The sequence below is a fragment of the Artemia franciscana genome, chromosome 1 (genome assembly GCF_032884065.1).
Source record: "Artemia franciscana chromosome 1, ASM3288406v1, whole genome shotgun sequence".
Classification (NCBI taxonomy): Eukaryota; Metazoa; Arthropoda; class Branchiopoda; order Anostraca; family Artemiidae; genus Artemia; species Artemia franciscana.
This window is the reverse complement of record NC_088863.1, coordinates 32,955,229-33,195,504: the sequence shown is the minus strand read 5'-3', so window position 1 is coordinate 33,195,504 and position 240,276 is coordinate 32,955,229. Positions and strand designations below refer to the sequence as shown.

General features: G+C 35.4%; 2 protein-coding genes across 4 annotated transcripts; one reads left to right on the top strand and one right to left on the bottom strand.

Annotated features, from left to right (window-relative positions):
- The first annotated feature begins 20,253 nt into the window (after positions 1–20,253).
- On the top strand, positions 20,254–182,409 carry LOC136028874 (E3 ubiquitin-protein ligase TRIM9-like). Of its 2 annotated transcripts, XM_065706821.1 has the most exons (10): positions 20,254–21,114; positions 53,147–53,242; positions 68,017–68,133; positions 70,111–70,227; positions 89,876–90,035; positions 104,282–104,421; positions 130,837–130,975; positions 153,098–153,322; positions 158,138–158,310; positions 181,052–182,409. In XM_065706821.1, exons 1-10 carry the CDS (start codon positions 20,371–20,373, stop codon positions 181,199–181,201), a joined length of 2,061 nt encoding a protein of 686 aa, XP_065562893.1. In that variant the 5' UTR covers positions 20,254–20,370; the 3' UTR covers positions 181,202–182,409. The 2 variants fall into 2 exon arrangements, with proteins under 2 accessions (XP_065562893.1, XP_065562903.1); XM_065706831.1 differs by lacking the exon at positions 153,098–153,322 and having other exon boundaries at positions 181,052–181,389.
- Positions 182,410–186,980: 4,571 nt separating this feature from the next.
- LOC136028861 (ATP-dependent RNA helicase DDX42-like) lies at positions 186,981–231,155 on the bottom strand. Of its 2 annotated transcripts, none has more exons than XM_065706804.1 (14): positions 231,015–231,155; positions 226,166–226,571; positions 219,951–220,202; positions 217,369–217,612; positions 216,373–216,486; positions 214,646–214,958; positions 210,402–210,500; positions 205,725–205,855; positions 204,124–204,264; positions 196,516–196,666; positions 192,792–192,884; positions 191,562–191,821; positions 189,318–189,422; positions 186,981–187,256 (listed from the first exon to the last, which is right to left on the bottom strand). In XM_065706804.1, exons 2-14 carry the CDS (start codon positions 226,444–226,446, stop codon positions 187,113–187,115), a joined length of 2,328 nt encoding a protein of 775 aa, XP_065562876.1. In that variant the 5' UTR covers positions 226,447–226,571; positions 231,015–231,155; the 3' UTR covers positions 186,981–187,112. The 2 variants fall into 2 exon arrangements, with proteins under 2 accessions (XP_065562876.1, XP_065562882.1); XM_065706810.1 differs by having other exon boundaries at positions 231,098–231,148.
- Positions 231,156–240,276: the final 9,121 nt, after the last annotated feature.

Sequence of the window (240,276 nt, the reverse complement as noted above, 5' to 3'; positions counted from 1 at the left end):
TCCGTGGAATTGCTTGCTAGGATGTGCTAGCAACATATTGTCACGCTGGCTTGAAATATGCATAGTTCTGGCTAAATAAAAGTGGCATTTTCATTGAAGCCTCTCAGAAATAACCGAAGACAAAAAAGTGTTTCTTTTTCTTGCAGGTACGTCTAATAGAGTAAATTGGACTTGACATTTTCATTAAGGCCCCTAGAAATACTTCTTAATATGGCTTAAATTTGTCCTTAATAGCAACCCACTCCCTGAAAATAGTTGCTAGAGTTCCCATCTTTATTTAGTTCATGGTTCTTTTTACTTATATTTTATCCTTTATAAGCTTTTTCATGTTTTGTTTTTTCGTTTGTTGTGCTTTAACTGTTTTTTTTTCTGTGTTTTAATAATGCTTGTAAATATGTTTTTATTAATATAAAATTTGTTGGTACAAAAGTCTTAATTCTTTAGATTACTTGTTCAGGGATACAACTTCAATGTATTTCATTGATGCAATTTAAGCATCTTGTAGTCTATGGCATGCTTTTTCAAGATTGCCTCTAATATAAGTGCTAAATTCTGTGTAGTATAGAGGAAAAGAAAGACATTTGATCATGTATGAAGCTGTGTACCTATTCTAACCATAATGATACTCTCACTTTTATTTCATCTCTAATGGCATATTCAACTTGCAATAGAGCAAACGACTATATATAAAAAACAAGAGCTAAGAGCTCTTATGGCACTTGTTACGAGGCCAGAAGAGCCAAGAGCTCATATGGTATGAGCTCTAGAAAAATTATAAGAATCAATAGATTGATTTAAAAGGAAATTCAGAGGCTTAATGGGGGCGGGATTTAAGATAAGAGCTCTGAGTCACGAGGTCCTTCTAAATATCAAAATTTATTAAGATCCGATCACTCAATCGTAAGTTATAAATACCTCGTTTTCTAATTTCTTCTCTCCCTTCAGCCCCCCCCAGAAGGTCAAATTAGGGAAAGCGACTTTATCAAGTCAGTTTGTGCAGCTCCCTGACACGCCCACCAATTTTCAACGTCCTAGCACATTCAGAAGCACCAAACTCGCCAAAGCACTGAACCCCACCCCCAACTCCCCCAAAGAGCACAGAGCCAGTACAGTTACGTCAACCACGTATCTACGACATTTGCTTATTCTACTCACCAAGTTTCATCTCGATTTCTCCACACTAAACGTTTTCCAAGATTTTCGGTTTCCCCCTCCAACTCCCCCCAATGTCAACAGATTCAGTTGGGATTTGAAACAAGAGCTCTGAAACATAAGTTTATTCTAAATATCAACTTTCATTAAGATCTGATCACCCATTTTAAGTTAAAAATGCCTCAATTCTTCTTATTTTTCCAAATTAACACCTCCCAGCTCCCCCAAAGAGAACAGATCCGTTCCAATTATGTCAATCACGTATCATAAACTTGTGCTTATTCTTCCCATCAAGTTTCATCCCAATCTCTCCACTCTAAGCGTTTCCCCAGATTTCTGTTTCCCCCCTCCGACCCCCTATGTCCCCGGATCCAATTCGAATTGAAAATGGAGCACTTGAGACATAAGATCTTTCTATGTATTAAGCTTCCTTAGATCCGATCACTAATTCGTAAGATAAAGACACCTAAATTTTCACGCTTTCCAAGAATTCTGGCTTCTCCCTCCAGCTCCCCCAATCTGGATCTGGTCGGGATTGAAAAACAGAGCTCTAAAGCATAAGATCCTTCTAAATATCAATTTCATTAAGATCTGATCACCGATTTGTAAGTTACAAATACCTCATCTTTTCTAATTTTCCAAATTACTCCCCCTCCCAACTCCATAAAAAGAAAGCGAATCCGGTCCGGTTATGTCAGTCACTTATCTTGGACTTGTTTTTATTCTTCCCACCAAGTTTCATGATCTCTGCGCTTTAAGTGTTTTTCAAGATTTCCGGTTCCCCCCAACTCCTCCCCAGTGACGCTGGATCCGGTTGGGATTTAAAATAAGAGGTCCTTCTAAATATGAAATTTCATTATGATCCGATCACTCCTTCGTAAGTTAAAAATACCACATTTTTCTCTAATTTTTCAGAATTAACCCTCCCCCAACTCTCCCAAATAGAGCAGTTCCATTTCGGTTATGTCAATCACGTATCTAGGACTTCTGCTTGTTTTTCCCATCAAGTTTCACCCCGATCCCTAAACTCTAAGCGTTTTCCAAGATTTTAGGCCCCCAACTTCCCCCCATGTCACCAGATACAATCGGGATTTAAAGTAAGAGCTCTGAGAAACGATATCCAGCTAAATATAAAATTTCATTAAGATCCGATCACCTGTTCGTAAGTTAAAAATACCTCATTTTTTCTGATTTTTCCGATTTAAACGTCCCCAACTCCTCCCAAATGGTCGATTCAGGAAAACGACAATTTTTAATTTAATATGGTCTGGTTCCTGATACGTGTGCCAAATTCCATTGCCCTAGCTTACCTGGAAGTGCCTAAACTAGCAAAACCGGGACAGACAGACAGACAGTACGAAAGACCGACCAACAGAGTTTTCGATCACTATGTGTCACTTGGTAGATACCAAGTGCCATAAAATTGCGTAATGAACAACACCCAATATTATCTGATAACACTTTCTAAAGCATTACTTAACATGCAGGTATATATCAAATGTAAGCAATTTCTAGTAGTCAATTTTCCCCTTTGCATGTCAATTATTTCAGCCATACGGGAACACGCAATTCATTTAATAATTCTAGTATGTGTGAACAGGGGATTCTCTATGTGTGCAACAGGTCATTATTTAGAATATATTATCTGAATCAAAATATTATGAACAGTGTGGTGCTCCAGATGGTTAAGAATCATGTCTGGTCATTAAGGAAATTTCTGGTCTTATATGCGAATCCTAGGGCGGACAATAAAATCTTGAGATTTTAAAGATTCTTTGAAAAAAGCCTTGAAAGAAAACGAAATCCCGGAAAAAAATATCTTATGGATTATGTAACACCCGCGTGTGCACAATCGCTACGCAACACCTAACGTGTATGCCCTTCTCAGTTACAAGCGAGAATTCCCACGAGCCCTGAAGAAAATAGTCACGCGTGAATGCGTCATCCTTCACACTGGTAAACATTCCCTATTACGTAAGAATTAAAGAAATCATAAAGAAAAATGTCTTAAAGAAAAATGTCTTTAAAAACATCTTGAAGTGTCCTGAAACGTCTTGAAAAATGTTTTGAAACGTTTTTAAAAATAACTTGAAGAAAAATGTCTAAGATGTCTTTAAACGTCTTGAAAAATGTCTTGAAGAAAAATGTCTTCATAAAACTCTCCCACTTGACCAGTGGACTCTAACACCTCCTATTTCGTAACAATAAAAAAACTACGATGCAACAACCAAACCCTAGTGCATAACAACCAAAATAAACTCCTATTCGGTAATTAACACTTACATCTTGAAGAAAATTCTCTATGACGTAAGATGCACCTGCGTTTACCCTGAGGGTGTCGCCGTCAAACCCTCTTCCTCATCTTAATTCATTAAAGGAAGAAAATGGTAGTGGCTATGTGCCAGTTTAAATCCATAATCCCCTCACCACTACTTGCACGCAGTCCTACAGAATAAACAGCTAACACAGACACTTATTTTAGCCAAAAAAGACTGTCCCACAAAAGACACGCATTCGTGATCTTTCTTCTAGCAAAAAATACAAAATTCTTTATTTTTGCTTATAGGAGCTTTGTAAAACTTCAATGTAAATAAAATTTCACATCTAATAAGACCCTCTTCCCCCTCTGGAATTGTTTGCTATGGTGTGCTAGCCACATATTGTCACGCCAGTGTGAAATATACATAGTCTTTGCTCAAAGAAACCTAACATTTTCCTTAAAACTTCTCAGAACCAACCAAGTGCGAAAAATTTGTCTCTTTTTCTTGCAGGTGCGTCTAATAAAGCAATAGAAAGGTGGCATTTTCATTAAGACCTTTCAGAAATACCTTTAATGTGGCTTACATTTATCTGTAATAAATGTAATAGTTGCTAGGGTTCCCACCATTCTCTAATTTATGGTTATTTTTGCTTATATTTATTCCTTTATAAGCTTTTTTCGCGCTTTCTTTTTTTTTGTTTGTTGTGTTTTAATTTCTTTTCTGTGCTTTAGTAATGCTTGTAAATTTGTTTTTATGAATGAAAGTTATATGTAAAAAACCTTAGTTCTTTAGATTACTTTTCCAGGATAAAGCTTCAATGCGTGATCATTTACATAATTAAATATCTAAAGTCAATACGCTGTAACTTTTCATTGAATAAATAGCTGAATCAACCTATCTAGGTCACCTTGGAAAATTAATAATGGTGTAAAATGCAGGTCTATCTAATATAGCGAAAACCAATAGTGTTAGGATGCTTGTGCTCTCGTTTGAAGAGGGTTGGAAACATGCGACCATTTCATATTTCTAGCATGCGAGAACAGGGGATTCTCCTTGCGTGCAATGAATCATCATTTAGAAAGTATAAGCCCAAATCAAATTGTTATGAATAGTTTGCTGATCCAGATGGTTAAGGCTCATGTCTAGTCATTGGGAAAATCTCTGGTCCGTTATTCTGATGCGGACAAAAAGTTTTAGATTAAAAAGTTTCCCTGAGAATAAATATCATGAAAGAAAATGGAATACCGAAGAAAAAATCTCTTAAAGCATTATTTGACACGCTTTTTTGCACCGTCTTTATGCAACACCCCACGTGTGCACCGCCATTGCTTCATTCCCAATAAATCTATCAAGTCACTTTAGATTAAGTAAGCCCCAACAAATATATCAAGTCACGCAATAGTGCCTCACATCCCACTTGTGCACTGTCATTACGTAATACCCACGTGTGTACCCACCTCAGTTACAACCAGGGATTCCCCGCTTGGATAGCAGACTCTAACAAGTCCTATTACGTCAGAAGCATCTACATCTCTTAGAAAACATTCTCTATGGCACAACAAAAAAGGTATACAAACTCTATTACATAGCAACCAAAGTAACCCCCTCCCTATTACCTAACTTGCACCTGCATCTCAAAGAAAACATTCCCTATTACATAGGTTTACAATACCGTTACAGGTACACTATAGTATGGTGCAGGTGTACGTAATAACATCAACCAACCGGTCTAGCCTTTCAGGGGTCTATGAGAAAATGAATGTAAATTTTCCAATAATTAGAGAGAAAAGTGCAATCATATAACTGCAAAAGAACAAAAAATAATTAGTCGAAGGCTTAATGCCGCCTGAAATCTATGAGGTTCTTCCTCTCCCAGTATTCTAGGAGCTGCATCCACTCTAATACTAATTAGGCACTGCAACCCCCATGTTAGGACAACTAGGCCTATCCAGGGAGGCTTTAGGACGGAGGTGGGTCACTTTGGCCAGTGGTGATGTCAGGCATGTGAGGCCTGTGTGGCTGCATAACCTAAAAATACCAGACTGCGTCAATGCTCAGCCATGTCTCTACAGGATGGGAATCCCGCACAGAATGAGCGCTCATACTGCAGGGCGAAAACTTGCTTCAGGGTGAAAACATGCTGTAGGACGAAGACCACAAAGACACATACATAATAAAATTTAGTCATACGATTGACAAAAAGACAATCCTCAGGTTTCTAGTAAATTGATTTTACACAGGGCTCCAAAAAATCTATAGCCGTCATAACTCTGACCAGATATTTATCTTATTGCAGATTCTAGAGCACAGATTGACTTCGTCTCCGTTTTGACACAATGAACGGGAGTTCATTAACTTTATTATTGCTTTTGACTCGGTGATGCGCAACACCATGCCTTGGGGGAAGACGGCGTACCTGATATTCTGATAATTCATGCGTACTATATATGGACGAATACTCAGGCTAGAGCTGATGGAAGTTTGTCCTCACTTTTTATAGTGAGGGGAGAATGTTTTCTGCCGCCAACCTTGCTTAATTTCATAATAGGTCTTAAAAGCAATCGATCGGTGTAAATGAATTACGATAAGTCCTTCCTTGTCAGTAATAGATCTAGATTATGCCGAATATGTTTGGTCAACTTGCTGAGTCAAACCAAGAAGTGCAATCCATGCTCGACGACCCATCTAGTAAGGGTAAATCTGTTAACCTTCATAAAAGTCAGCAAGAGCAATGACAATGAGGAGAAGTGGCATTGGAGATGCACACATCCCTCGCGATGAAAATCTATTTGAAGATGTTAACTCTACTAAATACCTAAGCTCAACTATGTGGACCTATGGTAGCGCCGAAGAGGAGGTCGAAGCACGTATTTCTTCAGATTTAGCTATTTTCCCCGTCTGAAGAAACTCCTTTGGAGTAAGTACCAAGTTACATTAAAGACGAAACGGCACATAATTAATGCAATGGTGGTGTCCGTACTGCTCTTCATCTTCAAAACCTGGTCCTCAAAATCCTCAGAAGCCTGGGATCTGGATTATTGTTATTGCGCTTCGGAATATTATTATTGTGTTATTATTGTGCTTTGGAATATTCTAAAGGTCAGGTGATCTGCGAGAGTTATCAACAATGCTACCTTTAGTAAAGTTGTAAATCATCCTCCCATATCAAATGTTATGAAATACTGACGTATCGGGTGATTCAGCTACATTATTCGACACCCTGACGACCCAAGATCGAACCAATGAATGAAATGTCTCCCTTTGTCGTCGTGGAGCAATCAAATTGGTGGGATAAAAAACCGGCTATCCATAATCAAATGCAACCCAGAGCCACTTTGCAAGTTCAGAAAATACGGCAGATGCTGGAACCAAATGTGGTTGTCTATTGTTGAGTTATCAGCTGTGGACAGATCTTCCTGGAACCGAATACGACGCTGAAACTTAAGTGCCGCAATGATCCAAAGGCTTTTATTGTTCAAGTACAAGTAAGAAAGTTGAGGGAGAAGCAGTCCGCCTCTCATACGGTATGGAATTATTCGTTTTCGTTTTAAACCATAGCACTGCTCCTTACTTTCAGTAGAAAGACATTTTTCGTTTTCGATATTTTTTCTACTGAATTGTGATTTTTTTTTTCAGCTGAAGAGTTAGCTGACCAGACTTTGTTACACTCTTTCAACATGAATGGTGAATATTTTTCAGGTCAATATGCTTATTTTTCTTATTAAAAATGTTAAAATACCATACAAAATATTTTGCAGTAGAAGTCTGACAAATTAGCATGATAATGATCATTGATCAACATATCCTTTCAGGGGTTGAATTGACACTGGAATGGATAAAAGAGGTGGTTTTACGGTAGTACCAGCAAATTCAAAAGGCATATTATGGTATTTGCTCATTGCTTGAATTGAAGTGTACTCAATATCATATCTTGTTTTTGGTCGTTTGTCTCAATTCTTAGTTTCAGATGGAACCCATTTGTCAAGGCGCCTGCAGGCCAACTGGAAAATTCTAACACGTTTGTGGTAATAAATTAGAAAGGGAGGATGTTCCAAGTCATGAGCCACTCTCTTGTCAACAAATTAAAACGGGGCATGCATGAATTCTTTCTAACCTTTGCTTTCTCGAATTCCACCAGTTTCTGTTGAATTTAGCGGCTCTTGGTCAAATATCAAATTAATAAATAATTTACAGGATGAGGGATCGGAATAGATGTAACTGAAGACATTGACTTGAAATTGTGCATAGACCCTGTAATCGAGATATACAGATTTGAATGAATTTGAATGGATCAGCTTGAATAACATCACGCCTTCTGATACAAAATAAAATTACAGTCTTGATATTTTAGGAGGGTTGTCCCCTCTTCAATGCCATGTTCTTTGCGCTAAAGTATGGCTTTTTATTCCAATTCTTTAAGAACGACTCTTAAAATAAAAAGGCCGTTTAAATAGAATAATAAGTTGTTTGTTTTTTTATTTCTAAAGAAGCTTTAGCGTAAAGAGTGAAGGTCTTGAGGAAGGGGACTCTCCCACCCTCAAATATTTATGCATCTCACTTTCAATTGAAAACATGTTTTTTTTTTTTATTTAGCTTCTGTTTTTTAAATAAAGGTGGGAAATCCGGTCTCCCTCCGCGTAAAAATTCCTCCATGAAAGATCATCCTACATCACACCCCATCTTCAACAAATTCCTCCACCCAAAACATCAGTACGCTTCTGAATAACCAATACTATATTCAAACAATGGACAAAGTCCATTGCTTGCAGCCTTTCCCCATCTTCACAGACATAGTTCTTAGATTTTTCGGCAATGCTATCACTTTTGGAAAACATAAACAAATACACATCCGTGATCGTTCTCCTGGCAAAAAAATTTATAAAGTCCATATTTCTGTATATACGATCTTCAAACCGCTTCAGTAGGGTCCTCTGACATGCTGAATTTAATAGTCTGATTTTCATTAAGATCCCTTGATTCTCTGGGAATCATCAGGAAATAACTGCATTATCATTACAAATTAAGAAAAATTTTGAACCATAAACTATCGTGGTATGTCTAGCATAGATAAATTGACTGGCTTATCGCACGGAAAAAATAGGACGCTTAGAACTTGCTTGAAAAAGACCGACGAAAAGTTGGGCTATTACTTAATTTTCAAGTTATTTTTCTATTAGTTATTGTTTAACTTATTGAACTTTAATTGAATGAATTTCATTAGTGACCATAATGGATTAAGATTCTTTCTTAACAGTTAAACATAAAGTTTCATTCTGGATTTATAGTCAGAGCGCCAGATTCTGTATCGTGCACCCACCCGTTCCGGAAGGTACAAAAATGCTGAGGGTGGATCGTAGGGCAGTCGACCATACAGAAAATGAATATCCTAGGGCGCATGTTTTCCATTGGGGCGTTTCTGAGATATAGGCCAAAAACGCCAAATTTAGCCTATTGCTGTGTGACGATTCAGGATTTATTTCCGAGTTATTGGGTTGAGGAATCTGGCGTAATGTTATATCACTGGAGGAAGAGATCTGGATCTACAAGAATATGAATTTTAAATTGAAAAAAAAAAACACTATTTTTTTCTCTGTTTACTGCAGTTTCAAAATAAGTGCTGTAAAATTTCACAAGTATCTAAAAGAAAGGCTAAGAACTCGAAATTTCTTCAAGGTAACAAACTTTTTTTTTCATATTAGAAAAAAAATCCATTCGATTCTGAGCAATTTGATCCAGAAAATATAAACTATTTTATCTTTAAAACGTTTGTGGTTTTTTTGTAGTGTCACTGAAATGATCAGTAGCCGTACCGTGAAGAGGGAAATGCTCATTATGTTCAAATTTTACTTAAAAATGGGTTTAAAAGATTATTTAAAAAAGTGTTTTTTAGAATGGACAAATATGTTTTCTGGTGTACAGAGTGGTCTGCAATTACCTTTTCGGGCCTTATTTGTTACTGATACGACTACGCTATTGACTACGTGAAAGCATTCTGTTTCACAGATGGATTCAGTCGGTGCGCTGTAGTTGTCTTACTCGGCCTGTCCGTAAAATTGGGTAATAGTAACTGATTGGGGACCTGTTGTGATTAAAAGTAAAAGGTGTCAAATACAAGTTTTAAAAATCTTCCTCATTCCGAGAATTCAGATGGGGCAAGATCAGACTCCCTATATGCCCTCCTCGTTCCGTGGCAGGAGAATAAGCTGCAGCATCCTTTCATTTTTGAGCAGCTACAGTCTTTCCTGCATGTTCCGCTTTTGCAAGTGCAGTAGGCTTTCAGGCTTGATGCTTCTTTACATCTTGAGACGACCATATCTACTCCCCCTTCAGCCATATTCCATCCATAGAGGAGTGGATCTGGAATACTCGGCCAAGCGTGTACTGACGACAAGATTATCCATGTAGCGAATATGGCTCTTCGTATGCATGACTCGAAGGTGTCGTCAGAAGGTGGCAGTCTTCACACATTTTGTTTCTGGAACCATAGTTAACCTCTTACGCTGGCCAGTGAATTGAGTCCAGCCAGTTTACCGTACATTTCAATGACCAGGGATTTTTACAGGTCGTAAGCTTCTTTAAACGCGTCGACTGGAAGCTTCCCTTCTGCATCCTTGATCCACTCCGTCACAGACACCATTTTTGAGGCAAAAGTGGGAAACATCAGGGTGTTTAAGAAAGAAACTTTCCCGACGCCGAAGAAAAAGTTCGTTGCGCCCCACCCTGACAGACAGTGCACGAACGGTAACATAATCTGCTACTTTTTGGACAAGTGGACTCCATCCGCCAGCTCGTGTACTGGGATAATGTAAGTCGTGAACCTCAAGACAAGTTTGCTCAGTCCCTCAGCTTGAAGCTTTCCAAAAAAATTAACACATGCTACTGCCCCGTCTGTGTCGTTGGCATGCACAACGATGCTACAAGCGTAACGGCTAGCGTACTTGGTATGTATCATAAGGCGTTGGTCAGCCTCTTCGTGGTTCGAGGAAAAGCATTTTCATAGTTACATTGTTCTGATAACGTTACGTTGGACTGCAGCCACGCTTGATCAGAGACACTTTGAATATCTCCTTCAACTCACCTGAGAGAAAAAGGTTGAGTGCGTTCAGAAGCTGCTCACCCATCTACTCCCAGGTTTCATAAAAAATTTTGAGGAACCGGCTTTTAGACGCGTGAGGAAACCTGGAGGTTTTTCCCTATCCCGCGTTGGAGTCCTTATCCTGATTTCAAGGAGATCAGTTTTTCAGTCTCCGTGAACTTCCCAAACAGCCTGTCGTACCAATCTGCGACAATGTGTTCTTCAGGAATATCCACTGGAAGATCATTCAGCTACGATAGAATCAATCTTTTCGAGGAGAATTTGACTGTTTCAAACCTTTCAGGTCGATATGACCTTATTTTGAGATTTAGGTCAATGATGTGTACTGTAGCTGTTGTTGTTTCTTTGGATTTCAGAGTCACTGGCCAAGCTGCAGGTCCTCCTTTTTTTGCCACTTCAACAGCACAGCTTTGTCCCCCGTCCTCTTTTTCCAGCCAGAGGATGTCTTGGTTGACTGTTGCGGAAGATATTCAAAAATAGATGTAGGGAAAGGAAGAATCTCTTTTGTGAGGATCTTTGCAACTGCTTTCTTCTTTCCTTCGCCATAGCTCAACTGAGCAGTAATGTTTCTCTTCAAGGCTGTTACTTCGGAGCTAAGGATATCGTTTCTAGGAACACCCTTCACCTTCTGAGTTTTTCTCTCTGAAGGGAAAATTCAGAGTGCAACCTTTTTCACATCTTTTTTCTTGTTGCACAAAATGTCCTCAACCACTTTTTTTCCTTGTGCAGCTACGCAGGTAATATCAGAAACAATCTTCTCATCGTCAACAACTTAAAACGCCGCAATATTCACTAGGTCGAAGTCCACTCTGCTGAACGGATTGCCACATGTAGTGAATATGTCTTGAACTCTATCTCGCGAAAGTTGTAATCGCGTTGTCGTTGACTGATTGTCTTTGTGATGTTTCAATGTCTCTGTGGATACGTTGACTACTTGCAGGAAACCATTGCTGATGGCAGCGGAAATTGGTAAGGTAAGAATCGAAGTTTCAGTCTGTCTCTCATCCATTTCTTCTCCTATTATTCTGGCCGTCGTTTTTGCATCCTTATTCACTGTACATTTCAGTATCTGATCGGACCATGTGGCCGTTAACCTGGTGTGCGTTCTCTTAACTGTTAATTATCATTTTACAAACTTCCTATGTACATCAGGGAAGGTTTGTGGTAAACTTTGCATGTCTGATAAGTACTACATGAGACATGTTGTATACTGATGATGGTCAGCCGCTACCAAGTATGGCGAAATCCGAGCAATTGCTGTCAAATGAGACTCCAAGTCACAGTCTCGTTCAGCACGAATGAATTCCATCGATATTTCAAGTATTTCCAAGAACTTCTCCGAGAAAGCAAACGGGAGTGACACATTTCGCAGGGTGTCAAAGGGATTCATTATGGGAGCCAAAGTGACTAAGGTGTCGTTTGCCTGCTGAAATGCAGTTCGCGCGTCAGCACCGTTTGCCAATGAAGTCCTGAATAACTCAATGGCACTACCCAGCTGGTCCAGACGGGATAGCTCTTCTTGTGGTTTGGAGTAATACTCTTCCAAGGACTCCCAGTAGAGGGCTAGCAAGACTTCTTACGGTATGCAGTAGGCATTGATAGCTTAGTAGTAGCCTTTCCTTGAAATATCTTTTCACAAGTACCAGGAAGCAGTAGCTTTGCCTTCACTATAAACTCTTTGAGTCTGGAGCTTTCCATTATCTTACCAACTGCCTTGAAATAGTTGAGCAGGAGGTGGAAGCCTCCCATCTGTAGGATCATATTTTTGAATTCATCCAGGTATTTACTTTTCACTCCCTGTGCTAGCCGATAAATGAAGAGAGCGTGACCACCGTATCGTCACATCCAACAGCTTTACTTGTTGCCATGAACGTTCGTAGAGATTTTTTACTGTTGCATGGTTGTTTGTTGCTTCATGAAGAAAAGGCAAGTAAAAAACGTTGCTTCTAGGAACATTTTCCTTAGAGACTTTACTGCAAATCGTTCGATAGCTTGGTAACGACAAAGCACTTTCTTCTGTGGCCACAAGCTGCGTTGGGCATTCTATAGCCACCATTATTGCCTTGTCCAGGTGTATAATTTCTTTTGGAGTTTTGAGAAGTAAGTTATCAGGAAGAATTTCTTTCTCGATCATTGTTTTCCTTAAGATCTTAAATCCCTGACACTTGATTTCAAGCTTTTCTTTCGGTAGATATTCAATCTGTTTCTCTGGCGCTTAGATGACACGGCGACTTTTGATTGGGTGTCCTTTAAGAGCTCCGAGGCCTGTACCCTTACCATATTATTAATATTTGTCGATGTGCTATCGAGGGAGGACCGTAGAAAGTTGAGGTTGTCATGCATGAATTGGATCAAAGAATCGTCATCTTTTATTATTCAAGGGGGAACATAGATGCTGTCTGCTGTGGTTTGAATCCTCTTTTCGTCTTCCGCTGTTGCTAGGAGTCGTCAAATTGCATCATACGATACCCCAGAACTATTTTTATTCAGAACTTGAAGGACATCTCTGCTTCAAGTCTTATGGTAGTAAATACAAACTGAAAGCCCAATATGTTTCGGGGTTTTGACATAAAAACCAGACAATAGGCCTTTGTTCTGTATTCGGCATACAGTCTTGTTTTACCTCTGGATTTGTCCCACGGTTCTTCTTGTTCAAGATGGTAAACAAGAAAGTTGTGGAACTCTTTTGGTGTCATTTGGGAGATCTGGTTGGGTGTTATTTACACGTCTTCTGCTTTGGCGTTTAAACTTCTGATCAGTGATTGCTCGCGTCAAAACCTTCGCTGCAATGAATAGTGTATTTTTATTCTGATTGTCAAACACTGAACTATTTCTGGTGCTAAATCGGCGCGATGGAGCCCACGATCCAGCAGTTTGGTTGCTGGAAAGTGGTCTGCTGTCTTCGTTCACTAAAACTTACTTGCAAGATATCTTGAAAATCGCTCTAATCACTATTGCTGCCATCTTCTTCGGGCCCCAAAAGCAAAAAATCCTCTTTGACGGTTTGCTGAACGCTGTTGATAGCAACATTAAACTCTCAGCAGAAATTTTTTTTCGAAGAAAAAAGATGTCAGAATGCCCCGGCTGCGAAATGACGCTCAGAAAAATTCCATAATGCTGTAAAAGTCTTCTTTTCAAGCGGGTTGACTGATTTTTTCTTCTGATTTTGGGTCTGTTCTAGACAAGATTGAAATAAATGGAGCGCGCAGTTCACAGAGTCTCACCGTCTTTCCTTTTAGTAAGACTTGTTCGCATCCTTGTTCGCAAGTTCTAAAAAGCACTTCTCGTACGTCTGTTTCACCGGCTGGGCACTTGCCGTTTTTATAAACTGTTGTAAGCACACGTTGTGATACTGAACATCACTTGCTACCATGTTGATGCTACAACCGTGGTCAGTTTCCAAACGGAAGAACACATCCATGAACTCTTCTCTGAGCTGTGTAGCGGCTGCATAAATGTTGTCTGCCCTAGCACTTTTAGCAATTTTTATCAGTGGTACTTTGTGTCCGCTAACTTTTTTCTGTGTTTTTCAACAAATGACACATTTCTGTCGGTAATCAAACTCTGGATCAAAAAGGCACCTTGAAGTTCTGCTTGTATTGGGTTCGTTCGCTGGCCGATTGGGCACAAGTCTGTACATATCCTTCCAACATGATGGATGCCATTTAGAATTTTTTTGCAAAAACCTATCAACGTCTTCTAATTCAGTTGCAAGGTCGGCAGAGTGATCACTGCCCAGCCGTAATGCACGTTTTTCGAGGGTTACAACATTCTTCACCCTGCAGAGGGAATCTTTTGTCACATCCTGGTAGATCACACCATTGCTGTAGTTGACTAATAATCTGGATTTTTTACTTGGTGTCAGCTCAAATGGCAGCCGCTGCATACTTTGTGGGATATTCTCTCAAGATTTCGCGGAGTCTGTAAAAGAGTGGATAAAAGATAAAGTATGTATACTCTGAAATTATTGGACCATCCATAACTGATACGTCAGCTACATTTTACTAGAGTTGTATTCTGACACTTCGTTGCAAGGGTCCTATCCAGGCTCAAGCTGGAAAAAGAATTGAAGATGCTACCTTAAATATATGATTGTAAGATTTCTTGCCACAAAATTGAGTTGAGATAAAATGAACCTGAAGAGGACTCTAGCCAAGAAGGGACGGACAGAGCTCTAATAAAATGTAGCTGACGTATCGGTTTTGCATCGTCAAACATGATCGTGAACAGTCGAATAATAACCGCCTGTCACATTGACCAATTTTCAGGGTTATCTTAGGTAAAGTTGTCTTTATCACCACTGAGTTTGTGAGATGGACCACCTTGACTAAATATCCTAAATGACTGGACCAAAATGAGGCGTAGAGTAACGTGAGCGAACTTTCTATATCTACGTGATACCAAGATCACTTGCTATCCAGCACTGACACCCAGGAACACGAAAACTACACCCTAGTCCAGTGATTTCCAAACTTTATATTAACACGGCTCCCTTGAAAATATTTGATCATAGGGTGCCTCCCTTCCATTTCACAAAACAGTACAAACATGAAAATTCTTATTTCTATGAAATTTATTTAAGACAAACTCTTAAAAACAAAGAAAATGAAAAACAATTATGTTATTGTCTTTTAAAGAGAATGATATGCTTGCCTATTAGAACAAAGTTTGTAAAATCAAAGGTGTCAATCATGAGATAGCAACACCAAGCTCTTTTCCTGCAAAGAAACGAACACAGTATTTCGATTTCATTTCACCAAATGCAAATTTCATTTCACCTAATACTGAAAATGTTGCCGTGTGTTAACAAGATTTTGCGAAAGGCAGCAATACTTTTAAAGCTTTATTTGAAAAAAATATCCTATTCACTCTTGATACATAGCCAAAATTGAATTAGAGATGAATTCAGAAATTTTTGTTTTAAAGAAACATTCCAAGATAATTTAATCAGCTTTTTTTCTAATTACTTGCCAATTCAAATTTAACATTTTCTTCGTCTATAAATAGATTCTGTTTCCACACAAATTCTGTAAAATTGAGATCATCAAAATAATTCGAGAAATGAATTAGCAAACAATTCCAGTGTTCAACGGATGGATTTTTTTTGCTAGTATGTTATCTTGGACGTACAAATTTAGATGTCTTACATTGCTTAATTTAAAACACTCGATTGTCCTGATATTTCCTCCAAACAGATCAGTTTGATAATTAAATTATCATCCTTAAGTATGCTTGCGTCCAAAGTTTGATTTTCTTTTGTTACAATTGTAATTTCCACTTTGAGTTCACGTATGCTCTTAATAGCCTTAGCACGAAATAGCCAGCACATTTCACAATAGTACAAAAGTGTGGTATAAGTATTTCCCATATCGTCACACGACTTTGTAAACAAGCTAACTTAGAATGAACTATTTTTATATAGTTTGTAATTTTCGTCACTTTTGTAAAAACAATTAAGTTTCTCAATTTTATTTTCGATATAAGAGCTGCTGTGTGGAGAATACAGTGCATCGCAAAAACATCAGGTGTTTTCATTTTAACTAGTGCTAGAAGTGCTTTCGTTTTAAGCAGTTTTGTATTCTGACATTGATTTTGCACCATCTGCACAAATTCAAACGCAATTATTCTACAATACGCCTTTCTCATTAGAAAAAAGTGTCAATTACATAAGAATTTCAGGAATGTGGCTTTTCCAGGAATAAGTTTGCAAAACAAAAATCTTAGGTTATATTATTCCTTTCAATATATCGAAGATATTCAATTAAATATGCGGTTGTAGCTACATAAGTTCCTTCTACTTGTAAGGCAAATTTTGAAGTGCATATCTGAGAAACAAATTAATCGCGACGTTTGTATCGTCTGTCGTCTAAATCGTCAATCGTCTATTTGTACAACCCTGAATGGGGCATCTACCAGAGTCTATAAAATCTTGCTACTTCTACCTTGAGATATGGAAACTACCTATTTTACTACCTATTACAAACTACCTATTCCAAATTACTATTTTACCTTTTAAACTATTAGTTAGGTACAAATTACCTAAATTACAGATTGCTAATTCTGCCTATTTTTTTTGTTTATCATGGGCCAGTAAATCCTGCAGTCCCGAAAGGGTTAAGATATTCCACGTGACTGTGTAGTTTTAATCATTTGGTTTTTTGCCAATCGTAGCTAATACTCGCGCCTCCCCACAGACTAGTCCATGCCTCCCTGGGGAGGTGCGCCTCACAGTTTGGAAATTGCTATCCTAGTCGATGTTTATAAGTTCTAACAAACCGGTCATGCCCATAAAATAACTGTTTATCCGCCTAAATAACACTAATTAACCGGTTTTTACCTTTACTTTGACAGTAGTACATCATCACTTCAGGGTCAATGACTTTCTATCGGTCCAGGAATGATTAATTCTCCCTGCTGTCACGTGATGAGAAAAAAAACATTCCGCTAGGTAGCAGGTTACTAAACAAAATTCCTATTATCGGGTACACTCGCTAAAACAGTTGCAGACCCCTCATACACAATAATTTAAACTTTTTTTCTCAGCTCAATGTGTCCGGAAGTAAACCGGCTTTCTTTTTTAATATAAAAAAAAATACTTTATCTTGAACAATCGACAAAAACCTGAATTTTTTTAACTGCAGTAAAAAACGTACCCTTCTTTTATTTTTTATTTTTTTTTTTTTTTACAAAAAATCATATTCGTTAGGAAAAATCTCTTCTGTCGATTGATGTAAGAGAACACTGGATTTGACTACTCTTATTTGTAAAAAAAAATTAGAATCGTCGAACCCCATTATTGGCCAAATTTGGTGTTTCTGACCTATATCTCAGAAACACCCCAATGGCGAATACGTGTCCTACGATATTCTTTTTCAGCATGGTCGACTACCCTGGTATCCATCCTTTAATATTTTGTGCCTTCCATCATGGGTACTAATCAAAATAAGCAAAATACTGAGTCTCGCGGTCTGACTATTAGATACATTTCTCTCTTTAAAATTACTCAGTTCCCCTTTTGCAAGAGAGTCGTTTGTTCGCTTTCCTCCTGTTTTCAATACGATATAATCCATGTCTATCTCATTGGAATACCAAACCTAAGCCCCCCATACTTTAAATTGTGACAGATGTGGCAGATGGTAGTAACAAGTGCAAAAACGTTCTAATTCAGTTGTCCAGGATATCTAACGCCCTGTCAATGTCTTAAGTGGAACGATACCCAGATCTTATCAGCTCCGTTCCAGTTTACTTCTGTAATTTCGGAACTGTTTATCAGTAATAGTCATAGGAGTGCTAAGAAACTGATTCTTGAACGAAGGAGGAGACTAAAACTCATATTTATTGCTTGCTTGGTGAAAGTCATCCTTTCGTGCTTATTCATTGAAAAAAGTCCATGGGCGCCGGAAAACGGGGGGGGGGGCAATAGCCTCCTGGAAATTGGGGACCATAAAGTAATTATAAGGAAATCAAAGGAAAAAGAGCTGAATAGGTAAAAATCATGGAATAATATGCGCTTCCTGATTATTGGCTGCCTGCCAATAGATTTTTCCCCTAAAAAAAGGAAAATACAAGTTCTAGTTTGTGACTGAGTGACCCTTTTTCAGTTTTCACAAACATTTTTTCTATATAGTTTGGTTGCAGCAGAAAAAAAAAATCTAATTTTCCACAGTAATGAATGGTCACTAAATAACAATCCTTGTCAATAACGAAAGTATAAGAGTCTAACTATTGATAACATTGAATCAAAGAATCAGCTTTTTATAGTGATCCTAAATATTTATTTGTTTACTAGTAATTAGTGCAGTTTTTAGTACAGAAGAAAGTTCGTATAATTATAGAAAACACAGGGAAAACAACTTAATAACGTCAATAACTGAATAAAATAAATTTAAAAAATGTAACTTATGATAACTAAGACTAAATTTGATAAGACTAAAAAAAATGTGATTCTTTTGATGTATCTATTATTATCAAACTTCCATTTTGTAGAGTTTCGTTTACTATTGATCCGGGTCGCTCCTTACTATAGTTTGTTATCACAAACTGTTTGATTAAACGACAAAGATAACTGCTAGAGTTCAGTAAAACTACAAAGAAAGGTCAAAATATTGGTACTTGAGCAACAGAAATGTTGCTTGAAACCAAATGTTTTTTGGTTTTAATGCTGCTCCTTACTCTCAGTTGGATATTTTTTTCTCATTTAATACATATGACATTTTGAACTTTCTTCAACAAGGAATTCAAAGTCGTCGTCTCTTTCTCCCCACCCAACAAAACTTTTCTTGAAAACTTCAAATTGGTGTGACGAAACAGGGTGAACTCTTACCAAAAGTATAACTTTAGAAATACTCCTCATAAGTAAAAAAGATACTGTACTAGCTTTAAGGTCATATCGTCTAATACGATTTTTCACAACAAACACTAGTTTTTATCAAGAAAAGAATATAGTATACATTTTTTAATCACGAACACTAATTTTACCGAGGAAAGAATATAGTCTATGATTTTGCACCTTTGGCGACGGTAAACAAATTGTCAGGTTTGGGGCTCAAACCTACAACCCTGCGATGAAGAGTATTATTTGTCGCACGCTTCACTGATTGAGCGTATATGTGGATGAACAAAAATAAGATATATGGCTGTATTATTTGCTAATGTCCTCTAAAAAAAAAGACAGTACTTGCGTCTTATTGTCACCAAACTCTGAGAATTTATATAGTGAACATGAGACAATAGCCGGTTTTCATGGTCTTAATACCAGACAAATAGCTTCGGCTCGGTGGGAAGTTACATTGTAGCTACATTCTAATTAAATATTTAGTTGATATTTTGGTCAGGTTAGGTTAGGCTCGGTTAATTGAGGTTATGTATTTAAAATAATGCAGGCTGGGAGGCTCCCTTACATAATTCTTTGTTGTAGTTTCTATAATTGTGTTACAAAACTATTATATTTTCATCATATTCGGTTTATTTCATTATGATTAACCTAACTTTACTTTTTGAGTGTGGTGGCTATAAGACACAAATACCAAAATCATTTATACATATTTTACCTTCATTACATTGATAATGCTCAAATTGGTATTTTGGGTATTTTCCACAATGCTTTAACAATATGAATATTAATAAACTAATCTTGAAAGCTTCAAATCAGTGTGTTCCATTTTCCCGGTATTTGTTCATTTAGTTCCCATCCTGTTTCCATCTTCTTGGTGCTAGCCAATACCTAGGGTTAGTTTATTAACTGAGATAATTACAAACCTTGAAGGCGTCTAAACGATTTAAAATAGATAATCAATGCAGCCACTGTGAAATGGATAGTGGGCAATGTGCATACATGAGCCATCAAATTAAAATCGTGCTGTCTCAACTGCCTGTGATATGGCTACATTATTTTTCCCCAGAAAAAGATCCCAAAAAGAACACAGACAACATCCATGTAAGGAAAAAGAATGATCACAAAGTAATATTTTCCAGGGTTTAAGTTTTCTGGAGATTTTCTGTAGTTTCGGAATCTTCTCTTTTGTCGGAAGATTGATCAGAAAATCGGTAGTTCTCCATAAAAATTGTTAGAAGTGGATTAGCCATCAAAATGATGCCTAAAAACTTGAGCCGCTCGCGTGTTCAATCATTTATTGCTTTGTTTTCTGTAAGTCCGAAATAGGCCCCAAGCCAAACTGTTTCCATTGATGATGTAGCTAGCGCGCGCGCTTGTGCTCCGTCTGCTGCTTCGTGCTCATCAAAAATGATACAATGAGTTAGTTCTAAAAAGAGAAACAAGCGTATTATAGTGAAACGAAGATCTTCGGATAGAGTAACTACATCAGCCTGATTTTTGTTATTGTTTTTTCACGTTGTACAAATATGGAGGAGGAAATAAAGTGTGCAGTATGTAAACAGTTCTTTACAAATCCTGTTTTACTTCCGTGTTATCACGCCATTTGTTTAGGATGTGCAATACAACATCAACAAACTGTCCAAAATCTGGAGGCTTCGGACAGTATAGACAACGTGGACGCAGACAAGTTGTCGGTCTTAAGTGAAACTGATAGTGGTGTAGTTTGCAGCAGTCGACCATGCAGTTACATAGGTTCACTCGGTTATCAAGCGCAGTCACCACCCTCCAATTCACTTTGCTTTTCTTTACCATGTCCAGTGTGCAAAAAAGCAACTTTTTTCGATGAACAAGGGGCAAAAAATCTTCCCTCGTTTAACTTGATGAAAAGGATTGTAGAAAAATATTGTGAGTCAAGAGATATCGGCTCAAAGTGTGAATTATGTGAATCAGTTGCACGTGATGCCACAATTTTTTGCGATCAATGCCAAGTATTCTATTGTGATGCATGTAAAGTGAAATGTCACCCAATGCGTGGACCTCTCCTAAAGCATTCCTTGATAAGTCCACACCAAGGTCGAATATTACTTAAAAATAGACAGGCTCAAAAGGCCAAGAGTTGTGAGAGTGGGCGCTGTTTTGACCACCCTAATGAACTTTTGTCACATTACTGTCTTTTGTGTCGTTATCCCCTTTGTGGTTTTTGTGTGGAAGAACAAAGACATGGAAGTCATGATATTCAACCTCTGAGTTCGATATGCAAGGCATCCAAGGCAAGCTTTTTTTTACTTAACCCATTCTATTAAGGCTTCCAGTCGAATTCTATGACAAGCCAAGTAGCATGACAGAGCACTGATTTATTAACCCAATCATAACCCCCATACGCCTATTTGAAAAATTTGCTGGGTGAAAATGAGGTTGGTTTCACTTATAGGATAAAAATCCGAAAATTCACAGCAGCAACATATCGAACAATTTTTTTTTGTTTTGGAAGGGGACTGAAATATATATATAGCCTATATATATATACATAATACAAATTGCTGTATTTTTATCGATTGGGGTATTGTTCAATTATTAACATATTTCGAAACCAATTTTCTGTAAGAACAAAGACATGGAAGTCACCAGGGGCGTAGTTTGGAAGTGGGAAGTTGCCTCCCCCCAATAATGCGAAAAGAAAAAATTTTTATATATCCTGTGCCCCTTGACTATCTGGATATGGACCCCTTTTGCCCCCCTCCCTATAAAAATGCTAGAGAGTCGCCCCCGGAAGTCACGATATTCAACCTCTGAGTTCGAACCTCTGAGGGAGAAGGAGGGACTAGAATTTTACCCGTAGGGTACTATCTCATAGGGAATTTTGACTATCTCGGAAAGGGGTTAGGTTAGGAAAAGTAAACTTTCAGGGATGGATCTAAAGGCTAAAGTACGTCCGGGAAGGTATTTTGAAATACCCACCTCCACTCCTTCTCCTTCTAGAGGGCCCTGAAATTTGCCTACATGACAGGTCTACTTACTGAAATTTTGACAAAACAACATTTTACCTTAATTTTCAGTTACCAGTTGCCTTTTCTCTGCCTTTAGTTCTGAAAATGCAATTCCTGTTATTTGAGTAGAATTTAATCGCGGCCTACCCCCCCCCTAATTGGACCTGACATAGCCCCAGACTGAGGCTTTAGCCAGAATTTTTGTTGGTGTGGGTACCAAAAGAAATTTTGTTAGTGGGGGGGGGGGGGGTCGGTAAAGGTTTTTTACCTACGTTTTTGAGTCCTGTTTATGAGTCAGAGAAATATTTTGAAGGGGGGAATCCAGCCTGGTAAGCTCGTATTATCTAGATACACCCTGGCCCTAGGCCTAGGCTATATACAAAATTTGGTGCTTATGTATTATACCAGACACACTCAAGAAGTGAAGTTAGGTTAATCATAATGAAATATATTCAGCGAAACTTCTTACATTCAGCAATCTACTCGACTCTGTGGTATAATACACAAGTACAGAAAATTCTGTTGGTTTTGTCCTTTCGCCAGCGCCATATACAGGATTACTTGTCTCTTTTTAGGAGTCAGACAAACGTTTCGGGGTGGAGGTTCAAACACCCTATCAGGTCTTGTAATATTTTTATTTTTACTTATTTCTTACTGTTTCCCATCAGTAGTCGGCTCGTGATGCCAATGAAAGCTAATTGAAAAAGAAAACAGCAAAACATCAGATAAAGGGACCCTATCTAGTGCCCTAAGGGGTTGCTATTCCATATAGGTTAATTAAACGACTTCCTAAGGTGCCAGAGCTCAAGGCAAGTCTGGGTGATGGGCTGGGGGTGATCTTATTTACCGATTTGACCATGTAATGGAAATAGGACAAATATATTTTTGAGAAAAGAAAAATAATGCAAAAGACTTTAACAGGAATATAAATACACTTTGTTTTACACTGTATGTAAATCATACAATAAGGGACTGAATCCCTTGGGTTTCCCTAGAAAACCCTGATTTAATACTGGTGCTTTTTTTCTGATAATGGGGTGCTGATCTGTAGATTTTCTTTGTAGCTCCACATTCTGTTGAATATACTAGGACTTTATTTAGCCTAATAAACAAAAAAAAAAAAAAAAAAAACAAACAACAAAACAAACAGGTATTAAACAATAAAACTGATAGAGATAGTTGGGATGGGGGGGATGCATATGAAGAACGAAAAACTAAATTTGACTATTAAGGTGAAATTTGAATTAAAATTACAAATTTGAATATTTTGGGAACAAGGGTGTATCCATAATTTTTGTTCGGGTGGGGGGGCTGATAACCAAAACTTAAAAAACTATCAAAAATTTGTTTACATGGATCTTCGTTACGTTGTTACGAGCCGGAAAAGAATTGGAAATCAAACCCTGATCCTCCCCCTGCTGGATACGGTCTTTTTTGGTGGCAATTTTCTTGCATTTTCTTTGCAAAAAGCAGGTAAAAGAGATAAGTGATTAAAAGAAAACATTTTTACCAATAAATCTGCACAAATCAGCCTTTTTACGATTTTAAAGATCTTTAAATGTTCTTTTATTTCTAAGGTGGTACATATAATACATCGTGTAGCTGAGTTCTGGAGGCACGACCCGACAGTATAGTTGGTATCAATATATCAGTTAAACTTAATTGGTCTCCATATTAACGATACACAACCAAAAAATGATTTGGGATCATTTTCTCTTAAGTTAAGCAGACTCACGCAGATGAGACGGTACTGGTTTAAAGTTGTGAGCCTGTATTAATATTAAGTTAAAAAAAACAACAAGTTTTTTCAACTGAAAGTATGGGGCAACATTAAAACTTATAACGAACAGAAATTATTACGCATATGAAGTGGGTTGCACCTCCTCAACACCTCGCTCTTTACGGTAAAGTTTCTTAATACTTTAAAAAAAAACTTCTTATTGTTCTAATTAGACGGCCCTTGTGGTTCAAGAGTCATTCTTATAGGATTGGGACAAAATTCAAACTTTAGCGCAAATAGCGAGGTGGGGAGGAGGGGGCAAACCCCTTCATATACTTAACAATTTCTGTCCGTTTTAAGTTTTAATGTTGCTCCTTACTTTCAGTTGGAAAAAAACTTTTTATTATTTAATTTCTTGTCGTTTATTAAATAATGCCAGGAAATCTGGCCCCACCTCCACGGAGAAACCCCCTTCTCACGGAAATATCCTCTAGACAAATCCCGGTGAAAATTTATCCCGGACAATTACTCTTAACCACCCCCCGCGCGTAAAATTGAGAAGGAAAAAAGAAAGCAAGACATTAAAAACAATTCTGTATAAGAATTCGGAAAATTTCCCGCAGTATATAATTTCCCCTGACATGTTCAATCTCTGGAAACTTCCCTCCCCATGTAAAATTTCCCGTGGAAAAAACCCCAGCGGAAAATTTGTCCCCTACACCCGAAAATGTATGCATGCAACCCAATAACAAATACTATGCCTAAACAATGGGCAAATTTTTATAACTTTAAGACCTTTCCCCTCGGACTGGGGGGAGGTGTATGTTATACCCGAAGGTATAATTATTGGGCCTTTCAACTATGATAAACAAAATGGCTATCTCAAAATTTTGAACGGACGATTTTGGGGAAAAAGAGGTCTGGGGAGGGCGCCTAGTCGCCCACCAAATTTTTTGGTCACTTAGAAAGGGCACTAGAACTTTTAAGTTCCGTTTGAATGAGCCCTCTTCTGATATTCTAGGACCATTGGTTCGATACGATCACCCCCGGGGAAAACAACAAACAAACACAAAATAAACACACATCCGTGATCTTTCTTCTGGCGAAAAATACCAAGTCCACATTTTTTCAGATAGGAACTTGAAACCTGTACAGTAGAGTTCTCTGATACACTGAATCTGTTGGTGTGATTTTGATTAAGATCACTTGACTTTTAGGGGGCGTTTTCTCCTTTTTTGTAAATCAGGAAAATTTTCTCAGGCTCGTAACCTTTGAATGGTAAGGCCATTTGAAATTTATATATTTGAAATCAGGATAAAAAGCCAATTCTTTTGATATATCCATTAATATAAAATCATGTTTTTTAGAGTTTCGGTTACTATTGAGCCGAGTCCCTCCTTACTTACAATTCGTTATCACGAACTGTTTCATAGGTTAGCAATTACAGCTTCTTTTGTCGAAACGCAAAAGATTATGTCCATATCAAACAAGAGTTGTATTAGATAAAACAGTACTGTTTGACTGTCTACCCCTTCATATTTGGGATGAAGGGATAGGACCACCAGAAAACAAAGAATTGCCTATGGATCAGTTTTGGATTAAAGAACCGGAAATCTAAATTTAGAGACGAAGTATTATGCCTAGGTTAAAGATATTTTTAGTTTGGAACTTTGTTTAGGCTTGATTTAGGGACTTGTTTTCCAACTTTGTTTAGGCTTGATTTAGGGACTTGTTTTCCTATTCAAATGACGTGTCCACCAATAAAAATAGAAGTGGCTTGTGAAAGAAAATAGATTATCTCAGATGCGTATTACTCTTGCCTAAATGTAGTTAAAGATTTGAGGAGATGGTCCATGTTCTTGCAGAGTACCAGTGGCTTTCTCGTGTAAGTAATTTTAAAGTAATTTTTTGAGGGTTATGTGCTTGAATTCCTCGGGATCTTGCAGACGACTAAAAAAACGGCAGTCGCTCAGGTCATTCTAATTTAGTTGTTATTCTTAGGGAGGTGGGGAGAAAAGAAAGAATTTTCATGCTATTTATCTTGTGATATGTCATTTGTAATGAATATTGTTGAATACTGTATTGTATGGTCTTGTTTGACCTGTAATAAACGGTAATTACGTATTATACCGGTCACACACGAGAAGTGAAGTTAGGTTAACCACAATGAGATATACCAAAATCTGATGAAAATATAAGGCTTTAGTAGCAAAATTACGGAAACTACAACATAGAATTATGGAAAGCAGACCGCCCAGAACGCATTATATGAGCTACCTAACCTAACCAAACACAACCAAATCAAATCTATATAAGGTTTGATTAGATATACCTGCATAGTAGTTTATTTCACTTAGTCTAAGCTAAGTGTACCTGAATGCAGACAGAAAAACCGGTTTCAAAATAGATTAGACAGATCAAACTTCTTGAGTGTCTTCGGGATAACTCGTAAGTACCTAATGAACTAATCATTATACAAGAAGGATATTTGACGGTTAACGGAAACACATTCAAAAATTACACTTAGGTTAAATCTCAGAAATCTGTTTCATGGCTACAAAAACAAGGGATGGATGATACACTGCATTGGACCTGTATAATTTGGGCTATATATTTGCTCATTAGGGGTGGGGGTTGATTAGGCTTGGTTAGTTTTCTATAATTTTGCTCCTAAAGTATCATATTTTATTATCTTTCGTTAGGATTAACCCAACTTCAGTTTTTGGGTGTTTTTCCTATACCCGACAAGTACTCGAGAAGTTGTAGTTTGCGCTATAACTAGACACTTATTAATGCCATGCACTGTCCATGTATATTTTTTGTAACAAAGCTAAACTAAGTTCCTGATCACTACAGCTTGACGAAAGGAAACTACATTTTCAAAGGAAAGATGAAACTTTTTAGACTGTTTATTGCCGTGATTTTTTAGGATTCCCAAAGATCTTTATAAGAAAGCTATGCCTTTTTAAGCTATTTGGTGCCATTTGTATTGGCTTCTTTTTGCTGATTTGTCGTCCGCGTGTATTATTTTTAAATTTGGCACGCGTTCCTTCCAAAAATTGCATAGCTGCTTTTCATTCAAAACTAAATTCCCGATCTTTCCTAATTGTTAAGGCTAAACACGGTTAAGTAAGCTACCGTTTAACCAATTCCATCGATAAGATTTATTTCCAATGTTTTTAGTACTTTAAAACTAAGTACATTTAAATGAATATTAAATTTAGAATGCAGTTGAATTTGCTTTCTTGTATTTAAAATATCACTGAACGAAAGATCTAAGGGATCATCGAGAAAAAACTACTGGTAAATGATGCAAAAAAATATAAGACTGAGGGGCGGGGGGCTAAAAAAAAAATCTTGAAATTTCAGGATGGGGTGCACAGATGTCAACACCTTATTGCTCTAACTTTCATTTCAAAAACTATGAACCTTAAAGAATTGAGGAGTCCTTGATTTGTAATGTGACATATTGACTTCAATTTACCCCGCCCCAGAAAAGACAACAAACAAACAAGACAAAAAAAATACCATGGTTAGTAGAGGATAGAGGGAGTAAAATCAAAATTAAGAAGTATCATACTTCATTGTGAATAAAACCTGTTCAAAGTGAAATGATCCATTAATCGCTTTTGACAGATAAGTCATGATGATGACCCGGCTATCAAACTCATGGGTCTAGCACCGAAGTGATAAGACATCAGAATCCATAAGGATTCGTGTTACTAGACACACTATTTTATGCATCAAGTTATTCAAACAAATAGACAATGATGATAAGAACTATTGAAAATTCTAATTTGTACTTCGAGGGTTGTCTGTAATCATGCCTAATCACAGGCTGGCGCCAATCGAAGCTTCACTATAGAAGTTGCCGCTGCGATAGTCATATTCAGAGATAGATCTACAGAGGTCCTGCTGCGGTACTTGCCCTGTCAACTTTTAACTTCCTCGCCACCAGGATGCCCTTATATTTGTTCCTTACAACTTTCCTGACATCTACCTTTTGATTAAGATAAGAGACGGCAAGTTCGAGAAGGATTTTAATCATCTACATTTTTATTCATTTCCTTTTTTACAGTGTTTACAAAATGATAGTCAGTGTGGTTTGAACGCTGAAGCTAAACAAATCGAAACATTTATGATTCATTTCACTATTAGTTTATCAAACAGGGGAGGGGGTTCAAAGCTCTGTTTTAGCCAAACTCCTGCAGGAACATTTAATGTGTACAACTAAAGACCCAAACTGTGCTCATGGCCCCTCCAACTTCTCTTCCTGTGAACTTCTTTTTACCATAAAAATAGACACTCACCTTTTTCGAAGCGGAATTGGGTAATGATTTCCTATCTGTACGATTTGAGACATAAAGGTGCACCCTTAACACCGCCAAACCCCCTATTACTCTCCAGCCTGCCAGTGGAATGAACAAAACCTATTTGAATATTTTGGCTGTATATCTAAGGGTCGTCTTCAGCAAAGAAAATAATAAACAATAAATTTGGGGATTAAATTAGGGCAAAAGTAATATCACAGCTTCATCATGCGTTTGACTGCCAGGATGCCAGCCAATATTGTTCTCGCACAAAATCAAATGGTGTTTTTTTTATAGTTGTAATATAGTGATCAGTGAGTATCATTGATACTGATGCTATTGGGTATGTATTATTTTTATGATACCAATAGAATTGGAGTGTACAACTCCGTCCATAAAGTAACAGCAGCAATCTGCATACAATATACTTCTTTTCTTTGAAATACTGTTTTTTTTTTTGAAAAAAAAAACGGTACATTAAAATTATGGAGTGTGATATTTATGGCTAGTAAATGGCTTGCCATTGAATTAGATTACATTATTAATTGTGATTCAGAAAACTATTAATATTTCTAACTGCAAGCCATACTAATTGCGTGATGCATCATTGCGTTTTATTGAAAACTATATGTATCCTGTTGAATACTATACTTTTGTTTTTCAAAACATCGACGAAAAATAAATATAGAGTCATTATATAATCACTATCATTAAAACTATATGAATCTTGAATATTATACTTATGTTTTTCAAAACATCGACGAAAAATAAATATAGAATCACTATCACTAAAACTATATGTATGTTGTCGAATACTATTGTTTGTCAAGACATCGGTTAAAAATAAATATGAAATCACTATATAATCGCTATCACTTAACCTCAAATACAGAAGAGAGAATAATGAGGACTTTTTTCCCAAGACAGTGAATCCCAAGACTTCAGCAAATAAATAAACAATAATACACTTACAATAAAAAGTTTTTGGTTAAAAATCCAGTTTTTAAAATGGATGAAAGGTTAAAAATTTCTAATAATCTAATTCAATGGCAAGCCATTTCAGCAACTATAAAAAAACACCATTTGATTTTCTGTGAGAACAATATTGGCTGGCATCCTGGCAGTCAAACGCATTATGAAGCTGTGATATTAGTTTTGCCCTAATTTAATCCCCAAAATAAAGAGAGAATTGCTGCTACATTGTAATTTGGCTGTTTTAGGCGACTAATGTTTCACGTTACAGCTTTCCCATTACCTGCTGTGACTGTATGCGCACCTTGATAGCTACCAGCCCTTTAAGATTCTTTCAACTGACCAATAAATAGTTTTGAGAGAATTTGGCTGTTTGTGTGAGATTTGGACAAATAGTCACTTTCAGTTGAACAGAAGTAGAGTAAGTAAAAACTTGTTCAACTGGACGAAGAATAACAGCGACTTAAAAGTAAATTTTCACACATTGAGACTGAAAATGTTTGAGTTTCAAATATTGAAACTCAATGAGCTTTTAGTTTGAACAAGTTTTAAAAAGTTTTAGTTTGAACAAGTTTTGGTTCCTGTGGGGTCGAGTTACTAACAGTTCATTACAACGAACTGTTTGATCAATGTTGAAACAAAGGTGCTTGTTAGAATAGTAATAAACACATAACAACCGAGTGTAAAAAAAAACAAACAAGTCTGAAAATAATGTAAAACTTTACAAGAAAACAATCTGTAAATAATAACCGAATTTTTATTTTTGGCTAAAATATACAATTTTTATGAATCATGTTTTGGGGTCGCTTCTGTTTTAATCAACTAATCCCTGAATTTTAATAGAATCTATAGCTTAATTTTGTCTCATTAAGATGGGCAGAAGGGAGGGGCCGCAATTTTTACGCTAAGAAAATTATATTTAAAAAACGTTTTGAATGGCAAATCCAATTCTACCATTTTTTTTTTTAAATTCTATTATTTTTGTCTCAGGATTAGCCTTCATACAGGGTTAATAATTGCTCAAGCATTAGAAGTTGTGGAGATAGACCTACGTATTTAAAAAACTCCAATACACCTAATTTGACGAGAATATCCGTACCATTAAATATCACTCACCTACTTAACTTTCCAAGACGTAAAAAAAAAAAAAAAATCCTAGACTGCAGTTAAACCACTCAATCATGCCTGGATGGCTGCCAAAAATATTGCAGGAGGGAGGGCACCAGAGTATCAATGGTGAGGAGTGGAATACATTTAAAGATGAAACGTTATATGCAAAATAAGATTCTCAAGGGAAAAAGAAAAGTACTTATTTTTAATTACCAAATAAAGCAAAATTCAACAAATTTTTAAATGGTTAAGATTCCTAGCAAAAAGATCAATCCCTTAAATCGGCACTTATGCATTATTGGCCTACCACCAACTCCCAAGAAGTGAAGTTAGGTTAATTTTAATATAAAATACCAAAACATATTGAAAATATAATATTTTAGAAACAAATTTGGACTATATATTTGCACATTTTTTGGGTTGGTAGGGGGGGGGGGTGACGCAACCTAAACTAACCTAACCCCACCCCCTAATGTGCTAATATATAGCCCAAATTATATAATTCTAATGCATCCTGTCACCTTGTTTTCCATTGTCCTGTCACCTGTCCGCCACTTGTTTTCCATTGAGCGTAAGCTAATTGTTTCTTAATACAGACAGATAAAACCGGTTTTTTCTCGAGTTTTACACAGCATAAACTTGAGTGTTGGTGTTATAATACATAAGTACCCTTTAATCTATCACGCATTCAATTATGATGTATTTTACACTAATATATTATGCCCAGAAACCTTGAGTAAAAAAAATAAGACTCAAACTAAATTGCAGAAAATAAAAGAAAAAGGCATCACCTTAAAGGGTCCATTTAATTTCTTAGTAAAATGACGGTTGTATTTTGAAACAGCATAAAAAAAGGTCTCGAGTGGTATTTTCATCTAACTTATAACTCGACAATGAAAAGATATCCGAATTTATGACAAAATTACCCCCCCCCCTCTGCATAGGTACCATGCTACCCTTCTTTCATTTTAGAATAATTTTCAATCTAACTCTATTATTTTTCCAGACCTTTGAAAATTTAACAGAATAGAAGAAACAAAATTTAAACTCACGGTGCAGCTGTGTAAAATAACCGTCTTTGTATTGATGCTCATAATTCTTTACCGCGAGTCACAAGAGTATCTTTGATGATATTGTATAGTCTTGTAAATCATTATGTTTTTCCTAGCATAGGAAGAAAGGTAGGTAATACAATGATCTATGTCTTGTTCTGATGTGTAATCACACAGTTCGTGGTAACGAACTGTACTAAGGAGCGACCCGGCTCAATAGTAACCGAAACTCTAAAAAATGGAATCTTGATACCAATAGTTACATCGAAAGAATCGTACTTTAATGCTGATTTTAAATATATAGGTTTCATCAAGATTATTCTTACCCATCAAAAGTTAAGAGCCTGAGAAAATTTGCCTCATTTTAGAAAATAGAGGAAAACATCCCCTAAAAGTCATAAAATCTTAACGAAAATCACACCGTCAGATTCCGCGTATCAGAGAACCTTATTGTAGAAGTTTAAAGCTCCTATCAACAAAAATGTTGAATTTTGAATTTTTTGCCAGAAGACAGATCACGGATGCGTGTTTATTTTATTTATTTTTTTCCCCAGGGGTGATCGTATCGACTCAGTGCTCCTAGAATGTCGCGAGAGGGCTCATTCTAACGGAAATCAAAAGTTCTAATGCCCTTTTTAAGTGACCAAAAAAATTGGAGGGCACCTAGGCCCCCTCCCACACTCATTTTCCCCCCAAAGTCATCGAATCAAAATTCTGAGGCAGCCATTTTAGTCACCATAGTCGAATGACCTAATAACTATGTCTTTGGGGACGACTTACTCCCCCGCAGTCCCCGTGGGAGAGGCTGCAAGTTACAAACTTTGACCTGTGTTTACATATAGTAATGGTTACTGGGAAGTGTACAGACGTTTTCAGGGGTTTTTTTTTGGTTTAGGGGGGAGAGTTGAGGGGGGTGGGGTTACGTGTTAGGATATTTCCATGCATGAGCTTCTCACGGGGGAAGAGAATTTCAATGAAGGGAGAGCAGGGTTTTCTAGCATTATTTGAAAAAACAATGAAAAAATAAATATGAAAAGTTTATTCTATTGAAAGTAAGTAGCAGCATCAAAACTTAAAACGAACAAAAATTATTAAGCATATGAGGGGTTTACCTCCTCGTAATACCTCACTCTTTACGCTAAAGTATTTTTAGTAATTTCAACTATTTATTCTACGGCCTTTGTGATTCAGAGGTCATTCTTAAGGAATTGGGACAAAATTTAAGTTTTAGTGTAAAGAGTGAGGTATCGACGAGGGGTGAACCCCTTCATATACGCAATAAGAACATACGAATATAGAAGATCGTTACGTAAGTTAATTCGTAAGTTACGTATATTTTTTACCAATGAAAACGTTTGTAAAAATTAGAAGTTCTAGTTGCCTTTTTATGTAATAAAAAAATTGGAGGGCAACTAGGCCTCCTTCTTCGATCCTTTTTTCTCAAAATCTTCCGATTAAAACTATGATAAAGCCATTTAGCCAAAAAAAATTGCAAATTTAGTTTTAATTCTATATATATGCGGAGAGCCAAGATCAAAACATGCATTAATTCAAAAACTTCCAGAAATTAAGTAAAAAAACAATTTTTTTTTAAATGAAAGTAATGTGCAACATTAAAACTTAAAACGAACAGAAATTTCTCCGTATATGAAAGGGGCTTTTCCTCCGCAACATCTCGCTCTTTACATTAAAGTTCTTTTTATTGTTTTAAAAAGTAGAGTTGTGAGAAAGAGTCAAACTTTACCGTATATATTTAGATAATATATAAAAAACGGTAAAACTAGTAAATATGTTAAGCGGTCAAAACGGTTAAAGGGAGTGTACTCTCCCCTCCTTTGTTGACTTGGACTGGGTCCTTTAACAATATAAAACATAAAGAATTATATTCAATAAGAATTTTTTCTCACAGCAAATGTAAAACTAAAAAAAAAAAAAAATAGGGGAATTCCAATGAGGGCTTCAATTTTGATTGTGTTGGAATTCTAACAATTCTGACCTGTTGAAATTGCCATTTTTTCGCTGATGAATATTACGAACAGTTTTAAGTTTGTGGCTCTTTACTTTTCTTTGAAACATATCTTTTCTGGAAAGTTTTTTTTTAATTATATTCTAAAAAGAATGAATAATATATGAATTATATCCATAATATATATTTTATATATTATAAATATGTAGAATGTTCTTGTAACATCATCAGATATGACCGCCTTACAATAGGTCTTGAGAATTATAATGTGTATTTTTCTAAAACATATAACTCTTTTGACCTGGGGTAATAGAAAATTACTAAATTTTCTTATCGGAAGTATTAAGGTCATGGCTAAACATGTTCTTTAGGAGTCCTTGTATATTTTTTCAGTGCTAACAATGCGAAAATTGAGACTTACTCAACCACGATTTGTCTAGTTACGTAACTTAGCGATTTTGAAACCGGTGACCAGGTTATCTCAACATTTTCCAGAAGAAAAAATATATAAGACAGACTGCTGTACAGACTTTGTGTTGGTTATGCGGGGGAAGCTTTCCATGGGGGAATTTGTCATGGGGAAGAGAATTTCCATGAAGGGGGTGCAGGATTTTTTAGCAATTTTTAAAAAAAAATAATGGAAAAATAAATACGGAAAGTTTTTTCACCTGAAAGTAAGGAGTAGCATTAAAACTTAAAACGAACAGAAATTATTACGTGTATGAGGGGTTTGCCTCCTCCTAATACCTCGCCCTTTACGCTAAAGTAATTTTATTAATTTCAACTATTTATTCTATGGCCTTTGTGATTCAGGGTTCATTCTTAAGGAATTGGGACACAATTTATGAGGGGGCAAACCCCCTCATATACGTAATAAAAACATACGAAATAAAGAATATTGAAGTTCGTTACGTAGGCTAAGTTAGTTCGTAAATTATATATATTTTTACTTAAAACGAACAGAAATTACTCCGTATATGAAAGGGGCTGTTCCCTCCTCAATTTGTAAATTATGTATATTTTTACTTAAAACTTAAAACGAACAGAAATTACTCCGTATATGAAAGGCGCTGTTCCCTCCTCAACGGCCCGCTCTTTACGCTTAAGGTAAAAGTAGAGTTGAGAGAAAGAGTCAAACTTTAGCGTAAAGAGCGGGGCGTTGAGGAGGGAACAGCCCCTTTCATATACGGAGTAATTTTTGTTTGTCTTAAGTTTTAATGTCACTCCTTACTTTCAGTTAAAAAAACTTTTTGTTTAAATTTAATTATCATGAAGGGAATTCCTTCACATGACTTTCACATGACTTTTGAACCCTCTTTTCAAGGAGTCGACAGAGAAATTTTAGGGAGATCAGCCCCATGAAGGTCATTACAAATCGAAGTGCAACATCGATTGAAGTTGTTTTTCAAGTGCTCTGTTCTCGTCTTGTCTACTTTACAATAACTGAATCGGGCTGTGTCCCTTTGTGTCTGTCTTAGCGGTCGGACAATGGGGGGTACAATAAGAGAAAGCTCAAGACAAGGAGGTGAATTTATGTACTTGTAGAAACAGCCATCGATGCTAAATCAAACCTTTCACTAATAGACTGGGAACAACTGAACCTACTCTGTAAGACACATTTTTGAGTTTTTGAAGCGGTAGCAGCAACGTTTTCCGAGCAGGACTTGCTAAGTTGGATGATCGAGCTCGGCGGTAGAAGGTTTTTGCAGTGAAGTTTGATCCCTAGCTTTCTTGCACAGATTTTCATCGTATCGTGGTGAGTATTTCAATTGAAATGTTTGGAGAAGTGGATTCCGAGGAGACGAAGCTCATCGACTCTTTTTATAGCTTCATTTATGAAGATGAACTGTGGTTGCATCCGTGGCACCTTCGATGGGGAAGTCAATAGCTCCTTTGTTTTTTGTGCATTGAAATAGAACGAATTCGGTTTATAAGTGGGTCTTACTTGCCATTGAAATATCAGCCATGGAAAATCCCTGCGGTTGATTTTCCCACCGGGAAATTTTCTGCGCCATGCGAAATTGGGTAGCCAACGATAAAGTATGACCAATAAAAATAATGAAGAAATTTCGAAACATTCTGCCTATTTTCCGAAATTTAGAAGGAGTGTATGGTGCAGAACATCCTATAATATTTAGAATATTTGTGTGATATTGGTATTAAATTTTTACCGACTTTTTTACCGAAAACTTTTTATTTTTTACCGACTGAGACTGATCTTCTTCTATTGATTACGTCACATATTTCAATCAGCCCTATTGCCCTAAAAAGATGAAGAAAATAGATAAAAAGTAAAATAATGGCACTATTTTGTCGAATCAAATGTTTCGTCCAGCTGGCAGAAAACTTTGGGAGAGGGACATCCCCCTCCTCCATGCATGACGCCCCTTCCAACAACTATATTCTATGGAACCAGTTCCCCCCTTGCGATCAAAACGCGTCTACTAGGTATACATCAGAAGGTTTTCGGGTCTGAAGTACCTTCAAGGGATATTTGGCCTCTAATCTAATTTAAATAACAAAGAGTCGACCTCCAAGTCAGGAACAAGTCAATTTAAAATTGACAGAGCTTCTTATTCCAAATAAAAAAGCAATTGTTTAAGTAAAGAAAGTTTTCTGAAAGTCATGAACCCCCCAAAGGCGGATCTAGAGCAAAATCTTGGCTCTAGATACGTATCAGAAACCCTACTGTTTCTAGAAACAGTAGTGTTCTCTGATACGCTGAATGTGATGGTGTGATTTTCGTTAAGATTCCATGACTTTTAGGGGGTGTTTCCCCCTGTTTTCTAAAATAACGCAAATTTTCCCAGACTCGTAACTTTTGATGGGTAATACTAAACTTGATTAAACTTATATATTTAAAATCAGCATTAAAATGCGATTCTTTTGACGTAGCTATTGGTATCTAAATTCATTTTTTTTAGTTTTGGTTACTATTGAGCCGGGTCGCTCCTTACTACAGTTCGTTACCACGAACTGTTTGAAAGCACAATCGACACTGTTTTATTTTTTAACTGTTTGCTTCGGATTCAATCGGAGCTATCTGAAAATTGTACCTACAGCAAAATAATTCAGGGCTTAGTCAAGACTTGTGGTAAACCCGAGGACAAAATTAACAAGTGTATATATCAGGACAACATTAATGTATATTGGCCAACTGCCAAATATTGTTGGTGAATAATGCAGTTAACTTCAGTGTTTGATTTCTTTTGTGTTTCTCTAAGTTCGTATTTTTAAAACAAGAAATAATTGGAACAACATCTTTTAAGGTTTAGAAGGGCATTGAATATCGATTGATAGACAATTTCTTGTGAAAACCCTGTAGAAGTAAGAACAAAGCATGATCATTAGAAGTAGGGTCAATGCGGGATCCTGATTTCTTTTCTTTTTAAACTTATGATTAGATGCACACGTACGCCGAAAATATTTTAGATAACATTTTTTACATTATTTTCTTGAATTAATGCTCTTTCTCTTAAATTTATGTTATGCTCCCATCTATTTTGAGGTTTGTCACGCACGGTTCGTCATTATTATTAAAGCCAAGGTAGTCACAGTTGGAATTTTCATGCATAAATGCCATTGCTTTTGTATAGCCTTCTGTGTATTTTATTTATAGACGCATTCATGCTATGCAAATAAACATTAGAGTGTAGATTACCATTAATTGTAATGCTACCATTCAGCTAAATTATAAGCTTTCAAATATGGAAATAGTTGATTGGGAACTCCTATTCTTAAGCTAATGTGTTCCGTTATACTCTAACAACCTAATACTAGACGATTGCTCAAATAAGATGTTTTCATATTATAGTTTCAGGTTTTAAGATTATTACATTTTTGATTGAATTGCCAGAGCTGGACTACTGCTTGCCGTAGCGGATATTTTTAGTAGGCTAAACATAGCTCTATAAACCTGAACAAAATAAAATTGAGTTATATCATGACAATGGTTTACGTTGACGTGGAAATTATTCTTTTCGGTAGAAAAAGAGAGACTTGCAGTGGTGTGTATACTAGAGAACCATTTGCAAAGGCACGTACGCTTGGGGGGGGGGGAGATGGACCATAGATTAGTGGCTACCTAAAATTTGAGATTCTATGTCATTTCTTCTACATTCTCTGCCTATTTTAGAAATGTTTTTCGAATCCTTGGCTTTACCTGAACCCTCCTCCAAGTAAATTTATCTGTAGGTGCCTAATGCAAGGTCAATTTCAGTATACCATTTTGTTTTATAATACTATTTTTTTTTCTATCGCCTGAATGTGAAGACCTAAATTAGTTCGTAAAATGACCATTTGAATTTGTAGTTTAAGTATTTCTAGCTTTCTTGGTTTGGTTTTAGCTTTCTTGGTTTTGGGTGAGGGAGGGTCTGGCGGCCCAAAACCATCTAAAAGGCTACTTAGGGGATGATTCCCCACGGAAGAGACATTAAAGAGCTATGAGGCAGTTACTTGTTTTTACACATTGAAACCTGACAGCGTTTTTATTCACGGGCATGAACCCCCTCACGGAAAATAAAGAACAAATTAAAAACGAGTAGAAACTGGCCTATATAAGATGTCAAATTTAAAACGGGTAGAAACGATCATGTGTGAAGAAATGAATCCGGAAGCGAACGGAGATTGCAATGAACAGCAAAATTTAACTGAAAATGACCAGGAATTGCCACAAATTAGAGTGGAGTTGCATTTTAACACCAACTTTGCAAATCCTGCGCTTGCGCTGTTTACAAATGTATTACCCTGCACGGGTCGTACCCATGCACATGTACCCAATGGTACATTTTCGGACTCATTAATGTCCTGATTAAAAGAGATTTGTACTTGATAGGAGCCGGCGTTTACCCCCACCACCTTAGAAAATACACCCCACCCAAATCCCCCCGGAAAATTCCGCCCTGGCGGGTTGGTCTCCAATCACTTTCGACTTACAAAAAGGGACTAACTCTCAATTTCTAACGTAATGTGCACCCTCCGAAATTTCCGTGACCATGGGATGGAAGTGGGGATGAGGAATGTACAGTCCCCCTCCTATAAGGAATAAATTTTGCTCATTTTGCGGTTTAGCGTTACTCTTTACTTTCTGAATAACAGTGCACACCAGAAGTTTCTTCTACCCCCCCCCCCCCCGAAAATTATAATTTATGAAATGACGTTAAAACTATTTTTAGTTTCAACTTCGATCTTTACTTCCAACAGATAATCTTCTTTAATTAATTCATGCTCGTTTTTAACATCTAAAAACTTAGAAACCTGGGGTCCTTTACATTTCCTACATTTCCACATTTCCTTAATATTTATGCTAATATACCGTCTTTGAAAATTCGAATTCCTATAGACCCCAAAGCTTATCATCAAGAAAATAGGTGCTCCTAGTTAATGGCAAAACTACAAGAATGATTCATACTTCCCGTTAAATAACGTTAGGCCAGCTCAGGTTAAATGTTTTCCTGATATTTAAGGCTCTTTACTTTCTAAAATCTATCAGTTCGAGATACGATTTTCTTGTTCTAAAACTTTTGAAAGTGGATGTGAATACATCATCTACATGAGCAAATAGGACAAAAATGGAATCATTGAAAAATAAGGAGGTAGTGAATATGATACTCTGAATAAAAGGGAAAGAAATCATTAAAGAAGAAAATAAGACTTACCGCTTTATAATAATGTTCGTGCTATAAGTAGATAAAATAAAAAAAAACAATTTTTTTAAATGAAAGTAAGGAGCGACATTAAAACTTAAAACGAACAGAAATTACTTCGTATATGAAAGGGGCTGCTTCCTCATCAGCGTCCCGCTCTTTGCGCTAAAGTTTGACTCTTTCTTTCAACTCTACTTTTTAAAACAATAACATACTTTAGCGTAAAGAGCCGGGTGTTGAGGAGGGGACAGCCCCTTTCATATACGAAGTAATTTCTGATCGTTTTAAGTTTTAATGTCGCTCCTTACTTTCAGTTAAAAATTTGTTTTTTATTTAATTCCTGAACGTTTTTGAATCAATGCATGTTTTGATTTTGGCTCTCCGCAGAGGAATAATTAAAACGAAATCCATTTTTTAGACTTTTGGTTACTATTTAGCTGAGTCGCTCGTTACTACAGTTCGTTATCACGAACTGTTTGATAGGTCAAATTGGTTGAAGTTTGATCATGGAAGTGGGTAGGGAGTGGGAGGGAGGGATCTATTCCAGGAAAAAAAGAATTGACATAAATGTCGCATTTCATGTAACGCCAGTGCTGCTATTGGGACATTTATCTCTGTATCAGTACACTGCACGAAATGTCTGCTGCAAGTATTATAAAGGGAACTTGGACAATATGTTCATATTTTTCTCAACTTTGGAAGTTTTGTATGCACATATAAGTGGGTCAACCTATGCTTTTTTTCTATTGTTATGAATTTTGAAACGCAGTACCAGTGGACCAAGCTTCGCTTGGCGAAGGGAATTTTGAACATAAGAACGATATTCAGTGTTATTCCTCCCTGCGGAAATATATACCCCCCATACCCTAGTTCACACAAGATAAATCTTTTGAGCAATTCTTCTAGATATAGTTTTTTTTTCAAATATAGATACTAGGGAAAAGGTAATTTTCAAACTCTAGGTGTCAATTATCCCCTCCGATTGGTATCCCTGACAAGTTTCAGTTAATGCAAGGTGTCTGCCGCTGATTTAGTAATTCTACCTTTTTTTGAATACTCTTAAATTAAAAATACGGCCGGTAATTTTAAATGTAGGGAAAATTTCCAGGGAAGTTTTTCGGTCGAGAAGAATATCCGCGGAGGTGAGGTGAGTTTTCCAGGGAAAATGTTTCTGCTGAGTTTTTTCACTTGACAAGACCCTTTTTTGTTACTTTGATTTAAAACATGGAAGAACAAGCTTTTTTCTCTATAGGTTCTTTTCTAGCCATATACCAAACTAATTGTATTAAAACTGGTGCCAAAGTGCACTTTTTGGGTGCCACATGGCACTTTTTGATTACCTCATTAAGTCGAACTTTTGAAAAGCGATTAAATATAAAAATGGCTTATAAATGAGCCTATAATTAGCTCTTAATGATGTCCCTGTTTCCGGCCCAGCCTTTCTATTCCAGAAATGTCCCCTTATAGGGCACCACTTGACACTTTATGATGGTTTATCCAGTCGAATTTATAGAAAAAAAACGATAATGTATAAGAACTAGTTTTTACATTGCAAACAATTGTAAACTGAATGACAAAATTCTGTTTGATCCATCCCAAAAATCTCAGCTAAATTTAAAAAAGTAATTATTAAAGGTTATTTGCTAATGTTTGATTATTCATTATTGATGATGGAATATTAAATTATTTGATCTTCTTCTTTGTGTGCTTTTTTGTGTCCCCGTCTTTGACATGGCCTCCCACGCCCCTCTGCCCGATATTTAGTTATTGATTTATCCTTGTTACTTCTCTTTTGTGTTTTTATTCTATTTTGTTTGTTTTTTGCCGTGTAAATTGTCGAAATTATCCTTATGATGAGATGTTGATTTTTTTTTTCCTATGTCTTTGTACTGTCCCAGCCTTACGAGGTCTGCTCTCTGTTGGTGCATTAAATAAAAAAAACAAGTTTTTTCAACTGAAAGTAAGGAGCGACATTAAAACTTAAAACGAACAGAAATTACTTCGTATATGAAAGGGGCTGCTTCCTCATCAACGCCCCGCTCTTTACGCTAAGGTTTGACTCTTTCTCTCCACTCTTCTTTTTAAAACAGTAAAAAACTTTAGCGTAAAGAGCTTCCTTATTAGGTTTTGGCAATGGCGATCCAAAGGGTGTAGTTTATGCTTTGGTACAATTCCATTTTCAAATCGATGGGGCTGTTGAAATAGCGTATACTGCGAGATACTGCACATACTATACTACTGCGTATTATACTGCGCATATACTATAGCGTAAACTGCGAGATATAGTCTCCTTCGCTGTGTGCGCGAGTTGAGGGAAGGGGAAGGGGATAGGCACAATAATACTAGCGATAAAGCTGGCAAAAAAACCAAGCTTATATGAAATTCACCATCACCCATCCGAAAGCTTGTTTTTACAATACACTACTGTCGTCTGCAGCAACTGATTGCTGACAATTTTGGTAAAAGCCGAGCAGGGGCGCTTCATTATTCTAATGATTGCCCTTGAGCTTTGTTGATGGTGATTGCTAATCGAACATTCCCTGTGTCCCCGTCGTAATTTATATATCCTCCTGCGCCCCCCGGCGTCCCCGTTGTTGTTGTTTCCCTGTGTCCCGGTCGTCATTTGTGTCCCGGTGTCCCAGTCTGTAATTTCTCTTTGAGTGTCGCGGTCGTCATTTAAATTCCCTGTGTCCCGGTCGTCATTTTTGTTCCGGTCGTCATTTGTGTTCCGGTGTCTCGGTCTGTAATTTCTCTTTGAGTGTCCTGGTCGTCATTTATATTCCCTGTGTCCAGGTCGTCATTTGTGTCCTGGTGCTTTGTTGATGGTGATTGCTAATCGAACATTCCCTGTGTCCCCATAGTCATTCATATACCCCCCCTGTGCCCCCCGGCGTCCCCGTTGTTGTTGTTTCCCTGTGTCCCGTCCGGACACCGGGGTAATGGAACTTGCTAATCGAACATTCCTTCTGTCCCGGTCGCTTTCTCTTTGAGTGTCCCGGTCGTCATTTATATTCCCTATGTCCCAGTGTCACTATCGTCATTTGTGTCCCGATGTCCCGGTCTGTAATTTTGTCAGTCGATAAACAAGACGTCAGTCGACACACAAACATGACGTCACTCGACACACAGACAACTTATTTATATATATATATATATATATATATATATATATATATATATATATATATATATATATATATATATATATATATATATATATATATATACATAGCTTACAAAATCTGATGATCTAACGTACGATTCTTTAAATCTGTCAATTTTTTTATTTTATTTATTTGATCGATTTTATAAAAGTAAATTATATGTAAATGTGCTACAGTTTTTCATTCAGCAGTATGAAAACCTGCACCCCCTCGGATTTTTTAATCTGATAAATTCAATGGCAAGTCGTATTCTCGTCTAGCCCACTCTTGGCAGTTTTCTTTTCACCTCCCAACTATTACCTAAGTTTTCTTTCTGTGACATTTAAGTATACGACTTACAGCAACATTTGATAAATGGGGTTGGTATTTGATTGTGTCAGGGACCTAGTAGTGACTTTTGTAGTATCTCCTTGAAAGACCATAACAATTTACCTTTGCGTGAGGATATTTGTTTCCTGTGCTTAAAATACCTAAGTAATCTGACGACTACCTAACTAACCCCCAAGGGCAGGATAGCGGGTATATTTGAGACCGCAGTTTATGAGTGAGGTCTCTGGAGGTTTTTTGTTAATAGACGAGATGGGGTTATGCTTGACTGACGATGAAACACGCTTACATATAGTCTGTGGATTGGTTTTATGGCAATCGGATTTGACTTTTTTTTTCGCTTTTATTTTTTATTATAAACAAAAATACAAACTATTACCGATATAAATCACCATGCTAGGGAAAAATTTAAATTTTGCTAACGCGTAGCGATTAACGACATAAACATTCCTAAAGGCATTCTAAATTAATAATCAAACAGTTCGTGGTAACGAACTTTAGTAAGGAGCGATCCGGCTCAATAGTAATCAAAACTCTCAAAAACTAAATTTTTATAGCAATAGCTACATCAAAAGAATGGCATTTTAATGCTGATTTTAAATATAAAAGTTTCATCAAGTTTAGTCTTACTCATCAAAAGTTACGAAAATTTTCCTTATTTTAGAAAATATGGACAACCCCTAAAAGTCATAGAATCTTAACGAAAATCACATCATCAGATTCAGTGTATCAGAGAACTCCACTGTAGAAGTTTCAAGCTCCTATCTACAAAAATGCGATATTGACCCACTGGTCCTAAAGTGTCGCAAGAGGGCTCATTCTAAAGGAAATTAAAAATTCTAGTGCCCTTTCTAAGTGACCAAAAATAGGAGGGCACATAGGCCCTCTCACACCAGGCACGTACGCAGGGAGGGGGGGAGGTTCGGGCCTACCCCCCCCCCCCCCGAAATTTGCGAAATGTTTAATTTCCCCATGGTTTCTTGGGATTTCTTCAGTGCTACTTTATATCTACTGTTTCGAAGGCTTTGGGTCCCCCCCCGAAAAAAATTCCTGCTTACGTGCCTGCCTCCCACGCTCATTTTTTCCCAAAGTCACTGGACCAAAATTCTGAGATAGCCATTTTATTCAGCATAGTCCAAAAACCTAATAAGTATGTCTTTGGGGACGACTTACTCCCCCCACAGTCCCCGTGGGAGGGGCTGCAAGTTACAAACTCTGACCAGTGCTTACTTATAGTAATGGTTATTGGAAAGTGTACAGACGTTTTCAGGGGGATTTTTTGGTTTGGGCGGAAGGGTTGAGGTGAGGGGGCTATATGGGAGGATCTTTCCATGGATGAAGTTTTTCATGGGGGAAGAGAATTTTCATGAAGGGGGTGCATGATTTTCTAGCATTATTAAAAAAAAAACAATGCAAAAATAAATATGAAAATCAACTGAAAGTAAGAAGCAGCATTAAAACTTAAAACGAGCAGAAATCATTGCGCATATGAGGTGTTTACCTCCTCTTAATACCTCGCTCTTTATGCTAAAGTATTTATAGGTAATAAAAATACGTAAATAAAAACGTAATAAAAACATACGAAAATAGAATTTCGTTACGTTAGTTAATTCGTAAGTTACGTAAAATTGGAGGGCGGCTAGACCTCCTCCTCTGCTCAAAAAAAAAAATAATATACAAATTTCGTTTTAATTATCCATATGTGGAGAGCCAAAATCAAAACATGCATTAGTTTCGAAAACATGCATTCAGAAATTAAATAAAAAAAACTAAACAGTTTTTACTGTTTTAAAAAGTAAAGTTGAGAGAAAGAGTCAAACTTTAGTGTAAAGAGTGGGATTCTGAGGAGGGAACAACCCCTTTCATATACGGAGCAATTTCTGTTCGTTGGAAGTTTAAATGTTGCTCCTTACTTTCAGTTAAAAAAAACTTGTTTTTTTATTTAATCAAACAGTTCGTGGTAACGAACTGTAGTAAGGAGCGACCGGGGTCAATAGTAAACAAAACTCTAAAAATCGGAAATTACCTTATTTTTGAAAATAGGGGAAAACACCCCCCCAAAAGTCGTGTAAAAACACCATCGCATTCAGCGTATCAGAGAACCCTATAGCAAAAATTTCAATCTCCTATCTGCAAAAATGTGGAATTTCGTATTTTTTGCCAGAAGACAAATCACGGGTGCGTGTTTATTTATTTATTTATTTTTTTCCCCAGGGGTCATCGTATCGACCAAGTGATCCTAGAATGTCTCCAGAGGGCTCATTCTAACGGAAATGAAAACTTCTAGTGCTCTTTTTAAGTGACCAAAAAAATTGGAGGGCACCTAGGCCCCCTCCCATGCTAATTTTTTCCTAAAGTCGACGGATCAAAATTTTAAGATAGCCATTTTGTTCCGCATAGTCGAAAACCATAAGAACTATGTCTTTGGGGATGACTTACTCCGCCACAGTCCCTGGGGGAGGGGCTGCAAGTTATAAACTTGGCCAGTGTTTACATACAGTAATGGTTACTGGGAAGTGTACAGACGTTTTCAGGGGGATTTTTTTTTTGGTTTGGGGGGTGGGGTTGGGGGAGGGGGCTATATGGGAGGATCTTTCCTTGGAGGAATAGTTTGACTCTTTACCACAATTCTACTTTTTAAAACAATTAAAAACTTCAGTGTAAAGAGCGGGGCGCTGAGGAGGGGACAACCCGTTTCATATACGGAGTAATTTCTGTTCGTTTTAAGTTTTAATGTCGCTCCTTACTTTCAGTTAAAAAAAACTAGTTTTTTTTTAATTAATAATAATAAAGACCTACATAAATATTTCTAGAAGCATCCTAGACTAATTAAAATAATAATGAAAAAAGACAATCACCTTCTCTCAAACACCCCCAGGGTAACATCCACCATCCAAATACAACTCTATCCACCTAACCCATTCAACACGCTCCTCCCTCCAGTTCTATAACCCACTCCAATCCTCCCCAAAAAATAAATAAAACTAATTCCCCAATAAATACTCTTTTAATCTTTTCTTTAAACTGCGGGAAGCGTTCAACCACCCTAACACTCATTTGAAGCGAATTCCATACAGAAGGTTCAATATACTTCAAAGTAAAACGAAATCTTACACTATTTTCAATATCCACATCCAAATTACCACATCTTCTTGTATCATGCTCAGGAACAGAACTTCTGAAACGGTAATACTCATTAAAACTTTCCGGGACTAGATTATGCAAATAATGTAACACAGACATTGCCGTTTGATAGTCCCTTATATGTCGAACATTGAGTTCGACATGCACTGGTGTCTTTGACATTTTTTACGTACTTCCCAATTATCCTTGCTGCTTTATTTTGTAGAATTTGCGCACGCTTGTAATTAACATAAGAATAGCTGTATCAAACTAAACATCCGTATGATGTATACGGATAGATTATTGCAAAATACATTGCGCGAAGAGTATGTTCCGGTAGAATATGCTTCAGTCTTCTGCGAATGCCAACTCCACGTGTAATTTTGGAAGAAATAATGTCACTATGATGCTTCCACGAAAAATATTGAATATAATCAATATGGAAGCCAAGGTATCGTTGTGATTTAACTTGTAAAACAGGCTTTTCGCACAATAAGCCTTCACCACTTACATCAACAGTATCATCCACTCTACAGAATCTCAGTAAAAACGTTTTTTTTTTTTCACATTAACGCACAGCAAACTTAAACTCGTAAACACCTCCAGTCTTTTGAGAGCACTCTTAGTTTTTACTATTAAATCGTCGACTGATTTTGCCAATACTGTTAGTCCTGTGTCATCCGCAAAAGAAGTAGTATATACATACTGTAGATAAAGCACCTCATATCCACGTAAACTAGATAAAGTAAAGGGCCCAGCACAGAGCCCTGAGGTATACCACACTTCACAGGAAAAGACGATGATACTACATAATTTAAAACGACTTTAAGGGATCAACCGTAAAGATATCTCTATAACCATCTTAGACAAACTCTATTTATTCCAAGACTTTTCTAATGTAATAAACCGTGTCAAACGCTTTTTCAATATCACTGAAAATAGACATAGGTACGTTACCAGAGTTTAATGCACAGTTAACGCTTTGAACCAGGTGTTGTAAGGTGTCCGTCGTGGAATGACCCTTACAAAACCCAAAATGTTTCTGACTTAAAAGCCTATTCACCTGAAGGAAATTATAGAGCCGTTTATGTACAACATTCTCCAGTATCTTCCAAAAGATAGGTAGAATTGATATGGGTCTTCAGTTTTATATATCTGACCTTCGCCACCTTAACTGCACCGGGAAACTTCTCTTTTCTAGGAAACTAGACAGGGAAGAATATATCCTAAAATCACTGTAAGAGCTCGAAAGGACAAACTGTCATCACCGGCAGAAATAGACTTAAGTGACTGCACAACTTTACGCATTTCTTCACTCGTGGACGGCTGAAATTCCGTATTTAATGTTTCACCACGGTCGTCATTAATAGTATTGCAGTCCATTTTATTAAACTTGTTGCTAACCCTAGATTGCACCTCGGAGCCAATATTCAAGAGAAAATTCGACAAGACCTCCGGTGACGATGCCCAGTAAAGTGCAGAGGCAGCTGGGATCCTGGGGTCACTATTGAGGAGAACCACATTTTGCTATGACTTTACAGGGCCTTTCCTGGGGCTGGCACCGACTGGTACAAAACAAACTTCAGTTCCCAGTTCTATGTGGAGGTGTGATGAAGTCTCATCTAAAGCTCTGGTTTCATTTGGAATCTTTCGTTTCTAAAAAATTCTAGGAATTGTTTCAATATCCTGCCAATTTCTTAGGGCAATTGTAAAATACCATCAGTTGCATTTTACCAGACTAGAAAGGATTTGGGCAAATTTACAGCCAAGGAACTAGATCTGTAATGCTTAGAAAAACTTTGAGAAAACAATCGAATTTAATATTCTGTAACGGGACATAGGTGGTTTATAGTATAGCAACCAGAGATAAAAACTGATGGGTTTTTTTCGGGACTTTCGAGTCTGTGTTCCGAAAATTGGTTACAAAATTGTTCTGCACTCACGTTTCTAGCTTGATTAGTTTAGCTCATGCATTTTTTGGGTGTTTTAAAATACTGGAATCCACGGGCTTTGATTTGTCTGTATTTTTTTTAAGTTTACGTTTTTAATCCTCAAATGGTTGTAAAAAAGGACCAAGTCCCTTCTTATGACCTGCAATAGAGATCAAATGTCATGAATCTGTCAAGGCAATTGCTGTTGGACTTTACAACTCCTTGAACTAGAAGTAAAAAATCGAAATGTCGAATAACAAACGTGTTTTTTTCCACTCGAAAAACCAAACCCAAGAAAAATCTATGCAACATTGTATAGTTTTACAAGCAATCTCGTCTAGCTCGAGCTCCAATTCCGAAGCGCTATTGGCCAGTGATGTTTTCTTGACAAATTTCTTGTCTAATATTGCCAGCTAAAACAAACACTAGAAATTGAATTGCTGCATCAATGAATGACGTGGCTCCGCGTTGTCGGAACGGAGGTCATTTCCAGTGCCTCTTGTTCCAGAGTCATATTACCTTGATGTCAATCAAATCTGTCTCGGTTTGCGGCGTTACTCACACCGACTAGAGACAAGCGTTGATTGTTTGATTAATACCATTTAGGTCCTGTGTCTGTGTTTTTTAGTGATCTGTTTTCATAAGCTGACTTTTCAACATAAAATGATAGATTATTGAGTGAGAAGTCATGTGGTATAGTACCAGCAGGTTTTATAGACTGATTTACATTTCACCGACACAAGATTTTATTATGGTCTATGTTGCCACCATTGGCGCGTTTATATTTTATCTAGGGAGAAAAATGCATAAATTTATCTGAGAACAAATTTTTTATGAAAATCCCTTTTTCAGATAATTCCTCTCATTATTAATACATGTTGTATATCCATTTCCCATGTCCCCCATGCTGCTGCATCCATGACTAGGACCGTTCGCATTATTCTGATTTTTATGGCACTTGGTATTAACCAAGTGACATATAGCAATCGCAAATTCTGTCGGTCCCGGTTTTGCTACTTTAGGCACTTCCAGGTAAGCTAGGACGATGAAATTTGGCAAGCGTATCAGGGACCGGACCAGATTAAATTAGAAATAGTTGTTTTCGCGATTTGACCATCTGGGGGGGGGGGGGGAGTGGGGGGCCGGTTAATTCGGAAAAAGTAGAAAAAATGAAGTATTTTTAACTTATGAGAGGGTGATAGGATCTTAATGAAATTTGATGTTTGGAATGATATTGTGTCTCAGAGCTCTTATTTTAAATCCCGACCGGATCTGATGACATGGGGGGGGGAGTTGGAGGGGGAAACCTAAAATCTTGGAAAACACTTAGAGTGGAGTGATCGGCATGAAACTTGATGGGAAAAATAAGCACAAGTCCCAGATACATGATTGTCATAATCGGAACGTATCCGCTCTCTTTGGGGTAGTTGGGGGGGGGGGGGGGTAATTCTGAAAAATTAGAAAAAATGAGGTATTTTTAATTTACGAACGGGTGGTCGGATCTCAATAAAATTTGATGTTTAGAAGGATATAGTGTCTTAGAGTTCTTATTGTAAATTCCGACCGGATCTGGTGACATTGGGGGTGAGAGGTATTTTTAACTTACGAACGGGTGATCAGATCTCGATGAAATTTGATATTAAGAAGGATATCGTGTCTCAGAGCTCTTATTTTAAATCCCGACCGGATCTGGTGACATTGGGGGAAGTTTGGGGTGGGGGAACCTAAAATCATGGAAAACGCTTAGATTAGAGGGATTGGGATGAAACTTGGTGGGAAAAATAAGCAAAAGTCTTACATACGTGATTTACATAATTGGAACGGATCCGCTCTATTGGGGGGGGGGGGTTAATTATGAAAAATAAGAAAAAATGACGTATTTTTAAATTACGAAGGAGTGATCAGATCTTCATGAAACTTCATATTTAGAAGGACCTCGTAACTCAGATCTCTCATTTTAAATCTCAACCGGATCAAGCGTAATTGGGGGGGGGGGTTGGGGGGACTGGAAATCTTAGAAAATACTTAAAGCGGTGAGATCAGGATGAAACTGGATGGAAAGAATAGAAACCTGTCTAAGATACGTGACTGACATAACCGGACCGGATCTGCTCTCTTTGGTGAAATTGGGGGGGGGGGTAATTTTGAAAATTGAGGTATTTGTAACTTATGAAAGGGTGACCAGATCTTAATGAAATTTGATATTTAGAAGGATCTTGTGCTTTAAAGTTCTAATTTTAAATTTCGACCAGATCCTGCGACATTGGGGGGAGTTGGAGGGGGAAACTGGAATTCTTGGAAAACGTGAAAATTGGAGTATTTTTATCTTACGAATAGATGATCGGATCTTAATGAAATTCGATTTTTAGAAGGAATTCATGTCTCAGAGCTCTTATTTCAAATTCTGACCAGATCTTTTGACGTTGGGGGGAGTTGGAGGGGGAAATCTTGGAAAAACACTTGGAGTGGAGGAATCGGGATGAAGCTTGGTGGATAGAATAAACAAATGTCCTTGATACGTGATTGACAGAATCGTACTGGATTCGCTCTCTTTGGGGGAGTTTGGAGGAGAGGCTCAGTGATTTGGCGAGTTTGGGCTTCTGGACGTGCTAGGACGATGAAAATTGGTAGGCGTGTCAGGGAGCTGCACAATTTGACTTGATAAAGTCGTTTTCCTAGATTCGATTATCAGGGGGGATAAAGGGAGAGGGAAAATTATAAAAAATTAGGTATTTATAACTTACGAGTGGGTGATCGGATCTTAATGAATTTTGATATTTAGAAGGACATCGTGACTCAGAGCTCTTATTTTAAATCCTGACCGGCATTAAGCCTCTTATTTTCCTTTCTAAATCAATCTATTGATTCATAGAATTTTGTTAGAGCTCATACCATATGATCTCTTGGCTCTTTGCTCTTCTCGTCTCGTCACAAGTGTCATATGAGCTCTTAGCTCTTATTGATAATTATTACGGAGAACTTTTCAAAAAACGAAAGTTTTGAAGAAAAGCCAAGATCCATGTTAAAGCCTAAATCGAGCAGAAATAAAGTCTTATAATAATTCAAGCTTATAAATGACCAAAATTACTTTGAACAAAATAAAAAAACCGATAACAAGCAATTAATGAAAATGAAAAAAAAATGAAAAGTCACGTCCAGCATAAAAATAATGCATCTTATATGAATAAACAGTCCTATAACGAACAGAAACTAAAATAAATCATCAAATCTAACTTATATTGAATAGGGATTACCAGAAACAGGTAGAGGGCTACCCCATCCCCTAAACCTTCTAAAGATTAAAGCGTCATTTTGCTTTACTAAAACCGATTTGTATTTTATTGTATTTTAGTGGTATGTTTTTTATTTGACGGAACATAAGCGCAATAGCAAGAAATGTCACAAAACTCATCGAGGTTAATAAATAAGAGTAATGGAGCCCCTCAACCTCTCCCTCTCAAGCCCTATAAACGGGTAGAGTGTCTTTTTGCTATATTTAAGATGATTCACACCTTGAACAGTTTAATTATCATTTGCTAACACATCAACAACAAGAAAGGAAAACAGAATCATTGTTATAATCAAAATTATGGGAAAGAACTAACGAAAGTTTATGATTGCTTAATGTATGATGATATTAATTACTGGAAATCTGAGCAGTTTTGATTTTTCATTGTTAGACTTAGAAGAAGAAACTGTTTAAAATATGCTATGTTCTTGTAAAGCGCAAGTGACCCTCTGGCCTTTAAAACATTTAGGGAGTAGTTGGCCTACTCCTGTTTGTGGTAATTCCTTTTTGTTTTAACTTTGGCTTCATTATTCAATTACGTTTCTCTTTGTTTTAAGATTAATTTATTCACCTGGTATGTGCTATCTTCAATTTGGATGTGATTATTCATTTTTAATATCTGTTCGTTTCGGCTTTCATGTTTTCATTGATTGTAAATTGTAATTTTGTTTCGCTTCAATTTTGAATATTCTTATATCTTTATTTAGGCCTTACTTAATTAAAAAAAATTCTTTGAAAAACTTTTTCCGTATTAATTTCTCTGCGTTTTTAATTGACGTGGTTTTATTATTGGTTAACATAAGGAATATTTATGAATATTTATAAAGTTTTTTCCTGTTTTTGTGCTTAAAAATTAAAGTGTGGGATTGTAATTTTAATTTCTGATAGAATTTGAATATTCTATCAGAAATTCTCAGTAAACATTATTTTTGTGCAATAATTTGTTAACAATAGTGTAGCCATATGATTTTGATTGGATGGGGAGGAGGATTGTTATACAAATGAGTCTACTGGACATGGGAAAGGGACTTTGAAAGATGGAATAGAGAAGTTGGAGGCGAGAAGGAACTTTGGATGAGACTAAAGGAGCCTGGAAGATACCAAAAACTTTTGTAAAAGGACTATGCCATTTTTAACGGCCTAAGAGACGTCAGAAGCTAGCAAAGGAAGTGAAGTGACACTAAAAGGCTTGAAAAGACCAGGAGCGTCGGAAAGGGGCCACGAAAGCCGTAATAGTATATTCGAAATTGCGAAACTGAAACTCTTTGAATTAAATAGACCAGCTAAAAAGCCTGTACTGGGAGTCAGAGCCCATTAAAAGACATTTTTAGAACCCACTAAAGGAGACTGGAGGAGACCAGGAACGTTGAAAAAGGACTATGAAAGTCGGAATAATCTAATCGAAGTTGCAAAATCGGAAATTTGGGAAAAGAACAGATCAGCTAGAAAGTCTGTAATGGGAGTCAGAACCCACTAAACTAAGTTTCAAAATTAAAAATCCTTGAGAACTTTAGCCCAAAAGCCTGAAAAACTCCTATTTACTTAAAAATATTTGAAATACTCGAAATTTCTTGAACAAAATTGAAAAAAGCTAAATTGTTCGAACAAAAATTGAAAAGCCCCGAAAGAACGAAATACTGGGAACCACTAAATGGAACGAACAAATATTTAAAAAACGGTGAAAAAACTTCGTCAAAAATTGAATTCTGTGTTTCTGCTCGATGAAAAATTTCCCATCTTCAGGCTATGCATTTTAGAACTTAACGAAAATAAATTGAAAAGCAAATCTTCGTTGAAAAATAAAAAAGTTGAGTTTTCTTTCAACAAAATTTAAAATAAGGCCAAATCTTTACAGCAAAAAATTGAAGAAGTTTGTCAACTCTAGTACAAAACTAAAACTGTTGAAAAAACTCGACAAAATAAAAAAAGCTGTAGTCACTTGAACAAAAGTTTGAAAAATATCAAATTACGAGAACAAAACATTGGAAATATATGTTTATGCTCAACAATTCAAAATTTTAAGGAAAACTGAGGCTAAATTAGAAAAATCTAGAATTGCGTGCCGCTCATAGTATATTTCATAATGCAACTGAAATTCTTTTTATATAGAGCGATGTGACGTACAAAGTTCTGGACAAAATTTGGAGAATTTTCGTAATCTATCTTCCCATCGTCAACTCTAAAAGTCTCTTTAAACCTTCCTCTTGTTGACACGATAAACGCAACCCCTAAAAGTGTGCACCTCCTCTGGAAACTAAAATCACCCCTTAATTTGAGTTCATGGGAAGTATTAGATCTAATATGCAAGGAATTTGACTTGAAATGTTTCATTACTAAGATCCTATGAACAAAATTATCTGTTTTCTTAGTTTTATACCAGTTTATGGGAGCCTCAAATCCCGTTTAAATCCAACTTGTCATTTATCTTCCGCTAATTTGCTCCCAAAAAAGGCACAGAAAGCAAGTTTTCTATTCAGGATAAGGAACACACAATAATAATGATAAAATGAGAAATATCAATAAAATAGGATTAAATTAGGGCAATTTATTGAAGGCCAATCCACTGTAGTTTTATATTTCTTCCGTTAGGTCTGTCCAAATTAACTGCTCTTGCTCTTAGAAACCTATTATGCTGCTGATATTAATCCCGAATTTTCGGAGTGTTAATCTCGTATGTTTTATAATTTGTTTTGCTTTTTTCCCCAGACGGAGTTGTCACAATCCCTGCAGCAGTTGTCAGAGAAGGCACGGGCCGTAACCGAATTTATTCAGCGATTGAAAGCTGCCTCAGAAAAGCTAAATGTAAGTCGAGGTTTTTTTTTTGTATAATTGTTTTTTAATGTCTATTATTTAATATCAGCAAGGCTATGAATCTCATGTATTAGAAATATAAAATTTAAGAAAAAGAAAAATATAAAATTGTGTATCAGATATGGAATATGATTTCCTTTTTACAAAACCAGATTTGCACAGTTCAAAGTCAGAAATTGCTACTTTTAATGTGTTAGACCCGAGTTCTGGGAAGACGGTAATTGTAACTGAAGAATACGGCGTTGGACTTTACAGTCCCTACCTGTGGTGCTGATCTCTGTTTCTTGGCCCTTCAGCCAGGAAGTGCAATGGGGAAGTGGGGGTAGTTGTAACTAGCCTCTTTCAAATCTACGAAAGACGAATTACGCTTTAATTGAAATCTGTATAAACTTCTGGTGTCAGTTTTGGATTGGATCAAAAATAATCTAAAAATATATCAAAAACAAGTGTTAAAACACAAAATTGTATTCGACAAAATAGCTTCGACTTTCTGGTGGTTGTGATTACAAAAGGTAATGCAAAAAGACCCGGAAAAATAAACGTACCGGTTGTCTAACTATCAATTTTGGTGAAATGTAATATCATCAACTTTTCAAGCGGCATTTTACCGGCGCTAGTAAAAAAATCTTGTAATTTTTAGTTAAAATTAGTTAAAATGTTCTAGAATCAGCTATTTCTTAGAAAAAAGTAAATAAAAGATGGAATTTCGAAGTCATGATAAAAATTGCAGTAATTTATTTTATTTAAATTATTTTCAAAAATGATAATTGTATGATCATATTCATGTATTTTATTAAAGGAATACACAAGCGAAGTTTCATTTCAAGAAACTTTTTTATTAGAGCCAAGTAAAGTGAATAGATAGGCCTACATATACGTCTCCTAAAAGCTGAATCCAAGAGTGAGTGGGGGCAAACAGTACAATTTGGCTAGTATCTATATAAAAGTCTCTTGTATCGCCTTTTTTTTCCCGCTTGGGCCTTTTTTCTCCATCTGATGGCACCTCTTTGGACTAAACACCAAGTGACGGAGACTCCGAATATTTGACGCATGATTGGTGCTAATACTACTTTCTGCCTGTGAAATCCGGCCCTTGGAAGCCTTGGATGTCCCAGATTTAGAGGGTTTCTGCTATAAATGCCTTCGGTTTATTCTGAAGGTTGGACAGTCTGAGAAGCAATGGTATCATTCACATAGAGCTGGAAAACTGGAACCCATAACAAATGTCATCAAATGAAGGTGCCTCTGATGATTCAGCCACGTATTATAATACCCTGATGATGCGATATCCAAACAAGGATATGAGTTTTTCACGTAGTCGTTTTGGAGGAAGCTGGGCGTTGATCAAAGTGAAACCTGGTTAACTACTCAGCTGGTTAACTACGTAAGCCAGTCAGGCTTAGAGCTGCTTGGCGGGTTCAAGAATTATAGCGAGAGCCCGGGATCCAGGCTGGTTGTCAACCATCGAGCCTTCAACTACGAATCGACCCTCCTGGAGGCAAACATGTCGCAGAATTCGAACGCCACAATGAGCTAAGATCCTCTAACTCGTTAACCGTTAATAATATCTTGGAAGCAAATGTTGCGCAATGAGGTACGTAAAAGTGGTTCTGAAAAGCTGCTTTCAGTTATAAGTCTCTCAAAATTTTTAATGGGATGAATCCGCCATTCATTAGAACTCTGAGCTGGAAATGTAGTTAGTAAACTCTTATTGTCTAATTACTTAGAGGAATTTTCTGTGAATATCAGTTCCTATATTTTTCGAAGTGGTAAATATATTTTACCCTTCTTTAAAAGTAACTAACACATCTTTTTAAACATTTTGAAGATTGCTCAAACCAGACGGTTGTTGAGAGAAAAAGTTGTGTTGACAATTTTTGTTTTCCAACATTATAATGTCCTCTACTTTCAAACTGAAAATAGACAAAATCCTGCCAATACTTGTAGTAATCCGTGAAACTTTGGCGAATTGTTAACGAATTATATACTACTATTTCTTCTGTGTCTGCACATCTAGACTGCACAAAAATCTATAAAATCTTGAGGTCATTAATGGAGATGAAAGAACGATTTTGTATATCAAGAAAGTACCTCTTAGAGAATATCTTTGAGAAAACCCATTCTGGAATTGTTTAAAATTTCTAATGGCGCCATCTTCCAAAACGAATTGTCACTAACACGTAAAACACAAGTGTTGTTCTGCCACGCATGGTAAACATCGCGCCATATGTAGTACGCTTACGTCATGCCGTACCTCCTTACTCCAGACCTGATAGTCTTCCATCAACATTGCACGTGCCTTGTAATTTACACTATTTTTGGTTTTGGGAAACTGCTTTAAATAGCTTTAGCGGTAACAACAAATTCATGTTTTACATGCCATTTCATACAAAAAAAATTTTCATTTCAGTGTCGCTGAAGTATTATTCATTTTAATTTTTGGATCCGCTAAGGTAAGTAATTAGATTCTTTGCGGTGTTTTCAAAGACATGGACAGTACAATAGACCGAGATGCATTCCACGGCGCTCCCTATAATGGCGAATTATTACCATTAATGCGTCGTAAAACACTAGGCAATACAGACAAAACTCTTTCGGTTCATTACAACTAGCAATCGTCTGGCACACCAGAATTTGGGCATCTTAATTGTGCGTCATCAGCTATTCATTGATTTTAATCACTATAATGTACGTATTGCTTATCCACAGTATTTTCTTCAAGCGTTCCCTGAATCAATTACTTTTGGTTCTTTCAGATGATGGAGCTTAATATTTTATTTAGATGGGCATATAATGAGCGTTTAAAATTTCGGAGAGAAAAATAGTAATGAAAATCTTAAATTTAAGAAAGGGATTTAGAATTTGGGTGTTTTGTTTTTGTGGCACTTGGTATTAACCAAGTGACATGTAGCGATCGTAAATTCTGTCAGTCTGTCGGTCTGTCTGTCCCGGTTTTGCTACTTTAGGCACTTCCAGGTAAGTTAGGACGATGAAATTTGGCAGGCGTATCAGGGACCGGACCAGATTAAATTAGAAATAGTTGTTTTCGCGATTTGACCATCTGGGGGTGGGGAGTGGGGGGTCGGTTAATTCGGCAAAAATAGGAAAAATGAAGTATTTTTAACATACGAACGGGTGATGATCTTAATGAAATTTTATGTTTGGAAGGATATCGCGTCTTAGAGCTCTTATTTTAAATCCCGACCAGATCCGGTGACATTGGGGAGAGTTGGGGTAGGGACCTAAAATCTTGGAAAAAGCTTAGAGTGGAGGGATCGGGATGAAACTTGGTGGGGAAAATAAGCAGAAGTCCTAGATACGTGATTAACATAGCCAGAACGGATATGCTCTGTTTGGGGGAGTTGGGGAGGGGGTGGTGGTGGTTTAATTCTGAAAATTAGAAAAAATGAGGTATTTTTAACTTACGAAGGAGTGATCGGATCTTAATGAAATTTAAAGTTTGGGAGAATATCGTGTCTCAGAGCCCTTATTTTAAATTCCGACTGGATCCGGTGACATTGGGGGGAATTGAGGGGTGAACCTAAAATCTCGGAAAACGCTTAGACTTGAGGGATCGGGATGAAACTTGGTAGGGAAAATGAGCATAAGTCCTAGATACATGATTGACATAACCGTAACGGATCCGATCTCTTTGGGGGAGTTAGGGGGAGGGAGGGTTAATTCTGAAAAATTAGAAAAAATGAGGTATTTTTGACTTACGAAGGAGTGATCGGATCTTAATGAAATTTGATTTTTGGAAGGATATCGTGTCTTAGAGCTTATTTTAAATCGTGACCGGATGCGGTGACATTGGGGGAGTTCGGGGGGGGGGACATAAAATCTTGGAAAACGCTTAGAATGGAGGGATCGGGATAAAACTTGTTGGTAAAAATAATCATAAGTCCTAGATACGTGATTGAAATAACCGGAACGGATCCGCTCTCTTTGGAGGAGTTGGGGGAGGAGGGTTAATTCTGAAAAATTAAAAAAATGAGGTATTTTTAACTTAAGAAGGAGTGATAGGATCTTAATGAAATTTGATATTTAGAAGGATATCGTGTCTCAGAGCTTTTATCTTAAATCCCGACCGGATCCAGTGAAGGGGAAGTTGGGGGGCGGAACCTATGATCTTGGAAAATGCTTAGAGTGGAGGGATCGGGGTAAAACTTGGTGGGAAAAATAAGCACAAGTCCTATATAATGGATTGACATAACAGGAATGGATCTGCTCGCTTTGGGGGAGTTGGGGGGAGGGTTAACTCAAAAAATTAGAACAAATTAGGTATTTTTTACTTACGAAAGAATGATCGTAACTTAATGAAATTTCATATTTAGAAGGACCTCGAAACTCAGTTCTTTTATTTTAAATCCCGACCGGATCCAGTGTCAAAAGGGGGGGGGGGAATTTTGGAAAACACTTAAAGCGGAGGGATCAGGATGAAACCTGATGGAAAGAATAAGCACAAGTCCAAGATAGGTGACTGACATAACAGGACCGGATCCGCTCTATTTGGTGGAGTTGGGAGGGGAGTAATTCGGAAAAGTTAGAAAAAATGAGGTATTTTAACTTACAAACGGGTGATCAGATCTTAATAAAATTTTATATCTTGCAGGATCTTGTGCTTTAGAACTCTCATTTTAGATCTCGACCAGATCCGGTGACGTTGAAGGGAGTTGGGAGGGGGGAACCGGAATTCTTGGAAAACGTGAAAATCGAGGTATCTTACGAATGGGTGATCGGATCTTAATGAAACTTGATATATAGAAGAATCTTATGTCTCAGATGCTCCATTTTCAATTCGAATCGGATCTGGAGACAGAGAGGGCTGGAGCGGGGAAACAGAAATCTTGGAAACGGGAAATCTTGGAAAACCCTTAGGTTGGAGAGATCAGGATGAAACTTGATGGGAAGAATAAGCACAAGTTATAGATACGAGATTGACTTAATATGTACGGATCCGTTCCCTTGGAGGGAGCTGGGGGCTGTTAATTTTGAAAACTCAGAAAAATTGAGGTATTTTTAACTTAAGAACGGGCGATCGGATCTTAATGAAATTTGGTATTTAGAAGGAACTCATGTCTCAGAGCTCTTATTTCGAATCCCGACCAGATCTTTTTGACATTGGGGGTAGTTGGAGGGAGAAACCGGAAACCTTGGAAAACGCTTATAAATGTTGTAGATACGTGATTGACGTAACCGGACTGGATCCGCTCTCTTTGGTGGAATTAGGTGGTGGGGTTCAGTGCTTTGGCGAGTTTGGTGCTTCTGGACGTGCTAGGACGGTGAAAATTGGTAAGCGAGTTAGGGAGCTGCCCAAATTGACTTGATAAAGTCGTTTTCCCCGATTCGACCATCTGGGGGGGCTGAAGGGAGAGGAAAAATTAGAAAAATTGAGGTATTTTTAGCTTACGAATGGGTCATCGGATCTTAATGAATTTTAATTTTTAGAAGGACCTCGTGACTCAGAGCTCTTATTTTAAATCCCCACCGGCATTAGGCCTCTGATTTTCCTTTAAAGCAATCTGTTGATTCTTAGAATTTTGCTAGAGCTCATACCATATGAGCACTTGGCTCTTGGCTCTTCCGACCTCGTCACAAGTGCCTTATGAGCTCTTAGTTCTTGTTAATAAGAGCTAATGAGGGATCTTTACTTTTTTTTAAGTTTTCACTCCACAGTTTGATATTGCTATATTTGCTGTTATTGACAGATTTAGCAGAAGTTATCCATCCATTTGAAATGCATAAGCTCTTTCTTCTTTGCACTATATATGTTAAATATAAATAAATTGCGCGCCGCATGCAAGTAGTAATTTTTTTTTTTATGCTGATTTTGTCTACTCTTTTTTTTGCCGTCGTATCATTTATTAATAAGAATATATTTGTTATTGAAACTTTTCAGGGACAGTTAAATATTAAACTAAAGAGTCAAAAAATTGGACGACGTAGGAAATGGGTGGAATAATTTAACAAAAATATTGGTTTTGAAGTAGCAGATGGTGTCTTAGGGAGGAAAGTCAAAAACACGTAAAAATATAGATCTAATCTGTGTCTGTGAACCAAGATTAGAATAATGGAAGCAACACTGATGACTGTGGTCAGGTATAGTTTTGAAATGTGGGCGCTCCAAAATGTGGAGGAGGATTTATTAAGTGCTTTCCAGAGGAATGATTGATATGGATTGTTTTGAGTGCTCATATTTCTGACCGTATTTCAAACAGTAAATTGTGCACAAAATGCGGTTCAATCTCTTTCAAGGGCTGTAATGAGAACAGGGTAAAGATGGCTAGGACAGGTTCTGTGGATGAAAAATGACCGAATGCCAAATATCGCCCTTTTCGGCCAACCATCTCGGGCAGAAAAAAAAATATCATCCCCGAATTGGATGAGATGAGGTCGTAAGGAAGGATTTTAGGGAAACTAAAGCTACTTGGGAGGGATTAAAGAAGGAGGCTTTAAGGAGGAGCGTGCGTATCTGTGTTGGTCTGTTGTGTTGCACTGAGTTGTTAGTAGCAGTAGTAGTGTAAAAAGGATGTTTCTACATAATACATTTAATATTATTCTCCTGATATTATTCTCCTGATTCTCCTGATGAGCCCTTATGTTGGGTGTTGCCTCTGAATTATTTGTCTATATTATTTTTTTCTATTGTTTGGTAAATGACGACTTATACTTATTGACGACATGACTGCCTGTCCATGGATTATTCTTTATGGTTGATTGTGTGTGGCTATGCTGTTTGACCTATGTGATTGTATGGATGAGTAGGGTTAAGGCCTCATTCAAGTGCTGGTCTATATTAATCACTAATTTAGGAAAACAGTCTTCCTTTTCTCCTTCTGTCTCTCTCTTTTTTTTTTTTTTTTTTTCTTTTTTTTTTGCGTTTGTGCTGTAGCATTGGTGATTTCTCTTTTCATGATATATATATATATATATATATATATATATATATATATATATATATATATATATATATATATATATATATATATATATATATATATATATATATATATATATATATATATAGTCTTCCTTTTCTCCTTCTGTCTCTTTTTTTTTTTTTTTTTTTTTTGTGTGTGTGTGTGTGTGTGTGTTTGTGCTGTTGCATTGGTGATTTCTCTTTTCATGATATATATATATATATATATATATATATATATATATATATATATATATATATATATATATATATATATATATATATATCTGCGGTTAGAACACAAGGGACAATGAGAATCCATATATAGAATGCCTGCCACGTGCCACCTACCACGCTGTCTGCGGTTAGAACACAAGGGACAACGAGAATCCATATATAGAAGCCTGCCGCGTGCCATGCTGGGTCCCGGCGGTGAAGCCGCCGATATATATATATATATATATATATATATATATATATATATATATGTATGTATATATATATATATATATATATATATATATATATATATATATATATATATATATATATATATATATATATATATATATATATATATATATATATATATATATATATATATATATATATATATATATATATATATATATATGTAATTTAGCCAGAAAAGACATACAAATACGTAGCATATATGTTGACACACACACAAAAAAGTGTAAAATCATAATGCATGAAGTAGTATTATCCTACATTTTTATGTGCTAGAGTATAATTTTTTAAACAATTACTGCTTGAAGCGTTACAAACCAAGTAGCCTACTGCATTAACTATTGTTACTTATATCCGGTCAGATGAACACATGTTCATTGGCACATTATATTGAGTTCATAGACAATTTGATGAATAAATGCCTAGATAAATGCTTTAATTTTGCCCTCCAAAGGCTCCATAGCCAGGAATACAATGATGGGAACACCTCAGAACTTAAAAACTAATAATAAAGACCATAATCTCGATTTCATCATGTACAACGTAAGAATATCACGAGAAAAGAAGTCTCCAGGCTAGAAGTCTATGCAAACGAAAGACACACTCAACCCATGGATGATCATAAAAAAGAAAGAAAAAAGACACACAAAAAAAACCCCAGAGCTAATGGATTAAATTAGTTAAACACTGGAGTTGTAACATTTGTTTGAAAGCACCAAGAGTCCTGGAATGGTGGGAGGACCGTTTAAATCGAGGTTTAAACTATTATTTCGAATTCATTCTGAAATACTGTAATGAACAGGCAAATACAAACAACTGGAAACTCGTCTGTTCCTCTTCTGCAAATTGGATCATTCCCCTAACATACTCCTAGTTTACTAATTGTTGCTTGATGATTCTAGCAGACTTAATGTTTGTCTGCGACTTCTATTATTTTGGCCACCTATGAAGATCTCTTGGCTTGAGAGCAAAATACCTTATTAGCTTTCCTTCTTTTTGTCAAATATTTGCCCTTATTACAATTTCTCCTGTTAATAACAATATGAAATCCATGAGACCAAAGTTCCAGGATGTGAAAGAATTAACCCTTGTTCGGTTAGTGGATGCGCAGAAATTCACATCTGTTAATGAAGATGGGTGACATCTTCCTGATGAACAATAGTGCTTGACATGAGATACCTTAACTGACATAATTATGCAAAGCTAAATGGCTGATGTGTGAAAATTGTTCGCTGCTAAAAAGACAATAATTGCATAACATTTTAATTGTCAGGACGAAGTACTTGATTAAGAAGAGATGCTTTCAAAGGTTGCATAAAACCCTCTATTAGCATAATTTTGATTTACGTATTAATTATTTCCCGTCGTATTCAATTAGTGTTCTAAAAGATGTGGTTCCTGAAAAGATATTTCTTCTTTCGTAGCTTCATGATTTTCCAAAACTATTCCTATTTTACTGGAAATGAATAAGAAAGGAGACAGATGAAAGGCATATCACCTTGCATGTTTTCTTTGTGAGCTTAATTTTTCGGGGCTTTTATTTGTGACACAGTAAGATAATAAGAACCAGACATTAGATGAAATACCTAGGGCTTTTTATATCAAGATTCGGTGCATGACAGATAGCTAGACGAATAAATATTTCAAATATGAATCTATAGGCCTAATTAGACCTAATTTAACACAACCTAGACTAAAGCATGTCAAAATCTATATATATATATATATATATATATATATATATATATATATATATATATATATATATATATATATATACTAGCTCAAAAAATCAGCATTTATAGTAACTGCAACTGCAATTTTTTGTTTTTAGGCCTTCCACCAGACATTATGTTTTATATATAATTGATGCGTTGGGAACATTCTTATTTATACTATGTTGACGTCATATAAGAAAATGCTTACACGGTGTCGTAAAAAATGCTTATATGATGTACTAACATAATACATGAAACCAAAATTAAGACTCTTAACGAATTTTCTCAGACTTCCGACTTAATCGTTTTTTTTTTGTTTTTTTTTTATGCGAGAATATCCCGAAATACCAATTTTCGCTTAAATACATAATTAGTGCATTGGAAACTCAACTGTTATGCATGACATCACATAAAAAAAATGATTATATAATGTCATAAGAAATGCTTATACGATGTACTAACAAAGTACATGACGTCACTTGCAAAAACCAAAATTAAGGCTCATATAAGTTTTAGTGGATAAGAGAAATGAAAGTCAAACAGTTCGTGGTAACGAACTGTAGTTAAGGAGCGACCCGGCTCAATAGTAACCGAAACTCTAAAGCATGGAATTTTGATACCAATAGTTACATCAAAAGAATCGCATTTTAATGCTGACTTTAAATATATAAGTTTCATCAAGATCAGTTACACGCATCGAAAGTTACGAGCTTGAGAATATTTGCCTCATTTTAGAAAATAGGGGGAAACACCCCCTAAAAGTCATACAATCTTAACAAAAATCACACCATCAGATTCAGCGTATCAGAGAACCTTATTGTAGAAGTTCCAAGCTCCTATCTACAATTACATTAAAAAATTAGTTTTTTTAACTGAAAGTAAGGAGCGACATTAAAACTTAAAACGAACAGAAATTACTCCGTATATCAAATGGGTTGTCCCCTTTGCAATCCCTCGCTCTTTACGCTAAAGCTTTTAATTGTTTTAAAAAACAGAATTGTGGCAAAGAGTCAAACTTTAGCGTAAAGAGCGAGGGATTGCGGAGGGGACAACCCATTTCGTATACGGAGTAATTTCTGTTCGTTTTAAGTTTTAATGTCGCTCCTTACTTTCAGTTAAAAAAAAACTAGTTTTTTTATGTAATTTCTGAACGTTTTTGAATTAATGTATGTTTGATTTTGGCTCTCCACACATAAATTATTAAAATGAAATTTGCATATTAATTCCTTTTTTGGCTAAATGGCTTTCTCTTAGTTTTGATCAGACGATTTTGAGAAATAAAGGGTGGAGAAGGAGGCCTAGTTGCCCTCCAATTTTTCGGTTACTTAAAAAGGCAACTAGAACTTTTAATTTTTAACGAACGTTTTTATTAGTAAAATATATACGTAACTTAAGAATTAACTTACGTAACAAACTTTCATAACCTTATATTTTTATTATGTATACGAGGGGGTTTGTACCCTCGTTAATACCTCGCTCTTTAAACTAAATCGTAAGTTTTGTCCCAATTCTTTAAGAATGACCCCTGAATCAGAAAGGCCGTAGAATAAATAGTTGAAATTACTAAAAATACTATAGCATAAAGAACGAGGTATTTATCTCCTCCTAAATACCTCACTCTTTATGCGAAAGTGTTTTTAGAACCCCTCATATGCATAATAATCTCTGTTCGTTTTAAGTTTCAATGCTACTCTTTACTTTCAATTGAAAAAACTTTTCCATGTTTATTTTTTCATTGTTTTTTTTTATAGTAATTTTAGAAAATTCTGCGCCCTTCTCATTGAATTTCTGTTCCCTCATGACATATTTCTCCAAGAAAAGATCCTCCCACATAGCCCCCTCCCCTCAACCCCACCCCAAAACCAAAAAAAATCCCCTGAAAACGACTGTACACTTGCCAATAACCATTATTAAATGTAAACACTGGTCGAAGTTTGTAACTTGCAGCCCCTCCCCCAGGGACTGTGGGGGAGTAAGTCATTCCCAAAGACATAGTTATTATGGTTTTTGACTATGCGGAACAAAATGGCTATCTCAAAATTTTGATCTGTTGACTTTGGAGAAAAAATGAGCGTGGGAGGGGCGTAGGTGCCCTCCAATTGTTTGGGTCACTTAAAAAGGGCACTAGAACTTTTCATTTCCGTTAGAATGAGCCCTCTTGCGACATTCTAGGACCACTTGGTCGATACGATGACCCCTGGAAAAAAAACAATTTTGCGAGAGGGCTCATTCTAATGGAAATGAAAAGTTTTAGTGCCCTTTTTAAGTGACCAAAAAATTGGAGGGCATCTAGGCCCCCTTCCACGCTCATTTTTCCCAAAAGTCACCGGATCAAAATTCTGAGATAGCCATTTTATTTACCATAGTCGAAAAACTTAATAACTATGTCTTTAGGGACGACTTACTCCCCCGCAGTCCCCGTGGGAAGGGCTGCAGGTTACAAACTTTGACCTGTGTTTACATATAATAATGGTTACTGGGAAGTGTATAGACGTTTTCAGGGGGATTTTTTTTGTTTAGGGGGGAGAGTTGAGAGGGGGGTTACGTGGGAGGATATTTCCATGGAGGAACTTTTCATGGGAGAAGAGAATTTCAATGAAGGGGGCGCGGGATTTTCTAGCATTATTTGAAAAAACAATGAAAAAATAAATATGAAAAGTTTTTTCTACTGAAAGTAAGGAGCAGCATTAAAACTTAAAACGAACAAAAATTATTACGCATACGAGGGGTTTACCTCTTCGTTATACCTCACTCTTTACGCTAAAGTATTTTTTAGTAATTTCAACTATTTATTCTACGGCCTTTGTGATTCAGAGTGTGATTTAAGTTCTAAAGCATAAAGCTTAAAGCTCAAAGTCACTAGAGCTTAAATGGGACATTTAAGCTTTAGTTTAAAAAGCGAGGTATCGACGAGGGTTGAACCCCCTCATATACGCAATAAAAACATACGAATATAGAAGTTCGTTACGTAAGTTAATTCGTAAGTTACGAATAATTTTTACCAATGAAAACGTTTGTAAAAAACTAAAAGTTCTACTTGCCTTTTTAAGTAATCGAAAATTGGAGGGGAACTTGGCCTCATCCTTCACTACTTTTTTCTCAAAGTCTTCCGATAATTGCAATTAATTAATATGCAAATTATGTTTTAATTATTTATTTGCGGAGAGCCAAGATCAAAACATGCATTAATTCAAAAACGTCCAGAAATTAAATAGAAAAAAAAAAGTTTTTTTAAATGAAAGTAAGGAGCAACATTAAAACTTGAAACGAACAGAAATTACTCCGTATATCAAAGGGTCTTTTCCTCCTCAACGCCCCGCTCTTTACGCTAAAGTTTCTTACTGTTTTAAAAAGTAGAGTTAAGAGAAAGAGTCAGACTTTAGCGTAAAGAGCGGGGCGTTGAGGAGGAAAAGCCCCTTTGATATACGGAGTTAGTTTTGATATACGGTAGTTTGATATACGGAGTTGAATCGGTTCAGTGAAAACTTGCACGTTCATGTATATTTTAAATGTGTACGGGAAATTGGGGATTCAATTTTTAATAAGAAGGACCTCCATATGCAACTATGCAGTTTTTAATAGCTGCGGGTGCCAAATTGAAAAAAAAAAAAAGAAACAGGGGTGAACAACCTCCCGAAAATAAGCGACAACTTAAGAAGGCAACCTGTTGCATCAAGCAACTTAAGAAGGTATAAGAACAAGCTTCAAATGTAAGAATTGTTACGGACGAAAAACTTAGTCAAATTTAACTTTTTATTATGCCTGTTTATGTTCCCGGTTAAATCTAGCAACACTGAAGAAAATATAGTACTGCCTTATGCAACAGCTCAAACACATGTTTATTACAGCATATGTAATAAACATGCTGCATGAAAAAAACGAAACAGAAAAAAACAAAAGAAAACATAAACAAAAAAGAAAGACAGAAGGAGAAAGGAAGACTGTTTTCTACACTTTCGCTGATACAGACATTAGCGCTGATGGGCTTTCTGTCCGTGCAAAGACGCGCCTAGGAGGAGAGGCTTTGAGTAAGGGGCCCATACTCCCCTCAAAAACCGAAGATTTCTGGAATTTCTGGGCATTTCCTATTCAAATTATTAAATAGAACCGTTTATTATGAAGAACATCACAAAAAAATCTGTGTAAGTGCCTGTGTCTGTGCTCCTTCTCAAAACCTCATGTTTCTTATGATTTTCCCATAACTTAAAATGTTTCAAAAATAATTCACTTTTATTTTGTGTTGTTTTTCTGTCCCACCCTCTTCTGATATAATTTTCTGCGTAGATACCTGGGATGATCAATAAATGTATATCAACCAAGTATTCGTTTAATGGTAATATGTTTCTTATCAAAACTATTGACCTATTCATCCCATTCGGCTTGAATTCCTGACTACTTCAGGCAAAATTTCGATTTTGATCCAAAGAGCCAAATCCTTGTATATTTAATGTTTAGCTAAATTCAACTTCAAACCAATTTCTGTATCCTTCTGTATATGCTTAACTCAAGGTACATAAGGAGAAATCAGCATGAAAATAAACCAATTCCGTTATTTTTCCAACTTCGAAATACCACTAGTGTATTTTGTCAGAAGTATAGACAAATCTGGATAATGAATATTGAATGCAACAAATATTATGCTTGGTGCAGCAAGTCATTACTGGAATGAGGCTCGCGACCCTTTTTTTGCTCTTGAAAATATCCGGGCAAGAATTTATTTAAGAATGAAACTTTTTTTTATTTCGTATGCGTACACATAATTATGTAGATGTTTCTAATATTGTATTTTTCATTCATGATCGATGAATGAAAGTCGACTCATCATCATTGATGAGTGGATCGATGATAAAACTATTCCATGGCAGAATTTGTTTCATTTTTGTGTTTCCGGAACGTAAAGTTAACTGCTTTGGAATAGAGTTTCATTGGACTTTTCTTTACTCCAGAGATCAGATGAATTAGAAGTAACCAGGTTATATTATAAGTATCAAGTACTTTGGTTCTTTTTCCTGGTTGTGTATGGGCCATACCGTCCTTTGAAACGGGGTTTTATTATTATTATTATTTACATTTATAGCTCACGAATCAAAATGATTGCCTCGAAATTTTTATGCGATGCTAGGTTTGGTCGTCATGGGCACCGCAGCAAAAAATAGAGTATCTCGCAGCTAGTTACCCCCCTCCCCCCAACCATACTTGGCATATTCTAGAACCACTGATAAAAAAGAAGCAAAACAACAAGTATATACCCATGACACAAATAGCTCCGAATTTTGAATATTCCTACCGAGGGGCTTAGAATAACGTTAGAAGGATTTTGGGCTTACTGTGTTTAATAGTACCCGTTCAGTAAATTTGCTTACTCTATTAGCTTTCGACAGGTATAATTAAACTTAACAAGTCTTACATATTCTTAATCACACATTAGCAATATGTTAATTTCTAAAATTCGCTTGTTCTAGCAAATTTCGTATGCTCATTGTTGGGATTGTAACTTTCTTTTTTATTTAGATCATGGAATAGCGAAACATTTTCTTCCTTCTTTGGAAAGTTTTCAATGCACCCCTTCCTATCCTACGATATCAGTACAATAAAACCTACTTAACTGCGGCGAAACCTTTAGATATAAAGCTTATTCATAGTGGATATCTTTATAGGCAAGCTGCGAAGAAATAGAAACCGCCATAAGCATTCAGATTGGAGCCATTATAGAAGCATTGAAGGCAAGGGAACAGGAGCTAATAGGATTCGTCAGGCAAGATAGAGATTCTAAGGTAAAGAATATGAATTGTATCCCCTAAAGATAGCTTCCTTTATTTATTTTCTGGTACTTTTGAAATATCTCGACCCCACCCAAGAAGTGAAGTTAGGCTAACCATAAAGAAATATACCAAAATAAGATAAAAATATAATACTTTAGAAACAAAATCATGGAAACTACCGAAGCAAATTTTGGAAAGCAACCCGCCCAGAACGCATTATATTAAATATCTAACATAATCCCCTCTATATATTACATGTTTTAATTGAAATCATACCCACATCGTAGTTTTTCCAATACACTAAGCTAATTATAGTCTACTGCAGACAGACAAACCGGTTTTTCTCAGATCATAGAGATCAAAATTCCTGTGTGGAGTCGATATTTTTAACAAGTACCTATCTTCAAGGTCGTTCGATGCCTCGAAGAATCACCCCATCTCGTCCATTACAAGTTTGTTTAGCTTGTGTGGCCAAATATTCAGGATTAATTGGGCGGTCTTGCCATAACTTGTATAGCTTAGATTTGAGATCCGAATAAACGACAGAAAACTAAAGAAGACTTAGATAGAAAACTGTAGAAAGAAGTATGGTTACATCAGAGATGCTTATTATTAGTTGGTTGACGTATCTTTCTACTAATAGTTTTGGTGGAAAGTATGAAAACATTTTTCGGATTCGCGTATTGCCCATTAAATTGTTTATTTATTTACCATCGGATTGTGCACACATCTTTCTAATTAGTACGTTTTGTTTGTTTTAGTCTAAGATTTTAATGTCTTCGTTCTCTCGAGAATCCGTCACCACTGGCGGATGTGGAAGGGATATGATAGTTGTTCTCTTTTTGGAAATAAGTATATCTGTTGCATCTATTCTGACAGATTTTTTTTTTAACTATAAAATAATAGTTTCCTTTGAAACATTATACTGGAATTAGACGACACTTCACTCAAGTTCCTTCTTTTTTGTAAAGATTCTGTCAATAAAAGTTATGTTTAAAGTTAACTGTCTCTTCAATACAATCCCTAGTTTTACATATTCAGATCGAAAATAACGTTATCATTATCTACTTTTTCTATAAGTTCAATGATTATTTCATTAAATTCTGAATTTACTAAAGGCTGTCTAATAGTGAATGATCAGTGAAAAAAAAAATAATCTGTTTGGACAACGATTGTTGCCCAATTTACTCGTTAAATGGTCGACTATACTTGATTTTTCCGGAATGAGGAACCTGACAATCTGTACTGTAGACTTAGAAAACAGATACAAATATCTATAATCTTTATAATCGTCTATTAACTTTTTCAATTTACAAATCACTGACAAAGCCATACAATTTTTACATATTTTGGATTTACGAAGAAAAGAGGTATATATTGTTTTAAAGTGTTGTTTAGAGAATGCCTGCTTCAAAACTCCTGAGCATTGGAATCTTAGAGCAAGCTATTCAACAAAGCATGCTTTTTGTGTCAAAAGCAGGACTAGACCTTAAAAAAATAAAAATAAAAACTGGTCATCTCTAAAGTTTGTGCAGCAGAAAATTGTCCGAGTCTTCAGCAGGAAAAGAGGGCAAATCCATCGCTGGGGGGTATCATTGGCAACCTCAAAATTCCAAGTGACAATGCATCCTAAATATTATATTTATAAAATCCACTGTGGAAAGAAGTAGGTTTTGTCTGAAACTTGGTTTCTAACAACATCAAAATATAAGCATTTAAGGCTCTAAATGAATAAAACCTTGATGCAAAATTCAAACAGGCTGAGAAAAAAAAAATTAAATAAATTTTACCTCTTTCTATTCATAGATTCTTATTATGTAATGTTTTATATTTCCAGCTATTTGAATTTCTGAGTAGCAACCAAGGGAAAGGGAGGCATGTATGCTTACTGATGAGTTTAAGTATTAGATGGTAAGTACGTTAAGCATACCAGTATAATCTTGCAGGGGAATAAATAGTCAATGTACCTTAGCTATTTTTTATTTTCAGGTTCGTAGACTCAAAGAGCAAGTGTCGACTTGTACAGGAAAGCTCCAAAAGACTACAGGACTTATGCAATTTTGTATTGAAGCCTTAAAAGAAACTGATCCATCAACATTTCTGCAGGTGAGGTCAATTTTCAAATAGAAGCAGAATTAAATATTTTTCATGTAGAATCGAACAAATTTTTTTTCTGCACACGTATGCACATGCTCATGTACATAACATAACGGTGTACATACACGTGTACACCGTTGATACTCATAAATCTAAATGGACAATCACGCTTGCCCACAAATCTATCGACAATATTTCGAACAGTTCGTGGTAACGAACTTTAAGTAAGGAGCGACGAGGCTCAATAGCAACCAAAACTTTAAAAAACAGAATTATGACATCAATAGATATATAAAAAAAAAATCAAATTATTATGCTGATTCCAAACATATACGACAGATTAATTTTAGTGTTACGCATAAAAAGCTACGAGCCTGAGAAAATTTACCCATTTTTCGAACAAAAGTCATGGAAGGTGAATGAAAATCACACCATCAAATTCAGCGTATCTGAGAACCCTATTGTAGAAGTTTCAAGATCCATGTGTGCAAAAATGTGGAATTTTGTATTTTTGCTAGAAGAAAGATCACGAATAGGTTTTTATGTGTTTTTTTTTCAGGTATGATCTCAACGAACCAATAGTCCTAGAATGTCGGGAAAGGGCTCATTCGAACGTAAATTAAACGTTTTAGTGCCCTTTTTAAGTGAACAAAAAGATTGGAGGGCAACTACCTCCACCCTCTTCTTTCTCCCCAAAGTCTTCCGGTCAAATTTTTGAGATAACCATTTTGTTCAGCATAGTTGAAAAACTCAGTAACTATGCCGTTAGGGATAACATGACCTCCCCCCCAATGGCCCCTGGGGAAAGGTAGTTAGCGTAAAGAACGATGTATTGAGGGTGGGGCAACCGCCCCCAAATAAGTAATAATTTCTGTTCGTTTTAAGTTTTGATGTTGCTCCTTACTTTCAGTTTAAGAAAACTTGTTTTCTTTGTTTTTTTTAATTTAATCAAACAGTTCGTGGTAACGAACTGTAGTAAGGAGCGACCCGGCTCAATAGTAACCAAAACTCTAAAAAATGGAATTTTGATACCAATAGCTATATCAAAAGAATCGCATTTTAATGCTGGTTTTAAATATATAAGTTTCATCAAGTTTAGTCTTACCCATCAAAAGTTACGAGCCTGAGAAAATTTGCGTTATTTTAGAAAATAGGGGGAAACACCCCCTAAAAGTCATAGAATCTTAACGAAAATCACACCATCAGATTCAGCGTATCAGAGAACCCTATTGTAGAAGTTTCGAGCTCCTATCTACAAAAATGTGGAATTTTGCATTTTCTGCCAGAAGGCAGATCACGGATGCGTGTTTATTTGTTTTTTTGTTTTTTTGTTTTTTTTGTTTTTTTTTTTCCCCAGGGGTCATCGTATCGACCAAGTGGTCCTAGAATGTCGCAAGAGGGCTCATTCTAACGGAAATGAAAAGTTCTAGTGCCCTTTTTAAGTGACCAAAAAAATTGGAGGGCATCTAGGCCCCCTCCCACGCTCATTTTTTTCCCAAAGTCAACGGATCAAAATTTTGAGATAGCCATTTTGTTTAGCATAGTCGAAAATCATAATAACTATGTTTTTGGGGATGACTTGCTCCCCCACAGCCCCTGGGGGAGGGGTTGCAAGTTACAAACTTCAACCAGTGTTTACATATAATAATGGCTATTGGAAAGTGTACAGATGTTTTCAGGGGGATTTTTTTGGTTTTGGGGGTAGGGTTGAGGGAGGGGGCTATGTGGGAGGATCTTTCCTTGGAGAAATATGCCATGGGGGAAAAAAATTCAATGAAAAGGGCGCAGGACGAATCTGGTCACGTTAGAAAAAAATGTCAAATTAAGAGCTTAATATACAATGCTGGGTGTTCGGAGCCTCTCTATTATGGAGTATAATTTGAAAATAACACAACTATACGAGCGATAAAACATATATACCACAACCATAACTCAACTAACGAAAGAACTGCTAAGAGATAACACAACTATAAAGCGAAAACAGGTGAAAACCAACGGGAAAATAAACGAACTAAGAGGTGGAAGGGGCCCAGAGAAAAAATATAGTCCTTTTTCAATTTTGAGCCTAACTTCCGCAAAGGAGTAATAATGTCAGAAGCCCCGAAATACCGAATTATTTTCTTTTCAAACACTTCGTGGTAAGGAACTGTAGTAAGGGGCGACCCGGCTCAATAGTAAACGAAACTCTAAAAAACGGAATTTTTATGCTAAAAGATACATCAAAAGATTCGAATTTTTACGCTGATTCTAAATATTAAGTTTCAATTAATTTAGTCTTTGTCATCAAAAGTTACGAGCCTGAGAAAATTTGCCCTATTTTGGAAAAAAGGGGGAAACATCCATTTAAAGTCACAGAATCTTAACGAAAATCACACTATCGCATTCGGTATATCAGAGAACTCTATAGCAAAAATTTCAAGCTCCTATCTAAAAAATGTGGAATTTTGTATTTTTTGCCAGAAGACAAATCACGGGTGCGTGTTTATTTATTTGTTTGTTTTTTTTTTGTTTTTTTCCCAGGGGTCATCTTATCGACCAAGTGGTCCTAGGATGTCGCGAGAGGGCTCATTCTATTTCCGTTAGAATGAAAAGTTCTAGTGCCCTTTTTAAGTGACCAAAAAATTGGAGGGCAAATAGGCCCCCTCCCATGCTCATTTTTTTCCAAAAGTCAACAGATTAAAATTTTAAGATAGCCATTTTGTTCAACATAGTCGAAAACCATAATAACTTTGTCTTTGGGAATGACTTACTCCCCCACAATCCCTGAGGGAGGGGCTGCAAGTTACAAACTTTGACCAGTGTTTACATATAGTAATGGTTATTGGGAAGTGCACAGACGTTTTCATGGGGATTTTTTGGTTTGGGGGGTGGGGTTGATGGGAGAGGGCTTTGTGGGAGGATCTTTCCTTTGAGGAATATGTCACGGGGGAAGAAAAATTCAATGAAAAGGGCGCAGGATTTTCTAGCATTACTATAAAAAAAAAACAATGAAAAAATAAACATGAAAACGTTTTTTCAAATGAAAGTAAGGAATAGCATTGAAATTTAAAACGAACAGAGATTATTACGCATATGAGGGGTTCTAAAAATACTTTAGCATAAAGAGCGAGGTATTTAGGAGGAGATAGATACCTCGCTCTTGATGCTAAAATATTTTTAGTAATTTCAACTATTTATTCTACGGCCTTTTTGATTCAGGGGTCATTCTTAAAGAATTGGGACAAAACTTACGATTTAGTGTAAAGAGCGAGGTATTAACGAGGGTACAAACCCCCTCGTACACATAATAAAAATATAAGAATATAAAAGTTTGTTACGTAAGTTAATTCTTAAGTTATGTATATTTTTTACTAATAAAAACGTTCGTTGAATATTAAAAGTTCTAGTAGCCTTTTTAAGTAACCGAAGAATTGGAGGGCAGCTAGGCCTCCTTCCCCACCCCTTATTTCTCAAAATCGTCTGATCAAAACTAAGAGAAAGCCATTTAGCCAAAAAAAAATTAATATACTAATTTCATTTCAATAATTTATGTGCGGAGAGCCAAAATCAAACATGCATTAATTCAAAAACGTTCAGAAATTAAATAAAAAAAACTAGTTTTTTTAACTGAAAGTAAGGAGCGACATTAAAACTTAAAACGAACAGAAATTACTCCGTATATGAAATGGGTTGTCCCCTCCGCAGTCCCTCGCTCTTTACGCTAAAGTTTTTAATTGTTTTAAAAAGTAGAATTGTGGCAAAGAGTCAAACTTTAGCGTAAAGAGCGAGGGACTGCGGAGGGGACAACCCATTTCATATACGGAGTAATTTCTGTTCGTTTTAAGTTTTGATGTTGCTCCTTACTTTCAGTTTAAGAAAACTTGTTTTTTTAATTTAATTACGATAAAGGAACCAACACTAAAACTACAGGGAAATACTAAGATGAAGTTGATATAAATGACCTAAACTTTAAGTCACTTTTGCAGCAGTGATTGCAAGCATTTTTCCGAGTTGTGATTAACTTGGCATACTGGTTCAAAAAGCAACATTTTCTAACATTCAGTTAAAAAAGAACTGGGTCTAAGAGTTACAGCTTCTGACCTTAAGTACCTTAATCCTATTTTGAATGTACGAGGTAAATCTAGTAATAGCCCGGCTAAATCTAAACGTTATACAGCCCACCTTTCCCCAAAGTTGAAAGTGACTTAGGCCCGAGTAGTCATACTGTAGTTACACTTGCTGGTAAAAACAAAACTTCCAATTATTATTCCACGGTTTGGGCTGTGTTCATCTTTTGAATGTAATTTTTATGATTGACCAGTCAGAGTGGAATATTGAAGGCAGTTTTTTTTAGATTGATACTCGGAATCACAGTTTCAATTACCCATACTAAATTTGATAACTAATATAGCGACACACTAGAAAGGGAAAATAGTTGAAAAAAACTGAATGCCTAACTTAAAAATATAGAAACCTAAATTCTAATCTTCACCATTTAAATTATGGGCTTCTCTAGCGTAATTGCTAGATGAAAATGAACTATTAGCGCAAACAATTTATTATTCTCACCGCTTTTATTGACAGGCGCAAGTATAACATGGCTTTATCATTACTTTACGAATTCACATGCACGTAAAGATAATTCAACTATCTTTATCAAAGTTTTTCTTTTACGTCCTAATTGACAAGGTGTGTGTGTGGAAACTAATTCCAATTGCTGACAAGATGTGTGGCAAGTAATTTCAATCGGATTTGAATTACCATCTCGAACCCTCAAACATCATCTCGAATCCCATCAAACACCATCTCGAATCCTCAAACATCATATTTTTTATCTTTTCCTCGTAAATTCATACAAAGAACAACGAAAAAAAAAAATCTTGAACGCCCTTGAAATCTATTTTATTTAACCCTTAGAAAGCATCCAGTTCCTGTCCTTTCGTTCCCTTGATTCCTAAATCCTTAAAAGCATTAAAATTAGAAAGAGGCCAGAGATTTTATCCTGAGTTTTCTTTAGAAACCTTTTCCAAATTTCCGACTGCATAAATATTCTTTGGGAACAATGTTCGATCTCCTCTCTTTTAATACAGTGAATTAGAATTTATTCAAATACTATGTAGGAAATACATAAGCTCCTTAGATTTTAACGGAACGTTACAGCTAGAGATAAGAACAGCCCGTTTCTGTTTCTAGCAAACAATATTGCCTCAAAACGACATCGCTGTCATTTGTGTTTACGAATCTCTTAACACACTGGGGGTGCTACCCAGCACTACCTAGCGAGCACTACCTAGATGCGCTACCTATCCAGCACTTTTCTGTCTAAAATTTTTGTCTCTAAAATCTGATCCACATTTTATTTGAAAGCAAATATGTTGCACAAACATCATTACCGCTCAGTTCTTGAACGTTTATTCCAAAAGACTAGCTACTGGAGCCCTATTACGGTTGTTTCCTATGATTAAAGTCTAGAAAATTCATCCACCTTTTGGGAGTTCAAACAAGTCAATTTGCTGATTTTTTCCAACATTCCGAAAGGATTCCTGCCCTGTCGTATTTGAACATTGACTGTAAATAATAACACTAGGTGGGGCAAAGCCTCCTCTGCTTGCACGCTTGCCTCTGCAATTATGATTCAATGGATAATCGGATTGTAGTAGAATATTCTAGAATCTCGCCTACGTTAACAGAAAGCTGGTCGTTCTCGTCTGGGGTAGGATGATCTCATAAAGAAAGATTTAAAGGAAATGGCAACTTCCTAGGAGGGTCTAAAGAGGGAGGCTTTAAATAGATTGGGATGGAGGAGAAGTATGCGTAGTTGTGTTGACCTCAGGCGGCTTGGTGTTCTGGTGAGTCTTTAGTAGTAGTAGTAGTAGTTATAATTTGGGAACAGTGATATACGGTGTAAGACCTCTATGCTGATGATTAAAAATGTTCATCTTGCATACGAACTGTATTCGTGAAATGAAACAAAATTCCACCCAACTGTAATCTAGAAGCACTATAATCTAGAGATTAGAGTATCAATTCCAACAATACCAGAATTTGCTTTTTTGCTCTTTCTATATCATGATTGGATATTTAGAAAGAGCTATTAAAATTTAGATAATTCTAGGAAGTTTAAGTGACGAAACTGTCGCTATTTCTTTTACTAGGGATATGTAATTGACTTTCCTCATCATTTTTCTGTAGAATATTCAATAGAACAAAATATCCTAAAATATTATCAGTTAATAATCCATAGAAGAGATTTTGACAAAGAGCTCCAAGGAATTGTTAAGAAAATTAGAAAGTTAAGATCCGCTATGAGAGACATTCAGTTATATTGCTTGTCTCTTCTAATTGTCTAAAGTTTCCAACCGTTTTGGTGAATTCTTAGTATTATAAAGTACTTTAAACTAGGTTAATCCCTATTCAAATTTTCGAAAGTTTCTTTGCTTCTGAATCAATTATGCTGAATTATTTTCTTCTGAACTTTCGTCGTCCTCTTTTCTGTTAACAGAGTCAACCAGTTCACGGCAATGAAGGGTATGTTAAGAGTGACCCTGGTCTCAAGTAAGTAAATCTCTAAAAATGGAGAATTAGAAAAAAAAATGTTAACATCGAATGAATTTACTTTTATATTGGTTTTATCTATGTAAAATTTACCAAGCATAAACTCGTGGTCATTCAAGGGAAGGGGGGATCGTGGTAAGCTGACCCGGGCTTTGCGGCTGCAGGGGGGGGGGATAGGCGTAAAAGATTCTTCTTAAAAGCTGATTGCGTCGACCATTTGCTAGTTCATGCAAGAATTTTTGAAGAGACGGGAATTAATTTCGTCCTGGTTGCCAACAACCCTAAACTCTATATAAAGCATTATCGGGATAAATCGGGATGCATATTTTGCCCCTAAGTGATAACTTAAGGCGTGCTTTGAGTGTGCGAACACTTAGGTGTGATATTACAAATAAACACATCTCCTTCTAAGGGCAGATCTGTGTTTTTCTGGGCTTGGGAGGGGGCTTGTCTTGAGCTTGAAAGTGTTTAACTTTTTTCAATAGGTTTCTAATTTGTATGATAGTTTCTTAGGATCAAACTTTGGGACAGGGTATTTACTTCTCACCTTACTTTAATTTACATGAAGATATCTAATTTGAGCTAAGAATTCGCTATAAGGGATGACCCCCCTCCTCCACTATACTGGAATTGGATGACAGCATTTATTTTTGTTTCTGTGCATGGAGAGGGGAATAGGATAGGGTTCATCTCCGCTATTGTTGGTGCCAATAACTGTCGATTTGTGCTTCAAAACAAAGATTTAGGTTTTAATAAGGCCGAATTCAATTCTGAGACAGCTCTCTTAATTGGCTTAAAGCTGTCGAAAGTTAACTAGCATTAAGCACAAAATAATCAAAAATGGAGCTTTCAATTATGCTCGTGAAAGATTGATGCTTTTTGATCGGCTAGAGATTTTAGAGATAGAGTTGTCTTTTTTATCATTGTTATGATATTTTTTCTAGTTTCAAAAGAAAAAGAAAAATTTTATTACTTAAGCGTAAAATTTATTTACCGTGCCGTAAAATACCATGTCCATATTCCATGGCTGCTCGGAAAAATTATTCATGAATTGTTTTAAACTCATTTATGGGATTTAAGGGTTTTTACTAACTCCACCACCCATGAAGTCAAGCATTTTCCATCAAATTTTGCAACCTACGGTTAACCCTTAGCACCTACCGTAGTTAGTCCCTATAAATTAAAACCTATGATTACCCTTATAACCTCTGGTTAACATTGCAACCTATTGTTAAGCCTTCGTTTCATGTTCTTGGTAATTGTTTTTAGGTAATTGATATTTACACGGCAATCTTACCTCAGTTATTGCTCAAATTTGTCAACGTGTTTCCGTAAATGCCAATATGTCAAACAGTTCGTGGTAACGAACCGTAGTAGGCTAAGGAGCGACCCGGCTCAATAGTAACCGAAACTCTAAAAAATGAAGTTTTGATACCAATAGTTACATCAAGAGAATCGGATTTTACTGATGATTTCAATTATATAAGTTTTATCAAGTTTAGTTTTACCCATCAAAAGTTACACGCCCGAGAAAATTTGCCTTATTTTAGAAAATAGGAAGTTTCAAGCTCCTATCTACAAAAATGTAGAATTCTGCATTTTTTGCCACATGACAGATCACGGATGCGTGTTTATTTGTTTGTTTGTTTTTTTTTCCAGGGGTTATCGTATCAAACCCAGTGGTCCTAGAATGTCATGAAAGGGCTCATTCTGACAGAAATTAAAAGTTCTAGGGCCCTTTTTAAGTGACCAAAAAAATTGGAGGGCACCTAGGCCCCCACACACGCTCATTTTTTCCCCAAAGTCACCAAATCAAAATTCTGAAATAGCCATTTTATTCAGCATAGTCGAAAAACCTAATATCTATGTCTTTAGGGACGACTTACTCCCCCACAGGAGGGGCTGCAGGCTACAAACTTTGACCAGTGTTATGGTTATTGGGAAGTGTACAGACATTTTAGGGGATTTTTTTGGTTGGGGGAGGGGTTATGTGGGAGCTTTCCATGGAGGAATCTCTCATAGGAGAAGAGAATTTCCATGAATGGGGCGCAGGATTTTCTAGCATTAAAAAAACGAAAGAATAAATATGAAAAAGGTTTTTTTAACTGAAAGTAAGGAGCAGCGTTAAAACTTAAAACGAACAGAAATTATTACGCATATGAGGGGTTTACCTCCCCCTAATACCTCGCTCTTTGCGCTAAAGTATTCTTAGTAATTTCAACTATTTATTCTACCGCCTTTGTGATTCAGAGGTAATTCTTAAGAAATTGGGACAAAATTTAAGTTATACTGTAAAGAGCGAGGCATTGACGAGGGGGCGAACCCCCTCATATAAGTAGTAAAAAAATACGAATATACGCAAGTTAATTCGTAAGTTACGTATATTTTTATATTTTTACTAATAAAAATGTTCGTAAAAAAATAAAAGTTCTAGTTGCCTTTTTAACTAACCAAAAACTAGGAGGGTAACTAGGCCTCCTCCCCCGGTCATTTTTTCACAAAATCGTCCGGTCAAAACTATGAGAAAGCCATTTAGCCAAAAAAATAAATTAATATGCAAATTTCGTTTTAGTTGTTCATGTGCGGAGAGCCAAAATCAAAACATGCATTAATTCAAAAACGTTCAAAAATTAAATAAATAAAAAACAAGTTTTTTAAACTGAAACTGAAGACCGATATTAAAACTTAAAACGAACTGAAAATACTCCGTATATGACAGGGGCTGTTCCCTCCTCAACGCCCCGCTCTTTACGCTAAAGTTTTTTTTTTTTTTTTTTAAAAAGTGGAGTTGAGAGAAAGAGTCAAACTTTAGCTTAAAGAGCGGGGCTTTGAGGAGGGAACAGTCCCTGTCAAATACGGAGTATTTTCAGTTCGTTTTAAGTTTTAATATCGCTCCTTACGTTCAGTTTAAAAAACTTGTTTTTTTATTTAATAAAACTAAAAGAAACTGTAGGCAATAAGATAATATTAGGCTAGGGCCATTTTTTCTGTGAATTTTTTATTTTTTAGTCAATTCCTTCTCAAATGAAGTTTAGATTCAATTTAGTTTGGTAAAAATATTCTTCTAATATACAAAATCAGGTTTTTAATTGTTTGGTTCTTGCGCGTTAACCTGAACACACTCAAATTCTTGATCTGAGTAAAACCAGTTCGACTACCTGTGTTCGGAGATAACTAGCTTAGCATGAGTGAGATTAACTATTATTCAGGTATATTTTAACTAAATATTTAGTATATAGAGTTGGTTAGGTTAGGTATTTAATATAGTGCGTTCTGCGCGGCCTGCTTTCCATAATTCTATGCTATAGTTTACATAATTTAGTTACTAGATTATTATTTTTGGTATATTATATTAAAATTAACCTAACTTCACTTCTTGAGTGTGGTCGGGATAACATGAAAGTACCAATTGTTTAACTATTAGATCTTGTTTAAGGGGGATAGGTTGTTTTTTGTCTCTGCGTAGGTGTCATGTTCCTGTTTGTGGCAGTGCAAGCTTTCAATTTCTAACTCAGCCGACAATGTACTTCTCTTTGGGATTTTTTTTGGAAATGCATAGGGTCCCTCTTTCCCTTAGAAAAAGAGGGTTAAAAGAGAGTCAGATCCAAACAAAAAATTATGCTTTGGAATTGCAGACTGTAGTTTTTAAAAACAAATTTTATTTATGCGAAAGAAAGTTGCAGGACCAAGTTCTCTCTAGGTTGTTCCGATGTAAGGTTTTGTCAATCCATTGGTAATTTTCCCACTCATCCACTCACCGGTCTGGTCACTCCAATCTAAAAAAAAATTATGGCAAAATGTGTTCTATCGTTGCATCACTTATTTTGTCACAAAAAATAAAAACACTTCAACGGTGGAAATATCCGAAGTGTCTGGCAGTCGTCTTGTGAAACGCATGTTACTTTTTTTCTATTTTAAAACAATTTCATATAGATTTTCTCTTTATAATGTTGTTTTTACTTGGTTTTTTTGAATGATTTCTTGTTTTCATTTATCTGGAATATTTTTACCTTGGAATTTTTCATTAGGAAAGAATTTCTAATTTTCAATCACGGAGTCGGTGATTTCTTCTAATTAGTTTTCTTATCCGATACGGCCAGAAGTGGAGACTCTTGGGCTGAGCCTTTTCATCTTTATTATGTTTTAAAACAACCAACGTTTTCTTAGAAACGTATATGTTTATCTTTTTCGTTTTGTTTTAGAGAGCCTTTGTCAGATTCATCTTTTTATATTACAAGCTAAGGGTATGGACCACTTATAAAGGTGGATTATAAAGGATAACTGGCACTAATGTGGATAAAAAAAATACCAATGCCATCTAATGTTTGTGTGACATAGTGTAGTAATAAGGTAAAATTAGTCTAATCTGTGGAATTGACGAAATTAGTGTAGTAATAATGATTCAATAATTATGATTTGATTAGAGTAAAAATTGTTTTTTTTTTTCGTCTCGAACAAACCCTTAGATAGATTGGAGACCCAATGTATCAAGTCATTGGTCACTAAATGCAATTTCAGTTAACACTAGACAGCTTTTCTGTAATAGGTCGACCTAGGCTCAGCCAACTGGGAAGGGGTATTACAATGGTTGTTATCATCGTTTTCTCTACATGTATTCTAATCATATTGGGTACTTCAACGTTTAGCAATTTATTTAGAAATATATAATTATTAGTTATAAATTGATCAGAAATTCTCCACAGGAATTGTCTTCGGATCGCAACGATTACCCGTCTGACATACCCTATTTCAAACACCGAGCTGTACGAAAGTTATGGTTCTTTCCCGCTTTCCAGGGCTAAAAAAAGATTCGGGATCAGATGGCTTGAACATACTCTGGATAAAAGATGACAGATTGCTAAAAATCGTTCTTTTTGGCCAACCATCTTAGGCTAAATGAAAAGCAGGTTGCCCCGGAGTTGGGTGGGAGGAGGTCAAAATGAAGAATTTAAGATAAATTTGAACTTCTTGGGAGGTTGTAAAAAGGGAGGCTCTAACTAGATTGGAACGGAGGAGAAGCGCACGTAGCTGTATTGGCATCGGGCGGCCTGGTGTTGCAGTGAGCTTAGTAGCCTATTAAATAAAAAAACAAGTTTTTTTAACTGAAAGTAAGGAGCGACATTAAAACTTAAAACGAACAGAAATTACCCCGTATATGAAAGGGGCTGCTCCTTCTTCAACGCCCTGCTCTTTACGCTAAAGTTTTTACTGTTTTAAAAAGTAGAGTTGAGAGAAAGAGTCAAACTTTAGTGCAAAGAGCAAGGGGTTGAAGAAGAAGCAGCCCCTTTCATATACGGGGTAAGTTCTGTTCGTTTTAAGTTTTAATGTCGCTCCTTACTTTCAGTTAAAAAAACTTGTTTTTTTTTATTTAATAAACAAATAAACACGCACCCGTGATTTGTCTTCAGGCAAAAAATACGAAATTCCATATTTTTGTAGATTGGACCTTGAAATTTTTTCTATAGAGTTCTCTGATACGCTGAATGCGATGGTGCGATTTTTGTTAAGATCCTATAACTTTTAGGGGGTGTTACCCCCTATTTTCCAAAATAAGGCAAATTTTCTCAAGCTCGTAACTTTTGATGACAAAGACTAAATTTGATGAAACTTATATATTTAAAATCAGCATAAAACTCCGATTCTTTTGATATATCTTTTAGCATCGAAATTCCGTTTTTTAGAGTTTCGTTTACTCTTGAGCTGGGTCGCTCCTTACTACAGTTCGTTACCACGAACTGTTTGATTATAGGATTATTGGTTCGATGCCATCACCCTGTGAATTATTAATAAATAAACAAGCACCCGTGATATTTCTTCTGGAAAAATACACTGATATTTCTTCTGGAAAAATTCCATATTTATGTGGATAGGAGCTTGAAACTTCTGTAATAGACTTCTTGGATACGCTGAATCTAATGATGTGATTTTCATTAAGATTCCCTGACTTTTAGGGGGTGTTCCCCCTCTTTTTCGAAAACCCGGCAAATATTTTCAGACTTGTAACTTTGGATGGGTTACGTAATGGGTAATCTAATGGTTTGTATCTATTTGAAATCAACATAACGAGCCGATTCAATTGAAATGCCTATTGATATCAAAATTCCGTTTTTTAGAGTTTTGGTTACTATCGATCGAGTTTTGTATCGATAGTATCGATTAGAGGTTAGTATCGATATCTGGTTAGTATCGATAGAGTATTGAGACACATCGAACCTTGAAGCAGTTTGTTACTACGAACTCTTTAATGGGCTAATTGTTTTTTAAATCCTAGTTGAGGAAATTAATTTTTTTACGATTGAATAGACTGAACGAAAGTGTAGATCACAGCTTAATTGACGCTACTTACCCTGCTCAGGAAAAAAAAAAATCAAAGGCTTTAAAATAGATAAAGTATGGCCCGTTTAATAATGTAGTAAAATATATTCATATAAAGACTAGGAAATTAACTAAATACTCTTGGGATCCTTTTGAAATTGGATCCTTAATATTCAGAATAATAAGGCTTTCCTTCAAATATGCTAGAATTATTAAGAAGATTGGTATACAATTTTTCATGTTGACGCTATCCTCCTCCTCTACTCCTATTAAAGGTATTTCTCCCTCTACCCGTGTTGCACAGGTTTCCTCTTTGTTTATATTCATTATAGCTGCTTCTTGTTGGTGTATGCTCCAAGTTATACTTATCTTTGTTTAACTCGTCTGCTGGGATTTTCTGCTTCTCCTTCTCAATTTTTCTTCCTAGATCTTTCCCGTGACTACTTCCTCTGCTTGTATTAAAATACGGCTTACTCCTGTTAAGACGGGATATTTCTTCAACTCTGTCGTTCAAAATCAGAATTTCATTTTCAAGCTGAAAAACTACATCCGAGTGGCGCTTAGCAGAATTTCTTAGCTCTTCGTTGAGCTTATCATACAACTCTTTGAAGTTTTTCTCCTTTTCTAGAGCCACTTTTTTTTCTTGCGCTAGTTGGAATGATAAGTTAACTGACTTCGTTAGCTTTTCTTTGAGCCTATTACACAACTCTTTTAAGCTTTTCTCCTTTTGTACTGCCTCTTTTTTTTCTTCTATTAGTTGAAGTGATAAAAGTTCTTTTTCGTCAACTGTTTTCCTTAGATCTTCTTTGAGCCTATTACACGACTCATTTGAGCTTTTCTCCTTTTCGGCAGCCTCTTTTTTTTCTTCCAGTAGTTGAAGTGATAGAAGTTCCTTTTCTTCAACTGTTTTCCTTAGCTCTTCTTTGAGCCTATTACTCGACTCTTTTGAGTTTTTCTCCTTTTCTGAAGCCTCTGTTTTTTCTTCCAGTATTTTAAATAATGACAATTGTTTTTCCTCAACTGTGTTTCTTAGCTCTTCTTTGAGTTCACTATACTTTCTAGTGGCCCACCAAACTGCTATGCCAACACATGAAACTGGAATCCCTATTACAAATATTTTTATAGCTGTCATTTTCAAATGCTTTTCTTAACTAATTTCTATTGTTTGCGTTGCTTCGTATATATAAGAGGTATGACGTCATTTTGTCGAACTACAATGATGCTTATACGAAGAGTGACGTCATACTTTTGCACTCATATGCTGTTTGCTTAATTTGAAATGACGTCATCGCCTTAGCTAAAATAGCCTGAAAAGTATCGAGGGTATCAATGTTAGGAATCTTTTTTTTCCTCCTGCATCATCTTATGTATATTCACAACCGGAAGGCACTGATTTTCGAAGATTGTTCTTTTGTTGTATCAGAGTTGTGAAGTTTTCAGGATAGTTTAAAATTTTCATAAGTGTTACGAAAGTGAAACTTAATAATTAAAATTATATGTTAAATTTGACAACCTTAACCGTCCGTAAAAATTGAAACATTAGCAACCTAATGGTTCCCAAAGACAATTTTACCATCAAAGAAAACCTACACCTTCTTCAAGTGTTTTTTGCCATATCTTATTCAATTCATTTCACTGATTTTTCACTCCCATTTTGTCATTTAATTTCTATATAAAAGCATATTTCTTCAACCAAAAGTAAGGAGCTACATTAAATCTTAATGCGAACAGAACTGATTCCCTTCATAAGGGGGCCACACCTTCTCGCTCCTTACGTGTAAGTCTTAAAGTTTTCTCGAAAGATTTCTCATTCAAATCCCACAACCCTTGTGTTCTAGCCGTCCATCTTAAAGAATTATGGTTGGATCCACCCCCTGAAAACTCTCTTCCCAAAAGAAAATTCTCCCCATGGACTCCTCCTTTCCGCAGGATATTCAGCCCCAAGATTTGTGGGCCAGAATACTTTTTTGGGGAGAGGATGTAGTCACATACATGATTTAGGAATAAAATTGACGAGGAGAGGTAAAAATTCCCAACAAATCACGAGTTTAACGAGGGTATGAATAGTTTCGGGCCTAGACTGACAAGAAGTGGCAATAATGCATTGAAAAAATAGAAAGCCTGCATGAAATGAGCAGGGGAAATATTTACGTCTTTAACACGAGTAGAGGGAAAAGTACGTTTAATAGGAAGACAGGTGGTGCACATAACACGGAAAGAGAGAATGGACATCATTAACATAAAAATTAGATGCCATTCTTTATAATAATTCTGGCTTATATGAAAAACACTATTAAAAATGAGCAAAGAAGCACAGATGAAAAAGAAGATGGATCTTAATACGGATGAAAAAGCATCGTTTTTATAGTTTATATTCCTTTTTTGCTCTTTGTTTACTTGACATGAAGCAAATTATCTCTACTAGAGCTATTGATGGACCTTTGGAAATAAATATTATCTAATGTGTCTGGCTTGGCTATTTGATTTTTGCGTTCAATGCACATTTGAAATCGAAAGATTAAACGCTTAAATTAAACGATTAATTAAACGATTAATGCTTAAATAATGAACAAGTCGAAAGCTATAATGCTCTTTTTAAGAGTCGGAAGTGATTTGGAGTGGAACCAGCCCCTCTGCTACACTCTTTTCCGTTGAAAATTCGTTTGAAGTAGCTTAGAGATCAAATACATAAGCCACCAGGGATGTTATGACCCCCGCTGTCGCTGGGTTAGATATTATGCAAGTTGCCGGTTGTCTACCTTGATCAAGAGTTTGACCCATTTTTTATATTTATATCATGCCATTAAAGTCAAAAGTCGTGGAGCTCTATAGCACCTCTGAAGAGAGAATCCAACAAGAAGATTTTCAATTTACCCACAATAAAAATACAGTGATAATTTTGGATAGTTAATTCGGATATTTATCTTAATCCTGGTTATAATCTTGTTGATTCACCGTTTTTTTCACGAAATTCTGGTTGGTGATAGGGGAGCAGCTAGCTCCCGTCACATGCTCCCTTTTCCTTAAAGACATCCGATAAAATTTTTGAATGAGCCATTTGATTCAGCTTAGTTGAAAGATCCGATAATAATGCCTTTGGGGATGGCATGAGCCCCCTCTTAGTTCCTGGGGATAGGACTGTAAGCTGAGCAATTTACCATTGTTCATATATAATATTGGTTACTGGGAAATAAACGGAAATATTTTGGTGGGGAATGGTCTGCGGGGGGGGGGGGGGGCTCAAGGTGAGATTTTTTTGGGAGAAAGAAAGCTTCTAGGAGATTTTTTCAAGAAAATTTTAAGGGGGGGGGGGCTCCTGGGATGAGAAAAACGGGCATCAACTAAAATTGAAAAACAAGTTATTTTCAGCTGAAAGTAAGCAGCAGCATAAGAATTTAAATTATTCTGTATATTCTGCCTCTTCATCAACCCTCACTCTTTACGATTAAGTTTGACTTTTTGTAAGAATATTTTAAGAGTGACTCCTGAAACACAAGAGCCATTAAATTTGAATGATAAGTAAAGACAAACTTTAAAATAAGGTAGAGTTTGTTGTTTATTCAATTTTTGGTTGGGTCAGACTGACCGCCAAGGGAGTATCCAGGATTTTTGCTCGGAAAAAAGGGATACTTTTTTTCTAGGGGGTACAGAAAACCTCTCAAACGCATCAAAAATGTGTTTATATGAATGTTGGTTACGTCTTTACGAATTCAACAGTTTTGCGGGGAGGTCAATACCTTCCCTTTATATGGCCTTGCTGACCACTGACGAGGAACATATCCTATATATAATAAGAATATTTCCAAATTTCTATAGTCAAAACCGACGTTTCTGTCGACGTTGGAATATCATGCTGAAGTAGTTGCACTTTGTTTTAGGCTCTTTGTTTGTAGTTGCAGGGATCAGACAGATTATTTGAGTGAAGCCAAAAGACTTAAACACTTACCTGACTGAGAAATTGATAAAATACCCCAGTTCATACTTTACATGGAAGCAGCCATGTTTTTATTCTGACTGGGGTTTCTATGGGTTCAGATGGCACATCCCCCAATAAAGGAACTAAAAATATTTTTAAAAAATAGCTTAAATAAATAACTATATTTTAAACAATTTATTATTTTTATTCATAGTTGTACCTCAAAGGATAAAAAACAGGGAAAAAAAGGAAAAAAACGACGCATACAGTAATAGTTTTAATTGTATGAGGAGAGCGGAGGGGGGGGGGTCCCTACCTTAGTTGCTGAGTTGCCTCTTAATTTTTTTCCTCAAAGTCCCGGGCTATCAGTAATGAAATAAACTTGCTTCTGCTGTAATTAAATAAAAAAAAACAAATTTTTTAAATGAAAGTAAGGAGCGACATTAAAACTTAAAACGAACAGAAATTACTCCGTATATGAAAGGGGCTTTTCCTTCTCAACGCCCCGCTCTTTACGCTAAAGTTTTTTTTACTGTTTTTAAATGTAGAGTTAAGAGAAAGAGTCAAACTTTAGCGTAAAGAGTGGGGCGTTGAGAAGGAAAAGCCCCTTTCATATACAGAGTAATTTCTGTTCGTTTTAAGTTTTAATGTCGCTCCTTACTTTCATTTAAAAAACTTGTTTTTTTTATATTTAATTTCTGAACGTTTGTGAATCAATGCATGTTTTGATTTTGGCTCTCCGCAGAGGAATAATTAAAACGAATTTTTTTTTTTTTTTGGCTAAATGGCTTTCTCATAATTTTGATCGAATGATTTTGAGAAAAAAAGAGCGGGGGAGGAAGCCTAGTTGCCCTCCGATTTTCGGTTAATTAAAAAGTCAACTAGAACTTTTAATTTTTTACGAATCTTTTTATAAGTAAAAGATATACGTAACTTATAAATTAGCTTACGTAAAGAACTTTTGTATTCTTATGTTTTTATTACATATATGAGGGGGTTCGCCCCCTCGTCAGTACCTCGCTCTTTACACTAAAGCTTAAATTTTGTCCCAATTCATTAAGAATGACCCCTGAATCACAAAAGCCGCAGAATAAATAGTTGAAATTACTAAAAATACTTTAGCGTAAAGAGCGAGGTATTAGGAGGAGGTCAGCCCCTCACATGGGTAATAATTTCTGTTCGTTTTAAGTTTTAATACTGCTGCTTACTTCCAGCTGAAAAAAAAACTTTTTCATTGTTTTTTTTAAGTAATGCTAGTAAATCCTGCTTTCCCTTCATGGACATTTTCTTCCCCCATGACAAATTCCTCGATGGAAAGTTCCCCCAGCATATCCCCCTCTTCTCAACCCCTGCCTCCAACCAAAAAATCCTCCTGAAAACGCCTGTACACTTCCCAATAACCATTACTATATGTAAGCACTGGTCAAAGTTTTGAACTTGTAACCCCTCCCACGGGGACTGTGAGGGAGTAAGTCGTCCCCAAAGACATAGTTATAAGGTTTTTCGACTACGCTGAATAAAATGGCTATCTCAGGATTTTGATCCGCTGACTTTGGGAAAATAATTAGCGTGGGAGGGGGCCTAGGTGCCCTCCAATTTGTTTGGTAACTTAAAAAGGGCACTAGAACTTTTCATTTCCGTTAGAATGAGCCCTCTCGCAACATTCTGGGACAACTGGGTCGATACGATCACCCCTGGGAAAAAAAACAAACAAAAAAACAAATAAACACGCATCCGTGATCTGCCTTCTGGCAAAAAATATAAAATTCCACATTTTTGTAGATAGGAGCTTGAAACTTCTACAGTAGGGTTCTCTGATACGCTGAATCTGATGGTGTGATTTTCGTTAAGATTCTGTGACTTTTAAGGGGTGTTTCCCCCTATTTTCTAAAATAACGCAAATTTTCTCAGGCTCGTAACTTTTGATGGGTAAGACTAAACTTGATGAAAACTTATATATTTAAAATCAGCATCAAAATGCGATTCTTTTATGTAGCTATTGGTACCAAAATTCTATTTTTTAGACTTTTGGTACTATTGAGCCGGGTCGCTCCTTACTACAGTTCGTTACCACGAACTGTTTGATTAGTGGTAGTAATTATCAAATAATGAAGGGCTGGCAATGATAAACGTTCAATTTTAACTGGCGTATAAATTCATATAATAGGGAAGTTATATGATCAATTTGAGGGGTGCCTACTTTCAGAAATCACGTATACAGTTTGACACCTGCCAAGCATGGCAAAATTGCGCCAAGTGTGATAGACGGGTGCCAAGCGTTGTAAGGGCTGTGCCAAGTGTGGTGGAACTGTGCGATACATGTGATGCTCCAAGCTGTGCACTAGATAGCGGAAAGTGGGCGACCCCTTGGATCAGTTTGAGGAGAAAAAGAAAGATCTGGAAATATGTACATTGTTTTACCTAATGGAGGAGGGAGATAGTTTTAACTTCAACTCCTTTGGTCATTTTCCTTAACCTTTGAGTTAAATATTTTCCGGCTCCGGCTTAGTATTGTACACTATAAAAATAATTCGTAAACTTGATTTTATAAGATCGAGTTTATTCTATGAAGGACAATTTTATTTATTTTACGAAATAAAATAAATATAATTTTATTTGTAGGTTTATTCTACGAAGGACATGGTAATGCCCATAATTTCCCTGGTTTGCTTTTAGTTATAATTACAGTCGACATTTTTCCTGAACGTTAATGTCGTAGAATTCTTAATTTAAATCACTTGTTCGTAACTATAATCTTCTCCTCTCTTAATTTGGTGATCCAATACATAGTTATCTAGAATGATTCCGTATTATTTCATTACACTGATTGAAGATAAGCAAAGAAATTGATTAAGTCATGCCCTTTTTTTAGGAAATTTTTATGTTTTCTAGGTATCAACGATGCTTGTTCATCGTGTTTCCTCCCTGGACATTACTTGGCAGAACGAGATGGCGACGTTGTCGTCTCGAATAACTCCGACTCTAGACTTGGAGCTTGATTCAGATAGCGTAGTCAGATCAGTGGAACTATTAAACTTTTCACGGATGAAACGTAAGCATATATTATATTGAGTAATCACTTTGAACTTCAACAGGAAGAAACACTCAGCATAAAAAGAAGTCTCAAAAGTACACAACAATTTAACCCTTTCGATAGAGTTTTCTCAGAATTTGTTATTTATGGAAAGATTTTTTTTCAATGGCAGTTCCTCTGTCTATAAAACTATTTGGACTAACTAAACAAGAACTGAAGAATTCCAAACAATTCTCATGTTTTGTTCATATTGTCCCCATCTACATTAAATTTCTATAACTCTTGCAATTTTATGTTGATCTATTTACTGTTTTAGAGTTTTACCCTGAACTTATCATTTTTGCCAATTCCCTATGAGCTAAGAATATAAGATTCTTGACTTTTGTGATAGAAGTATTTTTATATGACAGTTTGTTAAAGGTTACTGGCACTGCTTCTAGTTCCTTACCAATTGCATTTCCTACTAAATGGGCTTTGGAAGTTAAAAGCTAAAATAGGAATTTTGTGTATTCATTGTCTCACTGAAAAGTCTTCAAGTGAAATATAATGCTAGAGGGAAAATGAAGTTTCAAGGTTGAGAATCGTACATAGATCACGTAATTTACTGAAATCATTCGAAGGAAAAGGAAAATTGTAAATCTTTTATGTCTGTGTATCACTGTTGTTGTTTGTAAGTTTCCAACCGTTTTTGCGTTTGCGCAGATTGACCAACTGAAATTTATTTCTTAGAGGTATTCCTGCTTATCTAATTTCGCTACTGACTCCTTCTGAGAATTATTTACAAAACTGTCTCGAGCAGTAGCATAAGTGTGAAACAGTCAGCCTTGTTTACTTAGTGTTCATTTATTTAATTCAGTTTATGTGTTTAGCCTTTCATAAAATAGTGGGAAAAAATGTAAACGAACCAAAGACTAATAAAAGGACTACCTGTTTTATTATTGGCACCTTGATGTTTATTTATCTTTGTGTTCCTTTGGATAAGCAAGTTGACAAATAAATTTTTCCCAATTCTAAAACCTTGAAAACTTGAAACTCTTATGCAGAATGTCTCAGAAGACATTCGGCATTCTTTTTTCCATCTCGTTAGGACGTAAAACTTAGTAGCTTCTAATGGCTTCTGAGTGGCTGGATCTGAAGCCTAGTGGCAAAATTATAGTTGAAGTAAAATGTAACTGCTGATTTTAAGTAAACCCGTTATTTTTTTTTTTTGTTTTTACTTATACAAACACTTGGGAGTCTGACAGGCACTGGCTAGTTGTAGGAAAAGCCTTCCTAGACGGGTAGGAGACAAAATCTTAGCACGGATGAATTAATTGTAATTGGTGTACTTGGGTATAAGCTTGAAACTTATAAAGGATGCTAAACCTCTAAACCGTTGGTTCAGTTGTGTTGTCGATAGATTTGGCCAAATACAGCTAATAAAAAAAGAAGCTGAAATAAAGCTTAGCTAAAGTTTTGACTTCTTGTCCTAATTTTTTAAGAATGGTTTTTGAAACACAATGGCCGTTTAATTAGAGCAATAAGCTTTGTTTAAAAATTCTAAAAGAAAAATTTCAGCGTAAAGAGCGAGGTCTTGAGGAGGAGGCAACCCCTTTCATATACGTAATAATTTCTGTTTGTTTTAAGTTTTGGTGTTGCTCCTTACTTTCAATTGAAAGAACTTTTCAGTTGAAAGAACTTGTTTTTTAAATTTAATTTCTCGTCGTTTTTAAATTATGCCGTGAAATCCGGCTCTCTCTATGAAAAATTCCGGTACATGTATATTATACGCCACTCACTCAAGTTTACGGTGTGTAAAACCTGAGAACAAACCCGTTTTTTCGTTATTTTCTTCGTTTAGGAACCAAATTGAACTATATATTTGCATGTTGGGGGGGGGGGGTAAAGTATAGCGGGTCTGCATGCAAAATGTGTTAGGTACAATTATTCAATATATTATGAAGTAAGAAGTTTTTTCTCACTTCAAACTGTCAAAATACTTTACTCTCCCCCCTTATGTGCAAATATATAGCCCCAATTATGCATTTCTCTTATCTATTCTGTCACTTGTCGTTGTCTTGTCTCGTGCTAAACTGAACGAAACCAACGAAGAAACCAGTTTGTTTTCAAGTTTTACGCAACGTAAACCTGAGTGAGTGGCATATAATACACAAATTTACGAATTCCCTCCACCTACGGAAAATAAAAAAGACAAAACTCAAATTTCTGAAATTTGGAAAGCCTTTTTTCCACAGGGGGTATTTTCCACTGGGACGGGTGGTATTTTCCTCGGGGGATGGTATTTTCTGGGATGTAAACGCCGGCCATCCAGCATACCGGGTTACTTTATTTTTAACATATTTTTAACAAGGAAATTTTTCTTAAACAGTTTTCAAATCATAAGAGCCCATTTCTAACCAATCTGTCTTTTATCAGTTTTAGCCATATAGCATGAAGAAAATTCTTATAATCGGGACTCCTTATAACTAAGTAAAAAAAAAAATTAAGCGAATTTTCTTGACAAAGATCTCACTTAAGATTAACAAAAATGAACTGGTTAATGTTTATAAAACTAGAATATATTCCATTGAAAAAAAGTTTTCGGATGTGCCTATTAGTATTTATTCTCCGCAACAATGTTGTCGAACTTAAACAATATTCCAAAATCTTGAGAAAATGTTTCATTGCATTTGTTCAATTAGTTTCTTTGTCATCTATTGTTTTTTTTCGAGGATTTGAAGAAAAGTGAAGAGAAAGGAAACAGGATATACAGTTAAGTGATGCATTCACAAAGTACAAATTACACATGGCTGCTGTATCTTTACCCAGCAGTATGAAAGCAAATAACTTGTTTAAAAAAAGTTCTGCGTGTTATGATCCTTATCTAATTGACACGGAGTAACATCATCTATTTAAATGGATTATGGTGTCAAAATGTAATTTAAAGTGTATTTGTTATTGCCACTAAATATCTGGGTGGGAATAAATGTAGTGTCCCATCAAAGATGGAATCCTCGCTGAGCAAAAGAGTTCGTCAAATATTTGATGTCATTCCAAAACATAAGCAACCACTGCCGCCAAAATGACCGACGTGATTTATCATGATACATTCCAATGTCTTCTTCTACGTTTCTATTTTTTTTCACATTCCACTGTCACTTTTCCATATATAGATTATAAATAAAAAAAATACCGTATGAAAAAAAAAAAAAAAAAAAAAACGTAGACAAGTTTTGAACGTGATGTGTTATTAGCGGAGATCAAGCAAAACATTAGACGGTTCTGTTTCTATAGGTACCAAGTTCCGATTAAATTTTATTCACCGATGCTATTTTTCTCATTGATTTTCATTGAAATAAAGTATAGCTTATTTGGGGAAAAACATTCTGTTTTATTAACAGGACTCCAGAGCGTAGACATGTTCTTCAAATACCATTATACTGTCTTTATATTGGTATGTGTTTATTCATAAGAATAAAGAAACAAATGAAGATCAGAAATGGGGCTTCATACTATCCTAAAAATAATGAATTAAAAGGTAAATAATTTTAACTTTGTGGTGGCTTTAAAAGGTTAGTTCTTCAAAAGTGATAATTTCGCATGTTTTGCCATTGTCTTTTTATAAGCGACATCTTTTCTTCGTTCCCTAATTATAGTGAAGCATTTAAAATAGTTGTTTTCCAATAATAATGTTTGGAAACTTTGAATTTTTTCAGTAGGAAAGTAACTTTTTGTCTCTATTTTCTCTGACATATGAGAGCAAAACTTGAAAGCAGAGCTATTCATATTATTTTGAAAAATATACTATTGATTGTTATTATTTAATATACATAACAGGCTCAAAATGAAGATAAGGTTTCCTGTTACTATAGCAATGAAGAAACTTAAAAAAACATCTCTTTTTTCAAAGAAGATTAATGATTATCTTAAGGGGGAATAACTATTGAAAAATGATGACTTCTTCATCATTTCAGACAGAAACCTATTCTGTCCACTGCCTGTGTGTATTGAAATGAGGTGCAAATTGAGTTGAAAGTCCTATGATTTATGAACTTGGCATATTTTGGATAATCTCCATTATTCAACTTTTTGTAAATAAATTAAAAAGGAAAATTTTGTAAAATTTCCGTTAAACTGATGCAATCCATTTGTGATATATGACCTGCCTCAGCCCGGAAAGCAGGCTCATGGCTAAAAAAATGCCTAAGCGAAGGGCATTATTTCATAGAAACGTAGTGTGGGAGTGCAAAATGCATTTTTCAAACTCAATACGAGGGTAGAGGGAGATTTTTTTTTAAATCCTCCTAACACCAAATTGGCACCCCTGTCTACGAGGCGGGCTGTTTGGTGTAGTGCTGCTAATATCTCCTTTAAGAGAAATGTTAGATATAAATCAGTTAGAAGAACAGCGTCGTCGCAATCTTTGGCGACGCAATCTTCAGCCAACAAGCTGCGGCGCAAAACCCAGTACAAACCTATAAAGACGCCGTAAACTACACAGTGTTAATCGTACGTCATTGGGACCCTTCAACATTCACTATGGAGTCCTCCATTTTCCCGAGGAAAGAGTAGCGAACTAAGGTAAGTCATTTGGAGATTGATGCTTGCATGGTCGAATTGCATTGCCACCTTCAGAATTTCTAAATCAATTTGTTTGAATTTTTTTTTTTTTAGGACGTCACTTGCTCTCTAAAGAGTCCCGCAAATGAATCTGAAACTTGAACTCGTGTTTCGTCTAGCCTTATTCAACGTAAGCCATATTCGAATCATCAATAGTCGTAATATTTTTAGCTTCAAAGCAGTTTGAAAATGTTACCACAAAATCAATTTGGTGGCACATCCATCACAAACCCCCTGAAGGTGATTTTGAACTACCTTCATTGGATCAAATGTGCTTTTTGGGTCCCGATGAAGCTGTTGAAGAACGCCTCGCACACTCTTTAAAATTATGGGAACTCTTGTAACCTGATGAAGAAAAATTGCGAGACACAAACAACTATGCCAAAGGTTACATGGAAATGCGAGAAGTGGAGGATGATGTAAATCGACGCGCTGCTTCACCGGGACAACAGCCTCCAAAGGTACAGCTAACTTTCACTATGCGAGTTGGTGTCGATTATAAACGGTTCAACCTTCCTGCATGTAATGAATCATGCGCTGTGTTTACTCTTAATGCTGACCATAGTTTCCTGTCAAATTAAATGGTTGTAAAACAACAGAGCAAAAATCTTTTCAACTTAAACAATGCTAATCATCGTGTGGAGCCCTTCTCCTACCCATTGTTGTGTCCAGATGGAACGTCAAGGTGCACAGTGGATATGCCACTTCAAACACCTTATGCTAGTCGTCCACATCTGACACGGCTAGAATTAGCGAGGTATCTTATTTCTTTTCAATCTGAACTTTCCAGAACCTTTTCTCTGCAAGCTTCAACACCCAACTTGCGTCGGATTAGTTTTGATGCTTTGCATTTCGGTGGAATACTTTCGAGAATATCTTATCAATACAGATCGTATCCAGTGTATAAAATCAAACCAGAACACGATTATGGTTAAAACTACGTAGATGTTACTCGACTTTTCAACGACTTAGCTTCGAAACAGAATACAGTTGTTGGCAGAAAAATAATACTACCGTCATCATTCATTGGATCAACATGCTACTTCGCTCAACATTTTGAAGATGCCTTGGCTATTGTTTGTCGCCTTGGATCACAGATTTCCTTATTACTGTGACTTGCACTCCTGGTTGGCTCGAAATTAATAAAGCAGCACGCATTAAATCTGATGATAACAAGTTTATCATGGAAGAGTCCAATGAAGATCGTCCCGATCTTGTTCGAATTACAAAAGTAAAATTGGAGGAAATAATCGATGATATTGATAAACGACAGATATTTGGAAAGGTGGCAGCATATGTGTACACGACTGAATTTCAAAAACATGGGCCACCAAATACATATGCTTTTGCTAATGATCATGGGTCCTCGTAATCGAATTCATAATCCAGTCCAAATTCATGATCTTATTTCGGCAGAAGTTCCAAATACCGACGATCCATTACTAAGAAAATTAGTCTTAAAGTGGGTGATTCATAATCCGTGAAGGGAGTCAAATCCAGATGCGAGTTGTATGATCAATAAAATTGGAAAACTGCAGTGCCCCTTCGGTTTTCCAATGTAATACAATGAAAAAAACAACAACAAAGTATCGTCGTTGTTACCCAAATTATACTTAATGAATAAAGAGGAATTTTCACTTGTTTATCGAGGAGACTCCAATAATCACAGTGTTACTCGTGATAATCGTCATGTCGCCACATATAATCTTTATATGCTCAAAAATTTTAATGTCATATCAGTGTCGAATATGATGACAGTATAGGTCAGGTACAAGTATTTACATAAATACATCTACAAAGGACATGGTTGCGTTTCAATAAAGATTGTTGAAATTCAACGGTGTTTGGTTTACAATGAAGCAGACACCTATGTGGAAGGACGCCGTATTGCACCAAGTGAAGCATGCTAGCGACTATTTAGTCACTACTTCTACAACTACTAATATCTACTAATAATAAGCCGCCTGAAGCCAACTCAGCTACACACGCTCTTCCCACTCTATTCAAAGCCTCCCTTTTTACACCCTCCCATTACAGTTCACATTTCCTTTAATTTTTTTTATGACATCCTCCCACCTCGACGAGGATGATCTGCTTTCCGTTTAGCCCTAGACGGTTGGCCGAAAAGGACAATCTTCGGCAATCTGTCATCCTTCATCTGCAGAACGTGTGCTAGCCATCTCAACCCTTCTTTCATTGTATCCCTAGAAATCGGGATTGAACCACATTTTTTGTACAGTCTACTGTTTGACATAGGGTCATTCAGCTGGGTACCCAGAACATTCCGTAGACAATTTCTCTGGAAAATATCTAGTAAATCTTCATCCACTTTTCAGAGCGTCCTTGCTTCAGAGGTATTTGACCATATTTGACCACTGTCATCACTGTACCTTCCAATATTCTAGTCTTGATTTGCAGACTTATCTTCCTATTTTTCCAAACTTTTTTTTTAACTGTGAAAAAACACCCTGAGCCTTGGTCATTCTACTTTTAACATCTTCACTGCTCCCACCGTCTTTACTAATAATACTACCAAGGTAAGTGAAGGTGCCCACCCGATCAATCTTTTCGTTACCCAACGTCACATTTTTATCGTCATTTATTCCTAGCCTTAGTGCGTATTTTTTACCCAACGAGGCGTTGAAACAAATGAAAAACCAAGAATTTCAGTACTATTGGGATTTCCCCTAATACATTAAACGGAATGGAAAAACGAGTGCATGGGAGCCATGAATCCGTCGATCGTGTGTCACTGGTCGTATTCACAATGTAAATTTTGTAGCTCATCCCGATTGCTTCTAGAATTGGCACTGTCCAAAATGCCTTCTGTAATACTCTTATACTCTTTCGGTAATACTCTTGCAAGAATCACAAACATTCTTGCTTTAAAATCCTGCAGATCCAAAAGGTCTTTGGGAAAGATTAAAAAATTAGTTGACCGAGGATTTTATTCGGCAAGTGCGACGAATTGATATATCTGAAGAGACTGCAATCAAGCTTGCTTATCGTATTGTTGTATCCAAGGTAAATACGACGGCAATAAAAGGTTAAAACTTTAGTTTTTTTGGGTGGAACTATATGGAATGGACAACATCAAGAAAAAAGAATAAAACTTGGAATTTCTAAATTCTGGGAGTCAGTTGTTACAGGCGATAGTATGTATCGGTTTGTGCAAGAAAAACAGCTTGAAATTATTGATATTATTTTACAGGCTGTCAATGATCGTGAGTATGTCTTGTAAATATTTTTTTTCAAAGATAGACCAGCAGTACCGGTAAAATATTTTATGTATAAAACCATGTATCACGCTCCGTTGTATCCTTGTTAACCTTGTAGCATCGACTTTATTGCCATTTGGACTAATAATACACAAAACCTTTGGCTTGAAAGCTCCCCTTTCTTCAAAATTCAGTTTCCAGCATAAGACCTGGTTCAAACAAAGCTTTAGAATTTGTTCAAGTAGAAATTTTCCCACTTGACGAAGAACCTATGTTACCCAACTATGGCTTACAAAATATGGATCAGTTTTTGCGGTCCATTCCAAACAAGTCATCTTTGGAACTATTTCAAACTACATTTGCAAAGTACATCTTGGACTTGGGAAATGGAAAGCTTCCCAAAAATGACTTTAGTGAAATCGAGTTACCGGAAAATATAATGTAACTGGTAATTACATATGTAGCTGTTTGCACCATTATACAATACATATAATGTATACTGGTAATTTAATTGAGGAATTATTTGGAGACTGCCTGTCAAGTCAAGATTTGAATTTAATGTTGGGTCGCCTCGTCTTTACTTCGACAAATAAAGAAGTCTGAAAGATGAATGTGAAAATTGTCCATTGCCTTCCAGGAGAATACAGATCTTGGGACCAGGAGACCAGGGACAGACCAGGAGAACACAATGACTCAAAAGCAAAGAATAATACAAGAGTTATGATTTTTATGTAGCTTAAATTCTTCAGAGGGATGTATAATTTAACCCACCTTATTGTTACTAAGTATTTAACAAAGTAAACAAGGCGAAAATAATTCCTGGGGCAAAATCATGAAACGAAGTTCGCATTTCGCGAGTTACCCGTGACTCTAGTATAGGTCAACGTGGATGTATTGTTGAACTACATCAGTTTCCACTTCGACCCGCATTTGCCATGACAATACACAAATCGCTAGGCCAATTTGAACTCCTCTAAATAATCATGGTATGTTGTATGTGACATTTTCTCCTGTTAAGAGACAACATAGCTTAAAAGTTCTGCTACCACCTGAAAATGATCGATGAACATATAATGCTATGTGGGGGGAAATATTGACAACTGTCAGCAAAACATCTATTGTTATAATTGTATGCCTTTTTAGATTAATTAAACGAGCAATAATTATGTATATATGTGTTTGTAGGCTTTTCCTTGAAATCGGTTACATAGTTTTTTTTTTCTTAAGTAGCATATTGACATTTCTGGCCACAAAAACGATCTAAATAGGTTACAAGTGACAATATATGTACGTGTTCCGCTTAGTCGTGCCGGGGACCGGCAGCGAAGCCGCCGGTCTCTTTGTCCTATTCTTTATACATCTATACATTTTACCCATACAGAAAATATTATATATATATATATATATATATATATATATATATATATATATATATATATATATATATATATATATACTCGACCTTTTTGATCTATTTTTTTACTTCTTTTGATCCTTTTGATTCTACTTCAGCTTAGATAAACTGTAGCCTAAAGTACTCTTTATCTAAATCTTGTTTTTTCCATTTTTGCGTTCAATAGTGGATTGTCATGACGGTAAGACTTCTTTTTTAATTGGATATAATACTATCTAATATCTGTAACTTAGTATGCTGTTTGTCATAATTTTCATTGTTAGCCCAGTTTCCACGTAGTCGATCCTGAACAAAGTTAAAAACTATCGTTAAAAGTTTCTTTAAATTTTCAAGCTCTTTTCTAAAGTTTTCTAATTCTTTTGAAGAAATTCAATTTTAACAATTAAGCTTAAAAGAAACGAGTGAAACCAGCCTTGACTTGGCATTGCCTTAACATACCTCTGACATGGATTAGTCTGGTTTCTAAACAGTTGTAATTTGCTACTGTCTTACAAATATCTTACCATAGAAGGTCAAACAGACATAGAAATCAAATTGAGAGTTCGAGACATTCTGGGCAATAATTTGAATAATGTAATTTAACTTAGTCAAGAATCCTTGCGCTAGGCAATTTAGTTATGGTGTTTTTTTCATAAAAAAAATTGAATTGCAATAGTTTTTTTTGGAGTGTGACGTATATAAAAAAACATGCCTTTGAGAAAATTGAGTTTAAAATTATCAGAAAGGTAACTTCACTTGAGATCAAAAAGTCTTGCAGTACAGGCTTTCAAACTTACTATGGGTGGTTTCGATAGCCGAATCGAATTTCGATAGCCGAAATTGGGACTAGCTAAGCCTGGAAATTGCTGTAGTGGTGGTTGAATTCTAGGAAGCAAAGCGTTCCTAGAACTATGCTACCTAGGGACACATAAAGACGAGGACACACAAGACTAGGGACACACATAGATGCACTGTAACAGATGTTACAGTGCAATATGATGTATACTGCTTGACACAGTGCAGTGTCAAGCAGTCTAAGCTTCTATTAAAAGTACTTGCAATGTCCTCGACATTTCTTCCAGAAATTTCCTCTTGTAAAGTCCCACAATACGAGAAAAAACAGGCTCCTTGTCCCAACTCATACAAAGGCATCGTTGAAGATCTTGAGACGGATGATGAAATAAACTTCTTTTGGTGGTGGCATCACGAGATACAAATGGATATTCTTCAGATGTAAACTATAGACCCTTTTGGTATTTTTCAATGATAGGATTAGTTTCCTAAAAACCTTAGTTTCCTCGCAAAGTTTCCTCGTGTTTTTACTTCTCTAAATTCTTTTCCAGTTTTAATACTTCATATCCAAAGGCTGACGTGGCAGGTATTTTGGACAACAGGTGTGAGTAGGTATTAATTTCATCAGTAAAAGGTGTTTTCAAGGAGATATGTCTTCAGTTTTTCTCAACACGTTTTAAGACCGATTCCTACTTCTGGATTTCAACTTTAATATGACTAGGGAAATGACAATAATTTCCCATGTGAGATATTTCTGTTAGGATAATATTCACGCCTTTAGTGCTTCCAAGAAAGCTCACGTTGCAACGTGTTGTTTTACGAGAATTCTCCGTGTTTTTCCGTCTGTGCTCTATGCTCTATCTGGTCTGTCTGAAGTTCTTTTTTCTTCATTTAGAATGGACTTGAGTAAAAATGTTACAGATTTGACCTTTCTAATAGAAGCGTTTTCTGCAATTTGACTCACATGAATTTTGTTGGGCTGGGAGTAATGTTTTACTAGGATTTTTGCTCAAACTAACCACCGGAAATATTAGTTCTTGCAGCTCTTGGGTAGTAAGTGAGCATTGAAGCTTACGTTTCCCCAAATCACACCCATAGAGAATGAGCTGACACTTTTCTTTGGTCAAAGACACGTTGTAGTCAATCCTAATAACTGATTGCGCAGATCGCTGACTACGCGAGTTTGTCGAACGAGAAAAACGACTTTGCATGTTTCCACTGATAAGCGGCTAGGGCCGGTCCTCATCATCGTTGTAAATCCTTATTCTAATTCTAGACCATCTTTGGTTCTTCAAATTAAACGACTTTGATAGAAGAAAAAGTGTCAATACTCATCGAAATAGACTAAATCCTATTGGATGTCACTTGATAACGCTGATACTGCAAGACTGCAGCTGTCTATCGCATCGCAAAGCATAAATGAGAAGTGGCTTAAAACTCGTGCTGTGTATTTCTGAAAGAAAATCTTTTAGTCTTGGTACGTCCATATTTTAAAGACAAGTATACGATTCAGAAAGAGCATATCGCACCATGGTGTCTGGGATATACGTTCAAAATTCGACCAGACAAGAAAATTTGACCAGAAAATTTGAAAGTTGCATTTTATTGGACGAAGATAAAGATGTATAACTAAACACTGTTGCAAAAAGAAGAACAATTTGGGATATCCGTCTGTTTTGAAAATACAACTTTTACACCGTTTCACTTAGATAAATATGGAACGCGGAAATTTACCATAGAAAATGGTAAATTTCTTTAAAACACCGTTTTGAAGAAACTCTTTCTATCTTTTTCACAACAAGCTTACAGTTACTCGTCATCTGGTCGTTGCATAAAGGAGTCTGTATTACTGTTGGTAAAAATAAGAAATATCCCAAGAATAACTGCAATGCTTATATACATGAAACCACCAGCTTTAGCATGTCGAAAAATCTACTGGCATATATTAAGCCTCCTACCTTAAAAAACAAAATTTGGTGTATTTCTTTATGAATAATAGCTATGGGCGTATATTTTGCTACATTTACGGGATAAGAAAGAGACAGCTTTCAGAAAAGTTTTCAAATTTCTGTTTACATAATTTTCAAATGTTTCATCCAATTATGTAGAGTTTGTGGATGAACACAATTCGGTATTAATGAAACGACCTCCGCAGCTATTTGTAGTTTCAATCAAAGTTTCGAATTTATCAAAATTTGCTTCAATCCTTATGAAAATACTTTCAAAATCGTCCAAGCCACCAGATCCCCTTATTGAAAGTAGTTTATTTGTTTAATTTCACTTATTCGTCCAAATTTATTAACACTAAATTTCAAAATATTAACCAAGTAAAAACAAAGTTTTATCAAGATTTTGTCGTTGTTTTTGCATTACGGTATCCTATTAAACGGTATCCATGCTTAACTTTATTAAATAAAAAAAAACAAGTTTTTTTAACTGAAAGTAAGGAGCGACATTAAAACTTAAAACGCACAGAAATTACTTCGTATATGAAAGAGGCTGCTTCCTCATCTACGCCCCGCTCTTTACGCTAAAGTTTGACTCTTTCTCTCAATTCTTCTTTTTAAAACAGTAAAAAACTTTAGCGTAAAGAGCGGGGCGTTGATGAGGAAGCAGCCTCTTTCATATACGAAGTAATTTCTGTGCGTTTTAAGTTTTAATGTCGCTCCTTACTTTCAGTTAAAAAAACTTGATTTTGGCTCTCCGCAGAGGAATAATCAAAACGAAATTTGCATATTTTTTTTTTTTTGGCTCAATGGCTTTCTCATAATTTTGATCGAATGATTTTGAGAAAAAAGAGCGGGGGACGAAGCCTAGTTGCCCCCCGATTTTTTGGTTAATTAAAAAGGCAACTAGAACTTTTAATTTTTTACGAATCTTTTTATTGGTAAAAGATTTACGTAACTTATAAATTAGCTTACGTAAAAAACTTTTGTATTCTCATGTTTTTATTACATATATGAGGGGATTCGCCCCATCGTCAGTACCTCGCTCTTTACACTAAAGCTTAAATTTCATCCCAATTCATTAAGAATGACCCCCTGAATCACAAAAGCCGTAGAATAAGTAGTTGAAATTACTGAAAATACTTTAGCGTAAAGAGCGAGGTATTAGAAGGAGGTGAGCCCCTCATATGGGTAATAATTTCTGTTTGTTTTAAGTTTTATTGCTGTTCCTTACTTCCAGCTGAAAAAGCTTTTTCACTATTATTTTTTAATTGTTTTTTTTTTTTTTTAATAATGCTAGTAAATCCTGCTCTCCCTTCATGGAAATTTTCTTCTCCCATTACAAATTCTCGAAGGAAAGTTCCCCCAGCATATCCCCCTCTTCTCAACCCCTCCCCCAAACCAAAAAAATCCTCCTGAAAACGCCTGTATACTTCCCAATAACCATTACTATATGCAAGCACAGGTCAAAGTTTGTAACTTGTTGCCCCTCCCACGGGGACTGTGGGGGAGTAAGTCGTCCCCAAAGACATAGTTATAAGGTTTTTCGACTACGCTGAATAAAATGGCTATCTCAGAATTTTGATCCGTTGACTTTGGGAAAATAATTAGCGTGGGAGGGGGCCTAGGTGCCCTCCAATTTTTTTGGTCACTTAAAAAGGGCACTAGAACTTTTCATTTCCGTTAGAATGAGCCCTCTTGCAACATTCTAGGACAACTGGGTCGATACGACCCCTGGAAAAAAAAAAAAAAAAAAAAAAAAAAAAAAAAAAAAAAAAAAAAAAAAAAAACAAATAAACACACATCCGTGATCTGCCTTCTGGCAAAAAATGCAAAATTCCACATTTTTGTAGATACAGTAGGGTTCTCCGATACGCTGAATCTGATGGTGTGATTTTCGTTAAGATTCTATGACTTTTAGGGGGCGTTTCCCCCTATTTTCTAAAATAATGCAAATTTTCTCTGGCTCGTAACTTTTGATGGGTAAGACTAAACTTGATGAAACTTATATATTTAAAACCAGCATTAAAATGCGATTCTTTTGATGTAGCTATTGGTATCAAAATTCCATTTTTTAGAGTTTTGGTTACTATTGAGCCGGGTCGCTCCTTACTACAGTTCGTTACCACGAACTGTTTGATTAAAGGTTATTCTTAGCGTTTCACGTGTCTAAAAAAATGCTACAAATATTATTCACTCGCTCAATTTAATTCCTTTGATATTGCCTATAAGTAATAAATTCAAAATGTTATTTAAAATTAATTTATGGGAAATGTTCAAGTTTTGAAACAGCTTTAATTACTTTTATTCTTCCAGCTCCTAGTGCTCCGTTTTTGATTCAAGAAGAGTGCGTTGCTGAGAACAATTCCATTACAGTCGCATGGCTGTCTCACCCCCCGGCGTTCGTAGAAGGATATGTACTTGAGCTTGATGATGGAAGTGGGGGAACATTCAGGGTAAGCTCTCAAAGAGTTTTCTTAATTAATCTTCCCTCGAAGAGATCTAGCATAATCTACTTTTGCGATTGCAATTATGGCCTACGCTGAATTTAATTAGGGTCAATTTCCTCGCCATTGAAGGTGATAAAATTACATTTCCCTTGTCATGCAAAATGGATGAGCTGATTTGTATACCGTTTGCGCTAATTATATTTGGGAAGGAGATGGTGCAGTGAGATGGGCAGGCAAGAAACACTTTCTTTTGTTATGGTGCCAGTTTACATCTATATTTACGTATTTAAACGATTGGCTTAATTCGATGATTTGAACTGTTGCATCAATTTTTTCAGCATTTAATTATGTTTTTTCCTTCGATTTTTACCATTAATATACAAATTAATCAACGGTATCTAGCTTAGTAGTAGGTAATCCTTCATGTGTGCGACAAATAAGAAACTAAAATTCAATATAAAAAACGTGAGAAATTTTGAACGTATTTTCAAATAAAACTTGCATTTTTTTATGATCTCAAGTTTTTTTGGGGGGACCGTTGTATAATCTCTTGAAACATTGTAGGAATTTTTCATACCTTTTTGTCATTTTTTCGAGACTTTTGATTAATTTTGTGTTCTTTTATCATAAAGAAGGACTTAAACTAATTAAAGCCAAATAATTAAAGGAAAAAAGGGACATAAAGCCAATATTAATTTAAAGGAAAATAAGTTTCTGCCAGCCAGATTCGGTACCTTAATTTCTAAGCCTTTTATTTAGCTTATTAAGTCCCAACCATTGCTCGAATTTACTATATAGATCTTTGCTTAAATTTCATTACAAAAATCCTTAAGCTTCTGAAGTATGGCAGAAGTTCATCAATATAGACATATTCTAATGAAATGGTTATCCTGGGGACGTTGTTATGCATTCAAGTTCCATGTTTTCCCTTCTTTTTTTTCAGAAACGTTGGTAGTTCGATAAGAAAGTGATTATAGCTGCGTTGTCTTTGGAATTGCGATGCTGCCCTTAGGAAAGAACGAGTTGACCTCTACGTATTTTTCGTTTTTTTTTCTTCCGAGTTCTTCGCATAGAAGGGTTCGTCGTAGAAAAATTAGATGATTGATGGAAACCTAGGGTTCTATTGTTTTCTTAAGAGTAAAAAAGATTGAGTAAAAGCAAGATAAAATTTTTCCAAGAAAAAAAAAATCTCACTGCAGCAAATTAGATTCCCGTGATGAGATTATGCGAAAGCATCTCCAGGGTAGCGCAATGTGTTCCACGTCTCATATGTGTAACCTTCAGGTCTCGTTATTTTTGACCAGTGCGCTTGCGTACTGTAAAGATTTTAAAATATGTGCCAAACGTTCAAGATCAGGACCAACGGTACCCCGAAGTTGTGATTATTTTTGGTAAATAAGCATTATTTTTCTTACTTTTCTCTACATGTCATGTGGATAGTTTCCAATGAAGTGTCAAGTTTTAGATATAATGAAAGATTTGCTTTTCATAAATATACTAATTTTGAAAATAAGTTAAGCCATTTCTCTGTATTGGAGGATCAAGTATAAACAGGTATATTTACATGTATTGTGAAAAAAACATACTTTTTCTTACTTCTCTCATCAATTGATTTTTAGTTTTCAGCAGGTGTTATATTTCGGATTCTTAAGGAGATTAAATAAAAAAAAAAACTAATTTTTTTAGCTGAAAGTAAGGAGCGACATTAAAACTTAAAACGAACAGAAATTACTCCGTATATGAAATGGGTTGTCCCCTCTGCAATTCCTCGCTCTTTACGCTAAAGCTTTTAATTGTTTTAAAAAGCAGAATTGTGGCAAAGAGTCGAACTTTAGCGTAAAGAGCGAGGAATTGCAGAGGGGACAACCCATTTCATATACGGAGTAATTTCTGTTCGTTTTAAGTTTTAATGTCGCTCCTTACTTTCAGCTAAAAAAATTAGTTTTTTTTTTATTTAATTTCTGAACGTTTTTGAATTAATGCAAGTTTGGTTTTGGCTCTCCGCACATAAATTATTAAAATGAAATATGTATATTAATTCTTTTTTTTGGCTAAATGGCTTTCTCTTAGTTTTGATCAGACGATTTTGAGAAATAAGGGGTGGAGAAGGAGGCCTAGTTGCCCTCCAATTTTTCGGTTACTTAAAAAGGCAACTAGAACTTTTAATTTTTAACGAACGTTTTATAAGTAAAAAATATACGTAACTTAAGAATTAACTTACATAACAAACTTTCATAACCTTATATTTTTATTATGTATACGAGGAGGTTTGTACCCTCGTTAATACCTCGCTCTTTACACTAAATCGTAAGTTTTGTCCCAATTCTTTAAGAATGACCCCTGAATCAGAAAGGCCGTAAAATAAATAGTTGAAATTACTAAATACTTTAGCATAAAGAGCAAGGTATTTATCTCCTCCTAAATACCTCGCTCTTTATGCTAAAGTATTTTTAAAACCTCTCATATGCGTTATAATCTCTGTTCGTTTTAAGTTTCAATGCTACTTCTTCCTTTCATTTGAAAAACCATTTTCATGTTTATTTTTCATTGTTTTCTTATAGTAATGCAAGAGAATCCTGCGCCCTTTTCATTGAATTTTTCTTCCCCCGTGACAGATTCCTCCAAGGAAAGATCCTCCACCATAGCCCCCTCTCGTTAGCCCCACCCTCAAACAAAATAAAATCCCCCTGAAAACGTCTGTGCACTTCCCAATAACCATTATTAAAGGTAAACACTGTTCAAACTTTGTAACTTGCAGCCCCTCCCCCAGTGATTGTGGGGGAGTAATTCATCCCCAAAGACATAGTTATTATGGTTTTTGACTATGCTGAACAAAATGGCTATCTCAAAATTTTGATCCGTTGACTTTGGGAAAAAAATGAGCGTGGGAGGGGGCCTAGATGCCCTCCAATTTTTTTGGTCACTTAAAAAGGGCACTAGAACTTTCCATTTCCGTTAGAATGAGCCCTCTTGCGACATTCTAGGATTACTTGGTCGATACGATGACCCCTGGGGAAAAAAACAAAAAAAAAACAAAAAAACAAACAAATAAACACGCACCCGTGATTTGTCTTCTGGCAAAAAATACAAAATTCCACGTTTTTGTAGATAGGAGCTTGAAACTTCTACAGTAGGGTTCTCTGATACGCTGAAACTGATGGTGTCATTTTCGTTAAGATCCTACGACTTTTAGGGGGTGTTTCCCCCTACTTTCCGAAATAAGGCAAATTTTCTCAGGCTCGTAACTTTTGTTGGGTAAGACTAAACTTGATGAAACTTATATATTCAAAATCAGCATTAAAATGCGATTCTTTTGATGTAGCTATTGATATCAAAATTCAATCTTTTAGAGTTTTGGTTACTATTGAGCCGGGTCGCTCGTTACTACAGTTCGTTACCACGAACTGTTTGATAAACCGAAAAAGCCTCCAAAATATTCTTTTATTAACCAATATAAAAACTATGTCAATTAAAAACGCACAACTATTAATAAAAGAATAATTTTCTGCAGATGAAGTTTTCGCAGAAGAGTAAACAGCTACACTAAACCAAACAACGAACAGAAACGAAGTAAATTAATTACTCAAGCGTAAAACCCAGAATGAACAGAAATTATTATAAATAACTTAGTCAATTTTAAAACAAGCCAAAACTACAAAAAATAGGAGTAAGGGTAACGTCCCCTATGCCTTGTAAAGGCCATAACATCACTTTCACTTTGCTGAAAACAATTCTTATTTCGAGTAGTGATTTTTACTTATCATAATATTTAAAAAAAAATTTACTTACCATATCATAATTTTTTCATTACATAAAATATCAACAATTGCGGAATTAATTATGTTATAAAAAAAAGTTTTAAACTTATTTGGTTTTCAGTAAAGCACAAGTAATATTTTGGGCTTTAAAAAGCCCAAACCACCATGTTCGTTTCAAATTTGACTTGGTTATTTATTGTGATTTCTGTTCATTTTTAGTTTTTCGCTTGGATTATAATTTGAATATTTATGTTCGTCTTCAGTTTAATGTAGCTCTTTACATTTTTATGGAAAACTGCTTTTGTGGGAAATACAAAAATTGCAATAGATTTTAATTAATGTTGCACCATAATACTTTGGATGGACGGGCACGGGGAAGATAGTTCAAATAAATTGATTGAAAATCTACAGGCTTCTATAGGGCTAAAGAAATCTTCACCCATATCATATTACAACCTTGGGTATAGACAAATATTAACCGACCACCCCCTCAGCATGTCCTGAAAGTTTCAACTTAAATTTCTTGGGTTGTTCCTGAGATACAAAAAATACATCCTTTTTGACAACCTTGGATGCACATTATGTCTCTCGATTTAGATCAAAATCCCTAAAGACAATTCTTTTACAATATACATAAGAACTGTCTTGAAATTCAAGAAAATTTACAAATCGGGGAGGGGGGCTCAGCCCCCTCTTTCTGGGTACGTTTATGATGTAAGATGGGTGGTATATTATGCTAGGATCCAAGGCCGTATCCAGGGGGGCCAGGGGGTTTGAACCCCTCCGAAATGTTTGTCTAACTTGAAAAAACGCAAAAGAAATGGATAGAAACAAAGTTCTTATGCGTTTTTGAGGTTTTTTTGTGCACCCTCTCCCCTGGAAAAAATCCTGGCTTCGGCCCTGCTAGGGTCCCTTGCTACTCGGAGTTAATTTTGATTGTTCCACTAGTTTGAACACGTTGAGAAACACTGCCGCACAAAATGATTTTTTCTGGAATTTCTTATAATGAGCCGCAATGCAAGGCACATATGGAGGTGACATTTTCATGTCTCCAACTTGCCATAGGTTTAGAAATCCTTTCGGTTCTAGCAGCAACTTTAGAGAATTTGCTTTTAAACATTCAAAATAGTTATGAAGGATTGATTGCAGAAATTGAAGTGTTTTGCCTAAATTTGTCTATTGTTCATGGTGCTTGAAGAACTTGTGTGTAAATGATGAATTTTAGGGGAGGTAAGTAACCATACACTTTTTTAGTTAGAAGTGACATATCCTGCTTATCCCCTCCAGAAATTCCATGAAAATGAACCGCTTATAAGCATATAGTTTGAGTATAGGCTCTATCTTACTTGCTTTGATTCAGTTGAAATGAGAGCAGCTGTTGCTGATCTTGAGAACTTCAACTGGATTGGTATAAATCGCCTGCACTAGAATCTAATCTCTTGTATTTTTCTCTAGAGATATTGTTTTGTATTTATAATTTGCCTTATAAATAAATTAGTGTTGGCAATATATAACTAAATATTGACAAATTTATTATTTCAATATGTGCTATTTAAAGCGAAGTAAATAGGCAAAAAAATATATAATTTATTACAACAGTTCAATTTCCTCTGTAACTGTTAACATCCATGGGCGACTTCTTACTTGAATATCGGTGCTCTTGTGGTTAAGTGGTTTCAACTTTTTTTTTTTTTTTTTTTTTTTTTTTTTTTTTTTTTTTTTTTTTTTTTTTTTTTTTTTTTTTCGCCTTAAGTCTTAGCTTGAGTAAATATCCTCATTCCCCTTGTATGATAAGGAATAGGCCCATTGTTTGATTTTTTTTTTTTCAGATTATGTAGAGTTGGATGATTCATTGGTAATTATTAGTTTGTAAAGCATGGGTCAAGCTTTGGGGTGCTGTTCTGGTGTCTCCTAAACTTGTCAAAATACTTCGCATTTTCATGACTTAAGCAAAAAAAGCTGGCTGAGAGTTATGAAATTTAAAGCTGAATGTTTTAAAAGGGAAGCCTTGATTGTGAAATGTCAATTCCTCAGTCTGTCCTTAAATCAAATAAAAAACAATTTCTTTAACTGAAATTAAGGAGCGACATAAAAAATTAAAACGAACAGAAATTACTCCTTATATGAAAGGGGCTGTCCCCTCCTCAACGCCCAGCTCTTTACGCTAAAGTATGTTATTGTTTTAAAAAGTAGAAGTGTGATAAAGAGTCAAACATTAGCGTAAAGACCGGGGCGTTGAGGAGGGGACAGTCCCTTTCTACTTACAGTTACTTCTTACATGAATTCTACTTACAGTTACTGGAACAAATAGACAGGGTCCCAGGTAGAAATATGGTGTTTTTACTTGGAGATTTTAATGACCAGGTCGGTAGAAATAGGGATGAACTAAATCCAGAAGCAATATGTGTAGATAGATTGTCAAAATTGCGTGTCTGTAAAGTCTTAGGAACGGCTGAAGGTATTAAGTTGAAGCTTCCGGGAATTGTTGAAGGGGATTTAAGTAAATTAAAGCACCCTAGTGCTTTTAGGTTGTCAAATCGAATGTCAAATCAAATCGGATGAAGTAAATTACAAATTTTGGGTTTGGAAGAGCCAAGAGGAGCTTATCAAGAAAAATGAATGTTTGACAATGTGGTTATATTCATATGTTGATTTGCTAGTAATTTCCGGCCGTGGAGACCCCTAGAGTTAAAGTTTGAGAATCATAGTAAAAACAAAATAATACAATAAAATTCCCTTAATAAATTGTTGATCGAAATTCGTATATATTCAAGGTAGTAATATGAGGGGGGGCTGGTGTGACTTCAGCCGTGTAGAAGCCCAAAACTTGTGCGGATTTTCAAAACATTTATCTGAATAATGTTGTTCCTACTCATCCATCGTAAGTTTAATAGTACAACTATTATTAAAATTTGATGCAAAACTTTGTCCAAGCATGAATAACAAGCCAAAATCTTAATTACTATGCATAAAAACCGAAAAAACTTACGTATTCATTTTATTAACCAATAAAAAAATAATGTCTATTAAGAATAAATAGGAATTCACTTAACAAAGCTTTTTCAAAAAGGGAAAGTTTAGGGGGCCCCACTCTTCTTTATTGTTGTTCATTTTGGGTCCCAAGTGATTTCTTTTTAACTTTGAATTGTTAGGTTTCTTTAGTTCTGCTGGTCTTTGCGTTAATGCAGCGCTCAACTTATGTTGAAAACTTTTTTTTGGAAAAATGATTCATGATTAATTAATAAAAGAGACAGGGTAGCTTTTTCCAAAAATTATGTCTCTAATAATAATATCTCTAACTTCTATGTTTGTAAACATTGAAGCCGCTTTTTATTGTATTTTCTGAATTTCTTTGATTATTTGCTATAGATCTATTAAATTATTTATGTAGGGTTATAGGAAACGGTTCACCATTTATCCTTATTGATGGCTTAGCTGAGGTCCTTACTTAAGTATTCCATGTTATTTTCTTCTTTGTTCATTGCTTAGGCATTCCCTCATATACTTTTCAAAATTGGGCTCGCTTCGTCACCATTAGAAATGTCAAACTTATGGAATTTTGTCATTGCGCAACCCCTACCCTCCTTCATATAATCACACTTCATGGAAATTGATTAGTTTACTTTGTTCAGTTAATCAGTTGGAATCTACATCAATAACTTAGTCTGAAATTGGGAAAATGTGAAGCTAAGCAGTTGCTTAGGTTTGGTTACCAATTACTTCGATTTCCACGTCAATACATTTAAAAATTGTGGTGTCCTGGCAATAGAAGGAAAATCTCTTGCCTTGAACTAAATGAAGTTCAGGGCGGTGGAAACTCAGATGTATTGCCCTAACTATTTGGAGGTTTAATTGGAAAGCAAACAACTGGGTTTCTTAAAATTTCAATTGATAATGTAACTTCAATACTATAAATAGGGTTGCTCTTCTTTTTTTTACTTAATTTTATATTCCACAGCAGTAAGGTAATATATATTAAAACCTTCTTCCGCAATTAGGAAGGATCCCGCCCTAGAGCCCTTAGTGTTTAAAGTAAAGGGATTAGTATTTAAAGTATTTGGGATAGAATCAGGCAAAACAAAGCCTTTCTGACAACATGGGTGCGCATAGTGTCTTCAGTTAGTACAACATGCCCCTCAATATCCCTTGAAAGTTTCAACTTAACACCCTTAGGGTTTTCTGAGATATTGCAGATACGTACTTTGACAACCTGGATATACCTAGCGTTTTTGATTTAGTTCAACATCCCCCTCCACTTGAACTGAAAGTTCAACCTAAAACCCTTAACGTTCTTGAGATATTGTAGATACGCTTTTTTGACAACCTGGATATACATGGTGTCTTTGATTTAGCTCAAAACCCCCCTGAACATGCCCTTAAAGTTTCAACCTAGTACCCTCAGATGTTTCCGGGAAATTGTAGATACGCTCTTTTTATATCCTGCATAGACATGGTGTCTATGGAGACTTCGTCTTTTTGAACACCCAGGATCAAATATGCCCCACCTTCCCCACAATAAAACTTGTATATAAAGAAGGGGCATCTCGCATAATTTGCTGTCCTTGTCTCAATGACAGTAGGGGGTCATCTCATCCTTGTAGGCATGGTTTTTAGACCTTCCGACAAATTTGGAGAAAATAGTTATCTCAAAATTCTTATCAGATGTTTTTGGGAGTTGGAGCAGGCAGAAAAAAGGGCGTAGGATGGGGACTGCTTGCCCTCCATTCTCTTTTGACTCTTAACAAGGATATTAGAACTTCCAATTTCCAATCGAATGAGTCCCCTCCCAACGTTTCAATGACGACTCCTTCCGTGGTCTGAAAAAAAAATATAATATATTGAAGCTATATCCATCTTGCCCATGTAGCGCCATTTCAGTGACTTTGATAATACAATTAGTCAATGGTTAAAAGTAATTTAAAAATTGAATTGAATTTACTTACGACCCGTTGTAAACACAATAACAAACGGAGTATAAGAGAAGAAAAAAAGGAAAAGACGGAAAATGACAAATAAAACAAAATTAAAATTAATAAAATAAGCACACAAGCGCAATAATTAACCAAATAATTACAAAGTATACGTAACAGGCACAATAATAATAAAAAAAGAGACGCGATACATTTACTGTTTCAAAAGGGAACACCATGGGCGTCTATTGATTCCTTTGTTGTAAGCTTCAATGCATTTGCTGATGGCATACTGGTAATAAATTCGCTGGATTTGCTTTAGTTCCATTGCCGAAAATGTATGCCAAAAAGGTGCAAGGTACAAAAAAACTTGGAAGCGCATATGAGTTATACAATTTGGCTAGTAGCCGGCGCTTTAAACGGAGTTTATTAGATGCTACGCTACCGAATGTAACGTTATGAGTTGTGGATGTTATGAAAATTATGAGTGTTGTTTACTCTGGTAAAGATAACACCCAGTCCCTTGTCAAGGAGGATTATCTCAAATGCCATGTGACTGCGATGTCATTAGAACCCATAAGAATTGAAAAAGAACCCCTCTAGCACAACGCAAGGATAGCCTAACACAAAAGGATAGTACAACAAAAGGATAGTATAACACAAAAGGATAGAATAACACAAGGATAATACAACAGAAAAGGATAGCATAACGCAAGGATAGCATAAAAAGCAACTAAACTCTCCTAGTATTTTTATTTCTATTCTTTCACCTCTAATTAACTCTATTTTTGAAAACCATGGTCAATAAGTAATTTTTGAAGCCACCATTGCTATTAGTATTGCAAGGCATTAAAAAAAAAGTTTTTCGAGAGCCAGTTGAAGTCAAACTTGACTTAAGTTATATATTTTTTTTAGATAGGGTGTCCGGCTGATTTTCCTCTAGATTATTACAAACTGGAAAACTCTCCCTCCCTCACCTCCCTTTATGATTCCCTACTGAAAATTCCTTACCAGAAAGTTCCCCCCACAGACATAAAATCCATCTAAAATTGGCCTGCCAAAGGGAAAGTAAGGCAACTAGAAAAATGCAGAAATGAAGGGAGTTTGGAAAATTCTACCTATGTTTTATATTTCTGGAATCCAATATCATCTCTCCAAAATATGGAGTGGAATATCCTTTCTAATTTATTCTTGTATCTTTGTTTCTTTTCTAAATGATCTTTTTATTTTTTTTGTGTTTTTTTTTTAGTTATCATAGTGGGGTAAGTTATAAGTTAAAAGCAAATAATTTGCTTGCTTACTTGAAATAAGAAGTTCTATCCGTTTTGCAATTGCTTGTTTCTAACTTTTAGTTTGACTTTGTATCGTTTAAACTGATAGTAAACTGATAGTATAAAAAAAGCCCCTTAAAGCTACTTCATACACGAAAACCTGCTGATGTACGCCTGGTGAACGCACGGTGTGGTTTGGTGTAATTTACTACAGATATCTGCCCCAGACCAAGTCTAAAGGAAATAATTATTCGTATTTCTTAGTCCCAGCCTACATCTTTTCGTACTTTCATCATAGGGCACCGGTTCAACTGTTGTCACTAGTTGTATATTTACTAGTTATTTTCTTTAACCTTTCTTATCCCTCTATGATAACTCAATCCACTACAACACGAAAAAATCAGTTAAAAGAAATAAAAACAAACACTAAGGATATTCTGCATCATGCATTCTGACACTATAGGTAGAACATACCAGAAAACCCTTCTTATCTCGATTCTTTTTACTTGTTATATACTCCCTTTGCTGGAAAATGTTTTATTTGGGAGGTTTTTCCGGGGGTGGGGTCGGGGGAATTTGCCTGTGGAAGAATTTTCCGGAGGGAATTCTGTCCCGGGGGATTGCCCGCGTGGGGGTTTTTCAGGGCATATTGTCCGTGGGAGAGGGATTTTTCGAAGAGGACGGAGTCCAGTGTGTTACGAAATCAAGCAATTTCATACTGTTAAAATTTCCAAGAATTTTTTTTATAGATGAGTATATCTAAAATAAAGAATTTAGAAACATTTGTACAATATGCAACATAACCTTCAAAGATACCTTGTTTGTTTAAAATGTATAATTTTCAAATCTATAGAAAAAATGGGTGAATCATTTATTTATTTGTCTTTTCAAAAGATTACCTTAGCAAAATAAACAGATTGTTTTAGAAATTACTTATTATATTTCAAAAGTTTTTTTTCTGCCATATTCTTGCATGAAATGAAATCAAAAGAAAAATAGAGATAAAAACTAGAGATAAAAAATGAATCCTTTGGATAGTAAAACTAAACTAAAAGCAACAATTGTGTTTTTTCAATGTTTTATTTAAGTTTTTACATTTTGAATATTTAAAGTCCATGACTGTTCTTATAACCTGTGCTAATATGCCCATGTCCATTTTTGCAGCCAACGTCAACATATAGTCCCAATATTATTCTACACAAATATCTGTGTTCTAGCATTATTTGTTTGACTTGTTTTTCAATGCAAAGGGAAAAATGTCAGCATAGACAAACTTTCATATTTGATTTTGTGCATAAACTAACCAAGAGGAACTTATATACTAACTTATTTACTATCCAAACTTATATATTAACCAAAAACTTCTATACTAATCAAAGAGGAACCCCCGGACCTTCGATTCCTCTCCAAGAAGTTAGGCTATGCCAGATCCGCGTCTAACCTCCATCCATTGTAAAACTATTATTTAAAAAAATAGTTTTTTTTTAGAAAACAACTAAGTAACACCTCTTCAATTTGGAAGAATCTGGTAAAACATATGCATATATATATATATATATATATATATATATATATATATATATATATATATATATATATATATATATATATATATATATATATACTAGCTGTTGGGGTGGCGCTTCGCGCCACCCCAACACCTAGTTGGTGGGGCGCTTCGCGCCCCCCCCAAGCCCCCCCGCGCGCGTAAGTCGTTACGCGCCATATTAGTTACGCGCCATTGTAGTTGTGTCCCTGTGTCCCACCTGTGAATAGAGATAGGTATAAATATATGTTTTTAACTACGTAAAACATGCTAATATACAACATTCTTCGCTGTCCCATTGTCTGTGCATATAAATAGATTGTCAGGTTTACTGACTCTTGAACATGCAACATATAATTGTCCATGGGAAAAACAATCCGTATTCAGATCTATACCTCATTATTCTAGTGATGTGTCCCTGTGTCCCGGTCGTCATTTACATTCCCTGTGTCCCGGTCGTCGTTTGTGTCCCGGTGTCCCAGTTTGTAATTTCTCTTTGAGTGTCCCGGTCGTCATTTATATTCCCTGTGTCCCGGTCGTCATTTGTGTCCCGGTGTCCCGGTCTGTAATTTCTATTCGAACAATCCCTGTGTCCCGGTCGTCATTTATATATCCCGCCTGTGCCCCCGGCGTCCCCTCATTTTACAATTAAACATTTTTCCGTGAATAAATGTCTTAAATATCTTGAATGACGTCATCGTCATAACAAAAATGACGACAACTAATTTCATGACGTCAGCCGACACAGAAACATGACGTCACCTGATCCACAGATCCACAGACAGACAACTTATTTTTATATATATATACTAGCTGTTGGGTGGGGGCGCCCCAACACCTAGTTGGTGGGGGCGCTTCACGCCCCCCCCCAAGCCCCCCCGCGCGCGTAAGTCGTTACGTGCCATATTAGTTACGCGCCATTGTAGTTGTGTCCCTATGTCCCACCTGTGAATATATATATATATATATATATATATATATATATATATATATATATATATATATATATATATATATATATATATATATATATATATATATATATACATATATATATATATATATATATATATATATATATATATATATATATATATATGTATATATATATATATATATATATATATATATATATATATATATATATATATATATATATATATATGTTTTTAACTACGTAAAACTTGCGAATATACAACATTCTTTGCTGTCCCATTGTCTGTGCATATAAATAGATTTTCAGGTTTACCGACTCTTGAACATGCAACATATAATGGTCCATGGGAAAACAATCCGTATTCAGATCTATACCTCATGATTCTAATGATTACCCTTGAGCTTTGTTGATGGTGATTGCTAATCGACCATTCCCTGAGTCGCCATCGTCATTTATATCTGTGTCCCGGTCGTCATTTGTGTCCCGGTGTTCCAGTCTGTGATTTCTCTTTGAGTGTCCCGGGCGTCATTTATATTCCTTGTGTCCCGGTGTCCCGGTCGTCATTTATATCCCCCTGTGCCCCCCGGCGTCCCCATTGTAGTTGTGTCCCTGTGTCCCGGTCGTCATTTATATTCCCTGTGTCCCGGTCGTCATTTGTATCCCGGTGTCCCGGTCTGTATATACATTCGTTTTTTAGTTTTGTTTTTCTCCTTTATTTTTTTCCTTTTTTCTTTTTTTTCTTTTTTAGTTTATTTAGATTTTTAGATTTTTTAGTTTTTTTTATTAGTTTTTAGTTTTTTTGTAGTTTTTACCATTTTTTTAGTTTTTTTAGTTTTTTTTTTACTTATGTCCTGGTCGTCATTTATACTCCCTGTGTCCCGGTCGTCATTTGTGTCTCGGTGCTTTGTTGATTGCTAATTTATATTATATTTATATTTATATTTTTTATATTTATTAATATTTTTTTAGTTTTCTTTTTCTCTTATTTTTCAGTTTTTTCCTTTTTTTTAGTTTTTTCTTTTTTAGTTTTTAGTTTTTTTTTTGTTTTTTACCTTTTTTTAGTTTTTTTAGTTTTTTTATTAGTTTTTAGTTTTTTTTTTTTAGTTTTTGCCTTTTTTTAGTTTTTTCAGTTTTTTTTAGTTTTTAGTTTTTTACCTTTTTTTAGTTTTTTAGCTTTTTTAGTTTTTTTATTAGTTTTTATTTATTTTTTTTTAGTTTTTGCCTTCTTTTAGTTTTTTCAGTTTTTTTTTAGTTTTTAGTTTTTACCTTTTTTTAGTTTTTTTAGTTTTTTAGCTTTTTTAGTTTTTTTTCTTTTTAGTTTTTTTTGTAGTTTTTACATTTTTTAGTTTTTTTTCTTCTTTTGTATTAGTGTGAAATAATTCAGACGTCATATGCGGACAAACACGACGTCACTCGACAGACAGACAGACAGACATAACCCACAAACAACTTATTTTTATATATATTTATTCATATTTTTTTAGTTTTCTTTTTCTCTTTTATTTTCAGTTTTTTCCTTTTTTTTAGTTTTTTTCTTTTTTAGCTTTTAGTTTTTTTTAGTTTTTTACCTTTTTTTAGTTTTTTTAGTTTTTTTTAGTTTTTTAGCTTTTTTAGTTTTTTTATTAGTTTTTATTTTTTTGTAGTTTTTGCCTTTTTTTTATTTTTTTCAGTTTTTTTTTAGTTATTAGATTTTTACCTTTTTTTTTAGTTTTTTTTAGTTTTTTAGCTTTTTTAGTTTTTTTTCTTTTTAGTTTTTTTTGTAGTTTTTACCTTTTTTGGTTTTTTTCTTCTTTTGTATTAGTGTGAAATAATTCAGACGTCATATGCGGACAAACATGACGTCACCTGATCCATCCACAGATCCATCCACAGACAACTTATTTTTATATATATATATATATATATATATATATATATATATATATATATATATATATATATATATATATATATATATATATATATAAATATAAATACAAACCAGTGTCTGAAATTAAATAATTATAAAATTATTGGTTTAGAAGAAAAATAGTCTTCTTTAGAAAACAATTGAGCAACAACTTTTCAATTTGAAGGAATCTAGTAAAACATATACTTTTTGTTCTGAAAATACTGTCTTAAATTTGGATAAATAAACACTTTTCATACTTATCTTTTTAAGAAAAGGCTAAGGAATTGACATTTTCCCTTGCAAGGCTTCCTTTTTTAAACATTCAGCTTTACATTTTCTGACACTCGCCGAAATTGTCTCATTTAGGTCATGGGACACTCGGGTCGTTGTGACAACTTTTGAAGACACCGGGAGAAGACCCTAAAATCCTGTCCCAGGTCTTACAAGACTTATAAATACCTATGAATCATCCAATAAAAATGTAAAAATTCTTTTTTGCCAACGGTCTGTATAAGAGGGATCCTGTTGACCCCATCTTAGCTCCGTGGTCTTTGTTCTCATCTGCTGTCGCTTCGAAGGTTCTCCTGAGTCTTAAAAAAAAATCTAGGTTATATCTTGAATTATATTTGTTATACAAAATATGACACCAATATGAATTGCAGACAGACGCTTAAATAAATAACACTTATAATCAAAGTAAACTAGTCAATCCCAAAGTACTGTATTCAGTGGTACCTTGTATCAATAAACTTCAAAAATACAAAGTTTCTCTATTTTCTGGAGCTTATACAATATTTTTCCCAACTACAATTTTGGGCTCTTACGTTAATTTCTTACCCCACGTCTCGTATGATGTCGGGGAAGTTAACAGTCATCGAAAGGCCCTAGGCACCCAGCATATTATGTCGGATCTGCGTATTTTATAAAATAACAAAAAACAAGTTTTTCCAACTGAAGGTAAGGAGCGACATTAAAACTTAAAACGAACAGAAATTACTCCTTATAATATGAAAGGAGCTTTTCCCTCCTAAACGCCCCGCTCTTTACGCTAAAGTTTGACCCTTTGTCACAACTCTACTTTTTAAAACAATAAAAAAAAACTTTAGCGTAAAGAGCGGGGCATTTAGGAGGGAACAGCGCCTTTGGTTGCTGCTATAAACGACAGCAATGAAAGGATTATTAAATCTATCACAACTTGGTGACGTGACCATTTTACCTCCGTTTGTGCCTTGCCTTGCGGTTTTTTAGAAATTTTATTCCAGAAATTGTATTTTATGCACTACCGTGGCTTATATCACATATTGGAAGTATCCAAGAAAAATTGTATATTTTGTAGGATTTCTATGCAGTTCTTATTCATTTTGTTGCCCCTCTTTTTCATTACCCTACCCCCCTCGTAATCAGCATAAATCCCCAGGTCCATATTCGCTGGTGATTTTAGCTTTAATAATATGTTATTGAGTTAGTAAATTATCTATGATTTCTTGCAGCTTCTTCCTCAGTTTTCCCCTAATGTATCCTGGGTGTTAGTTCCAATTGATTAACTTTGTTTTACTCATCTCATAGTACGGCATGGGATAACATGTGCGACACGAGCCTGAATTACATTTATTGGCTGTCTAAATTAGGGCCGACAAGGTAATATCCATACTATCCTCGCAAGTGTCTCAAAAACTATTTGTACGGCATTACTCAAATCTGTTCGCGCCTGTGCAAAAGAAACAGCAATGGCTTCATGTTCTTTGATATATTTTAAATGTGATGATGTTTTGCCGTTTTTTCACATTTCAGGGTCATTTTATAATTTTACAAAGGAGAAAGATAAAAGTTTTTGAGTTGTATAAATTCCCTTTTCCCCAAAAGCATCTCAACTGATGGGTAGCCACGATATTTAGAATGCTTAAAGTTAGTCTACTATTAAATGTTTACTCACAACGAAAAGTTTAAATACACATTGGACAGAACTGATAGTTTTGTTAGCAATGGGGAAAAATGTCCATACGATTCTTTAGCCTTGGTAGGTTCATAATGAAACTGTACTCAAAGTTTATAATATTTATTTCCAGTGTTTTTAATGTATTTGATGATATTAATTGCCAGTGTGGCAATTAATATGCCACTCTCCAGCCTTTGCGAATTCCTTACTGTATTTTAACATGACAACACGAATTCCCTAAATGGTCATATGAGTGTGTAAAAAAAAAATATACTAGTTTCTTTTAGTGATTAGAGAGCCAGTCACCAACGGGGGCTCATTCCCTAACAAGAGTAGGAGATTTGGTTTTGAAATACCTTTTCAAGTCACAATTCGGCCATAAAACAACCTTTCATGGCTACGAACAAACACGATACCAAAGGAAATTAAAAAGAAATTTGATTTCATGCATAAATTATAATTGCCTGTAACCTATGTTAACAATCCAAACTATGCATACCTTCCAGACCTAAAAACATTAGCCAGAATGAAAGCACCTTCACTGGACAAATTTAGACTTTAGATTCATTCCTGAAAGATTTTATATTATTTGATGTAAATTGTATTAGAGAGGAAAACTATAGATATATATATATATATATATATATATATATATATATATATATATATATATATATATATATATATATATATATTTGGGCTTTTGGGTGTTATTAATGACCAATTACTTAGCTATAATATGAAACTGAAAACCGGCAGACGAATATTTGACTAAATGAATCACTCAAAAAAGATTGAATACCATTAAATTTAGGCTAGGCTATAGCCTATGTGAATTTTCTGAACTGTACAAATTTTCCCATCCGATAATATTTAGTAAAATTAGAAATTGGGGTTTAAAAATGTTTTTCCAAGGCACATTTTGGTATAGGTCTAGAATTGGGGCTTTTGAGAAGGAAACATGTTAAAAAAGCAATTCTTACTTCATAATATGTAGAATAATTGTATTTAACACATTTTGACTGGAATTCCAATATACTTAATCCCCACCCCTAATATACAAATATATACTCCAAATTGTATATTTCACGGTGACTAAAAGGGTGAGTTCTAGAACCCAAGAAATTTCTATTTGTTGCTCAGTGGCTGTTTGTTGACCTTGCACTCGCCTTGTTATCCGTATTATTACTATTGATTTCTGGATACCCGATTACTATTTTCTTTTGTCTTTTTTCGTTTTTTTTTATTCCAACCAACAGAAATTTCTTTTAGAATTATGCTTGGAATTCATAGTTTAGTTTTTGGCAAAATTAATATATCGTATTAGCCCTGGTAAAAAAAAAAATGGAAAAATGGTGCTAAATTAAATGTGTTAAATGTTCATTATAAATCTTTGTGGGAAATTCAACCATTTCCCGTAAATGTTGCATGCTGAGTATTATATTTTATATTCACACAACACTCGTACGTTTATGAACATTCTTACTGGTCAATATATCTCCAGGGCCTTTTCAGAGGGAACACAAGTAGCCTGATAGAACATCCTGTTTCCGCATACATCCCTATAACCTGAAATAAATTTAAGGTGTCTATTCCAGCCAAGCTATAATCAAACTAGCACAGGAACGATGGGATTATTGATTTTTTGAAAATGAATGTTTTTGGCACTTTGAAAGGATATCGTACTTGAATTTTCTGCCATGTACCCTGTCATTAAAATTACTGTTGCAAGATTATTATGTCTTTTAAAATCAACGTGTATGGCTGTAAATCCATTTTAATCACAAATAGTGGTTGACTCAACCCTGAAGGTAATAAGGGACCTTTTTTACAGTGATCTGCTGGTGCTTTGTGTTTCAGTTTTGAATAAATGGAAAGAACCGATTCAAATAATATTTTAAAACCGAATTTGATATATGACCAAAATTACTGCACTTGTATTGATATTCCTTTTTCTTATTCCTCTTCTTCTAAATTCATTTTATGAAGTTCTTTTGCGATTGTCTGTTATAACCGAAAGATTTCACGTCAAGGTTTTTATTGCTATGTTTTAAGTATGTTTTCATTTGGCGTTTTACAGACAAAGTGGAAAGCAAATCGACCAATGAAAGCTCAGAAAATCTGTTTCAATTGAAAAATTAATTTAAACTGTTATATTTGTTTCTTTTTTTCTGTAAAACTCTAAAATGGAAATACGGCTACGCCTGGCAATCTTATTCATTCTCTTGTTTTTCTTTTCGTTGATCGGTTTCCCAGTAGTATACCTTTCACAGTTTTTACCGTAATACGATTAATTGTTCTCTAAACTCTGTCATTACCTCTTTAAATTTTAAGACGTCGGAAAAAGGGGAAAACAATTTAACAAAAAGGAGAAACAACAAAACAGAGAAGTTTATCTCGAGCAAAATGATACTATGAAACTTAGTGCAACATAGATTCCTATTATAGAAGTTCCAAGACCCCATCTATAAGATTTTGGTTTGTCTTCCAGAAGGAGGGTAACGAAAAAACAGAAATGAAAACGTCTATTCCTTAGTTTACTAGAAGAATAGTTATTACAGAGCTAAGGGATTTTCTGCTATTTGTGGTGCAAAACGCGAATTATGGCCAGACGACCAAATTGCTATCGTGTGAAAATTTTGACATAACCAATCGATCAGTAGTTGTCTGTAAGCTAGCCATTCAGCTTCCTGGCTTCAGAGGCCATGGTGCCGCGTGGTGACATATTTATTCCTGAATTTGTTACTTATTTGTTATAGCGCCTATGTTGAGTTCTTCATCCAAGTAGAATCTGTTTCTCTGACTAATCCTAATGAAATATCACCAAATATGGTTAAATATAATACTTTAGAAACAAATTTGGGCTACATTGTAAATTTTTGAATGAAAGTCTTAGAACAGGAAACATGAAACCTAATTTTAACGGAATGTGGGTCAATTTTATCTTTGAAATTTGTATTGGATTCTAAAAGCCTAAGTGGGACACGGGTTTGTAAATTTATGATGCTCTGTCCTTTGGAAATGGGAATCAGAAAAACAAGGTTTATAGTACCAGAAATTAGAACTCGGAAATTTTAATATAGTAGAACGTGTTTGTAAGAACCTTGAAAATCGCAGACACACACAGATACACACAGACACACACAGACACATGCCCACACATACACAGTTAGTAGTAGTAGTAGTAGTAGTAGTAGTACTAATAGTAGTAGCATTGAATATTATAAATATTTAAATAACAAATACTTAAATATTAAAAATATTAGTGCTGACCCGGTAGTATGACGTTTTCTGATAATTTTTCATGTGTAAATGTTCCGGCGGAATTATCTGGGGGCTAATTTCCGCGAGTTTCGATTTCTGGGAGATAATTGCCACGGAAAGGGGCATATCTGGAGTGATCAAGAAACCGATTAGAGATTAAAGTTTTATTCAAATGAAAGAGTGCTAAGGAGAATTTTTCAGGCTGAATCGTCCGCAAGCAATTTTACAGGGAGGGGGATTCTCAGCGAGGATGGAACTGTCTGGAGGGAGTTTGACGGAGGGGGGTTTGCTTTACGTTGGATGAACTTTCACTGAAGGAGATTTCCATGTTGGGGGGATGCCCCCCCCCATATATGAAATATTTACGCTAAAGTTTGACTGTTTGTCTCAATTTTCTAGAGCGTTTACTGAAAACGGGGTGTTTTGAATTAGAATAGGAAGCTTTCTTAAAAGTGCTAACAGTCTTAGCCTAAAGAGTAAGGTAATAAGGGCATAAACAATTCTCAGGATTAAACATTGAAACGCCGCTGATTTTACACTTTGGATGTGTAAGCTAATTGTACCTAGGCAGTTAGACTGCCTCTGCATCACCTTTGTCAACGTTGCGTTAATCAGCCATGCAAGGGTGGAATGCGAAGTAAATTATGCAAATAAGGTACACAATTTTTACGGGGTTTTGATTGTGAAGTAGAGCTACCCATACTCTTTGTTCCAGTCTGCTGGCGACTGCTGTTCAGCTGTTGTGTTTGAATTGAGAGAGTGTGTTTGCAGAGAGAATATTCTAATGAAAAAAAAAACCAACTTAATTGGAATTCATAAATGAATTTCTTTTAGTGGGAAGGGAGAGGGCAATTGTAAAACACATGGTAATTTGATTAGGAAGTGCCCAGAAATTCAAGGAAGTGGTGGGAGGCTGGGCCCAAATTAGCTTTAGCGTTAGGTCCTAACCAAAACAAAGTCTCTTTATAATCATATTAAAATCATGAATAAAAAAAAATGAGTGTTAATCTAATTTGTCTTCTAAACTAAATACTATTTGAACAAAATTTGAATTCATGACGTGACCCACATAGTCCCTGAAGAAATGGCTGCAAGATAGGCAATATGCCTATTGTTTACGCATAGTATTTGTTATTGGAAAATCTACGGATTTTTTTGGGGGGGGATTTTCTGTGGGAAATATTTTTTTCATGGGGAGAATTTTCCATGGGAGGAAAGTTCACGGGTGGAATTTTCCTGGTTAAATTTAATTGGGGTGGGGGATTTTAACGGGATTTCCTGGTATGATTTGGAAAATAGTCAAAACTTGAATAAAAAATGACTTTTTCAACTGAAAATAAGGCCCAACATTAAAACTTAAACCGAACAGAAACTATTCCGCGTATGTGATAGGCTGCCAACAGGGGTGAATCTCTTGCATTTTTATTGGGGGGGGGGCAAAGGGTTCCATATTTGAATATTCATTTTCAGGGCAACTGCTGCCCCCCCCCCCCCCCCGCCAAAAACAAAAGACGCCCCTGGCTGCCAATGAGATATTGCATTGGTAGAATGTTTAACGCCCAGTGTGTAAACTCTACATTATTTTCAACTAGCGGCGATAAAAAACTATCGGTAAAGAAAACGCTCGGTAAAAACGCTAAGTGTGTTCGGGACATACGGTGTGGAAAACTCAACCTATAAATTGAAACTTAGAGAAACGTAATCTCTTTCATGTGAAGCTACTGTTTTAGGTGTGCGAATCTCGACTCGTTGGCGTCTTCTTAAGTATCATTGAATCCGTTTTTCCTTGGCACTTATAGCTTTACACAGAGTAATGTTTATATAAATTAAAATAGCTCTTGGAATGTTTCAAACCACTTTTCGTTTATCTATTAAATCAATTAATGAGCTTCCGGTTATGTTGTAAATCTGACCTAAGCCTTCTTTTCACTTGGCAATTCAGGGAGAAAATGGAAAAAAATTGCTTAAGGTGACAACCTGCGTTCTATAATTTTAATTAAAATTAGTTTTCTGTGTATACTTCACCATAAATCTCTTACTTTTTTGTCCTTGAAACATCAATTCAAAATATGGCATAGACCTTCGATTTTGAGACGGTATGAAACGCTCATGTTGCATAAGCCTACGTTTGTTTCCTGGTCGCTGAGCTATCGGACAGAAGTTTCAATATATTTAAAACTTTTTTTTCCATCTTGTGAAACATTATCCGTTTACTATATGTCCTATATTTTTCTCTTTTCTTGAGGTCAAGGACAAGGGCAGTTACCAGTGGCACCAATTCACGAAAATGGGTAGTAGATAGGGGGCAAAATGTATTTTCCAAAATTTAGGCCAGTGGTTCCCAAACGATCCTGGGCCTTGTACCGTCTAGTCTTTTGTGAAATCCTGATACCCCTCTCGTATTTTTAAATTTTGTTATTCAAATTTTACGTTAATGCATCAGGAAACTAGAGGGAGTTGTATATATAAGTGAGAGAATAGCCAAAGTCACTGTCGAATATTTTACCATGATCAGGGGTGTCGTTGGCTGGCGGGCAAGGGAGGTAGTTTCCCCCAATAATGTGCAGAAAAAATATCGTGTATCCTGTGACTATCCGGATGTAGACCCCTCTGCCCCCCACCCCAAATAAAAATGCTTGAAATTCGCCCCTGATCAGCATTCAAGGTTATGGGGAGGTAAGACCCGATTTTCACTCTTTGTTATGAGGGTGCGAGGCTCCAGAATCAAATCGGGATTGCATCTTGACAAGCATTTTTAGCACTTCGTCTAAACTGGTAAATGGATAAAAGTTTGGTCAACTCTTTTAAGTTTCCTCCTTTATGGGAGCTGTCCACCAAATGTCAGTCTTGAGCTTATACAGGATACAAAGGAGAATAATCCACACGAATTCCTAAGAGCTGAATTTTTAAAGAAAAAAGCTGGACATTTCAAGAATAATCTACTTGTTTACATTAATGGATCCCTAGTAGGGAATAAGCCCTTCACTGCAGTAATAATTCCAGATACCTCCCTGACAAGTCAAAAGGCCCTTCACTGAATTCCTCAGTTCAACGGCTGAACTGGCAGCAATAGTTAAATCATGAAATCTGTCAACAATATACCTTTCACTTCTTATCTTCTCATATTCTCAAACTGGACTTAAACTAGAACCTTGAATGGATTGGACACTGTTTTGCAGGAGATCAGAAAGCTACTCGATCCTTTATCCAAGATTAACATAGCAGTGGCTTTTCAGCATATTCCTAGCCATGTTGGCATAAAATATGACAAAACTTGTTCAACACACAACTTGCTTGAAAGTATTCAATCATTCTTAGAGATGCAATTGGAAACAGCCATCCATATAGAAAGCCTCCTCCTGCTCTAGTTCCAGTATTCGAAGAGCCTGAAAAAGATCGGGCTTATTTCAAAATAAAAAGCTTAGAGGTAATACTAAGACGAGAAGAATACAGTTGGAAGCAGTAAAGTGATCCAAATTGTAGACTCTGCAACATGGCTGAAGAAACCTTGCAACACCTTCTCTTCGAATGCACCGCAAGTACCCCTGGAATGTATAAACTGAATGATCTAGATCAAAAGTATAAATTCCCACCAAATATACTACTGATTGTGGATTCGTCTTTACCATCTTCCATTGAAAAAGTATTTTACAGACAGATAATCGATATTAAAAAAACAACATACATGTGCTTTGATATTGATGACCACTCTTGTGGTCATCATATGGTGTTGATGATCATGTTATATATTTTTTTTTCTTCTCAGAAAAAATAATTTGTTGATTATGAGCATTGTTACCTTGTTCAAAAGAGGGCTAGAGTGATCAGGAAGAGGCATATTGTTACCAGCCGGCAGGTAGCCATTAAATTGCTGGGAACCGGCAGCTCGGGTACTTGCACTTCCCACGAGACAATCAAAATATGTCATTCCTATAATGTCATAATATCAGCTAATAATGCCATGAAATGTCTATAATGTCAGACCGGTTGACTTTGCCCCCAATGTTGGAAATCACAGCTCTAGGGAGAGGCAAATGAATAATTTTTATAAATAAAAATTCTAGGATAGTGTTTTAAGTTGCTTTTTGGTTGTGAGAATATACAGAGAAAAATTTTTCATTCAATTTTCTTCATCTAATGTAATATTGCATGACCTATAGTTTTCTTTATCTTATTTCATGATGCTTTTCAAATTTCACCAAGATTATTATATTATGCAAATGATAGATACTTCTCTAAAAGTTTTCTAATAACAATTTGCTATTTTTGGCAAGCTGTAACCATTTTGGAAGTGTTACTGTTTTTACATGCTTTGAACAGACATTATTACATTATACTTTTTGTTTGTCATTCGTGAGTTCCCTATCTTTGACTGGTTTTGTTACTTTGGTAATGCTTGTCAAGACAAGCATCTTGAGCATTTGTCTGGTCATACCCAATGATTTTTAAGGTTAGCTCTGATATTTGTGTTGAACATACTGTCACGTTATTGCCTTTGCTAAGTTAATTGGACACAATGTAACGCAATGTTCTAGCCGTTAGCAACAGGGTTTCTTTTTTTGGTACTTATCGGTTATTTAATAGACACTCGGGAAGTGAAGTTCGATCAGTGCTAATGAAATGAAATAAAATATGGTGAATATATAATAGTTTAGAAACAAATTTGGGCTATATATTTGCACATTAGGGGGGGGGAAGCATATCATATATTAAATTCGTAAACTAACCATTGCTGTATTTAATATTTAAAACCACGTATTGACACGCAAATTGACAACTTTCAAACATGACCTAGTATTACACTTCCAATAATGTAGCTTCTCATGGTAGTACAAAGTCGTGATTTTTCCATTGACGCATTTTTTTTTTTTTTTTTGGGGCAACAACCCCTTATCCTGAAGAAATATAATTGTCTGTTCTTCAGTCCCTGGCAAATCCCAAATCTTAACTTGAACATCCATAGTGAGACACTATTTTCCATCACTAGTCGAAGCAAACTAACCGGTTATTATCCCATCTAAATGATCAACAGTAAAAAGACATTACTTGACCAGTTTCTTGTGTCGAAATTTTATAGTGTCTATTGTATAACCGATAAGTACCCTTTTTGTTATACCTTGACGTCAAGTTTGGCCAAATTTGGGGAATTTTAGTCTTTATATTTTAATATAAATTTCATTTAAAGTACCAAGGACATCAAATAAAAAAAAAGGTTTTTTTTACCTATATCTATCTTCGGTGTATTCATACCTGAAAACTGGGACTTTCTACGATTTTTTATTTGGTTGTTACGCAACTATTAAGATAATTTCGTCGCGTAAATTATCTTCAGTGGTCCTAGATAACCGGGAGAGGGCTTTTTCGAACGGAACTCAAATTTTTGGTCCCATTTATATGTTACCAAAAAGATTAGGGGCAACTAACCTTCTTCCACCCTTTCTTTTCCAAAGACATCTGATCAACATTCTGAGATATCCAATTGATTCCGCATAGCTGAAAGGTCCAATAACTATGCTTATGGAGATGACATGGCCCCCCGTGGTCGATGGGAAAAGGACTGTTAGTTACACAATTTGCCCATTGTTTGCGTATTGTATTTGTTACTTGGAAATATAGGGATTTTATTTTTTAGGGGGAAGGGGATTTTCTGTTGGGAGGGATTTTTCATGAGGATTGTTTTCCATGGGGAAAAATTAGAGGGGAATTTTTTGGGGAAAGGGGGGGGGAGGGACTTATTAGCATGATTTGAAAAATGTTCAGAAATTAAATGGAGAAACAAGTTCAAAACTTAAAATGAACATAATAATTCCGTATGTAAGGGTAGATATCCCTTCTTCAAGCCTTGCTCTTTCCGCTAAAGTTTGACTTTTTGTCACAATGCTTTAAGAACGACTCCTGATACATAAGGGCCGCAGAATTTGAATGATAATTTGAATATCGTCAAGAACTTTAATTCTGAAGCTTAAAGGGAAAGGCTTGAGGAAAGGGTAGCCCCCTCCCCCCTTGTATACGGAACAGTCTCCCTGCACGTTTCAAGCGTTAATGTTGCCAGATACTTTCGGTTGAAAAAAGCTTGTTTTTTTATATTCAATTCCAATGAAAAAACAGGTCAAGGAAATTGAAATTGTTTTTGGGAAATAAAATCATGAAAAGTAAATACCTACTTGTAATTTATGAACGTAAATCGTTTCTATAGCTGCATTAAATTCTACAATGCTACATTTTCTATTAAGTAATCGAATTTGCAGCTTTGAAATTACTTTGGGGCGTAAAAATGGCACATGAGTCGGAAAAAGTGGTAGAACAGCACAAAAGGTTTCAATTTAACAACTGAGTTTGACAGAAGACGAAAATTTGCAGAATTGCCGAACAATATTTGAATATATAGACCCTTATAAATGCCCGAGCTAAAATATCTGCTTGGATGCGCAAATGCAATTTGGGGGAAATTTAAACTGACGCAACGAATGACAATATTCGTAGTGATATAAAAAAAAAGGTAAAATGGGATCATATCCAGTGCAATTTTTTTTCAGGAGATGGGTATGTTATAACTTTCCTCTTTATCTGCTTCAGGTCTATACATTCAAAGCAAAAGTGTCGTGGGGTAGGCTACTGGGTTGCATATTAATGCTTGTGATTGGATTTCATTTAACCTTGAGGAACGGTATAGTTCGAAATCAAATAATGTCAGGCTATGTTGGAATCACATTAATTTTTAAAATACTCTTTCAATGAGATTAAAATTTATCGTTGTGCTAATGTATGTATATAAGTCATAAATGGTTTTAATGATTGTTTTTTTATTATAGCCTCTACCAGCTATAACTTATATATCGGGATCTACATACTCATTCAGAAAACCTGAAACATATTACATTCTAATTAAGGTTTTTCTTTTCTTAAAGGAAGTGTACGTGGGAAAAGAAACTGTGTGTACGGTAGACGGGCTCCATTTCAATAGTTTATATCAAACAAGGGTGAAGGCTTTTAACAGTTGTGGTGAAGGCCCATACAGTGAAATTATTGGACTTCATACGGCAGAAGGTAAGAATGCTCTGTGGTTGTGTCATATTTCTTTTTTCGCGTGAACAACTTAATAAATAAGAAAATGTAGCATAAATTAGCTATAAAGAAAATAGAAAATAAGATTCATGTCAAGTGTCGTCTTATTTGAACTTGTAAGTCCAGAGAAAAGAGTATTATGGTGCTGAAATCGTTTGATCAAGAGTAAATAGGACAGATTTCATAAGTAAAACTTGTAGTCGAATTTGGGATTTTTTTTTCGCTTTGGATCGAACGTAAATAGTTTTCGGTAAGGGTCAAAGGACCCTTCAGAATTCATCTAGAAATGGGGTGGAAGCAAGCTGAGAGCTTTTTTCTAGGGCGGCAAAAGTTAAAATTAAAAAGAAAGTATTTACCTAAAAAATGAATTATTTTTTAGTGACTCCGAAATTTGAACTTTAAAAAGACTTTTCGTGACAAAAATCAATCAAAATAAAGTATACATTATATCATAAAAAGAGAAATCACCAATGCAACAGCACAAACACAAAAAAAAAGAAAAAAAAAGAGAGAGAGACAGAAGGAGAAAAGGAAGACTGTTTTCCTAAATTAGTGATTAATATAGACCAGCACTTGAATGAGGCCTTAACCCTACTCATCCATACAATCACATAGGTCAAACAGCATAGCCGGTGAGCCCCTCATATGGGTAATAATTTCTGTTTGTTTTAAGTTTTATTGCTGTTCCTTACTTCCAGCTGAAAAAGCTTTTTCACTTTTATTTTTTAATTGTTTTTTTTTTAAATAATGCTAGTAAATCCTGCTCTCCCTTCATGGAAATTTTCTTCTCCCATTACAAATTCTCGAAGGAAAGTTCCCCCAGCATATCCCCCTCTTCTCAACCCCTCCCCCAAACCCAAAAAATCCTCCTGAAAACGCCTGTATACTCCCCAATAACCATTACTATATGTAAGCACAGGTCAAAGTTTGTAACTTGTTGCCCCTCCCACGGGGACTGTGGGGGAGTAAGTCGTCCCCAAAGACATAGTTATAAGGTTTTTCGACTACGCTGAATAAAATGGCTATCTCAGAATTTTGATCCGTTGACTTTGGGAAAATAATTAGCGTGGGAGGGGGCCTAGGTGCCCTCCAATTTTTTTGGTCACTTAAAAAGGGCACTAGAACTTTTCATTTCCGTTAGAATGAGCCCTCTTGCAACATTCTAGGACAACTGGGTCGATACGATCACCCCTGGGGAAAAAAAAAAACAAAAAATAAAAAACAAAAAAACAAATAAACACGCATCCGTGATCTGCCTTCTGGCAAAAAATGCAAAATTCCACATTTTTGTAGATAGGAGCTCGAAACTTCTACAGTAGGGTTCTCTGATACGCTGAATCTGATGGTGTGATTTTCGTTAAGATTCTATGACTTTTAGGGGGCGTTTCCCCCTATTTTCTAAAATAACGCAAATTTTCTCAGGCTCGTAACTTTTGATGGGTAAGACTAAACTTGATGAAACTTATATATTTAAAACCAGCATTAAAATGCGATTCTTTTGATGTAGCTATTGGTATCAAAATTCAATTTTTTAGAGTTTTGGTTACTATTGAGCCGGGTCGCTCCTTACTACAGTTCGTTACCACGAACTGTTTGATTAAAACTCAAAACGACCAGAAATTACCATCAAAGAATGAATGGATCCCATAACGAACATGCATTAAATAACTGATCATATCAAAACAAAAATGTTTGAAAGGCTATCGTTAAGTACTTGTAATCAGCAACTGGCTGTATTTATGGCACTCTAAAATGCTTTCATGTCAAGTGCGGCTTAAAGAATGAGGGTTTGGGGGGAGGACAGGCTCACATTTATTCTTGGTTTAGGTTTTGATGACACTCTTTACTTCTGTATTAAAAAAGGTGATAAAAATATATATTATTTATATTAATGTTAGGGGGTCTGAGCTAAAGCCACTGTCTGTAAGTTAATGCAGTCAAATATGGGCAAACACAAAGGTGGCCTTAATGGGGGGGGCAGGGGGTCCCCAATGTTTCTCCCCCTCCCCCAGGATTTTGAGGAATGCCTTATTTCTTGTATTTTCATTGATAAACACCTTCTTGGTATTTTCATTGAAAAAAATTTGAAAAAAAAATTGCCCCTCGGACATCTTTTGTGACTGCCTGCTGACTACCCAACTCGGATTCTTTACGGCTTTGAACCAACCAATAGTGGCTGGAAAGGTCCAAAGGAAGACTAGAGTTCCGGTAGAATGACTGTCTTGGAGAATTCCTAGGCCAGGCTGGAATTTTGCTTTCTGGTTTAGAGGCCCTTACTGCTGACTGCGCTTCGTGGAGAAGGCTGCGATGCTCTCAACGGCACCCCGGCATGAGGATTAAGTAATTAAGTAGGTTTTGAAATTACAAATCCCATCTCAAACTTAGCGAATTGATACCCTTGGATTGATATTCACTCATAAAATTGACTTTTTCTAAACTTTTTAGCTTAACCCACAACAGTTGTAGCTGTCATAGTGCAATAATGTACAAGTTAGTTTGTTCATTAAAAAACGATAAAGAAAAACGTGGAGAAAATATAATGTACAGGAAGATAGGTGAAAACGACCAAGAGGGTTGTTTAGACATTTTTTTGGGGCGGGGGGAGGAGAAGAGTTAACAGCACGTGTGTATATAATTGTTCAAATTGGGGAAATGGACTACTGAAGTAATGAAAAAAATTCTGTGATTCCAAGGGATTTGGGATTAAGATTCAGTCTCAACTTGTATGCATGTTGTAGGAAAAATTACCACTTGAGTTCCCGGTCGATCTAGGCGGGAAATATACCTTTAAAGAGTTTAAATCTGTATGTTTACATAGCTTTAATACTTAGACTAATTTCCATAACTACAGGATGGTAAAATTCTAAATTACTTGCTGTATTTTTGAAATTTACTGCGCCAAAAGTAAAGCAGTATGAATCAAGTTTGTTCACTGCATAACTGTTAGTTCAAACGCATCACAACATAGTTGTGATGTGTGGCCGCCCCAGAGGCCAATAATAAGGCCAGGAAAAATTAATTTCTTTCGCTTGTGGGAGACTCATAAAGTTTGAACTTTTTAACTCCCAATAAGAAAATGATAATGGTAACAATAATGATAATAATAGACAAGCAGGCTACTTAAAGTGCATTAAAAGAGTCGAATAGTTTCCATTTTGTTTTCAGTATCATTTACTGTTTATGCTGTTTTTTCTTTATAATTATTATTTGGTATTGGACAGAGAGCATGCTTTCTATAGATCACCAACTCGAATTGTTCCCACTGAAAGTCGCCAGAAGGATTGTTTTTGAAAGGGTGGGGGGGAATGAAAAGTTTTTTTTCACGTAAAGCCTGCTAAATTTTTGGTACTTTTACATTGTGAATTTCTTATGTATTTTTAATTTTCCCTGTTAGTCAATCTTCCTACTTCTTTCATCAAGTTGCCAGACGCAAAAGTAAAATTGGTGAGGTCTTTCTTTCCTATCTTAGGATGTTAAATCGCCGTAAATCCAAATCTTACCATCTGCCCATACGTTTTGAATCACGTCATACATGTCAAAATAGAAAGTAAAGCTTGCACCAATGGGGGAAAAGGATTTCCAGATGAAATAAATTTTTAGTTAAGTTTTTCCTCCATATACCGCTTGTTTTTGAAAGATTACGACGAATTTTTGTTTGTTCACCGAACTCGTGCAAATGTCAAACTGAAAGATATTGGAGGTACTTTGCAAGCCTACACTCCCGTCTGCGTGTAAGGATTCTTGTGAAATTTCCTGTAGGGTTCTTATAATTTACTTGATCCAGTATTGCAATTCAGCTGTCTTGGAAAGTTGTTCACCTAGGCGAATCAAACTTTCAGGACATACGCCCCAAAGAAGGGCTTGGTATTATGTTTTCAAACTCTTGCCCCAGTTTCTACCCTAGTTGTAAGGCTTTAACATATGTGCTAAGACAAGACATGTTGTAAGTATTTATCAGGTTTACAAGGATTATTGTAGTCAAACTGCAATTTGAAACCGGTGTACACTTGCTCGCCTGCTTAAATCGAGCTTTCCACCTAAAACCAGGAACATGGTTCCCAGAAGTAAAAGCTTGGTGGATCCATTTCAGATAGTATCCTCAAACACAGACTGAAAAATTACACTTCAGCTCACATACTGTAGACTCTGGGTCAAAGACAAGCAAAAACTAATGTACGCAGCTTTTCGAAATGCAATATCATATTCATCCGTCCATTCTTTCAATGAAAGGTCAGCACTTTCTTGAATTCTTTCAATGATCAGGACTTACAATGAAAACCATAGAGGTTCTATCCTTACAACTGTATCGCAACAAGCTGGAATTGGTGGGGGGGGGGGAATAAAAAAAGGACAGAAGCAAAGTATGGTCCTACGACGCAATTAATCATACAGACGGGGAGCTGGCGCTAACTTCAAATCCTGTTCTTTACGTTTCTGCTGAACAGGCCGAACAGAAGGGGAGCTGGCGCTAACTTCGAATCCTGTTCTTTACGTTTCTGCTCAACAGGCCGAACAGACGGGGAGCTGCCTCTAACTTCGAATCCTGTTCTTTACATTTCTACTGAACAGGCCGAACAGACGGGGAGCTGCCGCTCACTTCGAATCCTGTTCTTTACGTTTCTGCTGAACAGGCCGAACAGACGAGGAGCTGGCGCTAACTTTGAATCTTGTTCTTTACGTTTCTGCTGAACAGGCCGAAAAGACGGGGAGATGGCGCTAACTTCGAATCCGGTTCTTTACGTTTCTGCTGAACAGGCCGAACAGACGGGGAGCTGGCGCTAACTTCGAATCCTGTTCTTTACGTTTCTGCTGAACAGACCGAACAGAAGGGGAGCTGGCGCTAACTTCGAGTCCTGTTCTTTACGTTTCTGCTCAACAGGCCGAACAGACGGGGAGTTGCCGCTAATTTCAAATCCTGTTCTTTACGTTTCTGCTCGGCCTTTTTTTTATCTCAATATTCAAGAATTGATGCTCTAACTGAAGATCAATGTGATATATTTAAGCTTCTGTTCACCATATTTCTAAAGTGAAAGGTCTTATTTAGGTGTTTCTGCTTTAAAAAATGAAATCGTTTTGTTCAAATGTATTGAAAGAAAATTGGTACCCAGGATACTTTAAAATACCGGGTTGCTATATTTGTTTCAAAATAAAATTATTTCTGGGTGCTTACGTATTATAGCAACCACGATGTGTTGTAAAACCGATTTCTCTGTGTGCCCTCGGAGATAATTACCTTAGCCTGAGTTAGATAAACTACTACGCAGCTATATTATAATTATATTTAATATATAGAGTTGGTTAGGTTAGGTATTTAATATAATACGTTTCGGGCAGCCTGCTTTCCATAATTCTGTGTTTTAATTTCCATAATTTTGCTACTAAAGTATTATACTTTCATCATGTTTTGGTATATTTCACTAGGTTTAACCTAACTTCACTTCTTGGGTGTGGTCGCTATAATACGCAAGTACCGCTTTCTGGAATACACTTATTAAACGTCAGTGTGGGGTAGAAAGTGGTGGCAGCCCTCTTGTATATTAGAGAATCTGCTGGTTTTAGTCGCTCTTCATCTTCGCTTGAAAGACTTGTTTTTATTCATCAGTATTTCAAAGGATCATTCGTTGACTGTATTTGGCATATCTGCATCTGAAAAGTGTAGGCTGTATTTTCTTCATTTTCGAATCATGTAATCTCGACTAATGTTATTGACATGATAATATGCAACATAAAGCTCGACGTTCATTAAAGTTTTATTCAAAATTACAAAAAAGGAAGTAAGATAAATTAAAGGTTTGTATGTCTCGAATCCTTTCCTATAATTCATATAATATTTCATTTGAGTTTGGTTGTTGCTTGCTCCAGGAATAGATCCTCTCAGTCGTGGCAATTATGCAAATTTAGAAGGAGGGAAGTGTATGATTAAAAATATAGGTGGATGGCAAGTTAGTCAAATTTTTTCGTTAAATTATAAAAAACATTTTTCAGTGAAAATACTCAGAAAAAAAGATATTTTGCAATATCTAGGAGGGAGATAAAAAAAAATCAAGGGTGAACGTTCCATCCCCTTCCTCCTCCTCCAATTGACTACAGTAGATCTTCACCGATTCAAAGACAAATAATGCATATAAAGATATCAACTGCAGTTGTCCATGTTAAACATAAAAAATAAAGTTAAATGATATATATAAAAAAATGCTGCTTAATGACAAAAAAATTATTTGGGCAATGTAAGAGTAGTATTCTTATTATTAGCATGACAACTTAGAGAATGTGGACAGATTGATGACTCATATTGTCTTTTTTTCTTTCTTTTTTTTTGAGAAACTTGACAGCTTGAAATAAATACGTGAAATTATATTATTATGTTTACAATTTTTCTATTGATTAGAGACCACCCTTTGACAGGGTCACGCCTGAAAAAAAAAACTACAAAAACAAATAAACACGCAGCCGTGATCTTTTTTTCTGGGGAAAAACAAAATCCAAAATTCCACATTTTTGTACATGGGAACTTGTAACTTCGTCATTAAGGTTTTCTAATATGGTTAATTCAATGATTTGATTTTTATTAAGATCACTATCCTTTTCGACGCTGTTACCCTCAATGTTAGAAATTCAGGCAAATATTCTCAGGCTCGTAGGTTTTGATGTATAACACCAAGCTTAATTAACTATATATATATATATATATATATATATATATATATATATATATATATATATATATTATATATATATATATATATATATATATATATATATATATATATATATATATATATATATATATATGTGTGTGTGTGTGTGTGTGTGTGTGGAATCAGCATAAAAAGCTAATTCTTTTGATTTATCAGTTATTATCAAAATTCATTTTTAGAGTTTTGTTTATTATTCGCCCGAGTCCCTCCTTACTCACAGCTTCTTACTTGAGCTTGTTACCACAAACTGTTTTATTTTTTACCATAATCTGAGTGTATTTTGGATTATAAGTAAGCCTATAATGTTCCGTTCTTAATAATTTTTATTTATTTTAATTTTCCTTTGGCTAACTAATTTTACAAGTAAGATAATATGCGTAAGATCTCAAAATATAGTAACAATAAATAATATTAAAACTATGTAAAAAAAAAATAGTAAAAACGAATATTAATAAAAATCATTGGGAGTTCGAATAAAAAAATAGCATTAGTTTATAGGCAGTAGAAAAAATCCTTATTGTAGCTGAAATTGATTAAGCATTTTCCTTGCATATTTTTAAATCTTATGGTCCTAAAACTAGAAAAAATCGTCGTCGCGAAACTTCTAAAACTTGAAACCTAGGCGAGGAGGTAAAATATATGCTCTTGTAAACGGTAAGATACTTACTATTTGCCTTCTGAAATACAAAATTGAACGGAAGAAGAAAATAAAGAGAAAACATTTTACTTGTTTTACAAAAGATGCGTGCCCCGTAGTATTCTGGCCGATTATGGAAGTAGGTGGCTCTGTATGACGCGGCACTGCCAATCTAATTAAAGAGTATCCATCTTTCTAACCCCACAGTATCAAACGCTCAAATTTGTTGTCTAGTCAACCGGATGACTCATTCCCAGACGTGGATTTTCAGACACTAACTAATTATCAATTCTTATCGGACGTAAAAGTATTCTCATCCGGAAAAAGGAGAAATTGAGTTGAAAGGCAGCTTAAAAAAGAACAAAAACATTTAGCTAATAGTTTCGGCCAGGGGCCAAATAATGAGATGAGAGAGAAAATAATAATAAGTTACAAATAGGACATTTATTTGATAATTAGGTTTAGGGTCCCACCCCGTTTTTCAAACTTCATCTATCTTGGGAACTCCCTGACCTTAATATCAATTAGTGCAAACTATTTTCTGTTTTAAATCTATTGATTTTTTTTTCTATTTAAGGAGCATGAAAACCTAATATATTACGAGTTTTGTCTCATATACATTTTTTTTCTAACTCTATTGTTGCATTTGGCCATTCATAACTTAAATAAAGATATAGTGTAATGGATCGCATATGTCCTGTTTTTTTGGCTTTCATCACCCTTATATTTTGCACAACTTCTTGACGCCTGTAGAATATTTGCCTCGTGTGTTTTAATTAGTAAGTGGACTCCATCGGGCTTTAGTTTGCCCACTCCAACCAGTCAGATGGTTTAGAAGTTTTGCATCCTTTTTAAGTTTCAAACTAATACCCAAGTGCATCAATGGTTAACCAAAAGCGTTACGCTTAGTCAAACAATTCTTTTAGATCACTGGTTTACAGACAAGCAAGGTTTTATCGTCAAAGACGAACAAGTCAAAATGTTGTCATTATTATGAAAATAGCATTTTTTTTTTTTTTTTTTTTTTTTATTTCAATTTTAACGTTCATGAAATGGTTTATTACAACCAGAGTATTTCTTTGGAATATTAAATATATTCTCATTACATGGTAATTAGCCTACTATTACAGATTTGAAAGGCTTTGCTGAAATTACAAATTTATGATCTTGAACTTTTTTTATAAATATACTTTACAACTTGTCCTGTTTTCTCATTATTAAATAAAATGTAAACTAAATGTAAGGAGTAACATTAAAACTCAAAACCAACGGAAATCATTCTGTGTACTTCTTTTGTACTTATTAAAAAGTTTCTTATTATTATAATGAACCGCGACCCATGTGTTTTTAGGAGTAGTTCTTGAAGAATTGGAACAAAAAATCAAACTTTAGCGTAAAGGGTGAGGTATTGAAGAGGAGTAACCCTCTCATATACACACTTATTTATGTTTGTTTTAAGTTTCAATGTCAGTCCTTACTTTCAGTCGAAACAAAAGGTGTTTTTTTTTAATTTATCAGTGTTTTTCGGATAATGATGGAAATATCCGGTTCGTCCTCCACCAGAAGATCTTCTAGACAATTTACCCTGAACATGTAATCTTAACACCTACACATGGAAACTTGAGATGAAATAAGACAGATACAATGAATTTCGAATAGGGGTTTTAGCAAATTCTCCAGTGTAAAATTTGCCAGGAAAATTTCACCCTTGGAAACTTCCCTCCTCATGGAAAATCTCCGTGGAAATTTCCAAACAGGAAATTATCCCCCCAACCCAAAAAATGTATGTTTAATTCTTTATAACAAATATAATACATAAACAGTTGCCAATTTTCATGGCGTAAATACCTTTCCCAGGAGCTTTGGGGGGCCATGCTATCTTCAAAGGTGTAGTTATTGGACCCTTCAATTATGTTGAACAATATGACTATCTAAAATTTTTGACTGAACAACTTTGGCAAAAAATGGGGTAACTGCCCTCCATTCTTTTCGGTTGCTTAAATGGGGCCCTAACACTTTTAATTTCAGTTTGAATGGGCCCTCTCCCGATATTCTAGGACCACAGGTTCTATCCGATCACCCATGAAAACAAGAGCTAAGAGCTCATATGGCACTTGTGACGAGGCAAGAAGAGCTAAGAACCAAGAGCTCATATGGTATGAGCTCTAACAAATTTCTAAGAATCAATAGGTTGATTTAAAAGAAAAATCACAGGCTTAATGCCGGTCAGGATTTAAAATAAGAGCTCTGAGTCACGATGTCCTTCTAAATATCAAAATTCATTAAGATCCGATGACCCACTCGTAAGTTATAAATACCTTATTTTTTCTAATTTTTCTTCTCCCTTTAGCCCCCCAGATGGTCGAATTTGGGAAAACGACTTTAGCAAGTCAATTTCTACAGCTCCCTGACACGCCTAACAATTTTCATCGTCCTATTACGTCAAGAAGCACCAAACTCGCCAAATCACTGAGCCCCTCTCCCGAACTCCCTCAAAGAGAGCGAATCCAGTACGGTTACGTCAATCACGTATCAAGGACATTTGCTTATTCTATCCACCCAGCTTTATCCCGATTCCTCCACTCCAAGCGTTTTCCAAGATTTCCCCCTCCAACTCCCCCCAATGTCAACAAATCTGGTCGGGATTTGAAATAAGAGCTCTGAGACATGAATTCCTTTTAAATATCAAATTTCATTAAGATCCAGTCACCCGTTCTTAAGTTAAAAATACCTCAATTTTTGTAATTTAACACACACACCCTCCCAGCTCCTCCAAAAAGAACGGATCCGTTCCAATTATGTCAATCACGTACCTAGAGCTTGTGCTTATTCTTCCCATCAAGTTTCATCCCGATCTCTCCACTCTAAGCATTTTCCAAGATTTCGGTTTCCCTCCTCCGACCCCCTATGTCCCCGGATCCAATTCGAGTCGAAAATGGAGCATCTGAGACATAAGATCCTCTTATATATATCAAGTTCCAGTAAGATTCGATCTCCTATTCGTAAGATAAAAATACCCCAATTTTCACGTTTTCCAAGAATTCCGGTTTCCCCCTCCAACTCCCCCCCAATGTCGCAGAATCTGGTTGGAATTTGAAATTAGAGCTTTAAAGCACAAGATTCTTCTAAATATCAAATTTCATTCAGATCTGGTGACCCGTTCGTAAGTTACAAATACCTCATTTTTCCGAATTACCCCCTCCCCAACTCTACCAAAGAGAGCAAATCCGGTCCGGTTATGTCAGTCACGTATCTTAGACAGGTTTTTATTCTTCCCATCCAGTTTCATCCTGATTTCTCCTCTTTAAGTATTTTCTAAGATTTCTGCCCCCCCCCCCCAATGACGCTGGATCCAGTTGAGATTTCAATTAAGAGATCTGAGTTACGAGGTCCTTCTAAATATGAAGTTTCATGAAGTTCCGATCACTCCTTCGTAAGTTAAAAATGCGTCATTTTTTCTAATTTTTCAGAATTAACCCCCCCCCCCCCGTAGAGCGGATCCGTTCCAATTATGTCACTCACGTATCCAAGACTTCTGCTTATTTTTCCCACCAAGTTTCATCCCGATCCCTCCAATCTAAGCGTTTTCCATGATTTTAGGTCCCCCCAAACTCCCCCCAATGTCACCAGATCCGGTCGGGATTTAAAATAAGAGCTTTGAGACACGATATCCTTCTAAACATCAAATTTCATTGAGATCCGATCACCCGTTCGTAAGTTAAAAATACCTCATTTTTTTAATTTTCCAGAATTAACCCCCCCCCCCCCCCCAACAACCCAAAAAAGAGCGGAACTGCTCTTATTTTTCCCACCAGGTTTCATCCCGATCCCTTCACTCTAAGTGTTTTGCAAGATTTTAGGTTTCACCCTCCCAACTCTTCCCCCCCCCAATGTCACCAGATCCGGTCGGGATTTAAAGTAAGAGCTCTGAGACACGATATCCTTCCAAACATCAAATTTCATTAAGGTCTGATCAACCATTCGTAAGTTAAAAATACCTCATTTTTAAAAAAATTTCAGGATTAACCTCCCCCCCCAACTACCCCAAAGAGAGCGGATCCGTTCCGGTTAGGTCAATCATGTATCTAGGACTTGTGTTTATTTTTCCCACCAAGTTTTTTTACTCTAAGTGTTTTCCAAGATTTTACGTTTCCCCCTCCCAAATCCCCCCCCCCAATGTCACCAGATCCGGTCGGGATTTAAAAATAATAGCTCTGAGACACTATATTTTTCCAAACATCAAATTTCATTAAGATCTGATCAACCGTTCGTAAGTTAAAATACTTTATTTTTTTCTATTTTTTCCGAATTACTGGGAAAATGTCACTTGGTTAATATCAAGTGCCATAAAAAAAAACAGTAAAATTCTACTTAATTGACTTCTTGCTATCTCGGAAAGGGTTTAGGTTAGGAAAATTAAATAAAAAAAAACTAGTTTTTTTAACTGAAAGTAAGGAGCGACATTAAAACTTAAAACGAACAGAAATTACTCCGTATATGAAATGGGTTGTCCCCTCCGCAGTCCCTCGCTCTTTACGCTAAAGTTTTTAATTGTTTTAAAAAGTAGAATTGTGGCAAAGAGTCAAACTTTAGCGTAAAGAGCGAGGGACTGCGGAGGGGACAACCCATTTCATATACGGAGTAATTTCTGTTCGTTTTAAGTTTTAATGTCGCTCCTTACTTTCAGTTAAAAAAACTAGTTTTTTTTTTATTTAATTTCTGAACGTTTTTGAATTAATGCATGTTTGATTTTGGCTCTCCGCACATAAATTGTTGAAATGAAATTAGTATATTAATTTTTTTTTTGGCTAAATGGCTTTCTCTTAGTTTTGATCAGAAGATTTTGAGAAATAAGGGGTGGGGAAGGAGGCCTAGCTGCCCTCCAATTTTTCGGTTACTTAAAAAGGCTACTAGAACTTTTAATTTTCAACGAACGTTTTTATTAGTAAAAAATATACGTAACTTAAGAATTAACTTACGTAACAAACTTTTATATTCTTATATTTTTATTATGTGTACGAGGGGGTTTGTACCCTCGTTAATACCTCGCTCTTTACACTAAATCGTAAGTTTTGTCCCAATTCTTTAAGAATGACCCCTGAATCAAAAAGGCCGTAGAATAAATAGTTGAAATTACTAAAAATATTTTAGCATAAAGAGCGAGGAATTTATCTCCTCCTAAATACCTCGCTCTTTATGCAAAAGTATTTATAGAACCCCTCATATGCGTAATAATCTCTGTTCGTTTTAAATTTCAATGCTATTCCTTACTTTCATTTGAAAAAATGTTTTCATGTTTATTTTTTCATTGTTTTTTTTTATAGTACTGCTAGAAAATCCTGCGCCCTTTTCATTGAATTTTTCTTCCCCCATGACATATTCCTCAAAGGAAAGATCCTCCCACAAAGCCCTCTCCCATCAACCCCACCCCCCAAACCAAAAAATCCCAATGAAAACGTCTGTACACTTCCCAATAACCATTACTATATGTAAACACTGGTCAAAGTTTGTAACTTGCAGCCCCTCCCCCAGGAATTATGGGGGAGTAAGTCATTCCCAAAGACATAGTTATCATGGTTTTCGACTATGCGGAACAAAATGGCTATCTTAAAATTTTAATCTGTTGACTTTTGGAAAAAATTAGCGTGGGAGGGGGCCTATTTGCCCTCCAATTTTTTATCACTTAAAAAGGGCACTAGAACTTTTCATTTCCGTAAGAATGAGCCCTCTTGCGACACTCTAAGACCACCTGGTCGATACGATGACCCCTGGGGAAAAGAAAAAAAAACAACAAACAAACAAATAAACACGCACCCGTGATTTGTCTTCTGGCAAAAAATATGAAATTCCACATTTTTTTAGATATGAGCTTGAAATTTTTGCTATAGAGTTCTCTGATATGCCGAATGCGATAGTGTGATTTTCGTTAAGATTCTATGACTTTTAGGGGATGTTCCCCCTTTTTTCCAAAATAGGGCAAATTTTCTCAGGCTCGTAACTTTTGATGACAAAGACTAAATTAATTGAAACTTATATATTTAGAATCAGCGTGAAAATTCGATTCTTTTGATGTATCTTTTAGCATCAAAATTCCGTTTTTTAGAGTTCCGTTTACTATTGAGCCGGGTCGCCCCTTACTACAGTTCTTTACCACGAACTGTTTGAAAAGAAAATAATTCGGTATTTCGGGGCTTCTGACATTATTACTCCATTGTGGAAGTTAGGCTCAAAATTGAAAAAGGATTATATTTTTTCTCTGGGCCCCTTCCACCTCTTAGTTCGTTTATTTTCCCGTTAGTTTTCACCTGTTTTCGCTTTATAGTTGTGTTATCTCTTAGCAGTTCTTTCGTTAGTTGAGTTATGGTTGTGGTATATATGTTTTATCGCTCGTATAGTTGTGTTATTTTCAAATTATACTCCATAATAGAGAGGCTCCGAACACCCAGCATTGTATATTAAGCTCTGAATTTGACGTTTTTTTCTAACGTGACCAGATTCGTCCTGCGCCCTTTTCATTGAATTTTTTCCCCCATGGCATATTTCTCCAAGTAAAGATCCTCCCACATAGCCCCCTCCCTCAACCCTACCCCCAAAACCAAAAAAATCCCCCTGAAAACGTCTGTTATATGTATATGTAATCTATTATATCCATTATATCGATTATATATAATCTATTAATATATCCATTAATCTATTATATTGTACATCTATTATATGTAAACACTGGTTGAAGTTTGTAACTTGCATCCCCTCCCCCAGGAACTGTGGGGGAGTAAGTCATCCCCAAATACATAGTTATTATGATTTTCGGCTATGCTGAACAAAATGGCTATCTCAAAATTTTGATCCGTTGACTTTGGGAAAAAAATCAGCGTGGGAGGGGGCCTAGATGCCCTCCAATTTTTTTGGTCACTTAAAAAGGGCACTAGAACTTTTCATTTCCGTTAGAATGAGCCCTCTTGCGACATTCTAGGACCACTTGGTCGATACGATGACCCCTGGGAAAAAAAAAACAAAAAAAAAAACAAACAAATAAACACGCACCCGTGATTTGTCTTCTGGCAAAAAATGCAAAATTCCACATTTTTGTAGATAGGAGCTTGAAACTTCTACAGTAGGGTTCTCTGATACGCTGAATCTGATGGTGTCATTTTCGTTAAGATCCTACGACTTTTAGGGGGTGTTTCCCTCTATTTTCCTAAATAAGGCAAATTTTCTCAGGCTCGTAACTTTGATGGGTAAGACTAAACTTGATGAAACTTATATATTTAAAATCAGCATTAAAATGCAATTCTTTTGATGTAGCTATTGATATCAAAATCCAATTTTTTAGAGTTTTGGTTACTATTGAGCCGGATCGCTCCTTACTACAGTTCGTTACCACGAACTGTTTGAAAATAAAACTTTCAGGGATGGGTCTACAGGCTAAAATATTTCCCGGGAAGGTATTTTAAAGTACCCACCTCTACTCCTTCTCCCTCTAGAGGGCCCTGAAATTTGCCTACATGACAGGTCTATGCCTATTGAAATTTTGAAAAAAAAACATTTTACCTTAATTTTCAGTTACTAGTTGCTTTTTCTCTGCCTTTAGTTCTAAAAATGCAATTCCTGTTATTTGAGGAGAATTTTGAGCCATATCAATGTTTTTTTGTTTTTTTTTAATTTAGGAAATATAGTTGCATATCTTTAAAGCCTTATAAAATGGAATTGAGCCAAGTTATGAAGCTGAACACAATTTTGTTGTACTTCAATTAAGCAGCAGATCTATTTTGCAAGGTTTTACTTTTATAACACACATATTTTTAAAGATCACCAAAGGTCAGGGCCCCCTAGAGGGAGAAGGAGTGGAGGAAGTTGCTTCAAGATACCTTCCCGGGACATACTTAAGTCTGTAAATTCATCCCTGAAAGTTTGATTTTCCTAACCTAAACTCTTCTGAGATAGCAAGAAGTTAATTAACTAGAATTTTACCAAAAAAACAATTAAACACCCATCCGTGATCTTTCTTCCGGCAAAAAAATGCATTTTTTTGAAGATAGGAGCTTGAAACCTTTGCGGTATGGCTCCTCGATTTTTAGTGGGTGTTTCCCCCTTCTTTCGAAAATCATGCAAATTCTCTTATGCTCGTAGCCATGTACGTGTAAAACTAAACTTAATGAATCATATATTTTTAGAATCAGCATAGAAGGCCAATTCTTTTGATATATCTTTGATATATCAAAGATTTCAATTTTATGGCACTTGGTATCTACCAAGTAACATATAGCGGTCGCAAACTCTATCGGTCGGTCGGTCGGTCTGTCTGTCTTTCCGGTTTTGGTACTTTAGTCACTTCCAAGTAAGCTAGGACGATGAAATTTGTCAGGCGTATCAGGAACCAGACCAGATTAAGTTAAAAATTGTTGTTTCCTCGATTCGACCATCTGGAGGGCGAGTGGGGGGGACGGTTAAATCAGAAAAATTTGAAAAAAATGCGGTATTTTTAACTTACGAAAAGGTGATCGGGTCTTAGTTAAATTTCATGTTTGGAAGGATATCGTGTCTCAGAGCTCTTACTTTAAATCCCTACCGGATCCGGTGACATTTGAGGGAGTTGGAGGGGGGGGGCTAAAATATTGGAAAACGTTTAGAGTAGAGGGATCGGGATGAAACTTGTTGGGAAAATATAAGTCCTAGATACGTGATTGACATAAGTGGAACGGATCTGCTCTCTTTGGGGGAGCTGGGGGGAAGGGTTAATTCTGAAAAATTAGAAAATGAGGTATATTTAACTTAGGAAGGAGTGATCAGATCTTAATGAAATTTAATGTTTGGAAGGATGTCGTGTCTCAGAGCTTTTATTTTAAATCCCAACCGGATCCGGTGACATCGCGGAAGTTGGGGGGTGGACCTAAAATCTTGGAAAACGCTTAGAGTAGTGGGACCGGGATTAAACTTGGTGGGAAAAATAAGCACAAGTCCTAGATACATGATCGACATAACCGGAACGGATCCGCTCTCTTTGGATGAGTTGGGGGGGAGGGTTAACTCTCAAAAATTAGAAAAAATGAGGTATTTTTAACTTACGAAGGAATGATCGGATTATAATGAAATTTCATATTTAGAAGGACTCTTAACTCAGATTTCCTATTTTAAATCCTGACCAGATCCAGCGTCATTGGGGGTCGGGGGGGGGACCGGAAATCTTGGAAAACGCTTAAAGTGGAGAGATTAGGATGAAACTTGGTGGGAAGAATAAGCACAAGTCCAACATACGTGACTGACATAACCGGACCGTATCTGCTCTCTTTGGTGGAGTTGGGGGGTAATACGGAAAAACTAGAAAAAATGAAGTATTTGTAACTTGCGGACGGGTGAGCAGATCTTGATGAAATTTGATATTTAGAAGTATCTTGTGGTTTAGAACTCTCATTTTAAGTCCCAAACAGATCCGGAGACAGTGGGGAAGCTCGAGGGGAAACCGGAATTTTTGGGAAAGGTGAAAATTGAGGTATAGCCTATTTATCTTGCGAATGGGTGATCAGATCTTAATAATACTTAATGTATGGAAGGATCTTATGTCTGAGATGCTCCATTTTCAATTCGAATCCGATCCGGGGACATTGGGGGCCGGAGATGGGAAACAGAAATTTTGGAAAGCGGAAATCTGGGAAAACGCTTAGATTAGAGAGATTGGGATGAAACTTAAAACGGGAAAAATAAGCACAAGTTATAGATACGTGATTGACATAATTGGAACGGATCCGTTCTCTTTTGGGGAGCTTGGGGGTGTTAATTTGGAAAAATGAGAAAAATTGAGGTATTTTTAACTTAAGAAAGGGCGACTGGATCTTAATGAAATTTGATATTTAGAAGGAATTCCTGTCTCAGAGCTCTTATTTCAAATCCCGGCCAAACCTGTTGACATTGGGGGGAGTTGGAGGGGGAAACCGGAAATCTTGGAAAACGCTTAGAGTGGAGAGTTCGGGATGAAACTTGGTGGGCAGAATGTGCAAATGTCGTAGATATGTGATTGACGTAACCGTACTGGATCTGCTCTCTTTGGGGGAGTTACAGGGTGGGGCTCAGTGCTTTGGCGAGTTTCGTGCTTATTGACGTACTAGGACGATGAAAATTGGTAGCCGTGTCAGGGAGCTGCACAATTTACTTGATAAAGTCGTTTTCCCCGATTCGACCATCTGGGGGGCTGAAGGGAGAGGAAAAATTTGAAAAATTGAATTATTTATAACTTACGAGTGGATGATCGGATCTTAATCAATTTTGATATTTAGAAGGACCTCGTGACTCAGAGCTTTTATTTTAAATCCCGACCGGCATTAAGCCTCTGATTTTCTTTCTAAATTAATATATTGATTCTTAGAATTTTGCTAGAGCTCATACCATATGAGCTCTTTGCTCTTGGCTCTTCCCGCCTCGTCACAAGTGCCATATGAGCTCTTAGCTCTTGTTTAGAGTTTTGGTTACTATTGAGATGCATTGCTCCGTACTCCGTACATAGTTTTTTGTCACGAACTGTTTGAACAGAAGAAGGAAACCTTGAGTTTTTGAACGAATTTTTACTCCTTTTATAACCTATTAGGGTGAGAACTCCTTCATAGTTTTTATTTGCCACCCTCCCCCCCAAATAAACCTACGAAATCCATTTTCCCATATCTTACTTTGAAACAAATTCTGAACGCGTGAGCATTAGAAGCCTGATGAGTTTCTAATACGATTATCGATTTTTGTAACATTTATTGGTGCTATGACTCATTGAATAATCTCTTAAACCTCTTCATCGTCGGGATATTTTGAATCGATACAACATGCTTTTGAGTTCAAAGATAACAGAGGCTTTTCAAACGGGATAAGGGATTAATAGAGGGAAACTCAATTATAATTAATTGGTTAATTGGAAGAACTTTGTGAACGACAAGCTCGCAAAAGAATCTGTGGTTGGATAAATAAGTAACAAACATTTTAAAGTTAGCCATTCATAAAATTCATAATTTGTCTTCTATTGTCTCCAAGTCAAGAAAGTAAAATACAAGTTTTTGCTTCAGAAAATTGGAATTAATGGAAAAAAAAATCAAATAAAAAATCACGCTTATTCGAACATCAGAACTGTCTCTCCGTGTAATATAATGTATTTAACATGGCAAGGATTGACTGATTGGGATTTAAACATGCAGTATCGAAGAGAGGGCTTTTGGGACCGTGTTCCCTCTCGAAATTTTAAGGTTTTAACGAAATTCACTATGGTTTCTGATAAATTTCATTTATATTATTAACTTTTTTTTCGTTCGCTTGAATTCTTAAACCTCTACCCCAACCCTAAGGAAATTCGTTTGTATGTGCTTGGAGGCTGAACAGCTAAAGTTGACTAATGATGAAGGTACTGAAAAAATAAAGTAAAATAATAGTCTCGACTTTTATGGTATATAGATATATGGTCTAAAACAGGCAGAATTGAATAATAGATGCACTAACATAACATAACAAACGATGTGCTAAAAAAAAACTAAAAAAAATAGAGAATATACGCTAGAATTCTTATGATGTCACAATCCAGACAACTAAAATGTTCAGAAGTCTTACTGTTCACTGCAGTGAAACAAATAAAACGCTCAAACTAAAGCTAATATAGTCTCTGTTATTGTAGATGCAGCAAATTTGCACTCAAGAAAGGAAACAGTATTGTCTTTTCTGCCCCTCATCTCAGTTCACTGCTTCATTGGTACAACTCCTTTTGCTCCCTTTGCATTGGTACAACTCCTATTTCAGGCTCGGCTAATGATGCAAATTCCCTAGTTCTTAGAATGTAGACCCTTTTGATGGGCCAATGGCCTGGAAGAGATTGTCACCAAACGGATTAGCTTCTTTATGGCTTAGGAGCCTGATAAAGTAGTGGTAAAAATGATGCCATTATAAAAATTGCTCTAATCAGTAGATATAGTTTAAGACGGTCCTGAACTTTGCCACGGAACTGAATTATGGATTTATTTGCATATTTCAAAATGTTTTGAGAAGTCCTGTTGAAACTGATTTGGGGAATGAGTTGCGGTAAAATTTAGGACTTGGGGCTATATCAGTTTGTTGGTGAAAAAAAAAACGGCTCTGAAATCATAATCAAACAAGATCTACCTTGACCGATTATTGGATATGAGGTTTGATGTGAAAGTTTTAGAATGAACTTACACCGGCAGTAATTATAGGCTGTTACGGTGGATCTACTTAGAAGTATTCCCACGCTGAATGAACACACCTATTCTAATGGTGCTTCCAGTTCTGGAATCATTCCTGCGAATTGTCTTCCATAAGGACGTGGAGAACTCTCTCCTTATTTGGTTGGATATTTTCAATTGAATCCAATCTCTTCCCTCTCATTGATGATTTTAATTTTGGAAATAGTTAGGCGTCATTAGTCTGTCAAGGGCACAAGAGGTCGTGGAATCACAGTAATGTGGGATTTGGCCCAAATTACTGGATAGAGAACGGAAAATGTTATTTGCGTTTTTGGCGGTAAAAGATCCAGTTTTCTGTTTCGTGAGGGCAGGTCTTTTTCAATAAACTGTTTTTGCGCAAACTTGAAAAAAATATTAATAGTATTCTTACTTGACTGTCTGACCCTTTGGGAGTGAACTCATAATGCCCGAGACCTCAGAATCAAAGAAAAGTGCTAGTATTGTCTTCACATTCAACCGACTGTGTCGCGCTTTCTTTGACCGTGGTGAAAATGTTCTCTTCTTTGGAGAAGACTAGGCCTTTGTTTGGGGATCATGTCCAAAACCTCATTACTAATTACTGGTTACTACTCTAGTTAGAAAATTCTGCACTATTTTGGCTCGATTGAATAGTTTTAGGCCCACTTACAACTCTAGGCACTCTAGACACAAGTCGGCGTTAGTTCTGCTCGCATTACAGTATATTTAGAGTAAATTTTGCGCACTCTCAAGGAATTTCAAATCCTAAGTTAAATTAAATGAACTCCACAAATTCAGGTCTCTAATCATCTCCCCAAGTGTAGCATTAGGACCTGAGCGCATTAGGTCGTGAAATTTCCCATTGTTTTGTCATTTTTAATGTGCGGGACGGTCGGTCTGCGGCCGTCCTTGGCTGACTCGCGACTATCTTTGAATATATTAAATCGCATAAAATGTTTGATCAGGTCATAAATTTGTCCCCAAAAGCTGTTTTAACAGCTGACAAGTTTCCAAAGGAGGCTTCCCAATTCTATTTCAACACATAATAAGAGCACACTAAGTCCTCACTTCCACGCTAGCAGGCAGTCATATCTACTCCTCCTCAACGGTGGTGCCACATGTCTTAAACTTTCCAATCACACCTCCTATGGCAGTTGAAATAGACACTATACTAATTGTATATTGCTATGTAATTGAAACAGTCATTAACAGAAACAATATGGCTTGTTGGAACGCACTTTTCAGGCTCAGGGAGACACTGGAACTGATAATTTACTTTACTTCTTAATATAAAAGCTGTGCCTCACACACGTAAAAAAAACTTAACGCAATTATTAACGAAACATATATGTTTTAAATGCGATAGAACTACTTCGTTGAACTAGTGATTAAAAAAAAAACGGGCTTATCGTCATGTGTATTTGTTGCTAAGCCCAACAGTAAGCTGGAGATGCTTTTTATAACTAGGGAAATAGTCCATGTAAGAACCGTACTTTTTTTCCTACTATGGGTCTGTAGAGTTGTTAATGTTTGGGGTTTCATATCCTTAAAATGTTTTTATTATTGACTAAAGGGCATTTCCCCTAACAAACCAGGTTTTAAAATTCGTAAACGAAATTATAGATATGCAGTCTATAAACAGACTGTTCCATTGACAATCGAGATAGTAGGCTCCTAATCTAGATTGTTGGTTTGGATTGTGGATTTTGCCACGTCTTGGGTTTGGTTTATAAATTTGCTATTCGACAGCTCAGTTTCATAAACCTCTTAATGTTGTTTTTAGGACCTGGTTTGTCCGTGAACGCGTTAAATAAAATGATCTGTAATGGCTTTGTGTTTATTTATCTTTATTCTTCGTAAGAGAAAATTAAAATCCTTTTCACGTGTCTGCAAGTTAATATAAATGAAAATAATGGGATGAGCACAACCTAAAAATTAAGGATGATTTTTTAAATCCCAGGGGTATTGACTAAGATTTAAATAAAACAACATTTTATTTCTAGAATGTAATAAGCAAAAATAAATACATAATACTGCTAGTACGATATGAACAAAAACGATTAACAAGAGATCAAACAACTCCGATGGATTTAGCTACATCTTTTGATGCTAAAAAACGGGATTATGACTAAGATCTCTTATTGCGTATCATTCAATCCTAAAGCGTGGGGACGGGATGCTATTAGGACCTCTGGAACGATGAATAGAAGAAATATCAAGAAAGCATTTTGAAACTTAAAAAGCAGTTCGGATATTAGGCCTAAAGTTCTACTCCTTTTAGAAGTCTCAGGTTTCACAAGTTACTTAAAAATTGTCCCCCCCCCTTTTCATGTTCTTACGTTTATCATTAATACCTAATCGTCCTTGAAAGTAGTGCTCAAACAAGACTCGCTTTAATTCTGTTCGGCTTCTAATTTTGTGCGTATTCTAATTCTTGTTATTTGAACTTGTACTATCATAGATTTAGGTCTGTACTGAATGTATTCTAACTAATTGAAAAATGTCCGCCCAGTTACAATGAAATATTAAAATACAAAATACTAATTGTCTTAGAACAATTGTAATCTAGTCTTTTTTTATATTTTAGTTGCATGGTTTACATACGAACCTGTAGATATACTACCAGAAATCAAGCTTTCAGAGGATCTCCTAACAGCTATGGTGGATAGTTTTGAACATAAAGTCATTCTTGGTTCTTTGGGGTTCTCTAGAGGAGTTCACTACTGGGAATATAAAATTGACAAATACGAAGGATCGGCAGATCCTGCTTTTGGAGTTGCTAGAATTGACGTCTCAAGGAACATGATGCTAGGTAATCCGACAATCTTCTGCTTTGTTTAGGATGGAGTTCAGGAGCAAGACTGATTCAGCAAAACTTTTCCCTTAATCATCTCTTCCTTTGTTCTATTCCTTTCTTCTATTTCAAAAAGGGAAATTATAGTCACATCTGCAAAGAAAGTAAGGAGAATTTTCCCTAAGATCTGTCCCAGGGAATCCCAGGGAAAAAATTTCCTGTCCCGGGAGGAATTTAAGTGAAGTGCCAACATTTCTTAAGGCACGAATTTGAAGCATAAATGCACTTTCAGAGGAATTCCCCATGGGATAAAGGTTCCTGATAGACATAACTACACATAGAAGAGATAGAGAAGTCCCCTCCCCTCTCCTAGTATTGTACTGAGAATCCCTAGCATAATTTTGAAAATTCATGTTTTGATTTGCGATTTCCAAGGGTTTAACTCTCTTTTCAGACAAACTCTTTAAACTCCCGTTCCGAACCCTATGAATCAAATATCTGTATACCTTTGATTCTGTAAAAGTTTTCCTTTGTTTCTATACGTATATCTATGGACTCTAAAACTAGAGCCACATGTGGCATGAAAAAGAACTAAGGCGGACCCACTGCCTACATAGGGGGGTTTTCCGTCGTCCAATCATTTGCTAACAATGTTAGAAAACAGGTATTTGTTTCGGTGGTGGAAACAGAATTGTTAGCTAACAAACATTTCGCTTTAAACTGTCCAACAATTTTCTCACACATATTCGATTTGTTAAAGATATTTTCTAACAATGTTAGCTAACAGTTTTTAGTTGGACGGCGGAAACACTTGTTGGGAAAATTGTTAGCTAACAGTTTTTTGTTTAGACGGCAGAAAAACCCCTATAATTGCAAGGGGGATTAGTTGGCAAAATCCAACTTTGGAACATTAGTTAAACGGGCGAAATATACTGAGTGACAGGAAATGCCATAAAACCGAACTCTTGACATTTCAAAATTGATAACTGAAAGTGAATCAAAAGATATTTATACACGGAAAGGAAAACGAATAAATTCTTAAATAGCTGTCACAATATCATAAGCAATGGTTGTAAAATAAAGACGATAATAGCATAAATCCTGAATAAGTAGAGGAAGATTAGAAAGAAAAAGGTAAATTTATGTATAAATAGACATGTTTTTCTAATGCTTTGTTAATTGAGACCAACTTCCAGAATTGCTAATACAAGTAGCAAGGCCATATCCAGGAGTGGGGTTACTGGGTTTGAACCCCCCCCCCCTCCCCGAAAAAAATTTACCCTATCCCTCCGGACAGAGATCCTGGATACACCCTTGACCAGTAAGGCACTTATCATTAAATGCTTTTACGTCCATGCCTATATATGAGAGTTTCTACATAAAATTTGTTCAAGCAGGTAGTATTATAACAGGTACCTATTGCCTTATTTTTAACAATCAAGATTATCTTGTGCTAGGGTTTGTTAAATTACTTGTGTCCTAGCAACCGATAAACCTAGATAATTTGCTATAAACAAGAAGGAAACGAGTCAACGATATTTCATGTTAGATTTGTTGTGCGAATATGTATCGGATCCTTTCATTAATATATTGTACGAAAAACCTCATCAAAGTGTAAATTTGATGTTCGTTTTGTGATCCATCGTCAAGCCAAGCCACTTTCTTCCATTTTTTGTATAGATGAAAAAAGAAAACAATAATGATATCTGCTTGGCACGTCCACAGTCCGTGAATTACTCAAAAGAATTAGATAAAATCCACTTATTGTTGCTACTATCTCTTCAGTAAAGGCAATAGATTATAGATATATGGATCTTGATCTTTCGAGACATATCTTATATCTATATATTGAGATACTATACTATACTTATATCTAGATATTTATATATTTTGTTAATAGAAGAGACGTGAAATATGTATACAATGTCATAGCTTATATGCAGAATAAGTCGGCATTTTGTATTTGTCTCACTTCCTAAAAAAAAAAAAAAAAAAAAAAAAAAAAAAAAAATCGACCAATTAACCGCACTGTTACCTACTGAAAGTGCTGGCATACTAAGGACTGCCACTGACTTATTTGATATGGGATGCCCAGGTCCCTCCCTTAGTCATAATTAAGTAACTGTAAAAAGGGTTGAAAAATTGCTCACTTTTGTTTTTTGATGGGCAAATTACATTTAAATTATCAAAATATGTGAACTAGTTCAATTGAAATAGAATATAAATAACGACGTGTAGTTTGGGAGGAGGGGCTTTAAGGGTGGCTTTGGGTAAGCCATCAGAACTTCTATGTACTTCCACCTATAATTGAGAAGGATAGTGTTTAATTCTACCGAAACGTGCCGCGGTACTCAGGGCTGATACTGATATATTAGCGTAAAATATATAAAAATCACAGAACAGCTATAATTTCGTATTTAGTTCATAAACATCGTCAAACAATCTTCACCCATCAAATTTTATTTAGCAATTTTAAGCTATTCACTCGGAAAATTAAACTAGTTTTATCCCCAGTGGAGAGGGGGAGGGAGTCAGAAAAAAAGGGAAACCAAAGCGGAACTGAGTTTGTTCGTACTAATTTATGCCTGTTTTAGGTTTGACATCTAATATTAGGTAATTTGCGCATTTCTAAGTTTTTAATTCGCTCTTTACTTTTCATTGAAGAACTTTGTCCTTTCTTTATCAAATAAAAGGTCGTTTGGAAAAGGGTTATCAAGACAAGGCCAAAAGTCTAGCAATTCACCCATAAAGATTAGTTGAAGGACCGCAAAGAGTATCTATCAAGACAATGATGGTATTGAAGTCTAAATGAAATATATACAAGCCTAAAAGAACAAGATGTGTATTTCTAAAATAAATGTCTAATATTTCACCGCTGAGGAATTCATGGTGACATTGCGCAGCAGAATAAAAACTAAATTAAAAAACAATAGCGTTTAAAAAAAAAAGGGACTAGATAATGTCATTTAATAGCACTTCGTTAAAGAGCAGAACAATAATTGAAAAAGAAGTAGATGTTCTATCCCAAATCACGACGCCAATGAGCTGAAATTATATTATACATGACACTAGCTTCCTGAAGAGTAGCGCAAGAGTCGAAAAGAAGAGGGACTATATTGTTCTAAGGTGAGGGGCAAAGGAACTAAAATTTGTCTTAGAACGTCAACTGGACATGCCGAAACAAAATAATGAAACTTTTAATCTTAAATAAATTCCCAAAATAACTATTTTGCCACTGTGTCAAGGCCAGTTGTCATAATCAAAATTCTGATGAAAGAAATTTGTTCAACCAGAAATTTTATTTTAAATGGATATTTGTCGAAGTTTATTAATTTACTTTTGCAATTAAAAAAATAAAACAAAATCGTGCAGATACACACTAAAAAGTAATTTTTCTGTGCTCCCCAGAAAATTGCAAATGAAAGATTAAAACTTAAAGTGTGCGGATGAGGTGGGGGTCAAGAGATATTTTAAAACTATTCAAGAATGAAATTTATATCATTAACGCCATGTAGTTTACAAAATTTAACCTTTACAAAATGGTTTTTTTTTCGAGTGGCAAGAAGGAGAGATATTTCGCTTCTTATTGCATTCCAAGATCCGCGTTTTTTAGTTTTTTCTGATATTTTGTCGTACTTTTTGTTTTTAGTAAATCTTATAATCAGTTTATACTTTTCAAACTTTAACACAAACGATTATGATTTTTAATTCTTCAGGGCGAGACCCCACTTAACTTTCCTTCAAAACAATGAGAACCATAAGATTTCATTTAAACAGGTTTTTTATCTTCCTCGTCGACTTCATCTTCTTTGGTCCTCATGGACTAAAACAGACTAAGTTAAATAAAAGTGTTAAAAGAAAAATCCATGGTATTTAAATCGCTAAAAGAATACAGGGTTGTTTGACAGGTAAAAAAAGGAGGAAAAAAGAATAAGTCTCGCCCAAGTCGCTATTGCATTTCTCTCTAGATGCTACACCACAATTTTTCTACTTTATATATTCTCAGAAAATGGGTTTACGGGGGGGGGGGGGAATCTGTAGAGCCTGGATATAATTGTCATTGAGACTGATAATAACTAACTGCTTAATCCTGTACAACTTTGTTTTGAAAACTTTTATTGCATAACCTGCAAATTTTCGCATACCATCAAAAGTTGATGTTTGTCAACTTTGATCACAGCTGGCTTACGAGATGAAAATTCTTGTTTCTTTTAAGAGTGTGGCATATTGAATATGAATATTGGAAGCGAGCAATTTACATAATTTGCTTTTGAATCTCCACCGGATTCAATATTCTCATAGGGTCTGGAATATTCAGTTGCAATTCGATTTTCATCTGAGAGGCGAACATTTTAGCAGCAATACAGAATTTTATTGCCAATGCATCCCACTGTATCACCTCAGTGGAGTTGAGTTCGTTGCTATCTCCGCCAGATTGCAAAACAAATAACTTTGTGTCTTCTAAAGAAATACAGCTATATGCAAAAAAGGGGAACCTTAATTTCTGATACAGATTTCAATTCAATGTGAGCTAGCATAAAACAGCTGAAAAATGTGTAGCTTTTGACACGTCAGTAGATCTAGAGGCCTTTTCTATTCTATTATTACTATTTTTAAAGTAGCAATTTGAGTAGGCAATTCCATCCCATAATTTGATCAAAGAAAAAAAGAGAGTCTAGTTCGAGTCTTTTCTTCAGAAGAAGAGAATCTTCTCTACGAATCGGCAATATTTGGTGTGTTTCCAAGAAGAGATTGATTAAGCAATTTATTATTTGAAAGGTTTATGGAATCTCCTGTATGAAAATGCCATTTAAAATTGAATTACTATTATAGGAAAAGATGACAAGGGCTGGTCCATGTACGTAGACCATCAGCGTTCTTGGTTTATGCATTGCAATGTACATGCAGATCGCAGTGACGGTGGAATAACTTCAGGATCTACTGTTGGCATACTTCTAGACTTAGACAGACGGCAGCTCAGTTTTTACATAAATGATGAACCCCAGGTGGGCATTTCTTTAATTTAAACAAAGGGTCATAATCAATTCATACATAGAGTTGGCCAATAGGGTCGGTGGAAGTTATGGAGGATGAAGATGAATCTTAACCCTTTAACAAATCAAAAAGTTCACATGGTCAAAACTTTTCAGATTCTCCGTAGAAAGGGGGGAGGCAGTCTCCCTTGGATTACTCATCAAATATTCTAATTTTGCGAATTTATGTAAATACTTTTCTGTAATTAGTACATGGTTATATTCTTAAAAATATGATATTGTTGCTTTCATACCTATAGGTTGTATCTTAGATTTTCACCCCTCCCAGATAGTTCTCCTTCCAAAGGGAGGATGAACAAGGCAGTGTATGTTCAATCAGGCTTTGATCCTCCAGATCTCCATTGCGCTGTTCATAATCGCTTTTACAAACGATCTTCAGCTTAGCACAACAGCTTTGACAACACCTTAACAAAAGATATTCAGCAATTGCCTCTGAAATGTGAAAGTGTTGGATATGACCCTTAGGCGTTATTGTGAAGATATGTTTGATTAAGAAATTAAATCTTTCTAATTAGGATAGAGGCACGAAAAAGAACATTCATTTAAGAGAGCTCCGACTCGGCTTTTCTGTTTCTTTTCTTGTTTTTAGGGGAATTAGCTTTTTGCGTGTCAAAGGAATTTTTAGTGTCATAGTAAAGGTACTGAATTTTACTGGACACAAAACGCTGAGGAATGGATCTTGAATTGTAGTCATGGAAATGCCCGTAGTATCTGTACATGTATTAAGGGCTGAATAGATCCTTGCATGAAAAATTTTGGTCCACTTTAGAATACGAAAGACATCCCCTAATTGTATTATTGTTTCACCTGATGTAACTATTTCAACCATCAATTTCTAGAAAAAATGTTTAACAAAGCTAGTTGAAAGAAGTCATTACGATTAAGAAAGAGGTGATAGGATACCCCCCCAAAATTCCTTTTGTAAAAGTAAAGTACCAAACCATAATTTTAGAAGGTATATTTATATTTTTCTTATTGTAAGGCCAAAAACGAAGCGTGAGAAGCTAATGAGAGTTAAGTTGTCCTTAATAGAACACCTGAAGTCTGCTTAGTGACAAAGGGCTTTTTTAGGAGATAAATGGGAAGATGAATAAATGGAATGATCCTATCCTGCTTATACATGTCGATTTTTAAAGATAAGAGGCCAGAACAACCCCAAGAAGGGGGTAGTTCCCCTACCCCCCAAGATCCCCCTCCCGAAGAAAGCAAAAGCTTGAAAGAATTTGGGGATCAAATCCCCAAATTCTTAATGTTGGTTTTTTAGATTAGACCACGACTGGGGAAAGGAGCGTATGTGGGTAAACTCCCTCCCCCATATCACATAATCTACTCTCTTTGAGCCATGTAATAACTAAAAAAAGCAGATCTAGTCAATGATGGAGCCCTCTCCGGAATCAAAATATTAAGGAGGATCAGACATTCAGATGTGATTATTTTTAGGCTTTCAGACTTTCAATCCCTTTCAGGAAAGTGTCAGCTTGGAGCCCATGAACCTCTAAGATGTCATATTTTTTTTCGCCATGGCAAAATAGCCTTGTGATCAGAGTAGTTTTAACAAGACATTATGCTGTCAGTTCACATCACATACTTGTCTCTCCCCTTAGGTTGTACTGGGATTTTTGTCTATTAATTTTCCTAAAACTGCCAATAGATTACGATGCCACGCGCACAATCAAGATATCCGTTTACTGCTGTCAGAATCACTGTACAAACCTATTCGAAAGTCTATATCTCTAATGAAGCTTCTTGGCACAAACCAAAAAAGAGGGATCTGTTTATCTCCTTGATTGTCTATCATTCTTTCTAATCAAATAATATTATAGAAGCAGAGGCTTTCGGAAAAGAAAGAGTAAATAACTTGTGGTCCTTTTCCCAGAGAAAAAGATATAGTAGCTGCCTAGAAGACCTAGTTTTGAAACTATCTTGCCTGTAAAACTGGATATTTTATTCAGTTCTACTAGGAAAGAAAAACATTACCTGGAGGGAAGCTTGGTTATTTCAGAACTGTACTATACTATAGATAAACGTTTGGAAATTCTTTATTTTCTAAAGCTGGGAATTCTTCAAAAATTTAAAAGTATGCTCATGCCAGGTATAAAGCCCACATGCCGTCTCTAGATACGCTTTTAAATTATTTTTTAAATCTGCTTTTCGGTGATGGAGCTTACCAAATAGCAGAAACAGGATTACGCTAAATAATTGGATCAATAATAACTATTATAAACATTGCCTGATCTTTGTTGCGACCTTTATTTCAGCAATAATAAATACGAGAAATCAGAGCTATTGTACGCGAGTTCTAGTTTCAGTTATTGTAGGCAGAGACTGTATGCAAAGTTCGTGGTCCTAGTTCCCTGCAATTGTATTTCTGAATTGCATGCTATACGATGAATTTTCTCGAACATTTTGACAGTATATTCCTTTTGATTTAAAATATTTTATTCAGTAAGGAAAAAAAGAATTATTCGATTCTGAAATAAACATTTTCAACAACAAATTAGACAAAACAATTAAACCTGCAACATATTTTTGGTGAGGTGTAGGGGTAAATTTTGCACTGTATCGCTTTGAGACTTGGGCCCAGGGACTTTGCACATTTCGTTGGATCCATCTCTATCGATGGCCGTGACCGATCTATCTCTTGGTATATATTATTAACATTAGAACTGCAAGCTAGTTACAAGTTAACATTTTTTTTTCTAGCAGCTACAATTGCAGGGAATTTTCTCCTTGAATAAATTAGATTGGTTACCACTTTGTACTACACATCTAGTTTATTTGAAGTTTTGTATATTATTCACTAATTATTTTTCATCGCTATAAGGACCACTTTTTGATAGTAAGCCACCTAGTGTTGGCACCCCCTCAAAAGAGAGAAATACTTTTTACTGGTTTTGCCACAGTGCATAAATATCCTTTTACAAATTATAGAAAATGTAATTGGACGTCGTGTCGCTTCTTCTTTGACATATCGTGATTTTTAATATGAGTACTTTTATTTTCTATATAATTTCTCTACTTTTGTTGCTTTTTGAAGGAAATTTCCTATCCCACCAACTCTCAAAACAAGATTTTATCTTCTTCTTTAGAAATTTAGGTTAGTTTTTTCATAGCAAAGGAAATTGTTATATGTCCATTTCTTTCGACATTTTGACCTGTCTGCTCCAGATTTAGCTAGTAATATTTCACCATTCTCTGTCCCGTGTGTAATCATACCTCTGGAAGCCTCCTATAGCTTTGGTTCTTCTCTAAATTTCTTCCCCATAAGCAAGGACAAAATATATATCTATTAGCTAACTTGTTTCATGTTTGCGTTAGACCAATTTGGGCCCTGAAATAATGCTGAGTTGAATTCAACCAAGCCCAAATATGAAAACAAGTCCAAGAAAGACTTGTGGGATGCACTGACCACGATCTTGGTCCATGTAGTTTTTGTCACAACTGTTTTGTTTCAATCGTGGAATCAACTATTATCCCATCTATTATCAACTATCATCATATTCGCAACTTTCATTCATCACGTTTTAAAGAGAGTTATAAATAAACTTCTATTTATGTATTTCATAAAAACCTATTAATGCGTTACGCCGTATCTGAGGACCGTCAAGCTACTTGTTTAAGCACTCTTTTACAAGTATTATATTCTGTATAATATTCTGGATCAACATAAAAATCAGATTTCTTCGATGCATATATTGTTGTTAAAACTTGATTTATTTTTATTTTTTTTTAGAATGTCGGTGTTATTAACAATGGTTACTCTTGAGTTACTGTTACCATAAAGAGTTTGGTGTAAGAAATTTCATATTAATACAGGATGAAATGCTATTAGGTCCAAAGAATAACTTAGTCTTAACAAGAAAACTGTATAAGTTTTGGAAATATATATATACCTCTCAAATGAAGCAGGAAGGGTGTGTGAAAGCATCGGATGGTTGGCCCCCAACCCCCCATTGCACTTCCTCGCTGAAGGGTCATGAAACGGAGATCAGCACCGCCGGTTTGGACCTTAAGCGTCTAGTGCCGTCTTACTTACTTACTTACTTACCTCTCAAATGATCCCTGTGCGCAGAAGGGAAGTAGCCGAGGAACCCCTTCCCCTCAAGATCTGTCTAAAGCGCTGCCTAAGAAAAATCTTGAAAAAATATGTCTAAAAATTACGAATGTGAAGTACAAATCCTTTACTTAAGATACTTTAAGAAGGTAAAGATTAAGTACAGTATAAGGCTTATTTTGCAAATTAGATAGTTTGGAATTTTAACATTTGGTGATTAGAACGTAACTTTCAAATCTAAACATAGAAATGATTCACGCAGGTTCTACAATTATAAAATAGATGAAACTAAGAATTCAATATGCTACTATTCGAACTCCGAAGAAAGTCAAATCAATGAAAGTCTCGTCAAAAGTTTGCTAGCTCCTATGGGAACCAATTCCAGATAAAAACCTGTAAAGCAAAGGCTTCTAAAGTTAAAAAACATTGAATATTTGTTTCATTGTTATTTTCATAATTTTAAATGGATGTATTCTTGCAATTTTATTTGAGAAAAATATACAGTCATTCTATCCACTCAATTAAAAAAAAAAAACTTACAGGGTTCATAATACCAGTTTAACGAGCTACTTTCTATTTTTGGAACAGCTATATGCTCAATTAATTGAATTATTGTCTGATGGTAATTTAAATTGTAAGTCAAATTGTAATCGATTTTCTAAGATATTACATAAAAAAACTAGTTTTTCTAACTGAAAGTAAGGAGCTACATTAAAACTTAAAACGAACAGAAATTACTCCGTATATGAAATGGGTTGTCCCCTCCGCAATCCCTCGCTCATTATGCTAAAGCTTTTAATTGTTTTAAAAAGCAGAATTGTGGTAAAGAGTCAAACTTTAGCGTAAAGAGCGAAAGATTGCGGAGGGGACAACCCATTTCATATACGGAGTAATTTCTGTTCGTTTTAAGTTTTAATGTAGCTCCTTACTTTCAGTTAGAAAAACTAGTTTTTTTATGTAATTTCTGAACGTTTTTGAATTAATGCATGTTTGATTTTGGCTCTCCACACATAAATTATTAAAGTGAAATTTACATTTAATTCCTTTTTTGGCTAAATGGCTTTCTCTTAGTTCTGATCAGACGATTTTGAGAAATAAGGGATGGGGAAGGAGGCCTAGTTGCTACTCCTTGCTTTCAATTGAAAAAACTTTTCCATGTTTATTTTTTCATTGTTTTTTTTATAGTAATTTTAGAAAATCCTGCGCCCTTTTCATTGAATTTCTGTTCCCCCGTGACATATTTCTCCAGGGAAAGATCCTCCCACATAGCCCCCTCTCCTCAACCCCACCCCCAAAACCAAGAAAAATCCCCTGAAAACGACTGTACACTTCCCAATAACCATTATTATATGTAAACGCTGGTCGAAGTTTGTAACTTGCAGCCCCTCCCCCAGGGACTGTGGGGGAGTAAGTCATTCCCAAAGACATAGTTATTATGGTTTTTGACTATGCGGAACAAAATGGCTATCTCAAAATTTTGACCTGTTGACTTTGGAGAAAAAATGAGCGTGGGAGGGGGCCTAGGTGCCCTCCAATTTTTTTGGTCACTTAAAAAAGGCACTAGAACTTTTCATTTCCGTTAGAATGAGCCCTCTTGCGACATTCTAGGGCCACTTGGTCGACACGATGACCCCTGGGGAAAAAAAAAAAAAAAAACAAACAAATAAACACGCACCCATGATTTGCCTTATGGCAAAAAATACGAAATTCCACATTTTTGTAGATAAGAGTTTGAAAATTTTGCTATAGGGTTCTCTGATACGCCGAATGCGATGGTGTGATTTTCGTTAAGATTGTGTGACTTTTAGGGGGTGCTTTCCCCTATTTTCTAAAATAAGACAAATTTTCTCAGGCTCGTAACTTTTGATGACAAAGACCAAATTTGATGAAACTTATATATTTAAAATCAGCATGAAAATCCAATTCTTTTGATGTATATTTTAGCATCAAAATTCTATTATTTAGAGTTTCGTTTACTATTGAGCCGGATCGCTCCTTACTACAGTTCGTTACCACGAACTGTTTGATAATATAGTATAAGCGTAATCAAATCGTAATTGTTTTGGGCAATTAATCTATCAAATACGGAGAATAAAAGTAATTAACCGAAAAATATGACGGAAAGAAGTCTTTGATTTAGGTGAAGCCTCCGCTCCTTTGTCTTTGCAACCTCAAGTAACCATAAGGGTAAGTACATGCTTTGGTGTCTCAAAACTTCTGAGGAGCATTGCACAAGTCAGATGTCTGGGTCAGAGAAAGGAGGTCAGATAAAAATTCGTTAACTATGAAAAGTGGTAGAGAAAATCACAAAATGAAACCTTTTTCGAATGTTTATAAACATTGCGGTATTCCATAAAGCATAATTAGCTTAACAAATAGATTTAACTTAAGAATTGCTTGCATACTTTGCCAACATAGCGTGCGTTTCTGTGTTAGAAGAACTTTAACTTCACTATGACATCTTCAAAAGTAAGTTTCCAAAAGTACATCTTCAACGAACACAATATTCGACAGAAGGTAAAGTATATTATCGCTGACGACGGTGCCAATATGCGTGTTTCGATTGAACTTGCCTGAAGGCACTAAGGTGGAAGATGAAGAAAAAAGATACGAAGAACTTGATATAGAGGAAGAGGTTTTAGAATTTGATGACCTAGGAGGACCAACAACGCTTAGTTGCTTTGATCCTTGCCATACGGGACACCCTCAGAGAATCTGACAGCATTTCTTCAGTCTTCGTTTCTTCAGCATTTCAAGGTCCTCAGTATTTTCAGCTTTGTTTGAAGTAGTCTGACAGCTTCCGTTTTCTCCACGAGCACTGTTTCATTCTAGCTACTAGTAATCGAACGCGCTGGAACCCACAGCTAGTGACCGTTGATCCTACTTAATGGGACCAAGGCTATTGTTCAAAAAGATTGTCAAACGGTGGTCATAATTAACTCCAAACGGGCCTTGTTAATGTCATTACCTGAGCGCATTGACGATCTGATAGTTAGAGTCCAATCAGAAAAAGGTGTTCGAAAGCTAGCCAAATTATTCAAAATATCCATGAACTGCGGAGTGTCAAGTTACACTTGTGATAAGAACTTCATCCTTGCAACAATACTTAATCTTCATTTCCGGATCAGATTCGGCCGTGGAGATGAAGAAGAGGCAAACCACCCTCTTATACAAGCTGCTTTTGAATCTGTGACTGCAAAACCAAAGATGAATATGGCTCTTGAAAATGAGTGCGTGTCTTCGCCAGCAAAGCGTCCTCGATTTTTTCGTGTCAAGAAATCAAACCTATACTGACGGATCATGAGGTCTGAAAATATCAAAGCGAAGAGCTATATGACGACGACGACAAAAACCTGTTGGTCTACTGGGACGAAAAAATAGATAAATACGTAATTTCGGCATATCTAGGAAGAAAGCACTTAAGAGTGATGAGGCCTCTTCAGGTTTAAACGGAGCCCCATTCCTTAGAATCCCACTCCCAACACTTTTTTTTAAACTTCTTCATAACGAAGGTGTTATTAATTTTCTTCAAAACGTAGGTGCTTTTTACGTGGTAAGGAATGTTTTCTAAGAGATGCAGATGCTTGTTACATAATAGGAGCTGCGTGATTTGTAAAATTTATACATAGAATTACGCAAACATAAAACTTTTAGTTGATGATGAAGGCCAACTTCCTGCTGATGCTACTGCTAACATGTTACCCATTGATAGATCCTATTACCATCCTTCTACTGTTACCATTCATCAAAAGGCAAAAAGAAGAAAAACATACTCATCTAGCATTATCATGGAAAATATCTTATCTACGTGCCGAAACTGCAACCTATGTAAAAATAGTGTCGTAATAGACGGTGAAACCGCAGGTAAAATAAAAAGGGCTCTAGCGAAGATTATCAGCAAGGAAACTCAACATGAATTGATGAAAAACAAACTCCAAGCAAACGTTGCATTCCGCCAATGATAGTCTACCCACAGATACATTCATTGAACCATGAATCGATCTATAAAAAAGGAGCGAGTTTCTTACTAGCCAGAAATAATTTTCACTCACTGCTAGTCTATAATCGGTAGTGAGTCTCCAAAGAGTGCCAAGAATGAAAAGATGACTCCAGTTATCTCTTCAAAGGAAAATAGTCTCTCAAAGAATGCTTAACGATAAGATGAGAAAATGATTCTGCGTCTTTAGACTATTCTATGAAACTTTTACGTCGTGGTCCAGATGCATTTACTCAATTTATCGATATATTACTTGAAACAAAACAAAATGATACTGTAGATTTACTTTTGAGCATAACCTAGAAATTTGTTCAAGACGTCTATTTTGCAAAGCTACTAGAAATAGCTTAAAAAATCTCATCTAAACAACTTTGATTGATGTGTGACGTCAATCGATAACTCCTCCTAGAAGATATTCATTTTATTGATTGCGACTTAGTTTCTTTTTAGAAGTGAGACAGTCAACGTTGAAAAATGTTTTACACATGTGCATCATGTTTGTATGCATTCATCAGCTGGTCGTCCCGTGAGAATTGTACTATTATTGATGAGTATAATGTAAAGTTTAGACTATGCAGTTCATGTACATTCCATGGAGGTTACGTATTGTAAATTAAAGACTGTAATTCTTGTCTTGAAGGTGTTTGTGACTTACCCAAGAGGTTTCCTACTTTCCAGTTTTCACTATAATAAATGTCGTCTCTGGAGTTGAAACAACTTTAGCGAGAGTATTTACAGAATGAACCCTGATACACTCTTCATCGAAATCATAGGATTCGCGGTATTCAGTATAGAAAAACTAAAACCTTTTCCCCATTGCATGTATTATAGACCGATCTATGTCGTTCCATTGTGTTCAAAGAGAGGTGACGAAGTTGCTAGATCCCTTAAATCTATCTTTGAACAAGATTTATATAGTAAAATTCAAACCGATCGAGGAAGTGATTTTGTTAATCCTCATGTTAAAAAAGGTTTTATTGAAGTATAATACAATACTCTATCATATTCATAGTCCGATAAAGGCGACATTAGCTGGACAATTGATAAGAACAATTCGACTTTTAATCTCGAGATATTGTACATTGAAAAATACTGTTGCTTTTATTCCAGATTTAGATCAATCCTGTTGACTTATAATCAATGTCCTCATCGAAACCTGTCCAATCTTAGTCCTCTTAAAGTTCATCACAGTAACAATACACTTGAAATTTTTCTTAAACAATATTCCAATGAAAAGCTTGTGAAAAAGAAGAAATTGGATGTTAGTGATACAGTTCGAATGAATTGAGCAAGTAATATTTTTGAAAAAGAGAGTTACTTGTGGTACCCTGAACTTTTTTAAATCCCAAAAGTGTTAGACACTAAACCTGTAACGCAGATTCTTGGCGGTTTTTACGACTATGAATTGCAAAAAGTTAAAAACATTGGAATGTATCAGAGTGAAAAGATATTAAAGAGTCAACTTGGAAGGATAAGAGACTGCTGCTTGTTCGTTGGCTAGGATTCAACTCTGATTTTGATTCTGGGATTGCCGCTGAAGACGTTCACATCACCTAATGATTTCTATGTGACATTCATTTCCAACGTCTCTGACTCACTCTATGATGATTTGAATAAAACAAGCTATTTTTAAACAAACTCTCCCCCACAATCAAATTCTAGGGCAGGTATGAAGTTGATCTTGTTAAGTATATTCTTAAAGATACATATGATATCCTGAGAAAGGATTGTAATATGATATAAGTTAGACATCATGATTGACCACTCGTTACCCAGGAATAGATAGAATCAATTAACTCGGCAGAATACAACTACGTCACTTTACCATACAACTAATATGGCAGCATGACAGATTTGTATAGTGGTATCAATAGAAGAATCTCTGCTCGTAAAAATGGTGCATTCCACTTTAACTCTTCAATGGAACAGGGCAGGATCTACATTAGTCCCTCTCATTGATAATGAGAAGGTTCATCTCAATGATAACGTGAGAAATGTTCTCGGTTTTAAACAAAATATAATCAGTGGTAGAAGTGCTGGTAAAATCGGCAGGATGGAACATGTTATTTTTGCAGACTGTCCACTGGGCTTCTTATCAGACAATTGTATATTTCTGTATGCATCCTTTGTCGAGACATCGAGAGGCGGTAATACCAATGTCCCCTTCCTGCATGTTCGTGAACGAAAAACCACTCGCGAACACTTTCACCTCTACAATATCAAGCACCTTCAATATATTCCGGTCAACATTTCGTATCTGAAACTTCAGAGTTAACATTAATAAGGGAATTGGCCCACCCTCTAGCAATAACAAAAGGTTTGGCTGTGTGAAATGGCTAATAGAAAAAAATACTTTTGTTTGTCCTGATATTAATTGCTACGTTGCTACTTTTAGACCGCGGCAAATGGGTCATGAAATGGACTAGCACTGGGTTAGTTCGTCAATGTCCGGTTACGGTCTCGGCAATTGGTTTGCCAAGTTGTTCCGCTCTCCACTCGCCCTTGCTAAAAAATATATTGTACTGGTTGCCGTGGATTTTGCGTTCTCTACACTACACGATTGGGGCTTTGGGAAGAATTTTAGAGAAATTGTTTCATAAAATCTCAGGCCCGACGCTCGATCCCTCTGCGAGTGTTTGAAATCACGACAAAGCGGAAAAGGCTTAAAATGTGTGAGAAACTCTTCATCACTCAACAGTCTCTACTCAGGTCAGAAACGTAAAACATCGCTCTTGCCAAAGAATAAACAGAAACCAAGAGTAAAAATTGTTAGATCGAAAAAGGATTTCTCTTCCTAGAAATAGCATATCTACCACACAGAGTATCACCCTTCCAGTCACTCATCTGTAAATCTTTTCAACGCGGAAAATGTTGATGTGAGTGCAAAACATGGTTACCATGAACAATTTTATCCGCAAAAACCTCTCTCTGAAAATGTGTGTTTTCAAATTTGTTCCAGGGAAGATCATTTCATAGATTTGACTTCCACATTTATGGATTCACATGTGGTTGTCAAAAAATTTAACACTGAAAACCCAAGTGCAGCGGAGGGGTTATCCTTATGAAAATTGTGTACTTCACAATTTATTTAGACGAATCAATATCTACATAAATGGAACGTTGGTGAGCACAAGCAAGAATCTTTCAAACTATGCAATTTTTTTTACAATCCATGTTGATTCCATTTTTCTATAAGCTATTGAGAGGTTTGGCTATTGGATATGAATATAAACGGACACTGAGATATTTAATATAATTCAATGGTTGCCTCCCAAAGTTAAGATTGATATAAAGCTACAACTTGTGCCGTCCGAATTTATTTTGCGGGAAGTACTTGACAATACACGTAATGCAACGGTCTCTCTCACCTCGGCAAAACTTCATGTACGAAAACAACAAATTATGAGTTCTTTGGCTTCGGCAATTGAGAAATTAAGAGCTATTGGAAATAATATTAAACTGCTCGTTCCACATACAATCATGAATCAACGACATATTGCTACGCATACACGTACCTACACCGATTCGTTAATTATCAATGACGAAATTCCTTCAAAAATCGCTTTGGCTTTTGTAAAGCGTGCTAGTGCCTTAGAATCATGGACAAATTCTCCAAAGAAATTTCGAATCTTTGGAATTTCATTTCTTGTATGTGAAGTTAATGAAATTTCACTCCACAATTTATGCTTTGATAAATCCGATGGGACCCTATATGAATTGACAATGCAATCCCTAAAATGAGATTCACTACTATGTAAAAATGGTATAACCAAAAAAAAAAAGTTTGCAAAAACTCATGGTATCATTGTATTGGATTTGTCCTATACTCAAAAGGAGTATTGTTTGAACGGGCACGTCACGTTTAGAGTGTACCTTTGCTGAGCCATTGGAGGAGAGTATAGCATTAACCTCGCTAAATCAATTTGAAACCTATTGGGGAATTACCCCTGATGGCAGTATTCTATTAGACTTGGCACCATGAACACAAATCAAATTGCATCTTTCCAACAGCGAAAAATATTGAATTTTTCGATCCTCTTGGCCTACCATATGCTTTCTACACGCTTCATATTAAAAAATTTCTCGAGCAAAGAAGAAAATCTGTTATTCAAAACCCGAAGTGAATACAAGATTTATCAACCAAAAGCTGTGGTTTTCTTGCACTATTATATTATATTTTCGATGTCGCGGTTATACCTTCACTACAGTAAATTTCTTAGCATTTATGGTGACAATCCCCGATTGAACGACTTTCTAGGTGAAAATACCCTTTCCTGCGTGTATAATATAAATTTCAGTACCCTTAGAGTGAAATGCGTTAAGAATGTTTGTGAATTTGCTTATTAATAAAACTGTATATAAGTCTATGTTCTTTTGATTTCATCTTGAACGTATAGGTAACCGTCGGTATCGATAAGTGGCGGCAGCTCGTCAGAATTTAACTTGTATTCATCTTGGCATGCAAAGTCATGGTTACATCTTCTACAATATAATTTAACTTCATTTTTATTATATCTCTTCTGAAAGTCAATAATACTATTTTAATTCATATTGTAAATTCAGGTGTTTCAATTTGCTTATTTAAAGTAATGTCACATACGAAATTCTCCTATGAAGAATCGGTTTCTTTGCACTTACAAAGGACTGAATTACAGTCTTTAATTTGCACTGCGTTTCCTCTATAGAATTTACATAGATTGCATAATCTCCGATTTTCATTATAGTCATCAATTCTCACAGGATGACCAGCTTCTCAGTGTATACAAACATAATCGACATGTTTAAAACATTTTTTCAATATTGACTGTCTCATTTTTAAAAAGAAACTGAGTCACGATCAATAAAATGAATGTTTTCTAGGATGAGAAGTGATCAAGTGATGTCACACATTTATTAAACTTGTTTAGACACTATTTTTCGAATTATTTCTTGTTGCTTTGCAAAATGGCCGTCTTAAATGAATTTTTTGGTAGTGCTCAAAAGTAAATTCACAATGCCGTTTGTTTTGTTTCATTTAATATACCAATACATTGAGTAAATTCATATGTACCACGAGGTAAAAGTTTCATAGGATAGTCCAAAGACGGAGAATTATTTTTCATTATACCGTTAAGCATTCTATGAGAAAATATTTTCCTCTTAAGAAATAACTCTTGAAAATCATCATCTAGAATCATACGTTTTTCCAAAGTAACTAGATTCCGTATGATTTTTTGTTTCTCAATTCAACCATTTTTAATCTTGACAGCCTCACTACCGATTATGTAGACTAGCAGTGAATGAAGATTATTTCTTGCGAGTAACAAACTCACTCTTTTTTTTGCATGGGGTTTGTTTTTTCATCAATTCATGTTTAATTTTCTTGCTGATAGTCTCCGCTAGAGTCTTTTTTATTTTACTTGTGGTTTCACTGTCTATTACGACATTATTTTTACATATATTGCAGTTTCGGCCACTAGATAAGATACAGTGCATGTAACGCCAGATGAGTTTGCTTTACTTCCTTTTGCCTTCTGCTGAATGGTAACAGTAGGAGGATGATAATAGGATCTATCAGTGGGTAAAATGGTAGCAGCAGCATCAGCAAGACGTTAGCCTTCGTCATCAACTAAACGTTTTATATTTGCGTTCTATTTAAGCACTATCATCTCTGATAATGGTACTGGCGCATATCCACCTCTATAACACTTGAATTTTCTCGGTACTCCAAAGAAATTTAACTCTTTATGGTCATAGCAATGCACTCATACATATTCAATAGTGTTACCATTAGCACTTGTTTTATAATTAAAATATTTCTCTTTCCTGGCATTCAATGCTACTACAAAGCTATCATGTACACACTCCTTATGGGAATATTTCATCTTCAATTAAAAAAAAGAAGCTGTAGATGTTTATTCTTCTGATGCTGAAATAACCCTGAAGCTATTCGTAAGATCCAAAATTCACGCAAGATTACGACACCCTCAATAAATTTAACAAATCACGCAACTGCTATTATGTACCAAGCACCTGCATCTCTTAGTAAACATTCCCTATTACGTAACAACATTTGCGTCTTAAAGTAGTACCTGCGTCTTAAAGAAGTTTCTAAAAATGGTGTCGAGACTGAGATTCGAAGGGATAGGACTCCGTTTAAACCTGAAGAGGCCTCACTACTCTTGAGCTTCTTGGTCTTGTCGACTGGCGACAAGGCTCAGTGTTACAGGGAAAATTTTGGTTCTGCAGGGGACAAGATCAAGCCCGTAATACTTTTGAAATCTTGTATTTTGAAGTGCATTTTTTGACCTGTTCATTACAACTGTAAGTGTATTTTACCACTTTGAATTGTAATATATTGGTAATTGTATTTAAAAATCGTTCCAATCGAATTGAAAAAATTACGGTAACCAATAATGGAATTGTATTTGCTGAACGAACCAGTTCAACTACTCAATTGTATATACCTGCTAGGGAAAGCCTTTTTCTTTTTAAATTTACTTATTTATTAAAAGTTATCACTTCACTTGTTGTGTGTTAGTGTCACATTTTTTCCTAATGTCAAACACTAATACGCTAATTGCTTATAATGTTTGAAATGTTTTAGTAAATGTGTTCACTGTAGGCACGCATGCGGGCATCTATTTAGAGATAGGAGTATTCAAAAATGAAAATAGGTGAACTACATTGAAAATAAAGAACATGTGAAGAAAATATTCAGCTTTAGGAAAGAGACACTAAAGCCCCTTGCTTTTTTTACGTACTTGATGCACTGTATTTACTAGAGCGTTTAAAGTAAATTAATTCGGGTCAGGAGAAAATATTGTACCTTCCGAACAAGAAGAATTCATGATCTTCATCGTAATTGATATGTTGCTAAATTCAGTTATTTTTTCTGAAATGAGGAGGTAGACTCTTCTTCATGTTTACAAGTGAATTAAGGTGAGCCAATGGAAATTACGACAAATTTATCTCCAAGAATTCACTCATTCGCTGCTGCCTCACCTATAAAATATTAATTCATTAGCACTGGAAAATGAATAGAGAACGATCCTGGAAATAAACAGATGAACAGAGAACGAAAAATGGAAATTCAATTTTAACCTTTCTACTATCGATTACTATCGAGCGACTCGAATTTCAAGCTAGAGCGATTTCTTCCTTCTGAGGAGGAGAGGTTTATAGTCGCTGTATTGCAACAACTGTAAAGTAGTATTCTTAGATTTAATGATAATAGTCTATATTTCTGGACATTACCGACAGAGTCTCCGGGGAGGTTTCATAAATTATAGTGGTAGGTCATAATTTAGTAATTATTTCCAGAAAGGTTTGAAATGATCACAGTTCGTGAAATACAGCTGAAATCGCTCCTGTATCTCTTGAACAATAATTCAGAAAAAAAAAAACAGACAAGTATTTCATTTGTGCTATCAAGTATCCCTGTTATGGAAATAACAGGAATTTTATTTTGTTTGCTTTTAATAAACAGCGTAACTGAAATTGAAACTATTCTTTTCGTGCCAAACCAACGAACATTTAATATGACATATCTGAGGACCATTGAAATTAGGAATATATAAACAAGCAAGAATATGAAACAACAAAAGGGGGGAAGTAGCATAGGAAAGAATACAACTGCCACCTCTTCGGAGCGCATTTTATAGTCTTGTCTTAGTACTCCCTGATTTGCTGCCGTCACGTCATCAGCATTCGTCAAATTGTCTACAATAATTTTAATTTTAAAGTTGCCTTTTTTGTCATATCTTTCTATGAAAGATCTCTCCGCGAAAGGAGAAAAATGAAAAAATGTAAAAAACAACAAAAAAAAAACATCGTGGTCTAAGTGCAAAACAGATTAAAATGAAACTATTTGGCCGTACAAAGATTACTAACAATATGTAATATAATAGGTTTGAATAAAATAGAAAAGCGCTGCCAGCATTTAAGAAAAGATCCTTCAAAAACTTATAAGGTACAAAAAAAAGAATAAGTGATTATTATGAAATATTTTGTTTTATTGTGATAATGTTGTTCTTATCCCTCAATATTACCAGGCAGTCCGCAACAAAAAGCGCATTCTCTACTTTTCTTCGAATCAGAAGTGTTTTTGAAGAAGCTCTAAGATAACACTGACCATTCTTATGAACATAAACATTCTTAGTTTGGATTGGAGATAGGAAAGACTGAACTGAGGAAAAAGCACAAAAAGAGAACTACACCTACTTTAGCTGTTCCAAAAGGTTTTTCTTAAGAGAAAAAAAAGTTGTTTTCGCTTAGCTTTTCTTTAGGTCCCAAATTAAAGAAAAATTCCTGAAATTTCAACTGTGTAAATTTAGTAGCAAATGTTCTTGTATTGGCCCCCAAATTCTCAATTTTATTAAACTTTTTTTTGCACTATCAGCTTGAGAAAGATATAAGTTTTTTCTGCTGGTTTTGGATCTACAATTTTTATTGTCTTCAGACTTGCCCATTAAAAAAAATTGCATTGAAAAGTATCTCTGAATGGAATTCCCATGCGAATATCCCTTATATAAACTTTTGTTAAAAGGTAAATTAAAATAGTTACGAATTTGGAATTTATGCCAGAAGAGGAATATTTTTCCTAATTAAAAAAAAATGATAATAAAAAATTGAAAGTCCAAATTGTGACAAATTCTTTTGGATGTACATTGTATTTTGGACCAAAATGAGTTGGAAAAATTCTCAGATCGTCTCCAAAAGCAAATCATTTTTATATTCCCTTGCGCAATAGCTTTTATCTATTTGTGCATCTTTAGTGGGTCCTTAAATTTACATCAAGTCATGGGGGATAATTCTTCATGACATTTTGTGGGCGTGAATTCTTGCCTGGCTCCGTAAATTTGTTTATTGAAGAGTTTCCTGAGCTATGTATATTAAACTGTTGTATAACTGATGCCAAAAATGTAACTATGTGGGCAAAGGGGCAGACATTTTTTTTTCATTGGTCTAAAAATGGGTAATTTAATGATTTGTTTTGTTGGTGGAACAACATTTCGATTTTTTTTTTGTTCTTTTCCTAGTCCATCGATTTCAGCTTATTGCTAGAAAGATGAGAAAACCTCTGCGGTTTTGATGGAATGTTTGGACATCAGGCCGAATTAATGAATATGACATTACATTTTCGAAAGCTGCGTATAATTCTTGCCACAGGTCAAAAAGGATGGTTTTTGCTAAAATTGAGCCAGAGCATAGAGTGTCTGCGTTGGCGGAGTTTTATAGTCCATTCGAAGAGAACTATTTAAAGTTGTGGAGGCAAGATTTGGTTCCATCGAGCCATGTTCCTGCTTTTGACTAGAAAGCTCTGTTCTAGAAGGCAAATAGACAGGCTCCATTTTTAAAACAAAGTTGAAGTAGGATCAAAGAGTCTTAAGATGTGCAATGGTTGGCCCTATTGCTAAAAAGATTGAAGCTTTTCCTTTGCTCTTTTCTAAGTAGTGATATTAGAAAATGTTGTCTTCAATGGTGTTCAGCAGTTCTTGAAAAGCTGATAAAAGCGTATTATATTAGTTTTTTCGTACAAAATTCTTACATTTGATCAACATTCAAAAATTTCACGGGTTCACGACTTCAGTCTTGTGGTACACATTATAAAATAATTCTAGTCAAAATTTTAAGACGAGGGAGGGACTTGTTAGTAACAGTTGGCTGTCAGGTCTCGGTCATTTTTGCAATAATGGGTTGGCATCTTGTGCTATCTCGTGAAATTATTATTTGCTTACCAAATATTTTAGGTACGAACAATTTGATTTCATATCTGCTACGGAGAGGGGCGTCCAAGTAAGAATAGGTTGTTAGAGCATAGTCATCTTCTTGTTTAAGAGGTTTGCAACTTCTGCAAATTAGCTTACCTTTTATTTTACCAAGATAATTGAGAAAACAGAATTCAAGGACAAGTAAGGGAAATTTTAATATACATTTTGAAAGAAAGAATTTGGATTAAAAGTTCGAAACGACTTAGAGACTTAAAAGTATCATTCGAATGTTTGACCGTAGTCATCTTTGTCGTTGAGGGGTTTGCATCTTTCCTAGTTGGTGTACCTATAATCGGTTCCTGATATGCATTTTAGGCTAAGACACATAATTTGTCTCCTTGCGGTTACGCAGCGATTATAAATAAAATTGCATCAGAATGCGGTAGTTTCGTAATTATTATAATAAACAATGAGTGCAGCAATATGATTCTGAAAAGTTACGGATATATACATACTGATAATTAGGCTCTATAAGACGGTACTGTAAGTTTTAATTGGTAACAATGTAAGATGCCAACGATAAAGAAAAATGAGGTTTAACTGGTTACAAAGTATATTATATATATATATATATATATATATATATATATATATATATATATATATATATATATATATATATATATATATATATATATATATATATTTTCAATCCTTTCTTGTACCAGGGTCATCTTGGGCGATGTGGGGTTGGTCCAAATGATAAGTTCAACTGGCTGCAAAATTAACATAATATTTTAAAAAGTACTTGTCGGATATTGGAAACACATTCAAGATTTACGCTTAGGCACAAAAACAAGTAATGGATGATACAATGCATTGGACTTAGACAAAATGTATTGGACTTTTATAATTTGGGCTATATTAAATATTTGCCTCTATAGTAAATATTTTGTCTCTGGTAAGTTTATTATTTGAGACTAAAATATGTATAATATTTTTATGTCCCTTCCTCGGTTGCCTGACCAATGATTGTTCCCGCAACAATTCTGTTAGCGAAACCGACAAAGGGTTGCTGCAACAGTTCGTGCTGCCTAAACATCATAAATTTGGTTTTAATTCTCGTTTAAGCATCTCACAAATTCTAGATTTAAAATTCAATATTTTTTTCGTTTGAAACCCCTACTACTTAACTTCTACTATACGAATGATCCCCCATTGGCCAGTTATGCTTACGGTTATGATTCAAGCTATTACTAGATTTTTTTCTATCAAATGAAGACACCGAACAAAAATAGTTGCATTCACCGGATACGTACTCTCCCCATACGTCAGATATCTCAAATTACAGACTATGACTTAACACAACTAATTTGCAACATCTGTTTAAACAAAAAGATAGACGTTGTGTACATGCCTACATACGACAATTCTCCCCAGTTTAGTAATTAAGGCATCTGGAAAAATTGTTCTGAACTTTTTGGAAAAAAACCGATATATGATAAGCATTTTTCAAGGAATATTTCCCGGAAACAGTTTGTAAGTGATAATGTTCGCAGGTGTGTTTTTCTACATACCCTGATGGTCTTTCCCCAGTTCTCTGAAGCAGACCTATTCAGTGCGAGAGTCTATTAAAAATACAAATTTCTGGCGTAAATCACTGACACTAAACTGGGAAAATCAACTAACATGATAGCTAATCTATCACCAGACTAACATCTACAGGGCCGGATTTAAATCTTTAGCGCCCCTAGGCCAAAGCAATTTTTTTCGTAGAGACACAGAGCTTTACAGGAAAATCCTCAAAAATTCGGGGATAATGGCAGCCCTGAACAGAATGCAGCTGAAGATTGATGAGCCAAAGTTAATGGAAGGGAGAAGTGATACCGAGGTCTCAGCTGGCATTCTTGGGAGAAGTCTGACAGCTTACAAGCAGCTACGGAATTCCTGCGTTGTTTTAAAATCACTTTCTATGAATAGGCAGCGCAGTAGCAAAGTGCACTTGGCACTTTGACGATATCACACTAGTTTTTGTTAAGTCCAGTTTTTGTTAAGAAAAAACCGTTCAGTGCTTTTTTTTCGCCTCTCGGCAATGTGCGCATCTAGGCCCGGACCTAGTGTGCCTATGCGTAAATCCTGCTCTGAAACATAGTGTGGAGAATTGAGCGAGCGACGAAGTGGGGACCGGCCAATCTTAAACAGTATCATCTTGAAACTCTCCAGACGTCAACTGCAAAAGCACTACACAAACTGCTGAATCTAATGAATTCTCAAACCGTAATCTTCACTGTGCGATGGCTATAAATGATTCTATAACCTCATACAGAAATTAATTGTCAGTTTCTAGCCTATAGAGGCATAACATATAACGATTCGGCATATCAGAAAAACAATGATCGTGCAATACTGATATCAGACAGTAGAAACATTCCGAAAAGGCGACCAAGCTATCATTGACCTTCGCAAAGAACTAGAACACCAGGTGCCTTAAGGAGTCCCTAGACGGTCAATTATTTTGATCAAAAGCTTCCGTCAATCGATTGACACAAGCATAATTGATCTTCTAGGAAAATTTTTGACACTTTAGTCAAACGTTGGCAGTGACTGATAGAAAGTTTGAATGACTCAATGATTTTGATCAAAAGCCGTGTGTTGCATTAGCTTTGGTCGAGATTGAAGGTTGATTAAAGCACATCTCAATGGATTTGCGGAAACTAATGATCAAAATAATTGACCGTATAAGGCGTCCTTTACAAAGCTTCGAATTTATAAATTCCAAGGGACCAAGTGCATCTCAAAACACTCCCAATAGTAAGTCCTAGGTAACTGATGCTTGGTTTTAGTCGTACCGAATGCTATTTAGAGAAACATCATCAGGGGCAGGCTGTTACATGATTTACCAGTTGTATCTCTTTTCAGAATTAAGCTTCAACCCAATTTTCCTATACGCTTCACAAAAAAAAATTCGCGATTCGAATTGTGATTTACTAATTGATAGAACTGTTCTCGTTTCGGCAGTGAACTTTGGACCAAATTTCCAACACTTTATACGCAAAATATAAACATTTCCTCAACGGCTAGAGACAGCACTGCTTAGAGTCAGTATATCACCAGCATAATTCAGGAATGTTAACTGAAGGCCTTGATAAATAAATGTCGTTCGAAATTTCTTCTGAACCTCCAGCACACTGTTGCAAACCGATGACTATTTTCTAGGGATGTTTTTTTTTTTTTGGGGGGGGGGTAGTTGCCCACCCAATAATTTGGAAAAAATACTATGTATCCCATGCCCCTTGACTATCCGGATATAGACTCCTATTGTCCCCCCCAATAAAAATGCTGGGGATTCGCCCCTGCTATTTACTACCCTATCGAATACCTTTGCAAACACGTTTTACAATATTGGAAAAAAATTCTCATGTTAGGTGTTGGATACCAACATATGATTTATTGTATACCTACGGATATAAACCTGTAAAACTGTGGGATCTAAAAGGCGATTCATAGCACTGGTTAAAAACTGAGAGTGTATTCCCGAGTCAAATGTATATGATACATCGTGGCCAGCCATAACAACGATTCCATCTGTTTCGTTTGCATCAGCTAAAAAATTAGTCATTATTCATTATTAGCTGCACATATTCGCAGCTACAACCTGTTTTAAAACCAAGCTGATTTTCTGGTGTTATTTCATTCAAAATTTTCAGTTCTAGTATTTCGCACATTACTGTTGAAACTGTGGTTGGCCAACACGAACATAAGCTGCTTTCCTCTTCCCTTTCTTAAGCACGGAGGTGACAACACCTGCACAGAATGCATCTGAGCGATAATTAATTATCATTTGAACCAGCAGACCCAATTGGTGTTACAGATTTATATTTAGTATGCGATATACATGGCACGTAACTGATCAAATCCATATCAAAATTTCATTTTCAATTTTAGAATCCCACCAAACATGAGATATCTCAGACACGCCTGGTCACGCCGAGCCAGGTAGTTTATGTCAGTACATCGAAACCGTGCTTTTGGTGACAAATAGTGCTGAATTTTAGTATTGCTGAAATTATCTCTAGTAATATGGTTAAGGATGTTGTCTATAACAGGAGTTTCATTGAATAAACTCATAGCATGAATTTCTGTGATTTTTTGGGGGTCATGTCTCATTTATGTGGAAAAGTACGGAATGGATGACATCCTCACATACTTCGATCTTTGTGTTCAAAAGAACTCATCTTTGCTTGCAACTGGTTGGTAACAGTAGTCGTCAAACTCTATAGGTATATTTAATTCTTCTGTAACATTTATGTCGTGTAACACCGCCTTTTGAATTGCCGAACTGCAATCAGTACTAATAACTGTCATCCCAGAAGGAAACTACGTGCAAGGCTGTATCCAAATTTTTTATTTCGGAGGGGGGGTATTTTTCCCGGAGGAGGGGTTTACAAAAAATTAAAAAACGCATCAAAAATGTGTTTATGCATTTTTCTGTTACGTTTTTACGAGTCGGAAATATATTTCGGGGGAGGGGGGCTCAAGTCCCTTAACCCCTCTCCTGAATACGGTCTTGAATACGAAACTGTGATTATTTTATTTTCATTCGGTAACCCAATGCTGCTAACACTGGAGTCTTTAATTAGAGAGGCTGAAAAAAAAACATGAATTTTACGAGGATTTCTAACTACACAGGTCATTGGTTGTCATTTTCGAACTCAATGGGTATACAAAATTGGCAAGACATCCAGCAATGGGATTTCTGACTGACTTTTACGGATGTTTGTACCCTGAATTTTTTTTTGGCAAGATTTACCATTTTCTGTTGCAGTGAAACACGGATTATAAACGATACCAACAGTATTCTTTTTATCATTTTCATCCATTTTTATCCTACTTATTTTTTCCTTCCATTCGTTAAATGCATTGAACAAAAACTCAACATATATTTTTCAGGGGCCTGTCGCTTTCACAGATCTTCATGGAGTCTTCTACCCTGCAATAAGTATCAACAGAAACGTTACTGTAACTCTGCATACAGCACTTGATCCCCCGGCAACAGACACGGATGACAGTGGAAACGAGGAAGATAAAAACCGCGACTAAGAAATAAAGCTGAAGATCTGTTCCGTCCAGTCCATATATATGATAACTTCTTCTCTTGGCAACCAAAGAAAGTGCATATTTAGTGCCAATTCATAATTAAACTACCTGAACACAAAGCAGAAAAATACTTAGTGTCGCATATTATCAATATATCAGACAAACATAATTTACAATATTCCATAGTTTTCATGCCATGGTTCTGAGTATCTTAATATTTTTAATGCTATTTTAGCGTGGAAGAAACTTTGGTAAAAATGTGTTTAGATAAAAAAAAAAAGTGTATTTATGTGAGCTGTGTTTCCTTTTGAATGACATGTACATATGTCTTCTTTAGTACATGGAATCAGAAAATTATCTTATGAAGTGAACATGGTGCAAAATTAGAGGGAAAAGTAGACTGTATTTTACCTGACCTAAGTAATTGTGAATATTTGAGTGTGTAAGTACCAATTACGTTAATTATGCCTATTGAACCCTAGTCACAGATGTGTATAGAATGTATGTAAGGCATATTTAGTTACAAGTTCTCTCGGTCCTGTATCTGTAGTATCGTTTAATTTAGCTGTGTATTCATGTCAATAGCGTTTCATTCAATTTGATCCGTGTATCCAGAAGTGCTTCAGTCTGACAGGGTAGCTAATTTGTTGAGTTGATCACCGGTCAATTCGAATCAGGCTCGGTCCATATCTCCCTTTCCCAAATCCCAATATTCGTGAGAACAAGGATGACAGGATTGAGACAGGACTACGAAAACGCCAAAAATGAAATGTAAGAATTGTTGCAGATAAAATGAAGCTTTAGTGGCATTTCGTATAGTTGAAATTAGGTACGGCACGGATGTACGCTTGCTATTTCTTTGTCGGTTCTGACTCGCGTTTCAGGCACCTTTCTTGGATAGTGCAATAAAAACACAAGAAATATTCCCATATTTTACAAGCTTCGTAATAGTATTAAAGTAACGTCCGCGAAGTTCGAGGCAGAACCGGATAAGAAATCGCAGCCGTATAAAAGCCAAACTGCTTTTGCTCAGTGTGTGATTCTAACCGGTAGTTTCTTCTCTTCTTCGCATTCATTTCTATATTTTTTACAAACCATATCATGTCTTTTATTTACTGCCCCTTGGTCACGAACTTAATTTGTAAAGTTATTGAACTGGCATTGTTTTACTTTCTAATAAACATTATCATAGATGATAGTCATCTTCTAAAGGAATCATTAGTCTAATTTGTTCTTTTTAGAAAAATATAAATTAGCTTTCTATATCTATTACTTCGGTTTTATTAATCACAGCGAAATGAAAATTAATTCTGTTCATAAGTGAATGTTAATTGTTAGTGGAACTGTCTTTTGATTAAGCGTCAGATTATTTTTGGAGTTAACAAACCGTTCCTTCTTTCGACGCCAGAAACAGGAAATTATTCTCGAATTGAAGACAATGAATCGAATGGATAGAATGATAGAGAGAAAGAAAGAGCATGGCGCTTTTGTTGTGGAAGTATAATGTAGAAGAGTAAACCAAAAACAAATTTATACCGAAAAACAAAACTCTTCATCTAAAAACTTTAGTCCATGTCAGGATTATAACGGAGATAATAGTAAGCTTTCTTTTCCACCTCTAGACCGTTTCCAAACTTGACATGAATTAAGTGATGGAATTTGTCCCAAAAGTTTACTTATTCTTTATTGGAACGGTGTTAATTGAGCTTAACGAACAGTCTGTAAAAAGCTACACCCTCCCCCCCCCCAGGTACAGTGATCTTGAATAGAAAAAACATTTGCTTGTGATACAAAAGTTAACCAAAATGTGTGTTTCGTTAATCACAAGGCTAGAGCGCCTTCCTAGGCTAACTAAATTTTATTTAAGATAAAATAACCCAAGTTTTCCTTTCTCCAATCATATAGGAATCATTAGTCAAACTTAAGCAGGGGAGATAATTTTGTGTTTCTACCCCTCCCCCCTTCCTTACGTCTAGTGTTCAAAACAACTAGGATATAAAAACAAGAAAGGTGATAATATTTTTTATTCTGTTCTATTTTTACAATAAGAGGCTTTCAGTAAAACACCAGTGGCATTTGTTATGTTTTTGTGCAGTAATAAATTTAATTTTCAGATATGTTAGTATTAAGCATCATCACAACACTAGAAAAACAGAAAGAACTTAAACGCACTGCAACAAAAACAAATAACCATTTTTCTTCGTTTTTCTGAAGGAAAAAAGCAGAAACAAGAAAAAAACAGCTAAAATATAAACATAGGCCTAGGACCTATTCTTTTTTATCTGTTCTTTGTAGTTGTTTTTTCCATCAGAAAACAAAATTACCTTTTTTTTAAGAAGAACAAAAAGCTGTTTCTACATAAAAAAAGTTAATTAACCAGTTCTACTGTTTACTTCTGATAGAAGTTCAATTCCCAACTTCTTAACATGCTTAAACACGTTTTTGGAGATAAATAGAGCTTAGTAATTATCGTAGACCTTAGTGGTATGGATGGGTTCACAGTATTGAAAAGACTTTTTCCGTAGCTTAGAAAGAATCTTATTCTTCGAATAATGTAAACCACAACAAATTTGAAATAATAAACTCACACCAGAAGGATAGCAAAGGAAAATAAATAGAAGAAACAGACCGAAATAACACGAAAATAAAGCCAAGTAGGTGGTCGTACAGGCTTGTTAACCAAATACACACAACTGAAAGAGGCACAAAATAGCTTTTAAGAATTCTTTAGCAAAATGAGACCTCCTCGTTTTAATTTCGCGTGATAGCTTTCCTCCATTGCATTCAAGATTAAATGAATGAATATACAAACAAATTTTCCCTGTAGAGAAGGCGGGAAATATACTTAAAAAAGATCTAAAACTAAACTTACCTATTATGACAAAACAAAGAAATAAATTTTGAGAAAACAACGGGTCTATGGCCAGGAGGCAGAAAAAGAAAAGAAACAATCACACGAATATTTCGCCTGTATCGAAGGGCGTTCTTAACGAGGAAAAGAAAGAATTCAAAATAAGATTAAAAAAAGCGAGTCAATTTTAAAATCAAACAAGAATAAAAAGAAAACAAACAAGCCGAATATGTACAATTGCTACTTCCATGATTTATATCATTAGGGTAACAATTGTATATATTTGGCTTGATTGTTTTCTTTTTATTCTTCTTTGATTTTAAAATTTTCTCCTATTTTTATTTAGTCTTATTTTAAATTCTTTCTCCTCCAAACTGAGGACGCCTTGTTTGATGCATAGGATATACGAATATGATGGTCCTACTAGTCATAGACCCGAGGTTTTTTCAAGTTCTTTGTTTTGGAAATGGAATCGAAAAAAGAAATAGTTTACTACAATTATTTAGAGTATAAAGTATTAAAAATAACACATTAATACAGTATAAAAACCCCAAAATTGAAGTTTTAGGTTAGGCTTAATTTTTAGTACTAATTCGTCCAAAAAAGTCTAAATTAGTACAATAAGGGTCATACTTACTCTCGCCATTTGACCAAACACTTGGAAAACTATAGGTCTCATCATTTTACTTCTTTTTACTTATGCCACCGTAACTGGTATGGTGTAACGAATCCATCTTGCTATATAAATTTTATTTTATTATTGTTGATCATGTATCACTCACTCCTATGACATGGTATTCCACCTTTAGGCTTAGATCACTTGTTTGCTGATTTACTGACCGCAACAGGCCCGTCTCAAAATACAATAGTTCAAAGGTTATAATGTAATTTTTACGCAGAAAGGTAATAAGTAAACAACTTTAATTTGCTTAATTATAATAAAGCTTCTTTTTACTTATGCCTGGTATGGTGTAACGAATCCATCTTGCTATATAAATTTTATTTTATTCTTTGAATATTTTTAAGCTTCTTAGTTCATCTTCACTTATGTTTGCCAGACGAATCACTTTGAGGTGATTCACTTCTTCAACAAAATCCTTATAAACATTTCGGTTGTAAACCTTACACATATTCAAACAAGAGCTTTCTATTTTGTGTCCTTTCAATTCTTACTGTTTGGATAAAACTTGAAAGTTGTTCAAATCATTTAAAAAGTATAATAAATCATCTACTGGATATTTCGGAATATACCAGAGATTTGGAGATGGAAAAACATAAATGGCTAAGGTCTGAATCAAGGTTTGTAGCTGATTCAGTTTGGAATCGGATGTTAAGGAGGATTGTGTCTTATCCCCGTTGATAAGAGTCTTCGATGGACTTTTGTCCTAAGTAACACGACAAAGGATATGGGAGAAAACGGAAGAACTGGGTAATAATTTCATCCAGGTGAATTGGAGCGTCTGAGATGAAATGTTTACAATCAATTAATTAATTCTGGAGGCTTTGAGAGTTCTGTGTAATAAGGACAGACGACTAAGCCACTTAATTTAGGAATAAATGAAGATGATATTTATGTGATAGAGGATTGATCAAGTAGATACCCTGGGGTAGTAGATGCAACCTTTTCATTGTGCCCCTGAGAGTAGTAGTCAGAGATTAGGGCCTACTACTGCTAATTTCAGTCACCATCCAGCCACTGCCTGTCCTGCACAAGATCTGACCACAAGGCAGGGTATTTGTGGAATACACTGCCGAGCTTGGATTGATTGAAAAAAATTATTCCAACAAAATCCATTCCGGGGGTCAGTCCCTCAGGCACATGAAGAGGATAAAACTGCTCTTAGTGGCCTGAGTCTCGACTCAGTTTTTTTTTTTTTTTTTTTTTTTATGAAGTCCTCCCATAGTAATAATGGTAAGTGGATAGCTCCACTTACCAAGAAAGTATTATTAATCATTACTAGTAGTAATGATGGATGCGGTGGAAGTTTCAGAGAGCAGAATAGATGAGAATTCGAATGGTGTTTCTCCGCAGTTGAAACTACGAAGTTTCAACTTGATATGTAAATATCAAGCTATTTATCAAACAATAAGGTGTACAAAAAAGGTGGTTCGATCGCACTTTCAAGGATTATCATGAAGGTTGCGACGGTTAGGCCACGTTTACAGATGTCCCCAAAAATTGGGCTTTTTTTGTCATCACCGCGTTGATTTAAACCCTTTTCTAGAATACTACAAGCAAATTTTTACGAGTCTAATAAAATCCTTTCAACCTTTTTCTATGGGGGATTGAGTCTATCAAGGAGCCTTTCAAAAGTATCTCAGCTCTTGTGCGCCGTCCGAAGTTTTCTCAGTGTGTCTTTCGGACTAGCTTTATGGTTAAAAGCTTGTGACAATACAATAAAAAAAAACGCGCCTAGAAACTATAGAGACCCCGGTTTAATTCCGCCGGTTAGATGGCCTTCTCCCTAGCGGAATTGCAACCCTTAAGTCAGATTCGGCAACAAAAAACGACACGTCTTCGCGTTGTATTACCCTTAGGGTGCTTTGTAGTAAGATGAGTTGTTATTTGTAGAAGCGGAGGTATTTTCGTTCTATGAAATGCGAAGTGATCCCTTTTACGCTGTCTCATGGCATAAACTTTGTTTTTGTCTTTTCCTTTGATTCTTCTTACTTGTTCGAGTGGAACAGATATGAAAAACAAAATTCCACTTGTATTTCCCTATGTTATAGGCCATTTATCCTTATTTGGAATTTTAAATGTATGTTTTAAATGATTTTTTTATTTATAACTACTTAATTAATCACCCGCCTCTTCCTTGTTACCTTGAGAGTAAAATGAGATACTGTCATTCTTTGAGCAGTAAAAATCAGTTGAAAACCGGAGTTAATCAATTTAAAAAGGTCTTTTTTAAAAAGATTAATTTAAAAAGATCAATTTAAAAAGACTTTATTTAAAAATCTCTACCAGCTCTTTATAGTTTACACTAAATACATCATTTTTGATAAACATATATATAATGGTATTTACAAAAATAAACGTAACATTAGGTATATCCCAAAAATTTAGGTGGATTCCTCCTTATGAGTTTCTGCCCATCTGGACCTTTTCCTTGGTTTTCCTTCTTGTCTTCCACTTTCAGACAAGGAGCTATATGCTGGAGACTTGTAATTCGAGGGTATAATTGAATCTTCCTTGGACACTTGAAACTAAAATGTAAAAAATGAAATCAAAAATGACTTGTAATTCGAGGATATAATTGAATCTTCCTTGGACACTTGAAACTAAAATGTAAAAAATGAAATCCGTCATTTTAACAACTAGCGACTGTTTGTATCAGATTAGCGCAAAGGATGTTATCTTAGAGGGGAGACGGATTTAATTGTATAAAAAGTTTTTTAGATAATATTCTTTGAGTGTTCCTTCCTTAGGGTTCAAATGAAAAAAAAAACTAATCTTTAAAAGCTGTAGGTATAAGGAAAGGTTTAACTGTAGGGGATTATTATTTCAACATTTCGCTACAAAAAATAATTTTGTTTCATTTTTACTGTTTCCTCTATCTCATTAATTTAAGAAACAATCTTTTGATAGTAATTCTGAGTATGTAGAATTGTTCTAACTGAGCTCATTACTTAAAAGGTTACAAGAAGGAAAATTTGTCAGGGAATCCCCTTCTATAAAGATGTTTTCTAATAAAGTTGTTTCTAATTGGTATATCCATCTATAGTACACTTACCGTTCCTTTATTACAGTAATACAAGTGATGAGTGTACAAGTGTAAAAGCAATATCAGCAGAATTTTTTTTTCCACTGGCAACAAACGAATAATAAAAATAATAATTTGAAGCGAGAGCAATTTCTTAAAAGAACACCCGTTCTTAGAGTGAGTGCTAAGAAATCTGCGGCAAAAATTAAAAAAGGCGTTTTGTTATATGAAATTAACCTTACAGGAAAAGAAAAAAAATTCAACAACGTACTTGGAGTTTTTCCATTGTAATTAACCAATGTTGTTTAACAACATGCTTTTTTGAAGGACAAAATCCTCGAAGTACGGAAAAAAAACTTTTACATTAAAAACTACAATTTCCCTACATTTCTGCAAGCAAGGAAAGAAGATATGACACATATTTGGAAAAAAGGAGGCGCATCAAAGTGTCTTGAGAACGAGATGAGGCAAGACGTCTTTTCTATAGCCCCAGCAAGAACGTTAGTTTTGTTTAGGAACAAACAGATGTCTTAATTACTGACGGCGCTTAACTGAATATTTTACTATCTTTGTTCACTGAATATTGACAACGTAATTTATACAGTAGGACAACGTTTCCCAAAGTGTGGTACACGTACCCTAGAGATACGAGAAGAGTTTGGGGAGGGTGTAAGTTGCATCAGAGTTTGTTGGGGGCATGCGCTGTACCTTACTAGGCTACCATTCGCAGATATCAAATCCAAAAAACAAATAGGCTATTGGTCATAAAACTCCATCTTAGATGAAAATTAGCAATTAAAGAATCAAATATTGACGATCCCTCATAACAGAACGAACGATTTTACCCCTCTCATTGGTCCAATAGATGATATTCATAACATAACCTTATTTGTCTTTTATAGTTAATAGCTTTATTTCGCTTTTCTTATTATTTTGACTACCTAAAAGAGAAAAAATGAACATGTTTTGACTGTTATTACAATAAATCCATTTTGTCAGGAAGGGTACTCTGCAGTACAGAAACTACAAAGACGGATACACAGAGACGCGTACAAAGGATTTTTTCAAGTGGGAGGGGGAACAATAACAAGAAAAAGAAAATTTGACAATTTGAACTAGTAGTGCCCAGAAACTGTAGATATTTAGAATATACCCGGCGGCGGGCTAAGGACCTTGATAATACTTTCCCAACCCCTTATTGTGTAGACAATCCATTCCTGAAAGTTCCAATCGCCCATGCAACCCCCTCAGTTGGTAACAGTTAGCTTTTCTATAGCTGTACCAATCATATTGTGACAAAAACCAAGGAGCTTATTCTTAGAATGTTTCTCAGTTTTCCAGATATAACAAGGAACAACATATTTTACATCATTTCACTTCCCATTGCTAAAACAAGATATATAAAGCTTACCGCAGAAGCTGTCCAAAACCCTTATAACTTACGGCAAAGGGAGAAATAAATAGAGCCCCAGCAGCTAAAACATATTCTGAATGAAGTAATACTTATGATTAGTGGAAGCCATAGACAACTATATCTACGCTTATGTCAAACATAAAAACCTACCTGTTTGTACTGAGATTCAAACGCGGTTTTTAGAGCATTAAGCCGACTTGTTCCTGCACCAGCGTTAGATACAGCACTATTTGCAGTTCGGACTGTTTGCAACACCTAAAAAATAGACACATTATGCAGAAGAGACACAAGGTTATGACAACCTTCGCTTAGTACATGAAAGAAATTTCATGTTTCCTTCCAACACACCTGTTTTCTAATAATGAAGCTACCATGGTAAATTCAATTATGTATAGAAGATCTAAAGCTGAACTGGCCAGCATTTGTAAAAACAAAGACATAAAAAAAAAAAATCTCAAAATGAAGGAAAGAAACGGGACTGCGGCCAGTATAAAGAAAAGACAAACTAAAACGATGCAGACTTTTCGCCTGTATAAAACAAGGTGTCTTCAACACTAAATGTAGACGAAGTACAAGCTAAAATCTAAAATAAGTTATAAAACCTAAAATTAAATAAAGCTAATAGAAATAAAAAACAAACCAATATTTATATATACAATTAATACTACAACGATTGAGCAACACAGAAGTACTTTTATACACAATTACGAGTGATTTAAAAGGATTATTGCGCAACAAATTAATTAATTTTATATTGATTTTATTTTATCCAGTCATTTCTGTGTCCTCACTGAAGTCACTCATAATTGCTTATGAAAAATACTTATGCGGTGCTCAATCGCAGTAGTGTTAATTATATATATATATATATATAGAAATTGGTTTGTTTTTATTTCTTTTTTTATTGCATTTAGTTTTAAACTTGATTCAATTTCAAGTTTTATGGATTATTTTAGATTTTATCTTTGCTCTTCGTTTTAGAAGACCGTTTTAGTTTGTCTTTTCCTTCTAGCGGCCATAGTCCCGGTTGTTTCTTCATCCTGAGATTTTTCTCTTTGTTTTTAAAATTATGTAAATTAAAGCTGATCTTTTTGCTTTTCCGTTCATGTCCGTTAAGACCTTATTAAATAATAATAGTAATAATCAGAAGAGTAAGGGTTGCAACTTACCCAACGTTCCATAAAAATCGTAAACTATCACTAAAAAGCTCCTTTCTAGCTTTGGAAAAGGTGGTTAAAATAGAGCAAAATATTAATATACAGTTAAATATCAGATCCAACAAAAAACCTTAAATATTTAAAGGTTTCTAGGGTCTTTGGCTTAATTATCTTACAAGCATTGTACACATCTGCCTTCTTCACATTCAGATTTCTTTTACAGTGCCCGTAAAAAGTTCAGAATGCAAAAGGGACTAATTCAACAAGACCTCTTTATAGGTACTCATAATTGGTATGGAGAGGGTAGGAAGAAGAAAAAGTGTTTCAACTTGCTCAGAACACTGCAAAGAAAAACAGATATCATAGCACTGTTCAATAGTTTCCATGAAAATACAGCAACCTTTGTTAGAACTAAATAAACAAAAAACTAACAAACAAGTTTTTTTCAGCTTAAAGTAAGGAACAACACTAAAACTTAAAATGAACAAAAATTATTCTGTATATGAGGTGGATTTCCCCTTCCACAACCCTCACTCTTAAAGCTAAAGTCCTTTCCTCAGGGACTATGGGTGGTCATGTAATCCCAACAGGTATATTTATTGGACTTCTCAACTAGGGTAAATCAAATAGCTATCCCAAAATTTTGATCACATATTTCGAGGGAAAGGAGGCGTGGGAGGGGGGTGACTATTTGTCATCCAACTTTTTTGATTACTTAAACATGACACTGGAACTTTGCTTTCGATTCGAATGAGCCCTCTCCCGATATCTTAGGACCATTAGTTTGATGCAATCACCCCTGAAGAAAAAAGACACGCATCCATGATCATTCTTCTTGCAAAAAAAGAAGAAAAAAAAATCGTAAATAGGAGTTTGAAACCTCTACAGTAGGGTTCTCTGATATCCTGAATCTCATGGTGTGATTTTCATTAAGATCGCTTGCTTTTTGGGGATATTTTTCACCTTTTTTGAAGATAAGGCAAATTTTTTCAGGCTAATAACTCTAGATGGACAACGTTAAATATAATAAATTTTACATATTAAGAATCAGTATACAAATCATATTGTTTTATGTATCTATTATAAAGTGCTTTTTTTTAGAGTTTTTATTACAATTGCGCCGGGTCGTTCCTTATCTACAGTTCATTATTATGAACTGTTTAATTCTGTCTCATAAAAACAATAAGGTACTAACAGCAAAAACGTACAAGAATAAAAAAAAGAGTGAAAAAAATACCTCTGTTGTAGACTTGCCATCGCCGACTCTAGCTTTTTTCCCCTCAACAAAACCGAGACCAAAGCCACCTACGCCAGGTTTACGGCCCTGATCAGTCTTATATCGCGATTTCCTAAACCAGGAGCTTTGCATTGCCAGATCAACTAAGGAACGAGGTGGTTCTTGTCCAACACCTTCCAAGTTTCGGACAAGATGTCCAGCGAAGTCCTTATCTTGAGACGTTACAAGTGTATATGCAGTACCCTTTTCGCCAGCTCGACCTAAAAAAAACATGTTGCAATGTAGAAGAAAAATATTTAGCTTGAAAGTCGCAACATGTTAGAACCAAAGTCTAAAAATTAAGTATAGTTGCAAGTGTAAAATCAAATTGCAGCAAGCAGAGAAAAAAAACAAGGAAATAACAAATGAAGACTGATAAACTCTGATGAGCTTGACATAAATAGAAATACTACATGTCCAAGTCAAAAGTCAACTAAAACTCAGAATATCTTGTAACCAAAGTCTAAACAGTAAGTGTAGCTGATTATCTTTCATGTTTAGCGGGGATGGGAGTCAGTTTTGGGATTTTATATGGGACGACGGTCTGTTGCGAACGGGAAAGTAGGGTTAGGGGATGATGGAACCTAATCGAGGAACAGACAGGGTCTTGGTACCGACACGAAGGCATAAGAGGTTCCTTGTATTGGCCAACGTGGTGAGCTTGAAGCTACAAAGTAGATAATGATATGGAACCTTTTCTTCACCATTTATGATTCTAAGTGCTCGTTTTTGGACCATATGTCACAAATGACATAAAATACAACTTATATCTCCATCGTTTTTACTGAAGGGTATCAACATTAGAAGAAAGCCAAAAGGTTAAACTGAAAATGCAAGGGAAATGGAGACAGGAGCCAAAATAAAAAGTTAGAAACATAGTTTCGATCATAAGAGCCATATTTAGCTAAACATAATCCAATATGCAGAATTATATTTTTAGCAAAAACAGTTTGAGGTTTTAACCGGGTCCAATCCGTTTAATTTAGTAGAGTTCTGATAAAATTTCAGGAGGTTCTTGAGTGCAACAGCCTCTTTTATTAATGCCCCTATCTAATTTCTATTTCTTGTATTTACCGTCTTTAGACCCTTTTCTTGATCAACATCCAAGGGAGTTGAATGCTTTTAGTAGATCAAAATACAACTGACATAATAGTTTGTTCTCTTACTAAATTAACAGTGTTTAACACAAACCTGTTCGACCAATACGATGTGTATGAGTATCAATATCTCTTGCAACGTCATAATTGACCACTGTCCTTATATGCGGTATGTCCAAACCACGTGCTGAAAAAAAAAAAAAATTATGCTCATGCAAGTTCAATTCGAAGGATTTTTTTTGGGGGGGGGGGGGGTAGGAGAGAAATTTCTCAAAACAGACAAATTGTAGTACAGTTATTTGTTAAAATCGTGAAAATTATAATATTTTTAGGTAGTGGAAGATGGAGCAGCCCTTGCTCTGCTTCCGTGCCTGGATTCATGATATGTTAGGACAAATCTTCCGAAAATATAAAGTATAATCATATTTAACGGAATCAACAACACCATATTCTATGAAAATAACAGACTTATTACCAATGGTTATTCCAAAAACAATTTGTGATAAACTTTGGATTTACACACATCTCCCACTTCACTAATTGAGTACAAGAATCAATTATATTCGTCAAACCCACTTCCCAGTTCCTTATCTAATTGTTAATAAATTTAGAAATTTTGGCGTTTCCACAATGTACCATTTCTCTTTTACTCGTCAGCGAAAATTTCAAAAATATGACTTTTTGTCCCTTTCCGAACGTTAAGTATTAAAGATTCCTCGTCGTAGGAAATGCAGCCATTATTTTACTCAAAACGTCTAACAGGCATTTTTTCGTCTTTTTTTCTCTTTTATAAATGTTTAACAGATAAACAGTTTTTGAATTATAACGGCCTATGTATGGCAGCAATTGAACTCTTCTTAAAAAAAGAGACAATTTAATTGAGATATAGTTGAAAAATTTAGATGGACTAGAAGATGCTCATTCTTCAAACTTTTACCTTATACATATTAACAACTAAAGAGAGAAAAATAAAAGACGACAAAGTTTCAATCGGAAGAAAAGAGCGAAATTCAAGCTTAAAACGAAAAAAGCATCCATTCTCATCCTGCACTGCATATGTCTACAAAATTGGCGGAAACAAAATAACGGGTCATATTTCTCCCTATTTGTAAGATAACACAAAAATAGCGCTTTACTAAAAAGAAAAAACCGACACAAAAAAAGGAAGGTTGTTTTGAGATCCGAAAAGACAATGAGTAGCCTGCAAAAAATAGCAAACTTATTATTAGAGCTCTCAATAGTCTTTCACCGGCCATGATATCGATAAATTTTAATAAACAATTTAAATTCTCTTGAAACGCTAAAAAAAGGAAACATTATTTTCTTAGTAAGCAGCATACGAAAATAACAGACTGATGTATAAGGCAATTCGTCGATCTCATCAGCTAGAAATCACTAGATCGATCTCACTAGCTAGAAATATAAAATCTTAAACTGCATAAACACAGTTTAAAATTACCGGAAATAGCTTGAAGACCTTATAAACCACATAAATCTAGTTATTTCTGTCTATACTACGGAGAACGTAAAGCAATGACGCGAACTTTTGAATATAGTCCATTGTTCTAACATCACTAAAAATTTTTACTTTGTATATGTCTAAAAAAATAATTATTTGTGCCCAATAAAGCCAATCAATGGATTGGGCTCATCTCGCAGAAGCGGTACCAAATTCAGCAAATCCAAATCATCTAAAATAGCTCAAAATGTTTTATTTTCCATCGTACTTTTCTAAATACTAATGTACTTTTTATTTCTACTATACACAATCCTACATTAGTTTGCGTTTTCAGGATAGCGCTATTCTTGCATAATCTTACGCATATAGGAAAATATCCCAATCAGTTTGAATACGCCAGCTTTATAAATGTCCCTGCATGTCCATTGATATACATGTCCATTACATAGGCTAAGAGGGGATAATTTTTGTTTGTTTTAGGTTTCAGTTTAGTTCTTTACTTCAATCAGAAAAAACCTACCTTTTTTTTACTACTTTTTACTCGTTTCTACGAAAAAGGAACAACAAAACAACAACTACAGTAACGAACAAACATCAATAAACTTGACAAAATCTATTTTGTCAGATGATACAAAATAGGTCAATGTGAGTTTGTGCTACGTAAAGGATAGTAATAAATAAGTTTTATTTTTCACCTAGGTCGAACTTTCAAAGAAATAAGTACTAATCAGCCATTACAGTTAAGAACCATGTAGAGTTAACACGTAAGAATTATTGAGGTCAGATGTATATTAGCAACTGAGTCATTTTTAGAATCGGAAAAATACAAAGAAAATTAACTATAAAAATAACACAGATATATTAAAGGATTTTTCTTTTTTGCGAAATATATTGGATTGATTTAGTCAGTTAACTAATATTTAGAAATCCAACTCTTACATAAAATCATTCTATTCCAGTATTTACACTACAAATTGTGGATAAAATTAAACCGTCATGAATGGTTATGTAAAGCCCTTTTTTGAAGAACAAATCTCACCTACCTCAATCCGAATGATTAGAACAGAACTTTAGCTGCTACTTATTCATACGTACCTACATTCAATGTTTGAAATCTAAAATTCTTTTCTTTGAAAAAAAAAGTGGTAATGAAGCGTTTTGATACCTTTACCAATTACATGCTAAGCAAGCCCTTTATTACCTGACCTAAGATATCGTGTTGCATGATTCTGAGACAAGAAATTAATAATAACTGAAAACTCAGTCGCAGGCGGCATTGCCACACGTAGCAACTCATTTACATATCTAATAGCTTTTCTAAGAGGGACTATCTAGTTTTCCGACCCTCTCAATATCTGAAATAATAACCAGATGATATACATTGGATGTAGTCAAACGTGAGGGTATGGCACACAGCATGACACTCAGAGGTGCAGCGATTAAACCCGATACCCGATACAGAGTTTCTATGACCCGTTCCCCTTCGATGCAAATCCATTCTAATAGCTGTTCAATATAAAGTTACTATTATCTGATCAACTCCGACGTCCCATAATCCAAACCCAATGATATAGATCAGAGAAGAATGACTTTTACTTTCTTTTGCTCTCTTTACATCAGTTAGGGTTTTGCTCAAAGTATTTTGTAAGCACGGCATAGGATAAAGTACACGAATCTAAAACGTTATTTGATAAATTCCTATCATTGAAATCTTCCCTTCGCTTGCTCATAAGGATATTCTCTATAAAAGAGATCAATGTGTACTGATGACAAAAAATTTAGCCATCGAACTATAAATAATTGTTTTAGAAGCCTATTTGACTAAATCAGTATTATATCCTATGAAATTCCCCCCTCTTAATACCTGAGATATTAGAAAAAAGAAAAGAAGAATGAAAATCCGGGAGACTTTGCACTCTATTAACGATGCATTGAAGTTAAAACAGCAATATTCTATTGTTCTAGAATTTTCTCGGTAGTTAACTCGCTAGATCGGTCTAAATTTAGAGCCAAATTTTTCGAGTGTTGCCCTTTTTCTTAAGTTAGAAACACCTAGCACATGAGGAAATGTTTTAAAATAGTTATCAGGATACGTATCACATCTACATACGAGACGAGCAGTCTATTACCAGCCCATCTTGATGATATTCTCATTGGACATTTGACATATATTTTCATTTCACATTCTATTTCATTTGCTATGAGAAGCAGATATCTGCTGTGAACAAGATGCATTTGTAGTCAAATCGATTTGGCCGCTGAATGTGTCATGAGTGGTTCTATTAAAGATACTGAAAATAAAAATATAAGAATACCCAGTGACAGAACGTAGTCTCAAGCAGATAAGGGACCACTTTACCTGCAACATCAGTCGCAACAAGGATATTAATTTCCTTCTTTTTAAATGCAGTAATTACTCGATTTCTTTCAGTTTGATCCATATCACCATGTATCAGTTCGTTCGGTGTTTCATGAACCTTCAAGTTTGCCGACAGTTGCTCAGCATCTACCTAAAATTATGCACCGGTAAATTATGTGATTGTGATATTCTTGAATTTATGAACCAGAATGTTGAATGATGCAAGAAGATTTGAGTGATAGTAAATTGTAAATGTATACGGGTACCCTATTTTTGAACAAAGTAAAAAGAAAAAACACTGGTTTACGTAGTTGCGTGTTCATGCGACAAAGGTTTTTTTGATTAAGCATCAGATTTCTTCATTTCTTTTTTGTTATTGGGGCAAGTCTCAGATAGTTTGGCGGATGCATTGAAACATTTTAATTGAGTCGCTGAATAACACTCGTTTTAGAATTCACCACAATCTGACCAATAAACAAAAATACAAACCATTTTTCAAGATTTCCACATCTACACCAAATATTCAAGCTTCAATCTGGTTATTTATCCCGTACCAAATAATTACTGTCTCTAAGAATTATTCTTAGGCAATTATTGTCTAAGAATTATCCAGATTATTGTCCTCATTGTTCGGGCACTGAGAATTGAGCTGCATTGAGACATATTCTACCTAAATTTGGAATATGTATATTATTCCAAAATTCCGTGTTTTCTTCATTATTTTTATTATGTCATACGTTAACTATGACTGATCAATTTTACTTATGGGAGGAATTTTCCACTAAGGAAGGGGGAGTGAACAAGCCAGATCCCAAATGTAGTACAAACTACACAAAACTGCAAGACACATTAATGAGCCATTAGTGACCTCACAGAAAGTTTTCAGTGAAAAGTTAACTATTGAGAAAAAGCTTTCAGTAATTGTTGGTAAACATCTTGTACTGTTTATAGTTTCCTCCCATATAGAGACCAAAAACATTTTTCGTAAGCCCATTAGAAGGAGCAGAAATGGGAAACTAATTAGTTAAATTTGACAACACCTTTCGTCCATAAGAACTGAAACGTCCATGAATCGTTGATTCCCAAAGAAAGCCACATCTTCAAAGGAAAATTTCATCTTTCAAGCTATTTAATGCCATATGTTTTTGCTGACTTTTCACCCGCGTTTCTTTTTTTTAATTTTCCGCGTCCTACAACCCTAACCACGTAATTATATATGAAGTTACGTATTACATACATTACACGTTATGTTAGCGTGAATGTCGAAAATCTGATTAATGTCGAAATTTATCGGTGAATGTTCGAATTTCCTTTTTCTGTCCTTGGATTCAATTAGCTTCGCGAGTCAGCTTTTTCAGTCTTATGCAAGTTATGATGGTAAAAGTTAAAGCGAGGTTAGGTTAGATTATGTCAATTTAGGTTAGATTAAATTTGGGTATAAACATCAGAAATGGGTTAAAAACCTAAGCTAACCAAGCCTAACCCAACTTGTCATCATCAAATCTTGCATTAAATCGAAAAAGTTGACTGGCAAGGCTGACTAAATCCAAGGAGAAAAAAGGTACTTCCATTCACCGGTTAATTTCGACATTCACCAACTACGGACATTCACGGTAACAATAACGTAGTTTACATATTACAAATTTTACACATATATTACATAACTACATATTTTCACCATCCTTGGCGCTTTATGCAAAATTCCTCATGCACCCATGTCAAAAATCGTGTGGTTAAAAAACAGAAAGGTTTACATAACACTAACAAATCAAACGGGGTAAAACCGCAAAAAAAAATAAAATAAGAAAAATTGCTTAAGAAGAAGCTTAATAAGAAGCTTAATATGGACAATGTTTTAGCATACAATAATACCAGAAAGACGATAGGCAGAATGAATTTCTCAACATTTTGGCATTTTGTCAGCTGTGTAAGAATATCTCTATGCCTTTAGCTAATGAATTCTTCTCTAAAAAAAAGCATCTTAGCTCTGCCTTCCAGTTCTACTAAGATAGACATCTGCGTTCTCCTGGGTTGACCAACGCCATATCAGTTTTGATAATTGCTGATTGTTTTTGATTGGGTTGACGGTGACGGATGAAATTAAAAATGAGTGAAAAAGATGATGTTGTCATTGGTTTATTAGACAGACTGGGAGAGGCAAGTGAAAATGAAATACATCCCCAGATGCAAGCCCAGAGGATTTTTGGAGCCCTGGTCAATATGATTCTCGGAACCCTCGGAAGTTCTTTCTAGGAATCAAAGACTTGATTCTCGGAGCCCTGATTCTAATTCACGAAAATTCCAAATTTGACTCTTGGAGCTGTAAAAATCTTTTAAGCAATCAAAGAATTCGCTCTTGGAGCCGCAATTCTAATTCAAGCAATACTATATTTGGTTTTTGGAGCTCTGGTTCAAGGATTGTCACATTTGGCTTTCAGATCCGATCAACAACACCGACTAAGAAGAATAATAAAAATCAAAAGGCTTTTCCGACCAAAAAAAAACTAAAAAATCGAAAGATAATAAATTAAATGGTGTACCTTAAAAAAAAACAGGAGATCGCTTGGGTACCAACGAAGGTTCTAAAATTAACAAAAGCTTGCCGAAGTTGCAATCTGTGCCTTGCCTGAGCCATTGGAATTAACCAAGCTTAAAGAATTGTTGCAATACCATCCTCAACTGGCCAATACCGATAAGGTTGTTATCCCAAAGAACGGCAGCGAAATTTTGGCTACTCTGTCAATATAAGCAAAACAGAGATGCCAATGTACTCCAAGTACAAAGGACTATAGCCACTCAACCTACTATATTTTAGAAGCAGCAAATAATCGAAAATCAAAACATTAAAGAAAAGTAATTTCTTAGAACCCTTGTCTTTCCATTTACAAAATTACAGAAATGAAAATATTCCAAAATGGCTGTAATATTTCAAAACAAGACAGTTTAAAAACCTGACAGATGCGGTGCATTTGCTTGGTCTTGCAAATTATGACCTAAGCTTAAAAAAAGCGCCATGATATGAAACTTGAACCTGGTTCAGACCCAGTTGCAGCATCAGTTCTTTGTGTCTGAAGTCAAAGTTACTGATTATCTTTTATGCAAAGAGGTTACTGTAAAAAAGAACAACGACATCTAAAGCCAAATCCATTACAATCACATTGCAAAAGTTTCAGAAACGGAAAAATTTGTACTTTTCAGCACATTCTTTTCTTGGTTTTCGTAAATTTGTTGAGAATTTTAAAATTCGTTTTCAAAATTTTGTTGATAAATTTGAAGCAGGGAGTTAGCGGCTACTTTTCAAAATATCAAGCCGATAACCAGTGATTTGAACATTCTTAAAATAATAGTTTGGGCTATAAAATGAAATTCATTAGAAAACCCTCGGGGGGTTTTCAATTAAAGAATAACAGTTATTGATCACAGGTATTAAGAAAAGAGATTGATAATTTATTACCTAGGGGTATTGTTACCGAATTTCCTAAGGCCAGAATTATATGAAATACGTTATCTTTCTCCCATTTTATTATACCAAAGAAAAATGGTTCTCCGAGATTTATTTAAATCTCGAAAAGTTCAATAAATATGTAAAATGCCATTATTTTAAAATAGATAGCATTCAATCTGCCGTTTTTTTAACGACCAAAAATTGTTATATGGCTTGGATTGGCCTTGTTTATTTTTATTATTTTTTCCCTGTTTACTTTGACGACAAGATGTGATTTTGTTTTTAATCTAACATTTGCTATTTTTCTTACACTTACATGCCAAATGACTTGTCAACAGCTCCATGAATTTTACTAAGATAATAAAGCCCTAATCTCCCTTTTTCGAAATAAAGAGTGTTTGTCAATTGTTTATTGGGACACCCTATTTCTGGTAAGTTTAATGATAGAGTTTCAAAGTAATGTGACGACATTATAAAACTTATATCAGATCTAAAAATTGTATTTCAACCTAAAAATCGTTTCTATTTCTATGTTCTGATTGAATTTCTAGGATTCATATTTAACTCACAATTTTGCGCGTTCCTCTTCCAAATATTTAAAAAGTTCAAGATTAAGCTGTATGCCAATATTACCACTACAATTCAAGAATTGACTGAAATCCTAAAAATTTTAGTTTTAATTTAACAACAGTGATGTTAGGTTCTCTATTTTATCGAAAGACAGAACGTTTAAAAACTTTAGCACAAAAAAAGCACATGGTGAGTTTTCAGTAGAGTGGAATTCAACATCTAATGTTATTGCGGCTGAATAATGCTATTTATGTATCTAAATCAACCACTCCTATGCCAGTTGATAAGTATTTAACTAATGATTTATCAAAGAAAAGATAGGCTATTGTTGATTAGGCTTCCGGGAAATTTGTCACAGGTCAATAGTCTTCAGAAGAAGGGCAATTTGAAAGTAGTGTAAAAAAAATAATTTAGGATTGATGGGATTTGCTGAAAATATAAAGACAAGCACATCCAGCATCGTTCAGACAATGTAACAGCATACTTATATAAGTAAAATGGGAGGATTTAAGATTTTTAATAATTTACTAATAAGATTTTCCGGCTAATTTTGCAAGGCAAAGATCTCTGAAAATATGTGCCTGGATTTTTCAACACTGCTGATAAATTGTCAATAGAATTTGACATTGAAAAGGAATGGTGAACTAGAGACTGCAATTTTTGATATTTAAAATTTTGGTAGGACAATCAATAGCTATTGATTTACTTCACCCAGATTAAAGTTTCAAGTTAGACAATTTGTATTTTGGGAACATGATCCAGAATGTTATACCGTAGAAAAATTATGCACTCCCATTTCTTTTATATATTTCTACTTTTATTTTGCTTCTCAGAAACCTTCTGAATATTGAAGCGGGCCAGGCAAGTGACACTTAAGATTTCTGTAATTAAACTTCACAGGTTTGGCACCCATCAAACAGTTCGTGGTAACGAACTTTAAGTATGGTATTGACCCGGCTCAATACTAACCGAAACTCTAAAAACTGAAATTTTGATACCAATAGATACAAAAAAAACGGCTTATTATGCTGATTTTAAATATAAGTTTCATTAAGTTTAGTCTTACCCATTAAAGGCTACGAGCCTGAGAAAATTGCATTATTTTCCAAAAAAGAGGAACACCACCTAAAAGTTATAAAAATCTTAATGAAAATCATACAATCAGATTCAGCGTATCAGAAAACCCAACAGTAGGGGTTTCAAGCTCCTATCTGACAAAAAGTGGAATTTTGTATTTTTTGCCAGATGAAAAATCCCGGATGCGTGTTTATTTGTTGTTTTTTTTTCAGAGTTGATCGTATCGACCCAGTCGTCCTAGAATATCGTGAGAAGGCTCCTTTGAACTGAAATTAAAAGTTCTTATGTCCTTTTTAAGTGACTCCACTGTTTTTTTTTTTTCGTTTTTTCCCACTGAGGAATTTTCGATGGGGAGGGAAGTTTCCAGGGGGTGGACTTATCAGGGAAAATTATTTACTGGGGCAATTATCAGGGGTAAATTTTAAGGAGTATTTTTTAGTGGAGGTGGGGCCAGATTTCCTGGCATTATTTAAAAAACGATCAGAAATTAAATTAAAAAAACAATTTTTTTCAACTGAAAGTAAGGAGCAACATTAGAACTTAAAACGAACAGAAATTGTTACGTATATGAAGGGGATTACCGCCTCCTCCTTAACACCTCGGTCTTTACGCTAAAGTTAAAATTTTGTCCCAATTTTTTAAGAACGACTCCTTAAACACAAGGGTCGTTTAATCAGAACAATGAGAAGCTTTTTTAAAAGTCCTAAAAACTTTAGCATAAAGAGTGAGGTGTTGAGGAAGGGGCAATCCCCTTCACATACATAATAATTTCTGTTCGTTTTAAGTTTTAATGTTGCTCCTTACTTTCAGTTCAAAAATACTTGCTTTTTTTATTTAATTACTGCTAAAGCTCACAGTAAGATGTCCTATTTTATTACCAAATGAAATGTTTACTGTCTTCAATTACTCAGAGACTATCCCTCTCCGCACATTGTTCAAGACATCACGGCTAGCGGCTTGTATCGTCACCAGCAGGGACTTCACTATCAAAGATATGCCGAATGCCGTGCTATTAAAACAGCAAAAATTACATCATCGGTTGTACTAACAAATCTTAAATTAGGTGAATATAAAATAATGAGAAGGTTTATGAGAGGTGTATTTAATAAAGGCATAGTCTTCCCGAGTTTCTAGAAGTTCGGATGTAAATGTGTATGTGATATATCTCGACCACAATCATATAATAGTGAAAACCGTTAATTACGGGAAAGTAACCTTAACTACTATGTCACTAATTAATATGATGCAGAACGAAGATGTATCAGAAGATTAGTTATAAAACTAATACTTTGTTAAAAAGAATAAAAGAGGGCAACCAAAAATCAATGATTAAATTTTGGCCTTTTCAAAAATCGTCACTGTGTCTTGTTACCCATTTGACCAAGTAAATGAGAATGACGTTATTTGAAAAAAGATGTAACACTTGTTTACTCCCTCATTACATGACTCGAAAACCCACCTCTTAATCCACTAAATCCAGGTGAATTAATCAGGTTTTAGGTCTTTACAGGTAACTGACCTTACTGTTTATGGTGCCCATGGCGCCAGAGTTGAAGCCAACTCCCATCTTAGGGCAAGGGAATTCATTGGGACTGTATTGTGGAATATGGCTAATGCCAAAACATTTGCTAGGTCTCAAGACAAGACAATTCAATATGAACAATGTTTGTCTGTGTTTTGATTTAGTTTGTTCCATGTTATTTAATTTACTTAAATCTCGTATCCTATACTTATTGTTTTGAAATATCCCAATTTACCGAAAAGAGATATCGACTATCTATGATATTGATTTAACTCATGATGAACTTTAAAATCTCATTTGATATTGAAGGCGGAGTTCAGGAGTTCCTCTTAGGAGTAGAATTTATAAATTAAACGGAAACTTACCAAGTTTGAAGCTTTGTTGCAATTCTACTCCAACAAAGAAGTGCCCGCGTAGCAGAAAGTTCAACTGTCCTCCTTATTCTCTTCACATTAAATTCTCATCACTTCACCATTAGTCTACACACTCTTTTTGTGGACATTGATATTGGGTTGGTGAATCCAGGTGAACTAAGATGTCTATCCCAGTTGAACTCTCAGCTATGCTGGCACTCCTTTTTTGGAGTAGAATTCCAACCACACTTCAAAATAAGTTTTATTTTATTTATAAAATAAATTTGGCTACATTCCACAGCACATGCATTTTCTGCGTAAATACATCTGTATGGTCCTAGCTAGACTTCAAAACGACATGATTGAATACTTCACTTCTTTTTGTATATAAAAACTAGTGTTTTTTTTGTTTTTATTTTAGAAAAGTCAGTTTGACGGACAAAAAAAAACGAGTTTTGCCTGGGATCCTTAAAATTCTTTTTCACTTGACCTGATTCGAGTGAATATATTTCTGCATGGTTTAACACAGAAATCTCTAAAGGTGATCAAAATAATAAACTGACTTACGTTAGGTTTTGTTACAGTTCATTTCGGAACTACATCCGTGTCAAAAAACAAATGAGACATCGAAAGTTCCTTACCTTTTTTGTAACAAATATAAGAAGGGTTCCAAACGATGTGAATTCAACGAGGTGATTCAGCAACCACTTCCACTTGGCTTGTACATTTGGCATCATTTCTACTATTTGTGTGACGTCAACATTAGCCTCACCAATGTCGCCCTAAGCAAAAAAAGAGGATAGTTAGACAAAAAACTTCCAAAATTAGAGAAATTTCCAAATCAGATTTTACATTATTGAACAGACAATAATTTTGTGAGCCACATTAAGCTGAGATACTGAAGCAAAATATTACGAAAGAATGGCTATCGAAAATTTTACTGGATGGCTATCAATAAGAATTTGCTTTAGGTTTTACTACCAGTAGTAAAGAACTGCTGAAATAGCAGTAATAAGTTAAATATATTTTGAATCAAATGCTGGAAATGTCTGATAAGCCGAAATGACAACTCTTAAGATGACTGAAAAATAAAGAACGCACTTAAAGGATTAAGTAACAAAAGCTGAAGATGCCGTACTTGCTAAATGGCATGTCACGAGACACAATCAATTTTTAGCTACGAAATTAATATTCACTCTGAAAATTTTCTTCTTACTCAATTTTAGTCATACGAAACTTAATGCATAGAGTCTGTTTTGAAGGTAGAAATACACAATGTAAAGGTTGTCGGTGAGGGATCATTTGGTTTTAACAGATAATTCATTTTGTATTACGATTTTCAAAGCCATTTGAAGACAAAAACGTCCAAAACAGCTGGCACCACCACTTCGAACTGACAATAATTGTAGACCTAGATCTTTCCACAAATCACAATTCTTATTTAAATGTGACGCTGACCTTAAAAAAAACAATGAATTTATTAGAAAATTTGACATATAAAGATAAAAGATTGGGTGGAAGAGACTGTTAATAAAAAAAAGAACAAAAAATAATTTTCTAAATTAATCCAACTAAACAGATTTTTGTTAAGTTTCACCGTAATATTTACTGTTGTGTCTAGTATCCTCTTTCCAGAATTAACTAAATTGAGGATGGATTATTGAGATCGGGGATCAAGCTTCAGCTTAACTTAGAGGTGTTTTCCCCGTGTTTATTCTTTTTTAACAGCTAAGACAATTTGAAAGAATAAATCAATTCACTTCCAAAATCAGGGTCAAAAATAAATTCTCGTTTAAACATGACTTATTTCCAGGCGGGGCTACCATTAACACAAATACATTATACTTATCTTCAAACATTTTACATTGCATCATTCTGAAATTACTCTCACCTAGGCAAAATTAAGCAAACACATGACAGCTAGATGCCAAGAGCTTAGTAGCCAAAATATTTATTTTTGAGCAATATCTGGTCATAAATATGCAAATACGGTAAAAGCCTGAGGTATTTCGTACTAGTTTTTAATAATTAAATTTGTTGCTGTCAAACAACAGCTAGTCTTACTCATTTTCAGGAGATAATACGACAAAGTGAAGACTTCAGTAGAAAGTGCTCTTCTTCTTTCTTGTTCAGTCCAGATTTTTAATCTGGGCTTCAATAAGAAGTCGATGCTAGTAAAAAAGTAGGTAGAAAACTAACTGCAAAGCACAAGTATGGTTCAGAGCACATACAACATAATTACCTGGACAATTTTCACTGGATCAACCAGTACATCTCTGGCTAGTTTTTCTATCTTCTTTTTAAAAGTTGCACTAAACATCAATGTTTGTCTGTCTGGTCTCACGTGGTCACATATGCTACGGACTTGAGGCTCTATAAAAAAAAATAATAAATAACACTTAAGAGTCTGCAATATATAATATGATTTTCGAAATAAATATGAATCAGATTTATTAAGAAAAATTTGGTGGTCAAACACCGAGACTTCCACAGAAACATTCACTTATACATACAAAACTATGTCATTGTGTTGCATTGCTATTTATTATCGTTGAATAGCCAATTGTACGAATAATAGTCACTTAGCACAAGTACTGAAACCCTCATTTCCGCAAATGAGAATGTTTTATGACTCTTGCTCACAAATTACACTCCGTGATAGAGGAAACAAGCTTTTCTTGGCCTCAAATGAATAGCATAAACTTATGATTGGTATCCTACGTCGAATAGAAAGACCTGCAGGCCCACCATCACCAAAGTTGACCTCGGTCCAACAGCTACGTGTCAATTTCACGTCTCAAACTTTCATTTGCTGCAGTTTTAATACTGAATATGTTTAACTTTAAAAAAATATATCCCAAGAAGAAATTTTAAGAAAAAGAAGAGAAACCATAGCCTCTAAATCTGGGAATTTAACTAATAGGCCAGCGGAATAAGTTAACGCTTATTATGTACACCAACTTGAACGTTTGAAACTTTTTACCTTGAAAACGCTAAGACTCTTGAACACTCTAAGATAGTGTGTCTGAAGGTTAAAAAAAATTATACACATATTTTCTTCAGCTCATCAAGCTCATTAGGCTATCATTCAGTGTTGAAACAAAACTCTATGTCTCTTGGTTTTAAAGTTCTTTTTTTTCGTCACAGACCAACTTTTTTAATATCACAGAAGTAAGGACTACTTACTTACTTAAGACGAGACATAGACTATTCAGCCCAACTCGGTATCAAGAAGCTACTGGACCAAATGCTTCCATTGGTTTCTGTCTTCACGCCTTGTCCCATTTGTGACTACGCTTTCAGAATCCGCCATGCGGTTTAACATCTTTTCTGACGACGTTATGCCGAGATTTCAAGTGGCCACCTCGGTTTTTCTTCCATGACGAAGCGGGGGCGGCTAGTAGTACCTGGCGTGTCTGGATCTCTCCCAGACGCCCCATTACGGGACGAGAGATCTTTTCTTGATCACGGCAGAAACGTCACGCTTTTCACCGCATACTTTCATGAGCCGTTGGTTGCTGATTCTTTGCGCCACCCGTATGTTGCCAATAGCCTGTAGACATTTTCGCTCCACCTTGAGGGACCAGGTCTTGCATCCATATAAAAAACTGAACGCACACATGCTGAGTAGATCCTGAGCTTCGTCACAAGGTTGATTTCCCTTCTAGTTCAAAGTGATTTGTGAAGCTGGCCAAAGACCGGCCAAACTTTGCTAATCCTGCCTTGAATCTCACTAGTAGCGCCACCTTTGGCGTTTATTGATGGCCCTAGGTATTTGAACGTATTTGAATATCCTCTCAATAGGTCCTCCTCTAAGATACATAGTGTTCTCTTTGGTTAAAAGATACTTTGTTTTTGGAGATACTGATCACGAGTCTGGCCGTTTTCAATACCCTTTCTATCATATTTTGTGCTTTCTAGGCAGAGTCTGCGAGTAAAGTAAAACTGTATGCGTATTCAATGTTAGCAATTGTATCTTGCGCTGAAAAGGCAACAACATTATCTTCTTTAAACGCGTTTTCCATAATTCAATCTATAATATAGTTGAAAAGAATTGGCGATGCAAGATATCCTTGACAGACGCCGAATGCTATTTCAAATAGTTCTGTTAGCTCACTATATATTTATACCCTACTCAGGGTATTCTCACTGTATGCTCTTAGCAGGTAGACTATTTTCGTCGGAACACCGATGAAAATAATTTGAGCATTATTTGCCATAGCAAGGGTCGTAAAATCGAGTCAAATGCAGCGATGAAGTCAAGAAATACTGCAAGGGTACCCAATCCGAGAATGAAACGTTGGCGAAGGAGTCGCAGGGTACAGATATGGTCACACCTACCCATTAAAGGGCGAAAACTGCCTGGTTCTTCCTTGTCTGCTGCTCACGCTCTTTTCTAAAGGGCGAAAAAAGAGTCTAAAGAGGTCTAAAGAGACTCCCTGGTAATTTTCACAGTTTCCTTCATCTCCTTTCTTAAATATAGGGATTATTGGATCATATTCAGCGTCCCAGACTCTACTAAGTAGGTTCGTAGGGGCTTAAATGAGTGCCGGACTTGCTTTGTATATTTCTGCCGTTAGGGAGTCTTCACCTGGGGCTTTATATTTTTTGAAAGACTTCACGCCGTTTCTGACCTCCTCCATCGAAGGTGGAGATACATCGCAAGAATACTGCTCCACGAATGAAGGAGCTACTGGTTGCATATTATGGCTGAAGTGGACGGAGAAAGTTTGTGGTGTAGGTTCATTCTTTCTAGTCGCCCTCTGATGATATTTTCCACCTGATCTTTTCGCATTTTCTGAAATGGTATTCCTTTTCTTTTTCAAGTTCAGCTCTATGAGGATCCTATATTGATTACAGGTCTCATTTCTAGCTGCAGCTTCTTCTAGGTGTGTGGCCAGCTGTGACCAGGAGGCCATCTTATGAGCTTTCTTGTGGAGCTCTCTGAGTACCGGCTTGTTCGATGCGTTTTTCTTCTCATGCAGGACAGTAAATGTTTTGGCGGTGCATCACTTTTTTCCAAGGACTTGAGCAGCGACATCTTGCGTAATATGTTTGATCTTCAACCATGTCCTCTCTATGACTTCCTCTTCTGGACTCTCATTTTCTTGTTGTGCTTGTTCCAGGGCTAGAACGCGGCTCCTCAACTCCATGTCAAACTCAGCCCTGACTTTTGGGATTTCGAGTTTCTCGGTGTCAAATCTAGGGGGTAGTCTGGCATTCCTACGGTTTGATAGCTTCAGCTTTAACGCAGCAGCAAGAAAGAAATGGTCTGAACCATTCTTTGACCCGGTGTCGGCTCCTTTGAGCTGACACCAGGTCGAAGACTAGACTTTTATTTGTTTAGTAGTGGGTTTAGTAGGACTAAACTTCTATCTGTTTAGCAGTGAGACACCTTTGAAAGTCAACAATCATTATATTGTTTAGTTTCAATCTCTAGAGCAGAAGTAGAATTAGTGAAGATGTAAGACAAATATTAAGGGGCAAAAATTATTCCAGATTAGGAAAGATAGATTAAAAAAAAACCTGTTGTTTTCAGTCGTGGACATAGTAATGGATTAAAACTTGCAACGTAATCTTATCGAAGCATTATACAGCTATCCGAAAATTTTTATGATCATAATGCTATAGATAGAGGGCAATCATAGCGAAACTAGGTAATTAGGTTGGTAAACCAATTAGTAGAAGCATATAACCAACCATTCATCTTTAAATATTACCGTTACCAGCCAGTTGAACTTCAGTAGTTTTAGTTGTAGCCATCGTGACGGATGAAGAGTTGGAATATAATCTTATATAGCCTGGTTAGTGCCACAAGGCTATTCCCGACTATTAAGAATCAAGAAAACTATAGAAAAGACACCCTACTAATGCTGCAGAGCTACATCATAGTTTTGAATTGTCATTTGTAACTGGGGGTAAAATTATAGATTATACTGACAGACCACGGAGATGAATTTTCTTGCCCTCAGATGTATGAGAAAAATTTTTTTTTTAGTCAACGCCAATCTTCATGGCGGAAGTGGAACCAAATGTGTTTTAGCCTATGCTAAAAAAAAAATAATTGGCACATCCCCCAGTAAATGATGCCAACTGCAATTGCTCAACATAAGCATGATACGACCGTTCAGTTCTATTTACATTTTCTCCCTTGATTAAATAGTTGCATCAGATTATTTTTAAAATATCTGTTGCAACAATGAAGTTATCAACCCCCAGGTTTTTTTTTTATACAAAACTGATTTAATTTATTTTGACTGGTTTTAAGAAGCGCAAATACCCACCTCCTGAAGATCACCCGGGTCAAATAACTTTGCTCAACTCGTTTGATTATTTTCTGAAAGGAGCAAAGAGTAAGGTCCAATAAGCAATTAACGATCTATGAACGTTTAGCAGGCATATGTGACATCATTCCTCTGCCAAGTTCCAAACACAAAAAATAAAAAATAAGTTCAACCAGAATAAGGAGCAGCAATGGCTAGTAACAGTTGAGATGGACCCAGTTTTGCATTAGAGGGGGAATGTTTAGGTCTAAAAAATTATTACCCTCCGAAACTGTTTTTCTTAAATTTATTACCCAACGAAAATATTTTGTTGACGGGGTCCAGAAATCGTCACAACTCAATTCGAAACAGGTGCTGGTCTTCGTACCTCCTAGATTGGAGCTTTCCACTCAGAGGTAGAAAACATTACTCAAAGATACTAAGTCCTCTCCGGAACAGACTAAAAAACTCCTTTTAGCTGATCTAATGTATGCTCTTGTAAAAAAAAAAAAAAAAAAAAAAAAAAAAAAAAAAAAAAAAAAAAAAAAAAAAAAAAAAAAAGCGAAAACCATCGTTTCCGTCCCAGGCTGAAATTTAGGCAACTTGGGTAGAGACCAGAGACAGGCATATTTTTTAAATGCAAAATGGTAACTTACCGAATCCCATATCAAACATTCGATCGGCTTCGTCTAATACCAAGAATGTAACTCTTCGTAAATTTGTTGCCTCCATTTTCACCATGTCAATCATACGACCTACCAAAAGAAAGAAATAATAGTCAAGTGAGTATTTCCAAATCGTCAAAAGGATTTAAGGCACTTTTGCGAACAAAAAAAAAAATTAAAATTTTCCTTCTTCTAGAATTAAGAATATGGTGCGTATTCTACCCTAGAAAAGTTTCTATTCTCTGACAGACATAGATTTGGAAGAAATATGAAATTTTATTAATTCAGTGAAAAAAACAACAGAATTAGTTAAAATACCTATAATAAAAGTCCTATAAAACATCTATAAAAATAAATAAAAACCTATTGAGATCTAAAACTGAAAAAACTGTCTTTTGTATTTATTATTAGCAGTATTGACATAACTTTCAACGAGTTTCGAGCTAACACTTCGAATTGACAAGGTCCTTAAATTAGCATTTAAAATGAAATGTACCCGACCTGGATACTAGTTTGAACCTTATTTAGTGATTTTATTGTTCATTGAGGTTTCATTGAGTTATTTGTTATTCCCATATTTTTTTTTTTTCTCTTGCATTAAGTTTCTTCGATAAAATTAGAATTTCTACAAACATACAACATATGATAAAAGCCTATATCAGACAATATGAGATCTACAGTACGTAATGTACAGAAATCGGCTGACCATTAAAATACCTATCAAAAGAAGTCTATATTTTTTTTTGCTCTTTATTTTCTTCGAGAAAGTGGAAATTTCTACAAAGATATTAAAGATCACAAAAGCTAGCAATCCATGCAGCATTAATCCAAGCTAGCAATAAGCAATCCAAGAATTCTATTATACAGCCCAAAGAAGCCACCAAACCATCGTAAATACTTTCGGTAATTCCTGTAAGTCATGGGAAAGTGTGGATAGGTTTAGGAAATTTCAAACAATAGGCAATATATCCAACTCTAATTACTCCAAGTCTCCAAGAAGGAAAGCAACTATGATTGAGCGTTTTCCCTTTCAAGCTAGGGAAAAAAACATGTATGCTGCATCTATTAATTATTGCAACTTTTCACCAAGCAAGAATATACCTAGCGTCTGTTGTTGATTTAATTTTTTTGTCCGTATTTGTCTAATAGGACATTAAGGTGAATACCCCAGAATTTAGATGAAGATGAATTTTTGATCACGAAGGTAATTCATCTAAGTTCTGTTAGGGCCCAGTCTCCATGTGTTAAAAATTTACCCCATTCCTTTCTTATGACTAGGGTTATTATGCTTACCCTTGTCCTACTGTTTTATACCCTTCTTTTCTTTTCCCACTTAAATATTCACAATTCGAACACAATCACCGCGTTGGGAAGTTCAGGAGCAGCAGTACAGCCTTGTCGTATGAAAATGTGTATTTAGAACAATAGACTACGACGATCATTGACTTGGACGGACCACAGGAAAACATTTTAAATTTAGAGAAGATCGAAATAGACGTTTAGGTATTTAGCTGTTTGTGTTCTATTGGAAAAACAACCCAATATTTCTAATTAAAAGGGGGTCAAAGTGAGCACACCGCTACCAGATTAATCCAGGTATTAAGTTTTTCAGGTTTCTTACCAGGTATTTTGTCCATGAGATGAACAAGTTAGTGTCAGTGGTCGAAGCAAAATAATATAAGTTTCTTAATTGTTTATGCTCAAAATTTGGGATTTTCTTTTCTTTTCAATCCATCAGCTGATAGGAAACTATCAGCTGATCGAAAACATCGAAAACTTGCGTGTTACCTTTCTTTTCAACAGAGGTAATATTGATAAAGCCTAGCTTCTACCAATTAGCAATTTACTAGTAGAGGTCCATCACAAAGTGAAAATGGTCCATTAAAAATTTATCGTAATTTTTTTTTTTTTAAAAACAGTCCATTACAAATTTAACAAATAAATATTTAATGTTGCTCAGCTTTCCAGTTTTTTCCACTTAGACTTGAAAAACGAAATATTAAATACTGTAGTACCTGTCCAGAAGACATTTCAATATAACTAATTAAAGTCTTTTCCATCATTTGTCCAAATAATTGGTATGATCTTCTGAGAGATCTTCTCCCGATTTACAAGGGTTTGACCCAATGAGTTCTGCTGGGTCGAATTCTATTCCATGCAATGGCTAAGAGCTTTGGCGTAGATTTTTCGAACAGTTGGAAATATTATTGATGATCTAAATGTCTTTAAGACGTGTCAAAAATATTTAAAACTATGTATTATCTACATAGTACAAAGACTATGTACTATGAAGGAAAACAATTCTTTTTAGAAAGACTCTTTCAGGAGGAGGAATTTAAGACTACATTCGTGTTTCACAAGATTATACCTTATTTTATTATTATACCTTTATTTCAACTTAGCAAAATGCAGATCGCTGACTTTTATTTTTCTTACATGAAGATGTACATGCACGAATTTCGTTTTTTTTGTTTTTACGCAGTTAGTTTTAGATGTTTTACCTTAATCGAGTATTCACTTCAATCTTAAACAATCTTTTCAACTGATGGCTCATGTATTTTTTGTCACTAGAACAATTTTCATATTTTGTTTTGTCATGGAAGGAATATATGTAGAATCTTTGGTTTTAATCAAGTTTTGAATCCACTACCTGACGAGATCCCAACAATTTTGATAAGAAATGCAAAATCAAAAAAGGCCTTATTAGAAACAGATATATTCAAAAATAACGTATGAGAGAAGGTGTGATTAAATTTAGAAAAAGGATTACTCAATATACAAAAATGGGGAACGGGATAGAGACTGATGAAGCATAAAAACTTGCGTATTCGTTGAAATCAAATGCAGAGTAAAGTTTTATTTCGTCGTTGGAAGTTTTACTACTCTCTTTATATAAAAGGAATTGTAGAGAATTTAGTTTTAAGCATTTAAGGATATCTACCAGAAAAATACCAGCGTTTCGGAGTTTGTATACTGTTTGAATCCATGTCCTTGGGGCGTTTTGATCTGTTGACATCAGTCTCTAATACCTCAATCAAATCGACACTACGAACTTGAGAATGGACCTCTAACTAAGTCACTTTAAAATTCAGTAATTCATCAGCTACAACTAGGAACTTTGGAAAAGCAAGTAATAACAAAAAATGAGCGATTTTTTTTATTGTTAACAGTGAAACCTTGATTTGAGCAATGGGAACAAAAAGAGAGTGGTCATATTAGTCGGGAGAGATATTGGAGTAAGTTTAGGTAGTCGAGTAATGGGGAGAGGCTGAAGGAGGCCCTAGCGGAAAAAAGAGCTATAAGAAGCTTTCTAGGTTTGAATGAAACATATGTTACCTTTCCACTGGTATAATGGAAAATAGAAATCAGTTCTGCCAAAAATTCATTGATTACAAAAGAATGGAGAAGAAAACGGAAAAAAAAACTTGGAAGAGGGAGGTAGATTTTAATTAGAGGGGGGGGGACAGGCAACAAGAACGGAAATTGGTTGTTGAATTTAGAGGAGGTAGAATAGGAACGGAAGTTTCCCATAGGATGGGTATACTATAATAACGGGAGATCTGGGTCTAGTCCAAGCAAGGAGGGTGGGGCAGATTTTGACTATGGGGGAATACTATTCCATTTTCTGATATTTTTTAAAAAAAGGTGGAGGGAGAGAGATTTCTTGTGGCAAGGAAATTTCTTGCTAGATTTTCCTGGGGGCTTGGGCAGCATTACTAGCAACGGAGGATATGGGCGTCAAGGGTGATTTTCTGGGACAAAGTCATAGGTGACCAAAACCTAAGGGTAGCTTTCTTTGATTTTCGTTTATATTCAGACATTTTTTCTTTCCTGGAAGTGACTGTGTTTAGGGTCCAACCTCCTGAAAAATCAATAGATAGGTTGGAATGTTGAATCGATTGGTGAAGTCTGAGGGAGAATATAAACCTTGAAAAAGAATCAGTCCTGTTAAATCAATTGTAAAAGTCCGAGAAAATGAAAGAAAAGGGTCTAGGCCCTGATTCTTTTTCCTACGTTAAATTTCCTGGACTTTTGTTGGTGCGTTCTTCACATTCATGACCAATGGAAATATTATCAGAATTAGTAGTTTTCTTCTTGAGAAAATTTAAAGTTTGTTGACCAACGAAATGCAAACAAATCCATCATGACAGAATGTGTGAGATTGGGAAACATATTTGATACTATACCAGAATTGTCCACGACACAAATACTGCTACACAGGAATTTGACATTACCTGGAGTAGCAACAACAATTTCGGCTCCTTCTTCTAAAGCCTTCGACTGTTCCCACTTGGAGCCCCCTCCATAGCAACAAACCACTCTTATTCCATAAGGTCTTCCAAAGCGCCTAACTTCAGTGTGAATTTGAAGAGCTAGTTCTCGTGTAGGAGCTAAAATTATTCCTATAGGCCCGTCTTTCAAATCCAACGCAGGTTGGTCCAGGATATGAGTTATCATTGGCCAAACAAAGGCGGCAGTCTTTCCAGAGCCGGTTTTGGCTATTCCTAATACATCACGCCCCAATAAAGCGGCTGGTACTGCCTGGGCCTATAACAGAGAAAAACATGGTAAGTTCATTAATTAAAATAAAAATTGAGGCAATGAGGAAAACATAACATTTATGTTTCACCAGACCTTTTTTAAAAAATAACAAAACGACTTAGAATCCTATAAATGGATTAATAGTCTTCTCCGATAGGATTTTATCAAACAAAATTACCAGTATTTGTTTTTATAACGATTTTATTGCAGAAAAATGCAAAATGTCACTCAAGGTCTCATTTGGTTACTCGCAAGCTTGACTTAGTTCTTATTAGACAATATAAATGTTTCTCTCCCATTTATAATTGTTAATTCACTCAAATTTTTACATCCAGATCCTATCTGTCTGCTAGCTTGCTGTTAAAAATTTGAAGAGTTCCAAACTGGAGATTTAACTGATAACCCTATCCTTATTTCTAACTCCACATAACCACAGGAAGAGTATCATTTTTTCATATTCACACTTATCTTTCATTTCCTCAAGAGATATTTGGCAAATATTTCAAGTACGTGTTGGCGGGAAATCCTGGCCAGAAATGCTAAAATAATGCTATCCACAAGACTTTATTCCTTGAAACTGAAAAACAATTTTTGACAATGTTATCAAAATTTGTCTCTTATTGCTATACAAATTTATCACTTACCTCAAGGTATATACACAATTTCGTATTGGCGTATAAAATACGGATAGTACACAAACTGTAAACACTTTTAATTTCTAAGTCAGATATGCACTCTAGGGATTATTGTCGATTCTTTCATTTTGCAAACTAGTCCAAGAGTTTGAAAAGTGCACCAATCAGTAATAATAATCAAAAATAAACGGTTAAAAATCAAACAAACCAAAGTACAAGATACTTATAATAAATGTCGCTTCGTAGAAAAAAATCGAAGGGATGGACTGGAATCCAGAAGCGAAATTTTATAGTAATTGACAACAAGGCTTAATAGTAGCGAGTCTCAACAAAAAGACATTTAGTACTATAAACTAGGACCAGATAACCTCCTTATGTAAGGAGGAAGAAAAGGATTTTTTTCAACTTTTATTTCTAAATACAGATAAAGAAAAAGTTTTTTTTTGAAATCTAGAAAGGGGATCGTTTTGTTGTTTCTTCGATTTTCCTCAATGCAAATACCAAAGGTAAGGTTTTTTTTCAAAATCTAGGGGATGGAAAATTACCCCACCCCCCTATTTGGCACTCTGATAAGCTTTGTAACGTCTATTATTGATCCCCCAAGAAGTTTGAAAAATTAAACGGGGTACATACTTTGGTTTTTGTCCAATCAAAATTACAGAAACCTCTTCCTCTTTTTGTGCCCAATAGCGAAATGCCAATAAATAGAAAAATAATACAGAATAATATATTTTCTGCACCCAGCCAGGATAGTACCAGACGCATTACTTTATTCTTGTTATTACCTGAATAGGAGTTGGCTGTGTATATTCCTGTTTCCGAATTACTTTCATTAGGCCCCCGTCAAGTGAAAAATGAGCAAACGATGACACCGGCTTAGGAGGCGAAGGACCACTGACCTGTAACAGCAAAAACTTACATCATTCGTGAATAAGTAGAAAACAATACAACAGTTCACCATGCGTTGAATTATCTGATGCACTAGAAGCTTCTCTGAAAAGTATTTCTGTACAAATTCTTTCTCAAAACTTGTCAATCTAATATTTATGCTTGAAAAAAAGGAAAGGAGGGATAATGTTGCCATACTGACAAACTAATTCTTTCCTTTCGTGACAATTTTGCCTAAAAATGTATATCAGTGGCAAGCTTGTGACTTTTGGAACGTCAAAGAGCCTATAAGAATGTGAAACATCAAAAAAATAAAATCCTACATAACAAGGTACCGCCTTCCTACGAAAAATTTTCCAAGGGCTCCTTAAAATCATACAATTCACGCAATGCAATTATATCTTTAACTAGTATCCCTTCTTCCTACAGCTAAGTTTTTCTAGTGTTACTTTCTGGAAAGACAGACTTAATATGATGTTTACCAAGGATAGCACATATGGAATATACAATTATGTAAATATCATAAAATTCTCTTGAAATCAAATAGCCAAAAGAAACAAATGAAAATACAATTTGTGTATAGAAACAATTTTACTAGCCCAGCTCTAGCCAAAAATAGCGCCTTTCTTTCTCCAGGCCCCATATGCAAATATAATCACTTTTTAGGCTCATTAGTTATTGGCTTTACTCTAATTATTTTTAATATTCATTTGATATTCTTTAAGTTCTAAATTTTAAACTTTAAATAGCTAGTAAAAAAAATGAACTTCCGGTTGGTGAACAAGAGATTTGCATAAGAACCCCTAGAATAACCATAAACATATGCCTGTATAATTCTTGATTTAGTTTTAGACTAAAATTAAGAAATAGAGAAGAAAAAATTAGTTGTAAACCTTGATTCCTAGCTTATTTCGAAGTTCATCAACTTGATCTGCTTCCAAATTCTTAATATCTTCTGGTTCAACATAAAAAATTTTCTCAAAGGGGAGGTATTCTACTGTAGAATGATCTATACGTGGCAATGGGTCAATATGCTTTGATTTGGTTGGAATTATAGGATTGCCTTCAGCGTCATATTCTATCTCCGTATCTGAGGTGTCGTCCGCAGATGGAAGAATGGGGTTCTCGGCCACATACCTGTAAAACAAAAAGATTTTTTGTTCTTGACTAATTTTATTAGGTCTTTCTTGCAACAGTCCTTTATATTACTGGTAGTTCATTTCTTTCTTGTAATTCTTTTATCTGTTTAATAAAACCTATTCTATGATACAGATATCTAACATTTTTCCCACTCACTCCTTGTTAGGCCCCAGGCCCCAAACAAGTGAGGTGAGAGAAAAACAATGTAAAAAAGATATGGAGACGAAGAATTTCTAAAAACAACAAAAGAATTTAATCCAACGAAGGATAAGAATTTGAAAGCTATAGTTAAATTCTCTCAACATTTCCCCCTTTTCATTAAATAAAAATCCAAAAATCATTTGAAAATTAAATTTAAAAAAAGTCTACAGTAACTTCAATATTTAAGTATTAGTACATCCCCACCATTTTTGGTATTATAAATAAATAAAAAGGAGAATAAACTATACAAGATAAAGAAAAATACTGATTTTTTTCCATAAGAAAAAAGAATTAAGTGAGTTCCGATGCAATAAAACGCTTGCATAGTAGCTGAGATTTATCAAGCTTATCTCTATAGTAAAACTGTGTAAGTTAAGATGTATTGGAGATAAAGTAATTAAGAAATCATTATTTAGATTCAACAAGCTGAAAAAGTATTGAATACCACATTTGATACTTTCTCTTTGGATTAAGTTTATCCAGGCAAGCATTTATACAGTCTTGGGGTAGTTCCTGAATAAAATCATAGCATAAGCTATATCGAAAAGCAATAATTAGAATTTATGAGGCTACGAATTTTTAGTTTCAAGAGGGACATTTAAATGGACAACGCGGTGAGACTGTTCTCTCCATTTGGAAAATAGAAAATCCGTCCTAGCCAATACGAGCCACCGATCACTACTACCCGAACCAGCCCCTCCCAATAGTCGGACTCGGTTACAAAATAGACTTCAACCCCCATAGTACGAATTAATCGTTACGCCAACTCATTTGTGCCTTTCTCCACATCCATTTTTAATGCTGAGCCGTAGTGTGTGATTTTTGTTTAAATGTAAGAATTTGTAAAAAACTGAATTTAGCTATGCTACGACAGTTTTTAAATATACCGATCTCTCTAGGCCTCTCCACTTTTTACATAATTATGAACTATGTTAAGAAAAATGTAATTAATTCAACAAAATAGACTAAATTCAAAACTTCCGATGTTAAGTTCATGCATTTTATTTTAAATAGTAATGTAACAACACGTTTTGCTACTATGATTTTTATGGAAATGAAACATATGGTTGCAATACCAGAAAGGTTTAAGATATTAGGATGCCATCCCAATCCCATTCGAAGCTGTCTTTTTGTCTCCAGAGCCCTAAATCCTGATCCAAAATTTTAAGTGACGTTCAAAATATTATTCAGCACCTTGCTTTAAAAAGTAAAACTTTAAGACTTACTTTAAGGTTTACTTTTAAACAGGTGAGTTATGCCAAATTAGGTCATTAGTTGGTCTACAGGCCTCTAAGGTTTTTTTTCTTGATTTTGCTGGGTTTTTTTTATTCTGATATACTTTGTATACGCGCGTGTTTATGCACCACTTGTGAAGATGTTGGTCTTCATGTTAAGGTAGGATAATAACAGCTCAACAGCTGAGAACAAGTTTTTTGTTTTATCTTAGTTTTGTTGTTCTTTTTAGGATTTGTGTTTTTTAGTAACACAGGTTCATAAGAGTTTAATGGATAACCATTTATTACATTTTTTCCCCTTCGAATAAATTGAATTCAATTGAGGAACATCCAGGAACAAAAGTCAGGTCAACCCTTAAGACAGAGTTGAGCAAATCAACTGAGTCACTACCTGGTGTCCTATGTATGATAACTAAATTCTAGATGTAACTAGCTGATAACAACATGCTTTAGAGTATTTATTTCCTAAATACGACTTAAGAACTACCAAACAAGAATTAACAACTTAATAGCATTTAAACATATATTAAATTATATAACAAAATCAAAAATAGCCGTACTTTTTAAAATACGCACAACCAGGGAAACACTGGCAAAAATAAAACTTAGTTTTACACTCAGTTTTCTTCAATTCCAATGAAAATTCGCAAATTACTCGTGCAAAAGTTTTACTTTCAATTTTCGAGCTTAAAATAGAAAGCTCGTCATCATACGGTAAATGCTTTCACATCCTTACTACTACACACGATTTACACAACATAATTAGGTGCGGAATTTCCTCGCCTGAGTACGGACACTTGCATTTTACTTGCAAAATTCAGACTCAGTGAAGACTGAGATTAATAACAACAGAAAAAGCAATAATAATAAGTAGAATAAAGTAAACAGTGAAAAGATACTTGTAATAAGATTCTTCGGCGTCTTCCATTTCAATATCATCACGAATTCCTTTAAGATCCCGTTTTGTCTTTTTGCCTCCACCTTCTTTGGCAACCTGCATTTCATACTTCGCTTTGGCGTTTATGCCTTCCATAAAAGCATCCAATGGGTCTTCCTCAGAATCTGAGCCATTCGAACCATTTTTGGCTTCACCTGGACTTCCAGGTGCTGGCTGGTAGGCAGGCTTATCTTCTTCATCGGATTCAAAATACCTGAATATAAGATCGTACAAGAGTAGGGATATATTACAGTGCTTGTCGAAAAAGACTTGTCAATAAACCTAGTTTTAGGTTGATCAGTCTTTCAATGAAACCATGTACAGTAAGCTACTGATTAACACTGCATTTCATCGATAATTTTAATAATACCTAGGTGAGTATTTTTCAAGGTACTGTATTGACTTTCCACCCAGCGATGTGACACCCAGTGGGTAAAAACTTTTCTACGTCTTTGGCACAAAGTATTTCACAATAGTTTACATAAAAATATCATTTAACTAACAAACACTTAGTGTGGCTTAGAATAGACATTTCAGCAAGGTAATTGTTTTTTAATTTACAAAAACTACAGCTTAATGACATCAACCGATGTCCCAAGACTTATTAAATCTAGCTAGAATATTGTCAGGTATCTCAGTAGAAAAATGTCGTGCAATAAGGTTTTCTAATAGTGCCTTTCGTTGACTCGAAAGAGTCTGCATGATAGGTGCATTAGATCCCAATATCAGGAATGAGGCATCATTCCTAGGAGAAGAGTTTGACTTTTTGTCACAATTCTTTAAGAAAGACAGCTCAAATACAAGGGCCATTGAATTTGAATGACAAGTATCCTTAAAGAACTTTAAGACTTTAGCGCGAAAAGCGAGGATTGAGGAAGGGACATCCTTCCACACATATGAAATAATTTCCAATAGTTTTTAATTTTACTACTGATCCTTACTTTCAATAGAAAAAACACTTGCTTGTTTTCTAATATAATCAAGAGAAGAAGTGCTATCTCAACTAATAGAAAAAGAAAAGAAGTGGAAAAAGTCATGAAGAAATCAGCAATGAAAACTATTCGCTTTAAGCACAAATCACGATAATATCAAGAACAACAGAAAGAGAATGTTAATACACGATGTAATACATATTGACTAGTAATGTCTACAAAATTTATTTCTTTAACAGCAAGAACTACCTTCCAGTAAACTTCTTCTTTAGAAGGCATGATAATGGTTGAAACACAGGACAAGGTTACTGCCACTCGTGAAGGTGGCAGTTTCTTTGAATCAATCAAACAGACTCGAATGAGATAGCTTATTCTTGGAAGTTAACTATAAACACCTCTTCTTAAAGGGAAAGAATAGATGGGTAAGGTTTTTGTCTTCAAAATTCAGGGAGATCATAAAGTCGCGAAGAATTTTGTTTGCATTTTAAAAATGTATCTTAGTCAACGCAGAAGCAGTGACATAGTAAAGAACGGTGTGTCTCTTGTGCATTATTCACGTGTCATTTTCTTCCTAGGGAAACTGTATAGGATGGTCTAAGAAGTTAGAAAGGGCCTAATTTAATCGCAACTTTTGAGAACTAGTCCTTGTTTTAAAGAAAAGCCAGTTTGAATGGTTAACTAATTGTGCCCAATGGTACCCTCGTAGCCATACAGAAAGCATTGGGTAAAAATTCACGATGCCCGTTTTAACTAGACCAGTTTAAAGGTTCCTCCAGGGAGAACACAATAATTGCAGCTCTATAGGTATGAAGCCCTAACTATGAAAATAGCCAACTCCCCATTGGTGCATTTTAGTAGAAAAGCAGACATATAATACTTATGGTAATATTAAGTTCATAAAAACATTTTCAATTTTTATTATTAAAGGCTACGAAGCAGGTCCGTGACCCGTCTAGTTCCCAGTCTCAAACTTTGAAGCAATAGGCAGGTTTTAATTCCTTACGCTTAAGGTTATTCAAGGATTGTTTATAGAATTATTCTAAACGCTACCTTCTCTGAAAGATATGCAAAAGGCAGTTGTGCTTTAAAAATGATCTTAAGAGCTCCAAAAGTATGTGTGTAGATAGCAGTGTCAATTTTGTTCCCATCATGCTTGTAATACGAATTTTTTCCTTGGTACTTGTGGCCAACTGGACGTCAACCGTACATACAAAATGGTAATGATCAAATATTGTAACCCTAGTAACAGCTCAGCTTAAACTGAAGAATTTTTTCGAGCACAGCAACAAGTACAAAGACCTTTTGGGACCTAAGCCATGGGGCAAAGCTAAAGTTGGAGCTGGAGGGGGATATGAAAATCTGCAGACAAAATCGTCTAGTTTTCCGACAAGTGCAGACACATACGCCAGACTAAGACGCCGTTGACCACTGGGTACAGCCTTACATTAGCCTACTCTCTCACCATATACTGAACGAATGAAGCAACTAAAGCACGCCTCGAAGCTTTTTAACAAAGTAGGATAAAACAAAATGTGTGCACTGTTGAAAAGAATTTATTCATCTCCCAAAAAAGAAACAATACAAAGACTTCTATGTCGGCTATGGAAACTATTTTACCTAGCACGTTTGCAATACAAAAAGGAAAAAATGTACCAAGTGTAAAAGACAGAACCGTTTTACAAGATTCTGCAAAAATGATGCAGTAAAAACGGTTAGAACTGATACCACTAACATCCCAACATCCAATGGCGAAGTGTAGAAACAGGTAGGACAAAGGTAGTCCTATACGCCATTAACAAGAAATCTTACAAGAGACAAAGCTTTATTAAGATCAAAAAGTGGACAAATCCATATTGGCAGACTGAGGTTCCACATCTTATCTTCCAGAAACTTGATAAGCTGTTACCAAAGCTGCAAATAATCAAAGACCAAGTAGCAACTAACCAGCTACTATGACTTAACCACACTTCTGTAATGTGAAAATACGAAATTCTTTGTCACAGTAACATTCAATCCTGTTGACCTAATCAACAGGATTGTTGATTAGGTCACCCACACTAACTAAATCCAAAATTCAAAGATGCTATAACTGATTTGGGAAACAGCAATACTCAGCAGAAACTTAATCAGTCCGTCTCTAAACTATCTTCCTATTATCCAACCTCCAGAACAATCTATAGACAATAGAGATGGAAGGGCCACCCTTGTGGCCTGGTGTCTCCATAAAACGAATCGCAGAGGAAAATGAAGGAGGAAGTTGAAGTATTAAAAGGTATAAAATACTAATGGATGGTGTTCTAATATATCTAGAAGCTACAAAGAACATAACATAAGTTATCAGCTTGTATTCTAATATATCTAGAAGCTACAAAGAGCATATCAAAAATCAGCTGTAGTTACTTCTAACTAGCCACAGAAATGGAATATATTTTAACAGTGTAATATATGGACAATAGCCCACTCAGAAAAGATCAGGGCTGTAGGCTACAACACAAACCAAATTTGCAGCCTAGTGAAGAGCTATAGACATTCTTACTGAAGCTTAGCCATATGATTATAGACCATACATTGTCAAGGATAATATTCACAGATCAATTATGAAAAAGACCAGCAATTATATCACAGTGCCTGCCAAATAGGCGTTGCACCGTTTCCGTTTCTGTTTTTTTCTTTTTCAATCGTTTTCTGTTCTGCTTTTTTTTTAGAAAATGAAAAAAACAGAAAACAGGTAACCTTTTTTCATTACTGTTTTTGTTTCTGTTCCGTTTTATTTCTTATCGTTTTTGCCGTTTCTGTTTTTCTTAAACCCGTTTTTCTTCATTTTCCATGTTTTGGTTCCAAATAGAATAATATTGCCTTCTTGCCACTTTTATTGGATTTGGACACTTGTTATGTATAGAGTCTGGATTCTTGATAATCTCAAATCCAAATAAAATCCAAGCATCCAAGGTGAGTTTCATCAGTTCATAAAATGTCTGAATGAAAAGGAGCTTGTAATCAGAGAAACTCATGTAAGTAGAAATTTAAGGTAGGCTAATGTAGCTACATAGATATATTAAATTAATATATAGATATATTATACTTAAAACGAACAAAAGTTATTACGTGTATGAGGGGGTTCGTCCCCTTGTCCAATACCTTACTCTTTACGATAAAGTTTTTTTTAAGTATTTTCAAATTTATTCTAACTAAATGGCCTTTGTAATTCAGGGGCCATTCTTAAAGAATTGGAACAACATTCAAACTTTAGCATAAAGAGCGAGGTATTGACGAGGGGGCAAACCCCCTCAGATACACAATAATTTATGTTTGTTTTAAGTCTTAATGTTGCTCCTTATTTTCAGTTGAAAAAACTTGCTTCTTAAATTTAATTTCTGATTGTTTTTTTAATAATTCTGGGAAATCCGGCCCCCCCCCCTTCATAGAAATTATCCTCCCCATGGAAAGATCCTCCCACGTAACCCTCTCCCCAATCCTCCCCCCCAATGAAAAAAACACCTGAAAACGTCTGCATACTTCCCATTAACCAATAGGCTACTATATGTAAACATTGGACAAAGTTCATAACTTGCAGCCGTTCCCCCAGGGACTTTGGGGATCAAGTCATCGTCAAAGAAATAGTAATTAGATTTTTCGATTATGCTGAACAGAATGGCTATCTCAAGATTTTTATCTGGTTACTTTAGGGAAAAATGAGCATGGGAGGGGACCTAGTTGCCCTCCAATTTTTTTGCTCAATTAAAAAGGACACTAAAACTTGTAGTTTCCGTTCAAATGAGATCTCTCGCGACATTTTAGGACTGGTGGGTTGATATAATTACCCCTGAAAAAAAAATATACAAGCATCTTTCTTCTGGCAAAAAATACAAAATTCCACATTTTTGCAGCTAGGAGCTTGAAATCTCTACAGTAGGGTTCTCTGATACACTAAATTAGATGGTATGATTTTCCTTGAGATTCTATGACTTTTATGGGATGTTTTCCCCATTTTTCGAAGGCACATTTTTTCAGGCTCATAAATTACTTAATGAAACTTATATATTTAAAATCAGCATAAAAATCGGATCCTTTTGATGTATTATTGATATAAAAATTCCGTTTTTTAGAGTTTTGGTATGGATAAATATAAACTAAAATAACTGATCTGTTTCTGTTGATGCTTGAATTATACAGGTTTATCTTAGTTTTGAGAAGATTTTGAAAGAACCTAATTTCAGCTCTGGGGGAGAGGGCAAACTGGGGTCTGTTTGGTCTTTTTGGGGAATGTTTGGTCTTTTTTTATATTTGATCTTTTTTATTAATCAATGTTTGTCAATGTTCATTTTACTTTTATAAACTTGAAAAACAAAAATATCTGTTAAAACAACCATTAAAAAGAAAAATAAACGTTTCTGTTTTTTTGGTAAAAAAAAACAGAATTACATTTTTTTTTCTCCGTTTCCGTTAAAATTTGTTCCTGTTCCATTTTTTAATTGTCATTTCCGTTCTTGCCAAAAACAGAAACAGTGCCAACCCCTACTGCCAAAGATTACATAAAGTTCTAGCTTCTTTAGCAGGCCTCTATTGAAAGCCCTTGAAATACTGATAAACAAATACCCTTTTTTACATTATATAAGTTATCAATAATTTATATAACTGTTTTCTTTGTATGAAAACTCTTTTTCTTCCATGAGGTAAATATTGGATACTCATGGCAAGAGGATTTTTGTCAGGAGGGCGGGGGGAAGGATCAAAAAAATTTACAAAGTGCATGGAATATTTTTTACATGCATTTTTGTTAGTTTTTTACAAGTTGGACAAACGTTTATATGGGAACAGGGATCAACCTGGTGCCTGCCTCCCCTGGAAACAGCCTTGATTTGGGGCATACTACTGCATGTCAAATACAACACAGCTTTGAAACTACTATTGTCAGGTTATACAGCCATAAAATACTTTTCCTAAAGCTTCCTTTAAATATTATTGATAGAAACCAATTGTATTTACTGAAATAAACCAATTTTGGTGAATGATCTATCATTAGTGAATCATGTAAAAGCTATTTGAAATTTATTTATAAGGATAAAATACTTCAAATCTTTTGAAAAAGTGATTATATACTAAATGATACTGCACTAGAAACAGAACAATAATGGCGCAATCACTATTTCAAACCAACCATCTTATTGATTCTTAGCAATTTTCCTTTTGATGAATGAATATACTTTTTCAAATACATAAGTAAAAGAACATAAAATGTACATACTCATCTTCTGTTTTTGGTTTTGTTTTCTGACCATAGCCAAATGCAGCTGACAGTGCATTAGTACTTATACTAGACATTGTATAATATCCTTGTCTGTTTGTTTGCTTAGTACTTCCAATACTCCCTGAAGCTGGTGAAATACTACTTGATGGTGGAATAGCATTCCTTGGGCGCGATGTACTGCTTAATGAAGGAGGAGGTGGTATGGCAGCTTTGCCTCCAGAATCCTTTGAAGCTACTGTAAATCCAGTAAAACCCATCCCTCTTCCTTTTGTATACATTGGGAATATATTCTTCTAGGCACTGGTTTTGAAAGATTTGGAATTCAGCAAGGGCTTAGTCTCATAAATGTCTATGTACTTTGATACTTATAAACAGGTAGAACTCATTTCGGTACACAGAAAACCTAAAAAATTAAGAAAAGCATTATAAAAACAAATAAGAAGTGGAAAAAACATTTCTATTCTTAAAATAGCTTTATCTTAAGCGTTTTAAAATCATTAAGAAGACACTTGATCAAATGACAGGATTTCATTTTTAAATGAAAAGCAAATTTCCCTGCAGCAATATTTGCAAAACACCAAATTTCTTGATGTTATGTTGCTTGCACATGACCAACTTTTTTGTGGAAAAGATTTTCTCCAAAACCTCTAACTTGGAATCCAGAATTTCATTGCAGAAAATCCTAGCAAAGTCCCTCCTAAAAAAAAACAGGTATTTTACTAATTTTTAAGGAAGATTACAGTAAGTGCCATTAGTGTAAAAGAGTTCCAGAAAACATGATAGTCAAATTCAGCAGTTGAAAAAAATGAAAGCTTAATGGAGGCAGGGATGAAGTGAGGCTAACAGCAACTTGGTTACCCAGCACTGAATAAACTGAAAGTCTCCTTCCAGCTCTACTCCACCACTTTGGAACCTACTAGAGAATAAGGGCCAATTGAAGATCAGTCTTGAGGTCAACAGAAATGGAAAAACATTAGTCTCAGAAAATTATCAACTGGTCTATTTGACTAGGATGCAAACCAGTTTTTTTTTGCAATTGGCCTTAAAGGAGAAGCTGCAGGCTTGTGAATTCCTGTATATGCGTAAGGGAAAAAAGTAAGTGTAAGTCTGAAGTATCCACCCCCTCCCTGACAATTCCTCCTAGAAAGTATTTCCCACATTTAAAATTTAGTACCCAAAGGTACATGAGATCACCCCCCGCCCTTTTTTTCTCTATATAGGTACAATGCTCTAATTTTATAATGGTCATATAAAAAATAACATGTGCATTTTAGAATGATTTTAATTCTAACTCCCTTATATTTCCAGACCTTTAAAAATTAAACAGAATGACAAAAGAGAACAAAATTAAAACTTACAATCCAACTGTCAAAATAACCCTCTTTGCATAAATGTTTAGAATTACACTGAACATAAATGTGTTCAAACAAAATTCTTTACCACAACTCATGAGAGAATCTTTGATGAAATGGTATAACCTTGTGAGCATTATGCTTTTACTAACATAGGAAGAAATGTCTATATTACAATGATCTCTGTCTAGTTTTTGATAGTTAGAAAATTTTGGAAAGTAGTGCAAAAATTATGTCAAGTAAAGTGAAAGTGATAGTCACTAGGGGTGAATAGTTACTAGCAATAATTTACTTGGGGTGGCAACCCTGAGCAAAATGTGATTTTCAAAGAACCATTTTTTTTCAGGGGGGACAGAGATTTTTGGGGGAAATCCCCAAAATTTTGGAGATAGTAGAAGCATTGGCATTTTCTGACAAAATCTGCAAATTTCACTAGGTTATAAGAACTGCCTAGTAGCATTGCTATCATGCTACCCCACTTTTTGCACAGCTGCACTCTAGTGGTTATCTAAATGGGTACTGGCTTATGAATAGGCTATTTCTACTAGTTCTGCATTTTATGCAGCCAAACTTACATATTCACTAATTTTTTAGCCTTGCCGTGAATGGTGCAACAAGATCTATAAGGAATTTTTATTTTCAGAAGATTATACACAAGTTACAGAGGATAGATCTACCTTGTCTTAATTCACGTATATGATGATTGGAATAGGACATGGTAATACCTGCCTTTTCCTAGCATTCTTATTGCCTCTCTTTTTCTTATTATTCTTTCCTTTATTATTTTTCTTTCTCCAGTATTGTCTTTCTTTTCCTTGCAAAACAATCATTATCCATCACTTAAGACTAACCACAAAACCAATTACAGCAGGGTTTTAGCTGTAATAAAAATTTTGATTGACCTCTTTCACTGGCACTGAGTCACTTAAGTGTCAAATGTAAATTAAAGAAAATGTAGGCAAAGATACAATTATGCAAAGTTTGCTTGGTAACAATTAATTTTAATTTATGCAGCTTAAAGCTCACCACTTTTATTTCAAAACTGTTTCAGTATAGAGAAACAATGTAAGCATGTAAGTATGACAATGTGAATTCCATGGACTAAAAAAAAAAACAACAAAAAAACCTTTTTTGCATCTTCACTAAAAAACAGTAAAATTGTTGCCTCCCTTACCTTTCATGGATTGATGCCCTCTTGAATCTCTAAAAATTATTAACAGGGGGGCCTACCTAGTATACATACCTATCTGAGCAGCATTCAACTACTGTAGCCCCACCCATGCATTACTCTATTATCTGAAAGCACAAATGGGCCCTTAAAGCAAAATAGGAGTGAAAGGGCAGGGTATACTAAAAATCTGCAACTATTCTTAAGAAAACAATTGAGTATTGTAATTTAGGTAATTTCAAACACTGAATTAGATCTTTTTTGGGAAATTTTTCTTTACAATTTGCTCTTTAGTTTGCTTTGGTGCTTTAGCCATGCCAGCTGGGTTGCTTGCCCTCTCTATTTAAATAGGCTAGCCTGAAGGGGAAACTTTCAGCTAAATTCAAATGTTAAAAAACTAGAAACTAAAAATACTTTGGAGTAAAGAGCAAGGTATTAGGAGGAGGTTAGCCCCTCATATGGGAAATAATTTCTTTTTGTTTTAAGTTTTAATGCTACTGCTTACTTCCAGCTGAAAAAAAAACTTTTTCATTGTTTTTTTTTTAAGTAATGCTAGTAAATCCTGGGTAAAATTCTAGTTAATTGACTTCTTGCTAACTCAGCAAGGGTTTAGGTTAGGAAAATGAAACTTTCAGGAATGAATCTACAGACTAAAGTATGTCCCAGGAAGGTATTTTGAAGCAACTACCTCTACTCCTTCTCCATCTAGAGGGCCCTGACCTTTGATGACCTTTAAAAATATGTGTGTTATAAAAGTGAAACCTTGCAAAATAGATCTTCTGCTTAATTCAAGTACAAAAAAATTGTTTTCAGCTTCATAACTTTGCTCAATTCCATTTTACAAGGTTTGAAACATATGCAAATACATTTCCTAAATAAAAAAAAAAAAACATTGATATGGCTCAAAATTTTACTCAAATAACAGGAATTTCATTTTCAGAAATAAAGGCAGAGAAAAGGCAACTAGTAACTGAAAATTAAGGTAAAATGTTGTTTTGTCAAAATTTCAATAGGTATAGACCTGTCATGTAGGCAAATTTCAGGGCTCTCTAGAGGGAGAAGGAGTGGGGGTGGGTGCTTTAAAATACCTTCTTGGGACATACTTTAGTCTGTAGACCCATCTCTGAAAGTTTCATTTTCCTAACCTTAACCCTTTCTGAGATAGCAAGAAGTCAATTAACTAGAATTTTACCAAATCCTGCACTCCCTTCATGGAAATTTTCTTCCCCCATGACAAATTCCTCAATGGAAAGTTCCCCCAGCATATTCCCCTTTTCTCAACCCCTGCCTCCAGCCAAAAAATCCTCCTGAAAACGCCTGTACACTTCCCAATAACCATTACTATATGTAAGCACTGGTCAAAGTTTTGAACTTGTAACCCCTCACACAGGGACTGTGGGGGAGTAAGTCGTCCCCAAAGACATAGTTATAAGGTTTTTTGACTACACTGAATAAAATGGCTATCTCAGAATTTTGATCCATTGACTTTGGGAAAATAATTAGCATGGGAGGGGGCCTAGGTGCCCTCCAATTTTTGGTCACTTAAAAAGGGCACTAGAACTTCTCATTTCCGTTAGAATGAACCCTCTCGCGAAATTCTAGGACAACTGGGTTGATACAATCACCCCTGGGAAAAAAACAAAAAAACAAATAAACACATATCTGTGATCTGCCTTCTGGCAAAAAATATAAAATTCCACATTTTTGTAGATAGGAGCTTGAAACTTCTACAGTAGAGTTCTCTGATACACTGAATCTGATGGTGTGATTTTCATTAAGATTCTATTACTTTTAGGGGGTGTTTCCCCCTATTTTCTAAAATAACACAAATTTTCTCAGGCTCATAACTTTTGATGGGTAAGACTAAACTTGATGAAACTTATATATTTAAAATCAGTATTAAAATGCGATTCTTTTGATGTAGCTATTGATACCAAAATTCCATTTTTTTTACTTTTGGTTACTATTGAGCCAGGTTGCTCCTTACTACAGTTTGTTACCACAAACTGTTTGATAGCAAGAAGTCAATTAACTAGAATTTTATCGAATTTACAATAGGAGCAATTGTTACATTTGTAAAAAACATAAAAAAGGCATCAAATGGTATGTTCACTTTATTGGTAAGCCTAAGTCAGTTATATGAACTGTCATAATTTTACCAGCTATTTATTGCTATATACAATTCTTCTCGATCTCTCTTTGGTGACAAGCTGTGAGGTTTTAGTTTTACATAATATTGCTCAATTCAAAAGGCTAGCCTACTGGTTTTTATTCTAAGCTACAAATGCAGAGCATTCGGGACTCGAATTGAATAGGCTAGCCTTACCTTTGTTAAATATTTTGACAGCTTTGAATGTAGCTTTAAAAATTCAGGAATATCTTTTTGATTAATATTCCTTGTGACTTTACCCTAGGATGTAATGTTCCTACTTCTGTTGTTGTTGTAGTATTTTCGCCTGTGTTCCAGGCACTTACCGAAGTAACCAAATGGCTACGATTTTCGTTCCTAGCGGAAAAATGGTTACTGCCCAATCCGCTGGGAACAAGAAAATTTACTGCCGGTAGAAACCGCAGGAAGTGATTTTCTTACCCTGGTAGAAGGCATTAAGAGTACAAGTTTCTTCTATATCTTCCAAAAAATTACAATTTCTTCGACATCTTCCTTTTTTAAACTTCATGACATTAAAACTTAAATGGCACAGAAATGATTGCATATAAGTGAGGGTGCGTTTCTTTACTTGTCCGATTATTAATCTGATTAATCCAAGCGTTTCTTTAGACACATATGACGTCAGAGGTTAGTCGGATTATCCCCACAAACGCTCAAGATTACTTGTCCGTAGGCTGGCACTTTATAACCCCCAAATAAAAAGATTATTTGAGGATTGTGACGTCAATGCTATATATTTTTTTAAATGGATAAACATGTGAAATCGTTAAGTCTAGAGAAAAGACAAGGAAACTGTAAATAATAGAAATAATCTTAGCTTTTCAGTGACCTGTAAGTAATATTATGCATATTCCTTAGTATCTAAAGGGTTTTTGGTGTTCTAGGCCTGTCTTGCATAGGCTAAGCTTCATAAGGAGTCAGAAGAAAAGTTTTTTTGTTATTAAAAAGGTTGATTCTTAGGGAGGCAGCTATCACATTGGTGAGTTAGTCAAATGTTATTATATCAAACAGGCCTAGTTTGTAAACCATCCTATAATTTTTAGTTGAAAAAAAATTAGAATGATTAGGCCAATACCTATAGCCTTTTATATAGTCTATATTTGTTGAGATTGCTATTTAAACTGGATTTTTAAGATAAAGTAGGGGTAAAATTTTACTTTAGCTACTTTTGGCTATCTTTGAAAGAGGTTAGGCTAGGAAAATGAAACTTTCAGGGATGTGTCTACAGGCTAAAGTATGTCCCAGGAAGGTATTTTGAAGTACCTACTTCTACTTCTTTTCCCTCTAAAGGGTCCTGAAATTTTTGGGTGCCTTATTTTTTGGTTATCAGTTTCTTTTTCCCTGGCCTTAGTTCTTAAATATTCTGGCCTTAGACAACTCCTGTTGATTGAGCAGAACTTTAAGCCATAACACTGTTTTTTTTCTAATTCTAGAAATAATCTTTTATGCCACCTCATTATAGGTTAAATATATGGCTTATATTATTTATTCCCCATGAATTTTTGTTTTATTTGATTTCATTGATGTCAGTTGCTTTCTGTTAAAAATACATATATTTTTTTAAATCAAGCTTCTTCTTTTGTGAAAAAATTTGAACTGTTTCTTTTTATATATTGTATAAAATGTAAAGGAATACCTGGCCCTTCATTTCACAATTCAACTGAAAGTATTTGAGGCATCTTACATCAAAATTCATTTGACACATTTTAATGGTTTTTTTTAGATGACATAGGTCACCATTAAGGTTTTGCATTTACTTTGCTAAAAATTGTCTTAAAAAGTGCCAAGTTTAGAGAGTTATGTTAATATTTTTCTTGCTGATGAGTATAATTGTTTTTAAAATTCCTTCTGTTTAAAGCATTTTAGAGAGATTCTGAGCCAACCATGGGTATATTGTTGTTACAAATGATTTTTCTCAAATGGGCTTGTGGAAAACAAGTAGAACATATAATTTCACTTTTTTATTATTTCAAGACCAGAATATCACAAAACTAAGCATTAATATTGCTGATTGTACCTTAAGTAAATACAATCCCTGATGGAGTTTTGTTGATACCTGTTTAAAAATTTATTTGTCTTAATGAAATACATATTGTTTGTGGGACAGCAATGAGCAACTATGACTTGAGTTGTTTTTTTTTTTTTCAATATTTTCTTTTTTCCAAATAATTTTTGTTCTCTGGTGACATTTGTGTTCCTTCCTAAGTGGCTGGCACTCTAGGTTGAGAATCCTTTATCCAAAGGGCACAGGTTTAATTTCTGGCATTAGCAGTTTATTTGGTTTGGGATGAAGGTCAGTGATGTAACTCTGTAAGTTCAGCCAGAATTGGCCCAAACTTAACAGGTTACCTAGAGAAATCTGGGGTCAGTAAGCAGGAAGGACATGCAAAAGCATAGGATGACTGGCCCCTAGCTTCCTATTGCACTTCCTGTCTAAAGGATTACCTGGTCCTTTACTAGGCTTCTGAGTTAGCCATAGGAGCTTTCTTTTAAACCCATTAAATATAAGTACAAAGGAAGAAATGCCAGTAAGGTGGTCCTTCCTTTTCAATGAATTTTTGATGTACAGACAACAGTGTAGGTCATAAGAATTGGCTGGTGAATGTTTTGCAAGGTTTAAAAATTTAGGGCAATTGCTCAGGTTGAAAACTGAGCACAAAAGTAAAATTTTGTGAATGGTTTTTCTTTGTGAATGTTATATTTATGTCATGTCCAGAATTTTAAAGTTAATCTTCATTGTTTTGTTTTAATTTCCATGGCTCTAGGACTTTAGTGTATAAAAACCTACTTATGTCCATCCATTTTCTTTTAAACAGAGAGGAGTTCTATGTTTCCTAGCTTCAATAAATTTATATGCAATTTTGAGACCAGGGTTACAAAGTAGGTCAAAACTTGCAAGTGGAACTACGATATGACTAATTAATTTGTAAGATATGTATATCAATTTAAAGATTTAAAAAATTATGTAGAAAACAAACAAGACAAATAAATAAAAGTATCCCTTTACAACCATTTAATTAAGTGTAACAAATGTAGATCATCCCTAAGATTGAAATGAACAAAGCTTCAATTATGAATCTGTTTTCTTTAAACAGACTGAAGGGGCAAACCTCCAAGCTATGACAAATTCAATCTCACTTTTGATCTCTTTCCTTTTCAATAGGAACTTTCTTTGTATTTTTTTCAACCAAGTAAAAACAGTAGGGACATGATCAGGTATAAGTGACCTTCCACTAAGCCTACATACCCAGGGGAAAAATGTGCAGCTACACTAATAATTGGTAATTTTTTTGTTGTTCATATGTTTGATTTACAAATAAAGTGAACATACTCCTTGATGCCTTTTTATGTTTTTTACATACATAATAAGTGCTTCAAGTACAAGTTTTTGAGCTCTTGAAAATGACCAAAGTATACTCAAATAGTTTTTGGGTATAAAAAAGCTTAAAACATTGGTCTCAAACTTACTGTTTCATTATTAATCCATTTTTACATGTTGTATAATCTATGAGCACTGATTTTCCACAATTAAGTTGGATTAATAAATTTTACAATATTATGCTGTATTTCTTCTTCTTTGATGCCAAATTTTCAATTAAGGTATGTGTTTTTGGTCATTTTTGACAAAATAATGTATGTTTTTCACTGCCAAAATTTGTTAGGTTAAGTAAGGTCAAAAAGTGCTTAAACTTGAACTAGCAAAATAAGCAATTATTATATTTGTAAAGAACATACAAAAAGGCATCAAGTGGTATATTCACTTTATTTGTAAATCAAAATATGAACAACAAGAAATTCACCCCTAACATGCCTAATTTGCAAATATATAGCCCAAATTATATATTTCCAATGTTTTCTGCCACCTTTTACTTGTTTTTCCAGTTCTTATTTTGCCACAGTTGCCTCAATTAACAGGTACTAGGGTTGAGGGATAGATTGGCAGAATCAATAGAAAATATGTAATTTCAGCTTCCATATTAGAAGGGTTGGGGCTAAAGTAGAGCAGGGCTGCATGTAGAAAGCTATAATTATTATGTAAATTACAAAGAATCATCTTTTTTTAACAGGTTTTCTTCTATAGGTCTACAGGTCCTTCTCTTGGCTTATACCACATCAAGCATTATATAACCAGAGAAGAATAAGTAGCAAAAAGCTATATATACATAAGCACATGTTATTTAACAATGACTTCTCTAGTGCTTAACTCTGACCCCTTAGTAATATTAACAAGAAATGAGGGTAAAACTGGTGCAAACAGTATTACTGGCTTTCATATAAAGTGAATGTACCACTTGATGCCTTTTTTATGCTCTTTACAAATATAATAATTGCTTCTACTGCAAATTCAGATTTAAGCACTTTTTCACCTCTTGACCTCTTCAAAATGACCTATAAATGGGGTCATTACAAATCTGTAATAGTTTAGAAACAAATTTGGGCTATATATTTGCACATCGGGGGTGGGGGTATAGCATAGCATATATTATATATGTTAACTAACCATTGCTGTTTTTTTTTAATGTGTTTATGCACATCAAATTTTAATGAGAAGAGAAATCACCAGTGCAACAGCACACACATAAAAAAAAATTCCAGCAATGGTTAGTTTACATATTTAATATATGCTATGATTTACCCCCACCCCCTGATGTGCAAATATATAGCCCAAATTTGTTTCTAAACTATTACAGATTTGTAATGATCCCATATATAGTTCATTTTTAAGAGGTCAAAAAGTGCTTAAATCTGAATTTGCAGTAGAAGCAATTATTATATTTGTAAACAGCATTAAAAAAGGCATCAAGTGGTATATTCACTCTATATGAAAGCCAGTAATACTGTTTGTACCAGTTTTACCCAATGGTAAAACTGGTACAAACATATATAGGTAACAGAAAAAGTGAAATTTAGTGTAAATGACAATCAGGAACTGGATACTGGCTCAAGGTGGCCAAAAACAGGGCTATATAATTGGAGTTTTTTAGTGAAAACACACTTCCCTGGCTAATTTAAGACTTTGAATTAATTAGCCTACCAAAATGTTCCTATCCTATGCAATTGAAATAGTTTTCCCTTCTCAGAGCATTAAGACAATTTATCACAATAAAAAATATCCAAAGCATCTTGAATGGAATGACTTAAAAAGGCAAATGACAACCACAATTTGAAATCTTACAATTAAACTTCTGGCCACACAAATTGTATTAGGCTAACCAGCTCTGAAATAATTGCTGAAGGTGTACTTGCCTGTAAAATTAGAAACAGGCCCGAAGTCCCAGCCTCTTCCTTGTCAGAACTTCACATAGCATTAAAGCAATAATTACACGTGACCAATGTTGTTATTCCCGCAATTAATCTTGCAGTTTTCAGTGACACGTGGCCAGACAAGTATTTGTTGCTATCTTTTAGGGGTTAAACCTCGATTAGTAAAAATCCCATTGGACAAGTAAAGAAACGCACCCTGAGTGTTCGCCCTTTCTTAATACCTTGCTTTTCAGTCTTCACGCTAAACATTTTTAGCATTAAAAAAAAACTTTTGTTAGTTTTAATTTAACAGACCTCGTGTCTTAGGAGTTTTTCTTAAAGAAAGGAAAAAAGTCGAACTTTAGTGGAAAGAGCGTGATATCGAGCAAGGGGTCAACTCCCATCATATACCTTATAATATTCGTCTGTTGTAATTTTTGATGTTGCTCCTTAATTACATTTTAAAAAAAATTGTTTTTTTAATTTCTGATCTTCTTCAAATAATACCAGGAAATCCGGCTCCCCTCACTGAAAATTCTTTCCCCCACAGAGAATCCCTCCACGGAAAGTTCGTCTCACGTGTAAATACACCCACACCAGGAAAATTCCACCCAGACAAGTCTATTCTCGCTGATAGCACACCCCCCTTAAAAAAAATTGCTGCGAACGATTTCGGCTGAAATTTTTCTTTTGCATACTTTTATTTGAAAAAGTCTTAATTTCTGATTATTTTTCAAGTATCCTAGAAAATCTCTCTCCGTCGAAATTTTTCCTGAATACCCCTCCCCCTTGTAGAAAGCTGCCTTAGCAGAAAAAAACCCTGAGAATTTATCCCACGGAAAATTCCCCATAGCAACTTCCTCCCCTGGAAATATCTCCCCTACGGAAAGATCTTCTAGACAATTCTCAGTCGGTGAAAATTTTCCCCAGAAAATCCTTTTTAACATATCAACATGTAAAATTGATTCTGCAAAAAGAAAGTAAGACAAAGGAAAAGAATTTCGTATTGAAATTCTGGAATGTTCCTTCGTGTGAAAACTTCCCTGAAAAATCCTTCCCCTAAACTTTCCTCTGGTGGAAAATTATCCACATGGATAACCCCTTCAGCAGAAAGTCCCCCCCCAGAAAAAATGTCTGTTTACTTCCCAATTACAAATACTATACGTAAAAATGAGGTAATTTCATGACTTTCAGGCCTTTTATTAGATGCTGTGGGGAGGTCATGTGATCAGCAAAGGCATAGTTACTGGACCTTTCCACTATGCTGAAAAATGGTTATCTAAAAATTTTGAATAGACGACTTCGGGGGAAAGGGGCGTAAGAGGGAAGCTAGCTGTCCTCAAACTTTTTTGATTACTTAAAAGGGCACTAGAACTTTTAATATCCGTTTGAATGAGCCCTCTCCTTATATTCTACTATTGTTTCAGGACGATCACCCCTGGGAAAAACAAACAAATAGAAAGTACATCCTCGGTCTTAATTTTGGCCAAGAAAAATATATATAAATTCCCTATTTTTGCAGACGGGAACTTGCAACCTTTACAGCAGGGTTCTCTAGTATGCTGAATCTGACGGTTTGATTTTATTTGAGATTCTATGACTTATAAAGGGCGTGCTCTTTCTTTTTCGAAAATCAGGCAAATTTTCTTAGGTACTGACATTTCTAATGCATCCTAGACTTATGCCCCAGCATGACAATATATAGGCCTTTCCCTGGGCTTCTAATACAAAATTTAGTCTTTTTCATTACATAGTCTTCCTAATTTTTAGGTTTCATTCCAAGTCACTTTTGACTAGTCAAAATTATGCTTAATACCTTACAGTTTAAGGATTTTAATGGATTTTTTTTGCAACCCCTTAAGCAGTTTTATTCAGCTTTACTTTTTCATTGCTTAAATTGGATAGGTTCGGCCATACCACTTTTTCATCAATTTTTATTATCTGGCTTTCTATGAAAACTGAGGGATAGTCTTTTAGGATATAGCCTCCTAGAATGATATCAGTCATTTTGTATTGACTATCTCTAGGATCGGAGATAGCCAAAACTTGAACTGAGGTTCTTCCTTCTAGATTTACCTTGCCACTTAATTGTGAACTACATTAAAGGATTTCAATATTGTTTTGTGATGCTGCACAAATTGCTTTAGTATTTGGGTTAGGCTTGGTAATGGTAATGTTGTTGGATCCCACAAATCTCCATGATTTCTTATCGCGTCCACTCGTAAAACACACGAGAAAGGTAGTAACTTACATACTATCGTTTTAACAGTAATTTTCTTATCTCCTATGCTAAATTATAGGGGACATTCTCCAAAAATGGCGAGCCTGTAAACTATAATCGAAGCCAAAGTATTATGACATTTAATAATTCGATTCTTTACATTACTCGGAACCCTTCTACAGCTTCCTCTCTAATTAAAGAAGTAGAAGCATCCGCTTCTATTAGACAGGAAAAATTTTGAACACTCAATCTTAAAAAACCGTTCAACAGGTAAATCATTAAAATTATTGGAATCGCAACATTCGAAGCTATATGGGTCTTTAAAAAAATACAGCTCTACCAGCTCTCACATACTGGGTTCTTTGCTAAAATGATCGCTGTTATTTTGCCAAATGTTTTCTAGGACATCCCAGGATTCAACGGGTAAATCTGTTTGGCCTAGGGTATGGTTTTCTACTTGGTTTCTTGTACAAATTTAGAATATTGCGACTTTTTTCCCTGGCTAGGAAGCCTCCTGGCGCTTTTATCTGCCATCTATTAGTTTGCCTATGGTTTTGTAAATTTTACGCCTTGCGGCCGATCCAGGTTTATTCTATTATACATTAAGCCTTCATTTAGTATCATTGTGAGATATTCTGACGCATACTGATTTGGCTTGCCACAATAATAACAATTGAATCTTTTCCTATATTGTCAATTTTGATTTGTAGCTTGTTGCTACCATCTAGATGTATAGGTCTTTCTATATATTTTTGGTCTATTGCCGTTTGACCTCCTATTCTCTACCAAAGGAGGCTCTTAATACTTGGTAATCCAAGCCATTAAGGACCTAAGACCATCAGAATGGTCGTCAAATGTTTTCATTGCCTCGTCAATTTGAATTTCCCTTTCTACCAGAGCAATAACTTCCCCGAGATTTTCAGGTTTTCGTGATAGTATAAGTCTAACAATTTTTTTGACAATCCCTTCGTAAATGCACTTTTTGAATGGTTTTATTGGCTTCGCTTTTCTCAATTGCAAGCATCTTATCTGTTATTCACGAATACTTGTTGAAGCATTAAACACAACAACCTCAGTTTTATGCTCTATTGATTGACTTGTTTTGTCAAATCTAATTTCAAAATAATTAATTAGTGTCCATGTTATTTGCCTCTGTATCCCTTTTTGAATCTAAGCATAGTAACGCGCTTCCCTTTTAACCGGGCTGCTAAACATTTAGTGTTGAAGTCAAATGTTTCAGTCAATTCATTGATAATTTTAATTTGTCAAAAAATTCCTCAATATCCAGAACTCCTGCATACTCTGGCATGATTTTTGCTATTTCCAGCACTGCTGTAAAAGAAACTTATTTATTTCCTCCTCTGACAAAGCTATTCTTGATTTAATTCAATAACCTATCTTGATCCTCTCGACTCAGTTTCAGGCTGCCACCAAGTGTCATAAAGTGATTCCTATTAGCTTTTAGGTGCAGTGAGTTAGATTATTTATCGGTAGCACCTCAGTAACTACCCAGGCCAACTAGAATAGTTATAAGGGGGCGAATAACCTGTGCTCAAACACAAGGGCCCTTGAATTTGCATAAGAATTATTTTTAGAGAGCTTTAACAATTTAGCATAAAGAGTGAAGGTTGAAAAGGGGTGCCCCCTCATATACGGAATATTTTCTGTTCGTTTTCGGTTTAATACTGCTTCTTACTTTCAGTTTATTTTTTTTTATTAAATACATTCTATACATTAGACAATTTATGGTCAAAATCAGAAATGAAGTGCAGCAACCAATATATTCTGTTCTTTTTTTTATTCATAACCCTGTTCCATGTGTATCCATAACCCAGGCGAAACTGACTAAGCTATATAAATCGAAATTTGCATAAACTAAATGACATAATAATTTTGCTTTATCAGAAAATTCTGACTCTCTCCCATTCCTGAGTATAATCCGGGATAAACCAT

What these genes read in the sequence shown, in the direction of transcription:
- LOC136028861 (XM_065706804.1), bottom strand. Translation starts at nt 226,446, where the DNA reads ATGTATACAAAAGGAAGAGGGATGGGTTTTACTGGATTTACAGTAGCT. An exon ending in GCCGAAGAATCTTATTACAA is followed by an intron (nt 217,613 to 219,950) that starts GTATCTTTTCAC and finishes TTTGTTTTACAG; the next exon opens with GTATGTGGCCGAGAACCCCA. An exon ending in AATGTTTGATATGGGATTCG is followed by an intron (nt 205,856 to 210,401) that starts GTAAGTTACCAT and finishes TTTTTTTTATAG; the next exon opens with AGCCTCAAGTCCGTAGCATA.
- LOC136028874 (XM_065706821.1), top strand. Translation starts at nt 20,371, where the DNA reads ATGGAGGAGGAAATAAAGTGTGCAGTATGTAAACAGTTCTTTACAAAT. An exon ending in AAACTTTTCACGGATGAAAC is followed by an intron (nt 90,036 to 104,281) that starts GTAAGCATATAT and finishes TTATTCTTCCAG; the next exon opens with CTCCTAGTGCTCCGTTTTTG. An exon ending in TGGACTTCATACGGCAGAAG is followed by an intron (nt 130,976 to 153,097) that starts GTAAGAATGCTC and finishes TTTATATTTTAG; the next exon opens with TTGCATGGTTTACATACGAA.